Source organism: Colius striatus, chromosome 3 (assembly GCF_028858725.1).
Source record: "Colius striatus isolate bColStr4 chromosome 3, bColStr4.1.hap1, whole genome shotgun sequence".
NCBI lineage: Eukaryota > Metazoa > Chordata > Aves > Coliiformes > Coliidae > Colius > Colius striatus.
The window spans coordinates 37,884,380-38,172,737 of NC_084761.1; the positions used below are offsets into that span (position 1 = coordinate 37,884,380).

The window sequence follows — 288,358 nt, forward strand, 5'->3', positions numbered from 1 at the left end:
CTCTTTGGGGCACCTCCAATAGACTGGAAACGTCTGGATTCAGAATGGTCTTGTAGCAGCCATACCCTGCTGGCAGTCTTCCTTTGCTGTCACAGCAAAGGCCACACACAGGAGCCAGAAGCAGATGCAAGAAGATACAGTCGCTATAGTTCTGCTGCATTCCCTACTTTTGACCACTTAAGGCCACAACTATTAGATATGTGAAACTCATTTGCTTGACAAGTGTTAAAGTATCTGTGGAGAAAGTGATCCCATTCTACCATGCATCGCCAAGTAGTCTTTTGCTTTATCCTCTAACTCTGTCCAGCTTCCAAGACTCCTGCAGGCTTGCTCAGCACATCCCCACCTCAAGAAGACAGGATACCCAAAATGGTCGATGCACTTGGCTCCAGTTTCAGTGGGTTTGGCCTGAATGCTCAACACTGTTAGAAGTAGAATCAAAATCAGACTCCTTTACTGGAGCCTTGCATTTCACCTCTATCAAGGCTTCAAGGTGAAAACAATAACTTAGTGTTGACTGCTCTTCAGGAATGATCTGCTTCTTGAAATGGCAACTATAGCATGCACAGTTGAAGGCAGAGCTGTAGCTATGATCACAGATGGATGTGCTACTGGAGAAATGAGAAAGCAGAACCCCAGAACTTCTTTGTATACTTTCTGAACTCCTTTGCATCCCTGCTATAACTAAATCTATATACTAGGGCAGGTTATTAACCATGCATCCAGACTCCAGTTAGCTGTTTGCAAAATAACCTTTTGGAAAAAACAGAAGCAAAGTCTTATCTCAGTATTCTGTGGGATCTAGTCATTATCAAAGGCACAAACAATGTTGGAATAGAGAGTTGTAGCAAAAGGAGGGAAGCGAATAAATAGAATAGGATTAAGAGGAATGGCAGCATTGGCTGGGCACACAACTAACATCTGCGTTTGGGATTGTAGTAGTAGTCAGAGACACGGAATACATTTAGAAGCATACTCTGAGAATCCACCAGTTCTCTTTGTGATGCTGAGATGATTAATAGATGGTAATGTCACAACACCCCTGCACATCACACAGGGATACTGTGCTGCTGTGAGAAGTGATCCCAGTAAACCACACTTCTGGCAGACTGAGTGCTCTGCATAAGCTTTTGCACAGACACTGTAGCTGCCTACAATACTATTGCACAGACAATTGAAGTATGGGAATCTTGGATGACTGTTCTATGCATGGTTTATCAGATGTATAAGCAATTAACATACATGTTGTGAAAAGTGAAGTGATGCTACTAGACTTTATAAAGTGCTTCAAAAGAACAACAGGCTTCAAGAGGAACGGGTAGCATTGCTGTCTGAGGAAGATGAAAAGAGCAGTGAAACTCTGAATGACGGTCACCCAAAAGCAAGCCCAGATGGACTCCATACACATTTTGTCAAGGTGCAAAATTGGCTCTGAAAGGCACTTGAGTTTATTTGAACAAAATATGTGAAAAAAAGAGGAAAAATCAGGAATAAGAGTGGTCTGAGGTAACACTGAAGCTTTCGCAACCTTAGTGCTAAAAGGAGAGAATACTTTCAGAGATGATTTTCATGCTTAGCTTTTAATGGGCTACCAGTGATGGCCTACACAAATTAGCTACGGTTTCTATCCCAATCTTCCCCAGAGATTTAACAATCCCTGTAATTCTGACTGACAATACACAAAACATTAATGATATCAGAGATGCAAGAGATAACATAACAGACTTACACAGCAACTTCTTTAGAAGGAAAGGCTGAAAAATTGGCATGCTACCATATTTTCCATAGCAAAGCATTCATCTGAACTTTTACCCAGCAAAATAAAAATGTTTTATAGTCCGTTGAGAACTCAGTAACAGAAAAATGTTTTGCTGAACACACACTTTCCTCCAAAGAAATAAAAAAGGTATATATAAATATATACGATTCAAAGAAGCTATGAGTAGATGTGAACAGAATTGTAAGATAAGCCATGTATTTTTTCAAATGGGATATCCTAGTATATCTGTTCCTGAGGACAGGGTGGAAACACCCAATCTGGCTTTGAAGAGAGCTAAGAAGCCATATTAGTCCATAAAAAGCTCCTTGTTACTGAATACCAGGCTGTTTCTGTGACCAAGTTAACTTGTTTAGAGATAACACTTTGTTTGGGAGTCTGCTTACAATCCTAAAGTAGCAGTCTGAGCTCTACCAGAGAAAAAAACATTGATTACGGAGCTCATCACGGTACAACAAGGAAGATGAAATCCATTTCCTGGGACTCACTGGAGGAAATTAGCAATTAAATCTGCCCCCAGCCTAAAGGCTTATTCTTCAGATCACATTCTCTCAGTCAACAAGATATTTCCAGTGCTTCATTAAAAGGAAACCAACTACTCCTTCCCTAAAATCTCATTAAGAAACAAAGCTCCCCCCAGAGCCCACTTGGCTAGCCAATACAAATCAGTAGAAATAAAGCACAGCAAGTGATACTCAAACTCAGGTCTGAACATCAGCTGCAGAAGGTGTTCTGCCCCTTTTTAAAAAAAAAACCAAACACACAACAAAAATCAATGCCACAAAGCAGCACTGTTCTTCACATCAACCCCAAACTTCAAGGGGAGTTGCTCCCTCACCATGGAAAATAGCAATGCCATCACAGCATGCAACTGTTTTTCTCCTGACAGAAAGGGCTGTCTGAAGTAAACACCATCCTTCTGGAAGAGGAAATTTCCCCCAAATTCCAATAGACAGCCCCACCACCTTCCTCTAAAAAGCCCAATCGGGATTTCTAAGCCTCCTTGCCATGCTGCTGTTGATAACCAGGTGCCAGGCCCCCTGAATTCTGCACCATTTCTACTCTGGGACTCATAGAGAGGACCTGAACATGCTTCTAGATTATCCACAAATCAAAAGGTGCATTTTTTTTCTACGGACTCTTATGTCTGACAGCATCTTTGATTTACCTTCAGACAAACCCAGAACTCTTTTTCACTGTTGCTGGGTTTATTTGCTTTCTTTTGCCTTGTATCAAGTTTGAGTTTGACACGTTTCACAGAATGCATTGATTTGCTATTTTAAATTCTAGACTAAGAGACAGTCTACTATTGTACACAGCTATGTATCAGCATTTCTCTGTTTCACCGCTATACTGTTTTTCTTTAGTGAATATCTTCTCTCCTTCAATCAGCAAGTATAAATACTTTTTTTTTTTTCTTTTTGGCACTGGCTTACATGGAACACACTTGTAAAATGAATTAACAGACCATAGAAACCCCACAGGACTCACTGGGCCTTGCACAGCTCTTGCTATGTTTAAAGCTGCTTAAAAGATGAGCAACATCTCCCTGGGTTTACCTTTCAGCTGGCCAAGACCAGCTGCATTACAAAGGCAGCACAGAACAGGTGCTCCTCTTCAGCTCTGCTAACAGCCACAAACCACTTAATGTTTGCCCCAGCTTTGTTTTGACTTCACTATCACTGGACATCATAAACTCAAACTTGCATCCTGATGACACTCATACACTTTAACATCAGCAAAGTACTTCCACTTAACAAAATTTGGCCGTTGGCTCATAGGTTTCTGTACTCCTGTACTTACTGTAGAAAAGATATCACAAACATCGTGTGTATTAAAAGCATCCCCTTATGTGAGAAATACTAAGAAGAATGTGAACCAGGAAGTTGCTAGCATATGCAAAGGGGCCAAGTTGCTCTGGTTTCCCAGTGGAAGAGTAGGTTTGCTTAGGTTTTCTTTTTTAAAATGGAGGAAGTCAGAAGCCCTTTGTAAGCATTTTACTACCTGCAAGGCAGCCTATTCTGAACCCTTAAAGCTTAAGATTAAAATTTTCTTCTATGCCGTTAATCATACACTCTACTTATCCCAGCCCATCTATTATCTTGTCCCCTCATTTAAGAGGTTTGCAGTGTTGTGTATTACACTGGCTTTTGCCACACACAGAATCACTCCAGAACACCTTAACTACAGCGTAGTTCACCTCACACAAAGACTTGTCCAGCTTCCAAGGTTTCTCCCACGTCACTTTTGCTGTCCTCCTAAGTCCCACCACATCATACAGATGGTAGACTTTCTGCAGCTGAAGACCCAAGAGAATGAGCTTCTGTTTAGGTTTGCACTGTCAGGGGATGGCATACAAGCACAGTAACAGAAATACAGGCCCACATCCAGTTATGACCCCTGCTTCCACTTCAAATATTTTCCTACTACCTTTTAGGATTCTCCTGCGAAACACTGGACACATGATAAAGGACAGCATTTCTAACACACAGCAAACTTGTCAATCATTCTTTATTTTCCCCAGATAGCTAGGGTTAGAAGGATGTAAGTTATAAATGAATAGGCTGCTTATAACCATTCAAGGAACAGCAGTAATGAACCCTCAACTAGTCTCCAAGGAGCAACTCCTTTGTAGGCTGTTGCCCTTCTCTTGCATAGGCAAAGACCAGCAAGAAAAACAAAGGAATGATAAACTGCTAATCGCATAGGGATGCTTATGTAGCAAAGCATATATTCTTCTGTCAGCTAATTCTGGATCCCTTCTCTCTTAGGTTAACATACAATGATGATTCTTTAATTGGAACCTTAATGGGTGTCATGGTTTGACATGACAGCCTTTTCTGGTATGGGGGAAGGGGCTGCAAAGATGGCTCCTGCAAGAAGTTGCTCACAACTCTCCCCAGCTCAGAAAAGGCTCACTTCTGGGGCTGAGCCAATTAGACGCCTCCACGATCACTTTTTAAGAAGAAGCCGGAAGGGGAGGTGTCTTCCTCCATCTTCTTTCTTTCTTCTGCCCCTTCTTCTCTTCTTCTGGCTGGTGATGGTGCAAGGAGTAGGAACAGTGAGAGAAACAACCATGTGGACTCCAAGGTCAGTGATGAAAGGGAGGAGGTGTACTGTAGCAGAGACTCCCCTTCATTCTATGGAGAGAGCTGGTGAAGCTGAGATTTATTTTCATTTCTTTAAAGACCCCACATCAGCGGGAGAGACTCATTTTGATAATGAGCCCGCATCAGGGGCAGAGACTCATTTTGCTAAAGCTGACCCCGGACCAGGGGCAGTGATTCACTTCATTAAAGGCCCCAAGCCAGGGACAGTGATTTTGGCCGGAGCAGGCCCTGTCCCGAGGAAGGGACCCAATATCCACAGCTGCAACTGTGGGGAGGAACCCACGACAAAGCAGCTCATTAAACTTATGCCCAGAAGAGGCCTTGTCCCGAGAGAGGGACCTTGCAACTGCAGAAACTGCAACCGCGGTGAAGAATCCACGTCAGAGATATTCACCAAGGACTGTGTCCCGTGTGAGGGAACCTGTATCGGCAGAAGCCGCAGCTGCTGGGAACAACCCACACCAGAGAAGTTTGTTAAGGACTGTGTTCTGGGGGAGGAACCCCGTGTTGGAGCAGGGGAAGAATGCCAGGAGTCATCCTCATCTGAGAAGACAGAAGCGGCAAAGCCCATCTGTGAGAGACTGACCACATTCCCCATTCCCTGCCCCCCTGAGCTGTTGCGGGGGGAGGAGGTAGAGATATCGGGAGCAGTGAGCTGGGCCCGGGAAGAAAGGAGGGATGGGGGAGGGAGATCTTAAAGTGCTGGTTGTAATTTTCTCATCATCCTACTCCCTTTTTGCTTTAATTCTGTTCTGTTTCTTGTAGAATAAACTTTCCTACTTTCCTCTCTAAGTCGAGTACTAGAGTCTGTTTTGCCCAGAACCATAACTGGCAGCGAGCCCTCCCTGCCCTTGTCTCAATCCACAACAATCTTGCTTATCTTTTTACTCCCATTTCGCTGGGTCCTCCGCCATCTTAACGAGGGTGGGGGTGAATGGGGGCATCGAGCGAGAAACTGTCATGGTGCTGTTGTGCTAACTGGGCCAAACCACGACAATGAGTTATGCATAATTTTTTTTCCTAGTCTGGTAATCCTCCTGCTGAAAACGAGATACCTATAAAAAAGGAAAACCCCTTTTAGCTGAAGCATGGCCTGGGTGCTTACCCAGCAAGACATCACAGGTCTGAAAAGAGAAGGAAAAAAGCAAAAAAAAAGAAAAACAGTCCCTCAAGATCTTTTCCTCCTGAAAATTATATAGTCAGCATACTAAGAAAGCACATAGCATTTTTTTCCACTCAAAGAATTAGCTTCTCAGTGCTTTTTCTTCTCATATCTTCAAAAGGGGTATAAAGATTTTAGGTTGTCTAATCCTGTGGAGATAAAAGATGAGTATTGGTGCGTACCTCCAACCAGGTTCCCCATAGAAACCAACGTTAAACAATCACACTGTATAAGCATGTCCATGTTCCTGTTAAAAGTTTTGAGCTGTAGGGTCTATTTCAACCAAAGTGACCATGTCAGGTGTCACAAATGGCACGTTCCACCTGCTTAGCAGAAAACAGACCCCTGCCAGTGTCCTCAACAAATATTAGACTAGGGAGCATTCCATCTTTATTAGATATCCAGTTCCTCAAGGTTGAGACAAAACCCCAAAGAAATTCAACCACTTCTCAAAAGAGGCCAGTGTCACCTTTCACCCTACATTCATGACTTCTTAGGAAGGCCTGGGTTCTTCTCATTGTGGGCCATTTATTTTATCATAAAGTCAGGGTAAAGAAAACTTCAGTGTAGGAACTCTGTATAATTCCTGCATGACCTTGTTTTCAGCTACATACTAAACGTACTGGGAGGATAACTTCATATGGAAAGTGCTAAATCAGACTAGAGGCAGAGGTAGAAGCAGTGCATTTATCTTTTTTTTTGTTGTTGTTCAGACAAAGATGCTCTGCTCTACAGGATCCCCAGTTTCTTAAAAAGAATTAAACTGAGCAGAGATAGCTGGGTTTCCCATCTGGACTTCTAGGTTTGAGAGCCAAAACAATACTTAAATATTAGCAGGTCGATTCATTAATCATGTGCTCACCTTCCAAGGTTAACGATAGAAACAAGAATGATAGAGAAACTGAAAAGTCCATTTGGGGGAAGTGTGGAGGGGTTCTTTTTTCTGAGTATGTGGAGGTTAGTTATCCCCTGTTTTTCTGTGTACCAATCATCAAAAGGGAATTGGGTATAATATGTCATACCATAGATCATTGTATTTGTGAGGACAAGCACCAAGTCTTGGAAACTTGTACTGATTTGTTTCACATAAGCTGTAATCTTATGCAAAATGTTTCTGCTGTACCCAAATGGGCTTCATGTAACATACTACAAAAAAATCAGGTCTTGTTTCTACACTGTCCAGCATGTATCTGAAAACATCTAGAGGAGGAATTCAACTGCCTTAACTATACTGTCTAGTTACAATAACCACTGTTTTATTTCTAAAAAGCAAATGTACCCACATTCTCTCATTATTTATGTTAAAACAGTAGGTAGCTCCTTCATACAGGTGTACTGTCAATCTGGTGAGGTGGTTTGCCTCTATCTACATAGAATTACTTTTCCTTCCTCAAACTACACTGCTCTAAAAAAGTCACAACTGGTATGCTGGAGGGAATGAAAATCATAGTACTACTGTGACAAGTGAAAATGGCTCTCTTACTTTTTAAAGCCATGCTATTGCTACCTAGAATAGCATTAAACAAGCTAGATAGTGAGTGCTTCAGTTTTGGGACACCCTAACACTGTGGGCTACTATTTTGAAGAGTAAAAAACTTGGATAATCACAGGCCTCTGAAATTACGTCACATAATCACACAACTTTAAGGACTGGGACCTCTAAAGATCATCTAGTTCAACAGCCCTGCCAGAGCAGGACCAAATGTTTTAGTAGTGCAAGCAATATTCATTCAAAGATGTAGAGAATCTAGGTAATGCATGTGCAGAGACATACACAGACAACACAGTACAACCAACAGAGTTGACTCAAAGCCACCCTTTCTTTGCTAGCTACCTCCTTATATGCTGCTTCCACCCATGTGATCACCCAGGGCCCAACTGATTAACTTGCAGCACCTGTTTCTGATAATTGGAAGTAGCTTGCCAGCTGCATTAACTTGTCCCTATCATCTTTGTTCAAGCTGGCTGGTCCAAGCCACATTTGTGCCTACAATTCCCTCCTTTTTCTTTTTGGACCAGCCAGCCTTCAGCAACACATTTCAAAATTAAAGGTACATGAAGAAAACATAAATATTTTTACCCATGGCCATGAGTTTACAACAAAAGGTCAATAACAGCTACATCGCTGAACAATATAATACAGAAATCCATAAACTCAAAATAAACATAATCTGATATATGTTGCTAGGAGGGATGCACACTGGCAAGAAGGGATGAGTTCTCTGTACTTTCACTGATTCCTGTTTCCTGAATGTAGTTTCAGACTTTTCTTCAACTCCTTTATCATGCTGATCTGTGAGCATTATCTGTAAGTTGGAAGTATCTCTTCATCCGTAGAAAACAGACCATTTTTGCTTTCAAGTTCCCATTGGCCATCTTGTTAAGTTCTTCAATTCTTTTAATGTGATGCAGATTGCTGGAGGAATTTACAGCAGCGTACGTGGTGCCACAGTTGAGAGGGTTTACATTTTAATAGGGTGATGGATTGAGGGTGGATCATTTGGTTCTTTGATTGATTGGCTTGATCCATTTTGCTGGAATCCACCGGGGACCTTGATCTGTAATGACACAAGCATAGCCTCTTCCCCACGTTAACAGACCTGCAGGTCCTTGCCACTCTCCAGTAGTTGGATTCTTATACCAAACTTTAGGTTTGTCAGTAAAATGCAAATCCCGACTCATTTGGGCAAAGTATGTTAATGCTGGTGGTTCATTCTGGTTTGCCACGATTCTGAGATGATTCATTGTATAAATGGCTTTCATTAGTCTATCTTGAGGGCTCACCCCCTCTTCCCCCATTTTTTGTTTTTCTAGCAGTCCTTTTAAGGTGTGATGTGTACGTTCAATAATGGCTTGACTGGTGGAATTTCCTGGGATTCCAGTAGTATGTTTAACACCCCAGAAGTTCAGAAACTTGTGTTCTACTGGCTATGTATCCCAAGTCATTATCAGTTTTTATCTCTTGTGGAATGCCAAGGACTGCAAAGCAACTCCTCCAATGTCTTATGACGCCTCAAGCACTGTCACTTGTTAAGGCTGTGACCCAAACCATGGCTGAATAAGTATCACCAGTGACATGTATTCGTTAAATCATCCAAAGGGAGCATAGACAGTGATATCTGATTGCCATATTCCTAATAGTGCCAGACCCCTGGGATTGACTCCTACTCCTAGGCCGATTTGATTCTGGCATGCAGGGCATGTGGAAACAATACCCTGAGCATCTGATATGGTCAGGTCAAACTGCTTTGCCAGCATTTTCGCACCTTGGTGAAAAAAGTCATGCGACCTTTGGGGTTGAGAAAATTTGTCAATTGTTGGCCCCATAGGTATCAATAAAGGAGCTGCCACTATCTTGTCAACAATTTCATTGCCAACTGATAGGCCATCTTTTAAGCCCGAATGGCTTCAAATATGTCCAATATAATAAGGAGTTTGACATTCATTTATCTGGTGCCAGAGCCGCAGAAATAAGTGATACAGATTCTGATTAGAGATTTCTTTCAACAACCCTCTCTCTAATCGAGTGATGGCATCGACCACATAGAGGGAATCAGAGATGATGTTTAATGGGACGTCTGTCCATTTCTCAAAACTTTTAACTACAGCCATCAGCTCCAGCAGTTGAACTGAGCTGCCTGGGGAGCGAACAGTTAGGTTTTGACATTGTCCATTCTCCCACCAAACCACTCCTGCTTTGGCTTGGATCTTACTTGCATTGGTAAAAACAGTCAGGCCTTTAACGGGTACTGCTGATCTCAACAGAGGGTCTTCCATTTGAAATTTAACAGAAAACAATTTATGGGCTGGATAATGATTATTTATAGTCCCTGGATATGACAATAAGGCCCACTGTAATTCATCAGATTGTTGCAGTGCCCAGTTCAAGAACTCATCTGTGAGAATCTGCCTCAATCCCTGCCATTTCCAGCAGAGTTTCCTGGCCTTAACTATTATTTTTGCAATTGCTTCTAGTCTCGTGGTAATTGTTTTTTGCAAATTACATGGCAAAAATATCCACTCCAAGATCCTCAATGAGTCTTTCACTACTGAATCCCATTGCATCAAGACTGCCATTACATGCTGGTTTTGACTTATTACAGCAATGTTAATTGACAAGTCAGGATCATATCAATGACTGTAGTTATTGACTATCTTGTTTCCTATTTTTTCTATTGCTTGTATTTGCTGCTGAGACAGTTTTCGTGCACTGTCAGCCTCTACTGAGCCTTTTAACAAAAGCATTAGTAGCACAAGATTCTCATCCGTGATACCACATATGGTTCGTACCCATTGGACATCACCTATTAGCTTTTGAATGTCTGTTCAATTAGCAATTTCTGTTTTAATTGCCACCTTTTGAGGATAAATGAGTGCACTAGTGACAATACTACCTAAACATTTCCAAGAGGCGTGCATTTGTACCTTCTCTGGTGTGATCACTAACCCGGAGATGCCCAACTGTCACTTCACTTCTTGTAGAATGCGATGCTGGTCCAGGTCTTTTCCTGCAATCAGGATATCATCCATGTAATCATAAAATAAAACATGAGGGTATTTTTTGTGCAGAGGTGTCAGCGCCCAGGCAACATATGTTTGACAAATAGTTGGTGAGTTCTTCATTCCCTGAGGTAAAACAGTCCACTGATATAGTTTTGCTGGCTCTTGTTTTTTAATATATGGTATTGTAAAAGCAAACTTCTCACTGTCACCCTCATGTAGGGGAATTGGGAAAAAACAGTCCTTTAGGTCAATCACCAACAGGGGCCACTCTTTTGGAAGCATTGCAGGAGAGGGTAATCCTGGCTGTAAAGCACCCATATTCTGCATCACTTCATTAACAGCTCTTAAATCGTGTAACAGCCTCCATTTCCCTGATTTTTTAGGGATAGTAAAAACTGGTGTATACCATGGACTAGTGGATGGCTTAATATGACCTTTTTCTAATTGTTCATTTACTAATTCATGAATCTGGGTGAGCTTTTCTTTGCTCAGCGGCCATTGATCAATCCAAACTGGTTTCTCTGTGAGCCAGGTTAACTTCAGGATTGGTCACCCATCAATGGCCGCCATTAAAAATTTTCATTTGACAAACGAAAGCCCATTTGGCTTAAGGCGTCTCTACCTAAAAGCCAAACCAAAGTGTTCATTACATAGGGTCTAATTTGCACACATCTATTCTCTTCGCCCTGTATCCATACCAAAATCAGGTCTCTGCTAATTTTTGTCATCTGTGTTCCTCCTACTCCCACAACAGGGGTGTCTAAATTCTCTAAAGGCCAGCTTTTTGGCCAATAGGATAATGGCACAATGGTAACATGTGCTCCCATATCCAGTAACGTATTGTACCCAACCATGTGTTCACCATTTGGATGTTGGAATACAACCGTCTGAGTGGGCTTTGACTGCAAAAGTGGCATTGCCAGTCTTACCTCAGGTACTCCAGTGGATCCAAAACCACCATCTTGACGCTTATGACTACCTGCAAATGGAACTTTAGCCCTGAAAGGAACTAATTGAGCTATTTTAGTTCCTTTAGGTATATAAACCGGTGGCTGCCAAACTTTAACCATTATTCCAATGTTTCCTTCATAATCTGCATCAATAATACCGGGGAGCACAAAAATACCCTGTTGAGAGGTCGATGACTGTCCTAAAAGCAGAGCACTTAAACTATTGCCAAGGGGTCCATGAGCATTGGATGAGATAACCGTTACCTCTGAATTGTGGATGGGATGGTTACATCTACTGCTGTTTCCACATCCACTCCTGCACTTCCTGCAGTGGCTGATCTGAGGCCGTCCAGGCAGCCATTGGTGTTGAAGGGTGTTTTTGTGTCATCGCACTCGCCCTTTTTGCGCTCATTAGCCCGTTTCCCTTAGGCGTTACGTATCTGGCCACTTGAGAATGGCACTCAGTGGCTCTGTGTCCAAACTTGCCACATCTGTAACAATTGCCATTAAATCTGCTGTTGGACCCCGATGATCTGATGGAGCTGTTTGTCCATACCAATGGTCTGGACTAACATTGATTTTTCACATGTTCTGGTTTAGCAAGGAGCAGCTTTTGCTTAGTAACAGGGGGAGTGGGTTGCAGCAAAGACCTAGTAAAGAGTTTGCGGACCCTCCCCCGGCTCCTGGGTTCAGACCCACCTCCGGCCCGGCTGGGCCAATCTGGCGCCTCTGCCATCACTATTTAGGGGACGGGAATTTGAAGTGCTGGCAGGAGGTGCAAGAGTGATACAAGATGGGGGCGACCACACGGACCCTTCAGCCAGAGAAGGAGGAAGGAAGGAGAAGCAATAGACCAGAGACTCCTCTGCAAGCCGTGGCGAGAATGCAAGCTGTGCCCCTGCAACCTATGGAGATCCATGGCAGGACCGAGAGTTACCAGCAGCTCCATGTGAGTGAGCCCGGACGGGCGAGGGACTGTGTGGGGAGACGGCCATGGCCCAGGCCGTGCTGGAGAGCCTGCACGCCGCAGAGCAGCCCCACACGAGAGGCAGAGAGGAGCTGCAGCCTTTGGAATAAGTGCGCGTCGGAGCAGCCCGTGCAGGTCTGCCATGCGTGTGAGTTACCCCACGGACTCGCAGGGAGGATAGGTGCGGAGCCTACCTGTCCTGAGGAGGGACAAACGGCAGAAGCTATCGGGAATAGACTGACTGAAACCCCCACTCCCTGCCGCCAACCCCCCCACGCCCCGAACCGTTCAAGGGGGGCACGAGGTAAAAACCCCGGGATCAGGGCTCTGAGCCCGGGAAGAGGGGAGGTGTGGCAAGAAGGTGTTCTTAAAAAGGCTGGTTAGACTCTTCATTGTTGTATTACTCTGTGTTGTTTTATCTTGGTTATGTTTTGGGTTTTGGGAGTATATTTTAGTTGATGTTGCATTAAATTATTTTCTGTTTTCTTCCCCAAGCCGAGTAGCCTGGTCTGTTTTGTCCTGAACCTTAAGCAGCAATTAAGCTCTCCCTGCCCTTTGGCAATTCTCAGCCTCTTCGGTACTCGAGGCTAATGGTGGTCTTTGTTCCACGATGGGCCTAAACCATGACAACTTGTCCTATTTTTCCGCAGTTAAAGCATTTTGGCCTCCGATTTCCTTTGTGCTGTTGAACTAATGGTTTCAATGCTGTTGCCATTGCTTCAGCTAAATGTGCTGATGATCCTACAGGATCAACAGGAGAGCCTGCAGGATCTTTTTGCAATCATGGTTAGTGTTAGCAACTGCTAAGTGTAATCCCATTTCCGCTTTTACTTCAGCTGCCATGTTTGGTATATGATCCAGAGCTGCTCTTAGACGGTCTAAAAAGGTCATAAAAAGCTCACTGGGTTTCTGTATAATGGTTGTGTATGAGGGAACTGGCACTTACATGTCAGGGAAAATCTTAAACGCTTGACGAGACAGTGTCTGTGTTTGTTGTAAAATAGCTTCATGGAGTCAGGCTTGTACCTGAGGGTCAGTGAACAACCCTTTTCCCAACATCATATCCACTGTGATGGCTTGCCATGGATCTCCCTTTTGTAAGTCCATATTTTCTACTATTGCCTCATCGACTCTTTTTTCCCATTCAGACTCCCATAGTAATACCTGAGTGGGCTTCAGGAAGGTTTCTGCTAGCTTCTGGCAGTCAAATGGAGTCATTAATCCGCTGGTGAAAATATGATCCAATAAAGTTTGAACATATGGGTTGGTCAAGCCATATTGCATCACAGCTTTCTGGCCTTCCCTTACCAACTTCCAATCCAAAGGTGCCCATTATCGTTTTTTATGTGCTGTTATTACTGGAAAGGCTTGTGGAATAAATTCTCCTTCAATTACTGCATCACATATGAGGCCTCTCCATTTCTTAGCCGGATCATAGTCATCTGGCCAGGGGTCTCTGAGCACCTGTGGGGGTGAAACTTTAATCTCTGGTTTAGTTAATTTGTTAATCTGTTTCAACAGTTGATTAGCTGTCGCTTTTGGCTTTTTGATCAGTTCCTCCAAAGGGGCGAAAGTCTGTTTCATATCTTCTCCGTGCCTTATTAGTTCTTCCTGTAACAAATGTCTTTGTTGATCTTTCCCTTCACTAGATGTTGGGGGTGATGATGGTAGAGGAATACACTCAGGGGTTGATGAGCTCAGGAGCAATGGCAGATCCGTAATATTGTGGGCAAAGTGTACCTTTTGTTCTCTGCCAGGTACTCCTTCAGGCATGGCAGCAGGATGGGATGGGGCGGGATGGGGCAGGATGATGAAGGGTGGGTGGGAGGGGAACAGAAACAATGTGTGCATTCAGCTCCTGAAACGGTGCTCTAGGGGGTTCTGGGGGGAGTGGGCTCACATCCATGCTCTCCTCCTCTAGAGGTGGAGCTGAGGGTATTATGACATTATCCCTTCTGAAGAGTCTCTTAGCATTTTCTTCTAGAGGTGGAGCTGATGACACTATAAAGTCACCACCTCCAAAGAACCTTTTAGCATCTACTGGGAACGCAGATGGTATAGAATTTTCTGTGTTCACAGCAACAGCTGTAGCACACTCAGCTTCTAGCTATTGTAGAATGGATGATATCAGTTTACACAGGCCAATAGCATTATTCAAGGTGTCTCCTAGATTTTCGCAATGTCCCTTTTCATATACTTCTTGGGGGGAAACAAAGAAACCTACTTCCTGTCCCCATCTTACAAGTCTTAACAAATCCTCTCTTTCATAATTGAATCCTTTCTCAGCAAGAATATGCTGGAGGGTGTCAATAGGATTTTCCTCTTTGCTCATCATCTTTCCCATTATACTGGTTTAATCGGGTCACTTGCCTTTTCAGACAGGAATCCAGGTGCTTTTCTGCTGAGAGTTCTTAATCCAACAAATTTGGCTGATCATGTCAGAGTCACCAAATGTTGTGGTGCAAGCAATATTCATTCAAAGATGCAGAGACATACACAGGCAACACAGTACAACCACCAGAGTTGACTCAAAGCCACCCTTCCTTTGCTAGCTACCTCCTTATATGCTGCTTCTGCCCATGTGATCACCCAGGGCCCAACTGATGAACTTGCAGCACTTGTTTCTGATAATTGGAAGTAGCTTGCCAGCTGCATTAACTTGTCCCTACCATCATTATTGAAGCTGGCTGGTCCAAGCCACATTTGTGCCTACACCACCTAGAGTAGGAACTCATCCAGGTGAGTTTTGAATGTCTCCAGAGCAGATGACTCAACAACCCATCTGGGCAGCCTGTTGCAGTGCTCCATCACTCTCACAGTGACGAAATTCTTCCTTATGTTTCCTTGGAACCTCTTATGTTCCAGCTTATACCCATTGCCCCTTGTCCTACCATTGGACACCATTGAGAAAAGCCTGGCTCCATCCTGTATTTGTAAACATTAATGAGAAAACCCCTCAGTCTCCTCTTCTCCAAACTGAAGAGCCCCAGCTCTCTCTGCCTTTCATTACAAGGTAGATGCTCCACTCCATCATTTTGGTGGCCCTGAGCTGAACTCTCTCCAGCAGCTCCCTGTCCTTCTTGAACTGAGGGGCCCAGAACTGGACACAATATTCCAGATGTCATCTCACAAAGGTGAGGAGAATCTCTCTTGACCTACTGGCCACACCCCTTCTAATACACCCCAGGATGCCATTGGCCTTCTTGGCCACAAGGGCACATTGCTGGATCATGGTGTCATGGGTTTGTGTGGAGCCATTTCTGGTAAAGGGCTCCTGTAAGAAGTTGCTCAAACTGTCCCCAGCTCTGAGCTAGACCCTCTTCTGGAGCTGAGCCAATTAGGCGCCTTGATGATCACTTTTTAATAGCCAGGAGGGTTCTTCCTGTTACTTCTTGTTCTGTCTTTCCTTCTTTTCTGGCTGGTGGTGGTGCAAGGAGTTGGGAGAGAGACTCTTCCAGACCATGCGGACCCCAAGATCAGTGAGGGAAGAGACAAGGAAGTGTGCTGGAGTGGAGACTCCCCTGCATCCTATCGAGAGGACTGGTGAAGCACAGATTTGTTTGCACTTTGTTAAAGACCTCGTGCCAGGGGTAGTGAGGAGGAAACCATGTCCTATGGGAGGGACTCCATAGTCACAGAGCTGTAGCTGGCTGGGCAAAACCACAACACATAGTCATCTTCCCCTTCCTGGCCACGAGGCCATGTTGCTGGGTCATGCTTGTCCTGCTGTCCACCAGGACCCTCAGGTCCCTTTCCCCTACACTGCTCTCTAAGAGTTCATTCCCCAGTCTATACTGGTACATGGGGTTATTCTTTCCCAGATGCAAGATTCTACACTTGCCCTTGCTGAATTTCATTAGATTTCTCCCTGCCCAACCCTCCAGCCTGTCCAGGTCTCACTGAATGACAGCACAGCCTTCTGGTGTGTCAGCCACTCCCCCCAGTTTAGCATTGGCAGCAAACTTGCTGCCAGTGCCCTCTGTTCCCTCATCAAGGTCATTAATGAATATATTGAATAGCACTGGTCCCAGCACCGACCCTTGAGGGACTACACTAGATACAGGACTCCAACTAGACCCTGCCTCATTGATCACCACTCTCTGCCTTCTTCCCTTCAACCAGTTAACAATCCACCTCACTACCTGACCATCCAGCCCACACTTTCTCAGTTTTTCTGTGATGATGATGTGGGAGATGGTGACAAATGCTTTACTGAAATCAAGAGAAACCACATCCCCTGCACTACCACCATCTATCCACCTGGTTACATCTTCATAAAAGGTTATCGGGTTGGTCAAACATGACTTCCCTTTGGTAAAGTCATGTTGACTGCTCCCAATGATCCTCTTGTCCTTTAAATGCCTGGAGACAGCGCCCAGGATAAGTTGTTCCATCACCTTTCCAGAGATGGAGGTGAAGCTGACCAATCTGTAGTTACCTGGCTCCTCTCCTTCTTACCCTTTTTGAAGACTGGAGTGACATTTGCTGTCCTCCAGTCCTCAGGCACCTCTCCTGTTCTCCACGATTTACTGAAGATGATAGAGAGTGGTCTAGCAGTTTCCACCACTGCAATGAAGAACACTGTCAAATTACTGCTTTTATACCCTTATAACAGCACAAGTCACAAACTCCAGATCTGGTATGTACTGCTAGGATAGGAATATTGTCCAAACCCTCCAATGGTCCCCTGTGCTGGCTGATAGCAATTACTCATCACCCAAGGTCCTTATACAGCATGAAGATTACCTCTCAGAACAGTTTTGACTGTATACAGTATCACTAAACTACTGAGTCACTTCAAACCTGATATCCTTCCTCCAACCTGAAACCTGGTTGCTTTAAGCAGAGTTGATTAAATTGTTGTCAGATCACTTCTATACCATTCAAAGGCAAACACATCCAGAAAGATGTGATACTGATCTAAATAGCCAAGTATGCTGAAAAACACAGAGGGAAGAAAAATATCTTCTTCCTTTCCCTGTAGTGTGGAAACTCTCCAGAAAGGAACCTACAGTTCTGCATTTTTTTTTCCAACAGATACTTAAGAACAGAAGGACACTTAACACTTACAATGTGCACAGCCCTTTTGTTGCAAATTTCTGAAGAAGCGCAGCAACCACAATGAAATATGCCATGTAAGGCCAAGAAAAGTCAGTCAGAAGGACACAAAAATAACCAGAGCCACTGATAAGTGTACTTTAGGTATATTTTTTATTTACAGAGTGGAGATGCCTAATCAGGTAAAAGGCTAGACACCTGATAATTCAGCTTTTTTTGTAAAAGTATATAAATATATACATGAAATTCTATGAAGTAAACAATATTAACTGTGATGCTTACAGTAAACATTCACTACTATCCTTACGCTAATAGGCAACTCTTAAAGCTTAAATGCTGACTTTAAGACAACCTCTAGAAAATAGCTGTGACTGTACTAAAAGGTCAAAAATTCCGTGCCACAAACAAGCTTTTAAAACAGAGTAGTAAAATGTCTTGGTAATAAAGTTTGTCAGGATAAAAATACTGCTTCATTCTTCCCACTCCCACACCTTGTAAGAAACAAATACCCCAAATCAGTTGCAGAACTGCAGGAAGTATTACTATTTTCTTCTTCATTTCTTTTAAGAATTAAAATATTTTCATTTCAGTATTTTATCACATATTAAGGAAGCTGTAAAAAAAGAAGCTTCATTAAATATTATTTACTGTTGTACAAAGAATCTCACAGATGTTCATTGGGCTGAAGACTTTAGTGGTATTATATGAGCTGTCCTTTTTCCTTATAACTACATACCTTATTTGGAATGATGGAGAGACTTTTTATAGAAAAGATATTTAACAGTAACTGAAAAAAGGGACTGGAAAACTATTGGCAGAATAAAGCAAACATGTGAAAGCCTTTTGACCTTCTTGTTTGCTTATTTTAAAAGCAATTCTGCTTCAGTACTTTATTTCCTTTTCTGTTGTTCTTCATGTTGGAGATGATTCAGGACATAAAGGACAACTTGATAGCAGAAAATGTACTGATCCTGCAAGTGAAAGGAAATCACAGAATAAAAGAAAAGTGCTTGCACCACCCAAGCAATTCACTCTCACCTTCACTTCACAGGCACACAGCACGTGCTTTCAAAAGTACTTCTACAGTAAAATAAACACAGGCACTCCCCTGCTGCTAAAGATATGCTTTTATAATGGGACATTTATACTCTTTCATACCAAATCCATTTCAAGGAAAATAAATCCTTTACATAAGTAGAAATGAAGACAAGTGAATTTCAAGGTCTTTCATCAATATAAAATAATCCAAAACTCAGATGACAGTGTAACTTTGTATCTTCATCTCAGTGATACAGGGGGCTAATACATGCTTTGGAGTGTGGGGTGAAGCTGTTAGTTTTGTAGTTTGGTTTCAGGCTTTTTTTATGGTTCTTTTTTTTTCTTTTAACTATGATTTCACAGTTCCTTCACATTCAAAGGAAAACTGCAGATTTTAACAAGACCTTGTGATGTCCACCTCTAAGGAAAAGTTAATGAAGCTCTAGATCTAGACTATTCCTAAAACATTCATTTAACTTCTGTGGTAGTATCTCTCCAAAGACGATTTCAAGACATCTCTGTAGTATCAGTGATTCATAGCAGCTACAGCTAGGCCTTCAGTTTATAATCCATCTTCAGCCAAAAAAGCTCAGCTAATTTCCTCTACAACACATGCTTTTGAAAATGAATCTTCCCACTTCGTTTTTTAATTAATTTTAAACCACAGATCAAAACAGTGCAGCCTGTTCAAAACTGCATGTATTTATAACTGTTAAATACATACTGACACACATCTGATTCAATTCTCACAACACAAATATCGTGCCAGAGTGCCCAAAGACAAACATTGTGTGCCATCACAAAGTTTCCTGTCACAAGAGAATTTTAATTCCAGTGTCCTTCCTTTAGCCTGTACCCAGGGAAGCCAGACTCACCTCTGTCTGAACCATCCCATGTCTCTGCAGACGCATCGTGCGCACCAGGTCTGAGATATCAAACTACCAAAAAAACCAGCAAGTTAAATGTTTGCAGACAAACTTAAGTACATATAAAAGAAACAGCCTCAGCACCAAACCAAGGAATGAATTAGGTACACTGAACATTTAGTAGCAAAATAAATCAGTATAGCCTATGCATGTCCGGTACGTAACTGGCATGTGCTATCTCTGGGCAATACGCATGTGGCCCTCCTCCATCAGACACCCTCCTCCTCTTCTTTTCTTTCTCTGTGCACAAGCTCTCTTTCTTACTCCTACTCAGCTGAGTGTACAGAAAACAGAACCCCTTGGCCCAGTCTAACAAAATGCTTTTTATTTCCCTTGGTCTATAAAGTTCTATACATTTAGCGAGTACTTAGAAACCTCATGGAGCTAAGCATGACACAGCTCATCTCTACAAATTCACAAAAAGACTTGCTACACCAGGACACTGAAGGACATAAAACACAGGGGAGCTAGCACCCTCCTGTGGAGCACTCTGGAAAGCAGATCCTCGACTGTGCCTGGAAAAATTAATTTACATACCCTCATCTTCATCTGAGATGTTTGCACCCTGAGTTTTTGATTTAGTTGCCTAAACAGATACTCTGGCTTGCTTTTAGCAGCACTCCAACAGTTCTTGGATCAAGTGCCACAACTCTCAGCCCTAATGCCATTGAACATGGTAGTTCCGCTTAATACACCCAGCCAGGTAAGGCAGGCACTTTAACTTTTCCTTTCAATTGCCCAAGTCATCATGGCAACACACTGCTGGTTCCCAAGCCATATGCCAGAAGTCTGCTAAGGTAGGAGATATCCTTGCAACATATCCTAGAACATCTCAAGCGGCACCAAATAATGTTGGATTGCTGAGGTGTCAACAAACAGGACACTTTACAAGATTCCTGAGCTAATCCAAGAACCAGCAGATGTTAGAACTCTTCCCTCTTGCCATCATCAACAAAGAAACATTTCACAGGTACCACTGTTTTACACCCTCATTTACCTTACATTAAGACATGGCCAGGATGCTACTCTCAAAAGCACGACATATTCTTTAAATGACTGAATAAATCGACATGAAAAAACTTTCCTGCAAGTCACAGCTTAGCCCATCCTCTCGGGTACTCACATCAAGGTCTCTGCTGATTAAGCCTAGAACAACATCTATACAAATAAGGGTCCCCGATCGTCCAATGCCTGCACTGCAGTGAGTTATGATGGGTCCTGACTTGTGGACACGTCGCATGTAGGAGATAAAAGTAAGCAGGTCATCTGGTTGAGAAGGGGTGTCATGGTCAGGCCAGGCGATGAAGTTCAGGTGAGAAATGTGCCGTACTTCACCTGTCTGCATTTTAAAAACAACAAAATGTAACACATGGGAAGAATAAAAAGACAAAAGGTAAGTTCCCAAAGTCTCAGAATCACAGAATGTTAAGGGACCTCGAAAGAACACCTAGTCCAACCTCCCTGCCAGAGCAGGGCCACCTAGTGCAGGTCACACAGGAACTCATCCAGGTGGGTTTTGAATGGAGAAGGAGACACCACAACCCATCTGGGCGGCCTGTTCCAGTGCTCTGTCACCCTCACAGTGAAGAAATTCTTCCTTATGTTTCTTTGGAACCTCTTATGTTCCAGCTCATACCTATTGTCTCTTGTCCTATAATCGGCCATAACTGAGAACAGTCTGGCTCCATCCTCCTGACACCTGCCCTTTACATATTTGTAAACATTAATGAGGTCAACCCTCAGACTCCTTTTCTCCAAGCTAAAGAGCACCAGCTCCCTCAGCCTTTCATTGTGAGAGATTTGCCCAATTAAGGTGTTCTGTAATTCAATAAAATGAGAAACAATAAGCCAAACTGAAAATAACTAGCAAGTAATAGAATGGTATAAGGTTCACTGTGCAGATTGAGCTGATCAGAGGAATGAACCAGCAAGATGGAATTATTAGTGAATTTGATATCCCTAGATACGTTTCCTTGGCAAAAATTTAGACTCTCATCAGTATAATGAAATCATCTCCTGGCCTAACAGCCTTCTGCTATAAAGGTCAGAAAGCAGCACCAAGCTGCAACAAGGAAGACTTGCCCACTAATAGGCAAAGAGGAGAAGCCCTAGGTTACCTCTTTACATAGGCACTATGACTGAAAGCAGACAAGACAAAAAAATGAGGACAAAAATGCCAACACTCAGAAAAAAATCTGCAGCTTACAGAATTGTATTCACTTACCTGAAGGTCTTCCAGCTCCAGCACTCTAATTATAAAGCCCTTCAGCTGCTGAAGTCTTAAAAGTGCAAGTCGTAGTCTATCATTTATCATGGTGGTTTTATTGAGTACATCTGGCCAGTATCGCTGGCATTTTATCTTTTCTCCTTCAACCTCCTGAGTCATCATGGCAATCACAGTACAGTTTTGCTCCCAAACCATCTGCCAGAAATCTGCTACAGTAGTAGGGAGTGGTCCTTGGCAGGCAATGTACACGAACTCTTCATTCCCCACCGGCATGCGAATGAAGCTGGCATTGATGTATGCACCTTCAATCCCAAGAGGTACTCTAGTGGTATCATCTGCAACTCCCCACAACAAAAATATCTCCATGTTAGGATGGCACACAATCAGGCCTTCAGGTAACAGAGATGCTGAGTCTTGTGCACTCACATGGCACTTATCTCCACAGATGCTTCCAGATCTTATTGTAAAAAAATTAAATGACTACAATACTTCGTTTAGAACTAGTCAGTACTTCTCTTTGAATGAAGAAAAAGATGGCTAGGGAAGAAATCTAAACCAGCAGACAGCCAGGATACGTGATTTGAACTGCAGCATCTTTGAAACTGAGGTTCTATGTTTCTCACTCAGAACCAACCTTTTTAAGTTCTCACTTCTCCACACATCTCCCACCTAACAAACAATTTTGTTGCAGGAAATTTACTGACAATAGTATACATGTCAACTTTTCCAGTTTTACATTGGTAAAACTGAAAAAAATCTTGTTTGGGTCCATATATATATCATTAATGACATAGGATCTGCTGAAACAAGTAAACAATCTGAACATCAATTGCTACCTCCTGCAGTAATCTATTGTTGATCAATCTTAAACTGCTCTATAAATGTGTGTTTCACATGTGTAGAAAATGAGTGGCGCTCTGATCCAATTCATCTAACCATGCAGGTGGTGACAAAACATCAACAGTGAATTTCAGATTAGTTAGGACTTACAAGGAAGTATGTTTTTATATCTGTTCTTCTTCCTATTCTCCTTTGCTTGTCCAATCAAACACTGATCCAAAGGTTTTAACTCCTGCAGGTTCTGCAAAGAAACAATTACATGTGAATTGAAAGCACTGAGTGCTGACAAGTGTTAAAAACAGCTGTGTAACAAAAGCTTTTAACAGACAGCATTGTTGAAAAAAACTGTAATGCAGTTATGTGAAATCAATTATAGCTAATAAAATGAAACAAAATGTAAAAAACCCCCACTATTACCCAGTAAATATTTTATCACTTTCTCCCAAAAAAGAGATGTGTAACCTGGTTGACTTTAGACTCTGAAAAGGCTAGTTTCACATTCTGCAGCTAGATTTCTCTGTTCACCTTGTCTGTGCTTGTTAACATAAGATTCACTTGGTAATTTATTGGAAGTAAGAATTACACCCTTTTGAAACGAATTCTGGCTTCAAGCTAATCTTGTCTTTCAGCAGCTAGTGGGGGGAAGGGAGAGAATTGTTTGGCAAAGGAAGTCTTTTCATCCCTTTAGAGCTGCAAATTAAAGAACTGTTGTATTTATGTCAGTATGAACCAGCCATTCTACTTCTAATTTTAATACTAGAAAAAAAAAGGCTTTAAAGGACAATTAGTTACTCACTTCAATCTCTTTAGAAGGAACTCCCTGTTCCAGCAATCCCCGCACCATCCTAATCACTGACTTCAGTCTGTCTCCTGAGTACTTGCCTCCAGGGAGTACATTCACAGTAGGGAGTGCAGAAATCTCTTTGTTTGTCACTAAAAGTAAATGTAGCAGAACAAGACTGATCCATATAAATGAAAACAAATGAATACCTAAAACTACAGAAATGTAAACTGTAGTGTAATGTTGGATTTCCTGTTGCTGTTTACCACCCTACTACTAGTCTCTAGTGTGCTTGCAAACAACAAAGGGAATACACAAATGGTTCTCTCAGGTTGACAGGCAAAACCAAATTAACAAAGCCAGTATAATGCAAAATCAGGAATCAAAAGCTTACTTTTGTAAGGCCTCCCATTTCCCTGGAGCACAAAACTAATAAACCAAGAATCTCTGCTATCACAATTGTGTCTTAAATCTACTATCTTAGTCTAAAGGTTTAAATGGATTATCTTTTTTTCTTTTAATAAATGATGACAAAAGGCAGCATGATTTAGGAACTGAAATTTCTAATGCTATCTCAAAAAGTAAAGACTAGATTCTGCCATAAGCACCAAACTGAGTAGTGTTCCACTCTGCTGTTTTGAGCAGCAGTGTAAAAATGAGAAGTGAGATAAAGAAAAAGAATACTGCCTAATTTGAGCATGGAGTACCTGGTATGTCAAGTACATAATACAACGATCTAGTCATGGTCAAACATGGATATTGTTACAGCTTTTGTCAGATACTATGGAAGAAAGTATCTCAGCTGGTTTCAACTCTACTACAACTACAGGTGCAACATTGCCAGTGGTTGTTCCTATTTATTCTCACACATTCATTACATGAAGCTGTAATTGACCCTTTCCTGTGGGTTGCTCAGCTGTTAAGATTTCCCATTATACCTGTCATTACACCCTCAAAACACATACAGGACATTTTAAGATTCCCTTCTCAGATTTTGTCTATTTCATGTGATCCTGTGTTTTCCACTGATTATTTGTTAAAGTTCTTGCCTTCATTTACACGTTCCTGGCTGATTGATTCAATGGGCAGTTTATCACTTTCCGACATGATCTCAACTTCATCTGCTTGGCTTGAGGGCAGTTGTGGAGGAGATCTATAGAAAGACAAGGTATAGAATTAAGAAGAGACACCTAGAAATAATCAACACATCTGCAATCTAATAAAAAAATTGCCAGAAAGTAATTTATAGTTATAAGTACTTCTGGACTGGATCCATAGCAGTAATCTCAACAAATCAATTATTTTTTTTGCCTGTTTTAAATCCTTTGCGGGCATTTAAAGAAGGTAACAGTGGAAAAAGATACAGGAAGACATCAATCTACCAATAATTATCACTGCAATTATTACTTTTCAAAGGCTAAACAGTCAAATAACATCCAATAGCACATTTGTACCACTCATATAACTCACTATCTATACACCAGAATACCTATTCCCAATTGCAAGCTCTGTAGCTTTGTGTAAGATAGTGATAAACATATTAAATATTTTAGGTCACAATGTTGCTGCTTGTGACAATTAAGTCTCAACCCAAAGCTTCTCAGAAACTTAATAAAAACATAAAAAGTAGTATATACACTTTGACTGAACTTTCATTTAGACTAACATTATTTCACAAAGAAAAATGGTCTTGGGAATGTTCAAAATTCAAGGTGGCACAAAGTGACAGCCAGCAACTTGGCCAGGTATATCCTTAGTTTTCCATGTAAAAAAGAAAAAAAAAAGCCCCAAGCACTCAAATGGGAACAGATGGATCATTAGAACTATATGGCTTAGTTTCTGTACTCTAAAACCAGAAATAGTAACATTAATGAAGCTTGTAAAGATCCAAATTGAAGACAGCATTGTTTGAATGTTTTCTTTGCGAGCAAGTGCTGTTAGTACAATCCAAACTAAATTTATTTGGAGCCATCTGAACACAGCCCAGTTATTTGTAATAAGCACATATAAAAAAATAAATAAAAGTAGGGCATAGTAAACTGCATCAAGCTGACTAGTATTCAGGTAAATAACCTTTTAAATGACAAGAATAAAGCAGAGAGCAAGTGAACAAGACATTGGGTTGTTTTTTTTCCCCTCTCATTATAATATATCCCCCTTCAGAGTTTCTAGTGTTTCAAGCAACACTAGAAAAGAAATCTTACCTTTCTGGCATAGCTTTTATTTCACAATAATCTTCACAATCATTTAAATGTGTTGGCTAGTGGAAGAAATATTTTAAAATACGTCAAAGTTATAGCATTTATCCACTGTAAACTTTAAACAACTAACAATTACATGGACTATTTCTGAAGGGCGCTAAGTTCAAAGCAGCATATAATAAAAGATTTTCCTCTTTTAGACATCTCATTAACTCAGAATAACAGGATGAGAACACTCAGCACTTGGAAAGAGGCTCTACTCTAGCAGGCCAAAAAGCTCTCTTAAAACTATTCCTGACTGACAGCAGCAGTAGAATCATCTACATTTTCTCTAGTTGACTTTTTTTGTTTATAGTACTTAAAAACCCTTAATGAGGTAAGTCTGATAGTGAAAACTTCTGCCTCCTGTCAAGCCACCAGTCTTATATAGAACTGAACAGGGCTTTATCTCTAAATGACAAGTACTATCACATACGCTTTACTCAACAGATGAGGCATTTTGATACTCCTTTCAAAAAATTCTACGAAGAAATTTATACTTATTATGCTTGCTTACAAGTTTCCACAGCCGTGCTCAGAAAATTTTACTTGTGGATCTCCTAGAGCATGTGGACACAGAGCTAGATTCCTGATTTGACTCTCAGCTCTACTAACTGGATAGAAAGCTGCAACAGCCAGGAAGTGCTGGTCAGACAGAGTTCTGCCAATTTGAAATGTGAGACAAGAAGACATGCAATAATGTAGGGTAAACCACATACAGAAATTATTCAAGTTAATGAACATCTCCTAGCAAAAAATAGGAGGAAAAGAAATCTCAAATTTGCATTTTGAACAATGAAGTCTACAAAGTATTCATCACAATTGCTTCCCTTCTTTGGAAAATCTTCTGCATCGAATGCCTGAAGGAATATTGACAAAGATGTTTTCATTTAATAGGCATGTAAAGTTATTTCCACAAGTTCTATGCCAATAAGGAAAATACTAAATTGAAAGAACATCTGAGAAAATAAAATCAGTAGACTAATATCTGCCAGGTTCTTGCCATCCCACCTCTGAAAAATCTTCTGGTAAAGATGAACCATCACAGTCTGTGTCTTCAGACTTATCTTCTGTCAGCTTTCCATTCATCTCTACTGGAATGGGAAAAACAGGAGTTTAAACATAAACACATCAAAAGCTGCCCAGAGTTCACCTTTTCATAGATGTGAACCCTGTTACACCTACACAGGGAAAACAGATACCAGAATAACTAAGAAACATCTTTTAAGTCCCTTTCCTAACTGTGTGTTGGAAAACAGGTCTTACTGTGTAGGATAACGAGACTTTAGGCTTCTTTCTTTTTAAACTGCAACAGCTGCCATTACATGTGAAGTTGTTTGCAGAGCTAACAGAATCTCTGTGCCGCAGCATAATGGACAAGCTAGTGCTAGCAAGTTGTCAGACTCCCATGTTCCTCCAATTTGGTTACATTGAGACCAGCAGTAGCTCTAAGACAAGACCTAATTAAAACGTGCAAGATAAAATTACTTCCATCTGTCTGCTACAGCAGTTCCCTGTTGACATATTTTCTGGATTTATCTTTAGTAGCAAAGGTCAGATTCTAGCTACAAGAATCTGGAAGTAGTGGAGCTCCACTGAACAGTGATCCAGAACCTCACTGACCAATGACAATGACCAAATGAACTTGAAGATAAGCAAAAGAGCTGAAAAAAACTACAGTTTTGGAAGGTATATGGAGTTCTAGAAGGAACCTCTACAGTAATCTACCAAGCACCTTGCCTGAACTTTTGGAGTGTACATACATGGCATGACATCATAAATGAACTACAAATCTTATCTACACTAAATTTCAGTTAATGACTGGAGCTGAGGAGATATAATGAAGGAAGAGAAAGGTGTACAGACAGAAACAAGTACTGAAAAAACCTGCTCCTTCTGAAAGAGAGAAAGCAGGACAGCAATTTGTTTGGTTTTGAGACCTCAACACATTTCCAAGCTGTAGAATCTCCAATCAATGAAATGTTGAAACACTTAAGCATTTCTACATGACTGTAGCTGCAGAATCAGGTATATAAACAACATGAATTCCACTCAGGAGACAATTCCAGATTTGGATTTGTTTTCTGACGTTACTTAAAGCCAAACCCAGATTTACTAAACCAGAACATGACTTAAATTGCATCTGAAATTCACTGGAACCAGAAACCATTTGTCTACATTCTACTTGAGAAACTTTCTGTTCACACAAAAATTCAATATCAACCCTCCCTCTTGCCAAATCAGTTGCTTCCTTAGCACCTTGTTTCAAGAATATTTTGCTGTTAATGATATGCTTTGCAATGGCTCTTGTTACCTGCTAGGTGCTCTTCTGATGCAGACTTCTTGAGATGCAGCCTCTGAGCCTCTGAAGTTGCATTATTATGATTTAAGAGGTTCTGGGCTTCCTCATCTACAACATCCAATAGATACTGGACAACTTCATTGTGATCATCTTCATCATAGTACTCATCATCTGGAACCTCCGTTTCTAAAGAGAAATAGTATAAAACAGTAAGTTTTAATATTATCAGATCTTTCAGGAGGAAAAAAAATAAAAAGACAGACACCATGGCATTATTTATAGCTGTTATCATGGCTCTTCCTCATTCATCTTTAACACAGAATCCAATTTCCTGAAATCTACTTCCAATATTAACTAATTCCTCTAAAGCAGAGCATACAGCTCAGAGACAATCTTCTAAAACTGACAGCCCAACATTGACTTACTTCAGCCTCTTTGACAATGCCTCGATACTCTTGTACACTAAAACTGAATAATGTTGTCCCCATCTCAATTCCTCTTACCTGATTTGTAACTGCATTTAGAAAAATCTGACATCTGATTGATGAAGCCAAGGGAAGGTGCATCTCCAGATCCTGAGAGATTCATTAGTCCTTTTGTGTGATGGATATTGTTTTCTGTATCTGCTTGAGAAGGTGCTAAGATGCCATTGCCATTTACCTAAGAAAGTGAACAACAGCACAAGTTGACCCTTAAAGAGTCTGTCAGCTTGTTGAAGCAGCAAGAAACCCTTAAAAAAATCATCACTCTACTTAGCAACAAATAAACCTTCCTATTCATATCGTATTCTCATCCAAGATGGCTGGGTGGGCAAGCTTTTAAGTGTGTTGGAAGTTTCACATAAAAAGAGTAAATAAAAAAAAATTAAAGCAATTAAAAAAACACCCATATGGTGATGAGGAAGCAACTACTACAAGAGAATACATAGTACTATTTAATGCTATTATGACCTCTACAAAACGTATGTAGGCTTCAATACCTTTATTTCCATAACACACCATTTCTCAGAAGAAAACAAGGAGGCAAAAAGGGAAAGAAAACCATCTAGTAAATGTAACATGTAAATATCTGCAGAAACTGTTCAAACAAGAGCTTTCTGGATCATAATCTTGGACATTTGTCTTTCAGGGAAGCAGTCCCAAAGAATCAGAAAATTAATTAAAAAACATGCATATTTATTATGAACTGCTTATTCGCATCAACTGATAATAGTGTTGCATACTTTACTTAATGAATTGTTTAATTAATTTTCATGTTGAAAATGTGTGTAAAGTAGATAATTTTCTCTGATTAAGGATAGTAGGCACAACAGAGGAATATTTACCTTTGGCCTGTAAGCATCAGTTGTCTTTTCTGTTCTATCACAGGGATCACCACAGGAACAACCTAAACAAAAATGAGAAAAACCAACAACTTCACAGCAACTTTTTCACAGAAATTAAGTTAGCTCACATCAATTATTTTTATACAAGAAACAAGATATTTAATATTATGTGATGAAATGAGTAAGACTTCTGCCTGCCTGATCACCTGGCTATTGCCAAACCTATATCTGATTAACTATACTTTATGATGGCTTTCTGAACGTTGTGTTCAATGGGATTAGAAAGCATGAATGCTAATACAAGTAACCAACTCTGCTTTAAGCAAAGAGAAATGTTGATAAAAAGTTTGACAACACAGAGTGGAAACACACACCTTTAGGAAACAGGGCATCCTCTCCTTTCCCTTGAAGTGTACAAAATATAACCCTGAAATCATCTGTCACTAAACATCACCTGACATCTGGGTCCTTTCCCTTCTTGATAAAGAAAAGAGTAATATCAGAGACCACTGCCTAGCCTAGACATCTCCTTACTGGTGTAATAAATGAGACCAAATGGAACTGGTAGACACTGTTTTCTTAGCTACCAGTGGATTTGCATATATGTTACACTTTTAGAAATGAAGAAACTTGTAGATGAAATAATTGAAGGCTAAGAGTAATCTTGTATCTTGCCATGAACCTATGCATGACAAGTGAACTACAGGAAGGATACCACTTGGAAGTGGGATTCCAAGATTTGGTTACAGGGCTTGTTTTTAATGAAAACCAAAGTTTTTTGAAAAACCAAATGTGTGGCACACTTGGAAAATATGTGAGCAACACTAAACTGTAAGAGCTGCAATAATTTCACAAGGCAATATATTGAAGGAAACATGAAGAACAAGACTATAATGAATGAAGACAACTGAAAAGCGACAACATTTCAAAGAAAAAGCAAATGCTGTAGATGGTAAGTAACCACATAAGCAGTTGTTCTGCACAGTAGTAAATGTAGGTGCTAAAGGATCCTGAGTCTAACTGAGGAAACAAGGAACTATTTAACAAAAGGAAGTTAATGTCACTCAGGACATATTAATGCTGTGTACACAACACTGGAAATAATTCTTTCTGTCTGGCTGGCTCTGGTGAGCCTCAACCAATGCCATATGTGTGACCAGAAGCACCACACCTGAAGGGGAAAAACAGTAAGATAAACAAATTGCAGAGGAGCAAAAAAATCAATTTGGGCTCCTTTAGTCTTGAAAAAGAGAAGACCAATGAGATATCCAAAGCCCTTTCAAATGTAACAAATCGTATTTTTATGTCTTCTCAGAGAAAACAACAGCAACAGTATTGTTATTAATAACAATTATGATGATAATAAATTGACTAATTTTTTTCTAACTACCTGAAAGATTTAGGCTTGATATTAAAGAGAATTTCTAAACTACAAGAGAATCAGAAAGACCTTTTATGAAGCTTTTAAAAGAAAAATCCATCAAGCAACACTTGCTGGAGCTGATCTCAGTAAATGAGTTATAGTAGTCACCAGACTAGGATGATATCTTAAGGTCCTTATCAGTTTCTTTATTTTTAAAAACATGTGCATTTCCTTGCAATAAGCATGAAAATCTTACCATTAGCTTTCAATGGCCACGGATTTGAGCTATCTGGGCTTTTGGATTTTGGAAGCACTGCATGACCATCTCTATGAAAAGAAACGTTTAAAGGAGTTTTTATTAAAGAATAAATCATGATAAACATCAGATACTGATGTAAATATCAATAAAACCACTAACCATGCTTTCTATTACAATAGTTTTGGAATACTGAAAACATTCGATGAGAGAGATTAAGCACTGCTAGTTAGGTTAGTTCCTGCTTCAATGAGCACTGAAGAGTTTGTTAGAGCTAGACTTTCCTTCAACATTCTGACAAAAAGATTTGACCTTGCAGTCTCAGGACTTGGGATCCCTTCTGGGATAAAACAGAGAGGGAGGGAGGAGTAAATATTTTAGTCCCAGGTAAATATTTAAACAGAGTAATCTGTAAAGTTTTTTTAGTCTGCTGCATTGCCATAAAAGCAGCTGCAGGCATCAGTGAAAATACAGTGGCGCACTAGGATCTTGTGCTACAGGGTTTTGATGCTCACCAGTGTTCTGGGACATCCATGTGACAGTGAAACTACTTAAGCACAAAACAACATTTCATCTCCTTTTTATGACTTTAGAATCCTCAGTAGTCATTTTAAGAAAAAGGAGTAATTGCATTTAAATAACCTGTCATTTTGAAAATGGTATTTTGAACACTTGCACTGCCTAGCTGCAGTCTGTCTTCCAAAGAAATACAAAGAACAGCAAGTACTCAGTATCCTTCTGCTCCACTGAAGGACAAAAATTGCAGACATACATACAGGGTGCCTTTTTGTGGCATCAGTCCTCAGTAACATGCCACCTAGTACCACTCTGGCAAACTAGCTGTCATACCAGGAACATGTTTTAACTACACACTCATAGAGTCACGCAAGAAAAAAATAAAACAACTACAGGGAAGCATTTGCTTCCAAAATGTACCTGGTTGCTTTCAGCACCACTTTTGGAAGGCATGTTTCCAGCATTCTTTTGGCTTCTTTCAGAGTCATTCCCTGTGTGCTTACTCCATTAATGTAATGGACAATATCTAGTGCATGGAGACTTTCCTCTCTGGCAGCAACTGATTTCGGGAGAATGTCACTAATATACACAACTTGGTAAAGGCTGTCATGACCTCCTGATAACAACAAACCTTTGTAGGAAAAAGGGGGAAGAAAAAAAAATCAAGTTTTTTCTTTGCAACTGAAGAGAAAAAAACATTTTAAAGCAAAAAGCAATGTATTTCTCTGTTACCTAGCTCTTCCTTGTGGCATGTTAGTGTAATATCAGGTAGTAAATGAGGCAACACTGGCATCTTGGGTAACTCCAAAACACGCCCTAACACTAATCTCACAGTCTTTGGGGCAGCGCGGAGGAAGTTTACTGCATCGGTGTGACTCATGTTAGTGACATCAATGTTGTTAACCTATGGAAATGAAAGCAACAGAGATCTTGTTAGTTTCCAAGTAAACCAGTTAGCATTGCTGCAGAAACATTTATTACTCTTCTTGTTGACATTCGACACTGAAGGACAAAACAACAGATGCTTTATCAAAACCAGCTGTGGTTCATTGTACTTACCCATGCAGACGGAACATAGAAATGTAACTGAACTTTCACAGGTGGAGAAACTAGTTTAAAGTCCACATGTCAAAATATTAAACAATCTGAAGAGATATATTATTTTACTGTTCCTGTTCAAAAAAATGGGAGTGCTATAACTGTATAGGCTGACATCTGAAAGTGTGACTCACAACCTAATCCAATTTGATGTGTATTTGTCTAACTGTATTAAGGTTTAATAGAAGCTGTGCTTCAATGTTGTGATCCAGCAATGACTCACAGACATGCTTTGTGTCATGCACTTTGTCACTTGCTCACAGTCCCTGTAAGCCTAAATGTCAATTTTCAGTCAATCAGAAACTAATATCATAAGGGATGGAATGCCATTCAGAGGGACCTGGACAAGCTCAAGAGGTGAGTCCATGTGACTCTTACGTGTTTCACCATGGTCAAGTGCAAAGTCCTGTACCTGGACTGGGGCAAACCCTAGTATCAATACAGGCTGAGGGATGAAGAGATTGAGGGCAGCCTTGTGAAAAAGTACTTGAAGGTGTTGGTGGATGAAAAACTGGACACAAGCCAAACTTATTCTGGGCTGCATCAAAAGAAGGATGACCAGCAGGTCGAAAGAGGTGAATCTATCCCCTCTCCTCAGCTCTGGTGAGACTCCACGTGCAGCAGTACTGGATCCAGCTCTGGAGTCCTCAGCACACAAAAGACATAGACCTGGTGGAGTGAGTCCATAGGAGAGTCATAAAAATGATCAGAGGGATCGAACACCTCTCCTAATAGGAAAGGCTGAGATGGCTGGGGCTGTTCAGCCTGGAGACAAGTAGGCTCTGGTGAGCCTTTTCAATACTTAAAGGGGGCTTATAAGAAAGATGGGGACAGGCAACTTACTAGGACCTGTAGCCATAGGACAAGGAGTAACATTTTTAACCTGAAAGATGGTAGATTCAGACTAGATAAAAGGAAGGCATTTTTTACAGTGAGGGTGGTGAAACACTGGGACAGGTTGCTCAGAAAGGCAGTTGATGTTCCATCCCTGGAAAAATTCAAGGTCAGGTTCAACAGGGCTCTGAGCAACCTGATATAGTTGAAGATAACCTTGCTTATTGCAGGGGGGTTGGACTAGAGGACCTTTAATGGTCCTGCCCAACCTGAACTTTTCTATCAAGACGTGATGAACATCTGTACTATATGATATGTACCTTGTAAACTCTTCAACAGCAAACCTCTTAAAACTGATTTCTTAATAATGTGCTAGCCATAGATGTATTTGACCAACAACTCCTCCACAAATTTGAACAACCATCTTGTTTAATCAATGAATGCTATTCTCTTTGAATGACTTTTTACCATCATGAATAGTGGTTGCACACATGTCTAGGTGTGGGATATACCATAACTCCCTTCAGCAATCTTCTAACATGTTTTCATACTTGTTTTTCTTTTGTCTAAGTGCTGTCAGAAGGTGCCTGCCTTTGTTGCTTAACCACTTTTACTTCAGCCCACAACAGAGTTTGCCTTTGTTTTTTGACTCAAAGTCATCCTTTTCATGTAATCCTTGTATCTGAACACATGAATTTTCTCACTTTTATCAGTCGATCTCCAGGTCGTAGTCTCCCATCACTTTTGGCAGGATCCTGAACAATATCATGAATGTAGCAGCCAACGTTATCATTACCTTTGGTCACTGTAAAACCCAGACTACCCTTTTCTGACTTCGTCATAGTGACTTGGAGCTCTGCTTCCTAGGGGAAGAAAATAGCACTTTACACCACGGACAAACAGAAATAATTTGATTGCTTTACTGAATTTAAAATAGACTACTGATTTACCTACTGGTTTAAGTGGAACACAAGCCTGGACAGTATCAAGACACTTCTCAACAGGCTCAGCATAGCTGCTTCAAGTAAGCACCTCCAATGAATTCAGACAAACTGCTGTTTCGCATTGAGCTAACCCTGGGACAAAGGCTCATGATCTAAACAAAACTGTGAAGGCACACACCGAAACTGACACCTTATTGTACCCTCAACTACCTGCCATTTATAAAAAGGCTCTGTATTTTCTCAAATAAGACAACATATCAGGAATTATTCAACTGAAGAAAGGAGGTGAACATATTTTCCTAGAATGAGATACAATACCATAGCTTATCTCAGGACTGAATACATAGGCAAAACATATCCATTTTGAGTTGTATAAATTTTGGTTTGAAAGATACACAGATCTGCCTCATTTGCGTAGAAACTCACAGAGCACCAGAAGGTCTGAGAAATCTGAAGAAGAGACTAAGAAGAGGACAGTTTGTCTCTTTGTAAAATAGAGTATGGACTAGAATAGCTGTGTAACCTGAAAGATCCTCACAATTGAGACATATCAATGCTCAGTTTTATTTTATTTTTTCAATCTATAAATACATTATTTGAGGATATGGAAGCAGTGTCTCTTCTGATACACATCTCTAAAGTATCAAGAAATTATTTCAGAAAAGTCTCAAAAATACGCTGCATTTTGCCACACAGCAAAAGACCTTTGGCATTCATAGATATAAATGCAGCAAAGAACAGGGTCTCTTGATGTCCCTCCTGAATGTCTGGTTTTATCCTCTGATTTTTGAATCAACACACAGAAAACTAGCATGGCAGAAGCAAAGTATGTGCCATTTAAACTTTGTCTGATGGTCTAGAAGTAGGCAAATATTTAATGATAAGATTTCCATGCTGAAATGACGCACAAAATAGACACATCTACCTATGTACACATGGACGTCTCCACATGCACAGGGAGAAATATATCAGCTCCTCAAGGGCCCAGACAGAAAATGCCTGCAGACATTTCCAAGAGCAGCTGTAGTTTGATGTTTGCAAACAGCACATGTATGTGTGCCATTTATAAGGCTCATGTTCACATTAGCAAGCATAACTTGCAACTATCCCATTTGAAAACTAATACGCCTAACTTGTGCCCAGTCATTCCCAATACCGTGGCTAAAACAACTTCTAGGTGGCCACAGCAGCAGATATATTTACGCTACTGAAAGATAGAAATAGTAAATTACTGGCTCATATTCTTCAGCATTCTTTTCCAATTGGCTGAGTAATGAATCCATTCCTCCCAGGTGTGGCGTCAGCTCAGCAGCAGGAGTAGCATAACAGTCACTTATTAAAACAGATGTTGTAACATCAGGAACAGTTCTACAGGCTGGAATCAATGGCAAATCCAATGGCAAGTTACTACAGAAAAAGCAAGCAAAAAAACCAACAATCAGCTTGTACAACATGGTTAGCATGTACAAATGAATATATGGACCAATATTGATTTTATGCAGATCTACAAAGCAAAACAAAAAAGTATTTCTAGGAATACATTCAATAAACTACTTTTGCAAACATCTTCTATAGTATTATGAAGATCATTATAAAGAACATACTTGTCCACAAACTCTGACTTGCTAGGATCAGGGTATAAGATGGTGCAAACAGCCTCCTCCTGACCTCCATGTGCTTCATACTGACTCTGTGCCTCTGTCATAGCTTCATCTGAAGTTTGGTATAGTGTGGAATTCCAGCCAAGGCCCATCTGTGCTGTTGAGTCTATCACCTCCTCATCACCGCTCCTGCTGCTGTCACTATAGTTGTCTATTCTAGAGGGAGATTTTAGCCTTTTCTTTCTCAGATCAGTAGTTTCATTTTCATCTGAGCTGTCACCTTGTTCTCCATTTGATGGACCAGGTACTTCTCTGCTGATGTCTGGAAATACTTGTTGGGGTGAATGAATGGGAGTCTGCAGAAAACAAGGACATTCAATTTACCAAACTCCAGTGCTGATGACAAAAAGATGATGCCAAGACTACATAAAGTTACCAAAAGCAATTAGTGGCTTCTTCCATTTATATGGGGGTTGGACTAGATGATCTTTCAAGGTCCCTTCCAACCCTTAAGATTCTGTGATATGTTAGCTCAACTGTGTAAACATATCATAGCACAGTTTCACCAAGTTCAACACAACTTGACCGATACGAAGTGTGTAAAACTTAGAAACATGTACTGCTAAAGAACTACAAATTAACCTAACAAAAACAAATATACTCTTGGCTCTAGCCTCAAAGTCTACAGACAGATACCTTTAAGCTGTGCGCAGTAGTCATCTAGGCAATTACCACAAAATCCCCTCCAAACAGAACACACCGCTGATGCTTACAGTGAAACTGTAGTCAAACTTCTCTCACACAGGAGGGAAATAGGGAAGCTTTCAAGTATAAAGCTTGCATAATGGACTACAAAAACTGTAATTTATGTCAAATACATAATATTTCGACAAGTTATTAACTCCTATAAGAATCACAAGCAGTTTTGACACCAATCACATATTCCCAACAATATCAGCTAGTAGACACACAAAGTTGAAATGCTTCATTTATGTCTTTATGGTGAAATTCTTGTGTTCATGAACACACTAATATGATAATGTTATAAACAAAGATTGTTTATAACAAAGTTTGTTTTTTCTTTTAATATATGCCCTGTTTTTATTAAAGTTATTCCATACTGCAATCAAGTTCATTACAGGATTAATTAGATATTTGTATTATTAGTTTGTTCAGTTACTTGTCTCTTACATAAATTTTAACTTCCCTTAAACTTGAATTTGTACATTTGAGTTTCTGTCATTAGACTTGAATGGTTTTTATTGTTTGGTATTAAAGTAACTTAAAGACTTGTCTCCATTAATTTTACACTTTGCTTTTCAGGCAAATTCCTCTCCACATCCTCCTTTGCTGAAACACATTTAATTTCTACTTCTTCCAAGTATCCTAAAATGACTTTCTGTTCTTTTGATCTACTTATTGGAGCATATAGAAACATTATTTGGGACACCTCTAATTTCTAGTAAGTAAATATGGCAATCTTTTCCCTGGTTTTCCATGCATCAAAGACAGAGAATTTGGTGTTTCACACAATATTCTTCCCATACATTACAGAAATGTACAATTTCTATTTGAGAACTAATTCCAGGTATTGGGCTGCAAAGAGTCCCTTGCCACAGGAAGTGTACTAAGCCAGTTTCACATATCTTAAGCCACAAAATGTAGGAAAATGAAGTAAAATTATTAAAGTCCTGCATTCTTTTCAAATTTCCACCAAGTACTCAGTATACTTCTGAGGGATTTCCTATATGAACCATGTTTGGTGAGCACCCTCCCTATCTTTCCATCTGTATCTTGCATTCAACCCATCAGACTGAATAAATGAGTCTTCAAATAGCAATTAAAAAAAATCATATACACCTTACCAACAAAGAAGGATCGATGTCTGGTAGTATACCAGGTGGTGGCCGACAAAGGATAAGAGAGACTTCTGGAGATGTCCCCCTCAGAGCAGAGATGACTTCCTATGGCCACAGCAGGATTCATTATTAGACACGGACCCCCCAAATTTGCAGGACTACCACAGCATGAGTTTCACTACTAGATACAAACCTGCTGGGATAAACCCTTTAGTGATGCCCCATTCACCTTCAGAATGACATCCCCAATTTCTATCTGTCCACTTTCTGCGGCAGGCTGCCCAGGGAAGAGCTTTTTCACTCTCACAATAGTGGAGCCCAGTTGCTCTGGCGTAAGGTTATCTTCACGGCAGAAACTGAACCCAAGGCCTGAGCTATTCTTCAACAGCTTTACCTCAAATGTGTTCTCTGCAAAAGACACATTAACTAATTATTTCCCATAGCATCTTGGCCATGAAAAAAAGAGTGTCTGGTGCTCTTACAGCAGGCATGACAATGCGTATACTCGCCCTCCCAGAGTTCTTTCACTTCACTGAACACAAGAGTTATCTAAAAGATTCGTTCAAGTTAAAGAGGACAAAAAGCTGATCACAGCTTCTTAAGACTGCTGGCTTCCGATGACAACATCCCCACCATACAGAAATCCAGAGTGTCTCCAAAATACTGTTCTCCAGAAAATCCATTAAGCAGCCTGTTAAAGCATACAGTGACATAACTTTTCTGGCCACTGAACAGACATTAGTTAGAGCAGCAACTGGAGTTCCTGGCAGACAGGATAAATCCCACGAAGGAAGACCAAAAAGTAACTGCAGTGGTTTCCCCATTTGGGTAGGCTTCCTTCCACTTTCACAGGTCTCCACCAAGAGAAGCTGAACTATGCCAACCTAGTCAGCTACACAAATACCTCTTTTCATTTCATTCGGCTCTTGATGTCTTCTCCCACATGCAGAGGAACAACAGGACCTACAGAAGCTCTAATTTATATATAAGTATCTTAACCTTCCCTTGGCACCCCTTAGCAGCATTAGAGATAGCAGCACCCCTTTGACTCCAACCTTGCTACAGCCCTGGCCTGCAAGACTGGTGAAGCTGGGAAACAACAAAGAACAGTGAGAGAGCAAACACTTAATAGTTACTAAATGAAATGACCAAGATGTGAAAGAAAATCTCAAAAACAAATGCAACAGGAAAAAAAGAGAAGAGTGTAAGGGCTTGGTATAGATTACTACCATCTCTTTCTGCTGTCTGCCTTTCTATTCTACATAAGAATTGAGTATTATAAAAACTGAAGGATGCTTTGAAAGTTCTGTCAATTGTCCTATGTGACCTGACCTCCAGTGACAAAGCTGTAAGTTTTAGTCGCTGGTTTCTCCAGGGGCTCACATGGCGCAACCTGATTTGGAGGTGTGCACTGTGGTGTTACTGGAACATGAACCTTGGCCACTGAAAGCTGACCTTTTTCCAACAGCAGATGCACCACCTAAAGAAAGAGATGAAACATTCTCTAGTTAACTAGCAATGGTCATGGAGATAGCAGAGTGTGGAGCACATGTTTCTTTCAAACTTGTCACAGTCAAAAGTTTTGCAGCAGTAAACTTTATAGACAACTCCCTTTTCTTAAAAGAAACTTGCAAGACACTTGCCAACACAGAAAAAGAAAGGGTTTTCTTCCAGTAAGGCTGTGAGAGGGTTAGGAAGTGTCAAAGACAGTGTCATTTTCACATGTGTACAGGGAACAGAGCTCGAAGCATTTTATAAAGTGAGCACAAACAGTAGTTCTTAGCTGCTCTGAATGTGTACATTCCTTGGCTATTTCCCTGGCACAAGTATAATTACCTGTGCAGGTACTTCCATATGTGAAGCAACACTATTCAAGAAGGAGATACCATTAACAGAATTAAGTTCTATCCAAAAAGGCCAATACTCAAGCAAGGCCACCAATATAGCATGCAAACAGAGCTGCAGGTATGGAGGCCTTTGCCTCAGATTTGGGACCAGTCTGAAGCATGCTGCTACAGCTGCTTGACAATCTGTGCACATTCCTTCCTGTTAAGCCCAGAGACAAGGAGAAACTAATTCCATGTAGACTCCTCATCCATACAGAGAAAGAATTTCACTAGGGTGGGCAGTAAGACTTCAGTCCCAGGAAGCCCAGGCATCTAAGAAAGCACACCTAAAGCAACCAGGACACTGGGGAGAATTCCAGTTTTCAGGTTCCTTTACCTCTCTTCACTCATGAAGAGGTCTACTACAGGTAGGAGCAGAATAAGCAGCTGCTTACCTGCCCAGTGTTTCTCAGTGTTTCAACAGCTTGCTTATGGGTAGCACCTTCCAAACTAATCCCATTGACCGATAGCACACGGTCACCTACAAAGGATTGATTAATAGTTTAAGAAAAAGTAGGTATAACATCATCTATAAAATGTATATGACACAGGGAAACCTTCATGTCTCAGCTAATAAGGATAGTTATTAAAATAACTTCTCTCTTGCCCCCATGCTCTGAGTCAAAAGGGGAACTTTTCAACTCAACCATACAGCTGGACTCAATGGTCTTAAGCTAAATGATTCTGATTCTATGGGATAGTCCTATGTCAAAGCTAGCATTAGCCATCAGAATGATAGCCTGCCACAAATATCAGACTTTTTATTAAAAATTAATCTTATACTATAGTGGGAATTCTCATTTCAATAAATAACATGGCCTGGCTTACAAAGCAGTAACAATTACAGTGATTTTCTGTATTGAGATGCCAAGCATGCCAAACAAGAAGACCACAAATAATTCAAAGTGCTTTCTCTCCATGGTTGGAATAGAGGTTTTCTTCATTATCACAGAAAAAAAAAAAAAAAAAAAAAAAAAAAAAATCCTGTGGCTATCTCCTGCTTTTCTCCTCCACTGTCTCAGCACTTTTCTGTTAGTTCTACATTTTTTTTTACATCTTCCCCTGAGCCATTAGCAATGAAGGCAGTATTTAAAGTGACAACTGCAGATGCAGTAGCTAGGAAAAGCAGCTCTTATTCCTAGTGAAAATGGTACAATGAAAGGAGGCAAACAGTTCACAGTTTCTATGTCACAGTGTACTGTCAAGTCTGTCACAGTTATTTGCCCTTTTTTCACATTAAGAGTCCCAACTGAAAAAACTGAAATACTACCTTTTTCTATTCTGCCATCTGCTTCAGCTGCTCCCTTGGGAATAATCGCTTTCACATAAATACCACCATGCCTTATGCTAGTATTTACACCGCCCTAAATGGAAAGAAAAATAGGATTTGTTAAGTCTTTTTGCAGCTAGAGTACTTAGCAATTAAACATAGTGTCACACAAGAAAAATTGTACTCAGGAAGCGCTTGGACTACTGGCATGTAAAAAAACCAGCCAAACTATCAAAATCAATGTTACATAAGGCATGTTTTTGCAGTCATGCAACTTTATTCTAAATGAAGTGGGGATGGAAGATGGCAAAAACATGACGCATGACAACACAAATGTGACCAAGACAAATTAATGTCCTTCAGCAGAAACATGTCTGCATTATGTTGGATTTCACATGCTTGCATGCATATCAAAGCTCAGAGATGTGTAAGAGCATGTCAAAGCAGAAGATGCACATCCATGCAGTGCTCTACTCCAATACACCCTCTCTGATATAACAGGAAACTAAGGAGTGCTGCTTTCTCAGCTCGTGCAAGTTTGAAGGTCTAAGCTGAAAAATTCTGCTCAAACTCAACTGGCGTTGTTTTTGGAGGGGCTTTTTGCAGGCAGGGCTGGACCTTTGAAGGTCCTTTCCAACCCAATTCATTGCATGATTCTGGCTCGCTGCTGCACTATCAGTGCTTCTCCAGAAACTTGGGAGGAAAGTGGGAGATCAACAGTATATTAACATTTACTCCCAAAGCACACAGTATTACATGTGAAAACTTTAAAACATAGAGCCAATTGTACACTTTCACACCACTGAATGTGATGCCAATGCAGGCAACAGAATGGAGGCTGAAAAAGGAAAGGACAATGAAGATATCACTTGGTCATCCTTTAAGGAAAATCTTTGTATTGGTTTATATTTGTTTTCTACAAAGCCAATCCACACATACAGCATGTTTGATCCTATTCAATAGCCAACTTCTGATGAACCTTTGGTCCTCCAGCTGTCTCAAGTGATAAGCTTGACAGAGCAATATGACTTGGAATAGACTGCGATGCTGAAATAACAGAATTTCATTCTGTTCCTCCTAGAACACTCACCATATATATACATGAGAACAGTGCTAGTCTTGTGAACCGGCACTCCATCTACATGCCTATTCCTATGGCCACATTCGGGAAAAGGTCAACTTAGTTTCAGGTATAAACAGCCAGTGAAAGCCACCAGCTCTGAATTACAGCTAATAACTGCTGTTGTATTTTGTTGTATTTTAACTAGTTGTTGTATTTTAACTAACTTTCCCTCCTTCAAATTACTGTGTAATCTGGCAATTAATGAAGCAGAGATAACGAATATAAAAATGTAAAATGCATTTCTGAATACAAAACAAGAGGAGTTAAAATTGTGTGCACCTCAGTTATAAATCATTCTCGTGTCTGAAGTCCCACTCTGCAGTACAGCAGGCCCTATACATGAACTGCCTTCAAAATGTTACAGTCCAAAGAGAAATTAGTCCATTAAAAATATGTTTTTGTCTCATGTTGCAAGAAAGCAGTGTCAGACAGGTCTTACTGGGATTTAAGTAGCTTTTTGTTTTCTGCCTTTTATCCAGAGAGAGAACACTGAACATGGTACATGTGTGAGGGCATGTATAGATACTCTTAAGTAACACAACCACTTCTGTTGCCTGCAATGCCAGTCAAGGAATGTCTGATTTATCTCCTTTGTAAATCTGCCACATTATTAAGTAGCAAAGGACGAAAACCATCTTGCTTTTTGTATTCATGAAGCAGCATCTGTGATAAGATTCTATTAGGACTTTGGGGCTCAATCATGAAACAACAATCAAGAGTTACTTAAAGGGCGGATGACAACAAGAGAGATATAAAATAATATTACTTTTCAGCTTTAGGAAGATCAATCACACATCAGTAAAACCATATACTTAACAGTGACAGAAAGTATTTGGCTTCCTTGTAATTTAACAATTTAATGGGTTGCTGGGAGTAGAGAAAAAGAGAAAATATCTAAAAACCTTGTCAAACAGTACCGTGACACTTATTCCCAAGCCGTTATCTTTTTTGGCTAGTTCAACCTCAAAGATATCTCCAGGTTTAAGGAATGTTGCAGTAACCTTTTTAGAATTCATTTTGTTTGCTGTATTCATTCCCTTTATTAAAAAACAAACAAACAAACAAACAAAACAAGAAGAGAGAATGATTTGCCATTAGAACAGAAGTTTACAGTTAAGACCATAAAGGGTCTGTTTTTGAGTCAGATGCAGCCAAAAGCACAGAAATATGCTTGGCCTTCAGCAGTCAAGTCCTTATCGTCAAAAGGAGTTTGTCACAGAACACAGAAACCACAGTACTGCTGTATTACAGCAGCCTAGAGTCCATTGGATTAATTTGCAAGAGATGCCCAAACTTGACTGAATAACCTCCAGCAGCTGAAAAGAGGAATTGCTGCTAGATAGGAATTAATTTGCAGTACTTGCCATTGTGTACTTTCAGAAAGGTGAAGCAGCAAGCTGTCTCTGTTTGGAACATGGCTCACTGCTGAATTTTACTACACAAGAACAGTTTTCCATGGATTAGATCAATCCCAAAAGATGAGTTCTGCTGCTACCCAATCCAGATGCATCACTACCAGTCTAGGAAAAAACTAAATTATCTGCCAGGTGAATAAACTTACCTCTAAGGGTGGTCACTAGACCATGATCATATGGGACAAAATCACCAAATTCAGTGAAAGTATTCTACAGATTTAACAAGTACACTATACACTCATCTGAAAGCACAATGTGCCTCTAGTAAGACATGCCCATTTCATGACATTGGAAAGCTGGAAAGTTGTTTCATGTTGCAGGGGTGATCTTCTGCATTTATTTTGAACAAAATCACCAAACTACTAGCAATTAGCTATTGGCATTTCCCATTAGAAGGATAAACTGCAGGCTAGGCTTCCCTTCCCCCATTTCCTTTCACCTTATTCACATCTACAGTCAAATATTTCACTACCACTATTATAGTGATGCAAAATATTAATATAAAATACACTATGCCTTTTTAGCTGGCTGTTGCTCCTGACTGCTGGAATAAGTTGCTTCATCCATGTCAGAATCCCCTCGGTCAGAATATTCCACAGACTCCAGTAACCCAGGCCTTTTATTTTTCCCTCGAGTACTATCGGATGAGGATCTTCTCTTATCATTCATTTTAGAAAGCCCAGACTGGGAATCACTGGCACACTGAGGATCCTGCTGGGCTCGACCACTTGCATGTTTGTTAAAGAAGCCAGCTGTCTGGCTCTGAGACAGGCTGGCACTCTCGGTTCTGGAATCCTGGGAGCTCACACTTCCATCCCGCTTGCCTCCCGAGAAACGAGACAAACTCCCTGAAACAGGCCTCTGGTGACCACCAAATTGGTTGTGTTCTTCTGAAGAGGATTCTGCCTCATTGTCCTGCACTGACGATGACCTCCTTAAAGAGCCCCTGCTCCCATTACTGACATGTGCAGCATTAGATGATGCTGAAACCAGGAGACAAGACAGTCATCAGTAGCTGGTTACATCTTATCTACCATATGACACAAATTTCTCAGCTTACAACCATGTATGGTTTTACTCATTCATATTATGCAGGACAATTTCTGTTTGACGATGCAACCAGCATGTCCTCACCAAATACGACTATAACACACTTATTTGTTGAGTCACAGAACACAATTTCAAACATATACTAGCTAGGGTTGCTTATCAAAGTGACTGCAGTTGGAGTGATGTTTCACTCCTATGTCAGTTGATCAGATTAATAATTTTAAAAGAAACACTGAAAGTACTTTATGAAGGTGTCAGAAAAGACAAGAGTGCTCAAACTCAAAGAACAATTCTTTAATAATAAGGAATATTTCTCTCCATACCTTTGGATAGCTTGTCCTTGGGCTGAGAGATAACAAGTGTCACATCTTCAGATGCATTCTCCAAAATTTCTAATGCTGCATGGTGGCTGACACCTTCTAAACTTGTGCTATTTATGGATATTAGTCGGTGTCCTGCACAAAAAGATATTGTCAAATACAATCTAACATCTACATTTCTATCCACCAGTGACAACATGGAGTGCAGGTCTGAATATTTCTACACAATACATGGATTAGAAACAACTAAAATTCAAGTGATGCTGGAATAGGGAATCCTAATCATTAAAAATCCCACAACAAACTACAAGAAGTGGTTATGAATTTTTCCCCTTTTAAAATCTTCCAAGTCTTCCCATATTATGATTTCTACTTCCATCTCTGCTGTAAGAAAAACAGTTGCAAAAACAAAAATCAAGAAGTTAAATAAGCAATTAACCAGCTCTGTTCACAGACTAAAGTGAAAAAAAAAGAAGCAGATATTAAAGAAATTCCCCCTGCTATAGCAGCCATATAGTTACAGTCCCTTTTTCCAAAATCAAAGTATGGACTTTGAGTTTTAAGAAATATAAAGGACAAAGCAATAAAACAACAAGAGATACAACAGCAAATAAAGCCCTTATCTTTATATGTAACTTGAATTTTCTAATATTTCAAAGTTTTATAATTATTATGGTAATTCAGATTATTTGTTTGGTTTTGTATATGGTTTAACAAAGAGGTATCACTGGTTTTCAGAAATTATCCAGAAGGTAACTGAAGTTCAGCATTTGCAACACCTGCAGCCATAGACGGAAACAGTACTATAGGCATGTTTGGCCTTTTCTTTCACCTCTTCTTATTTACACCATTCACCTGGTTTTAGAGATCCTTCCAAATCAGCTGGCCCTCCAGGAATAATTGAGTGAATAAAAATTCCCAGATCAAGTTTCCCTGTCTTCTCTCCACCGACTATTTGAAAGCCTATTACAAAACAGGCACAAAGCAGGCAAAAATGTCAGCGCTCGCAGCATAACATAACACCAATCTGTATTTCAGAACCAATAAAAACTTAGTCATACTTATAAATGTAAAATAAAGCTATATATCTCAAAGAAGTCTACATGAAAGTAAATGGAAAAGCTTTTTTGATTAAGCTTGATTACATTTTGTATTGAGCAAGCAGCTCAGACTTTGTCAAGCTGGTTTCCCAGAAAAGCCCAGCAAAGGCTACAGACGAAAACTGTGGCAAGAGAAACATAATGAACAGATGACATTAAATGCACATTCACTGACAATATGAAATTTATTTTCTGTTTAAAATTTCTGGTTTTCTCAGAAAATTTAGGTGCTTCACCTAAATGTTTGAATCCGGTCTTAAGAACTGATCTTTTGAACTTCCTGTTTTCTTTTGAGGCTTCTAATCTATTTCTGCTTATTCTACCAGGTAAATCTGGGAAAGATGTTCAAGATGGGAAGAAATGGAAGATATCAGGTCTTCTCTATTATAGCTAAAACAGCAAAGTACCACGGATTGCATGGGAAAGAAATAAAATAAATCTTGCATTTCATATTAGTTTATTTTCTTTTTGATCAACTCCTAAGTTACTGGGCAGGATAAACACTACATATTATTTGTTTGCGAGATTTTTTTCCCTCCGCAAATCTACACAACAGTCTTATTCTGAACGACAGACAGAACAATGTCCTTCAGGACACTTTAGAGGGTCACTAAAGCATAATACTGGCACCAAATTATTCATTACTCATACAGGGAAAAATTACGTGGCTTTATGAAAAAAGGTAATCGGTGGAAGGAGGAATGGAATACATTTTCCAGGCTCCTTAAACTTCCAATTAGTGTTCCATAAACTCCACAGTTACCTCATAATGGCTTCATAATGTCTTTTATCTTGTTTGAAGTCTTTAAGCTGTTACAGTTGTCCACATGGACAAAAACTCTTGTACCTGAACACAGGGATAAACTCTAAACGGCAACTTTTGGGATGGCTAGATCACAATAGAAATAATATCCTGCACTTACAACATAGAAAAATTGAGAAACACACTTGCTTAACACCACTCAACAAATGAGTAGCAGGAGCTATGAAGTTAAGACCAGACTTCGGCATCTAAAATGCCTTTTAAACCCAGCTACTGTCTGCAGTGCTTTCTTCGGTCCTACAAGAAATACTTAAATATGTACAGACACGAAAACCTTATTTTGGTTTTGGCTTCTAGGAATACATATGACAACAACAATTTTAAAGCCACTTACCTAAGCCAAATTTTTCATCCTTTTTCAAATTCACCAAAGTGATCTCTCTTTCTGGTGAGGCAACTCTGTCCTGTGTTGTTTGCAGACAGCCAACTGAAAAGTCAACATTTTGTAATTAGATGCTACCTGAATGCTTCCCTTTAAGTTTGCCTTCAAATTCTATTCCATTAAAAATGATTACTTCTCTGAAAATCTGAGAAACTATTCTGGTCCAGCTTTCACCACCCAAGTCATGTCCAAATAAAATCAAATCCAAATATACCACTGTTGTAACTCACTGCCTATTCCTCCTAAGAAAAGCACCTAGCATAGCCTCTTGGAATAACAACACAATCAAGCCTTAGAATCTTCAAATTTATTGATCTCAGTTTAGCGAAGTATTCAGATCTGTGTTTGATGTGCCCTGTTGAGGTATGCAGGACACAAGCATGTTGGTGAAAGTGAAACTGAAGCTTATTATATGAAGTGGCTAAAAGGTTACTCTGAGCTCCCTCAACAGTGGCCTATCATTGAAAAGCCCCAAATTAGAAACATCTTCTAAAACGTTTATAGTTTAAACTTATGACGTCATTTGCGACTCCACAGGCTGCTGATTCTGCCTCTTCCATAATTTAAACACCTTCACAGCAAATTTATGTGACTTCTGTAGATCCAGGCACTTAAGAGACAGAAGGAGTATGATTTGGAAAAAAAAAAAAACCAACCAAACCAGTCTCCTGAAACTTGAGGAAACTCCAACATACTGTAAAAGCCTGAATGCAGGAATTTGTTACCTAGAGAAGATACAACTCATCTGGGTTTTTGAGTTCCTGGCATATTTTTGTCCTAGAGTGGAACACTCATGTCCACAATGCGCTGGTGAGGCCACAACTCGAGTACTGTGTCTAGTTCAGGGCCCCTCACAACAAGAAGGACAAGGAGGTGCTGGAGCGTATCCAGATATGGGCAACGATGCTGGTGAAGAGTCTACAGAATAGGTCTTATGAAGAGCAGCTGAGGGAGCTGAGAATGTAGCTGAGTTGCACCAAGGGAGGTTTAGCTTGGACTTTAGGAAGAACTTTTTCACCGAGAGGGTTATTAAGCATTGGAATAAAATGCCTAGGGAGGTGGTGGAGTCATCATCCCTGGAGATATTCACAAGACACAGCAATGAAGTACTGAGGGATATGGTTCAGTTTAGTGATGGGCTTGGTAGTGTGAGACGGCTGGTTAGACTCAATGATCTTCCAACCATAATGACTCTATGATTCTATGGATGGCTAAAACCTACTGAGCTCTGCATAACGGTACAAGCAGAAAACAGTGGAGCGAGAGTATGCGACCAACTGCACCACCTGGAGAAGGAGTTTTTCCTCCCACAAAACCAAGACAAACCTAAAAAGTAAAAGAATCAAATAGTAAATCCAGTCTTCTCAAGCTCCACAGAACCAGTAACTTCAGAATTAAGGGGAATGAGCTTTGAAGACCATGGTATGTTAGATAACAGCACTCTTCAACCCTCAAACTAAACAGACATAATTCACATTTGAAAACAATTACACACAGATGTCAAGAAGCAATTCAAAAGAAATATTAGGAGGAAAAGTGAAGCACTTGATAAACTGGCTGAATTACTTCTATACATATACTATTTATTAACTTACCACTCTCTTTTAACAGTGTCGGTGATGGCTGATTTCCTGAAACATTCATGCTAACGCCTGTGACATGAATGGAAATATTAGACACAGTTGCAAATTATTTTTAACATATTTAAATTTTAAATTAATTTAATTTTAAATGCTACCAAGAAGTATTTCAGACTACACAGTACACATGAGTTCATTCACAATATCAGATTATTTCTTCTAAAAAAGAACAAACATGAAAGTAGTTCTGGATTAGCAAATAAATATTAATTTACTTTGGTCATCATTCAGATGCAAAGGCAAAGAATTAAAGAAAGCACAGTGGGTTAGCCTTTACAACCACCGTTAAGTTCAGATAAAATTAACGTATCTGGATGAAACTAAGTCAGAAACTATATTTTCTAATAATATTGGATGAATATGCCTAAACTAATAAAACAACACAGAGGAGACTTGTAAGATTTTGTACAGTGACAAATAAGTTGTTGCAGTAACAAGTAATTTGAATCATATATTTCCATTTAAATTCTATTTTCTTTAGAATTATCAGTGTTGAGCAAATATGGTCATATTTTAAGAGGCCATAATAATATATGTACTAAGTTATAAAAATAAATGAGGTAAGATAATTCAAGCTCTTTGGGAAAGCAGTCTGGACCTTTTGCAAACGTCTGAAACCTAAAGTTTCGGTTGCTGAGCTTCACCATGCAAAGAATGTGTCCCCCCCAGCAGCAGCAATATGATTCAGCAGGACTTTCTGAACATGAATTATCAGAATTGCTGCCTAGAAGATTATGGGTAAGCACATGATAACACTAATTGTAAAGCTAAAAGCATAGGATAAATGCTGCAAACAGTCACTACTTGCATCTCACTCTTCAGTAGCTTATGCTCCAGTACTGAAAAAGCGTAGCTCCCAAGTCAGCCCTAGTTTCAAGTGCAGTGGGGGCAGTGTATGTCATGCTGTTTGGTGGTTTGGGTTTTTTTTGGTTCAGATTTTTTTGTGAGTTTGTTCATACTGAACCCCACAAACTCAATTTTTTTACACTTTTGCTATGTTCTGTAACTAATCAATATTTTAATATTAACCAAAAGTAAAGCAATAAAAGATTTCAGTCACAGTTTCAATTATAGTAACAGGGAACTCCCTATAACCTGAAACAGATAACACAGACATTAAAAATTAATATCTGATAACTCGTTGTGCAAGTTTAACTCTCTTAAAAAAAAAAGACTCAGAGCAGCTAGTTTGAACTCCGTAGTTTTGCTGCCTAGTAAGACTATTCATGGGCAAATCAATTTCTGGCATGGCTCATTACAAAAGTGTTTCTGTGAAATACTCAAGTCACTGCAAAAGATTGTAGCTAATTTATTATATCCAAATGAGATGAGACAAAGAACTGTGCAGTTACTGCTTAAAGGTACTACTCAATACAGCTTAGGCCAAACTGGGTCTACTTCCAAAAATCACTACCTGCACACTTTCAACAGAAAACACTAAGAAAGTTCAAGCTTGACAAATGGACTGAGAAGACCAGCAAATTATTAAAAGATCCATATAACAGAACGTCATTCTAAAGTGCTAATACTTTGCACATCTTTGTACAGACTAGGGTTGGCCAAAGGAAGAATTTTTTTTGGATTCATTGCCACAATTATTCAGGAGCAGTAGGCAATTGGCCTGGATTACTTTAACACGTGATACTCTGCTCCCATTCTCAAATCAAATTACTACCATCAGTTAATAAATATATCAAAGCATTACACCCAAAGCAATTTTAGAGGTTAGTTAGTAAATACAGTAATATTTTATGTATGCTGACCTACAACATAGGCTTGACTGGTATCTTCAATGGATGATGAGTCTGATTCATTTTTCTTTCTTTCAGGGCTTCTACTTACACCTGCATGAGATTTTGAACTTAAAGGGGAGAAGGAGAGAAAGGAAACAGAGGGAAGAGGAAGTTGGGAGAGGGAAGGATCAATGTAATAAAATAATTGTATGAATAATAAATCAAAACTGATGCAAAATGTACATTTGACTGTACATAAAAGATGTTACAGGGTGGTCAGAGCGACTCTTACTTGCTTAACGCTCCTGCTGCTGATCCAGTATCAAATTTTGGCATTTGCTGAAAGACTCTGCTCATTATGTCTTCTATTTTTTGGGGGGAAGAGTCCAAAGCAGTAATCATATTTTTCCTCGTGGGATAAACTGAGATATGGCTCTGACTCAGATCATGAAATGACTTGCTCATAACCTTGGGTCTTTCCTCCCATGGAGTCTTCTCATTCTTGTCCTTGGAAGAGCTAGGAAGTTGCTGGAAAAGTGAGAGCTCAGAGCAGGACAATCTCTTCAGAATCTCTGCTTGAACAGACAGAGGTCGAACAGCAAGTCTGTTCAAAGTGCTGCTGGCCAGGCTACCAGTGCTGATTGCTCGTCCAACCTTGAAACCTTTGACAGAGTCTGCGTGAAGGTTTAAGCTCCTAAATGAAGCCCTTTCTGTAGGGTTTTTTTAAACAAACAAACAAACAAAAATTAAATTATACAGCAGAACTAGTGTGATCTCCTTGTCTATTCAAATAACCAACTCATATAAAGTGTTATTTTCTCCAGATGTACCATCATCAGGTACATGTAAACAACCACCATGTACTTTGCTTAGGAAGCAAACTTTGGAGTTCATGACATTACACAAACCTAACAATCTATTTAACTGGAGTTCAAAAACTCAGAATAACAGAATAATTATCCCTTTACTGGTGTGTAGACTCATATTCTCTGTTAAACTGCTGTTCTTTATAATACAAGTACATAATCTCTTTCTGCAAAGCAACTAATATCCTCAAGGCAAGTGACCTGGAAGAATACATTTCCTTAAACCTGCTTATACAAGTCTTTTTCAGAATTTGAGCAAATAGGACTCCCCCACCTCTAGACTATGAGATCTTATCCAACTTCCATTCACATATTGCTTAGTTTTTTTTGCACGAGCCCCTGGCATACTTACAGTACAGCAGCAAGGTTGTGGGGGCTTGGCAGCATCTCTACCTGATTAAAGAGCATCGATTCAGTCAGGTGCACTTAGAGACACCTCCTAACAGAAACACCCTTAATGTTTTAGCATGGAATGAAAAATGCTGGCTGGAGTTTGCCAGAGTTTTTGACTCATGAACTAGGATTCCCTTAAGCAGCAGGCAGAAACAGGTTTTGGATTGTAATTAAATCACTGTCAGCTGAGTCGTGGTAACTGTCTGGGTGGATGCTCTTAGCTGAAAGAAAATGCAAGATAATACAACTTAGCTTAACCCCTTCTTAATTCAGAGCAAAGGTGAGCAGGACTCATTTCTATTAACCTGACTCCTACAGCTAGTAGTTAAGTTCCGATCACTTGGCTCTTGCACAGACACTTGATAAACTGTGGCAACACATTTGCTGGTTAGAGCCTCTAAAGACAATCAGGCCATTTGGACCCTTCATAAATTTTACTGATATCCTAGAGTAATTTCACAGGGAAGTCTAAGGAAAATCAATCCTCAATTGCGTCCATATTTCGGATTTAGGGTTAACTAGTATGTTTTTAAAACTCTATATACATATAGGAAATAAAGTGATTTAGGAAGCTGCACTGTAACTCATAAGGAAAATTATGCATTTTGGTACACATCATCTATTAGCTGTACTGAATGCTGAACATAAACATTAAAGGATGTTTTTGGCAAATGTAATTTCAATCCAAAAGACATTTCTTCCTCCACTACCTAGGGCAGGAGTTAACTGCAACAGTGCCTCATGCTTTTCTTCTAACAGGCATGCATATTGAGAAGACTTAGTTGTGCATGGTAATTATTTGTCCTTTTTCAAGATAAATTAGTATACAACCATCACTTCCTCACTCACACCAAATACCTCCTAGCCACATATATCAGGCAAACTAGATGAGCTACATAAGAACGGTTTTCCTCGATCAGACCAGAGAACCACAAATCCCATTTTCCTGACTCTGACAGAAGCTATCAATGATACTTTCTCTTCTTGTGTTCCCAACACTCAGGAAGAGTACTTTAATACAATATTTTAAGATTTCTTCTCCTGACATCATATCGATCACCTATGAACACCAAATAGGATTTCCCTATGGATTTCAGATGAATACTTTCACATAATTATCTATAGACATAAGGCCTTTCATATCTTCTGCTGATCCCTTAAAAGAAAATGTAGGTGCTCAAAACTTATCCTTCCAAAGTCTGACTTAACCCTCACTTCATCTTTGTGGTTTTCTATATGTATGGGTTTAGGCCCAGCTGTCCACTAAACACTACATGTCACTTGCTCATTCCTTCCCCTGCAGTGGGATGGGGAGGAGAACTGGGAGAAAAAGGTAAAAACTCACAGGCTGAGATAAAGACAGTTTAATAGGGCAACACAAAGAGAGAAGAAATAATATCAATAATACCACCAAAGAATATATGAAGTGAGTGACAAACAATGCAATTGCTCACTACCCTGAATGCCCAACCCACTCCAGAGCTCTGTTCTCACTCCCTTCCCCCATCCTCCTCCTTCCCTGTTACATATACTGAGGATGACCTCATATGGCATGAATATCCCCAGTTGGGGTCAGGTTGTGCCCCCTCCCATCTTCTTGTGAAAGTTAACCCTATCCCAGCTGAAATCAGGACAGCTTTCAGGCATCCAAACATTCATCTCAAAACTCAGTGCTTGGTTCTGTTCATTGCATGCCCACAGAAGTTGTGCAAAAAAGAAACCATAATTCCTCATGTTACAGTTTACCTCTCTTATGTACCACAAAATTGTTTTTATTTTCTTTGTCTCTTTCAACTTTGTCTCCTCTCTCTATTCACACAGAAAAAAGGTTAAGAGGCACTTTCCTTTTTTTTTTCCCAAGCCTAATTTTTCTTATTAGATTTACATGTGTTAAAATGGTTTTTCCCAGGTCATTGGAGACATTGTGCAACAAGTGAAAAACATGTCATGATACTGATATACCTTAGGTATAGTGGGACGATCTTTTTCCTAGTCCTGCTGGCCACACAACTACTCATTTATGCTGGGATGTCACTGCCCTTCTTGCCCATCTGGGCACACTGCTGGCTCACGTTAAGCCAACTGTTGAACTACATCCTCAGATCCTTTTCCACCGGGCAGCTTTCTAGCCACTCTTCTCTGTAGCACTTGGCCTTGTTGAACTTTATACCACTGGCCTCAGCTCATCACTCCAGTCTGGCCAGTTCCCTCTGAAGAGCCTTCCTGCCCTTACATAGATCAATATCCCCACCCAGTTTGGTGTCACCTGCAAACTGACTGAGGGTGCACTCAACCACCGTGGGTGCAGGAAGCAGAAAGCACAAGTGGTCCAACCCAGAGCGGCCACAGGGCCTGAGCCTGGGAATCCCAGGCAGGGGCATATGGCCCCTGCCACGGCTCTGCACAGACTTCCTGGGTGGGTGGTGCACATTGCCCTGCGCCGCTGCTCCACCTACGGCTGAGCGGCCCTGTTGCTGGAGCGCCTGGCCCAGGGCTGCTGCCAGGGACCTGCCTGGGGCCTGCAGGGCCACCAACAAGGCCCAGCCTGTCCCTGCCTGCCCGGAAGAGAGGTCAGGGCACAAAGGACAGCACAACAATAGGAATTCTTTTGGCATCCCCAGTGAGCTCTTGCATTAGCTGCTTGTGTCCTTGGAACCTTTGGCTATGCAGGATCTGACTGCTGCTCAGCCCACGCAGGCGCCACATATGCGGCCTGTGCTTCTGCAAACCAGCCCTGGCCCTTGCAGCTTCTTTCTTGACAAAGGTCTCTGAAGTTGATCTGGGTACAGATATTTCTCAGATACTTCAGAAAAAAGGGTTAATGTCTAGGCTATAGTACCACTGATTAGGTTGGGATGTTCATCAATCAACAGCTTAGTTGTGTGAACCTGAGTACTTTGTATCCTTGAAAAGGAACCAGACACTGATAAGGAGGGAACCTCCAGCCTCATAGAATTGTTTCAGTTGGAAAAGACCTTTCAGATCACTGAGTCCAACCACTAACCTAACACTGCCAAGCCTACCACTAACTAAAGTATGTCCCTCAGCACCTCATCTAAGGCTAATTTAGCTAACCAATAGTATGGTTACTAAGGAATGGTAACTACTAATCAAGGAGTATACACTTAGGTGAGATTTTGCTAATCGAATACAAAATAAATACAGGAAAGTTCTTTCCTATGAGGTGCTATCTTTGTGGAATTACCATCTAGAACCCATCTTTGCACACACACGAAATAAATTGCTATCTTGATCCTGTGTGTAGACTGGCTTATTGCACACTGAGTATAAAACCCTGATTTGTGGGACAACAGTCCACCACAGGGGCTATAATGTGTTCATTTATGTCTCCATCCTCTGTTAGTATGTTCCATGAAAATTTGCTAACTGTCATTAGGCATGCCAGGCCTTCTCCCTTGTCTCAAAATATTTCCTCAAGTCATTGGCTGGAATGAAAGTGAATCTTGTAAGACACTGTAACACTGAATTTCTAAAGAATCTTCCAAAGCATATCAGTCTTCCGAAGTTAGCTATTCCACCTCATGAACGCTGCAAGCAGTACAGGCACACGCTTGTGTTCAACACCCTTTCAACCCAGAAGCAGCTCTTAAGCAAGAAACCTTCAAAATGTATGCTTCCTGTGATGATTAGCCTTAGCTTAATACTGTCATTTGTCCTTTTCTTTACTGTTTTGCTTCCAACCACCAATTTTAACTGACATTTTAAGGACTCTGGAAAAAAAGCCACCAACTTGATACTTCTGCAGGCTAAGAATAATATTGCTTCCCAAATACTGCCTGAGACTTCACTATTCTAACAAAAACAGTACTTATAATTAATATGCTGTTTGCCTAAAGTGCATCATCATTATTTTCTCTTATCTGTATTACAATACTTTCTCTTCATAAAAATTTTATTCTAGTAACTCTATTCTATATGCATATATATATGTGCCAAAAAGAGAAACACAGATAATAATTTAGATCAGTACAGTTATTATAAAAGCAAATTTCTTTTTCAAATTGTTTTTAGTAACGAAGTGTAATGGAGTTAGCCATAATACTGATTTATTTGCTTCTGATTACTAATGATCGATGAAATTTGAGACCTCTGAATTTCGGCTATGCTGGTGGGAGTATAGGTTAACTGCACCTGGAATGCAGATAGACAAAAACAAGGAACAAAGAAAGAATGAGCAGGTAGATTGTCCAAAACAGCTTTCCAGGCTGTTCTGGAGGCCTGCTCCAAATGAAGAAATCAGTATAGGGAGTGTGCTTTTTTTCATGATTGCACTCTCCAATTAATATTTAAAATCTAAAAGAATGCCTCAACATTTTCTATTACTACATACACAAAATAGATGGCAATTCTGAACACAACTATCATTAGTGTTGTTCCTTACTAGGTCCACCAAACATTAAGCAGAATAAAGACAGTTAAACTCACAGCTTATGGATGCAGCATCATTAAATGGTCCCTACTGTATTTGACCTCGTAAGATCACATCATTTTTTCTGTAATTTTACTTTATTAAACTATTTCATTTCATATAAGTAAAATGTAAAAATCCTATTATTGAAGTATCTTCAAGTTCTTTCTGACAAAAGCCAAAACCGGAAAGTACTATTAGTGACATATTTTTAGATTCCTTTTATTTTAGAGGAGCTGCTCTGTGCCAGCTGTGTGATTTGCAGTCTTTTTTTTTCTCCCCTAAACCAAAACCCGAACTAACTTAACTAGTAGATTCTCTTTCTAGTGTAAACCCTCCAAACGTAGAGCTACACATATGCAAGAATTACTGAAGCTCAAGTTCAATTTTTCTCTTCGCAAAAAAAGAAAAAAAAAAAAGAAATTTGCTATTGAAAACGAACAGAGCATCACAGTCCTTACCAATTTCCTGAGTGTCTTGGTTGCTCTGTCTGGTTCTCATCTGTAGTTGGAACTTATGCTGGGAAGAACAGAGATGCAAAAGGTACTGGCAAGTCTTGCTACTGTCAGTTTGAAATGCATGCTTGATACCATCAGATGTGTTCTGCAAAGTTATTTTCTTCTTCTACTCAAAGGAGAAAGAAAAAAGTTGAAGATAATGGTTTCTTTTATCTTACAAAGAATTTTGTATTTGCTTGTGCACAGTTACAGCATTTACACTTTCCTGAAGCAAAATGCACTGACAAGAGAGATGTCTGTTAAAATAGGGGCTGAAAATAATTTGGATTTGCAAAGTAGCTCTTTAAAGGTTCTTCTGGGCTGAGATAGTACATTATTGTTCTTGAATCCATCTCTGTTACTAACTATTGATGACCAGCAGTATTACATTTTGCACTACAGGGTGTTCTGAAGGGTCTCTGAGGAAGTTACAAGTGGTGCTGCCAATCAAGACAAAAAAGACTAGATGCCTATCTAATTATGAAATTCCACCAGTTAATGTTCCAGGTCTTGCAGTTTAGAATTTACTCAAAAGATAAACTTAATTTACCAATTCTAATTAAAGTCATAATCACAAATGGAACAAGCTGTAGCTTTTCAGTTAGTTTTCAGACAGAAGTACTGTTTTCAAAACAAACCTGTATAAAGGTAAGCACTTGAAGCTCAATATGTCATTAAAAATTTAGACATGACCATCAAGATTATGGTGTACCCACTAAAGTTTGCTGGTATTGTCCAGATCAAGTGTCAGCCTCTGATATCCATTATTGGTTAACTTCTCTTGGAAATATAACAACTCAAAAGCAAAATAGGTACATCTCCTAGTTACACTGAGTACTGAGGTTTGCCAGTAGCCAGTCCTCTAATGTGTGATTGTTATACTGGTAGCTATTTCACTACCCAACAGATTGCCCACAAATGTAGTAAATGGGCAGAGCTCCTCATGCTAAGAATAGCCCTTGATCGACATTTGTCTTTCCACAGCAGGTAGGGAAGCCACATTTCACATAAACACAAATTTTTCAAAACAAAGTTGTTAAACTCTCTTCTGAGGTTGGAACCTCATGAGCATAGAATTGCAAGCTAATAAAAACCCCAAGAAGCTTTAAAACATTAAAGCTCCTATTTCAATCCCATAATACAACAACGCTCAGTCATACAAAATATAGTCAGATTATACTGTAAAACAGCAACACACAAAACTGGTATCTGGAAGTACGATTACAGACACGTACATACAGATAGAGGAAAAGAGACAAACTTACGCTAAAGGATATCTTCTTTGTCTCTCTCCATGGGAAGCGTAGTACAGGTGTTCGGGCACCATTGTGAACTTCAAAAACAACAACTCCTTTGGAGCACACTCCTAGAAGGATCCCTGTTTGGGATTTCTTCTCAGGCAACACATGATGAAGATGAACCCCATATTCTGTGAGCCTCTGACACAACTGTACAGATCAATGCAATGAAACTCTAAGAATATGAAGTTAAAGCATTTACAAGTGTTTTATACCATTACATAAATATTACGTCTCTACATAAATGCTTAATACATGTATATATATGTATATACACACATATGGATTTTAGAAAAAAAGATTCCTCTCCTCCTGATGATTCCACTTACACAGTTTTACAGATGCTACAACACAGACGCATCAACTGCTCTAGAGGGTTGTAAGTCTTGGTAATGTCTCTAGACCTAACAAACTCTGCAGCAAACCTGGCATTCATTAAAATCAAACAAAGAATGCATGAATCAAGAACACTTGTGAAAAAAATCAAACTTGCCCAAACCAGTTGTTGGCAACAAACTGTAGCTTGTCAGATGCACTTGTTATTGATACATTTCTTCAATGCAAAATTTGATTAACAATGCAATTCTGTGATCATATTAAGGCATCGTAATTGCCAAAAGATGTATCTTTTTTTCCAAAAGTTTTGCCCACTTTGCATTCCCAGTCATTTGTTCCTGCTGTGTCTTCCGCACTGGTATAAGCAATTGATGTAATGAATCAAAAGAGGGAATCTTAACTGCTCTCCCCTCCCCAATCCCAGTTGGACTAGATTTAGCAAGGATCTAGTCCTCTACTATTATTCTCTGTGCTTAAGTTACAAGAACATTTTGCCACAGAAGCCTTACAAGGTGCAAAGTCAGCTGAGTGCCTCTTCTGTCATCTTCTCAGACTGCAGAATTACAGTGTGACTGTGGAATTACAGTGTAATGGTCAACTAGTGTCTAAACAGCAAACCATCATCCTCTGAAATTGTTTGCAGTCATTGTATGAATCATCAGGCAGGATCTCATCACTATCTCATGAGCAACAGCAACAAAAACCATTATTACACTTCTGAATGGGTCCTCTTAGAACAAATCAAATATATCTGTGACTGTAGTTTTCTTGTCATCTAACGTAACACCTCCACAAGGCAGTTTGCCTGGTAATGCTTCTGGCTTGCTTCATACCAGGCACCATAAACAGCACTACTGGTAAGAAAATTTTTCAAAAATTTTTTTTTCCCTCAACAGAAAAAAAAAATAATGCAGGGAATGCAGGTGTGTTGCCTCATAATCATAGTTTCCTTTAGAGTAAACACAAAGATCAGTAGTTGCTTTTAACTAGGTTAGAGCTAAAGTGGGAAGACCAATTGGAAAAAAAAGTGAAAGGACTTTGCTCCCGTCTGTTCTCGTATAATGATGTACCTTTTGTAAGGATCTTTTCAGTGTCTTTCCACTCAGAACCTAAGCTGGTTTTCTGTGCTTTTGCTTGAAGTGCATACACCCATATTCCCACAAGGAATTTCCCAAGTCACAGATTAAGGAAGCAAACTGTTGCCCACTTACCTTCAAAAACTCTAATTCTGTCTCTTTTTCAGATGCACCCACATAAGTGCTATGCAGTTTTGGCAGCTCTTCCTTGATGTAGGACAGATCTAGTTTCTCCATCACTCTAGCCGGGACATAGTGTTCTAGTCTGAAATATGACATGCCATGCACCTAAAACATGAAACATTTTTGTGATGGCATCTCCATATACTACTCCATGAGCACAAATATGAAAAAAATCACAGAATCACAGAATAGTAGGGTTGGAAGGGACCTTTAGAGATCATCTAGTCCAACTCCCCTGCAGAAGCAGGTTCACCTAGATCAGGTCGCATAGGAACATGTCCAGGCAGGTTTTGAAGACCTCCAAGGAAGGAGACTCCACAACCCCTCTGGACAGCCTGTGCCACTGCTCCCTCACTCTCACATTGAAATAGTTTTTTCTTATATTTAAGTGGAACTTCTTCTGTTCCAGCTTCATCTCATTACCCCTTGTCCTGTTGCTAGCTACAGCAGAAAAAAGGGATGCCCCAACCTCCTGATGCCCACCATTTAGATATTTGTAAATGTTAATAAGATCTCCCCAGTCTCCTCTTTTCTAGACTAAACAGCTCCAGTTCCTGCAGCCTTTCCTCGTATGAAAAATGCTCCAGTCCCCCGGTCATCTTGGTGGGTCTGTGCTGGGCTCTCTCCAGAAATTCTGTCCCTCTTGAGCTGAGGAGCCCAGAACTGCACACAGTAGTCCAGACGAGGCCTCACCAGGGCAGAGTGGGGGGCGGGGGGTGTGGAATGTAGAAGGTAAAAATAAATGCAAATGAAAATATTAATTTTACAAAGAATCTTACATTACAACTCAGTAAAGGGAGAAAATCTGAATCTCGGCCCTGACCCAGAGCTTAATTTCACATAGAGTTTCTTCCTGTTCAAGCCTGACTCTACATCTACTGAAAGATGGGTTCAATATCCAGATCTCGCCCACAGCAAAAATTGCCAATGACATGTTAGTTGAGCTTCCAGTCTGGGGCAGAGCTGTGAAGCATGGGTGTCCATTCTTTAATTAAGCGTCAAGAACATGGTTTCTCAAAGGTGAAAATGATGGTGTACCTCAGCCTGGTAATCTCCGTACTCAGCTTGAAGAGCTAAGGATGCTAATAATAAGGCTGTCTCATCATCACAGTGCATCCTGTCTTCCAGGATGTCCTTCCGCAACTGCAGATAATACTGGTGACAGGTCAGTGTATGCCTAGAACAGGTAAACAAAAGGAAAACCACAAAAAACCCCCACATCATCTCTGCTACATTTCCTGTTACAGCAAATTTCCAGCATTTTACTAATATCCATCTCTGTCTATAAATTTAGGGCTTAAGGGATAAAAAAAAAAATTATACACTCACTGTATAAGACTGACATCATCCACAAAAAACTTTATGCGAAAAAACAGAGTGAAGTTGACAGGGGGCTTGTTCTTTTTCTTCAGTTCTTCTTTCCATCCTTCTGGAGCTACTTTACTGAGCTTTATGTCAGGATCAACGAAGAAAAATTCATTGTCTGCCATGAATGTTAAAGGGAAGCACATGGGTAAAACTATTAAAATCATGTATTTTCTCTGACTGGTGGATCAAGACCAGACTTAAAATTTTGAAATTTGAACAGCAAGGCTTTCTGTTGACTAACAATGGCTTAGAAGTACAGTAGCTATTAAAGGGAACATCGAATAAGGGAAAAAGAAGTAATTCTTTAGTTATTCTGAAGATATCAGTGAAAAAGAAAAAAGTTACCTTCTGTGGTAGCTACAAAATAGGAGCTAAGGTTTCTTTAAAACTTCAAATTTCTTATCCCATAAGAAATCCATAATCCATTGCTTTCCTGCAAAATGTTTTCAAGGCTCTCTAAATTGCCCAGAACATCGGGAGGTTGTCATAGATAGAGTAAACTCTTGTGCCAATATTCTGAGTGCTACAACTCTGAAACACCTTATGAGATATGCTGACAGGAAATCTGGGTCTGAACATGTTAGTTCTGCCACAGTGATGTTCTGCCCAATGAAAAAGTCCAATGACTGGTCTGGTCCAATAATGAAAAATTAACAGCTCAGAAGCAAATTCTTTTTTCTTGAGGCAACTCCCTCTATACTCCCTCTTAAGTATCACAGAATCATAGAGTCCTAAGTGGCTGCAACATTGCCTAGGGCCCTTTCAGGTCCTCTGAGTGGTAATACTCAGATAAAGGCAATAAACAGCAGGGAAGAAAACTTGGCAATCAGGCTGCCCAAGATGAGCTGCCAATACTCAAATGTAGAGTTTTGTTGTGCAGTTGTTCTTCATCAAGGAATATATTTGGCCTCAGTGTAAGAGAGCACAACTCAAAGTATAACACTTTGTAGATGCCAGGCAGTCTCTGTTCATGTTTTCTCAACATCATGTAGCTAATAGTTCTTATTCTGTACCTGGCAACTACATCAAGTCATTATTCTTACCTCTTAAAGTAGCCAATCCAAACAAATGATGCTCTACCAAGCCAATATGGGCAACAACCATATCAAAGACATCTTTACATATTGTTTTCGTATCACAGGTCAGCTCCAGCTTCTGCCCACTTAGAAGCATCACATTTACTTTTCGCCTAGTGTCGTCATTCTTCCCTTTCTTAGTCTGCATTTGTGAAATAAAATAATCCAATGTTCATATTTGTGATAAAAGTACAATTGTTGGTTTAACAATACCTCCCCTACCATTGATTGCTGAATAGCCCCTTTCTCACCAAGATAGACTTCGGCAGGTCCAAAGAGATGAAAGGCTCAATCGTCATTTTCACAAACTCAGGGCCAAAGAAATTCTGCAAATCACAAGAGCATGAATGAACACTGTGTTGCCAGAACAACAGACTGAGGCACAGTTAACTCCTGCCCTGTAGATGCCAAAGAGGAACCACAGGCCAAATATGTTGTTCCAAAATCCTGCCGTGAGCTGGTTAACTCTAAAGAATCTGATTTTGCCAGCACGTGTGCCAGATACTACTGGCAAGCTACAGGATCAGTGACATTATTACTCTGCATATTTTCCTTCCTTTGCTGGGCAAAAAGCCAACACTGTAATACTACTTGTCTTCCACTGGGTGTGGGTTGCATATTAGGACCATCTGGGCTTATCTCAGTAAGCACCTGCCTAACATTACTATTACTATTAGCAGCAATTCTGCCTTGACAAGTCCCTGTCTGTGACACAGTGTCTCACCTCCTGAAGACTGAAATGTTTCAGCCTAACTCTATCTGCTGGATTCAAATAGAGAACCTGTCCAATTTCTATCTGGCTGTAGGCAAATAAACATTTTACTCATTTACCCTGTAAATGATAGGTTACTTGTCCAAACTGCTGAAGGAAGTCCTATGCACAATACTAACTTCAATACCACATTAAAAATACAGTCCAAGATTCACCTTTTGAGGGAAAAATCTTCATTGGGTACTGTCTATTACCTACTGTGTACTACACGTAAAACAGCTGCACATAAACCTCTTAAGGTACAAGGAGGACCAAATCTGGTTAGCTACAGCCTACGTGAACAAAACCGGTCAGAGTGCTATGGACTGGAGACAGATCAGGGACACTAGCCTGATTAGGATGGCAAATAGTCACCTGAGTCTTATTTCAAATTTTCCCATCCTTAAGAAAATAATAATAAATAATTCCAAGTCACTGAAAGCAGCAGCAGAGGGCATGAAGCCATCATTTCTTCTAAACATCATACCTCTGTCTCCTTTCTCCGTAATCTTATATTTCATCCACACACCAAGACAGCTCAGAAAGGAAAGGAGAGTTTGTGCAGTGATTCAGGGTGAACCCAAGGGCCAATTGAGTCCACTCTGCCTTTCTTTACCTTCTCAACTTGTTCATTTAATCACCTTTGTTGCTGGTGGGACACATCTACATTCCATTAAGAGGAATAAATGCAAATCAAAGTGGTTGAAAACAGCACAGAATATAGCAGAAAACTACAACTAACCTCTGTTAGGATGTTATTACTGTTTAATCATTGCAATCTTTAGTCAAGACTTCCTGTCTTATTTTAGTATCTCCTGATACAGCTTTAGGCTATGTAGCCACTAATGCCACAAAGCCTCAAAACTTTAACCTGTGAACACAGGTCTATCCTATCAGGGCAACATCAAACACCTAGTATTTTAATCTACTGATGACTGTTTATTACAGGACTCAGTTTACAAATCCCACATTTTAAGAGCTTCAGTCAAGACACTGTTTCAACAAAAGTCAGAGTTCACCTGAGATCAGAGCATTACCCTCAGTTTTCTGTGTGTCATGGCTGTTTCCAGGGCTATTTCTCTTAGTGGATCTCTGTTGATATCAAGCGTTGAGGACCTAATCGCATCTCCCGGGTAGAGGTTTGGTCGGGACTGCCTGAGAGCCATTCTAGCTTGCAGTTGTATCATTTCTTCTTCCTGACGCTTTAACATCACTTCTTGACTTATTAGGTTGCCTTCAAATGGTGCTTCACGTTGCCTTTGATGTAGTCAGAGGGGATGAAAGAATTAGTAGGTATGCCTAAGACAATTTGCTGCTTTAAGCACTTACCTAAGTGGAAACCCAGAACACAATATCCAGTTATCAAATACTACACTAAACACAATATTAATTCAGCAGCAGACTATCAATACAGAAAATGGGCAAAACATGCCAAGTTTCTGCAGCTGCCTGTTATTTATTCATATGAAAATAAAGGCTCAGCTGCAGTGGCCAAAAATATTTTTTAAACTACAAACCCAGTGAATCAGTACAAATCCTGTGAACACAGAAGAGGAAGGAAAGTATTAATGCTCTGAAAATATCTTAATTTCTCTGTTCAAGACGGGACTGTAAAACTGGCATGCTCAAAAACATGTCATTAAAGAAAAAGATAAAATAATGGTGTACTTTATATAAGTAAATATTGCACCAATCACTTTCTCTGTCACAATTCTTTATGAACTCTTTGCACAGCACTGTTATTTATTTCCACGTATTTTCCCCGAGCAGTACTATAGCTTAAAATATCTGTATACATTTTTGATATTGTGTCAACAACCTATATAAATTATTCTAAATATCATACTCTAAATTCTTTCAGTACCTTATTTTGCTGAAAAAAACCCTCTTTTTTCTTTTAAAGTTCTAAGAATAGCTCAGTTGATACGCAGTCACATCCCCCCAAAAGTGTCTAAATTAATAATCCAAAGGAAAAAAAAGGGAAAACCAAACCAAATCACTCCATCACTATTTCTGAAAAACACAGCAACTTGTACTCCAGCTCTTTTCTCAGCAGGTGTGGATCCCAAATGTCCTACCAATTTTACTCTCTGTATAAGGAGAGAAATCACCATCCCCCTGTGTGGGTGAACAGAAGCCATTTTTAAATTTGAAACTCTTCATATTAGGAAATGCAAAGAAAGAATAAATTCAAGAAAAATAAAACCAACTTCCACTCCCCTCCCTCTATCTCATGTTTACAGTAAATAAAGTTTAAACCTTAAACTAGATATAAGCCAATCAAGGCTTTTTAAAGAAATCCTAAAATAAGAAAAAGAGTAATGAAAAATATGAAGGAGCAAAGAAAGTGCTCTGAAGCCTGCATATCATCCCACTGAAGTTTAGGATATAGATAAATGTAGAGTGAGTCCTGCAGTAGCACTGACATACAGACCTTTGCAGTAAAAGGTAATCTACAGATTTTTTTAAGACAATAAATTTATATACCTACTTTTTAAAGGTATGTTTGAGGAACAAAAAATCAGATAGTAAACTAAGAGAAAATGCACCTGTCCAGATAGTAGAGTTCTCTATGCTTATTTGTATATAGGATTTCAATTTATTTTTTTTACAAAGTTTTCATGGAATGTCAATACTGTGAACAGTGCACTGCATTCTATTTTTTTTTTAATTTAATTTATTTTTTTTAATTGTTGCTGGTTAGCTTAAAAATCAGAATCAAAATAAGAAGAGTTATGTTATCATGAGAATCCAAACAATAAAATGTCCCTAATGTATCTCAAACTCAGTAAAATAATGCTGAAGTTCTTCAAATAGAAGTTCAGAGAAAATTTAGAGTAGTTACAGAAGAAAAAATTAATGTAAGCCCATTATCCTTTCCACTGTGCTGGGCTTTTATAGCATTAGCTTCCCTCCTTCCTTCTCAGTTCTCTCTGCAACAGACTTAATAATGTGCACCTAAAAACACAAAGCAATGAGAAAAGGACTCAGACTTGCAAAGACTTGTGTACATGCATTGCTTTTCACCAACTTATTACACACTTTCTGAACATAAATATGAATTATCAAAGATGATATGAGACAGACATGTTGCAACTGGCTGCACCTGAAAACATTTGCTAAGGTTAAAACTCTTACTGTAGAAAAAAAAAATCCTTTTTAATAACATAGAGCTCTGTGCAATAGCACAAATCCTAAGTTACTGTGTAACGTGTTACCATTGTATTAGTTTATGACCTCTGATGACATGTATTAGCTTCTCTGAAAATTGGTGTGGGGTGTCTGGGAAGGAAGTTAAAAAATATAATGGTTTAAAAATTTTCCTAACTTAGTGTATCTGCACTATTACCATCAGAATTTAGCATGCTTGAGCATCCTGGGTAAGCAAAACTAACTCTGGCTTGGTCAGACTGTCAGTTTTCTGTGGAGAGTGTCAGCCTGATTCACTACTTAGGTTCCAAGACAAGGAATGCACTTCTTATTCTACATAAGAGGAGATTCTGTTAACAGGTATATGTAGAGTTCTTCTGTGATGTTCAGAATGTGCAAATATTATTACTCCAAGAAAAGAAAAACCTCAAAACTCCCACAAATCCCATTTACATTTCTAACAGATAACATTACATGGGACTTCATCAGACAAGTACTTGGCTGCTACTCTGTATCTTCATCAATGTCTGACTGCAACCCAGAATCTCATATTTACTTATTAACCTGAAGACAATAGGTGAGCAGTCACCTGGAAGGCTGACCCCTATAAAATAGGGGAGCAAATTAACTCCTCACCTAGTGTACTTACCAAGAAATTAGCAGTTGTGAAGGAAATTCAGTGAAGGAAGTTGGAAGAAGGGAAACAGGAAGGCATTCTATACTGATTATTGCAGTGGAAAGGTTGGGAATAGACTGAGAAAGATGGATGCCTTTTGGTAAGGTAGGAAGGATATGCAAGTGAAATCTAGTGGAAGGAAAGGCAACAGAAGGAAGAAATCCATTTCAGCTGCTCCTCCTAGAGAAAAAAAGGAAGAAATAATAATGGAAGAAAAAGGCAGGTGGGACATGGGGTCAGGTGGGACAACAAGAAAGCAAAGCGGAAACACAGACACAACTACCCATTGCCATGAGGAAAGCATTCCAAGAAGTTTTAAGGATAACCATGAAAAGGGTTTGAGTGTACTGAGAAATCCATGGCTCTGCTAGTTTAAGAGCAGGCCAGCCCAACCAAATAGCACAAGCTGCACTGGCTGATAACTCTGAAGAGCTTCACTCCTTTTTTTAATATTGGTGGCAGATCTCCTCAAATCCAAATCACCCTATCTGATTTACAACTCAGCTTTACAACGATAATTAAGCAGACTGCTTCTAAGGACATGGTATAGGAGCAGTAAATTTAATAGGTATCTCTGAATGCACAAAAAAACACTGAAACATGTTCCCAAATGCTGAAGGAATTCAAGTACTGGATTAAGTTGCGTATACGTCTTCCCCTAACCCTGAAATCAAATGACCAGCCAAAAGAAAACTCCACAACTCTGAGAATCTGCTCCTTGGAACTAATTGTTATCACGAGTTTTACTTTGAGAGCTTATGTTTTTGAAGTTATAAAAGTCAATGTATGACATTTTAAAGCAGCAACGTGCAATGCTCTGGACAAAAATATTAAGTTACGTTCTTAGAAATCTCCCTGCTCAACTAGCTACCATCTTTGATGCTATTTCTTTTTACACTTCTTAGCACTGTAAAGTTTTAACAGCTGTTAGAGAAAGACAGAGCAAGATCACGCACTGTTTTCTAGTCAGCTCACATAATTAACAAAGATACTATCTATGTATTATTTTAGAACCAAGTTCTGCCTGTGGCTGCTTTCCCGGTTTTCAGTATGTGTAAAAAAAAAAGCTAGTAAAACTAGGTTTCAGGAGTTCAGACTCATTTTTTGCTTTCAGATATAGTTACAAGACTGTTACTTACATTTAAAAGAAAAAACAATGGGGGAACAATTATGAAAACCAGTGAACTCTCTGTGGTACCCTACCATAACATTTTTCTGCAAATACAGAGTGGTTTCTTTCAGCAAAGGTACAAAGAGGAGACCAAGCAGAAATAGTAGATTCAAAAAAATTTCTAAGCCTTGAAGTAAGACTGTGTAGTTACATAAATGTATAATTCATTCCATTGCTAAGCATAACTATGCTGCACTCAAAAAACAATGTTTTCCTTCTAGATATCACACATATATAAACTATATTCATTAAAGGTACCGGTCTTAACAGTGCAATATAAAGTAATGTAAAACAAACCTTCAGAAAGTATGTCCTGTTTCACCACGGCACTCTCACATTAATAGGTCTGATTCATTTACAACAATGTGACTCATTTACATACCACAAACTACTTTTCATTTCTGAAAGGTTTTGTAAATAGAAACAAAAGTTTTCTATCGGCATCTGCAAATTACTGCTGTTTTATTTTGAAGCACAGCTACAGTGTTGAATTGTCAACTTTCCTGAGTTCAAGTCAAAGAAGAATGAAGGTTGGCTTAGCAGTATTCATCAAAAGGAAAAAAAAAACCCAACAATTGCAAATAAGAAAGCCATACACTCATTCTGCATACACGGTAGTAATAGTCTACTTCTTTAGTGTGGTGCTAAGACAGCATAAAATGCAAAGCAGAAATTTACACCTTTTTAACAGGTTTACATGGAACATAAACATGTAACCCAAATCCTTGAAAGTTTGCCCTAAAAGCTCACTATTTTTTTTTATTTATTTCTAAGACTGCTTGCAATCTGCAGTTTAACGTATATGCTAGTACATGAATAGATACCATATGCCTGCCAACAAAGCAGTGCTGACACAGCTAAGAAATGCCTACAAACTTCTCCCCTGCAGGAAATGTCAATATATACATTTCTAAATGACTCTGCATTTTTCAAGCAAAGTGCAAGCAATAAGAAAACCAGTGCAGCTGCTCAGATTACCAAGAGCTGTAAAAACTTCTAAGTAGCTATTCTCTTGTTCATCTGCACTCAGATATAGCTCACCTGACACCATACCTTATTCAGAACAATATAAGTCAGACAATATAGTGCAAGAAACAGATGTTAATTTATTTTCATCTCCATGTTTAAAGGATAGCTATAAGTCCTACTCAAGGCACATCACCCTATATATGAAACAAAATGAAGGACACATTTGATGATTTACCACATACCTGAAACAGTTCTGATCTTCAGACACCTCTAAGTTTCTTTATTAACAGAGCAGCATTGCCACCCAACTTATGTCAGAAACATAAATATCCTAATACTGAACACAGCAGCAATCTTTCTTCTGATCTATCCCAAGCAAAGCTTTTAGCTTTTTAGCTGCTGAGACAAGGCTTTACTGTCATAATGTGGTGAGGGAAGAGGGAGAACATATGTGTCTTTTTTTTCTCCTTTTTCCCTTACTACAAAAAATATTTGAATCATTTTGAATATTAATACTTCTCGAAGCTTTTAGAGAAGTATAATCAAAAATATGTCCAAGGAGAACATAGCCTCTGATCTTCTGATGGATATAGCAACTTGATATTGTACAACCCAGTCTCCATTAAATGTAGGAACTGAATTTAGACTCCTAACTGGTATACTTACCTCTACACCACAATGTATGACAAGTCTTACTTCAGACTGCAATATATAATTCTGAAAATGCTATTTTTTTTTCAACATACTATTTTTTAACCTTAAACAGATGCTGGGATGGGAGTGAAAAATTTGCTTAGAGATTTCAAATACTTTCTTTGATAAAGACAAAGCACTCCAACATATATTGTTTTCAGAGAGTTTACCTCGCCCGCTGAGAATTAGCTTGACTTGATGTGGAGATATCATCAGCACCTGGCAAAGCACCATTGGCATCATCTTTCTTGAATCCTTCACTTCTTCTCACTAGCAAACCAAAAGACAAATTAATACTTGACTGGGCAACAAAGCACACAGTAATCCCATCTGAAAATTAAAGACTTATCAGTCATATGAGATTACTTAGAAGGAATCAGATTCATGGGTTCTGTACAATGGCATTACAGTATTAGACAGAACAGCATTATGAAGTTGATTTCAGTTTTCAAAGTGACCTTATAGCTTCCTCCAGTGAAGCCGGTTGCACTACATAAGTCCTTTGAATACTAAGGAAAGCCTAGAAGCCATAATTAAAAAAACACCACAAAATTGCATAGACACCTTTCCTGAGACACATTTGTCAGCTGTGAGTTGAGACAGAGATGGCAGAGATATCATACAAAACCACTCCAGAAGACACACAGAGCAACTAGGTAAAGTAATTATGCATCCAGTTAACAAACAGTTAGGAAAACAGTATATATGTTGCTGAGCTCCTGTGTTTATTTTTTGTCCCTGGAATCTGACTCCTCCTTGTATTTTTTGTTTTTTCCTTTTGGCAATATAGTAACCTTTTATCTGTTTGTAATAGCTATCTCCTTTGCCGGTACATATTCCTGCAGCAGCATCTGAGATGCTACACTTAAAATGCGATTTTTTGCAAACTACTTCACTTCAGTCTCTTGCTGTACCTTCAATAAACAGAGCTAGTGGGAGAGCTCTTGCAGAACACATTACAGTCATGTTGATGTTTACATGTAGTTGACAGTCATTCTTACTGAGTCCAGCAATACTGCTTACTGAGTCTAGCAGCCAGAGAGCAGCTTTCTCTTGCCTTTACAAACTTGGGAGTTGTTGACTTTGGGATATAACACATAAACAGCCTGTTCTACGTGACCAGAAAATGAAGGGAAATGTGTTACAGGTGCCTTGCTACTTGTTACTCCTTCTTAGGCTTTGGGCTCAGTAAGGAGGACAAAGAAAATGAAGGTTGGGAGAGCAGCCAGTAACAGGGAGGCTGGGTCAAACTTCTGTGTATACAGTATACATACAGTGCAGCTATACTCCAGCTTCTTAAGTATTGCTTGCTTTCCCAGTTTTCATCAAATGGTTTGTTTCTATCATTTACAATGTTTCTGTGAAGCTGATTTTGTCAACTGTACTTTCCTCTTGTCTTCTCACTTCTTTCAAAAAAACACTCCAAGCATTTCCCTCCATGCTGGGCTTTCACTATGTAAAGAAAACTCTTCCTGCCATGTATGAGTAAACAGCCTTTTGTACTATCTCCTCTTTTTTCATAGAACTTACTTGAACTTATCATACAAACAGCCTGTATCATGTGCTACATTTGCACTACACTGAAATCCTTGGCCTATAAAAATTATCAAACATTCAACCCTCACAATAAAACCCACTGATATAAACATAATTAAATCATGTATGTACCATATAAAGCTTTTGCAATTTACTGTTATTTTACTCTGGGAACTCAATCATTTTAAAAATCATTTAAAACAAGCACTCTGGTAAAATGTTAACTTTTTTCAGCTTTTCCTACCAAGTTCTCCTTCCAGAATGCTAAATGTCAAATTCTGTTCTGAACAGACTGCCAATTATGCTGAACAGCACATTATGTTATAATCACATGAGATCATCTTACAACTTTGTATTAGTGGTAATTATCAAGCCTCCTACTAAAAATTAAACCCACACTTTTGGGTTCTATTTTTCTTGAACTTTTTTTATCTTGAACTTCTTTCTTTAGGTTTTTTGGTTAGTTGGCTCTGTGTGTTTTTTTTGAGGTTGTGTTTTTTTTTTTTTTTTTTAACATGGGTCTTACCTTGCCTGAAATCTGGTTCCGAAGAAATAACAGAAGGACTTTCACTGGAAGTACTATAAACATCACTGTGGTAAGATTTGTACCTTCTCAAAGGCTCTGAAAGTTTAAATCAGGGTATCAGAAGAGAGCAACAGTTCTAAGGCAAAAATCTAACACAAATGAACATTCAAAATTGTAAAACTCCCCCATTTTTGAAAACGTTTGTCAATGCCTGTTTGTGGCTTTGTAATCCAAAAGCAAACACTCAGTGGATACTGTGCAGTCCCATTCTTTCACTGCAGCCTGAGTGTCTGCCTGACCTCTCCTGGCTATCCTAAGACAAACACCTCCTCTGAACTTCTCTCTCATAATCACTTCCAAATTAAAACTAATACTTAAAAAAAAACCCAACAAAACCCATGACAAAAAACATTCCCTTCTGTGAACAAAACTGCTGAAAAATGTTTGGTGCACGCTTCCTGCATGTAGAAAGCAACCACCAGGATTCAGTTCCTTGTTCCTTTGAGATGAAAAAGGAAAACTATCCACAGAGACAAAGCAGGAACTGGAAAATTAGAAATCATTCAGCTCATCTTTCATATCTACAAAATATGACCACCAATCAATTAATAAGCCCCTATATGATATATATATTTAATTAACCAGAACAGCTAAATACATGTAATGAGAAATCAATACAGTAGCCTCAGTACTACTCTCAGTGAACTCTTAAAGTAACATACTGGAGCAAAGGACTCCACAGAAGGGGTGTGTACTTGACAGTTGCAACAATCTCCCAAAACTTTCCTATGCACAAGCCAACAAACAGCCACATAGTGTGCATAAAAGCAGAAAGCAAACCAAAGTACCCACATTTTGGGCTTCATGATCTGAGAGAAAACTTAATGAGTCTGTATTTGTCTCTGGTCTAAGTACAGTTTATACTTTTGAAAACATAAGTGACAATATAGAGAAAACACATGCAACTTCTGTGAAGACAAGTGCAAATCATTACAGCAAGGAATATGAAATGTGAGAATATAAAACAAGGAATACATGGGCAGATGAGTCTGGACACCGCGAAAAGGAAGTAAAAGGTTCTAACTTCTCACGTCCAGAAAACAAAATGTCTGGTGAAAAATCCTACAAGAAAAATAAACCTGTGGCATAACCTGTATTAGAGGACAAGTTACACATACAGACAACAGCACTATTCATTCAGACCTCCTACAGAAGCAAAGAAAATTCTAAATATGAAAAAGGTATGAAAAGATATAAGATAATACAGTAAACCACAGCTAAAGTCTAGTTCATGTTAATTTTGGACTACTTGTTTTCAAAATCTTCCTCCTTAAAAGCCAACATATGTCCCAATTTCTGCCAGCTCACTTGGGTTGTGCAATTCCCCACTGTATCTCCAAATATAATATTCTTTAATAAATCTGGGAAAAGTAAGCCAAGTCACCAATCAACCCATCAAATTCATTGCTCCCATCATTCCATCCCAGTTGCACAGCTTAGCAGCATAAATCCTAATTAACACAAAGGACATTTCACATTCAGAAATGAGTGATACTGCTTGCAAATTGCAAAGCAACCTACAGCAAGATGAGGCGAATTCACTGGGGTGGATGTGTGAGGGTGGAGTTGTTTCAGTCTTTGACAATGGCTACTTTCAGTATTCTGGATTTTACAATAAAGAAATCTACTGCCCATCTGGCAATTACTTGCCTAACAAGTGAAATAAAACCTAGATTCAGTGGAGAGCTGTTGGAGATGTTTTGTTAAAATGCTCCCAGCTGTTTAACTGAAGCATCAATCCAAACATGATACCTGGAGGTACGGTACAGAAACATTTAACTGCAAACAGACTTCTGCTTCCCTAGTAGTTTATTAGCTGTACGTTTTTCAAGTCTGCTAAATTGACTTTGATGCAAGAGTGTGGAAAGGGAACAATAAAATATAACATTGAGGTTTTAAACAATTTATTTTTTTCTACCTTGTCGGCAGCCTGGGCTTCCTGAATCACACAGAAATTGTGACTCCATCTGAGTTCTTTGAAACATGACATTTTGAAAAAAACCACCCAAAAACGCAAAGTGATAAACCAGAAATGTGCAGTTCAAACAAGTGTTTGTAGTGGCATGACCCTGCAGGGTATTTGACCTCCTTTGACTTAGCCTGTTAGCAGAAGCTGGCACTCTGCTGTAGGCCAAGGGGTAAGTTCTTGAGCCAAGAAACATAAAGCAAGATTCCCAGTTGCTGCTTATCTCAATGTTTTCAGAGAGCTACACATGAGGTACAGCTAAGTTTAAATCTATTCTCCCAGCACTCACAAGTAGAGACAAAGATGGGACCACGTCCCTCTCTTGTCACATCTTTCTGCCTAAGCAAGACCACACAACTTATCCCAGTAACACAAGCAAAGCTATTCTTCTCATCTTCTGGAGGCATTTTATGACCTTTATATGTGGGGCTGCATCAGTGACTATCAGCTTGTTCAGTCAGAATCACAGAATCTCAAGGGCTGGAAGGGACCCTGAAAGATCATCTAGTCCAACCCCCCTGCCAGAGCAGGACCACCTAGAGTAGTTCACACAGGAACTCATCCAGGTGGGTTTTGAATGTCTCCAAAGGAGACTCAACATCCATCTGGGCAGCCAGTTCCAGCGCTCCGTCACCCTCACAGTGAAGAAATTTTTCCTTTTTTTTCTTTGGAACCTCTTATGTTCCAGTTTGCACCCATTGCTCCCTGCCCTATCATCAGACATCATTAAGAAGAGCCTGGCTCCATCCTCCTGACACCCATCCTTTACATATTTGTTAACATTAATGAGATCACCCCTCAGTCTACCCCAAGCTAAAGAGCACCAGCTCCCTCAGCCTTTCATCACAAGGGAGATGCTCCACTCCCTTGATCATTTTGGTGGCCCTGCGCTGAACTCTCTCCAGCAGCTCCCTGTCCTTGAACTGAGGGGGAGGAGAACCTCTCTTGTCCTACTGCCCACACCCCTTCTAATCCACCCCAGGATGTCATTGGGCTTCTTGGCTATGAGGGCACATTGCTGGCTCATGGTCATCATGCAGTACACTAGCACCCCCAGGTCTCTTTTCCCTACACTACTCTCTTAACAGTTCACGCCCCAGCCTGTACTGGTACATGGGTTATTCTTTCCCAAATGCAAGACTGTACACTGTCCAGGTCTTGTTGAATGGCAGCACAGCCTTCTGGTGTGTCAGCCACACCCCCCAGTTTAGTATCGTTAGCAAACTTGCTGACAGTGCCCTCTGTTTCCTCATCAAGGTCATTACAAATATATTGAATAGTACCAGTCCCAGAACTGATCCCTGAGGGACTCCACTACATACAGGCCTCAAACTAGACCCTGTCCCCTCGATCACAGCTCCCTGCCTTCTTTCATTTGACCAGTTAACAATCCCTCACACTACCTGATCATCCAGCCCACACTTTCTCAGTTTTTCTGCCAGGATGCTGTGGGAGATGGTGTCAAATGCTTTACTGAAATCATAAGAAACCACATCCACTGCACTACCACTATCTATCCACCTGGTTACGTCTAGAGTACAAAAGTTGAAAGGCAATTAGGAAGCTGCAGCCTGAAATTCAGGGCAAATCCTCTAGATTTTTCTTCACTTTGCTCACTTTAGGGAAAATATATGCAGACATAAAATTGTTCACTGCTGAGGCATCTTCTCTTTGGGAACAACCCTCCAGTTCTCTGCTGGTGTATACTCTATGTACATCCTCCTACATAAGCCCTGCGTCACACCTCCTCTTTACCAAACTTAGTATCTTCTAGGGCATGGAGAGGATTTGCACTGCAGACCTGAGAACATTCAATTAACTGGTAATTATTGAGACAACAGTATCTGTCATGCTTTCAAAATTATCCAAGTAATTAATTTATACTGTCTTCTCCGCTCCAGCAAACTCTCAGCATTTCTAACATATCATACTACAATATAACTTCAGAGAAGGTACTTGGACCATGTCCTAGCCAGATTTCTAATGAAGAGCTGGCTTCCAAAGGTCAGAAACTCCCATTTCTGGGATCAAGTAAAGTTAAGCTTTTCATACAATAGTTTAAAAAATGACAACAAACTTGGCTGGGAACAAACAGAAAGCTAAAGACAACAGTAAACCAACTTATTTCCCCTATTTACAATTTTCCCTGGGATAGACTTGGTCCATAGATAAGAGGAGATTGAGGAGGGATCTCATTAATATTTACAAATATCTAAATGACGGGTGTTAGGAGGTTGGGGAATCACTTTTTTCTATTGTATCTAGCAATAGGACAAGGGGTAATGGGATGAAGCTGGAACACAAAAAGTTACATTTAAACATAAGGAAAAACTATTTCACTGTGAAGGTGATGGAGCCCTGGAATGGGCTGCCCAGGGAGGATGTGCAGTCTCCTTCCTTAGAGGTCTTCAAGACCCGCCTGGATGCATTCCCATGTGACCTGATCTAGCTGGGCCTGCTTTGGCAGGAGGTAGGACTAGATGATCTCTAAAGGTCCCTTCCAACCCCTACCATTCTATGATTGTTTTGTTTGAGGGTTTTTTTGTTTGCTTGAGGGTGACTATAGACTACAAAATTGATTTAAATTCTAGAGACATCAAGCATATTGAAGCAAAAACCCTTCTACCATTACTCCTTGTTAACGTTTCAGTGTTTACACTCTCTTAACCAGAAGAGTTAATTTCACACCTTAGTAGAAAAAAAACCCTTGAGTTTAAGCATGTTTTAAGAGACCGTAACTAAAACTAGTATATATAGTTGTACTAATAATATAAATTAACACATGGTAGCACCATAATGCAGAGGTGAAGTATTACAACTTGAAGAATCTGTGTCTGTGGTGCTTAGAGCTGCAGTGGTGCTTTTTAAAACTCCTTATCAAAGCCAGCAGATCACAGTCTTACAGGCACCTAATGCAGCATAAAAAACCCCAAAACAGGCTATTTATGCAAGCCCAGACAAGTAATCCACAGAAAGTCTCAACATAACCAACTTCAACAGAAATCAGAGAACTAAATTTAGCCTGGAATTTCATTACCCTGGAGACACGACTCATATTCAGATACATAGCTTTTCAAATACACGTAATTATTACTGGCTATACAGAGAAGTAAAAGGACAGAGATGATGGCAGAGTTGAACAGGCAGTTTCATGACAGGTAGATAGCTCTTGTTTGCTTTTTAAGGTTTATTGGTGGGTGTCTATTCCATAGGAGTGTCACTGTAAGATCACTTAAAACACATTAACTGTCCTTTAGGAGAAGCTGGGACCTACTTTTTTTCACAAGAATTTAACCAATAGCTTAGAGTCATATTTTATCTTACTTTTCCTCTTTTCATCTAAGAAAGCTTGAATTATCTGGTGTAGGGCAGCACACATTTAACAGGAAGCAGGTAAAGGTCCAGGTTTTGGTAAGAACTCAATGTCTTGTACCCAGAAAGACACATTTTTTCTGGATCTAGATCACACCATCTAGGATAAGGCATGTAAATGGACACAGACAGAAAGTGGGGCCAAGAAATTTGCTTGTTTAAATTATTTCATCCAACTGAAAATGTGAGGTGTTGACTAAAAATTGATAATTCCAGACTGAGCTGGTGAGAGCTCAGTAAAGCAGATGCCACTTCACTGTGCAATCAGGGAATTGTGAGAGTTGTTTCACTACCTTATGTTAAACTGTATAAAATAATAGTGGCTGGTGTCAGAATACTTGTACTTCACACAAATCCCAAAAAGACTTCTGTTTCTTTGAAAAGCCAACTTCTGTAGTCTCAGTAAAATCAACAACTGAAAGTTTTCTGCCTAAAATAGTATCAATCCATTATCCTACCCTTCAGCTTCATTAATACAATTCCTGAACATTGTTCTAACTGAACCTTATCCTTACCGGACATATCAATCACATGAGAAGCCATTTCACCACCATTGAATTTAATCATGATGCAGCACAATTATCATAAGACATGTGCAGACTGAGCCTTAATTTGCTTTCACATGCAAACAGATACACAATTGTGGATGACTTATTTCCTCTGCTTGGCCTACACATGAACTGATACATACAATTCAAGAGAAAAACAAGGTACATGTACTTTGTTGAATTTACAGAGGTAAGGGTTGTAAAGCAGGTACTCCTCTTTTGCCCTAAATCCAATCTCCCACTTAAATCACTTCAACAGAGGCTCCCAAATTCAAATCTCTGTGACTTAATCGCTGGGAAAAATTTACTGCCAACAGCTGCCTGATTACCAGCAGCAACTTTATCTTACTAAAAAATGCAGCTTCAAACTATGACAGCTTTTAAAATATTGACATTTAGAGTATCCTTAACCTTAACTCCCCACCTTAAATGTATGTAGTTTTAACATGCAAGTTTTATACATGGAGTCCAGATGAGCCTTCAAGGTAATCAATGAAAGTATTGTTTTGTGAGATAAAGACACAGAAGACTTAAGAGGCAGAGGCCCATCTCTAGAAACACAGAATATTACTGCCTCTTCTTGTTGAGTGCATGAAGCAGAGAGTGATAAGTGGACAAGAAAAAGAAGACTTAATTGTTTGGGTTTTCAGTTGGAAAAACCAAAGCTAAAAAGAGAGGGATGAACACAACTTGAGGCTCTGGAATTCACAAGATTCACAACTGGTTACTTGGTATTTTTAACTCAGAGGCCCCAGTTGGCATTGGCTGGGGGTTACTTGGTATTTGTAACTCAGAGGCCCTAGTCGAGATTCAGATGGTTACAGGGCAAATTCGCATGACATCTTGGTTTTAGTTTGCAGCTGCGGAAGGGATAACAATTGGTATAATAATAGCATTGTGGCGTTGGAAGTACCTGGGCTTATTTGTGTTTGTAAGATGAATGGATATTGTTGATATCGTGGTTAAAGTTGTGATGTGTGCGTGTATTGAGTGTTTGAATGAATGAGACGCAGTCTGACTGCAAAGTGAGTGCAGAGTCCTTATCCACGGTTCTGTATCTCCACAAGGAGACCAGCTGGAGACGGATGAAGTGTGTCAAGTAACTGTAGTGTTTGTTAACTTGTCTACATATGTTTTATGTGAACCAAGGGAGCCAAGAAATATATTTTAATAGCACTATTTTACACTGTCAAGGTAGAGATAAGGAACGAGAAGTTTGCCGGTGGTTTCAGCTTCCTGGTGTTAATGCATTAATGAGAACTTTATATTCCCCTTGGGGGGAGAGATCTCACCCCAAACAGGAGGATCAGGACTATACAAATATCAGTGAATATACTTAACTTTTGTGTGTGAGCTATACAGTGGAGAAGAAAGAACTCCCGCCTACTGCCCCATTAGAAATTCCCTGTTTAAAACACCCCCAATTTGGGTAAAACTGAAGTGTACTTCTTGCCAATATATATATAACTGTAATAGTGTTGGAAGGGGTGGTGACTACAATAAGCATCTATACTGGTGTCCCGAGTGTGAAGAACACATAGCTGAGATTACAACTGTGTTTTGTGGTTGGGAGTCAGGATTACCTATTTTGAGAAACATCTCAGAGAAAGAATTACAAAGAGTAATTCGGGAATATAGGAAAATAATGGGAAGCACTCAGAGTGTTAGTCAAGAAAAGTCCACTAGGATGCATATTGGCATACTGGAAAGATCTTGTGGGAACTAGGGGTACGGAAAGTAAGAAAACACTTATGAAGTACTGCAACCAATGGTGGCCACTCTAGGGATTAGATGATGGAGAGAAGTGGCCTCAAAATGGAACTCTGAATTATAATACCCTCCTACAGTTAATGTTGTTTTTAAGGAGGAAAGGAAAATGGGATGAGGCTTCTTATGCGGATATGTTTTTCACTCTGAGAAATCATCCATAGTGGCAGCAGGATTGTGGGTTAACTCCTCCCCAAGATCCCCTGATACTGGCAGTAGAAGAAGAAAACGGGGGGAAAATGCTGCACCAATAGAGATAAGGTGTATCGGGCAAACGATTTAGAAAGCCTTGAAGGCTATATACCCTCCATGCCCCCTCCTAATGAAAGAGGGGCAGAAGTGATAAAACAGAAAATGAGAATGGGAAATATGGGTCCTCATGGAGCAATTAACATGGGATGTGTTTAGCCCAATGCCTACTGGCAACCAAGGCCCTCCTCCAATGATGAGTATAAATATGAATGACAGAGGAACTTTATCTGGCCCTGTAATGAGTCCTGGTCCTTCCATGGGACCAGAAGGGGCTATAAATATGGGAACACCACTGATACCAGATAAAGGAACAGTGAAAAAGGAAATAGAGCCACAAGGTCTTGGATTCAGCCCCATTACATCAAGGACTCGGAGTAAAGTGGGTCCAATAATTCAAGCCCCGCTAAGACAGGTGATGAGCCCAGTGGGACCCGCAAAAATATAGGTTCCCTTTACCACTAATGACTTAGATTCCTGGAAGGAAACAGTAAGAGAGTACCGAGAGGACCCTATAGGCATCGCTAAAAGATTTGATATGATTCTTAAAACCTTAGATCTAAACTGGCGAGACACAGATACTATGTTGGATGCACTGACCGAAACAGAAAAGCTGTTGGTATTGAAAACCACAAAAACACAAGTACAGGCCCAAATTACGGGGGGGACATTAGTGGGATGGACAGTTTGTCAGTGTATACCTTTGACAGACCCAGGGTGGGATCCAAATGATTGCAATGAGTATCAGCAGTTGCAACAATATCAACAATGGATAAAATATGGGTTGGAAAATGCGATTCCTAAAACTATAAATTGGTCAATGTTATATGTCGTAAGACAAGGCCCTTTTGAAACCCCTTCAGAATTTTTAGACAGAATAAGACTTGCTATGCACAATATATTCCTCTGGACCCGTCGGCCGAAATATGCCAGTAACAGCTAATATCCTTGTTCATAGGGCAGTCATGTGTCAATATCCGAAGAAAACTGCAAAAATTAAGAGGGGCAGACAAGCAGGATATAGAAAGGTTAATCGAAGAAGCACGGAAGTTCTTTGGGAATAGGGAAAGTGACAAGGACAGGAGAATGGAACAAAGAATAGCTACTGTGGCAGCTCTGGAACAGAGAGCACAAACAAGAGAGGTACTGAGTCTGGACAGGGAATCAGTGTGTGTACTGTAAAAATGGGACATGGGAAAAAAAAAAGTGCCCCAAAGGGTTCAAAGGGAGCTATGATGGACGGAGAGGGAGACCTGCGATAGCCCACTTAAAGGAGGACGATTGACGGGGACCTGGGGAGTCTACCCTAGCAGATCTGCTGGTTACACTAAAGCTATGACTAATGCAAGTCATCCTTTGCATTCCAGTCTACCAGCTATATGCAGTAAGATACTCTTGCATCAAGTGCTGCCCAAGAAACTGCCACCACTGCCTTTAAGATAGGCCACACATTTATTTCACCACAGCTTTCCAAGCAGTTGTTCATGTCTCTCAGCTAGGCTGGGTTTATGTCAGAAGAGCAATTCCCCATACACTTGATAACGTCTAACATTTGCAAGTAACTATCTACCCAAAGTGCCTGAAAATTACATACAATAGTAATGCAGAAAAAACTTATAGACCGTATTTTTCCTTTCTTTGATAGATGATGCTAGCAATACACTCTTTTTATGAAAGATCAAGGGATTCATCTCTTGTAAAAAAGATGTGACAAGAAACAGAACAAAAAAGAAAAGGAATATGGAAATAGAATATCTGAGAATATCTGAGGCTTTTTTGTGAAGCTGCTCATTAAGGTGGAATAGAATACTTTCAGTTAGGCTTCTCAAACCCTGTAAAACACAACAGCAATTGAACCTATGTGAAAAAGTATTCCCCACTCATGTTACTAAAATACATCTTTAAACTGTATCTCATTAAAAATTCACATTCACAACTAGGTTCTAGCCCAAACTTTTCTTCAAGTAGTTAACTGAAAAATCCCCAACAAACAAACAAAAAGGAATAAAAAAGGAAAATCAAAACCAGTAGAGCACACACTACTAGCTTTAATTCATGAGTGAAACAGATCTCCCTCCTCTATTAAAAGCAGAAAATTCAGAAGACAAGAACACAGCAACTGAGCTATCTGTTGAGAAAATATATTGTGTTTTTTTTATCTAGTAAGTAATGACTGTGAATTCAGAAGGATGGGCAGTGAGTCACTAGTGATTGCCTCAGTCTTCCCTATACAAATTTGTCACTCAGCTCCTGTGATTACTAAATCTCAGTTCCTGGTTTACTTAGACCGCACTTTCCCCCATGCCCTTTATGAATCAAGTAGTTTCATATATCTCAACAATCTCGGTTTGCAAGGCACAAGCATGTTATGTTTTCTGCTGTCTCTCAGTCTGTTTGAATGAGAATGATAAACTCTTGCTCATCAATGGGTTTGGCCAAGCTTTTGGTTTTGCTGTTGTGCAACTAAAAACCTCACAAAGCTGTACTCCAGCTTTCCCAATGCAAGGAGTGGCCTTAAACTTTGTCAGGTGTTTATCTCCAAAGACCCAAGTTGACTCATATACTTGAGATGGTCCACTTCAATTTCAGACTCTTAAACCAAAAGCCATACAATCTTCCCTATACCTCATTAGACATCTTGGTAGAAAACAACAGATGGTGAAATTCTACAAACAACAGTATCTCCACAGTACTACTTCCATCTATGTTAATTCCTTCACATTATAATGTAACCCACATTGAAAGATGCTAACTTGACAGCACAAAAAAAATCCATCTATCTTGTCTGTACAACTTATACAGAATTCACAGTAGCTGTCTATGCCATTTTGATAGCCTGAATAAACGACTAAGCTAGCTCTGTACATACAGCTCTTCCACTGTATACTTTAGATGACTAAGTTACGCCTTTTGAGCATTAGAAGCAGGATCTGATGCCACATTTTCAAAGTAAACAAAATATGAAGGTCTCTTTTTAGGGTTCTGCATGAAGACTACTGTATTTGTACTGTGGAAACTTAAAAGAATACTTTTCTGTTACCCATGCATTCTTCTCATTAACTGATGGAACTTGTTGTCAAGTATTCCCACCGAGGTAATGATCTTAACATGAGTCCCAAGGGGAGCTTAGATTTAAGGGCTTAACTGTATTACCCAGAGTTATACAGTGCAAAGCCTGAGAGATCTGAGATGAAACTCTCCCTTTCCTGTGGGGTATAAATCCAGCTCTAACAACTGGAGCTGAGGACTTTTCTTCATGGAAAATTATCTGACAACTGTCTGTTACCAATTTTTTTTTTCTTTTTCTAGTTTTAATTATTTACTGAGATCAACTGTTTTCACTGAGTAAACAAGCTGGACAAGTACATTTATCTTGGCTGGCAAGACATTCTAATGCTTTCACTTTACCTAAAAAAAGAAAACGAAGCAAGGATCTCAGCAGTTCCAAGAGCTGCTACAGAAGAACTCAAATTTATCATAAAGAGAAAATTTTGTTTAGTGATGGGAATACGCAAGAAAATAAAAAAGCTTCACTAACCTTCTACATTCATAGCTTCCCTCAGAAGCTGCAACTTCTTCTGTCTTTCTCTTATTCTGTCAAAGGCACTTGATATTGCTGCAGAAGTGGAAGACTCGGGCACATGTCGTGTTTGGTCCAGTTTTTGGGGTCCGAAGATATCCAGTGCTATGCTCCCATCAGAGTATCTTGCTTCCTTGTTCCTGGCAGTAGAAGTCCATACTGTAAATGCTTCACACTGATGGTTGCGCCCATGAGAGCCTCCAGCATGGTCTCTCTCAGCTGCCTTGTCAGTTGTGCAAAGCAAATCTGCGGAGGATGCCCATACTTTCCGCATAGGAGTGGTATCTGTGTAAAGGTGACTCTTCGTTTGAAACTCAGTGGTTTTACACCTATGAGGACAGAAAACATCTTCCTGTCCCAAGTTGTTATCTGTAGAAATGCCCTGAAAAAACTCTTCCTCGCCTTGCGTCCCTCTAATGGAGAGAAATCCCATAGACTTGCTAAGTCCTTTGTTAAGCATGGTCTGTTGAGAGAAGTGAGCTTTATGTACACCAAGTGCATCGACCATCAATGTTTTTCCTGGAATAGGAAGATATTTCATAAATGTAATTTTCTACTTAATACGAAAGAGTGTAACAAAGTTACAGCTAAAGTACATACTGAGCACACATTTTGGCCTTTATTTTTCCAAGCAAAACATTATGACAACTACTTAAAGGTCTGTCTCAGTCAAAGATACAACTCCCAAACACTTCATATTTGATGGAAATTTTATTTCTTCCATTTCTGAAGTGCTCGAGAAAAAAATGGCTTGCTGTAATTCAGCATTAACATTAAAGAAAAAAACATCACATACATACTGAAAGTTGTTTCCTCATTAGTTTTATTTTTAAAATACTCTATCATCAAAAGTACTGTTTCATGATCAATCTGAAATCAGCTATCCCTCTCACCTCACACACCCAAAGACACCACCTACAATTTTTAATGACAAGTCCAGTTTTGTTCTACAAATTATAGATGCCCTGCAGTAGTGTCAGTAGTAAGAGAAGAATGACTGCGTGGTTAGGAATTTTAAAAATCTAGGATCTTCCTTTCATGACTATTTTTGGTGATGACAGCTTCTCCAGATAATGAATACTCTAAAACAAAACCAAGAATGTTTCTAAGTTCAAAGTAATTCTAAGAGCCTGTGCACTTCATGTTTTGTTAATAAAACCAATACTCTCTCTTCTCCTCCTTTATCATGAAATTACTTGCAGAATAAAAGAAACTATCAGATAAATGAAATACGGACTCTCTAAAGAATATCACATCACAGTCACCAAGAAGTTTGATGATCACGTATGTCTCAGGCATAAAATTTTCTCAAAGTATTGGCCTAATTACAAGCATTGATAAGTACAATAAATTTCTTAATATTAACAGATATCCCACAAGTTTACCTTTCCTGTTCTTAAGCCTTCCTAAGATCAGGATAAAAGAATTATAAACATTTTAAGAGTAACATCCCAGAGAAAAACTATTATCAAACCCTACCTAAGCTGCTACTTACTTTCTGTTAACAAGTTAAATTTGTAAATGTTTCTTCATTATGGAAGCTGTGAAAATTCAGTCTCTTGGAGATATCACGCAGGCAGTAATCTACTCATAACTTCCACTGCATTGCAAGTACTTCGCAAAAAAATTGCAAAAAATTGCAAAAAACCTTCTAACTTTTCCAATCTGGAGCACATATACTGCATTAATATGGCAATCTTTACCTCATCATGACAATCCTGATAAGAAAAATCAACTGCAAATATTCCGTGTTGGGTTGCCTAAGCAATGTCTGCTCATCCAGGTGGAGTCAGTATGATGTAATGCTCCTTTTAGAGGTATCTCCCTCTCTACTGTGATATTCCACGTACATCTTTAAAGAAGCAGTAGCCTTGAAGACATCCTCACAAATAAACCAGTTGTGAGCTCAAAATAAATTACTGCACTTTATCTGCTACTCTTAAAGATGGTTCAAGAGTGCTGCCTGATTCTCTCCAAAAGTCAATTGAAATCAACTTGCCCACTGCACAGTAAGCTTCTGCTGATCTCTATCTTGACTCTATTATCCCTTTGAATTGAGTTTCATAGAATCTTTTAAGGACTCTAATAATCTTACTCAGAAATGCTGTAAAAGCTTATGGCTTTACACCTTTCAAATCTGATACTCTACTTGAAGAGGGGATGTTAGCTTCCAGTTTCTGCAATATTAAACTAACAATAGGAGTTAAAAAAAAAAATCAGTAAGACTAAAGCAGAACACAACCAAGAAATCTCTTGCCTCTTACCAATATGTAAATACATGATGATAAGATGTTAGGGTTCAGATTGTCTAATAAGTGTCTTGTAAGAAATTACACATTTCCCACATGTTCCAGACAAAAGGATAAAACAAATGCCTTTGCCAATGAGAATAAACTAATCTTCTGAAAGGATTGGATGCAGCACTTTTGCAAATCCTAAACTCAAGTAAACATAATTATGTTTGTGGTCAGGTAAATCTTGTGTTATAATATTACTCTCATATTATACATCCCTTACAAGGTTGGTGAGTTACATATAATATCTGCACACACGAAAAAGCTTTTTAAAAATACCCATTCACTGTGAAGTTCCCACTATCTAAAGCAGTAGGATGATATCCAATCTGTATCACATTCAAGTGAAGGACAGACATTACTAGATAGGATTTTAAGTCAGTCATTTGTGAGAGAGATAAATGCTGCAATATTTGGGATTTTAAGATAGTCACCAAAAAATGAAATCAAAGGAGCTCTGAGAATCCTCCCCAATAACAAGAGTTCCAAGATAATTTTAGGCACAAAACCCCAAAGCACCTTCCTCTATGTTGTTCTCACTTTTTTTTTTTTTAATGTAAAAAGCCACAAACAACCCACCTCTTCAATACTGAAAGTATGTACATGCATAAGGCCTTACTGAACAAAACAATGTCAAATAAAGTAGGAAAAAAACCCAAGAGAAACAGACAGTTGCAAGTCCAATATACTAGGGAGGCTGTATATTCAGTATTAGTACATCATTGGGCATGATTCAGAACAACATTCCTGGTCCAAAAGGAACACGTTGAAGCGTTTTCTAGTTTTAGGATCACATCCAGTGAAAAGAACTACAACATACCAGAGGGTATCCTCACCATAGCACACCCAGAGACATAAACATATCTGTTGTATGTTGTTTAGTTCTGCAGTGAAAGAGCCCATCTGTCAGTGAAAAAGTGCTAGAGGGGAAGGAGCATCCTCCTCACCAGAGGTGTACTTTCCTTTGACTTGTAGCATTCAGACTAAGATGTAATAGAATGTGCTTCCAGTTCATGCAGAGAAGCAGCTCCTTGCCTCAGCATGGAAGAAATACCTTCTGTTTCCCAAGTTACCCACCTACCTGGGGCTTCCTTATGAGGAAAAGTGAATGCCATGTATGCTATTTCATCAGCAGTGACTATTCACACGTTGCTACAGGTTTGCACCCATTCAGCTAACTGCATGATGAGACAGGAAATGAGTTGTTTCATATGGAAGCAGTGCACAACGCATTCCACTTCCACATTGCTCTTCCACTCTGCTGAGTGGAGATGTCTACAGAGTCTGTAAAACTTACATTTACACTGATGTAGGAGCCAACATACATAGTAGTACCAAAAGAAATCTACAGTTGCTCATAGTCTTGAGATCATAAAATTCTCCTGGACATCTTTCACGTTATTACTCTCCCCATCCTCACTTCTGCTTTTTACCAGTCTTGGAACTTCTTCCCACCTTTGTAAAACCCATCTCACTTCTGCATGTCATTTCAACAAGTTTTCTCCAAACTGTCTCACAGTGCCCATGTAAGCTATTTAAGAATCATCCTCAGAGGAAGATAAAGAGACCAGAGGGCATGGGATGCACAGCCTGCTCAAGCTGGACACTCTGAGAAGGGAAACCAAAAGAAGGCAGTAACAGAACTTTCGGATCTATATTTTATACCAGCCAAGAATACATTCTGCTTTTGGCACCAGATAGTGGAGGCCAAAGATCAAGGATGAGACTTCTCAGTACAGATGCAACTCAATTGCTGATACCAGTGAAAAAAATAGATTAGGCAAACAGTAATCAGTTGAGGCCGACTGGTCTATTTTTAATAACTTGTATTTGTCTTCACCTCTCTTTATCCTTTAAAAGTAGAATTATTGACTTTGTAAGTCATAAAATCAACTATTAAGCGATTTTAACTTTTTTTCCTGGACTACCTCAACACACTATCTCAGCATTACTTAGATCAACTGAATAATAGAATAGAACTGGCTGAATAACAGAGCCCAGAGCGTGGTGATCAATCGAGTCTAGTCTAGTTGGAGGCCTGTGGCCAGCGGAGTTCCACAGGGATCGGTTCTGGGGTCAATTTCAACTTCTTCATCATCAACCTGAATGAGGGAACAGAGTGTATGCTCAGCAAGTTTGCTGATGACACCAAACTCGGAGGACTGGCTGATTCACCTGAAGTTTGTGCTGTCATTCATTGAGATCTTGACTGCCTTGAGAGTTGGGCAGAGAGGAAGCTCATGAGGTTCAACAAGGCCAATGCAGAGTCCTGCATCTTGGAAGTAATAACCCCACGGAGCTGTATAGGATGGGGATTGACCTGCTGGAGAGCAGCTCTGCAGAGAAAGTGCTGGTTGATAATAAACTGACCATGAGTCAGCAATGCGCCCTCGTGGCCAAGAAGGCCAATGGCATTCTGGGATGCATCAAGAAGAGTACGGCTAGCAGTGCAAGGGAGGTTCTCCTCCTCTATTCTGCCCTGATGAGGCCTCATCTGGAGTCCTGTGTCCAGTTCTGGGCTCCCCAGTTCAAGAGGGACAGGGAATTTCTAGAGAGCCCAGTGCAGGGCCACTAAGATGGTCAGGGACTGGAACTTCGAGAAAGTTGTGGGACCTGGGGCTGTTCAGCCTAGAAAAGAAAAGACTAAGGGGGGACCTCATTAACACTTATAAGTACCTAAAGGGTGGATGTCAGGAGGATGTGGTGACATTTTTTTCTGTAGTGTCCCCAGACTAGGAGTACTGGGCACAAGCTGGAACACAAAAAGTTCCACTTGAACACATGGAAAACTTCCTTTCCTCTAAGGCTGAGTGAGTCCTGGCACAAACTGCCCAGGGACGGTACAGTCTTCTTCTCTGGAGGATTTCAAAACCCACCTGGACACGTTCCTGAGTGACTTGATCTAGGCAGACCTGTCTTTACAGGGGGGTTGGACTAGATGATCTTTAGTGATCCCTTCCTATCCCTATCATTCTGTGATTGTGGGATTCTATACACAAGTCATACATTAAGCCAATATGTAGTTTATGCATCAACTTTTTTCCACAGCTTTTTTGATGGAATGTGTGGAAAAAAGAAGGGAAGAAATACTAGTAAAAAATTACTTAAGAAGAATAAAGATTGAATTAATGATAAAGAAGAAACTGACCACATAATAGAATGTTTAAGTCTTGAAATTATAATAGATGGAGAGACTCATGTTATGACCTTCCTTTAAAAACAAATGACTTGTATTTGTAATGAACATTCTGGAGACTTAGCCAAATTATCTTGGCTCTACTAAAGACATTGAGTATCACACCTGAGACCACACAGAGCTACTCCACGCTGCAGTTACCTAAGAGTGCAACAGGACAGAGCAGTACTTTCCTACTTGTCAGTGATGTTGATAGGACAAGCCATTAGCAAGATACTACAGCATGTTAGTAACTTCAAAAGGCATGCCTTTCCCCTTCCCCTATTACTTCTCCGTTGAACTAAACCCTTCTTCATGCTCAACTGAATAGTATCTGGGTTCTTGATTTCACATATCGCCCTTGGGTGTTTATCCTCTGCTTGATGTTAGAAATAATTGCACTAATGTAATTACTGTATATAATTCAAATATAATTACAGTAATTGCATGATTCCAAAGTATATAGTGAGGGAATATATGCAATAAAAATAGCAATTAATCACAAAGGTTTCACAAAGACATGCCTTTGTAGTGCAAAAATGAAAATTTAGTTTTCCACACACTTTCAACGGGTAGATGTTATTTTTACTAAATGTCCATGGATCTGCTTCCCTCTTCCTTCAGTGTCTTCACCAGTGACATTCACAGACCATCTTTACCCACACTGACAGTAAGCTGGTTGATTTTCTTCTAAGCAAGAGAGTTATCTGGTCCTAACTAAACTCTGTCTGCCATTACTTGTGTACTAGCTTTATCATATAGCCAATTAATAAAATATTATGCAAGTCTAAACACAACTGGTATCATCATATACAGTATCTACTTTTACTAAATAAACTCAGCCCAAGTTTCTTTGAAGTCTTTCTGATTGTTCCTTCTTTTATTTGCACAAAACTGAGTATCTCTTTGAGCTCCATTTCAGAAAATCTTATAGATATATACATACATACACATAAATACAGTAGGGGGTGATAGAGGCCAGAGGAGACAGAGAAAGATTGCCTGCATGTGCATGAAAGCACACACCAGCATTGTCAGACTGGAAAGTCTGGTAAGAAGAAGTTATTTAAAGGAGTTTAAAAAAAACATGTCCCACACCATCTTTGTTCAGAAGACAAAACGACAGAAAAATGCTTACTCTGGCAATGTGGTTAGTTTCTCAAATCTGAGTGGGCAGCTGACGGAGGAGTTGGGTTTACAATCCCTTTGAGGAAGGCTAAGGCCAGAGAGAAGACTACAGAGCCAGATGTGGCCTGTGGGCTGACTGCTAGGAATGGCATCTCCTCCTGTCTTTTACTTTTTGAAAACTGTTGACAAAATCCAACTTTCAGATGGAAGTACTCCTAAAAAACTGCACTCTTTGTGAAGGAAGAAATGAGCTGGACATAAGGACTGTTGAAAGCACTGTAATGAATGAGCATTAACCCTGTAGTACAATTTACATTCTCCTTTGGACTGACGTGGCTCCTTTATAAAAAATCCAGATACCTCCAGACACCCGACATCTTTGTCCCAAACAGTGGTAGGGAAGCTTGCCAAATAGCATTTTGTAAATGCAACATTTAACCTCTTCCCCTCCTCAGGATCTCTGCAGAAAAGACAACTACACCACTGCTCTTTCCCATTCAGGTTTACAATCCAATTTTTGGGGTACTTTTATCAACCAAGTAAGCAGGCAAAAGGGGCATCCAGCCTGGATTTTTGTGTACTCCTGGAGAAGCTCAACGAAACATCTGCTTTTCTGCACAGAGACACCATTTGGCATCTCTGGTTTGGTTTCCTCACCGATCTTTGTGCCCATTCTTGTTTTGTCTTCAGAGTTCTGAGTTTGTTCCCAGCACCGCTGTGACCACACTTCCACTACAGTCAAGTTCAGTAAAGCCTGTAGCAACTACACTTAAATTTAAAACATCCCTACCAACACCAAACACCAGCACAAAGAAACACTTTTTGAAAGAAAACAGGCATTGTTTCTGGAGTGCAAAATAATATAATTTTTTTTAAGAAATCTTCATCTGGCTTCCATTTGGTTTTGCTGAACTCTGGAAGTTATTCTCCACATACTTAGTTGTGGTTTTATTCTAGTAATAAAGAGTGAGGGGAAAGGAAAAAAAACCTATCTTTCCAGACGAGCAACTTTCAAGTAATGGAACCAGGTTTGTGATATATTTTTTGATAAGTTAAATCTGTGTGCTTGGATTTAGCAAGAAAATAATAACAAGTAAGCTGTTTCAGTTCACATGCGGAGGTCATCGCTATAAATCATTTCTTTATGGACCACAAGCTGCATTTCCTCCAGATCAGGAACCAAAACATAATCCACAATCAATTTCCCTGGATTAAAAGCAAAAGGGTATATTTTCCTTCTTTTGAGAATTTTTGCTAGGCAGCTACATTAGTGATTGACATTGTAGAGAATGGTAACTAAATGCTAGAATTTCTTGTTAAAAGCAACTTCAACTAGCCTTAGAACTTTTGATTCAATTTAAAACATCTACCATTTTTTACTGTACCCTAAAGTGCACACAGCATAATTAAACAGGAAGTTTATTAACATCTAAAATTTTGTTCAGTATTTCTAATTATTTTGCGTTACAGAAGTAAGGTGAACCTTAATTGCCTTTTAAATTCCTTTCAAGCCATTATTCATGTGGACTGTGCTCTTTTCTTATACACAGTCGGAATTTTGCAATATACAGCTGCAGTATTGTAACATACAAGTTAACTCATGGCAGTTTACCGTATTGAACAAGTTGAGTTAAAGCCAGTGTAAGCTAAATCTCTTTAAAAAGTTGAACTATCTCTGCAAAGGCCTGTCTTTGGTGTTCACTGATCATCAACATACACTGGAACTTTGTAAATAAATATATAAGGCAAAGGATTTCAATTACTGGAGGGCTGGGAAGCAGGCTGCTAAGCATGTAAAAGATATAGATATTTCAACTAGGCTTTAAAAGACTACATATCCCATTGAAGTATGAGTCTCATAGTTCGTGGCGAAGGGTAACATTGTGAATGAATTCTTAATTTATATTTTGAAGAGTTTAGCAGTTACTTACTCTTTTGTCATACACAAAAGTTTTACATGCTGAATGAAGAGGGTGTTCTGGTGACAGAGGATGCAGAGAAGGCAGACCTACTGAATGCCTTCTTTGCTTTTGTCTTTACTGATAAATCTGGCCCTCGGGAAGCCCAGTCCCTCGAAAATAAATTCTGGAAAAAGGAGGACCTTCCCTAGGTGGATGAGAATGGCGTTAGAGATCTATTTGGCAAGCTGGACAATGATAAATCCATGGGTCCTGATGGGATGCACACATGAATGCTGAGGGAGCTGGCTGATGTTATTGCTAAGCTGCTCTACATAATTTTTGAATGATGGTGGAGCATAAGCGAGGTGCCCAAGGACTGGACGAAGGCCAATGTCACTCCAGTCTTAGGCCGGTCAGCCTCACCTCCATCCCTGGAAAGGTGATGGAATAACTCATCCTCGATATCATCTCTAAACACATGAAAGAAAATATGAAGATGACTCAACATAGATTCACAAAGGGGAAATCCTGCTTGACCAACCTAATAGATTTCTATGAGAGCATAACTGGCTGGCTAGATGAGGGGAGAGCAGTGGATGTCATCTAACCAGACTTCAAGCAAGGCTTTTGACACTGTCTCTCATTACATTCTCACAGAAAACCTCAGGAAACGTGGGCTGCACAAGTGGATGGTGAAGTGGATCAAGAACTGGCTGAATAACAGAGCCCAGAGGGTGGTGATCAATCGAGTCTAGTCTAGTTGGAGGCCTGTGGCCAACAGAGTTCCACAGGGATTGGTTCTGGGGTCAGTTTTGTTCAACTTCTTCATCATCAACCCAGATGAGGGGACAGAGTAAGTTTGCTGATGACACCAAAATGGAAGGACTGGCTGATTCACCTGAGGTCTGTGCTGTCATTCAGTGAGATCTTGACTGCCTTGAGAGTTGGGCAGAGAGGAACCTCATGAGGTTCAACAAGGACAAGTGCAGAGTCCTGCACCTTGGGAGTAACAACCCCATGCACCAGTACAGGATGGGGATTGACCTGCTGGAGAGCAGCTCTGCAGAGAGAGTACTGGTTGAGAATAAACTAACCATGAGCCAGCAATGTGTCCTCATGGCCAAGAAGGCAAACGGCATCCTGGGATGCAGAGTATGGCCAGCAGGTTGAGGGAGGTTCTCCTCACCCTCTACTTTGCCCTGGGGAGGCCTCATCTGGAGTTCTGTGTCCAGTTCTGGGCTCCCCATCTCAAGGGGGGTTTGGACTAGATGATTTCTAAAGGTCCCTTCCACCCTCTACTGATACGTGATTCTGTGGTGTCTAGAGGTCCCATCCATTCTCTGCCATTTTGTGATTCCATGATTCTATGAACTTCCTATTCCTATGATTCTATGAACAAGTAATTTTTGAAATAAAGACTCTTTAGACCTTAAATGTTTTGAGTACAAAGCTTAAATAACACTCATTGGTTAAGATGACTCATACCAGAGCTCACTTAGTCAGTTCTTAAATATTGTGTTTCGAATATGACTTGACTAAAAACAAACATTTTGTAATATTAATTTAGAATAAATTACTTCTGTAGTCAGCCTTACCATAAAGTCCATTCACCAAGACAGTCACAGAAAGTGAGTAATGAAATAGATAAGAAAGAAATGTAACTGGAGAGAATATCGACATGAAGTTATTTATTAATTTAATAGTGGATCTTAAAGACATAAAGATCAAAATGAATAGCTGAAAATATCCAACCATAGTACAATAAAGAGAGCAAAATATTTTATTTGAACATGTGAAGTGGAAAAATATTTCAAAGCATTTACCATAAACCAATAATAAAGCCCTGATAATTATAATTCTAGATGGCCACAGTATGGACAATTGATCTTAACATTACCGAATCTCCAAGACTTCAAGCAAAAACCTTAGCTTTTTGAAAGACAGCAAATATCTAAGGTATTAGTTGGCTTCTCTCCAACTAGGAACTCATTCCTCTTGCTGAATCACCTCTATAATCATGAGTTTAGCATGACTTATCAGTACCTTGAGTTATATACTCATACTCTTAAGTTCAGAATAAATGTCTTAGCTCTGTGTTGCTTTTTTTCTCCATATGACAACTAGTCTCTTAATTGAAAATTCTCTTTAAGATTTCCACAATGACTCACAGAACCTCACCTCAGTGAACATCAGACAAGTCTTCCATACTCTCCAGGAAATACTTCTGCTCACCATATTAACTTTGTTAAATATGCTAGCAAAAAGACTGGTAAAATTCACCACATCCTTACATGTGCCCAGCCTCCAGCAGTCCCAGTGTTGAACTGGGCCTAAAATGTCCTCTCAGAGGAAGGTAAACCCAAACATTTAGATAAAAAAAAAAAGACTGACCTAACTGCTAACTTATTAGAAAGACAGTCCACGCATAATGACAATAATGCCTGGTAGCTTCCTACCTTTCTAAGTGTTTGCTGTTTTGCAACTCGAACAAGAGATGTGTATTTCAGCTACACAGAGCAACAGAATAGTACAGTGTCAATAGAAGTAAAAAGGACTCTGTTTTTCTGAGTCTTTTTTTGTTTCCTTTTAGCGTTACTATTTTTCTTAAACCCACATCTGGCCTTCTACTCGTGGCTCCTCAATCTATGAGATTAACATCAGTATAATTAGTCCTACAATCCACAGCTCACTTTTTCAGAAATTTAAAAGCTGGGCCCCCAGGGCAGCTGATCTGTGCTGTCATTGACAGAATTTGCTCAAGTAAACCAGTATACTATTACAGAAAAAGAAATAACCAAGCATTAAATTGCCCTGAATTAAATGTGAGCTGTGTCTCATTAATATCAGACACCAATTAATATCAGACACTTGGTCCCCACTGACTTTCAAGTACATAACTCAGTATACATACTATGTGGAAATGAAAACAGCTAGGGCTGGTTTGGTTGGTGGTGGGTTTTGTTTTGTATTGTATTTTACTGATACACTATATTCCCCAAGGTCTTGGTGGAGGAGATCAAGGAATGTATCTAAGATGGAAATAGAAGTAAGATGGTGCTATTAATACATACAAAGAAATGCAATCAATAACAGAACAGAATCAGGATAGGTTTGAGGGAAACTAAGAGGGTTGTAAACCCTCAAGGGAAAAGGAGAAAAATGAGTTTCATGGGTAATGAATGTGATACAGAGAAAATGAAACAGGCTGAGCGGAAGCAGGACAGCCAGAACATAAAAAAATAAAGAAATTATTGACTTAAACTTATCTTCTTTTCTGAAAATACTCAAATAACAGAGAACATAAAAAATATTTTCTGCATCTAGGGATAGGGGGGAAAATAAGCATAACACCAAGAAATCGTAAGACTCACACAGTAACTAAACCATATTTTTGCTGGTTTACAGTTCATCTTGACAAAAATAGGAAAAAAATAAAAGTTCTCAAGAGCATCTCATACCTTTGGGACCAGGCTTGGAGTGATGCAGGCAAAATAATGTTTGCATTGAAACAGGTGACACACAAACTTTATCTGTAACACTCTAGGCACACATGTGCTTTCAATCAACTTAAGAGTAATAGGGTTTAGAGGACGAGGACTATTCAGCCAACTTCATAGTCTGAGGGCTATCAAGTTCACTCATTTCACAAGTATTATTTGAGTAAAGACTACATTTAATTAGAGTTCTTCAGAAAATGTGATGTTCCCTAAAAAGAAAAACCTTTCAGAAAGTGATTATGACTGAGGTTGCTTAAAATCCTCTGTTGAATTTACTGGTCAACAGCAGCTTAGCTAAGTGGACTCCTCAGTTTCAGAGAATCCTTAACTCTGGTTGTTCTTCCCTTATCCAGTGCTTTCAGAAGTGCACACACTGCAGGGAACCTGTTCTGCTTGGCACCCTGAAAATCCTAGGCAGGGCCAGAAGACAAGTGAGCATACAACAGCAAGACAAACATTTGGCTCTGCAGCTCTTGAAAAATTCCAACACTGCAAAGTGAATGTTTTCGTAATTAAAATAAAAAGCTACACCTCTCATCAATCTTAGCAAACTCCTACACACTAAACAATTTTTAAAAAAAGCAAGGATAAGAGTAAAGAATATTCTAGCCGTAACATTTTTTTTCTAAGTACTGTAGAAACCCAGCAATTAGATCATCTAGTCTACATTCTATAAGTAAAAAAAAGAGTAGTCCTCAGAGAAAGTTTCAGACATTACAAAGATGTTATTCACGCTAGTATTGAGCCAGAAAGCCATGGAGATACTGGCTGAAGTTGCTGCTACATCAATCACCAAAATTTAGAAGAACCTAAAACAAAAGCTTTTTTTGTTATGATGTACCTAAGACTAAGCTTTTTAGCAGAGTCATGTTTGTCCCAAAGTTGTTGACAGGAAAACAGACAAATGACTTAAAAAAAAAAAAACAAAATCTCAAACAATAAAAACATTTAAAGAAAGAAGTTCAGGATTTTCTAAGAAAATGAAAAGCAAACCAGCAAAAGACTGTTCAGTTGTACTAGTGAAAACAAAACTTGAAATCAGAAAGAAGATAGTAATTAGGGTTGCTAATGAAGTGAAAACAGATTAAAGATAACCTTGCTATGTCTCAAACTTTACAAATATTCTGACCATTACCAAAACACACAGTTTATGATAATCACAGAATAAAAAGCAGAACAGATGATGATAAGAGTATGTCCTGATTTTGACAGAAATAGTTATTTTTCTTCCTAGTGGCTGGTACACTGCTGTGTTTTGGATTTCGTGCGAGAATTCTGTTGACAACACACCAATGGTTATGTAACTGTTGGTAAGTAACACCTATCCTAAGTTAAGGACTTTCCAGCTTCCCATGCTCTGACAGTAAGGAAGTGCACAAGAAGCTGGGAGGGAGCATGTCCAGGACATGAGTGAGAAATTGCACTGAGTATCACTTGTCTTTTCTTGAGTTTTATTTCTTTCTTTTTGTTCTATTACATCACTATCACTATGTTCATCATAGTGATTACATCACTATCACTATTACTATTATTATTGCTGCTATATTCTATTTCATTTCAGTTTTTAAACTGCATTTACTTCAACCCACAATTTTTACTTTAGTTTTTTTCCTGGATTCTCCTCCCCATCCTGCTGTAAAGGGGCACTGAAAGAGCAGCTGCTGGGTGCTTAGCTGCTGGCTGGGTTAAGACCTGACAGAGGGTATAGAAATCAAAGCTTGAGGTAGTAGCCAAATGGTAGTGTGCTCAAGTTCCAAAAACAATCCCCAAAAACACAACAACAAGAAAACCCTGTGGAATATGGCAAAAGAACAAAGGTTCGGTGAAACTGTGAATATGAGAGCACTGGAAATTGTAAAGAATGGGATTAAGGAATAAACTAACAACCCTTTTAAAATTGATGGGAACCAGGAAAAGAAATCATTTAAAGAAAGAGCTTAAGAAGTTCAGGAAAAAAAAAGCGTTACATGGTTTACAAATCCAGTCAGCTAGATTGATCCAGTCCCAAACCCTGTATTCCTAAAGATGTTCCTATTGGTACAGAAATACTCTGTAAAAGAACAATCACAAAAGCCAATAAGAAAACAAAGCCCCTGAGAAAGCAGTTAGAACAGTGCCATTTGTGCCAGAAAACAGAGACAGATTGTACTAGAAACTGTTCCTAAGCACATAATGTTGTACTGGAAAGGCTGGCAACTACTTACATAAGATTTTTATATTAAGAAGCAGTCTAATCTAGTACTCATCACAAAAGAATAAAGGAAGACTACCAATGCCTTGCCAGACTCATGTCTAATATCTGTGGTTTCTATTGTCACTGATGACTCCATGGATTATTTTGGTTCCTGCAATTCCCCACACTGTTCCTTGACACAAAGTAAGAAACAGAGGAGCAACTCAAGCACACAAGCAACATAACTTTGTTCCAAGCTGGTGGTAAATGGAGAGTTAATATAAGGCAGATTAAAGTCTTCTGTTGCTAACACTTACACTGTTGAGTATTTGTGAACGATGTCACATTCTGGCACCGAGATACTCCATTTATAGATGAACATTTTAAGGCAAGAATGGTATTACCTGTTTACCACATCTTACGACCTCCACTGCAAGGACTTATTGTGGTGCAAGCACAGTAAGTGGTGTAAAACATCTGTCTTATAAAATGCTCCTACCCAGTCCCACAATTCTCACAGAAATTATGACACCAGTCTTTTGGAAGAATACACCCTCTTGTTTGAGAAGCTTAGCACAAAGCTGATGCTGACACCAATTGGAAAAAAAGGACACGTAATGAAGACATGGCCAGCATGAACTGTCAACCTACATCACTTTATCCCTTTTCCTCCACAGTGGTAACAGCAACAGTTTGCCTCTGAAACAGTCTGTCTCATCTCTGCCCCCTCAAGTTTCCTCTTTCCTTATTTCCCTGAAGTAACAGTACGACCCTACCTGGCCTCCATATCAACCTCACACTGCCACAAAGTGCATCAGAACTGTGATGGAACATATTATATTTCTCTCCAGAACACAAATAGGAGACAGAAAAAAGCTTTGTGTACACAGAAGAGCCCAGGGCTGCCTGGAAAGTGGGGGAAGAGGCTGTGTGTAACAAGAACTATGAAAAGAATGCAGAGTCCATAGGAAGTGGGAATTATAAAAAGGTGCTTACCGTTCCTCTAACTGACTTACTTTCAGCTGAAGATTCTCTGTCTCTAGAAATAAAACTTTTGGCTGAAAACTTTTAAAACCTGTCCCTACCATCAGGACCAAAATGGAAAAGAGACCCGTATTTTCTTGAAAAAACTATTCTCATGTAACCAGCACCAACACTTAGCTAGACACTGAAGCATCAGAATTCTGTGACTGTCAGCAAGTCCTCCAATTTCAATTTGGCCACAAAATCTACCCAAACTTCCTCTTCCACAGAGCTGTATTTATTGTCATAACCCTTACTGCAATGAACCACTTACCTATGGGAAGCCCTTTTCCCCTCAGCCTCTCCCGAATAGCCTGGCTCCTGTCTGGCTGTAATTTTCTATCGCCATTGCAAGAATCTTGATCCATCTGCAAAACAGTAATGCAAAGTGAAATATTGGAAGAGCTCAAATAGGTATGAAAAAACAGTCCACTATGTAAGCACACAACATAAATCAGGGCCGGTTACATTCAAGTTCAGAGTGGGAGAAACAACTTTTTTCAGAAAACTCATGTTCATCATTGAGAACATACCCTAGAACTATCCATATTTGAATTAGCTGTGCATTATTTTTACTATACATTTGGTCTACTTTTTTTCCACTAAATGTAAATTAAGTTCAAAAGCATGTAACAAATACATTCCACCCCTCCAGCAAACTGAAGAGACAGCAGCACTTGAAAATGATGTTCCATTGTTGCAACATCACTGGAACATCTGATTGGCCTGATGAGTTTTCTGTGTAGCAGGAAGAACTGTCTTATATCTTATAGTTTTAGGCTGACACCTGAGACAATTTATTACACAGGTAAGATTTCATGCATTTGTGAGAAGCTTCTTATTTAGCTCCTCAGGCACATTCCTTTTGTGTATCAGGCTTAACTATTAACTTTTAACTTTTTTTTTTCCTTAATACTACTTTCTTAAAAAAAAATCATATGTACAATCATTCATAGAAGAACTTATTTGCTACAACACAGACTCTTTAATGAGATCTTTCACATGGTGGGAGTCAGCACAACTTGGATGGTATCTTAGGTGGGAGATGGGAAGGAGAAATCAAGCAGCTGGATAGAATCCATCACAGTTAAAACTCACCTAACATCGAACAGATTGAATCAGTCCTGTTCTGCATTGTCCTTTACAAAACATATTAGCATGGAAAGTGGAAACGTTCAAATAGGACCTTTCACCTGTGCTTCAGACCACCAAAAGACCAGTTACGGAGCTAAGACCACTTTAGCCTTTGATAAGGCCAGTCAAGATTGGAGACACACTGATCTTGGAACAGCAAGTTTTACCACGATTCTGAAAAAACCCGATTTTGTGTGCTTTTCTTATTAACTTAAAACATTCCAGCATACATACAGCGCAGTAAACATTAAGAACAGCAGGGATGGCTAGTGAAGGTGCATGAAAACACAGCAGCACAGCTATGTCATCACCGTTCTGTCAAGACTTTGTTCTATTTGGCTGTTTTCTTCTTGTCTTCCTGCAAAGCCAATGCAGTGGCACATTACAAATTAGGTTAAAAAAGGTCACTGGCAGAGGAAATCTAAAAGATTGGCAAAACTTCAGCACTGGATAACTGCCAGTAGTCCTGTTCCATTATCAATACCGTACAGAAGACAGGAACGCACTTTCTGGATTCATTTCTCCATTGTATTTCAGTGGCAGGTTAAGTCTGTCACACTAACCTCAGATTCCCTCTGAAAGTCTGCTAATAAGAACAAGATGAGGAAAAGTAGAAGGAGCCATTAAGAACTTCGAAGCTAATGACTCACTCTCCACAGCAGCAGTTTCTATAGCTCATGGCCCAATTTAAGGTTTGGATCTTTATTTTCACAGCTTCACTGACTAAGACCTTGTAGGTCTTTATTTCATTGAATCATAGACTAGCTCCACTTGGCCACCACACAAGGATTACAGTGAGGATCACTGGACTGACAGATGTAAACTCATAGACTACACAATGTTTGTAGAGCTCAGGCTCAGCACTATTTCTGGAGGTCTGTCATAATCAGTTGCTGCCAAATATTAGACAAATGCAGGGATCTCTTGCCACACGCAAGCATTTCCAAAACAGATTTATCAAGCAGCTATCTAATGATTAGTTCATAACTTTATCTTTGTTAAGAAAAGGAAGCATTATCAAGTCAACCATTCTCCTTCCAATTACAGTGCAGTCTCTCTAGACACCAATTTTTACACTGGTATAATCTCACAACATTAAAAAAAAACCCACATGGAGTTTCAATGATATAAAACTAGATAAAATTCAGGACCATCATGGGATATCATTCCAGCAATAATTGCATGGCATTTTTACAACAATAAACAGAACACAAGGAAGTATTGGCCGGAGAACAATCTAACACTATTGACAATTTATGGCCTCCCTTCCTACTCAGGGCCTTGAAACTCTATTAATATAGAATAAGAATATGAATATTCTGAAGTTATGTTGTAATGGTTTTGGTGAGGGGAGAGGTTGCCTGTCAGGAACTGTAGTATTGCAAGTTGAGTTCATGTAGTTTCTTTTTCTTCTGAAAACAGTTTAACACATTTGTCATCATTAGACAATAATATCCTACACACTTTCATATCCAAGAGCTGAGCAGAAGTGCAAGAGAATTGACACAGCACCTAAAAAGTCACTTTTCCTGTTAATAAGCAACTCTCCAGAAGTCGAGTATAACTTTTAAAAAGAAAATATGTAGTAATATTTTTTAAGCGTTAAGTAGCAACAAGCCTAAGGCTTGCCCCAGAGTTCATTATCTTTTTTGTTCTCCTATTTTTCCCTACTTTTATTTCAACACAGACAACGAGTTCACTAAATCCTCTTCACAGAAACAAGAGTCATGAATGTATACTCCCCAGGAGGAATTTTCAAATGCACAAAATGTTACAAGAAAAGAAATTCTCCCCTTTCAACACTCATTGGTCTAAAAATTGCAACACAGAAAAACAAGAGGAAGAATGACTGCAGAGTGACTCCAATAGCACCTTTGCTTTCTTCCTGCTTATCTCTATTATTCCTCAAATGCTGACACATGACACAGACTTACTCCAGACAGGCTTCCCAGAACCAGTCTGACCAACTGTTTCACATATGAAAAAGAAGGGGCACAGTTACTGTTCCTTATGTGGGCACTGCAAGCATCCAGAACAGTCCGTACAGATACACGGGCATAAATGCCATCTTCACACATGCCGAGGAGTATGCTGTTGAGATGATCTCCAAGTTTGATAGGCTAGGGACAAACAAAAGCAGGAGAGATAGGAAAATCAGTTTTAACAGTGACTTGCGGTACACACAGAAACAAAAGACCTCCAAGAGAGTAAAAAAACTATTAATGAGACTTACTGTCTACATTTTTTTAGTGCCAATTTGAAAGTTATCATCTAGGTGGTGAAAAAATAGTGGTTGTACATCAGGGGACACGCATTTAGCATTTAGCTTCAATTCCAGCTCTACAGCCAATAAGCTGACTGATCCACAAGGTCAGGACATCAATGCTTTCCCTCCTCAAGAGCTTAACGACTAGTGAGAAGGTTCAGAGAAAATCTTTATTTTTAAAAGTTTTGCCAGTCACAAGTATGAAATGCAATTCTCAATAATAATTTTGTAACCTTCTGTCTGCTATGCTCATTTTCTACAGTTCACCTCACCAATATTTTGCAGCACCTGTGTGATATCATCAAACAATAATAACAAAAAAGTAAGGCATAAAACATCAAAGCCACTGGCTAAGGGAGCAGAGTTTCACAGTTACAGGACAACACCGATACAGTTAAGAACAATCTAGATTTACCTCTCCTCTACCCATTCAGTTAATCAAGCACACTATATGAGGAATATCCTTCCTCAGGGTAGTCAACAGTCAGTGATAACGCTTCTCAGATGCCGCAGGAGCTTGAGGCTTGAACATTCTGATAAGCAACTCTCCCAATGTTGGTAGTTACCCACAAACAACAAGCATTGTTGTATTTTTTGCATCACAGAACACTTCAAACCATTACAATTTTCTAATCTTCCCTGTATTAGTACTCTTAAATTGTACCATTAGCAGAAAAAAAAAAAAAGTATTCCAGACCATGCTGATTTAATGTAGGCTTTTCTCATCTATTGGTTTAGCACTTTTAACTAGTTGTAAAAATGACTTGTGTTCAACAATATTTCCAGCAGTTCATTAACCAACATAGGCAGACAAATATGTGGAAAAAAGACTAAAAATGGGGAAAATTGCACATGTAAATTAACACTTAAAAATAACGCCATACACAGACTGTCCGTTTGCCTTCACTAACTTCACATGGCAGAGGAACCAAATGAGAACATTCCAAAGGTCAGTTCCAGACCTCTGCTCCTAGACTTCCCCTCTCTCTTTCTTGCCAGGCATATCTCCACACTGTCTTCAAAAACATGTTGTTACGACAAAAGATACGAATACTCCTTCTCACTGCATGACTGTGAAACTGCTGCTACAATCTAATGCCCTAAGAAGTTTCTCTTTGAACTAGAAATACATGCCTCATTTCTGCTCAATGTCTACCTCTACCCACTAATAAATCATTCCCCCACTACTGCTGAATACTGTACCCACAAGACAGGAGAGCAAAGAAAAGGAATAGCCATCTAAGAAAATACTGGGGCTTTTAGGACAGGCACAGTAGACATTACAAATAAGCACCCCTAACACAGCCATAACTTCCAATTTTCTGACTTTTGCTTTCAGGCAGCTACTTCCAAATCAGTACAGCTGAGAACCCAACTACCACTCTGTTAAAAAAAAAAAAAAGGAACGAAACATTTAAATTTTCAAAGACCCTTTGAAAATTACCTTTCTTACCCTTAACACCAATTGGTAGCAGTGAAGGCAAATATGTATCTAGCAACAGGACAAGGGGTAATGGGATGAAGCTGGAACACAAAAAGTTCCACTTAAACATAAGAAAAAAACTATTTTACTGTGAGAGTGACGGAGCAGTGGAACAGGCTGCCCAGAAGGGTTGTGGAGTTTCGCTCCTTGGAGGTCTTCAAGATCTGCCTGGACATGTTCCTATGCGACCTGATCTAGGTGAACCTGCTTCTGCAGGGGGGTTGCACTAGATGATCTCTAAAGGTCCCTTCCAACCCTACCATTCTATGATTCTATGAAACAGAAATAGCTTATCTCCTTTAGCTACACAATGCTCTGTCAAATCCCACAACTTCAAGTCCAACATTAAATGTTTTTTTTAATGCATTTCATCTTATTTTCACTCTTCTAGATATTGACTTCTAAAAGTTTACGTAAGGGTGGGGAAGGAGCATGCAGGAAGAAGATGAATCACATTATCTTCAGTCAGTTTTGCAAAGATGGTCTAGTTCTCCTTGGTGTGTGAAATGACCTCATTGAGTAATAACACTTAGGTCTAAGCAGTCTGTAACCATGCCTGCATTGACTGACAAGTCAATAGCAAGAGTCTACTCCCTGTTCCAAACAATTCATACACTTTCTTGGTCATTGTGTAACTTAAGAATCTGTATGTGCCAAGTCCATACTCACGGAAGTTAAAGCAGCATAGAGAACAAGTTGTTTTAATATGAGTAAAGCAAAGTTATTATATATTTTTTTTTATATAAGCCTAAACCAAAACACGTAATTTTTCCTTTTGTCAGCAGCTTAACTATTGTCTTTCAGCCTGTGACATTTCAGGATAGAGTAGTCCAGATACATCTTCATGGAAATAGTAACAGCACCTTCTTTCTGACACCACCACCCCCCTCACATAGGAAAAAGCTCCAAGTACAGGAAAAAAACATCACTTTTCACTGCCTCTTTATGACACCATATCCTGTTAACTGAAATGCAGATTCAATCAGACAATCAGGTCTGAAGCTGAAATATTAAACAAAACCAACTCTAAACTTACCTGACTTTGAGGAACTTCATGGTCAGCTCCCCAAAAGAGTGTCATACCAAGAGAATAAATATGGACCTGTCATAAGACATACAGTAGAACTTTAAGGTAGAGCAATAAACTTAATATAATTTTGCTGGCATATATTCCTGGTAGTTAATCTCATTTGTCTTTCAAACTCTTTTTCTCCATAACCATGAGGCTCAGAGAAGCAAAGCTTATTGCTACAAAATACACTGCACCTAGCCAGTGCCTCTGTCTTATCTGTCCAATTTTAAGATTTCATTTCACATTGAATATATGTAATCCACATAATCAGCCTGGTGTAGGGTACAGACTGCATGATTGTGACCAGGATCCTTAAAACTTCAGTCTGAGGCAAGGCAGACCTTAGCAGGCTCATACAGTGGGCTACTACTGTCACGAGAACTCTAAGATTGATATTAAAGCAAAAAAAATGCAATGAAAATATAAATGTAAAAAGCTGTCATTTTAATCTAATATCAATATTTTAAGATAAATTCATTAATAATTACACATATAATTAACTATTAATATTAATTACCTTAATATTACATTACAATTAAGTAAAGTAACATTAATCTATTACTTTAACATATTAAGACCATAAGGACACAGAATAAAACCTTAAAATACTGCCCCTCTAGATGACTGTGAAAATGATACAGGTAAGCAAGTGCAGAAAAAAGGCCATTTCTCCAGACTGTATAAGTGACAGACACTAGTGATGGCTCTTTCTTCCAAGTTCTTAGTAATATTCCTGCTAAATTAAGCAAGAAAGTTTATTAAATAACTGCGCAGACAATGAACAATGATTACAATGACAGTGATAAATTAAAAGTGGTTCACTTAAGTCAGCCTCTTCTGAAAAGAAAAATATCTTACTTAAATAGCTTTCTATGAGGGCAAGACTGGCTGGCTAGATGAGGGGAGAGCAGCGGATGTCATCTGCCTTGATTTCAGCAAGGCTTTTGACACTGTCTCCCATGATATTCTCAGAGAAAACCTCAGGAAGTGTGGGCTGTATGAGTGGATGCTGAAGTGGATCAAGAATTGGCTGAATGACAGAGCCCAGAGGGTGGTGATCAATGGCACAGAATCGAGTTGGAGGACCTGTGGCTAAGGGAGTTCTACAGGGACTGGTTCTGGGGCCAGGCTTATTCAACATCTTCATCAATGACCTGGATGAGGGGACAGAGTGTACCCTTAGGAAGTTTGCTGATGATACCAAACTGGTTTGACTGGCTTGAGAGTTGGGCAGAGAGGAATCTCTTGAGGTTGAGCAAGGACAAGTGAAGAGTCTCGTGTCCAAGAAGGCCAATGGTATCTTAGGAAGCATCAAGAAGAGTGTGGCCAGCAGGTCAAGGGAGGTTCTCCCCATCCTCTACTCTGCCCTGGTGAGGCTTCATCTGGAGTATTGTGTCCAGTTCTGGCCTTCCCAGATCAAGGGGGATGGGGAACTGCTGGATAGAGTCCAGTGCAAGGCCACCAAGATGATCAGGGGACTGGAAAATCTTCCTTATGAGGAAAGGCTGTTGGAACTTGGGCTGTTTAGTCCCAGTAAGAGGAGAGAGTGGGGGGGAATCTCCTTAATATTTGCAAATATCTACATAGTAAATGTCAGAGGAGGTTGGTACATCACTTTTTTCATCTCAAGTGCAGAACAAGGGGCAATGAAAAGAAGATGGAACACAAAAAGTTCCATTTAAACATAAGGAAAAACTATTTCACTGTTCAGATGAGGAAGCCCTAGCACAGGCTGCCCAGGGAGGCTATGGAGTCTCCTCTGAGGTTTTCAAAACCCACCTCGAAGTGTTTCTGTGCGACCTGATCTAGGTGGGCCTGTTTTTAGCGGGGGGTTGGACTAGATGATCTCTAAGGTCCCTTCCAATCCCCACCATTCTGTGATTCTGTGAAATCCTAGGTATACACAGTGACAAGATGTGTCCAGACTCAGGTGCATCATATACTTCTTAAACTTATGTGTAAACTGAGTGTCAAAGGTAACGGACGGACTCAACAAAATTTAGAAAACTATTGTTTTTCTTCCCACATGAAATACATAGACTGGTTAAAAGTCACACACCTAGAACTAGTTTAAAGTTGCACAAGAGAATTCACATCTCTGCACTGAGGAGTCTCTTAGCCTACACAAGTCAACAAAATTTATTATCAAAGACTCAGAAAAGCATGATGCATGTACATTTTTCTCTTTAGATCAGATTGCTTGAAAGACATTATGCCATTAACTCCACTGTTTCAGAAGTTAACCTCCAAAGAACAAATATTATCTAATTTTTGATTTTTACTGTAAAACAGAAAACTTTTTCTTTTATGTGTTCACAAGAAACAGCTTTGTGAGGCATGTAAGGAAGTTGCAACTAAATACACTTAGAAGCAACATGTTATTAAATTTTTCTTGTAAATTCAACATGCTTTATTAATATAGAATTCTATTAATATAGAATTGGAACTCATTGTAAGTACTCCAATCCTAAACTTCTACCACTTAAATCTTGTGGAATGCTCTCTGTCTAGCACAGCATATGAGTCAGGGCAGGACGAAAGGTTTCCATCAGTATAAAGCGGCAATATAGCAGATACTGCTAATACACGTTTACTCACTCATACAGTTCAGTCCAGCTGACTGGTAAACACTGAAGACACAGCAAAGAGGGTCATCTGCTGTGCATCCACATAGATGTTAAAAAAGGATATTCAGGTAAAGAAAAATAGAGAAATAATATTTTTCTCTATGATAAGGCTGGAGCAGAACCACAGAGAATTTAGAATTTAGAATTACCGAATGGTCCAATCCTCTTGCTAAAGCAATTTCTACACAATTATTCTCAAAAGGGGAAAATAAGGAGGCAAATTGTGTTGCCAGTTGCCATTCTGGCAGGATTGCAGCAGTGCTGTACACAAGTGTAAATGAAGCAGAGCTTTATGCTAGACACAAATACATAGTCAGCACTGTGTATCTAACAAGGGCATCGGCCTCCACTTCCATAAAGAAAGCACTAGACATCAAAGTAAGCTCTCTCTATTCCATGCAAAGAACAGAATAGGATAGAAGTCACAGACAAGCAACAAGGGTTCTCAGTTAATACTGCTGCCCCATTCAATCAGTATTTGAAACATGTTGATATGAAAACTGTTCCATGTCTGGTCTATTACCCACTACCCTTTCAAATGCAACACTTGAAAGTCTTCCTTACATATTGAGATATAATACGGCTATATGGGAAAAAAGTGAATATACTTTCAGGGTAGTAATGCATGCAAAAAATCCTTTTCAGAAAAAATCCTACCAAAACAACCCCCATAAAACCAAACAAAAAATTCAAACAAAAAACCCTCTATTACTGTCTTCCAAAAATGCATGAATAGCACTTAAAACATCTCTTATGAAAACTGTTAATTCTAAATATTGAAGCGGTCATGTTTATAAGTCTGGCAATTTTCAATAAGCATTTGTCCAACATTCTTACATACACGATGTAATTTTTGGGATGTCTTTTGTAAAGTTTGGAGTTGATTTTGATGATTCTTGTGGGTCCCTTACAACTCAGGATATTCTATCATACTGTGATTCTAAGCTTCAACAAAATGGAAGTTACTTCCAAACTTCACTGTACAACCATGCAATCAGATCTCTAAACTAAAACAGGCTACCCTATTAATCTATCTGAAAACAGCTTTCAAAATAAAAGTGAAGTGAAACAGTTTGTGATGCCATACTCTAATATTTCAAGCTCTATGTTAACATAAGGAGGTTTTCCAAGTACAGAATTTCAAAAGTTACTTGCAAGCCAGTACTACATAGAAAACAAAATGTATTCTGCTACATATCAGTTGAACTAATTTTTTGATTTCCATGTAATGCCTGCACACATATCATGCAACTCTATTCTACTTCATGCACCTTAACTTTAAAAAACAGATAGTCATATTGCTACTCAACTGGTATTGCATAGTTCTGTCTTACAAAGTCCCAACTGCTTATTATAATTTGACAGCCTTAGGTTGTGTCAGACAGTCAGGAGGGAAAAGAAAAAAAAAAGAAATCCCACAACAGTTGGTTTTGTTTATAAGATCATCACTGCTTGATGCTGCATGACACAAAGTTCCTTACACAGAAAAAACGAACACTGAGCAAAAACCATTTATTCAAAAAATATGCTGTAAAAACCCAAGAATTTTGTTAATTTCAAACGACTAGTAACTCATAATTGGTTTTGAACAATACTACCTAATAAAGCATTCATATTTGAAACATCCATCTCTCTTATCTCTCCTGATAAGGTAATCTTTGATTTAGAGGCATGTAACGTGCCTCTTAACAAATAAATAATTCATTCAAAAATTCTAGTTAATTTTTGCATTATAGTACTTCTAACTCTTGTGACAGAAGAAAACAAAAAAAGTTGAAATATGTTATGTGACATATGTTAAGTGACTTTTTAACCAAGTATCTTGGTTTGCCCATGCAAACCAAGATCTAAGAAATATGAAGCCAACACATCAAGACAAATAACCAGTGTATCTTCAAACACACATGTTTAATACAAGGGAAACAGTAAAAAATAGAAGGATGAACACATAAGCTATTTATTAGCCCTACTAACTTAAAGTGATCAAGTTGTAATAAAAGTTTTGTAGAAAGCTCTGTTTCAGGTAGCTTTCTCCTTCTATAGGAGCAAGTAAGTAAATAAACCCAAGAGGATTGATATGTTTGAAGCATTTTGTACAAGTGTACTTTACTGTGTTGTTCCCAACCATGGGATTATAGACCAGTATTACAGATACTCTGGTATATTTTTTTTCCTTCTGGATGCATTAGCAAAGATTATTTTTACGTATACTGCTACATGCCACTGCCATAATGAAACAACTTGTTCTTTGTACACAACAGTACATTTCTAAGAATTCAATGGAACGGTCACACATAAGTAAATACAGGATGAGCAATTCAGAGATCCCACCTTCAGATTATCGCTGTCTACTACACCCAGTCATGACTATCAACTTGGGAGAACAGCTGTGTGATTTATTCCCAAGGCTTTAAATTGAGAACAAGAATGGTAACAGCAAGTTTTCTTCAAAAGGTTTTGTACCATCCCAGAGCCATCAGTTTTTTTCCCCTGAAGTCTGAAGCTTCAACATAATGCTAAAGCTGAATATTACAAGACAAAGGGTTTTACTCAGTTTATATGTGACAGCCGAATAATTTGCTCATGTAGAGCCAAGGCTTGTCTATTTCCACAACAAACTGTTTCTCAAAGAAAACAGCAACACAGCTGCTGAGGCTTAGAGTCTCAATTTTGTCATCACCTTTCAGAAAGCAAGGTTATACTGCTATAATGAAATCAATTCACAAAGTCATAATCAGAGATGGTTAATCAGTGCTGCATATATGCAGAATCCCAGTATTTGGTCATCACCTAGTGATATGCCCTGTGCAAGAGTTTAGAGGCCACTGACCATTTCCTTCCAGAAGATTAAGGGAAAGAAACATCGTAGCACAGCTTTTACTAGTAATAGTTCTTTCCTTTTCAAATACATACACAACAAAGAATGCAATCAGCTCTGACAAAGATCACAAATGTGTCATGTCAAAACTTTTTTGTTGCTTTTAAAGATCTGTTTTGTATATGAACTTCAGAGTTGGTACTAGATATAAGGTTACTATCTTGAACAGTGTTGTCTCTCTTGGAAGAAGATACACAATTCCAACAGTAGGACCCTAGAGAGCTTGGCAGCTGCATCCTATATAACTGATCCTGAATCTGCATTGATATCAGTGTCAATTTTACTTCTCTACCAAAAGTTTCAACCTAGGTTGCTAATTGCTTATAGTTTCTCAGATAAAATTATATACATATATATGTATATATATGGGCAAGAAGGATGTCTAAAGGGCTTGCAAGTAACTGAGGAAATGATGATTTTCAACAGGTATTTGATGATATGGTCCTAAAGAAAATTGACTATATACAACATTTAGAAGAAAAAAAAAGCTGCAAACACAATATTCAACATAGAAAAACATGTTTTGATAGACCTTGTGAACACTACAGCAACAGATGCCAATAGTAGTTTCCAATACTGGAATAAGTGCATGTTTCTGTTCCCCCTGAAGGAAGACTGCTAAATGTCATAATTGTTCCCAGATTAAAACATTGGCTGCAGCTACCTTCCATCTTTAAGGATTATATATCCTGAGGAGACAGAGAAGCCAGTCAAATGGAAATAGAGCTCGATTTCTTTCTTACTCCCATGTTTGACTAGGCCAAGGGAAAAGTACTACCATTTGCAATAAATGATTGTAATGAAAACATTTGAGAAGTTAGGAATTTTGACTGTGCATATGAATGACCTGAAGGAGATCACATATAGGAACCTCACCTGCCTGAACATCTACCCTTGGGGAAGAGTTAAAAAATGGAAGATAGAGTGGAACAATTTCAGATACAATTGAAGAATATTTATGTTAATTAAAACAAACTTTTTCTTCTGAGATGAGTATAGGAATATCCCATTTTTTGAAGCTCTGGACTGCTCAAATAATTCCTTTGCTTACCTCTCACGTGCATTTCATCATTTTTTTTCAATTGAAATTATTCATGTTAGTGAAATCTTTTAGAAAAAGAAAGCAAAGTATTGCCTACTAACAGCTTGATGGTCAGTTACTCTGTGCAGCCACTGTCCAATTACGGCTGTCACACATGTGGCAGGGACTTGCACACAGACACTTCTTCATAAGTGCATACAACCATAATTGCTATTCTACTTTTATGGACAAAAACAAAGCAGCAGAATCCCTCCCTCTCTCACAAAAGAAATCAACAATTACACATGCAAATCAAGAACCACAGGAAGGCAGAAAGGACAGTTTAAAGCTATTTTGTGAAGGGATCAACAGTAAAGGACAACAGTTGTCTGCCAAAGAAGTACTGTACCTTTTCAACATCTGACAGAGATGATAGAGAATAGTTCTGCAAAACCTCTGGTGCTGTGAATGCTCGCAGGTCTTGTTGGGAGACATTTTCATCAGTAAATGATACACTGCCAGATGGAAGCAACAGGAGAGACCATGGAGAAATGATGAATCCCAGAGTAGTAGGATCAGCTATGTGTCAAAAAAAAAAAAAAAGACATCTGAAATTAAAGGAATATTGTTTGATGCCCTCACTTGATGTTATTTTATTTGCTCAAAGACATGTTTAATATATATTAGTGGAACAGATTCATGCTTCCTTTTCCACCTGTGCTGCTTCATAACCAGAACAACCACCTCAATTTTAATCACTTTAAGGAGTAGCGCCTATATTTTGACTATGCTTTGCTATTATTCATATCAGCAAGGTCAGGAATAGCCTGCCAAAATAATCACAAGCTCTCCTGCCCTCAGATTTAATTTATGTTACAGTTGACACACAGAACGACCACAGTTTGTAGAGTACATGTCATTAAGGCTAATTCTTCCAATAAGAATGGAATTCACCACTCTACTAATACAGCACTGCTGCAGTAGCAATGATCTGAATAGCAAAGACAAAGTTAGTAGAGAGAGGAAATACTCTTTATTAGAGTAAGCAATAGAACTAGACAAACGGGAAAAGTTTTGGGGCACAGACGTCTGTTTTTAGCCTAAAGAAAAAAATATTTCCAAAATGAAAAAGAATTATTCTACGCAGCACTGAAAGCAGGCAAAGAATAAACCTGACACCTGAGTAATACTGCCCATTTAAACCCTATAAATAGTACTTGAAAACAGCAAAAGAAACATTGAAATTGGAGAACCAAAAGTGACAAAAAGCCTTTCTTGCACTACAAATATGCAACTGCCAGATAGGTTTTTCATGTCTGATAACACTGCTGTCAAAATTGTTGTCGCAGACCCACTAAAACAAAAATCAGGAGGGGCGACAAGGCCACACACAATGAGAAACGTGTTAAGTCCCAAAATCTTGAAAGTAAAAGTTAACTAAGGCAGGAAAAAGATAGACTGCGTCCCTGAGTCAAAAAACCTTTTTCTACACCTCAAACAATAAATCAGCTCTTTCACTGAAGGAGGCATTAGCTTTCATCTATGTAAAAAATCAAGATTGACTGTTATTTTTCCATAGACAAAGGGGCAGTTGCTCTGCTTTCTGCTAAATGATATACCAAAGACCTGAGGAACCACACATTTGACAGACAAGTGCTTTTTCCTCTACCCAGTAAGCAACAACAGCAGAATAATAATTTTCTCCCTCTGCTCCACCATGAATAACATTTTCCATATCAGCTCAGGATATTCCTATAAGGTTGGTTCCTAGCCTGTTCAATTATCTTGTAATCTGGAATATTTCTAATCTCCTAGGAAATGTATTAAATTACTGCTTGCAAGTATCAAATGTAAAAGGATCTACTGAGTAAGTCCATGTATTTCTCCTCTTTCTCCAAAAGGAGCTGAGAAATTGCTTTTACACTTTCTACATCCTGAGATACCAAAGTAAAACTAGTTTGATAATTTGGTGGTACAATTATCCAGATAAATGTTCAGAACTTTCAGATCCTAAAACTCAGGAAGTTTTTCCTCCTACCAATGTGAAAATGAGACATCATTCAGTAAAGAACCCGGTAATTCATTTTTCTGTCTAACAAACATTTTACTGAAAATACCTTAAATCACTATGTAGAGATTTTGCTTTAAAAAGAGACTATTGACGATAACAAATGTTCTACAAATGGAAAGATCCTGCAGAGTCTACTTCAATTTCAAGTTGTATAGTTATCTGAGAACCAAAGGAGTTTTTTACAGTCTTCCTAATAAATTTTGAAATGCCAGTGTGTTTTGCTGAAAGCCGGGATGACAAGCTGAATATTCACAGTGTATATTGACCTTGCTCTGCTTTTTAAGGTATACAAGAGAGGCTCAGCCTTCCTGACTCGGGGGAGCATATTTCATTGCTCCAGTCTTCTCCCCAGACCCAAATGAAACAAGTAATTGATGGACAGTATTTCTGATCATGTAGGCTAAACCAATTTAAGCTCTCATACAAAACTGCTGAGGTGTCCAGGGAAACCAGAGGTCTTTTTGGTATGCGACCAAAAAAACCAAAAAGTCCTCATAACACCCTAAGAAATATCTAATAAAAACCATACATGATCATTTCTCTCTTTTACACAAAAGACAGGATCTCAGGTGGTTTTCCTACCCTCTTTCAGTACGTAAAATCACAAGGGACAAAACAACATATGTTACTTTACCCTACCAATGTCAACATAAGTTCAACTAAAAAAAAACCCCATAACATAGCATCATAGAATGGTTGGGGTTGGAAGGGAAGAGATCATCTAGTCCATCCCCCCTGCAGAAGCAGGTTCACCTAGATCAGGTCACATAAGAATATGTCCAGGTGGGTCTTGACCTCCAAGGAAGGAGACTACACAACCCCTCTGGGTAGTCTGTTCCACTGCTCTGTCACCCTCATAGTGAAATAGTTTTTTCTTATATTTAAGTGGAACTTCTTCTGTTCCAGCTTCATCCCATTACCCCTTGTCCTGTTGCTAGCTACTATAGAAAAAAGGGATGCCCCAACCTCCTGACATCCACCCTTTAGATATTTGTAAATGTTAATAAGATCCCCAATCATTCTCCTCTTCTCCAGACTAAATAGCCCCAGTTCCTGCAGCCTTTCCATATCTGAAAGATGTTCCAGTCCCCTGATCATCTTGGTGGCCTTGCGCTGGACTCCCTCCAGAAGTCCTGTGTCACTCTTGAGCTGAGGAGCCCAGAACTGGACACAGTACTCCAGATGAGGCCTCACCAGGGCAGAATAGAGGGGGAGAAGAACCTCCCTTGACCTGCTGGCCACACTCTTCTTGATGCATCCCAGGAAAAAAAAATGAGGGCACATTGCTGGCTCATGTTTAGTTTACCATCAATCAGGACTCCCAGGTCTCTCTCTGCAGAGCTGCTCTTCAGCAGTTTGACCCCAACCTGTACTGGTACATGGGGTTGTTCCTTCCCGGATGCAGGACTCTGCACTTGTCCTTGCTCAACCTCATGAGGTTCCTCTCTGCCTAACTCTCAAGGTGGTCCTGCTGAATGGCAGCACAGCCTTCTGGGGAATCAGTCCTCCCAGTTTGGTGTCATCAGCAAGCTTACTAAGGGTACACTCTGTCCCCACATCCAGGTTGTTGATGAAGATGTTGCACAAGACTGGTCCCAGAACTGATCCCTGTAGAACTCCCCTAGCCACAGGCCTCCAATTCGATTCGGTGCCATTGATCACCACTCTGGGCTCTGTCATTCAAACAGCTCTTGATCCATCACACTGTCCACTCATTCAATCCACACTGCTTTAGCTTTCTGATGAGGATGTTACGGGAGACAGTGTCAACAGTCTTGCTGAAGTCAAGGTAGATGACATCTGCTGCTCTCCCCTCATCTAGCCAGTTGGTTATGCACTCATAGAAGGCTATCAGATTGGTCAAGCAGGATTTCCCCTTGGTGAAGCCAGGTTGACTCCCCCTGATAAACACCTTTTCCTTCATATGTTCAGGGATAACATTCAGGATGAGTTGTTCCATCACCTTTTCAGGGATGGAAGTGAGGCTGACCGGCCTGTAGTTTCCTGGGTTGTCCTTCTTGCCCTTTTTGAAGACTGGAGTGACACTGGACTTTTCCAGTCCTCAGGCACCTTGCCTGTCCTCCATGATTGTTTATGACCTTGGCCGTAAAGACTGAAGCAAAGAAGGCACTCAGTAGTTCGGCCTTCTCTGCATCCTCAGACAACAGGGCACTCTCAGTGTTTAGCAGCAGGCCCACATTCCCCCTTGCCATCCTTCTGCTGCTTATGTACTTGAAATTACCTTATTACTGTCCTTAACTTCCCTGGCTAAATTTAATTCTAGAGGGGCTCTAGCCTTCCTAGTTGCACCCCTCCATGCCCTGGCAATGTTCCTCTACTCTTCCCAAGAAGCTAGCCCCTGTTTCCACCTCTCATAGATGGCTGCTTTCTGCCTGAGTTGCCCCAGAAAATCCTTGCTCATCCATGGAGGCCTCCTACCTCCTTTTCCTCCTTTCTTGTGCATTGGGACATACTGATCCTGGGCTTGGAGGAAGTGGTGCTTGAAGACTGACCAGCTCTCATGGACACTTCTATTTTCTAGAATCATACCCCATGAGATCCATCCAAGTAGATCTTTGAAGAGCCAAAGCCGGCTTGCCTGAAATCCAGGGTCATGGTCCTGCTTTTTGTTCTGCCTCTTCCACACAGGATCTTGAACTCTACCATCTCGTGGTCATTGCAGCCGAGGTTGCCTCCAACCTTCTCATCCCCAACCAGGCCCTCCTTATTCATCAGTACCAGGTCCAACAGCACACCCCTTCTTGTTGGTTCTTAGATCACCTGCTACAGGAAGTTGTCATCAGCAATCTGTAGGAACCTCCTGGACTGTGTGTGCTTGGCTGTGTGGCTATCCCAGGACATATCAGGGTGGTTGAAGTCCTCCATGAGGACCAGGGACTGTGATCGTGAGGCAGCTCTCAGCTGTTCATAGAAGGCCTCATCGACTTCCTCCTCCTGATCAGGTGGCCTGTAGCAAACTCCTACAACAATATCATTTGCCTTGCCTTTGCCATTAATTTTTACCCATAAGCATTCTACCCGCTCCTCATCCCCACCCAGGCACAGTTCAGTACACATTAATTGCTCTCTCACATAGAGAGCAACTCCGCCTTTACGCCTTGTCAGTCTGTGTTTCCTGAACAATACCTAACCCTCCATGGCTGTGCTCCAGTCATGGCAGCTGTCCCACCATGTCTCTGTGACTGCCATGAGGTTGTAGCCCTGCATTCACACCCACATCTCCAGTTCCTCCTGCTTATTCCCCAGGCTGCGTGCATTGGTGTAGAGGCAGCGCAGGGGCTTACTCAAACACACTCAAATTTGTATAGCTCAACAAAGAAAGCTGTACAAGTATCTTTCTGTTTCTAGACCTCCTCCAACTGTAACTTCAAGTATGGAAAATATTGAATTTATCAAGGTGTTAAAAAAAATTAAATCCAACCAACAAGCAGGTGCTGAGCTATTTGAACACCACCATATAAATCTGGTGAAGAGAAGAAATTCTAAACTTCATGCAGACATTCATTACCAATCCTTACACTACAGTACACATTCTACCTCTTTCCCACAGCAATCCAACTGATGACTCTCTACAAAAAGATTTAAGCCTGGCATCACTCTTTTTAATGGCCATGAGAAAATAGTTGCTTGATACAGCAGTAAAAATAATCAACCATGTCCAACATCATGGTTTCACTGCAGTGTGCGGCAAGACACTTGACATGAAATAAATCACACTACCTCAACAGATACCTTCTCTTAGTGTAGTCAACTTCAAAGCCAGATTTTAGGAATCTCTCATGTTGTAAAAAAGCCCTCAAATATGTTAATTTTGAAATAAGATGAGTTGAAGAAAACTCTTCTGGCATGAGTTAAAACATGTATGGTGAAATTAGTGGAAATTGATTTCAATCAACTGAATTAAATAAAATTTTAATTAAGAATTAAAATAACATTATCTGTTCTTCCCAGTGCCAAGAGATGACATTTTGCATTGTACCCCTAACCCCTCTTCCTCTGAAACTAAACAGAACAATCGCTATTCAGTGTTGTTGCCATAACTTTAGATGCTAAAGAAAAGAAACTTAAAGATGTAAAGACCCTTCCCACTACATGTACATAAGAAACTATTACATTATATAGCAAAGCACTTTTAGAAAGACCACCCTATTAGCTATCAACTCTCAAAACCTCCTCCCTGCATGTAACTAATGGATTTCGTACTAGTTTGTGTGTATACAACACTGATATGAAGTATTTCAAGATTTGCTTAAAAATCTCACCTCAGGAACCTTAGTTAATGTGGAGACTTTATCCTTAACATAGCATTTTGTATTACTTTAAATACATATGAACTCTTCATACTCTGAAACATCCTACAGTAACAAGAATTAATGAGATTGAAACACGATTTAATTTTAAGATCTATAAAAATCCCCACATTTACCTTCCAAGTATTCATTAAAACAAACTTTGGAGCATGCATTTTTTCCCTACAGATGTAGATGTTGAATTTATTGACTCACATAAAATACTTCCATGCACACTAGATCTTCAAAATCTGAAGCAATGTACAATGAATATGATTACTTCTAAGTTTAGAAAAAGGGCTGATTTTGCCAAGCTTATTTTGTTGATATTTCCTTAGCTTCCTCTCTTAGGGGCTTTTAGTTAACATAGCAAATCATACCTACATCACAACTCTGAGAACCCAATCTACCATTATAAAGGATATGAATAAAATAACTCATGCTCCATTTCCTTCCTTAAGGTATGCATCACAAACCAAAATAGCTGTTACAAAGTTCCTACTATGCAGATTTAACCTAAGACAAATATTTTTAAGTAACTCTACTCCTACCCTTCCACATGTTTGTACTTCAGAGGAAAAAAAACCATAAAAAAGATGCAGTGCATCAAATAGCCAGAGACAGCAGGAAAACAACAGAAGCTGACTTCCAGTCATAATATTCATGTCATCTCCTGTTTAGGTTTTCAGACAAATATACAGGAGCAGTAAGGGAAACATGCTCCCAAAAATAAAGAGGAAAATTACCAAAACAAAAGGAGACTCAAACTCCTCTTTCTAAAAGAATTCAGAATATGGCTCACAGTCAGTGAGTGCTTTCATCTGCACTCAAGCTGCCAGCCTTCCGAATTAACTCCAGAACTATGTTAACTTGGTAAGAACACACTTGTGAGAGCATAGTTTACCAAGCCATGCCAAGACAGAAATAGTGTGGTCTTACTTAAGTGAGTGTGTGAACTGGTTCTAAATAGAATGGAATTTAAAAAAAATCATTATGAAAATAATAAGAATAATAAAAAAATTTAAATAAATTTGAAAATTAAATAGAATAAAAAATAAACTTTTGCTACATAGCATCTGCCAAACAAATGAGACTTGAAACAACCCTTCATGTGGTTTAACAGGATACAAGTAGCCAAAGACACAAAAAAAATCTACCGCCTCTTAAGAAACAGTAAATTTGGGCAGCAATTTAAAATGGACCCAATATAATCAATATTAATGGTAAGTAATTTTTAATTCCCAAACTACATACAGTTTGGGGGTTTTTTTGCTACTTCTTTTAGGTCACAGTCTTCAGTAGAAATGGTCAGAGGTGATGGATGTTTCCGCTCTTTTGTAACAAAAAAGAAATACCTTAAAAAAAACACAGAACAACCCAAAAACATAAACAAAGCCTTCAACACTTTCTCATCGTTCTCTTTGCTTCACTCTATAGCCCTCACTGAGACAAGCAAGATTTCTCCTAGCATAGAAAAGGCCAGGTGCAGGTCAGGTTGTTGGCAGGAAGACTGCTGACAGCCTAGGATTATGCCAGCACAAGGGACCACTCAAAATCCAAGTCTTAAACTCCTCTGAGCTGGTGCAGCATGTCTCTACATGTCTACTGTGCAAGGGAAGCGGCGTTGTGGTGCTTCTGCTCCCTCTCCTTTGGGCACAAAGGGATGAGACTGAGCAGAGAGCTTTGATGTGATACTGAGACAGCTGGAAAACAGAGCACAGAAACACTGTGAGAACCTAACTGAAATTTACTCTTTCCTGAAAATATTGGAGCAAGAAACAGAGTAAAAAAACTAGCCTGCAATTCCACCCATGTTGTTCCTGAGATGCTCCCCTGTCAGCCAGATTACACTTTACCTTGCACAGAGTTCTGGGAAGAGTACAAGCAGCAACTGAGCCTCACGTGGCACGGGAGGGGATAGCATGTGTTTAAAAAACAAATCACCAAAATGCACAAAAGACTAGTTTCTTTCCTTCTCAGCAATGAAAAAAAGTCAAATGTTATCAGAAGGTGAAAAAAGTACCACTCCTCAACAGTTACTGATAAAGGGAAAACCCAATCATTTAACACCTTCCAGCATGGAGGGGCTGGAAAATGAGAATCTTTTTTCCCCTTTGAACCAAAGCAATCCATTTCCCCCTCCATCCTAACTAGGTCAATGACTACTTGGGACCCACCACTACATCCCATCAACACATTTCACACTGCATCTTTGTTCTTTAAATTATAGTTACCCAAACGAAGCAGATGCAATAGTATGACTGTTGACAACATTAACAGGTCACAAAAAACCACGATTGTCTGTCTTCACATCCACTTTCAGATGACAATAATTTTCTTTATGTAAATCATTTCCCATATATAAATTTGCAAGACAGTCAATTTGTAAAGTCTCTCCTTTGTTCAGCCTGCCTTTCTGTTATCATACTTGTTTTTCCCCCTTATTTCCTCCTCTCTTTCAACTAGTTTCAGAATCCACAAAAAATGCTTTACTGTACGAGTGGCTTAAGTGACACATGATGTCTTTCCAACTTTCAAGTTTTGATAACTCTTTTATAGTTAAACCTACCAAATTAGAGGGACGCCCGGTTCATAATTCTCAGCAACAAAGAGCTCAGCATGCTACTTACATGCTCACATTTAAGATATTTCACTTCAAAGACCTGTTCCTTTGACCTCATGGAGTACTGTGTACAAGATCCAGCATGTCTGAAAGAGCTGATACACCCTCTCAACAACAAAATAGTTATTGCAGATAATTACACAGATGTAAGAGAAGGGCAGGTCTGGTATCAGCCTTTCCAAATCTCCAGATTAATCTCAACGTCACTAGTACAACTGGTGTCAGATCTGCAACTGAGTACTAGATTGCCTTTCTCCTCCATTTAACAGCTTACAATATGCTGACAAGAAGCTGCCAGAGTTGGTCTTCTAAATCAGTGATTAGCAACTGGGCATTTCAATCATATCACACATTACTTACAATGATTGAAATAAATTTCTGTTTTTAAAGAGTTCAACACCTGTTAGAACTGTGAATACAAACAGGCATTAAAATATGCATATTTCTGTATCAGTCACTGAATTGGACATAGTACGATACATGATGAACCACTTAAGACATGGATTTTCATTCTGTGCTTCTTGTATTCAGTGCATTGTATTCAGAGTATAACAAGATAGACTCACTAAAAGATGTGCAGAACTTTTATAAATCAAGAATTCATCGAATCTGTAACAGAAACTTGTTTGGGGCATTCTTCCTTAATTTCCTGAAACTAGTTTAAGTAACAAATAAATTGGAGAACATATTCTCAGTTAACGGATTGAAAGGATTCTCAGCTTCAAACAGGACTACCAAAACTCTCACAAGATTAAGTAAATAAATAAATGGTTACTTGGGCTGGTAATTCCTTTAACTGTATGTGGTTGCTGGGTTGGTACAGGGAGATTGTGAACAGATGGCAAATTTAGGAGCTGATTGACGATTTCTACAGCCTTTTCATCCTCCTCATTTCAAAGCAGTTGGACCACAGATTGTTGAACAACATGCCTTTTTTTGTATGTAAAGAAACTTAATATAGAAAACTTTCATCAAAGCTTAGATTTTGTTATTCAAGGACTCCCAAGCTATACAAGGAGGAAGAAAAGAGCATCTCTGAGACTGATCAGAGCTAAGCACACTCTGGACTTGCAGAAGCTAAAAGCTTGCCTTACTGCCCTCTGCCAGGAACAATTGGTCAGTTCTGAAAAATTTTGGAAACGGTATCCTCAGCCACAGAACAGCTCTTCCATGCTGTAAGCTAGGTCTGGACTTTGACCAAGGGAAACAGGATTTTGCTAGGATCTCCCATTTGCTACAAGTCCTCCACAGATGAAGAATAAAATTGAATCAGACAAGCCTGCATAAACCTCTGCATTCTCTGTACCCACATCTCTGCAACACATCTTTACAAGGCAGCATAAAAAATGATATTCAAGATGAACAAAAAAGTTATCTAGATTGTATCCTTAATGAAGCTGAATTTTTACTAAAGACCATCTGGTTATCCTAATCTTTCTGGGAGGAATTAAGATTGCCTTTGTCAATCTTAGCTACACAGAAAAGCTCTTTTATTTGGGTGTCTCTTGAACTGCATTTACCACGGGGCTATATTGCAGGTTAATTAATAGCATGCAACTGAAAATAGTTTGCTGAACTAGCAGAAAAATAACTCAATAATAACATGTTCATCTCCAAGAAAAGACAGATTCTTCTGGTACTGATTTTACCTGAATTTGTGTTTTAGTCTTTGCTGATAGGAAGACAGGTCAAAAGCTTCTGCCACCTTAGCCTGTCTTGGCTAGCAAACATTTCCCTACCTTAAAAGTACATACCAAAAGTTCTGGGGCAGAGGGTTGACTGTTCTCATTCTCCATGCTTGCACACAGCCTTCATAGAAATTGAAATTTTTCTGCACTACTCCCAGGCTAAGAAAGGGTGAGCTCTCCTTTTCAGGGAGGACTTCCTTCTTGAAAAAATTTAGACCTAGAATAACGTCTGAAGTGGTTTCACTAGTATACACTCATGCTACTGTGATTTTTCAGGTGGATTTCAAGACAGAACTCAAGGTCTTACTTCCAGTGAAGAATACAGGAGTAAATCCGTAACCATTCAAGATCTTTTGAGTTAAGGTCCTCACTTGGTCTCAACAACTTGGCCTCTTAAAAACACCCCAATCATTCCTCTGATTCTCTCAGAGAGATAACAAAGAGAAAGACAGAGGAAATAAGATGCCACCTTTCTCTTTCTTGCAACACAAGCAGAGGTACAGGATGTCAGTCAAATTGCAACACTAAACTCAGCATTCCTAACAGGGAATGCTTCTTACCATGAAGCTATGAACTTACCTACCAAAAAGTACTCCAGAGAAGTTGATAAACTTTATATCTATAATGCTAAGTACTGCTTGATGAGAAATCAAATGCCATGTGGAAGTTGCTGCCCACATTTCACTTCTTTAGTCTTTGAAATATCCAAGAGACACTACTTCACAGGTTCTGCAACATATGATACAGACCTAGTGTGTGACTGAGCCATATCTCAGAAAAAACAATCCCTAAACAACTTAAATGTTGAATCTTGATAGAACTGTAAGCCAAACACATGCAAACACATGCCCTCAGTAATGAAGACATACCCCTTTGCATAGCAACACTCAAAACAACTATTTTTAAAGTGTGAGCTTTTGATTTTTCCTCAGTAAAACTGAAGAAGCTTACATATATACGCTTACATATAAGGAGACGATTCCCATAAATGTGCTGAAATACTAAGATGCATAATGGGAACATATACTCTATATCTGAACATATCTCTGTATCTACATACACTATCTGAGGCCAGGTTAAAGCTCAATGATTGAGTTAAGCCTTTATTGCTATAAAAAGCAAAACGGGGAAAGGGGCTTAAAAACTTTCCAAGTTTTAGAGAAAAAGCAGAAAACAAAGAAGATGAGAAGTTCCATACTTAGACCTAGAGCTAAACCATATAATTATTAGCAGTATTTGCAGATGCTGTTCAACTTAGAGCCTACTAAGTTGGAGAGATAGAGGAAAAGCGATAGATATTTCTACTCCTTTAAAGTACAACAAGCCACTACTTTCCTCTCAGCAGCTATATATGCTACTTGCATTCTGGGGAATGATACCTAGACCTCTGATCAAGTTGTCTGCAGCTCACCTTTGCTCTTCAGAGCAGTCTGATCACTACTGTACTGTACTTGTTTCTACGTCCACTTCAGGATCAAAGTGCTCCCACAGTCTCAGACTTATAATTTTTTCCTATGTGTCTATTTCGTTTCTATGAGTCTAAAGCAATGGTAAAGATCATAGAATCATCATGGTTGGAAAAGACCTTTAAGATCATTGAGATCAACCACTAACCTAACAGTACGAAGCCCTTTAGTAGATGTGCTAGCTTCGCACCAAAGTGAAGTTGTCACCACATGAAAACAGATATATCACAGAACTTGACAGAACATGAAATGATGGCTGAAAACAATTTTTTGGGCTTGGTTGCATCTAGGCAGTTTATCCGAAGATAACTTAGAAGCAAATTATTATTTGGGATTAGAGCCTAAGAAGACCAAGTAAATTTACTTATATGACAAGTAAACATAACCAAAGACATTTCCAACTCTGTATACAATCAGTCTTTACAAATGCTTACCTTTTCTGAATAGTTCTTGAAGGCTCTCTGCACTTTGATTCAAAATAGCCCATATTTCCTCTTCTTGCAGTGGTCCCCCCCGAACCTCCAGAGCCTCTGCCAGTGATACATGCATGTTACCTACGAAATGAAGTGGACTGATTTAAGATTACATAAGAGTTATTTTCTCATTGCATGTACCACTAAAGTAGTAATAATCCATGTTCAACTCCCAGTCACAAAAATTCTCTAATATAACAGAGCCCATCAAATATAATACAACAAAGCATTCACCATGACAATAAAGAACTTTAAGCCCTTGCTATTATGAAGAAGAAAACTTTGGGTTAAGACAACAATGATCCATACTAATATTGTAGGCTACTAAATCAATGAAGTCAGTGAGCCGGCACCAGTCCATATGCCATTGGCAAGAGTTCACTCTGTTTAAGAAAAAGAACAAAATGATTAGTAGTTAAAGGTTTATTAATATAAATCAGTTATTAACATTACATTTAAATAAGTCCAGCTGCTCTTAGGTAAGGAAGCCCTTCTTCCAATATATTTTCACAGGGCTGTTTATATTATCTCATGACTAAATTTTAAGAAGCACTGGCTCCAAACATGCAAGCAAGGAAGCTAGCTGTGGAACTGACAGTTATCATCTTTGCTTCATACATTTAAAAAAACAAAGTAAAACCATTAGCAGTGCTTTATACGTTGCATCTCCAGAAAACAAGTAATGACTTCCTTCCCCATCTAAAAAGGTCAGGCCTTAATATTTTTTTCAAAGAGCTAAATCATTTTCACCACACCAGAATATGCTATTTAGTTGTACAAAACCATTTTGAAAACTGAAGAATGCATCCCAAAATATTCTGGCAAAGTCAAAGCTTCATTATTTCAAAAAGCTCAGAAACAAATAAATCATTTATCTGCTTAATTATTTCATCTTTCTATGGACACTAAATGTTCTCAGATTGAGCACTCATGTCAACTTTTATTTGTGATCAAGATGCAGTTGCAGTTTCTTCTCTCTGTTTCTCTCCACAGCCCAAAGAATAAAATCTTGAGGCAGTGAATTGCAGCAAGAGTAAAAGCCTAAGGTACATCATCAACACTGATGAGTGAGTTAGGTCTCAAATGTTCCAAAGTTGCTGCGGGAAATGGATAAGACAGTTCCATGAGCAAAGAATATTGTCCAGAGATCAGTAACCGATATCACAGCTTTAGATGAACCAATGGTACTGCCAGAGGTTCCCGCCCATTGCCTTACAATCAACTAGCCAGAGTCTCCCCATCAGCAAACAATTGTGGCTGAGAGGAACACTCACGGACAGTGATCTAACAGTTTGCAAGGAGGACAGGCTGACTAGCTGTATTTCCTAACTAGTTTAATAACTGTTTAGGTGGTTTCACATCTTCATGTTTCCAGGTAACCAGGCTTATACCCATATAATGGCAATATAAATGGCTGAATATCCTGCAGTCTCTAGCTAAAAATTTGGGCTTTGAAGATACTTGAAGTATTACCCAGAACCCTACGCTAGTGAAAAATTTCATGTTGCTGGCTGTATTTCATCAGACAGCTTATTTTCCTTACCTCGTAGCTTGCCAGTTTCTAGTATTCAACGACTTTGCATATTTACTAAGCCAGTTACATTTCAAAAATTAAGGTTCAAAAGTCATCATCAAAAGATAACGGAAAACAGATCCAGACCACATTCAAAGAAAGAGGAAATCTGAATCCCCAAAGAGAAAAAGGAAACATCATTCAAAACAAAGCTAAGGATCAACACAGACTCGCAATGAATGGATGGAAAGCCAGAGATAAAACATGTTTCTAGTCAGTATGAGATTTGCATACACATGGCACGTAGTGCCTGGTCTATCATTGGTACCAGGGAATTTTGTGTTTTCATAGCACTGTCTCAAATTTCAGTATGTACCTCTAGACTCAAACTGGATTGTTCAGATTAAAAGATCTTGTCTTCTCCTAGGGACTAAAAACAGATGACTTGCAAATTAAAACTTTTTGTGCTAAATATTCTAAAATAATTTTGCTGAGCATTATGCCACAAACAAAATTCACCTGCAAAATCCTTATCTGTCACTCCCCTTTTCCCCATCTGGCAAAATCCTGATTTCCTTCAACTGTAATTGAGTAATAGTGTGAACTGTTCTGCAGCAGATACAAGCCAATTCTCTAACATCACTACAGAGACCATAAGCATGTCTGCTCAAATGCCTAAACATGTTACATCAATAGTAAAAGAATCCTACAGAAAAAAATTTACTGATCACAGTAAGAAGTGTACAAATATCCACCCAGGCACGCAGGCCTCAGCTGTAGAAGTATAAGCAACAAGACCTACTTGAATATTACAGATAGCAGTAGCTTGACAACTAAAACCAGACATCACAACACACCAAACCCAAAACATTTCAAATTGGTTTTAAAAGCCCAAGCAAAATACAACAGAATATCAACCAAACATAGCCACATGTCAAATGGCATGAGTCGGGATTTGAGTGGGACTCCCATTGGAGCATACTCGTTTCAGTAACTTTTTGGTAACTTTGGTTTGGTAACTTTTCCTGTAAATTTCCTTCCCCAAAACCATCTTGAAGCTGCAGTGTTTGTCTGTCACAGAAAATAGCAGGCCAACACACTGGTTATGAAGACAAAAGCAGTTTCCACAAAATGCTTCTGTTACAGAGGAACTAACTGAAGGGACTTGGAGTGAAGTGTTTACAGGTGAATGCTTGGCCAGAGTTCTCCATCTGCACAGGCCATGGCCACCTATTAACAGCCAGGCACCGTTAATTTAACATGATGAAGTTGACAGTGAAAGTGCCTGGCTCAAAACATACTTCTTCCCCTCTAGTTTGTTGTGAGTTATGTTTTTCACAAGCAGAAAGGAGAAATTTGTAGGGATCGTAATGTTTGCAATGCACAATTCTTGTGAAATTGCCATCTCAGATTCTGGAAGCCTTCAATAGCGTCTGATCCTTTGTGAACACAGAAGGTGAAGCTCCAAGTGCTCAATACATACGAGCTTTGGGATTTGTGTAATATCTAAACAATTTGGTGAATTGCAATTTAATGACAGTTATCGAGTAATTCATGTATGAGAAAAACATAAAGTTTTGTAGAATACCATATCAGAACTATATGGACTGCTTGTCTTCACATAAAATCATTACAGTTGGAAAAGACCTTTAAGATAATTGAGTCTAATCACTAACCTAGCACTGCCAAGCCCACCACTAAATCTCACCTCATCTACACGTCATTTCAAAATTTCTAGGGATGGTGACTCCACCACCTCCCTGGGCAGCCTGTTCCAATGATTAATAACCCTCTGGGTGAAAAAATTCATCCCCTCAAAGTCTCTCTTAGTTCTCTAATTGAAGTTGGTTATATATAGTTGTACAATGTTCATTCTCCAATTCAAATGAATCACCATTTACAATGTGTATTTAAACTCCTATGGCTAAGAACTTGGAGAAAAGAGGCTGGGTGATAATGACTTATGTCTGTGAATTGTAAACTTTTAGCTGACTTCAATGGAACAAAGAAAGTCTAATCCAAGGAGAGAGGATGACTATCTCAGGAGAACTGAATAGCATTAGCCTAAAACGACAGAACACAAAATTACAAGTAAAATGAGGACTTTCGTATTAATGGTACAAACTACTCAGCTTCAATCTTCCAAAGATGATCCTGGCAGTCCCTGTGTTTTTCACGGCATCGTATTGACCGGCAGAGAAATCTAGATGCACCTGAAGAGCTCTCAATGGATTCTTAGGTTCCCTTCAGGCCACTTTCTTGCAGTGAGTCCTCTCCCTGTCTCCTTATTTAAGGAAAGCAAGATATGTTCTGCTGATATCCTGTGCCCTGTTCCTTTCACTTCTTGTTATTAAAAACAGATAGATTAAAGAACATTGAAAGGTGCATCTTCTGCAGATGTGTTCACTTCTTTTTTCCCTGGGACAGCATTATGGTGGCATCTTAACATGAAGCCACAACAACATTTAGCTGGAGATAGGATAGGGAGGCTTACAAAGCTAAATGCATCCTGCTTCTGCACCTTGCTTCACAAGGTGAAAAATCCAGTTACAGCCATGATCAGGAGGCACATCAAAGGGCTAGGTGCCATGAACTCAGCATGAACTGTGAAGGTGTTGATTCCCCATACACCACAAACCCACACAAGATTGTAGCCACAGAACACCCCAAAAGAGACACTCACAAAGCAGAGATCACAACATAATGTAGCAAGAGTGTGAACAAATTAAAATAGACTGGAGACACATAGACATGAACATTACTTTTAAGTTGCTTGCTCTGGAACAGAATTTGCTCCTAGACCCTACAGGAGTACAACTTCCACAGGAAAGGTGTCGCATCATGTGGAGGCAGCTCTTTTTTGCTCCAGGACAAGAAAGTAAATTCAGGTGTAAATCATTTGTATCAACAAATCCTGAGTGCAACTTCTCGCCCTCCATGCCATCCAGCCCTAAGCCATCCAGCCAGCCAGCACAATTCCAAGAAAGAATGCTGCTTAAGCCAAAGGCCTCTCCCAAATCTCAAACACTTCCCCTAAAAAGCCTGTTTACCTCATGAGGACCAACTGCCAGCTCCTCCCTCCAAAGCAGACAGCTTATACACTCCCTGATGAATGGGACAGGTAGTTCTGTCTCTTCCCTGTAAAGCAAGCTCAGTAACCTCCTTGCCCCTAGTCCTACAGTCTCAATAACCCATATTAAAAGAGCAACACCTACGGAACATCCAGGCAGTGCCAACATGGTGCATGAGGCAGTCTGACACTTTCTCAGTACAAGGTAAGTGGAAAAGCACAACAGGAGCAGCCCCTCACACTAAGCAATATGGTCAAAATTACTATTTGTAAGGCGTATACTTGCAAAGTTTTCAAAACATCTCGCTTTTTAATTACTTATGTATGAGGTACAGAAGTTAAATGCTCAAAATCCTCATTTTCCCCAATCACCTACTTTTTTCCTAACTATTTCAAATTTGAAATTTAAAGTCTCCAATAGCAACCAAGAATTAGGAAAAGTTTAATGGCCTGTTCTTTCCAGATTTTATTGATCTCTTGACAGATTAAATGACTAAAAAGCTATTGCTATAACTACATCTAATAAAGACTATAGTATCAGTAATTTTGTCAAAAAGTTCCCAAAACCAGATTGTTAATTCAAAGGGCTAAACTGCTTCAACTTAACCATTGCTTGACAACTTCGTGATTTGGTTTTGGTTATAGATATCCATTGACTTTTTTCCATACTTTCTGCATCAGCATTTTCCCCATGTTGTAACTTCAGAAGCAAAGATTAAGTCAAAATCTGTGCTTTAATATCAGCTAACTAATATGCTTGCAGTACTTCATACTTATTTGATATCATGAGAATGCACTGTCAAGAAACACGAAGATCAGCTAGCTGCTCTAGTCAAAGCACTCTGTAGGGTTTTTTCATATGTGCTAGAAACAGTGAAAAAAAATCTAGAATATAAAAACACTGTTAGAGTTTCCAGACAATAATATAAAATACTCTGGTATTCATTTTTATCCTTTGGAAAAATTTAAAGCAGAGGAAAAAGAGATAGCAAGAAGGTTCTGTATACATCAAAAATATTTTCTGAGGTGAAAAAACCCACTTCATTTGTCCCATATAAAACACTGTTAGCTGACTTATCTGTCCCAAAACGAGCATTATTGCGCCTTTGCTCCACTGGTATACCTACACAAAAAGTGACAATTCCCTTTTAGCCTTTCTTTTAGTTTATAAGTAAAGAGCCATTTCTTAGCCTCTCCTTTGTAGATACAAATGCCTAAAAGCAGAAATACATTTAACAATATGTAATGGTTTTCTCTGGTCAGAATTTGGTAGCAGGGGGCTACAGGGGTGGCTTCTTTAAACAAAGAGCTGCTAGAAGCAGCTTCCCCTGTAGCTGATAGGGCCAGTATCACTCGGCTCTAAGATGGACCTGCTGCTGATCAAGGCCTGACCAATTAGCAATTGAGGTAACAGCTCTGTGTTTAACATATTTGAGAAGGGGAAGAAGCTGCTGGGCAGATGCAAAACTGCAGCAGCAACAGGGAGTGACAATGTGAGAAAATCTCTGCAGCCACCAAGGTCAGTGGAGAATGAGGGGAAGGAGGTGCCCAGGCATTGAAAGAGAGATACCCCTGTGACCTGTGGTGAAGACCATGGTGAGGCAGCTGTCCCGCTGCACTCCATGGAGGACCACCAGGGAGCAGAGATCCACTGGCAGCCCATGGAGGACCCCACACTGGAGTGGGTGGATGCCTGAAGGAGGCTATGACTCTGTTGGAAGCTCACCCTGGAGCAACTTCCTGGCAGGACCTAGGAACCTGTGAAAAGAGGAGCACACACTGGACCAGGTTTGCTGGTAGGATTTGTGACCCCATGGATGACTCAAGCTGGAGCAGTCTGTTCCTGAAAGACTATTTTCCCTGTGGATGACCCACATTGAGGCAGCTTGTATAGAGCTGCACTCCATGGGAAGGATTCATCCCGAAGCAGTTCACGAAGACGTGTAGCCCATGGGAAGGACCCATGTTGAAGAAGTTCATGGAGGACTACCTCCCATGGGAGGAACCCCACACTGTAAGTGTGGGAAGTGTGAGGAGGCCTCCCCATGAGAGGAAGCAGCGGCAAAGTCCATCTGTAATGAATTGGGGGAGGTGTTTTAAGATTTGGTTTTATTTGCCATTTTCACTAGTCTGTTTTGATTGTCCATTCTTAAATCAAACCTTTTCTCCCCAAGCTGAATCTGTTTTGCCCATGACAGTAATTGCTGAGTGATTCACCTGTCTTTATCTCAACTCACAAACCTCTTGTTATATTTCTGTCTCCTTCATTCAGTTTAGGAGGAGTGATAGAATGATTTGGTGGGCACTTGGCCAGCCAGGGCCGGCCAGGGCTAAACCACCACACAACACAATTCTGTCCAAAAGAATCTCTTAAATTCATCTGTCTAAAGCCATGATTAACTGCCTAGAAGTGAAATAGTGACACTCTTATTAAGCACTCACAGAGCATGAAGTGCTTTCTAAAAACACTCAATATGCACAAATCCTAGTGAAACCAAACTGGAGCTATACCTGAACAGCTGAAAGTCTGGTCTCTCTCATTTCAGAACCTAAGCAGCTGGAGTTATTATCATGCCCTGTAATTTCAGAATGCTGGCATCTAGCCTATTTATTTACATTGACCCACATCTTACACCTCTGAAGAAGACCTGGAATGCATCTACCAACTGGTTTATCCCAAATAGTACTGTTGCTGAAACTGTGCTTCAGTGTGGAGCCCTGGAGCCAAGTTAGAAAGCTTGTGCTTCAGTAATCTTTTAAACCTTATTTTCAAATCTGCACATATTTAGAAGTGTGCGCATAACATGTGGTTTCCTATAGCTGAAGGTCCAATTTATACACTGTCCCCAAAATAAGGCATTATTTGCAAATACTCAAATCAAGTACTCAATCAAGGCAAATATACAAGCTAACAAAGTCCACAGTCCTTAAAGAAATTTTAACTTTTTTTATTTAAAATCCTGCTCTCAAGTTTATTTCTGGACATTATTCTCATTATGTTGGAAGATAAGGAAACAAATCCTTACAACATGCCTTTTTCTTCACTTCTGTAGATTACAAAAAGGTGCCAAAATGTCCCACAAGATGCAAATTGGTTTTCTCCTTTTTTTTTAAGTCCCTAAATAGCTGCCAGAAATCATATGAATCTAAGATTTTGCAAACAAATATATTTACATGGAGTTTTCATTCTATCAGATACCTGATAATATTGTCTTAGCATAAGCATGATTCCTTCCTCCTTCATTTGGCAGAGGTCAGGAAAGTATTATTACCCAAGAGCTTCTTCTCCCCAGCTGTGGAAATAGATTCGTTTCTTTCAATCACATCTTTCCCTCTTTTTTCTCTCCTGTAGGCAGCCAGGCTGAAATGTCAGGCAAAACAGTCCCATGCTCTTGGGTCAATCCTCAAACTAATAGCTTGCTTCTTGAGCTCAAACTTCCCAAGTAAAGGAGCAGAAACTAGCTCAAATTTGTGATAAAACACAAAGAATAGGAGGACACTTTAACAAGTATAGGGCATCATTAGCCTTTTATTTAAGCATACAGTGATGGTCTCACACTCACTGTAACAGATGAAATGTTAGCACTGCTCCTTCCAAAGCCTTAAATCAGTCTGGTATTCCCATGTTTGGAAGACAGAAGAACTTGACATTGAGAATCTCAGCTCACATTGCCAGAGAAAACCGTGTTTAATTAACTTGAGAAGTGCTTGCTTTCTTTCCTGGAAGGTGGAAAGAAACCAGCTTTTGGCATTGGACCGCACTTGCAATGGAAGAGAAGCAAGGGTTATTCCTGACTCCCTCCTTTGCTTTTCTGTCTCTCTATCACTAGAACCAGATAAACTTGTTTATCTGAGGCTTCATGTAAGGCAAACTAGTAAATCCAGTCCAAAATGTATATAATAATCATGAAAGTCATGTTTTCTAGGCAACTGAAGAATGCACTTTTATACATTAGAGTAGCTGATGTTTCACATTTGATATTAAAATTGTATTTAGAAAAGTACATAATTATCACTACAAAGTAAGCTTAATCCACATAAATAGGGACATGACTCTTGTATCCCTCTCTTAGTTTAATTGTCAGTGTAAGATCCTTGGGCAACTCCCTTATTTTGCTGTTGATCTGCTCCACCTTGGAGAGGCACGTCTCCTTGGTGCGTTTCTCATGCTTGCAAATTACATTTTAATTGCTAAGTAGGAACCAAGGACCTGTGACTAACACAGGCTTTATAAATGGAAAAGCAGAAATTTCAGGACTGCAAAACAGCTTGGCAGCAGTAACACTTTTCAATAATACTCTTATTTATAGGTAACAGATGAAATTCTTCTAATGACAAGAAATAATCACAGGCAAAACACATAAACACGTCTTAGTACTGACAACACAACTTCATGAACTAGTAGTGTACTGTCTGTCACAGAACTTCCCTTACAACAGACAAATTCCACACTGCACTGAAGTCTTGATGAAGATGTCTTCCTTGGCATCCTTCCCCTCTGCTTTTTTCAACTCACAATATCATTCTTCATAAACTACACAGGGGTACACAACAGTTGCTAGGTCTATGTGGGTGACACTTACAGGCCACAGTAAGGACAGATTTGCTGAAAGAAACAAAGAATGGCACCTGCAGCTTTAGTCCAGCAGTTACTCCATTGTTGTATGCAAGAGCTATGCATTCCTCACATACTATAAAAAGGTCATGACTGAAGTCTGTCCTTATTCACTTGCAGCTCTTAGCACAACTGAAGAGGGAAAGTTACTGTCAGAGGAGCAGACATAGTAGCATGCACATAATTTAGGTATCATGGAGTCACTAGGAAGCACTAGCCTGACTCACTAGGTACTACTCCCTGCCATCTATGGCATTTTAAATGTATTTACAAGTAAGACATCAGGGCTCTGTTAAGCATGTCAAGTAAGCAACAACAATTGTACAGAATAGCTGCTGTTTCATATCACTACAAAGATGATTTTATCATCAGTCCCCAATGTTTGAGAAGAGTAATGATGAAGTCTCTAACACTAAGACATAAATTGTCACAGACTAGAAACTCAGTAACTCTAAAGTAAGCTTTGTTGATTTAACAGGTGCAAATTAAGCCAGCATTGCTCAACAGATAACTTTCCTAACATAAACTCACTCTAGAGTGGGTTTTTAAAAACTTAAGATTAAGATCTCTTCTGTTGCAATGAAGTGATCAGGATTTTAGTACATTACATAAATTCTCTAGTACTGAAGGGTTCAGATTTTGTTACATATTAATCCTTCCAGTCTCAGTAACATGGAATGGCACCTTGCTTTATAAATGCCTCTTCTCAGCACAACAGCCCCTTGCAGTAATGTAAAAACCAGCATAAATGAAGACAGAACAACTGGATCAGCAAGAAACTAAGCACAATATGCCAAGAGAGTAGAAGTTCCCAAATTTCTTGGATGCAATATTAGAAAGTAAATTTCAGAAAGCTTTGCAGATGTTTATAATTAGTCAGAAAATTTCTGACTTTCAGATAAGTGTAGAAATAGCACTATATTAATGTGCTAAAACACTGGGCAAATATTATTTTTAATGCCCACAAACCTTAGTAATAAAGAGGCATGTTAGGATTGTAGTATATTTGTAAGTCACTGTTAAAGTCAACATATTCTTAACAAGTATAAAGACTGATCCCACCAAACGTTATTTCAAAACTGGATTTTAATCCTATATATTCACATCCAATCCTTCAAAAAAATGCTTTTGCTGTTATTATGATATGTGAACTGTGGGGCTCACTTTGTTTTTCAGATTTGTTCCCCATGGGAGAAGGGTGGATTTGAGGGTGGTGGGGGAAATTAAAATTCTTTCTCATTCTCCTATGTTTGACTACCAGACATTTTGGAAAAAGATATTAGAAAAAGATATATCATACTACATCACCAAAACAGTTTCTCCACAGTTAGAATAAGTTTGTGTATGGTAGTGAAACATGTATATATCACATGGTATGTAATGTATGTGTGAAACACACTAGTTTCAGAAACAATTCTGTTCTGGTTTTAGTTTGAAAGCAGCACCCTTGCATACTCGAGAAAAGAAAGTGATCTGCTATCAGGGAGTGCGACTTGTGTACTCAACCACAATAAACCTCCATTATCCAGAGGACATACTAAGAGCTCCTTCGTATGTCCTTCCTGGGAAGGAAACAATATCTGACAATGGAATTAACACTGGATGAGTAACAGAACAAGTCTGAAAATGACATCAACTTCCATCTGATTCCTCCAGCACTCCTTTACCTTAGACATACAGAGGCAAAGAAGCTGCACTACTGCAACACAACAGATTTCTTTTTGAAGTACAGATTCAACTGAATGTAACAGGACACTCTCACATAGATCACCTCACCTAACCAATAATACTATTAAACTATGCTGGTATGTATATTTTTGCTATGCAAAAAAAACCCCACCAAAACCAAAACAAAACCAATCAATTTCAAAGTACGACCTAGCAAGTGTTCTTTTCAGCTAATTAGTTTCTATAAGTAGTCCAATAGCTTTTTTACCTAATGTCCTAAGTCAATCTGGATCCTCACTCACATTTTTTCTGTTTATGACTACAGATGATAAGGGACTAAACAATTACTGATGGAAATGGGTAATCTTCCAAATAACTACACTCTTCCCACTTATGATCCTGAACGATGTTCAGTTCCTGGTAACTGACAGGAACGATTCTGAAATAAGTCTGCAGCTGGGGGAAGAAGTAATCATGTTCTCCAACTTTAGTCTGAGAGTGCTATCCCTTTGGAGTGTTTGTCTTGCACCTTTTCTTCAGTGTTTGATGCTCGAGACAGTAATGTTCCCAAAGTCTTGGAAATTTTTACTTTTTTAGGTGACTGCATATGCTCTACAACACAGGCAACAGCACAGAATCCCAGGATTTACAGCAAAGCAAAAAAAGGAAGAAAAAAGTGTGCTACCTGTCCAGACAGTTATGATTTTTTTGTTCATATCTGGGGGGAGAAAAGAAAAAAGACAAAAGGAAAAAAAAGAGATATGACATAAGGAACAAAATATTATGAGGGCTGCAGCTAGATAACAACACAGATATCTTATCCATGAACCCACCTGTCTGGGACTAAAGCTATTATTCACACAAATGATGACTAATTCTTATTGTGAAAGTCTGAATTTCTACCCTGAAAAACAGACAAGATAGAACATAGGCCTACATTTCAGCTGTCAAGAATTGTATACACAAGAAGAGCTGCATCTTTAGGACCAAGGCATAAGCTAAGAGATCCATGCTCTGCTTATCTGTAAGTTGAAGAAAATGCTAATTCATGCACAGTTGTAAATACCAAGTCTTATTCAAAGAGCACAGCATTTCCTTCACTCTTCTGTAGCAGGAAAATAAAAAGTAATTTTCCTTTCAGACAGAGAGCATTTCTCAAGTCAGACAAGTCGGAGGCAAGAGACTTTAAAAAGGTCTATGATTCTTCTGTTAGGTGTGAGAACATGTAAAAAGATTTATGCTAAAGAAATCTGAAGTAGGTGGTATCAGTGACTAACATTTCATAAAGCAACTTCACACATTTCCAAGTGAGAACAAACTCAATGCAAACTACCTCTTCAAAACAGAGTTATCTAATGATAACCCATTCTTAAACTGATACTCAAGAAACAGGTACACGCTGAGGGAATAGTAGAAATGTGAACAGGCAGCTGGCTGGATCTGACTTGTCCATGGAACAACTGCTCCTACACAGAGCAATTATAAAGACACAAATGATAAGCTCCAGCATCATGCCATTATTTTCAAATGAAGAGGGACTGATTCCGAGGAAATGAGAAGCACTGGCAAGTGAGATTACATACCTGGCTCTGAACTTCATTTCAGCCTTCAGGAAGAATGTGCTTTTTATAGTGCACATCCCTGTGAGAAAGTATGTCCCCACACATATATATGTACATATACACACACCTGTATTGTTACCATCCAGCTATATAAAATGTGTACATGCATTTTTCTGCATGTGATTCCTTCACATGTATCAAGCAATTTTTTGTTTAAGTTTCTGATGCAAGACAGAAGAAAAACTCTGAAGAATAAATGGAGTTGTAAAGGGGCAGGAACACCGGTCTATATGGAGAAGTCAACATCAACTACCTGAAAGCCTTGTTAGAGGGCCTCTAAAGCCTATTAAAGGTTTAGAATTAAAGGCAGAATTAAAGTAAGATTCTGCAAGCGTTTGTAAAAAGATTTGATACCTGCAGATGGGCTGCAACTGTAGTAACCGACCTCCGTCTGTCCAGAAACCAGCTTTTCCTTCTACAGACACAGTACTGCAAGCGATCATTAACAAGTATTGGTGAAAATAATCATGAAAAAACAACTAGATAATACAGATGATAACTGAGCTCTGAGTTAGATGCACACAGTGCAAACACAGGAGATTCCTTCTTCTGCCTAACATCTGCTTGTCCCAAGCACAGAAATCTGTGACAATTAAGGTGACCATTTGTCCTCTCAGAGTACAGATCCTTCTTCCTACAATTCCTTTTATATTAATGTATACAGAAATTAATTTTAAACTAAAGTTGTATGTATTCTCTGCATACACACTCCCAATCAGTAACCAATTTGCAGGACAGAGTGATCTGAGAAGAGAGCAGGAAACATTCAGCATATACCTTCATGCTGTGAAACAGACACAGAAAATGGAAGATAAAATTTATAGCAAGAATATTATTCCCTACTGGTTTATTATAGGATTTCCCAAAATTCTCAGTCATCTGCTGCTGGCTTTCCATACTCCAATAGTTCTCAATCTCCCAAGTTGTTTAGGTTCTCTGTTAAATCTGTCCTTAACAGCACATTACTCACTATCATTTTGCAGGTATTGAATAAATACTGTATTTTTAAAGGCAGACTTTATCCAACCATCTATAGTTGATCCATTTCCTGCAACCAGTAACATATGTCAAGGTTTACCTACCATTTGCCCATCTGCTCCACAACACTATTGATACAGTACAGCGGAAATATTGATAACAGTACAGTGATGAGACAAGCATTTTGCCAGCATGTCTGGAGATACTCATCAGTTGAAAGATTTCACACAAAAAATAAAGTTTTTTGGTCACAGATGCTTGTTTTTTAAATGAGCCTCTTTATGGAAGCCAAAACCTTCCCAAGCAGCTTACACTGTCTAGTTTAAATCCCGCAATTAGGAGTTTTTACCTCCAGATTAATTAGTAGACAAAGCCACTTGAAGACTTGGAATACCTATGGTTAGGAAATCACTATCTTGCTCTGAAACATGAATTGACACAGCACATATGGCTTTGTACTGAACTATACAAGTTAATTGGAACCTGACTGGTAAACTTGAGCCCCTCAGCCTGTCACAACACTCACCACATTTCAGAAGAATATATAATTATATACTGCATGATTCAGTGTGCTGTTTACAACTCTATAACAATTACTGAATTGACTATACTGCCCCTTGAACAAATTTCTAACACACCTCCAATTTATGATTCATCCTAAATTCAGAGACTACAAGTAATTTATTCAGTCCTACAGTCATGATATTCTCCATGTCTTAACTGCCCTCAAAAGTGATGTGATTACTTGTCCTTTCCCTTTTAGATAGCAAAATATGCCATTTCTCTTTCACAAGAGATTCATCTACCTGTTACTGCTGTCCAGCTTCAAATCCTTACCAAGCTCCAGGTTTCTGAGCCAAGAAAGTGAATGCGATTGGGAGTGTAAGACAGACTCACACCCCAAAGAACATAAACTTCAGTATCATTTGATAGCAACATGGAAAATCTGCAAAGTTTTAGCTAGATCTTTCACACAAAACAGACTGTCTGATCTACAGCAAAGACAGAGAGATGGTCCATAACAGATTGGAAATAGCTTCATAAACCAGAATGGACAAAGACTGCATTTGACAATTATCTGTGCTCCATAATATTTTGGTACTTGGAGGGATTACAGGACAGAACAAGCCACAAAAGATGGCAATGCCAAAAAAAAAAAAAAACCAGGAAAAACAAGATAGCAGCGCCTCCTCCCATGGCACAATGCCAAGCTTGCTGTTGCCAAAAAACAGAGTTCAGGAAAGTTTTGCTTTGTCGGGATGATAAATACATTCATATTAGTAGTTACAGGACAAAGAGCCCTATTACACCCTTTGCTGCATAACAAGGACGAACTAGCAGAAATTTTCCCTCGACAGGCCTAGAAACTGTGAGAGGACAGCATCATCTTTCTTTTTTTTTTTAAGAACATTCCTATGAACAATTATGGAGAGCTAGGCAGACTGAGGACATACACAGATAATGCCTATGTACAAATTCTACTTGCTGTATTGGAATGGAACCTAAAGACGTCATATTAACCTCTGAACCCACTGCCCTAGTGAGGGATTAAGTGAAAAGAGAAGTATAATATAACAATGCCTGAATCTTTCATTGATGCAGCTGGACCACATCTAGTTAGACCTGTGAAAGAATGCATCAAATGTTGTTGCCTTCTCCATCAATTTGATAATTATATGTATGTACAGCAGCTTAACCCTGTAACTCTTATTTCATGAAGATCCAAGAAAACACTAACTAGAACCACCTAAGAACCACCACATGGACACAAAGAAGTTGTCATCCCTCCAAAAGCTTACAGCTCCAGTTTTATACAATAGTTCATATACAGCATAACAACAGTCATCCTTCCCATGCATGGACAGAACTTTACAACCATCTGAATTTTCTTCCAGTCCTGAACACGGCATTTCAATTTTACCCTTTCAAAGTAAAAAACCCATAGGTTTGTTACAAAAAATATTATTTGCAATTTCAGTACATAAATTACATAAACTTTTAGTAGAAGTGGTGCTTCTAGGAAAAAAAAAATAATCAAAATTCTATGTAAGAAAAAAAGATAGGCTGAACATCTTCAGCTCCTCTTTCCACCTTTCATTGCTTTGGAGAAGAAGTGAAAGAGGTTATTCATTAAAATAGCACACAGAAAATTCATAAATGTAAAGTTTTAAAAACCACTTGAGCAGTAGTCTGAAACAGATTTCAAAACTTCAGAATGTTTTATCAATAGTTTCAAAACATTTTCAATTTTGATATATGTTGTCTCACTACCATGCATTCTCTATAAGCTTTCCTTACAAAATAGGGAATTTGAATTATAGTTTAGCCAACTGGATTAGTTGTCTTAGTTTACCCCAAGTTGTATATACACTTATCTGAGAAAAAGTAGCACCGGGTAATCAGTGAAAAGTATCAAGGGCTTACTGCTTATATGACGTACCCAATTTGATATTAATAAAGGGAAATGAGGAGAAAAAAAAAGGAAGAAAGTAACAAAATTTTATAGTTTTGAGATATACATCTCAAATATAGGTGAATGTAATATCTTCTCAGTTCATAGTAGGAGGAATAATCCAAAGATTCCTTGCTGTGCAGAAGCATGGAAGCTGGAACAAAGACTTCAATGGAGAGAAAAGAACAGAAAGAAAGCATGCTTGCACAAGAGCATACACTTAGCCAAGGAAGAAATATTCAACTTACAGAAAAGTAGCAGTTAGGGACATCAGAAATTTTCCCATATGAAAAATAATTTTAAAAAATCATTACAGATGTCAAGTCTTGCTGACAAAGCCAAAATATCTTGAGTGCCATTACTAACAAATTATGGAAGAGAAATACTTTTTCCTCAAATAATTGTCTCAAGTATTTTTATGGTTTGGTTTACAACACTGGCCATTTTTCATCAATTTACCTAGAAGCCGAATATTACACAAATCATTTAGAGGGGAATAAATGCACAGAACCTTTACCAGGTTGAATTTTAAAAGCTACAGGTTTATAGATTAAAATTTTGAGTTTTGGAAAAAAAAAAACAAACCTGAAGGCAGCTGGCACTAAACTAGACTTTGGTGAGACATTTCTCCAATTGTTTTGTGATCTTCTTCCACAATAATCAAACCTCTGTAAAATTAGCTGTAAAACTTTGCCCTCTGTTCACACCAACAATCTACAAACAGGCATTAAAAATGCAGTTTCTCCAACTGTCATATGGAGGAAAAAAGGAATGAGAAGGAAATATAAGCCTTCCCCATCTAGAATTCATAAACAATTTACAGTTGCTCTATATTGAAGAACCTGCTGGTGTCTAGTTAGAGCTTTTGCCAATAGAAAAATCTGAGTTCCACAGAATCTTTGAAAACACTTTAAAGAAAATATATGTTGGGGTTACAAAACTATTATAAAAAGCAATTGCTCTTAATAGATGCATATTACTTCTTGGCAAAACAGTTGTTTGTTTGTTGGGTTTTTTTTAACTGGTATTTATAGCCTACCATTGAAAATATATCATAAGCCTTGAAACAAATGTTGTCTACATAAAAAGAAAATTTATATAAAATTATTTAAGTCTAGACAGGCAATAGTTTCTCTTTCACTTCTCCAAAACCACTGAAGACAAACATTATGCATTGTCAGACTTCCCAACAACTAGTTCATATTACAGTGAAAAGTTAAATTCTGTGATCTTCAGTTTTTTAATATTCTCAAAGCAAAGGCAATGGGTGGGACAGAGTCAGTGAGAACTAATAAATATATCAAAGAGTTCTGTGCATGTCAAGCACAAAAACATTTTTTTATAATACTGCAAACTACATTCAACACTGTGCAAGCATCAGAGAAATTTCCACGATCACCTTAAATGCCACTTGATGGTCCTATTCTGCCCTTTAAAACTTGGTGCCAAAAGACACAAATTCCATCAGTGTCTGACAGTATCACAAAAACAGAGTTTGCACTGAAGAATGCTCTTTTTGACTTCTCTAAGCTTATTTCAGCATGCAATGCCAAAGAGCGCACACAGAGCAAATCAGCACATGTACTAATAAACAGGGAACAAGAACTTGCCTCTTACTGAGGCAAGTAAGAACAAACAGAATGCCTTTTGTCATTGCAGTCCTTAGGTAACGTTTCTCATCTGTAAAAGAAATCAAACTACTTATGTCTCCAAAAATTGTTTTTTGTTGTGCTTTTCATATGATACCATTTAAAATTAAAATTACTTATCTATTATTTTAAAAAGAGGAAACTGAAGTAATGACGAAGACAACTAATACTGCAATTGAAATTCTGTGATACTACTAAGGTGCTCCTGTCTTTTTGTCCTCTCTTCCTATGCAACTATCTCTAGAGCTAAATGTATGAAAACTAACTCCCTTGATGACTATGCATCCTCTAATCTCTCCTTAAGTGATCTGAAGAAAAGGAAACAAGGATTCTATATCAGAAAGGATTTTAAAAAAAAGCACAAGCCAGGAATTGCAGCTTGAAACAGACAGTTCAATATCCAGTACATTTCTTCAGATAGGTAGAAACTGCTCCCATCTTTCAGGTACTGCCATGACCACTGCTGATGCCTCTATCCCAACCACTGACCCAACTGCAACCACCACACTGCTGTAATGCAGGCTTTCATGAACAGTATGGCAGTTTTCAGGGTTTGGATTCCTTCAGTTCCTGGAGTTCTTCTCTGAACAGCAAGTCAAACCATGTGGACACACACAAGCTTCAGAAGTGGAACACAGAAGGTTTCTTCTTAAGCTTTTTGTTTAAAAAGGGGTTAAAGAAGTACTCAGTTTGGAGGCTTTCCCTATTTCTTTTGGTATTTAAAAGCCTAAGCTCTGTTCAACACAAGAAGTGCTATACTGGATCAGATCGCATCTCCCATCACCCTTCCCTGGCAAATAGCAGCTAATATTGAGTTCCTGAGCTAAAGGTTAGAGCTGCACAGTCAAATCTCATCTCTTTCTGAGTACATTTATACTCTTACTCCACATCACATTTTGTTCGAGTAACACAGCTTAAACTAAGCGGCTCACAAGCACTGTTTCCTTTTGTTTGCTGGGAAGATAGTAACCCATCTTCTCAAATTTCACTGGAGAAGAACATGATAAGAGTCCATTAAGGACCCCATAATGCTCAGTCTCAGGACATTTACCAGCTACTCAGCAGTAAATGTTTGCAGCTACCTAAAGTAACAGAAAACGTTTTCCTCTGTCAGCCTTTGCTGTCTACACTGCCACCACAGTAACTGGGAAATCCAAACAATTCTTCCCACATACAAAATATTTTCTATCCTGAAAACAATGCATGCAAATAAAACTACAGAACTCTAATAAAAACTTTTGGAAGGTTTTTTTCCTTAGTGATAAAAAACCAGAAAGTAGACTTAAGGTTTTCTTCCTTTACATATCACATTCCTCAAATTCACAAAGGATAGAACTGTACTAGGGAACAAGGAAAAAGGGAGAAAACTGTTCTTGCTGGAACTTTTGCCAATTGGTTAAAGCAACACTAGTGCTAACATGATACAGTGGTATAAAAAACTACTGGAAACAAACAAGAAAAAAAACAGTCACCACAAACCAAAAAAATCACCAGAGCTGATGTATCACACTCTTCTGAAACACCAACATTTTATAACAAGCATAGCGAGCACAAACATTTTGATTTGACATAAAGTAGTTTTGCAAAGCTATGTCAGTAATTCGGTTCTGCACATTTAGGCCATGTGCTTAAAGCTCCGGGCTGATTTGGCTGTTGCACACATGTGATAAGCTAACTGCAAAGCCACTCAATAAATGAGTCTATACAGCTAATGAAACAAACTTTCATCACTGCCAGCTAGTAAATCTTTATAATCAGATAATCTTTAAATTCTTTATTAAGGTCATTCAACAGATTTCAGTGAAAGAACACACAGAAAAATTAAGCTATTCAAAATTTGTGCTGGAGCAGAGACCTCCTTGTATCCTGTGGCAAGATGACAGCGGCCCCTCTACAACCCATAGAGAGAAATGGTGAAGCTGACATCTGTTGGCAGCTTGTGGAGGAGCCCATGCAAAGGATGACTGTGCCCATAGGAGGCCATGACTTTGAAAGAGAGCAGCGCTGGAGCAGAATGCAGCTGGAGTTGTGCTGCCACAGAGAACTCCCCTGGAGGAGTTTGTGAGAAGAAGCTGTAGCACTTAAGAATGACTCATGCCAGAGAGGTTCATTAGGGACTGTATCATGTGGGAGAGACCCCATATTAGAGCAGGGAAAGAACAGAAGGAGTCCTCCTCCTCTGAGAAGCGGCAGAGACCATCTGTGAGGGACTGGCCGTGTCTCCCATTCTCTGCCCCCTGCACTGATGAGAAGGCAGAGATATTGAGAGCAGAGAGTTGAGCTTGGGTAGAAGGGTAGGTTGGAGGAAGGAGATCTTAAAAGTGCTGGTCGTATTTTTCTCATCATCTTGCTCTGGTCTTTTTTTGCTTTCTGTCTGTTCTGCTTTTAGTTAGTAGTAGATTAAACTGCTCTTATTTTCTTTCCTGAGTAGAGTCTGTTTTGCCCGGAGCCATAACTGGCAGTGAGCTCTCTGATCCACAAGGCCCTTGGGTATCTTTTTTCTTCCAATCTCACTGGGGCCCCTGCCATTCTACAGAAGGTGGGGCTACGGGGCTGGTGAGTGAGCGGCCGTGTGGTGCTTTGTTGTCAGCTGCACTTAAGCCAGAACAACCACTACGATGTACTTAGAAGTTTGAAGGTCTGAAAACTCATCCCAACCTTTATCAGAGAGAAATCTCAGCTTACAGAAGCCTCCATCACCAGTACATGAGATGATAGGGACATTAGTACAGGTTTATTGACCTTACCAGAAAGGGAATTGAGGGTGTCTCAGCATACCTTGAATGAGCCCATCCTTTTATTCCTGAGGGTTCCCCATTGCCTTCCTTATTTTTTTTCTTCATCGTCCTTTTTTAAACTGTGCGCACTGCCAAAAAATCCTGGTTTTCTTATACTATTTTCACAAGCTAAGCCTTCTAGGCCAAAGTCTTCCAGGTGCTGTACAGATACATTCTAGCTAGCTTCCTTTTTCAGATACAAGCCGTGGAACATTTCACAGCTCCTCTTCCTGTGAGAGAACACATTTTCTTAATTTACAGACATAGAAATACATATGGCACTATCTACTGCAATGTTACAATAGACATCAATAAGGATGCTGACAGCATTTGTATTCCACTTGCATCTTACTCAAATTTCCAGTGAAGTTGGCAGGGATATTCTCATTGTTCTTCAGGATGTATCAATTCAGATGCCAAACGAACATGCACAAACATCAAAGTTACCTTTATGGAAAAATATTAAAATTTTCTCTATGTGGCTTTAAAAAAAAAGATCAGTGGCTTCATTGGATATGTTAACATTTTTTGCTGCTATTCTTTGTAAAGATTTGTAATACTAATCATTAAGTTGACTTTTTCTGCAAGCATTTCTGAAGCTCTCCTTCAAGAAGTTAAGGAGAAATTCCTTCAAGTGCAGGGCACTGGTCTAAGAACAGAGAATGAACTCCGAAAGACAGTCTATGAAGGCTGGATAAAATCTCTTTCCTCCTAAAAACCTATCTGAGATGATAAAACCTTGACTGAAAAGCGCAGAGAGAGCTTACTGACAAATAAATTCTGATTCATAAATGCACATAGACAGTAATTCCTTATTTCCTACAAGTCAAAGTAATGTCAAGAAGTCCAATTTTGAGACTTGCAGAAGATTAAAGCAAATTGGCTTCAGAAGAAAAAACAAACGACTGCACTTCAATCATTGAAAAATACTTAAAACATACTAAGGCACTTGAAAGAAACATACTAAACCTCTGAAGGAGAAAACAGTATTTATCACCTGTTACAACATACAATTCAAGGAAGTTACATCTAGTCTTTAATTAGGGTGCTGAAGAGATAACCCCACATGAAATTAACCACAGAATTGTCCAGTCCGTACTGTATACAGAGATGCCTATCAAAGTAACACACGTGCTGTTACTCATTGACATGAAAAAGTAAAGAATAAAATTAGCAACCGTACCACTGTATTGACTATTTGCTTCCCTAAGATTCAAACTCCCAAGTTAAATCACGATAGGCAAATACAAGTTTGGACCGACTTGGAAAAAGGAAGCTATGATTTCACCAACCATAATCTAAGAAGGGATATTCCACTTACTGTTTTTACAGTAAAGATATTAAAAGACAAAACATCTGCTCCCTTTCCCTTCCCTAACTTTTCTCTTTGCTGAAACATTACATTATGCAAAGAGAGAAATGGGTAAAATCAGTAATAATATACTGTTGCACTTGACCTTTGACTAGAGAAGAAAAATCATAAAGATTTTTTACAGTACTGGAACTTTGATGATCAAACTAGACATAAAATTCACAAAAAGTTTAACTATGGATAAAGATCAAAATATTCATTTTTTTCATGCCTCATTTTATCTTTTAAAATGACTATATACAGTCATGAAGCCATTAGCAGAAAAGGGAAAAGGGAAAAACTCCCATCTGAAACATAAAATTAATCACTGGGAACCAATTCCCTTGCACAAACACAGAACTGCAAATGAAAGTGCCTATAACCCTTGAGATAATGAGATAAGCCATGTTCTGCCTGTACTCAGTAATAACTTACAAAGCCTTTGCACTCAATTCCTTGGGTTTCCTCTGTAACAGGTTTTGAGGGCCTGACCACTACCTGTGTACACCACTAGCTATTACAGGAATAAAGACAGACTACAGAGTAGACATGAGACACTGAGCAATTTACATCTCCAAGCATGTAACTTTACCATAAATATTATCTACACTAACAACTCTTTAGGCATTTCAAGGTCCATTTTGAAATAGCATCAAAGCCCACAGAGAATGACACAATTTCTAATAAACTGACATAACTATGCTACTACAGTGAACTAGTATCGTCAGTTTTACACAGCACACAGCAGTGGTGGTAGGATTTCAATACTCAAGGACATCTCGGAACCTACTAGGAAGACTACTGTCATCTGGCAGCTAGAGAGCATAAGCTACACTTACGTACATACATAGAGGTAGTCAAAACAGCTTTTGCTGCTCTTGTGATACTGGATATGAAACGAAGGAGAATCTGGAATTTCCACTAATTTATCCAGTGGAAGTCTAGTATTCACTGTGAGGAAAAGCACATTCTATTGTCAAAACACAAGGAATTTGTATGAGCTAACATCTTTCTCACCTCAACAAATTAAAACAACAAACAAAATTGGATTTCAGGGAAGGGTCTGATGGGAAAGAGCCTCTTACTTGAGAAAGTTAAATAGAGGTGTTTATTATTAAACAGCATCAATTCCAACCCTTGAGATTCTGCGATTCTGTGTAATTTCAAGCCTACATCACAAATCACATACAATGGCATTGTTCAAGAAAAAGTCACCCAAGTAGCCTTTCAACTCTTTTCTCTCAGATAATTCAGATATTTCACTTCTGAAATACCTCTCTGCACATTTGCCTGAAACCAAGCACTTATACAACATACAAATACTCAGATGTTAACACCACATAAACGCTAAATCCTTTCACAAATTTCAGCAAGCTCTATAGCATGTTCCCTTCCATCTCTCTCCCACAGACATGAACAAATGTTCTTTGCTAAGAAAATTTTCACAAAGCAAAAATAATTTCTTTATCCAGAGTTGAGAGAACAACCCAGAAAACCATGTCAGAAGCACACAGATATTGGAAGTCTTTTAATCTCACAGTCTATTGAAAAAAAGTGGCCATCATTTCTCAACAGCATTGGATTAGTTCATAAATAAGGTTGTGTTCAATTTCAAAGTAGTACACTTAAATTTTCATCATTTTCAGGTCAGTCAGTTCTTCTCCCTATGCTACCTTTAGCTACAACACAGGAGATGAAGCTTCCCTCTCTTTTCCAAGTGCCTCATCTCATCTAATTTAATGACAGACTGAAGCAGAAACAGTGAGCTGATACAACACTTGCTCCTAAATCTGACATTTTGCTGTCATCTACAAATCCTTAGTAACTCTGAATATCCTACAAAACTGAAGTATCCTCTATAAATATCTGCCATCAAAAATGAGCAGTTTTAATAGTAGGTCTACTTTAATTCTTGACTTACTACTCTCAGAGACATTTCTGTGGCATATTACATTTACACACAAAAGATAAAGAACAATAGATGAAACAGGAAGAACAAAGCATTCTCACCTTTGTTATTCTTCCTAAGGAGTTTCATAAGCTAACTGGAGCAGATCTCTATCCTGGCAATTGGATTTAAAATTCACAAGGCATATCATTGTCCTAGGGAAGCCTACTCAATTCATTGCCTTTTATGAAAGCATTTTAATAGACAATGATGCACAAGGAATACGCCTAGTTGTTCACCAGGTATTTAACTGGTACAGGAGAAAGAGAAGCCCGGACAAAATAAAAATGGCACTAAAGAGTCTTTTTCTGCCCTTCCCATCTGAAAATGCCAGTTTCCTTCTCTACACTTCAGGAGGAGGTGGGGCTGGGAAATACTTATTTCAGAAGTTCCACCCTTCTTTACAGATGCACAGATTTCATTAATAGTTAAGTGGCGACATACAACATTAACTTATTCATGTATTTATAGCTTTCCATTCACACTTGTTCCATACTAAGCAACAGCTTAGGGCAACTGCTTACAAATATTTGCTGCATCATGACACACTACCCCAGGACTTGCTTTTCAGTTTCTTTGTCTCACTGACTAACTCATTTTAAAAGAGTAAAATTTCAGCCAGATTTTCCTGTAAGCAGAAAAAAATCCACCCAAAAGTGTAACTGACAGAGCATCTTGCTGCTAACCAACACGTCTTCTCAAATGTCCAAAATGCAGCAGCCAGATCAATACTAAATATGGTTTTAGGTTTCACAGATTCCTGGCAAAATCACATGGAGTTTTAACAATATCATCAGCGTACTAAAGGTTCTAGGCTTGTCATATGAGTAAACTGGAAAGCTCTTCAAAAGAAAATCATTCCCCTTAAAGAGATGATTGTACTCGTGTTCAAGTTAATAAGTCTTGACAGGTGCTCTGGGACAGCCACTAGAGAGACTCTTGAGTGTAAAGTCTCCTTAACTGTGGATGACTTGGAACAATAGGATGACTATATTAACCAGGCCCTCTGGGCCATATTGTCATATATTTCAACATCTAAATATTTGAAGCTATTTAGCGTATAGCAGTATTCAGAGACTTCAATGATATAGAGTAGCTTTGTCCTGGCACTTCAACAATACACTCCATTTAAGAATCTGTCCAGTCTCATTTTATCTAACTACTTACCTCTCTTGCAGGAACAGCATGCTATTAAAGGTTTGCTGATTAAGATTTGAAGGCACTTTGAAGATTTATTGTACTGTACAACTTCTAATTATTGTTGTTCATAACTGCATTCAGTTGGGAGAAAATAGCTATGTGAGAAATAATTTCTGTTCCACATGTATAGGGGAAGATATTTGCTTTGAAAAGTACGGAGATAAAAGCCTGCATTTTAACTTGCAATCCTTTACTGTGATACTTACTCTATAAGAACCATATGGCTGAAAAAATCCCACCATATAGGGTAAAAACAAAGAAACGTACCCACCTTCCTTCCTACTGGAACAAGCATGTGCATCATTTATGCCTCTGTAACTGTCCACCTGCAGGAATGCAGACTCTTTCCTTTTCTAGGCTTCTTCACTATTTCCCTTTGAGGCATCCAAAATGACAATACCATGCACAAGCTGTCAGAAGCTCAAGACGACCAGTTACAGTGGTTATTTACTACTCATACACATCACAGCCCACTTTCACTCTCAAAGGCTTGTGAAGACTACTGGATCCCATCCTCTCTATACACCAGGTGAAAAATATGAGCTGTGCACTCAACCTTTAACATTTAGCCCATCCTTCTCCCACAAACATCTCCTTTCACACAAGCTCTTATATCTACTCAAGTGTTCTCTAGTCTGTGGCTCTCATAGCCTCCAACTCCACTCAGTAGTCTCAGTATGAAAGTATTAAAAATTAAGCTGTGATAACAACAGCCTGTGATACAGTCTGTCCTCTTTCACATCTGGTATATTAAAAAGTATTTACTTTTACTGCACCTTTAACTTAAAAAAATAAATCAATCACAGCCTGAGTAGGAAACAAAATCAGTAAAAACCCTAATCTACTGAAGGATTAATTTCTTTATCATGCAATAGCATAAGAAAAAAAACCAGTCCCATTATAGGACAAAAACACATTCTGTGCTTTTCCAGTCATCAGATAGGATTGTTAGGTTAAAAGCAAGTGATAAAATATCTTTAAAAGTTAGACTGTTTTTCTACAGTCTCTTGCTGTCATTCTATTCTTTCCTTAAATTACTGCTTACATTTAAAAACTGTTTATAGAAAGAAATGCATGTTGGCAGATAAAAAAGACACTTCAGATGAAATATACTTGTCCAATATGAAAGCTGAACAGATAGATATATTTGATAGCTCTAGAAGTGGTAACAAATTTGGTTGTAATTGCTCTATCAAAAGATTCTAAGACTAGATGTACTCTTTCCTCACCAGTATTTCCTTGCACAAGAACTATTTTTTTTTTTCCTATTTGTATCTGTATCCTGGTTGATTCAAACTCTTGCAGAAATGTCTTTAAAACATACTTCTGGTCATCCAAAGACAGACTTGCATAGGCAGAGTATCAGTTAGAGGCCTGATGCATAATTTGAACACAGAATGCAGCTCTGGAGTCATTGTTTCAGATATTAAATGTCATCACTATCTTGAGCACAAGTGAATGGCTTGGCAGGCAAGAGACCTAGGAACACACGTATTCAATGACAGCTTTCTCACGCAAGGTTCAGCACCCAGGAGAAAGTCTGCATATTCTGATCCTGTTTCACTGTACAGTTTCATAAAACACATTATCTTCCCACTGAAAAAGTTTCATGAACTGATCACAGCTAGTTCCCCATGCAAAGGCTTTCATACTACCTTCTCCAAAACTCACACCTTAATAAGATGGCTAGACACAGATTACATGCAATCAACCTTACAGTTTTCATGTGCTACATTTGCTTCAGATCCCACCTACAAAACCAAACCGGTTCCCAAATGCTTCCCCAATAAAAAGGAGGGGTACAGAGCAGCTCCTGGCAGTTCTCTCTGAAGTCACTGCCTTTGTTGTTTTAAACATGCAATTTAGAGAGAATGACACAATCTAGAATATGAGAGATTACCCTGCGGTCTGCGGAGGTGTCGATTGCTAGGAGATAAAAAGCCAATGAAACCTACGCTATTTCTCATCACCGGCCAGCAGTTTTACGCTTAATTTCTGTTCCTCCAAAAATGTTACCAAGGCAAAAAGTTTCCCTCTGTTGAGAAGTTCGAGGAGTTGCTTTGTTTGGTTTGCATAAACAAAATCAAGCCCTTCGCCGCCGGCAGACGCAACCCCCCACGCGTGTACTGCTGTTATTAAAAGCCCAGTTCAGCCCCAAAGGCGACCCGGGCTGGAAGCCTGGGGAGGGGGGAAACACCACCCGCCGCGCTTTGTGAGGCCTTTCTTTCCCTGCTCTCACGCTCCGCGGCCAGGGCTGCCACCCTGCGCTAGCACCGTACAGCCGCGGGCCTGATACTTCACCCGGCCCGCACACTACCGCGGGGCCCGAAACCCGCGGTAGCCCGCCGCCATCTCTGCCCTGCCCTCTCCCCTCCCCAGCCTGCGTCCCCGCCGCAGGAGCTGCCTCTCACCCGGCATCGCCCGCAGTCCTGCCACCCTGCGGGAAGCTAAGCTGTCCCGCCAAACGGGCCATGCGATCAAGCGGCTGTCCCTTCTCCAGACCACTCCCTCGGGGAAGGCCGCCGCGACTCTACCCCCTCCTCCCCCTTCAGAGCCACCACTCAGTGGCCGCAAAGGACTTCCCGGCGCACTGGGACGAGCGGCCCAGGCCGCCGCCGACCTACCGGCCGGTCTAGAGACGCCGTTCGCGCATGGGAGCCGAGGAGACCGGAGCTTCGCCCTCTCCAGCAGCAGCGCTCGCGTAAGGTTGTGCTCAGCGCCTGCGAAGGAGCGCGGGGAAGGAGTCAGAGAGAAGCAGCATCTCCTCCCGCTCTGCTCCCCAGCTCCCGCGCTTCTCTACCGCACGGCACGGAGAGGGCGGGAGTGACGGCGCTTCCCGCCCCGCGGCTCCCTCTTTCCCTCCCTCTGCGTGCGTACGGCCGGCCCACCGTCACCAGCCGGCCCCCCGCCTCGGCTAGCGGGCGCGCGTACCCACCGCGGACCCCGCGGCGCCGCCGGCCCGGCCCTCACTCTGCCTTCCGCTCCACCTCACGGCCGCGAGCAGCACGGGGAGGCGGCTGCGTAGCCGCCCTCCGCTCCACCTCACGGCCGTGAGCAGCACGGGGAGGTGGCTGCGTAGCCGCCCTCCGCCCCCGACAGCCGCTCCCTCCCTTACGCCCCCGAGGCGGCAGGGAAGCTGCTGACACAGGCCCGGTCTTGCCTTCTCCCTCAGCGTCGGGCCCCGGCCCCTTACCGCCGCAAGCACTCCGCCCGGCCCCGATCTCGGCCCCTTCGCGCCCTCAGCGTCCGGCCTGAGATGGAAGGTAACTTGAGAATTGGCTTTCTTGGGAATAAACTACAGGGCTGATAACGGCAACCTGTTCCTGCCTGAAAGGCGGGTTTTTTTTCAGAGATGATCTGGCTACTCCCAGTCCTTGACACATAAACTGTCAGTCTCGGTCCTTTATTCCAGAAGTCCTAGTTTCTACCTGTCCCTGAGGGTACTGAAGGGATGGGGAAGCCAGGAGGGGAGCCATCAGTGAATAGGAGTTTAATTTTCCATCAGTAGCCAAACCATTGCTACATTCTTTAGTGGGAAAAAAAAAAAACATAGAAAAAAAAAAAGTTGTACAAATGCCAAAGGCAAAGGTTTCAAAACCAGCCGACTATTTTTAACCTGTCAGACAAATTGTGGTAAGGAAAAAAGTCTACTTGGCTAGGTGCGAAGTTTTGGGTTTTTAAAAAATAAGGGCATCTTTTTCTACTGCATGTGAGTCCCACTGCGGGAACCCACCGATCATGGCACATCACTTGTGCCATGCGGTTAGTGCTTGGTGAGCGAGTTCCTCTGGGCCTTCAGCACCATCTCCCACCTCTGTGGTGACAAATTGTGGAAGGAAATAGTCACAGTGCAGGAAAAATACTTTTACTTGCTAAGAACACTGTGACCACACATGTGACCCCAAATTCAGGCTATGTGAAAATGAACTTTTTCAGAATGATAGTCTAGAAGAATCTAGACTCTAGTTTATATTTTTTAAAAACACAAAAAAAAATGTTGTGAAAGTAGTTGCTTTAGAATAAATAAAAAATGTTTGACTGTAACTGTTTCATAACTAAATACCAATTCCTTTGTACTAACAAAAGTATTTTAAGGACTCAACATGAAAGTGAGTCTGCTGTAAGTAATAGTGTTAGTGACTTTGTGTAAGTCATAACAAAAATAAAGATGAGTAGTGAAATTAATTAACATTTTAAGAGGCTACAGTAATCTGAGATGTCATTAGTTATATAATTTAAATATTATTTTCTTGTAATACAAGTTCCTTAAGTTGGTAACTACTTAAATTTCAAGGTCCCTTCAAACCCCTACCATTCTGTGATTCTATGAGGTTAATATATTGCTATCTGCATTTGCAACAAGACCTTATTTTGTCTCTATATATTTATACATTGCATGACAAGGGCTCACCTCCTCTTTCTACAGATTGGTGTCTTACTGAAATAAGATTTTTATTTTCTTTTAAATGGATGTTGATGATATGTAGTAGATTTTATCGTAAAACTCTGCTTCCATGTCTCATGTCAATTTATGTTTGCTGTAACCAATGTTACTATATATTCTGTTTTTTTACTGTATTTGAAGATGGGGCACACGGGTGTAGAAAAATTGGGGTTTTTTCAAAGATACATTATTAAATCAAATAGAAAGAGTAAAACAAGACTTAGAGATATATAAAAACTCAACCTAGATAATAAGCAATAATGTCTTATTGTACTAGAATATACCTCTGAATGTAGAAGTCTTCTGCCCAAAAAGTTATCTCTCTTAAAAGACTGAAAATTTGATTGTAACTTACTTTCCTCTAAAGAAGATTTAGTTCCTTGTTCTTCATTCTACTAATGAGCATCTGTTTGGGACCGCATTTTCCTTATCCTTGTAAATATATATGAATGCCTTAACAATCATCTCATTAGACTATTTTATTTTTATTTAAATTAAATATCTTCAACAAAGAAACTTGGAGCTTAGGATCAGTGAAAAATAAACTTTCATTTGTCAACGTGTCCATTCATTGTGAACACAATGTATATTTACTACAACGACTGATATGCCACTACATAATAGATTCCTGAGTGACTTTTTCCTTAGCTGTTCAGAGGAAGATTCTATGCTAACCACACTTAAAAACTTTACATTCTCCTCTGCAGAGAGTGTCTGGTAAATAAATATCTCCAGTTACTCTACCATCAAAATCTTGCTTCATTTCCTCACAACTTTTGCTTAGAGTAGGACAACTTTGTGTAGGGGGGAAAAGAAAGCGCCAAATTACATTATCTACTGTTCTTATTGAATCTTCCTCAATGAAGAGGTGTGCCTTTGTCTAAACTGGGGGATTCAAGAGCACCTCCAAGTTCCTGGTTTGGGATGCATGTCTGGCCATACCTTGACTGCATATTAGGACAATACCTGTGTATAAACTAGAAACCTCACTTAGGCTTATTCATATGGGTAACTGAGAAATCAAAAATTGTGTGCCATGCTGCAGTGTACATGTAAGTTTAGAGGAAGACTAAGCCTGACTACTCAAAATTTGCAACTAAGGAAAAACATACAAGAAAAAAATAAAAAAGCCTAACATAATGGGGACTCAACACGGATTCTCCAAGGGGAAATCCTGCTTGGCCAACCTGATAGCCTTCTATGAGGGCATGACTGGCTGGCTAGATGAGAGGAGAGCGGCGGATGTCATCTACCTTGACTTCATCAGGGCTTTCGACACTGTCTCCCATAACATCCTCATCAGAAAGCTCAGGCAATGTGGATTGGATGAGTGGACAGAGAGATGGATTGAGAGCTGTCTGAATGACAGAGCCCAGAGAATGGTGATCAATGGTACAGAACCAAGTTGGAGGCCTGTGGCCAGTGGATTCCACAGGGATTGGTTCTAGGGCCAGTCAACATCTTCAATGACCTGGATGAGGGGACAAAGAGTGTACCCTTAGCAAATTTGCTAATGAGGCCAAACTGGGAAGACTGGATGATTCACCAGAAGGCTGTGCCTTCAGCAAGGTCTCAATGGGCTTGAGAGTTGGGTAGAGAGAAACCTCATGAGGTTCAACAAGGACAAGCACAGAATCCTATAACTGAGGAGAAACAACTCCATGCACCAGTACAGGCTGGGGGTTGACATCAGCTCTGCAGAGAGACTTAGGAGTGGTGGCTATGCACACACAAGTTCTTGGCTCGCAAAGCACCTTTTTAAGTCAGACTGTATTAGGGTATTAGTTGTTTTCCTTACATGATCTAACAGATCCTAAGGGAATGACAATGATTGCTCAGAAAAAAGCAGCAAAGAAGTGACAATTAATTTTGGGCATCTGCCAGTTTTGGTACCCAAATGGATACCTTCTTTTCAAAAAGTACACAATAAGTGGTGTCTGAAGTTTAGCAGCTTGATTCACTGATCCCTGAGGTATTTTATATTCATTGGTTAAATGACAACCAAGGGACAAGTATAGCATTGCTTACAAACATTTGATGAGGCTGAATGCCAGTGAGAGGGAGTATTTTTTTATGCCTCATCTGCAGTGAAACCTATCTGGTAAGCTAATGCCAATGAGTTTTAAGATGTGCTTGTTTACCCTATTGGTACAGTTGCATAAAATGTAATTGGGAGTATAATTACACATGTATCAAGTAAAACAGAAAAAAGGGAGATTTTTCTAGGAAAGTGTTTCCTACACTAAGATTTATAGCTCTTGAGGATAATCCTCAAGAAAATCCAACTTACAGAAGCTAATTAGCTTTAGATTCTTAAAACTAGACTGGTTGAAATAGTAATAAATACACAGTAGAAAACAATCTTGCCCAGACAGACACTACTTGTTCAAACAAGTCCTTTCTACAATTTAACTTTGGAGTCTATCTTAGTGAAGTTTTTGTTTGGGAGTGTTACAGTTGAGAGTTAAATCAGAGCAGCAGAAGACAGATATTGAAATGTATAGGAAGAGTAGGAGAAAAGGAGTTGTTTTTATTTGAGATTTGAAATGAGATGAAGGGTTGCTGAGGCTGAGAAACTCACAAAGACTGTCCCAGACTACAGCCTGTTTGAAGAAAAGGCTCTCACAGTAGCTAGAATCTGTGGAGTGACAGACTGAAGTCTAGACAAGTTGGGGGTGGGGGCACATACAGGGAAGAGTTTTTTCTTCCTAGTGTTTCTGTAATTCCGTAACAGATAACTCTTGGCTGACCAAATTTTAAAGGCCAGACAGACAATTCAGATTTTGAATATTCTTTTGTTTTAGCTCACCAACATTAGAAAGCATTGTGTTTACCTTCAATGAATTCATTCCTCCACTGCTGCAATGCAACTTAGCATCATCCCATGTGCAAGTGCTAATGCAACTTTTACTGAATGTGGTAAGAGCTTCATAGTTCCCTTAAACAGAGAAGACTCTGGCTTGTACAAATTACAGCTTTGTATTTTACAGGGATCTTCAGTACTTATGTAAACAAGAAATTCTGCTTATCTCCTGGTCAACTATAATTTGTGGGTCATCCTTGGATTCTGTTTTTAATATCATGCAATGAAAGATGCACAATGATGGTTTCAGTAAGCAGGCAAACTAACATACAGATCCAGCATTTACAGTTCATGCACTATTTTATTACACTTCCAGAGCTAGGGTTGCTCACATAAATTTTTCACCTTAATCAAATCTCACTTTTCTAAGGTAATAAAAATGACCAGAAATGAAGTTTTTTATATTAATCCTTAAGGATTGCACAATTTTGCTACTTTTGATGGGTGAATATTTGCATGTGCAGATGTGTGATCTGAAAATTAATTTGAAAGGATGTGAACTGAATATATTTATTGTAGTACTTTTCGTTAGAAGGTAGCAAAAACAATAAAACAAATACAAACCAAGTTATCAGAACCCAGCTTTCTTGCCAGAACTTTTTTACCACTGATTGTTGACACTCAAGAAAATTTTTTCAGTTTCTGTCATTGAAAACAGTCACTCAGCTTGTAGCAACAGTGTGACAAACACTGTGGTTCTCAAAATTGTGCTTAGTATTTTCTTTATGCTTTTTGGATTTCCAGTGACACATATTAAGGGATAAAACCTGTGTAACTGCATTTTTTAGTAGCAGCAAAGCATACATAAAGGGATGGCTGACATTAGAGGTGATGAAATATCTTGGTAAAGATGAAAAATATCCATGGATGAAGAGATAAAAGTAAGAGACACTGATGCAAACATGTCTGTTGAATCATTAAATGTTTTGAAGCAACTGTAAAAAAAATCTGAAGATAGACTCCAGGGAAATGGAGTGCTAGAATCACAGGAATATGGAAAAATCCCTGTCAAAATTTCTGAAAGAACTATTGAAGAATAAAGAGAAAACAAAATAAAGAAAATAGATCTAATGCTTTAGAACTACTGTATTTCCTTTAATGGTGCTAGATTTTCTTTTCACAGTTGACAAAATCTCTTCTATCTGTCTGTAAATCTCTTAAGAATATCATTCTCTACATAAGTTCCACCAGAGTAAATCCAGAGTAATTACACTGAAATCTGTGGAATTACTCCAGATTTACATTGATGTAACAGAATCAGACTATAATCTGATTCTATAGGGGACAATTATTGTTTCCTTTACTCTATAAAATTCTGTAATTTAAATTTCTACTCACATAACTAATTGGTTTTTCTCTCAGGGATTTTAAATCTTTAAGTCTTTAAAAAATAAGAAAAATACTTCCTTTTGAGGAAGAGAGTAACTCACACAGAGTATTCTGCTGCATTCACTATTCTGCTGCATTTTATCTTCAGTGAAATCCTTATCTTTTTTATCTTTATCTTCAGTGCCAGCCACTCCAGCTAACTTCTGTGAAAATTGCACATGAACTGTACAAGTTTCACATTTACTTTGGTTATTAAAATAATTTTATTGATTAATATAATTCTAAGTAATTTTTCCACTCTTGTTTCCTACTTCTGTTTAGCTATCCACATTGCTTTTCTCCTGTTTTACTGCTTTGTTAACTGGAAATTATTTTTGAAGTATGAAGATGAATATGTTGAGCAGTCTTTTTTATCTTAATATTGTACAATATATTTCCACAACTGAAAGTCTTAACAGAATTTATGACAGTCATTAGTCCCAAAGGGAAATTCTAGTATCCCTTAGACATATATTACTTTTAGAACAAGCAGAGACAGAAAGCAGTTTGCAATAGGAAAACAGTTTAAAAAGTTTCTCACTTCTAAAAGCCAGGTCATTGTTTAATCCTTATAAAGGGAACACTTGACAATTTGGGTTTTGATGAAGTGCCTAATTTTCAATTCTGCCTTTGTAATCACAATTATATATTTTCATGTGTCATTCTATGCCTGATAGTGTTTTGACATCTATAACTCCTGCCTTTTGAAGCTTTCAAAGCAGGCTGCTATACTGATACATTGAATCTCAAAACACATATGGAAAGGTAATATTATTCACATTTCAAAGAAGGAAAATTTGAGGCATGATCTGATATGTTCAGGGTTACATAGGAAACATAATGCAAAGTTTTGACTTCCAGTCCTGCACTCTTCATACAGAAATGATTCCAGAAGGAATCACTCTTGCTTATTCTCTGGAAGGTTTTCTTCTGGCTATGCATAGCAATAATTACTGATCTGTTTTCACTTCACTATGTTGTATAATATATCCTGCACTATTTTGTATTTAAAACATGCCCTTTTCTCCTTGCAACTGTGGAGATTGTTAGGTCTATCTTATTTAAATTTCAAAGGACTTCTTTGAAAAACTTCCTTATGGTGGAACCACCAGTTTATGCTTTTAAATAAAATCATTACTCAGCATATAGAAATTATAGGGCATTGCACAGAAGGAGCATTTCAGGGTACATTTGAAAAACAGAATTTAGTGTGTACAAGTGCAGCCAGACTCTTAAGAGTGTTCTGGTCTTTTGAGTAATTTCCATTGTTCTGAGGTTGAATCTCTTTGGCTTGACACTACTTAAACTAGTTTAGCTGTGCCACCTGAAAATCAAAGAAACTGTATCTCATTGTCTTTGTTTGGCAGCTTTTATTTTTAAGAATCCCAAGCAAGAACCCAAGCAGAAAATGTAGCATGTATACTTATCACATGACTAATTACACTCTAACAACATTGCAGTCATGGAATGCATCTGATTATGTCAATTGCAGTCAGTCATTTTTATTAACCATGCAATGATGACTGAATCCATTAACAGGAGCAAGAGCAATACAGAGCGGATCTATGCAACAGCCTGTGGTAGTGCATTGCTTTTTGTGGCATTGTTACATTTGCAGGCACATTATACATCCTCCCTAAGTGAACAACAGCAGTCTATGGTACTATGTCATCAGTGAACAGAGACAGAAGTTGTACACCAACAAAACCACCTAGTGTTCCTGTATCATTCACCTGAGGTAGCACATACACCCTGAACAGTTAAGGAGAATTCAGGCCTTAGCTGCCCCTTCAGCCTGCTCTTCTCCCCACATAAGGACTGACGATTGAAAGCAGAAGCTGCTGGGGCTAAATATGTAGCTGATGAACTGGATACACATTGCAAAGATAAGAGCACTTAGCTGGAATTTGAGTTGCTGGGGCTGAGCTGATGGTGCGCTGGGTGGCTGTGGAGAGAGATGTGCATGGGAGGCCTGAGTGTAAAGCCTGTGACGAGAGCAGAGCTGTGTCACAGGGGTCAGAGCGTGGGTTGGTGCAACAGGCTGAGGAGTATGTCAGGGAGCTGTCAGACAGACTCTTATTTAGTAAGGAGGCTTGAGGCACAGTGTTTGTCTGCCAAATTCACAGCAGCTCTGGAGGCAGGCACATCTCTGCCTCCAGATGTAGAGTCAGGAATTGGAAAGTCTACTAATTCAGGTGTCTGCTATGTGTCTGGACAGCAAAATCTGTGCCATGACATTTCAGTCATGACAAAACAGAGCCACCAGTGAGATATTATCTGTTGTTCATTACCACTGGTGCATGTAATAGTCTCATTCTAAAATAATAGTCCTCTAAAAAGCTTTTAAATATGTTTAATTCCCATTTAAGCAGAAAATGCATAAATTCTCTCAATTTCTTGTGCTAGAGTTTGACTGTGTTGTCCACATCTCTCTGTAATTTATCTCATTGCATGGCAATAGGAAATAATAATGCTCCAGGGAAGACACACTTACCATAATGCAAAATATGTCAAAGGGGTATGTTCAAATTGTACAGCATGCCATAACAGCAAATCATAATCACATTACCAGTTAAAGCTGGAGAAAAAAGATATATATAGGTCATCATTAATGGAGTGCTCTTATAATGTTGCACAACTACAAATAACACATAGTCCCTTGTGGTACGTATCATAATAGGTCTGTCTGAAGTCAGAAGCAGAAACCTGCCATTATTTACAGAGAAAACTATTGGCATGTATGTTCTTCTTTAATAGGGAAACTCTCTACCCTTCTACAAACTATCAATAGACAATGGTCTTCAAGAGAGCCTGCACCAAGATTTTGGAGAACCTGAGCTCCATAGCTATGTGGGAGACAGCAGAGTCACGAAGGGTCTGCAATCAGTACAAGTAAGGTGTGAGCTGTCATGACTTTAAGAGCTCCCGTCCAAAACCAAATAAGAATGTCCTTCTGTGTGACAAGATTGTGATTCAGCCAGGGATGAACTGGGAAAATTGAAGATGCCTAATCCAGACATAGCTGCAATTCTGTGTGGCTTTCTCATTAAACAGAATTTGCCTAGCAATCTGGAAAATGCTAATACTTTTCAGGTTTGAGGGAGTCATTATAATTAAAAAACTTAGAAGCCTCATAGACAAAGGCAAAATTGGCCAGCTTTCTTGTAACTATTAGAAAGAAAAAGGAATAAAAAAATGAAGTGGAAGAAAATTAATAGAGTGTCTAGCACTCTCTGTTAATCTCCCATTTTGAAAAAGAAACAAAAATCAGGAGAATGCACTCAAATGTAGCATGACCAAGTCTATAATTAACTTACCTGGTTTGTGTGACCATTTAAAACAAAGCTTAAGATAAGGGGATTTAGCTTGTACTATTAGAACTGATGCGGGCTCAGACTCTTGGCTGGATGTGTTTGGGGAAAAGTCTCTTTTGTTTTACAGGAAACTATTTGGTGTCAATTATTTCCTTTACAACTTTTAAATAGAACCATTGTTTCCAACACTTGTCAGGCAGAGATTTAAACAAGCAATTGTAATCATAAGTTATGCACAATTGGGAAACAAAATATGAAAGAATACCTTTTTCATTTATTTTTGTAATATGAATACACTTGTCATTGCTGCATAGCTGTATATGAAATAACCATAGGAGAAGAATCACATTTTTTAGGCTATGTAAGAGTGAGAGTAAAAATTTGAATTATGGGAAGTTAATTTATCTGGAGATCACTGAAAATTTTAAGAACTTACCTTTTCTCAGTTCCTGGGGAAATATATTAGTGTCTTAAAAATAGACATTAAGATGTATATTCATTGCTGGTATGGCTGCCTTATACCAATACAAGCAGTGTGTTTTGTGTAAGTGAGCCTGACAAGTTGCAGAAGCAGGTTCACCTAGATCAGGTCGCATAGGAACATGTCCAGGTGGGTCTTGAAGACCTCCAAGGAAGGAGACTCCACAACCTCTCTGGGCAACCTGTTCCACTGTTCTGTCACCCTCACGGTAAAATTGTTTTTTTGTTCCAGCTTCATCCCATTACCCCTTGTCCTGTTGCTAGCTACTATAGAAAAAAGGGATGCCCCAACCTCCTGACACCCACCCTTTGATATTTATAAATGTTAATAAGATCCCCCCTCAGTCTTCTCTTTTCTAGACTAAATAGCCCCAGTTCCTGCAGCATTTCCTCATATGAAAGATGTTCCAGTCCCCTGATCATCTTGGTGGCCCTGCGCTGGACTCTCTCCAGAAGTTCTCTGTTCCTCTTGAGCTGAAGAGCCCAGAACTGGACACAGTACTCCAGATGAGGCCTCACCAGGGCAGAATAGAGGGGGAGAAGAACCTCCCTTGACCTGCTGGCCACACTCTTCTTGATGCATCCCAGGATGCCATTAGCCTTCTTGGCCATGAGGGCATATTGCTGGTTCATGTTTAGTTTAATTATCAATCATGACTACCAAGTCTCTCTCCGCAGAGCTGCTCTTCAGCAGTTTGACACCCATCCTGTACTGCTGCGTGGGGTTGTTCCTTTCTAGATGCAGGACTCTGCACTTGTCCTTGTTGAACCTCATGAGGTTCCTATGTGCCCAGCTCTCAAGCCGGTCGAGATCGCGCTGATTGGCAGCATAGCCTTCTGGGGAATCAGCCAGTCCTCCCAGTTTGTTGTCATCAGCAAACTTACTAAGGGTACACTCTGTCCCCACATCCAGGTTGTTGATGAAGATGTTGAACAAGACTGGCCCCAGAACCGATCCCTATGGAACTCCCCTAGCCACAGGCCTCCAACTCGATTCTGTGCCATTGATCACCACCCTCTGGGCTCTGTCATTCTGCCAGCTCTCAATCCACCTCACTCTCCACTCATCCAATCCACATTGCCTGAGCTTTCTGATGAGGATGTTATGGGAGACAGTGTCAAACACCTTGCTGAAGTCAAGATAGACGACATCCGCTGCTCTCCCCTCATCTAGCCAGCTGGTTATGCACTCATAGAAGGCTATCAGATTGGTCAAGCAGGATTTCCCCTTGGTGAAGCCAGGTTGACTCCCCCTGATAACCATCTTATCTCACATATGTTCAGGGATAACATTCAGGATCAGTTGTTCCATCACCTTTTCAGGGATGGAAGTGAGGCTGACCGGCCTGTAGTTTCCTGGGTCGTCCTTCCCGCCCTTTTTGAAGACTGGAGTGACACTGGCCTTTCTCCAGTCCTCAGGCACCTTGCCTGTCCTCCACAATTGTTTAAAAATGATGGAGAGAGGCTTAGCAATCACATCAGCGAGCTCCCTCAGCACTCTTGGATGCATCCCATCAGGACCCATAGACTTATGATCCTAAAGCTTGGCCAACAAGTCTTTAACCTCTTCCACCCAGGGCAAGTCCTCTGCTGCCCTGGGCATCCCGTTATCTTTGCCGGACTGGGCTTTCTGAGGGCCGGCCTTGGCCATAAAGACTGGCCATAAAGCAAAGAAGGCATTCAGTAGTTTGGCCTTCTCTGCATCCTCAGACAACAGGGCACTCTCAGTGTTTAGCAGCAGGCCCACATTCCCCCTTGCCATCCTTCTGCTGCTTATGTACTTGAAATTACCTTATTACTGTCCTTAACTTCCCTGGCTAAATTTAATTCTAGAAGGGCTCTAGCCTTCCTAGTTGCACCCCTGCATGCCCTGGCAATGTTCCTCTACTCTTCCCAAGAAGCCAGCCCCTGTTTCCACCTCTCATAGATGGCTGCTTTCTGCCTGAGTTGCCCCAGAAAATCCTTGCTCATCCATGGAGGCCTCCTACCTCCTTTTCCTCCTTTCTTGTGCATTGGGACATACTGATCCTGGGCTTGGAGGAAGTGGTGCTTGAAGACTGACCAGCTCTCATGGACACTTCTATTTTCTAGAATCATACCCCATGAGATCCATCCAAGTAGATCTTTGAAGAGCCAAAGCCGGCTTGCCTGAAATCCAGGGTCATGGTCCTGCTTTTTGTTCTGCCTCTTCCACACAGGATCTTGAACTCTACCATCTCATGGTCACTGCAGCCGAGGTTGCCTCCAACCTTCACATCCCCAACCAGGCCCTCCTTATTCATCAGTACCAGGTCCAACAGCACACCCCTTCTTGTTGGTTCTTAGATCACCTGCTACAGGAAGTTGTCATCAGCAATCTGTAGGAACCTCCTGGACTGTGTGTGCTTGGCTGTGTGGCTATCCCAGGACATATCAGGGTGGTTGAAGTCCCCCATGAGGACCAGGGACTGTGATCGTGAGGCAGCTCTCAGCTGTTCATAGAAGGCCTCATCCACATCCTCCTCCTGATCAGGTGGCCTGTAGCAAACTCCTACAACAATATCACCTGCCTTGCCCTGCCCATTAATTTTTACTCATAAGCACTCTACCCGCTCCTCATCCCCACCCAGGCACAGTTCAGTACACATTAATTGCTCTCTCACATAGAGAGCAACTCCGCCTTTACGCCTTGTCAGTCTGTGTTTCCTGAACAATACCTAACCCTCCATGGCTGTGCTCCAGTCATGGCAGCTGTCCCACCATGTCTCTGTGACTGCCATGAGGTTGTAGCCCCGCATTCGCACCCACATCTCCAGTTCCTCCTGCTTATTCCCCAGGCTGCGTGCATTGGTGTAGAGTCAGCACAGGGGCTTACTCAAACACACAGGTTTCCCTGGATGGCTGCAGGAGCTTCCTCCCGGGTTTGGCTCTTCCTCAGGGTGGTCAGCCTTCTATATCTCAGCCCAGTGTGCAGATGAAGGGCACTTATCATTGCTTTCCCTGTCCTGCCCTGTTTCCCAGCTAGAGGGGACAGCTTTTTCTATTTTTCTTCTTCCCCGACTCCCCAAGTCCCTTAAAAATCTCTTTATTAAGTTTGCTAGTCTATTCCCAAATATTCAAGTGCCGTTACAGGAGAGATGAATCCCATCCTGTCCTATCAAGCTGTAGTTCCCAAGGAAGGATCCATTGTCAAAGAACCCAAAACCTTCCCACTGGCCCCAGCCTCAGACAGTTGTAGACATTAACTTCCTTTTGACCCATCCCAATCCAGAGCAGGGATTTTCTGTTATATCACTGCACCTGCAGTTTTCTTTCATGGAATAAATTCACGTGGTACAGGAGGCTTCACTGGAGAGAACTAACTCATAATTGACATCCCACATGCAGTGAGAATGTGACCTGGTTTTGGAACTTAAGAAACAAATGTATCTTTGCAGTAGCACATGGTGGTTTCCTGTCTTGGTGTCTGATGTTATCTTGCGCTTAGACTTTGTCCTGACAGTCCTGTATATGCACTCATTTCTTACAGCTGTCCTAAGAATTTCTGGATTCAAGGAGGTGAGAACTGAGTGGCATGACCACACTCTTGCTCCAGGAGTGGGGAAGAGATGACTTCATTCTTGGTTGGTTACTTAGTCTTTTCTGTGCCCAATTAAAACTTGCCACTCCTGCGTTGGTAATGCTCTGTGGACTTATTCAACACTTTGACTTGAAACATGGTATATTTTTCCACCCACTGGCTCATCAATCTCTTTGCTATCCTGCTCTAGCTGGGAGTTGCTTTCAGCAATGATGCAGCATTCACTTTATTTTATACCTAGAAAATCTGTTATTAAAACAGATTTGCTGGTCTTAAGTGCATGAGTGTACTCCAATGCCAGTGTCATTTATCCGCCTCCCAGTCTTCAAATATGGTATGAAGCGTGGGAAGTGTAACAAGAATTATCCCATTTTAGGAAATGCAATGCAACGTGTTTTTTCTCTGAGGGGAGATGTTGCAAGTAAGATCATTTATTGATACTGCCATATACACACTGAAGTCATTGGAGCTGCACTCATAAGTTATGCCTGCTAAAGCTCAAAGTCCTTGTTACCATTAGTTGTGTAATTATTATCCATGAAGGACTCCAGAGGATATTTTTTACAATGCTGCTGGAGTGCTTTCTGTTACAGAATTACAAAGCAATAATCCAAAAGCAGGTATTTCAGCATGCGGCACACTTCTAACTGGCTTAACAATGTAGGATTTTTTTCTGTCTGAGAAGACATTTTACTGCAAACAGCAGACTGTTCCACAGACACTTGAGGTCAAGTGACTTAAATGTTCAAGAAAATAAATCTGAAAGTCAGCTGATTTTGTTAATGTTACCTTGGTAATGCTGCAGAACTGAAATGTATGCCTCGAGCAAGGGACTGCAGTCTGTAAGGGACTGCAGTCTGATGCACATGTGTTCTACTCAGAAAAACCCGAAAGCAGCTCTCTTTTTACCTTGAACATCCTTTCTTTCATTGTTAAAGCAAATAATGAACAAAATCTGGTACTGTAAGAAATGCACTTGAAATTAGAATGCTACTTAGTTTTTCAGTCTCATATTTTGCCATCTGAATGTTTTTTATTTCCATATAATATGTTTCAAGTACTTATAGCAGAGTGACGTCTTCTTGGCACAGCTGATGCACTATTAATGTGGATGCTGTGACCAAATCCCCTGTCTCCTTCAAAACATTAGAACAGCAAAACATCAGAATTCTTCCCAAAATCTATGGTCCTGTAATGTTATTTAAATAAACAGTTGAGTGTGGCTGAAACTGTGGACTAATTTATACAAAATATTTTTATATATGTACTTTCTCTGTACCACCTTTTACATTCTTTGTGATTAAATTTACCTTCAGTCTCTTGCTATTTCCTGCATACTTTAGCATTCATAGATAAGTTAAATAGGAATGAGTCTTTTACCTTTATTTTGGCATTCTGTAGGAATGCAAGCTATCTTTTAAAGTTGTTAATGAATTAATATCAGGCTTCACAGATTCTTACATACAGGGAGGCTCAGGCAAATTTATGTTCAGATTGTGTGCAGAATCATAAAAAAAATCCATGTTCAGCATGACAAGTGCCTTTGTGGACATCTTAGAGTTATTATTTGTGACACCTTTGACAATTTCTTATCTTTGATAGAAACGTGGGGAATGGGGAGGTGATTGATTTTCTGCACATTATTTTGAGTGGAGTGTTGGGGCCTTAGTGGGAGCATTTGAGCTGAAACCAATGTATCATAAGTTACTTTAAGATAAGAATAAAGAATGCGTGCAAAAACTGCAAGTACTAAGGAGTACGTGCAAAGAACCCAAGGTCGCCCTAACCCTGAACTTCTAAGGAAGTAAACAAGGCCATAAAACATCTCTGAAGGATGCACAAGAATAAAGGACCCCAGACTTCTGGAAGATACATCTGGAAGATCAATGTACTGACTCTTAGATTATATTTTAGCTATTTTTGTTAACCAATCAGTGTATGCCACAATGTATGCAAGGCTTGTGAACAACAATGTTTAACCAGTCATCTGTACCTATTACCTCCGGGCTTTAGCTTGAAACAGTATATAAGTGATCAGAACAAAAGAATAAATTGTCTCAGTTCCAAATCATATTGGTTTGATGTCTGAGTCCATCCTCTCCTAGCCATGGTCGTTGGCAGTGGAGATGTAGCCATCCTGGGAAGTTCAGCTCCAAACACAGGAAACTGAATTTGCAACGTAAGGTGAGCTTATAGATGGACAGTCCTGATTTGTATCATTTCTATGAAGTGAGAAATCATTGAGTGCTTTAGCATTTATGCAAATGGCCAGCCTCAATATATGTCATAAGACAGTAATACATGAAGCCAAGAGTACATTGTAGATAACAAAATGGACATCACAACAGTCTAAAGAAACCGCAACATGTGTATGATGTTAGTTATTAAAATAATAGGATACACTGTGGTTGTGCCATTTGTGCTGATCTGACTAAAAAGAGATGTAAATAATTTTATAAAAATCTGGTGGCAATATAGAACGAGTTTCAGATTTCCCTCCATGTGGATTGATGGGGAGTTCAGTGCTTCTCTGCAGTCCAAAACCAGCACACCTGTGTTCATACACTGGGATAATGTGGTGACCATCCCCAGCTCTCCATTCTTCTCTACTTTGATTCACACACGTGTTTTGGGACTATTTCAGAGGTTATCTGGTTACAAAAGCCTGATACTCCAACAGCACATGTGGCATTGAACTAACTTCTGACCTGGGCTAAAGGTGAAGTTCTGATCTGGTATTATTTACAACTGTTTGCCTACAGGGAGGCTGTTTCCAATTAGCAGGCATTGCTTTGTTCTGTTGTGCTTTTAAATTTGGTGTTTCCTAAAAGTGATGACTGTAACCAGCATGGCTGTCAGGGATTCATTCATCAGTTCAAAATGCTTGAACACAGCATCAACAACCCAATTGCATCAGAGTTGTTTCAGCAAGCTGCTCAGTAATCTGGTAGTGTGTCAGTTCATTAGTGTTGGCTATTTGCACACCATGACTGAAATGATTATTTCACATTCTTAACAATCTGCTTGATTTTCTTTCAACATAAAAGGTCCTAAAAACTTCCAATGCATTCTCACATAAAGACTTGAGTAATTGCAAAAAGAGCCACTACAGTAGATTAATTTGTTACTACTACTGAGACAACTGTAGTCCTCAGTAGCTAAGAGAATAAAAGCAAGAGAACATAAAATATCTTCGGCATTGCAGTGACCTGGAGGCAAGTCCATGGCTGTATTTCAGTGTTATAACAAAAAAAGGAAGAAGTTACTGTGCCAAAATGTTTCCAGGGATATTTCCCCAAAACACCACACTAATTTAAATCAACTGGTGTCTATATACAATGTCATTTACTTTCCTAACTAGCCTTTGAACATGTGAAACACTGTGATTTACACACACAGCACACAGAGTAGGTAATTCCTATGCAAAGAAACACCTGATAGAAACTCATTTCTTCAGACAGGCTTTATGGATGCTGTTTTACAAAATAAAAGTTTTTAAGGAAATATTTTCCATTTAGCTTAGTGAATTTATTGCAATTTTTCGGTTAGTTGTTATTGCTCTGACTACCCTTCCACTTAATGCTATTTTGTGTAGAAAAAAATAAAGCTCTTGTGTGTACTTATAATATTACTTAGCTTGTAGCTTCTCCCTGCATTTCAACTGTACATCACCTACACTATCAAATCAATGAAAATATTAATTCTGTGCATGGGCCTCACTATGAAATGCAAAGTTTTTAGGTTCTTATAGCAAGTTTGCAATGTTGGTGCAGTAATGTTTTTAAATTTACTTGTAATGCATATCTTACAGTCAATGTAGCAGGAATTTGGATGTAATCATAATTTTAAGCAGCTTCTCTGATATGGTAAAATAAGAAAATTGGTAATTACTGAATACTACTGTCTTTAAGAGATCTCATTGCCTGAGCTGTTGCAATAAGGAGGAACAGTTTTAAACTGAAAGTGGGTATATTTAGACTAGATATAAGGAAGATGTTTTTTTACAGTGGTGAAACACTGGGACAGGTTTCCCAGAGAGGTCGTTGATGCTTCATACCTGGAAACATTTAAGGTCAAGTTGGACAGGGTTTGAGCAACCTATTACAGTTGATGTCCCTGCTCATTGCAGGGGCACTGGACTACATGACCATTGAAAGTCCCAACACGAATTATTCTATGATAACAAGAATACCACACTGGACATAAGAGCCATGAGTTTCCAAAAGAAGAAATACAGGAAACATAGTCAATGAGAGATTTGGATACCATGTTGTCAAACATAGTGGTTTCGGTTTTCTTTTTTAGGAAACAGTTACCACTGCAGATGTGTAATTATTTTTTCTTCAATTTCACTATGTGCCTTTCTTTTTTTAAATCTGTACTGCCTCGGTAAGCATCAGTGGAATGGCTGGAGAGAGCCCATGAGGGCAGAGTTGTCCAAAGTGGAGTCCTCAGAGAACAGGAAACAGAGATTGGCAACATCGTCCTGCTTGGAAATTACTTTGTGCTAAATATAGTACTGCATGGATTCCAAAAAGTACTGTGGTAAGTCAGAAGCTCCATCTTGTTTTTAATATTCCCAGAAATTGAAGGAAGGCACATTCAAGTTATGGTTCTGAGAATGCCTTTCTGTTAAAAGTGGAAAAACCCAAACCCAACTGAAGCAGAGATTTGCAGAGAAAAGAACTTAAACAAAGCAATTTCCCAGCATGATACTGCTGTCTAATTGTACCGCTGTCTGGTGACTGAGCTACCTAAAGGGAAGAGAAATTTGCTTATGCAGCATGTCTAATTGGACATAATGTTGTATGCTCTGTTGGAAGAAGCTTTTCACTATGATATTTCAAGTTGGACACAGGCCAGACAGGTAGAAATTCATAAAAGGTAATTGCCTAAATTCTTTATGGCCTTTTCATAGAATCATAGAATGGTAGGGGTTGGAAGGGACCTTTAGAGATCATCTAATCCAACCTCCCTGCAGAAGCAGGCCTACCTAGATCAGGTCACATAGGAACATGTCCAGGTGGGTCTTGAAGACCTCCAAGGAAGGAGACCCCACACCCTCCCTGCACAGCCTGTTCCAGTGCTCCAAATGGTTTTGAAGAGACTGATGGTGACCAAATCTACCCACACTCCCAATTGGTTTGGCATCACCGTCATCTACCGCTCAATTCTCATTTCACCATCTTTCCTGTGCTACAGGAAATTATTTACACATATTCATATTCATACACAACATTTATTGAAAAATGAAGAAAAAATGATGAAAACTTACTGAAGTTATGCTTTGTTGAAGAAATGCTCCAGACCAAGTATAGGATGGGACCATCACTCCAAGGTCAGTCTGGCTGTAGAAGAAATGTAACAGGCAGATAGATGCTTTACAAGCCAAAGGGTCAGCTCAGCTTTGTCTCGCTGGAGCCTTCAGCACATTTTTGCCTTCAGGTGGCACTCTTCACCCGTACCGTGCACCTTCCTTGCTGAAGGGAACTGGGTCTATGCAGCTCTGCAATACTAGGTTCAGAGGAGTAAGATGAGCCCAACATTAAGCTGAGATAAGGGACCTAAGACAGAGCAGAAGGTGGAATAACCATGGTTGCCTTCTTCCATAAGCATTAAAAAACCCTCTTTGCACTGTACACTCTGTTTTGTATTTTTTTTTTTTTTTCTCCTCAGTTACTGGTTGGTTCCTTGAACTGGTTGTAACACAGCACAAATTTGGTGTGGAAGCACAGTCCCTCTGGATTCAGTGTCACATAACAGTGACAATAAATTTTTGCACTATGTGTGAGTGTTTGTGCTGAGTGCTTAAACCCCAATGCTAAAAACAATAGACATCTTGGTTATCCTGTCAGTTTGCTCATGCTAGTAATTATGGCTGAAAAGGGAAATGAAAACTTCATTCATTTCAGAAAACACATAATACTGTTGGCAAATTAATTATTTTAGCAATCCATGCCATAATTTTATTGCCATGTCCACTCACCCAGTCTTGTGCTTGTGACAAAAAAAGAGTCAAAAAAAATAATGAGTACAACTGTGCTGAAATCTGACCAGCATTCTCCCAGTGACTCGCAGTCAGCAGCATGGTATCGTGTTGCAATGTTGTTCAAGCAGATGTTACTTTTCTCCTTTCTGGTAAAAAAAATACTACAAGTCTGCACAATGCTGAAAGCAATGTTTCTCTTTATGCAAAATGACATTTCAGAAAGACAGACGCTAAAAATCTCAGAGGACTGCTCTGAGAATACAACTATGCATTCTGATCTCTTAGTATGGCATTAGGCTTTTGAAGAAGAATTTGTGGACAATGTTCTGGCTTCTTGACACTCTGAAATTCAGGGGTATTCACACATGAAGTTTGACTCCTGGACTATTATAACATTCGTATAATATTCATTGATTTTAAAATCAGAACTTCATCCTTTAATCCACTCAGTTATATGCTGGACCCCAGAGTACTTCCTGAAGTACTGAAGTACTTTCCTGAAGAGAACATTTGCACATGCTCTGCATTTATCTGTGTTTAAAATCTGATAATTCTGGATTGCAAATGACATAAAGAAAGAGTCTCTGTTTCCCCCTGAACACCAACACAAAATCTTTCCCTGAAAGGCAGACTGCTTTCTGGAAAGCAGATGTGGGCTGAGTACATATAACAGCACCCTGAGATGACACACCTCCAGGACTTTTGCTACTAAAGTACTTAGGGTAATTATTCAAATAAAAAAGAAACAAACAAAAAAATGAACATTTATTCTAGCTGTGATTCAGCATTCTAATGAGAACACTTAAAACATACCCTTCCCTTCAAAGATGATACAACTGAAAAGGTGAGACTACTCTTAAGAGCAGGAATTTCATCTAGAGAATGCTGAGGACAAATCCAGCAAAGCGTGGACATAAACATATCTTCCATGATAGAAAATTCCAGAGGTAATTTTTCTGAACATTTGTTGATGATAAGACATAAAGATATTTTCGTAGTATCTACCATCAATTTCATAGTCACTAACATAGCTTAATCTTGTAATACCAGTCACATCTTTACCTAGCTAAGGGTTAACATCAGGAAAGGGTCATTGTACAGCTTTTTACCTCACCCACACATGAAATAATTAATTGTTCTGGAAAATGGAAGGGGTATTTTGTTGCAGCAGCTACTTCTTTATAATTTCTGTCTCAAGAATTTGCAAGAATCAAAGAAAATTCCCCTTATTCTCCAATGTTAGATATTAAGTAGAGGTGGGAAAAATATCACACATTTTATATTTAGTCTAGAGAAATGTTAAATGCCTCCATTGTTAGTTCCAGGCTTACGATGCAAGGAAGGCTAAAATCTTTAGCAACAGTCATTCACTTCCTGTAATAAACTTACTTAACAAAAGCCCCAGTCTATCCATTAGGTAGACATTCAGAAAGAGAGCTATTTTCTCCAGCTCCCTAATTACTATTCCAAATATAAGTGCTCCTGGAATGTGGACAGAACATCATATGGAAACATCAGGAGACAAATAGCACTTATTCCTCCCCAGCAGTTAATTTTAAAGTAAGACAAATACATGAGGAAATCAGTATTAATTTAGCAGCTATACTTCCTCCCTTGCTCTTTGCTGATACTCATGTTTTCTTGGAGGCAAAATGGATTTGCGATTCAGACTCCAAGCTATGTCATTAGCATAGGATTTGGAATATAACCTTGGTGTTTATCTGTATGTACTTGAAGAGACTCCCAACCACTGGGCAGTGAGTGAAGCCTGTGGAATTGTTGCTTTCTAAGCATCAATAGACTCAGAGCAAAAACTGGAGATCTTGCAGCACGATGTTCCACAGGAGAAGCAAAGCCTCAGCTGTGCCAGCAAACTAGAAAACGATTCCCACATGCAGATCACAACACCCCTATGTACTGTAAGAGGACTGTGAATTGGTTTCCATGTTTAAGTGGGCCTCACAACACCATAGACCAGTTTGAGCACAAAGGTTGTTCACTGACCTTCATCCCATTTGTTTGCCTCAAGTGGAGAGGGAGGGGGAATTTTGAAAAACTGCTTTGGTCTGCTTCCTTCAACTCTCCTTCAACAAAGATGATTCCATTGATTTTCTACAACTCATCAGCATGCAACACATACTCCTGCTTACCAAACAAGAGGTGTTTAGGCCACCCTGTAAGCTGACTGAAGAAAATTCCAAGGCTGTTGCTACAAAGGTACTTCATTCAATACCAAGGAGAATTATAGGAGACAGAACTCATCCTGTACAAATACAACTTGAGATTTTTCTGCAATTTATGACTCTAGGTTATTCGAATATAAATCAGAATTACAGCTTCAGATCTGTGTTCAATGATGTGTAAATCACTGACATGGTCATAAAAATTTTGACTCCTGAAGAAGGCAAACCTCTCAAAAAGAGATGAATCTTCAGTTGTACATTACAAAACAAAAAAGCTGGTCCCTGTCTTTCCCATTTTGCAGTAAGAATCACAAAGCCAAAATTCCCTATCCACTATGATTCAGAGGTTTGTATTGTATGTTGAGGCTTAGCCAATCTTTGCATATACAGGCTGGCAGAACAACAGATCTTGGAAACTATCCTGTTTCAGCAAGTCACAGCAGAAGTACCAGTGCTGCACAGTATGTCTGAAATGGCAATAGCTGTAAAACTTTCTTTCTTAACAGTGTTTTAATTAATTCTTTTCTATAGCTTCTTCTTTCAAATAGTTTCAATGGGAGGCTGTTTGTAATTTTTCTTTTCATCTCTATGAGTGACAAATCGAAACATAAAAATGTCCTATTTGTATTTTGGTTTGACTTGATATAATGGGCACAGATTCCTTATGCAAGAACTGAGAAAACCAGCAATGTTTTCCAAAAGGCAGCATCTCTGTCCCTTTTGTTCTTCTTTCACTCGGAGTGAAGTGTGTTCAACTTTATGATAATCATCCCCGAAGATTAACTGCAGTTGGTATGGTGGGTTTGTGTGGGTTTGTTTGGTTGTTGTTGACTTGGGTTTTTTTTTCCATTCTTTAATGAGGGAAGAGATGGAAGAGGAACTAGCTTTTTCTTGGCAGTTTTTCTTCATTCTGTCTAGCTATGTGGTCACATTTTTAGGCAGTCAACCAGATTAATAGACTCTTAACCTACCTAAAGATGAGAAGTCTGAGTCTCATGTGCATTAAGGTTCCTTTACATTTCTGTAGCACTGTAAATGCTCCTTAAAGGAATAGTGGTATATAAGATTAAGCCTGTGAAGCACAGCAGAAGGAGCACTAACTGGATTTTGTAATCCTGGCAACTTCCACCTGTTTACAACTTTATCTGTGTCCCCTAGCAAGGGCTAAAGGAAAAGAAACAAGAAGCCAGAAGAGCTGTACAAGCATACTTTGTATCTTCTTCATTGATACCCTTCATGACATTCAAATAGGACTCCGGAATATACTATTTTAATTAGCAAAGCTTGTTTTAAAGTAAACAACACAAACACCCCTTATAGAACAGTCACAATCTCCCCTGCTAGACATACAAGCTTTTTGGCAAGGTCACATTCGAAAAGCAGTAAATTCACCCCTGTGCATGGTCCCCTAGGAGGCCCTTACACTGCTTTAACATCCACTTAGCTGCTCTGGTTAGGAGTGAGTGGTTTGTGGGATAAGGACCGAGGTTCAGTACAACTTTCCTCTGAAAAAAAATGGTCCAAATCCTCATCTGTAAAGATCAGCAGTTTTACCACTATAAGGTCATAAAGGTGTAATAAAGGCGTCATGCATAGAGTAGATCTCATATTTCAATTGAGTCCTGTCCCTGCATGACTTTGAGCCCCTATGAAAGTAAAGATGCACATTACACTTGTAATGAAGCCCTCAATCAATACAGTTTACTGCTCTGTGCTGTTTATTAGGAACACTGCAAAGTCATTCAACCGACAGGAGTCAAGACAGCAGTGAGAAGAGTATCACTATGAGGAAGCTCTGGCAGGATTCCTTTTCACACATGGGAGAACACAAGATTTTCATCTTAGTTCCGTAATTGCTAAACAAACAGAAATCAGAAGTCATTGATGCGACATTGACCCACAAAACACCGATGGCTGACACCCTGTTTTCCCCTGTGCCACACACAGGGAACAACAGATGGTCAAAGAAAATGGGGTAAGAACAAACCAATATGGAAATAAGATTGGTTTTTTAAATGTCACTACTGCAGTCCATTTATGCTGACGCTGGTTGTTCTTTTCCTTTATAACTGCACAACAAAATTGGACATCTTCCACTCTTGATAGCGAACTGTTGCTGTTGTTGATTTTTCTTTTGTTGGTCAAGTTTTTTCATTTTTCCTTTTTTTTTTTTTTTGTCATATCTACATTTATAAACACTGATACATTACAGATTTTGTTAGTTATTCTTTGAAGTCTGATCATGCAGAACTACAGGCAGGTGCAACTTAGATCTTATTACAGGATGGACATGGCAAGGTGAACAGTTGTTTTTGCTAGTCAAGATCTGGAGTTTTGTTACTGTTGTGGCTTAATGCATACTGGCCATAAGTCCCACTTTCTCAATTTACTAAATATACAGGATTCTATATGTACATTGAAACCTCCAGCAGCCTCCTCTTCAGCATGTGACTGATTTAGGAAAAAGTCAGAGGTCAACCATATTTAGGCATACAGCGTCCTTATTGTAAAAGATTTAACAGAAATAGTGTGTTGGATTATTACATATTAGTTACAGAGGAAGAAAAAAAAATCAATACAACTATTTACATTATAAATATCTTGCTTTCCAGGAGACAAGAATGGCCCTGTTTAGTCAAAATGAGCAAAAAAGACTGGCTTACCTGTCTGAAATGATAAGCATATTAAGCATACATTTATTTCCCAAATTTACTGTGTCTTCCTTCAGTATGTACTTTTTGGCTTTTTCCTCTCAGGTACAAAGGCACCATTAGCCTCAGTTGAAGTTTTTCAACATTTTTTTGCTGAATCAAACCCTCTTTAAAACTCAGACTTACTGTGAGCCTGAACAGAAATTAAGCTATAAAGTTCACCTTTTGCAACCAATAGTTAATTTAAAAAAAAAACAAAAAGAAAAGAAAAAAAAGACAAAAAGATCAGGCCACACTGTCAACTTCCTAATACACTGAGGAGATTCCACAAAATTCCACTGGATAGGCCTGTTTTCCAACTCATCTGTGAAGATGACACATTCACCATTCCCCCACCTCTCCCAACCATCTTACTAATTAAAACAGTACATATTTGTGGAATATTCAAACCAACTGCATAATTATTTTCTTTTTGTGTTCATGCATGAAAAAGATCACCTTGAGTTTGCAATTTAACCTTTGTAAAGTGGTGGAAGTTCAAATAAGCACAGCCATCAGATTCTTGAAGATGCATGATTATGTTACCATTACACTCTTTATCCACATTGAGAACTTTGATCAAATATGAACAGAACACAGATTCTAAAAAAATCACATCCATATGCACGCCCTCCCTTTCCTATAGATACATGTGAAAGCAAAGAAAAACAAAAGCCTAGACTTAAAGTAAGTCACTAACTCACACTTTTTTTGCCAGACTATTAAAAGTTTAATTGTTCCCTGCAGATTTACTTTTATATTGCTCTCCCTGGAAGCATAGAGTTGCTGAAAAATACTTTTTATTGTTGCTTTTGCATGTTTCAGTTCACACAAAATTTTGATATCTCAATAAGCAGGAAGAAGTACAGATAGATCTGAAACTAAAATAATTGTTGATCCTTTGAAATACTGAATTTTTTGTAATATAAACAAGCTATTAAAAATTATTTTGAGTTTAAATATTCCTGTTACATTTTACAGTTATTTAAGGTTACTCAAAACACATTTTTCACTTTTAAACAAACAAACAAAACGGCAGATTTGCTGAAACTGACTCTCCTAGGCAGTTCTAATATTGCCTGTTAGTCTATTTTTGATGAAAAAATGTTGGTGGAAAAGAAATCACTAGTGCTTACTGACAAACATTAGAATATAATCCAAATCAGTTAAGTAGTACTACATAGGAAAACTCCCTTAAAGGCAATGCCACAAGCCTAATTTCTTCAGTATCGTTATCACGAAGCTTGAACGTAAAGTAATATTTATGAAGGTAAAAACCATCTGTCTTATGTAATCTCTGGAGGCTAATATTGTGCAGGAACTTGTGATTTGCAAATCAGGCTTTCCGTAGCTCCTTTTTTTTTTTTCCCTCTGGACATGTTGCCTTACTTGCACTCCGGTTTGAACTCTGCCTTGTACAAGGCAAGCTTGCTAAGATTCCTGAATCTATCTGTACCATGGAATTCTAGATAATACAGCAGGATTATCAACCACAATGTGATCTGCATAAATCAGTGTAACCAATTCAAGTATCTGAACTCTCTGAAGACCTATTACATTTTAATGGAATACAGTAAAAGCTCACAAAATACTAGCCCAGCTGTTAAGTCAATATCTGAAGACTGATTTCAAAAATTACTGAAAATTTTGGATTGAAAATGTGCATAACTTTGTATTAATTTGAAGTGAGTCAATTTGTCATCCTTATTTAGACTCATCAATGAGAAGAAAAATATAGGAAGGGTCTTTTAAGAGCAGTTCTAACTTTTATTTTCACCTTTTTTTAGTCTCTCACACTATGCAGAAGTGTGAATGTTTTGCAGCAATTTTCCTCTCTACCTTCTCAATGCTATTTTATGCAGCTAGTGGTCTGAGCAGCCACTGATAGTTAAGATGCTTCTGCGATTTTCCTCACCCTCCTGATGACTTAAATAAGACACTTGGGAGAGAATTTTGTCAGATATTTGAGCGCTTGATATACCAACAATCTCTTAAGCATATTATCAAAGATATCAGTGTCCAGCTGCTGTTCATGCCAATGGAAGATACGCCACTGCTGGCACAGACTCTGATTGCTCCTTTAGTGCCTAGATACCTTGGAATGTCTGTCATAGATCTCTGGCTTCTCAATTTCCTACATCTCTACAGTGAAGGCAATTATGCTTCCAAATGCAAACCTCAGAGAATGAGGTAAGAATTGTCACTCAAGTACTACTTAGTAATATTTTAAACAGAGATGGATTTAAAAGATCACTGGCAAGAAAAGTAAGAAAAGCAGTCTGTGCCAGGGCTCCACCACTCTCACAGTAAAAGAGTATTTCCTTATGTTTAAATGGAACTTTTTGTGTTCCAGCTTCTCTCTATTACCCCCTGTCCTGTCCCTCTTGAGCTACAGAGCCCAGAACTCTACACAGGACTACAGATGAAGCCTCACAAGGGCAGAGTAGGGGGGAGGAGAACCTTCCTCGACCTACTGGCCACACTCTTCTCAATGCACCTCACGATGCCATTGGCCTTCTTGGCCATGGGGGCACATTGCTGACTCATGTTTAGTTTGCTGTCAACCAGAACTCCCAGGTGTCTCTCTGCAGACCTGCTCTCCAGCAGGTCACTCCCCATCCTGTACTGGTGCGTGGGGTTGTTCCTCTTCAGTTACAGGACTCTGCATTTGTCCTTGTTGAACCTCATGAGGTTCATCTCCGTCCAACTATCAAGCCAGTCGAAATCCTGCTGAATGGCAGCACAGCCTTCTGGGGAATCAGACAGTCCTCCTAATTTGGGTCATCATTGAGCTTGTTGAGTGTTCACTCTGTCCCCTCATCGTGGTTTAGCAAGGAGCTGTTTTTGCTGTTTTGGGAGAGTGGGTTGCAATGAAGTCCCAGTAAAGAGTTTTTGGACTCTCCCCCAGCTCCTGGGTTCAGACCCACCTCTGGCCCAGCTGGGCCAATCTGGAGCCTCTGCGATCACTATTTAGGGACAGGAATTTGAAGTGCTGGCAGGAGGTGTAAGAGTGATACAAGATGGAGGCGACCACGCGGACCCCACAGTCAGAGAATGAGGAAGGAAGGAGGAGCACTAGACCAGAGACCCCTCTGCAAGCCATGGCGAGAACGCAGATTGTACCCCTGCAACCCACGCAGGGCTATGGCAGGACTGAGAGCCACCAGCAGCTCCATGTGAGTGCATCCAGACAGGCAAGAGACTGTGTGAGTAGGTGGCCATGGCGCAGGTCGTGCTGGAAAGTCTGCTCGCCGCAGAGCAGCCCCACACGAGAGGCAGAAAGGAGATGCAGCCTTTGGGATAAATGCACATTGTAACAGCCCGTGCAGGGCTGCCGTGTGTGTGAGGTACCCCACGGACATGCAGGGAGGACTGGTGTGGAGCCCACCTGCCCTGAGGAGTGACAAATGGCAGAAGCTATCAGGAATAGACAGACTGAAACCCCCACTCCCTGCCCCCCTGGGTAAAAACACTGGGATCAGGACTCTGAGCCCAGGAAGAGGGAAGGGGTAGGAAGAAGGTGGTCTTAAAGGGCTGGTCGGACTCTTCATCGTTGTACCACTGTGTGTTGTTTTATTTTGGTTATGTTTTAGGGTTTTATGGTTATGCTTTAGTTGGTATTGCATTAAATGATTTTCTGTTTTCTTTCCCAAGCTGAGTAGCCTGGTTTGTTTTGTCCTGGACCTTAAGTGGCAATTAAGCTCTCCCTGCCCTTTGGCAATCCTCAGGTCTTTGGTACTTGAGGCTAATCGTGGTCTTTTGTCCCCTGATGGGTCTAAACCCTGACATCCCTCATCCAGGTCATTGATGAAGATGTTGAACAAGACAGGCCCCAGAACCGATCCCTGTGGAACTCCACTGGCCACAGGCCTCCAACTTGGTTCTGTACCATTGATCACCATCCTCTGGGCTCTGTCATTCAGCCAGCTCTCAATCCACCTTACTGTCCACTCATCCAAGCCACACTGCTTGAGCTTTCTGATGAGGATGTAATGGGAAACAGTGTCAAAAGCTTTGCTTGAAGTCAAGGTAGACGACATTCTCTGCTCTCTCCTCACCATCCAGCCAGTTATGCCTTCCTAGAAGGCTATCAGTTTGGATGTACAAGGACCAGAATTGTAAAGAACTATTGCTTTTCTTCATTGTTAGCTCTTTTTTTAGTGTCCAATGTGGATGCCCCAAGTCTCCTCCCTAGATAGAGCTTCTCAAAGGAGACTGACTAATTTGAGGACAACAAGAGATGCAGAAGTTCTTTTAGGCTCCATGACAGCAAGGCAATTAAGCACATGCTGATTGTCAATTGCTGCTGAGCAAAGGACAAAAGCACATGCTAGTTAAAATTATTTATGCATCCCTACAATCTCCATCAAATGTCTGCGTAAGCACTGGTGTTTAGTGGAATCAGGGCTTCTGGGAGTAAAGCTATAGAACTTCTATATTGTAGGTTCATTCAGTGCAAATCACTAGGCCATCTCATGAACCCAAACAAGACTGAATCACAACTTGGGACTAACATCATGCTAGTTGGCTTCTCTCGATGAATGAACTGTGATTATTCCAAGTTTCTACACTCTGCATTTATAGTATTTTTGCAGTTTCTCTTACATACAGCTTTGCCTCTTTGAGATACTTTTGTTTAGTTTTGTTTAAATAACACATTAGTGTACATGTAAATGTACAAATGTAAAACAGATATTAGTTACCTGAATATCATTAACATATGGTGAATTAAATCTGGAGATGATACATTTCATTATTGCTAAGAAGTCACCCTTAGTGTTATTGCCATCATATCTACAGTGCGTTGTCATTTACCTTTCAATACTTTTATGATCGTTGGCTTTGAAGTGATAGTCATATGTTTCATGGCTTAAGTGAGACTATTGCTAAATATTATTAGCAGTAGTAAGTTATTGCTTTTACAATTACGTCTCTGTTTCTTTTTTAACATCAACCTAATTTTAGTCTCAAAAAATCCATTAAAATCTACCAAAATTGTACCTGGGGAAAGAAAAAAAAATGGCTACAGCAATTTTGAAATGGCTCAGACTTACCAAGTCTGAAATTATCTTACAACTACTTAATTTTTTCCTCCCCTTCTCCCCACCCTGGAGAGTTTTTTTCTTTGCTTTCTTTTGTCAGAACAAAATTGACTTGACACTCTTTTTTTTTTTTTTTCCTACCACAGAATGGCAGGCTTGTAAGCCACCTAATGGAATAGCCTTATTTTGGTAGAATTTTGAATACATAGGAATTAGTGAATTTAAAATATCCAGTAATGCATTCTAAACAGTTTCTTTCTGACGTTTGAAAAAGTGTTAGAGTAGGATTTAACTCATTTCAGTTTAAATAGCACACTTTAGTAACAGGAGAGATGAGTAAGATTTTGGTTGATTTCCAACTCTGGTAATGACGAACTTGAGGTGGAAAATGATGAATGCTGTTTTGGCTGGAAAAATATTCAGTTGCAATAAAATTCTGTGTAGAGTTTTGCCATTCACTGGTAAGAAACATTTGTTGTTACTTAGCACTGGAAATTCTACATGTTATTACCTGGTAAAATCAATGCGATATTCAGTCACTGTTGGGTTCTTTGGAACCTGTCAAAACTGCTGAAGACCCCTGATTGTGACCCTTTCAGCCCAGCGCACTAGCTGATTGGTATCTTCTGCTGTCACTCAGAACATAAGAATATGAGCCACATGCTCTCTGTGGTTCCTTTCCATGTAACACAGCTGATAAAACTTCCTAGGGAGTCAGATTATTCATCATGAACAAAAGAACAGCCAAAAGCACCTAAGGGAAGGCTTGTTCCCTCCGTAGCAGAGATCCTCTGCAAGGGAATGAGTGAACAGGAAAACAAATTCTAAACTGCAGAAATATAGTGAGAGGGAGTGGACTACAAATATCCTTTCTCTATTTAACCTAATAAAGAGCTAGACAAAACGTAAAATCTGCCTGTTCCCCAATTCTGTCAGTGTACAAGCATACATAATAGTGAGTCTATCTTTGAACGATAACTCACTTAACATTGACATGAAAAGTTGCTTAATGAGATAAATCTTTCTGGGCTTAGGCATGCATAAAACCCCCTTCATTCGTGTTCCCCGTAGCTTGCAAAGATACATGTGCTTCCTTCTAACCTGTTCTTAGCTTGGCATATCTGCTCTACTCTAAAAATCAGAACAAGAAGGCTTAACATTCACAAACAAACATTTTTCATTGAAGCACTGTGGCTCTTTCTTTCAATACGAACTGGTTATTTTTTGAAAATATATATTCAACTCTCAGCAGAAATTTTGGTGCTACATCTTCAAGCGTCTGAGGGAGCTACAGTTCGATGTGGTTATTTACACTTCCACAAAACCTCATACAAGATATGCAACCTCATCAATGAACAAACAAATAGATTATATACTGGTAATATCACATCTGTAGTTATGCGGTTCACTTGAAATGGACCATTTAGTTGTGGAGTGCACACAAAGTACATATGCAGATGTGTGTGTTCCTGTAGGCACACAGCTGCATAGACTGCCAGAATTCTGTTGGTACATGTGTATATGTGCTATATGCATATGAAGAAAAATGCATGTATATTCCTGTCTGCCTCACTGGGTAGAAGACAACAGAACAGAGAGTGAAGGCAGATACACACTTGTATGTTTGAGAGTGGCTACTGCACACCTTGTCATGCCAGTGTGAAAAGGACAGTTGCAGGTTGCTGGTTTTGCAGCCATTAATTTTACATCTTATGGGAAGGGGGTAAAAAAAGGATTTCTTAGTTCCATTTTTTCCCCCCCTCCTCAGTAAGCATCATTGGAAGAAGACCAAAGCCGAGCAACTATAAGTTAAATATACACTTGAGCTTAGCTGCATTACATAACTCTGTAGGAGAAGCAGGTTGAAAAGATTCTTTTTTTGTTTAATTTAAACCTTTGTATTTTATTTATCTTCCTTTTCATCTCTTAACTCCTGTTAATTTTTCCTCCTAAATTACATCATCCTCTGAAGAACGCTGGGTTTCGCAGGCAGGCGGCTAGTCACCTGCAACAACCGAGGGGTCCCGCAGAAGCTTCCAGGCTGCTGTCTGTGTCAGACGCCAGTGTTTGATCTGTGGACATGGATGAGATGTCATTGACAGATGAGGATGGAGGGAGGCTTTCACTGCTGTTCACTGCTGCACCTGTGCTACGAAAATGAACACCAACGTGATTAAACGTGAAACGCCAGAGCTTCTCACAGTTGAAAAAGCAAAGGACACTTACTCTGTGGCAACAGGCATGTAAATACATTCTAAGCAATTGCAAACAAACAAAATATTAAATATTTTACCAGAAAATTCTATCCCCCAACAGACTCTTTTGAAGAGGTATAGCTCATGTAGTGTCTATTACTCCACTTCTTTATAGCCTTCTTAGAGTTAAAAAATGCCTCATGATCAGATGCCTGTTAGGATCACACAGGCACCAACAAGATGGTTAAAAAACCCAACCCAGTCTTGCGCAGTATCCCATAAAATTCCAGTTTTCTTATAAGTAGTTTAGTAGAATGAGTGGCATCAAATCACCTAGTGGCGATGAAGAGAAAATGGCTGTGAAGGAGGCAAGGTTGGATTCTTACTCTTAGTTAAAGACTAGGTGACAGCCCAGGATTTCAGCAGTATTTCTGTGCATCCAAGTTACCCGATCTTTTTAAAATGATGACAGTACCAGGTATTATCAAAAAACCTGCTTTGTGAAACAAAATATGTATCTTCATGAGATTATCATTAATGTGACTGAACATTTATCACATCCCTGAATATTATCAGAAATAAACTGTTCTATAAATGAAGTTGTGGAATAAATACATGAACAATGCCTTCATCCTGCACCTATGACGGCTCAAATGTTGCTCTGCCTAGTTAAGCTCTCAGAGTGGCAAACAACAGTTTGCTATTTTTTTTCCACTGAACAACTGAGGCAACATTTTGTGGTCCTCTTTCCATGAAAATTAACACTCTCTGCTGTTTGAGAGGGATATATTAATTTTAATTGAATATTCATGACAATAAAATACGTTATTTTACATGGTATTACACAGCTGGAAATTGTAGCTTGTTACCATGACCCACATCTTTGCTCTGCAGTTAGACATTATTTCATTCTTATGGCCAAAAAGTTTTCTCAGCTAATTTTTACAGATTTTCATTTCCTTGAAATGGATGAGAGTTAGCATATATTTCCTTGAAAAGCAAGAGAACTCATCTAATAAAACACACCTAGTAAAATTCCAAAACTCATACGTTCTTAGTACAGAAATCAATAGCCATCACTACAGACAGCCTAGGCAAAAATACACGATGCTTTGGGAAAAAGGCATGGATTTCTGTCACTTTCCAGTTTGCAATAAAAACATTACTTTGAGAAAACAAACTACCATGCCATAGCTCCAACCACTCTTCTAGTTTCCCTGTTTTTTTCTTCCCTTTATACACATCAACTACAAACATGCAAAAAAACAGAGCCAGATTTGCTCACATTCAGAGCTCCAGAGAGGAACTCCTTTCAGCTGCTGTAGTAGTACAAAGATATTCTTGCATCAGAAGCATTGTTCAATTAATTAAATCTTCTAATACCTTTGGAAAATAGTTAATTTTGTAACTTGCAAAAAGACAGAGCAAACTCAATGATATCTCATTGATTACTGCAGACAGCAATTGCCCATCTTTCCTGACAGAAGATTTTTCTAAGAGTTATTTACACATATCTCATTCATATTGATCAGTAATCACCCAGTACAACACTGTTACTTCCTGTTATTAAACCACATGGCATTTTACAAAAATACTAATCAGTCAAGAAAAAAGTATTTAGAGATAGTAAAAGTATTACTATATTTAACGTTATTAATGACTAAACAATATATTGCCTTTCTAAATGTTTACGGGGCTGGATAGAAGCCTGCTATGAAGTCATGGATGCCGTCCCAGGAATCAAAGAATTCCAGTAGGTTCAATCAACTTTTGATCAAACTGCTGCAGTGCAGCTTTCTTTGGTGAATGTGCAATCAACTTAGCTATGCAAACTAGCTGAAGAAATAGCTGCAGAAATTGTGTAGGTGAAGATTTCATTACACAATTTCTGATTCAGCACCACTGAATTCGATAAATACTGCTATGTTCATTTCAGCAAGTATCAACTCAGCCCATAGCTTTATGGTTATTCCTAGCTTTCAGCACAATGCTATGTGGCACAACACATAGTCCTGATAACTATTGTTGCAGCTCCAAGGCACGTAGACTCACAACATGTCCACAAAACAAAACGAAACCACACCAAACCTTAATGACATTAAAGAATTCAGCAGCACAAATCTGCACTTAACACAGCAACTTTCAGAAACCCAACCAAAACCTGTCCTAGTCAATAAGCAATGCTCCATTTGCTATGCTCAGCACCTGCTCAGTGCTACAATAGCTTGTTCCTGAAGGAATGAGTGCCAGATGAAACAAAGCACAAAACAACAGAGGTGCATTTGACAGAGAAAGAGACACACATTTCTGAACTTGCTGTTTGCCAGGAAGCTTCTTGCTGGCTTTAGCGTTCAGGAAAACAGCAAAAGGTTAGAGTAGGTTAGAAATAGCTCTTGGGATCTGCCTCTGCCATTGACTTAACAGCTACTCTTTTAGCTACACATCAACTTCCCTGTTGTAAAACAGTAATTCCTGGGTATGTGCTAACATCACCAATTTCAATTATAGCAGCTATCAGAGTATTAGTTCAGTTATCCATCCAAAAGTTTTATTATAATAGTGTGATATAAGCCTCCTCATCCACAGTAATATAATCTGTAACCACAGATCTTTCCATAGAAAATACAAGGACAACTATATCTCAAGTAGACCAACTTTTAAGTATTAACATGATACTGGAGCACAATTAATCATTGTATACCCCTTAGAAGGACTGAATTTCATAAAAGCTTCCTAATTGGCCTACATTACTGCAAGGGTATCCCAAGTGGTTCAGCTATTTCTTGTCTTTTTTTGTCAGTACAGAAAATGCATCAAAGTCATTCAATGGGGCTGAGTACCTGAAGGAGAAGGCTGTCCTTTCACTACACCATTTTTGGTCTTTTCTTCAGAGTTCATTACTTCTTTGTAGATGAGTTCTGGAAGAGAGAATTGCAACAGTTACAAACAGGAACCAGTGCCTGTTATCAGGAACAAAACAACTGTTGTGAGACACAATGTCTTCGCCCTCCCATGAGCTCCCTAGGTCTGCCCTACCTTGATTTCATGAGTCTTGACAGCTCTACTTAGTTGCCTAAGACCTGACCTCTCCTCTCTTATTGGAGCTGAATTGAGAAAACAGTGTTAAACTAGAATATGTGAATTGTTTAAATGCTCTATCTAGAAATGAAGGAGCACAGTAATATAATGCTTTTTACTGTGTGTAAAATTGTGATGCATTGGCTTGCTGAACAGCATTCTGTTCCCCAAGTGATATCCTTTGATTTCAATGAAGCACTGAAATCTGCACCTCCTGTGTTAACATTAATTTGTGTAGATAATCAGAGTCCTCGGGACACTTTGTTTAGTTTCACTATCAAAGCAGCAGCTTGTAGGGCTAGTGTCAATTCTTCATGTCAAAGGAATTATTTTTGTTTTACACAGAGGTACTTGACGGTGGGACGTGAATGTTTTGTCACTGAAATACCCCTTCCCACATAATTCTAAACTGTGATTACCTTTCCATTCCTCAATTGTATGTTCCCTTTCATCCAGCTGTTTATCATATATCTGAGGAGGAGGCTGCAGGAGATAAAAAAGCTGTTTAATGAATTGTCTATAATATTGTAAATAATTAGGGGTATTATATGAGTAAAGATAAATTCTATTCTCTTTTTGCTATCCGTTCTGTACATACAAAAAAACCCATGAAACATGTTTGAATATTACAGAGATTAACACTTCTGAAATTCAACTCTTCATGTTGATGGAATCAATATACTTCTCCATTTTCGTCCTTCAAGCAAGAGGCATAGTTTCAGTTGAAATAGAATCTGGGTCAAAAATGCAATTCTGCATATACTGAGCCCTGAGACTCCACACACACAGAATGTTTATACTGGCAGAGACAGTACTGTCACCGTACCAGACAAATATCAATCCTGATTAATCAATAGAAATATTAGTATGGCAAAATTTTAATTGCCCTGTAGACATCATACTCACTACTATACAAACTTCTCAGAATAACTCTGATTTTGAAGTAAGTCTCCCTGCCACAATTTCTCATCCATGTTCCAAATTCCCAGGCTTTCCAGCATACATATTTTTAAGTAACTTTGCTTTGACCAGAAAGATCGGGTTTTTTTCTTATGTTTTTTTAAGTGACAAGAATGTCACAGAAGTAGAAGATTCTGGAACTTACTGAGACAGAGGCAACTAGAGTTTCCAAGAACCTGAATGCCTGCTTTCATTAGGCAACTAAGCCATTGTCCCTCCTGAAGTTAGCTGCGAAATATAGCAGCCACGCAAGGCAAGGACTGTCTCCCTCTTGCTTCTACCAAGAAGCTTCACTGTCTGAGGTAAGAGTATCTAATAAAGATGAAAACAAAATCTACAGTACTTTTATCACTCAAAAATATTTCCTCTAACATCCTTTTTGGTCAGTTGTCCACTGTATCTCTTTCAAAACATCCTACTGTCAAACGTACATTTATCTAGCTGTTTTCTGATTCACTGGGAAGTCGAGAATTTGATCTTAGGAATCCAATACCATCAGTCCATTAAGCCGTTTACATGCTACAGATAAAACTGAGAAAGTAATAGCTCAGTGACATAATATGGACCAGGAAAATTATGATAACTGAACTCTGAACTGAACAAGTCCACTGAAAACAAAGGAAGTTCTAGAAAGTGACATTTATATCATGGCTAAAGACAAGGAAAATAGGGAAAGTCCTTAATTGCCAAATCTCACACCTAAGAAGGTGCTGAGAAGGAACCTGAAACATGTGCCGAGTTGAAGTCAGTGCTAGACCTCAGCAGGAGTACCTGAGGTGTCACTGTGTCGGTAAGAGAAATACATAAGAAATCTGAATCCAAAGGCAATGCAGCTCTTCTCTTATTCAGCATAAATTCCCTTCTCAAGTCCCTTCCAGTCAATTTTGAAGCTTAAGCTAGATTCATCCAAAATCTATGCAGTCTGTGGGGACTCCATATGTCAGCTGACTGTGAAATCAGGGAGCTGAATCCTACCAAAGTGAGCAGGTGAGCCACTGGAATATGGTGAATAAGCTCCACTCCGCCAGCTAAGCCTGCTGCACTGCTGCTCAGCCGCTCAGCCAGCCCTGCAGCGTGCATTTCCTACTGGGGAAGGGGAAAACAGAGAAAACTGGCGAAGGCAAAGAAATCTTGCAGGTTTGGAATTTACAGGAAATGTACAGGGTCTGTCAGCTCCACTACATAGCTGGCTTTTGGCTTCTATGGCAGCAGTAGGGGAGACATTTGGTAAAGCAGTAGCCTGAATCATAGTGACAGACCCACTGCTTCACTGTCAAGCAGAAGGAAAGCAGGTAAATCGAGGCAGACAAGAATATCCTGCAAATACTTTTATTTCTAAAAGCTGCAGGGTGGGGCTGTGGATAAAGTTGGTCCTGCCAAGTATAAACACTTTTTTTTATACCTTCAGTTGAAAATCAGTGCTATTTGTCTCTCAGCCAGAAATAAGAGGGTAAATTACTTCACTACTTCAATTCTCAAACACAAATTACACAATCAGAAGGAATAAGTGATCCAGATGCACATTCTTGTCCTCAGTTCACAGAACCACAAAATCTTTGCCTTATATCTCTTCTAATTTATTTCAGCTACACTTTCAGCTATGATTTAAGCAGGCATAATTAGTAATAGGCAGCAAGAAGAGCAGCATTCTACATATTTTGGAAACAGAGACATTTTCAAGGGAGAGAGCCCAGAATAATCTCCTTTGTTACCAAATTCCTATTTTGCTGTGAACACAATTGAGGGAGAGGAATGAAATTCTGTACTCCATACACTACAAGACACGAGAAAGAGCACCTGCACAGCATTCTACTGCTTTGCTAGTGTTTATACTGCAGACCTTTATTTATGAGCTAGCAAAACCCACAGCTGTAAAACATGTCTGTCACCAGGAAGACAAGAGCCAAGGGTAAACGTATGTTCATCATGATAATGACATGAATAAATCTCTCCTCTGCACACAGGTAGGGTCTGTAACCTCCAAAGCCTGTGCATAACATAGGTGAAGGGAGCTCTGCTGAGAGGCTAGGCCAGTGTTTGCACACTGTGAAAAGTGAAACTTTCACATTTCGTTTCACTGATACAACAAAATGAGCCCGTATGACATATTTTCATTGATTCAAGGCACAGAGATGAGTTGAAAATGCAACAGGAATGAATTCATGAATTAATTTATTTTCCAAAAATCCTCATTAATCTTAATTAGAACAACAATGCTCAATATACTGTTATCAAGCTAGATAACCCTCCTCCAGGCTGACTGCCCATTTTCTGTGAACTTGTTTGTTTTATATTTGTTTTAACCAGTACCTAAAATTAGAGAGAGGAAGGGAGGTTTTTAACACAATGTCATAGCAATGGGGCAGATGGAGAAGCTGCCATATCTGGGTTGTCCAGGGCATCTGATTTCAGTCTTGGTGTAAAGTATGGCCTAAAGAAGTCTTTACTGACTACCTCAAATGCCTTAGAAAATGACAGAGTTCATCATTGTTAATTTTCTGTGTGGATGCAGCTGCAGCATTATAGCAGCAGATGACATTATAGATAGAGCTTATAGAATTATGTTATTATAAATCCTTCGCACAGCACATCCCAACTAAGAGAGTTACATGGTTTACTTTGTACAGGTTTCAGAAAAAGTAGAGTTCAACAAGCATTAAATCACAGCAGAATGTGGATCAAGCCTATGGGTAGCAACCTCTAGCTTCAGTTTTAGGCAGACATTTTCTCCCCAGATCAGATCAGTTTGGAAACAATAACACTGGCAACAATAACAAAGAATATAATCTATTTTTGGATGCAGAAGAGAAGGAATTTGTCTTTTAGACAGTACAATAAAACCTTGTTGTTTCAGTGGTTCTTGCCTTGAACATTTTACAAATCATGTAAAACATTTTGTGCATTAAAATTAACATTCATTGGCTATAATAAAAAAATTACCAAAAAGCACTATAAAATATCTACAAGGACCTTTTCCTAAAAGAAAGAAAAAACAAAAATTAAACCCCACAAAATGTATTCTTTTTTTCATATGGCAAGACAAACATCAGGACACTACTGGATTTGTTAAATACCTTGTTAATATCCAAGGAACAAAAGTTTTTTGCTTGGGAAAAAAGCAAAACATATGTTAAAGCTGATGTAGTCTCACTTTCCCAAAGCAACACAAGTTAATTTTTGTAAGTGACTGCTAGAAAGCAAAAGCAATAGGGCTAGAGTTCACACTTGAATAAGTCCTGCCATCTCTGTCCCTATCTCTGCAGAATCAGTGCCAACACAGTGGAGACCTTTGGATGAGCTGTTTTTAGAAAGCTTGGCAATAAGAAGGCTTGATTCTGCATCTGTTCCCAGAATCACAGACTCTGGAGCAGCAGTTGTGAGTCGTGTACAAGGCAGTGATAGCATGACCAATTTAGAAATTACAGAGACAATGGAGGCTGTAAAAATTAACAGTGTGAGGTTAAACAATTTGTTAAATAGCTTAGATCCTCATAACAGGTGAATATAAAAATTCCTTTATGTTTTGCTGTAACCTAGGTTGTGTTACTGATACCACTAATATATTTATTTTAGCACTGAAAGCTGAAGTACATCAGTGTGTTGTCACAAGAGCCCTGAAGTCTCTTCAGCTAGAGAGGAATTTGGATTTCACTGTGGACTCCACAGTGTTGAGTATGGTCTCAACTATGAGTATGGAGGAAGAGATGCATTTTTTCTATTGTATCTAGTGATAGGACAAGCAGTAACAGGAAGAAGCTGGAACACAAAAAGTTCCATTTAAACATAAGAAAAAACTGTTACTGTGAGGGTGAGATAGCCCTGGCACAGGTTGCCCAGGGGAGTTGTGAAGTCTCCTTCTCTAGAGGTCTTCAAAACCCACATGGATGCGTTCCTGAGTGACCTGATCTAGGTAGACCTGCTTCAGTAGGGAGGTTGGACCAGATGATCTTTAAAGGTCCCTTCCAACCCCTGCCATTCTATGATTCTATGATTCTATGATTCTATGATTCTGTGATTCTGTGATTCTATGATTCTATGATTCTATGCCTGCAGGCTGGGAATGATCACAACTATGGGTATGGAAGAAGAGATGCCTGTGTGCCTATTCATTCCTTGGAGTCTTTGCAGAGCATTTTAGAAAACTCTATATATAGTATGGGTATGAGAAACTGAAACTTGAAATTCATTTGAATTGTCATAGTTTATACAGGTTTATACAATGCAGCAGCAATTTCTATCCTGGACAGGATCTTGGACTGAGAATCACAAACAACACTCTCTTCATAGCATTATAGGGAACAGCAACACATTAATAAAAGGTAAGACACGGGTTGGCATGCATAGAAAAAATGAATGATAATTCACAACTGAGCCCCTTGTGAGTGGTCCTAGATTCAGAGATACGCCAGTGAAACTTAAATCCTATGAAAATAAAATCAATAATAAAAGCACTGAGAGTTACAGTGAATAAAACTCTGCAAAATCTATTACTATTGTTAAACTCTGTCAACATTGAGGAATGTTTAAAAGGAGTATTTTTAGCACCTGATAGTTCAATTTTCTGAGAAACCTCTCTTCTATTAGGTGGCATATGTCAGATAACAAGCAATATCCACAGATACAGTAAAACCCAAGATGGACTTTGAAACCAGTTAACAGAAACATCAGATCACAATCTGTGGCAAATTTTGCTACTAGATCTGTTCCCATGGATTAGAACAAGACTATGCCCAAGTAGGAACCAATAAGAGATCACAAAGACATTAAAAAATTTTCAAAATGAAGTAATTTATAGGTGAAGAAAAAATATGCAAAATTAAGTCCTAAGCAACTATCCCTAAACAGCAAAATTTCTTTTAAGATAGCACCTTCCAGACATGTGCAAGCAAATATTTTTAGTCAAAAAATATTTGGCTAATTTTTAATGAAATAACATGATAATTGAAAAATTAAGGGAAAGAATAGAAAGCAACCACTGTCTTGCATAAAACTGTTACTTTGATACTTATAAGTAGGTATCTCTTCCATTAAAAATTGCCAATGGCAAATGCTAAAGGTATTCTAAAGCACATATGTAGGTATCTATTCACAATTTAAATACATTTGGATAAAACCAGTAGCGTTCATGTAGGCAGCATTCCATAAACATCAGGAAGATATGAAAAACTAAAAGATTTGGGATTTATTCACAGATGATCTTAATGAATTCTTAAGAATGTATAGCAGCTTCAAAGAAGGGCAGCTGTGCAAATGATATTGTGTGTCTCATTCATAATAGTCCAAATGCTATTATGTAGGTAAATATCATTAACAGGAGAGGAATAAACAGAATATTTGCTTAAAAGTGAAACCCAGATATTTTCTGCATACAACACACAAGAAGAAGGAACCCTTCACTGATATATAAAATGAAGAAATAAGGTCTATAGCTTCCTATTCTGATTTTACAATAGATTTCCTGTGTGATATGAGTAAATTACACTTTTCCCCTTTGAATTCTGGTTTTGCTACATACAAAGTAGGTGTGAATATTGATAACATATTTCAACAGTTTCTAAAATCTTGGGAATTCTAAACAATCATTAGCTGTATGTATCATACTTTAAAAAAACACCTATTTTATTTATAATTGGTTGAATACAGAAATTGTCTTAACTGTGAATAACACTATTAAAATTAATTTCAGAGCAGTGATGTATGCTCAGGAGAACTGACCAATGTGACTTTATTATCAAAGATACTGCTGCAAACTGAGTGGGCTTAAAAGAAGCTGGTTAGGCTAGTCTATCAGATATAAGAATTTCCTCTAAAGCAAAAAATCTAGCTTACCCATTCATACCACATGTATGCTTAAAAAACTGTGCAAGGCCTATTTCTAAATGTAAATGTCACCACTATTCCAGGTCTATTGAGGGTTTAGGATGTGGTTTGGGTTTATTCAGAAGTCTGTGAGAGAGTGGTCTGTTTGTGTAGCCTCCTGTTGTTAGTGAACAGCAAGTACCACATCTAGTAACAGTGTCTTCCTCTCTGTATCAGGGAATCGGGAGGTGACAATTAAGGCTGATAGGAATAGTTTAACACTGTTACACATCAGGGAACAAAGGGTATTGCATTCCTAATACTCCCCATTTGTATTACAATCTTTGCCCATTAGAACAAGACATAATAGTTTTATTGCCTGTGTCCAGCCTGTGAAAAATCATAAACTTTTAATAGACTTATAAAAAGGGATTGTAACTGTCTCACTAGTCTGTTTTTTAACTGGACAGGACTATTTTACGTGTCCCACTCACATTCATAATGCTGTAAATCTGTGCAGATACAGAGCGTTCATTGCCTCCAGGTTAAACTTTGAATGCTAAATTCTCTCTTTATTCCCTGGACTATCTTCAGTGCTCTTCGTGATGTACTTCAGTGCACAATGACATTTCATGGTATTGCAATAAATACCTCACTTCAAAATTCCTGTTACATTAAATGCTTTCAGTTACCTGTCCTCCTTAGCCTCTGTACAAACAAATACTGTACAGAAGATGTCTAGCTGCTTTTGATGAAGCCACTTACTGAGAAGAAGTAATCTAACCAGACAGGTTAGTTAACTAACACTTCCCCTCACACAATGCTATACTGATTGAAAATCATGGAATCATAGAATGGTAGGGGTTGGAAAGGACCTTTAGAGATCATCTAGTCCAACCCCCCTGCAGAAGCAGGTTCAGCTAGATCAGGTCGCATAGGAACATGTCCAGGCGGGTCTTGAAGACCTCCAAGGAAGGAGACTCCACAACCCCTCTGGGCAACCTGTTCCACTGCTCCGTCACCCTCACAGTGAAATAGTTTTTTCTTATGTTTAAATAGAACTTTTTGTGTTCCAGCTTCATCCCATTACTCCTGGTCCTGTTGCTAGCTACTATGGAAAAAAGGGATGCCCCAACCTCCTGACATCCACCCTTTAGATATTTGTAAATGTTAATAAGATCCCCCCTCAGTCTCCTCTTCTCCAGACTAAACGGCCCTAGTTCCTGCAGCCTTTCCTCATATGAAAGATTTTCCAGTCCCCTGATCATCGTTGTGGCCCTGTGCTGGACTCTCTCCAGAGGTTCTCTGTCCCTATTGAGCTGAGGAACCAGATCTGGACACAATACTCGAGATGAGGCCTCACCAGGGCAGATTAGAGGGGAAGAAGAACCTCCCTTGACCTGCTGGCCACACTCTTCTTGATGCATCCCAGGATGCCATTGGCTTTCATGGCCATGAGGGCACATTACTGGTTCATGTTCAGTTTATTACCAATCAGGACTCCAAGGTCTCTCTCTATAGAGCTGCTCTTCAGCAGTTTGACCCCCATCCTATACTGTTGCATGGGGTTGTTCCTTTCTAGATGCAGGACTCTGCACTTGTCCTTGTTGAACCTCATGAGGTTCCTCTCTGCCCAACTCTCAAGCCGGTCAAGATCCGGCTGAATGGCAGCACAGCCTTCTGGGGAATCAGTCAGTCCTCCCTAGTTTGGTGTCATCAGCAAACTGAGGTTACACTCTTTCTCCTCATCCAGGTCATTGATGAAGATGTTGAACAAGACTGGCCCCAGAACCGATCCCTGTGGAACTCCACTGGCCACAGGCCTCCAACTCAGTTCTGTGCCATTGATCACCACCCTCTAGACTCTGCCATTCTGCCAGCTCTCGATCCACCTCACTGTCCATTCATTCAATCCACACTGCCTGAGCTTTCTGATGAGGTTGTTATGGGAGACAGTGTCAAAAGCCTTGCTGAAGTCAAGGTAGATGACATCTGCTGCTCTCCCCTCATCTAGCCAGCTGGTTATGCACTCATAGAAGGCTATCAGGATTGGTCAAACAGGATTCCCCCTTGGTGAATCTATGTTGACCCCCTTGGATAACCATATTTTCTTTCATATGTTCAGTGATAACATTCAGGATGAGTTGTTCCATCACCTTTCCAGGGATGGAGGTGAGGCTGACTGGTGTTGTCTGTATCCAAATTTCTCTGTTATTCCTATAGTACAGAGTTCCTGATAGTGGAAGAGATCCTGCCTCATGTTACACACTATGGGAGAGGAACTCAAAAAGAATACGAAACTGAACCGAAACCACCCTGACACCAAATCTTTAGTCACATGGTGAAAGACTTCACTTTATGGAAAAGTGCTTATCAAATGCTACAAAAGAGACAGTACAATGATTAAGGGCAGATGCAACGAATTGTAGGCTTCTAAGTCCCAGTGAGTCAATCAGGAAAAAATAGTGGGAAGTTAAGCAAGTGATAAAAAGCATCTCCATCACTTATTTTTCTATCATTGTCTCGTCAGGTTCCCTGGTCTGCATATTTGCAAAGCAGTCTGTGAAAAATCAGGTTTGTTTCTTAGAGCCTTATCATGCTGTAAATCCTAAAAGAGAATTTATTGAGGCTGGTCCTCTGCAAATTTTCCCTAAGGAAGTGGTGGAACATTTGCCTTTCCTGGTCCATCTTTTCTCCCACTTGTTCCTCCATTCCATCCTTGTCTGGCCATTTTGCAGTCAACAGGCAAGGCTACTTTTGTATTCTCTGGCATCTGGCCCATGAAATAGATGCTCAAGCTGGGAGCTGGTAGGGTGAAGTGCTCCTCTAGGATGAGACAAGGCCTTCTTAGGGAAGGCAAAGCCAAAACTGTGGTTTAGAAGGACAGAATGTGAAATTCAACTTACTGTTTTTCATCTCCTTTGACAGGAATCAACAGAATTATTACTTGAAATCTAATAGACTGGTAGGCCCTCAGGTACAATGTACTTCCTTTTGTAAATGAAGAGGGGAAAAGATGAAGAACATTGCAGTACATAGTAAGGTTCTGGAAACTGGTTCTGATCCCAGGCTATTCTTACATTTCTGTCTCCAAAGCTTTGTTCTCAGACAGGAAAAATAAATATATGCAGCTCGAATGAGGCCAGTTGCAGAAGCCAGACTTTAATGTGAGAGGAGACTCACTGAATGCATTTGTAAAAAATTAATTTATAGGCTCTAAAAAAGTATGTATGTAAAATGCAGACGCAAGCAATTGCAAACTACAAAAGCTCTTGAAGGAAGGGATTTTCAAGGAAAACCCATAAAAAGAGGGTGAAAAAAAGGATGAAATCTGATGCTGATTGAATGCTACATTTTAGTGAAACACAAAACAGAAATACCCACATAAAACCTGTTTTAACAAAAGACCATCTTGGACTAAAAATATCAGGGGGCAAATGCTTAAAAATGGCCAACATAGTGAAAACAGCATTTCTGAACTTCAATGTAAAATAAATAAAAAGAGCAGAAAACAGAGTAAAACTGAATACTCACAGAGCCCAAATGATAACGGGCAAATACCTAGCCCAAATAGCTAATCAGCTTTCTGAAGCAGTAAAGTATTACAATTGCCAGGTCTCCTGGTATTCAAAATATGTATGGTACAATACCTCTAAGAGACAGAAAAAAAGTTCAACAAATGTTTCAAGGGACATTAGTTTGATTAAGAGTGGCTACTGTGCTTCACATTGACTCTATTTCTTTCCATCACTTTACTGTTATGTAAGCTTACAAGACTGTTATGGAAAGAGAAAATATCACCATCTCTTCCTTGGGCTGGAAATCTTCCAGACAGAAAAATTTCATGCAACTTATTACACACTGATAACAGAAACTTTATAGTGTTGCAGATACAATAATTAGTTAAGCACTTGTTAATCACCTAGTAATAGTTCAATCAATTAGCTAAGCACTTGCAAATAACTCAAACACCTATTGATTAAGTAAGTATTCATTTGACTCACATAAGGATCAAACTGCAAGAGTTACATACCACATCTCATAGGGACCTGTTACCTTAGCTATGAGACCCTGGTGAATGTATTTGTTAGGTTACCTTGGCTGTTACCTTAGTTGTTACTAAAATAAAGGGACTGATATCTTTTTTGACCAATCACTGTGATTTTGGAAATTTCGTGTTTGTTGGGAACCAATCAAGGTGAAGGGCTAAATTGATAGATGAACATTTTATGTATGCTTGTGTTGGCAAATGTGATTCTTTTGTTTGAGCTATATAAAAACCCTGAGATTGGTAACTAACAACGAAGCACCTATGGAGGAGCTATCCCTCGTGTTTTCCCAGCACTGCATAATAAAGTGCCTGCTTATCTGCATTCCTGTGTAGATAAATTTTTCGTGATTGTGGATCCAGAAAAACTTATCAGGCTTTCCTTAGGCTGATATATATTTTTGTAACACTTTGTCAACCTATTCCAATCATGAACACAGGACCTAAAACTGTATTTGAATAACTATAAGTAAAAATGAGGCTAAATGGCTTGAAAAAACTAGACTGTAATATTTTGTGTTTATCCTTCATTTATAGAAGCTGGCTCCCAATCACAGCTAAGATGGATAGTCACAGAAAGATGATACCACGCTAGGATAAACTCCTCCCACTAGACCCTGCCCTATTGATCACAACTCTCTGCCTTCTTCCCTTCAACCAGTTAACAATCCACTTCACTACCTGATCATCCAGCCCATACTTTCTCAGTTTTGCTGCAAGAATGCTGTGGAAGATAGTGTCAAATGCTTTACTGAAATCCAGATAAACCACATCCCCTGCACTACCACCATCTATCCACTTGGTTACATCTTCATAAAAGGCTATCAGGTTGGTCAAACATGCCTTTCCTTTGGCGAAGTCATATTGACTGATCTTAATGACCCTTCTTGTCCTTTTAATACCCGGAGACAGCACCCAGGATAAGTTGTTCCATCACCTTTCCAGGGATGGAGGTGAGGCTGACTGGTCTGTAGTTACCGGCTCTTCCTTCTTACCCTTTTCGAAGACTGGAGTGACATTTACTCTCCTCCAGTCCTCAGGCACCTCTCCTGTTCTCCACGACTTACTAAAGATGATGGGGAGTGGTCTAGCAATGACTTCTGCCAGCTCCCTCAGCACCTGGGGGTGCACCCCATTGGGGCCCATGGATTTATGTACATCCAGAGTGCTCAACTGATCCTTAACCCAGTCCTCATCAACCAAACAAAACTCCTGGGAGTCTGGGGCTCCTGAGGACAGTCTCCAGCAGTATAGACAGAGGCAAAGAAGGCATTCAGTAACTCTATCTTCTCTGTATCCTCTTTCACCGGGACACCTGCTTAATTCAACAGTGGGCTTACACTGCCTCTAGTGTTAGTTTTATCTGCGATGTATTTTAAGAAGCCATTCTTGTTGTCCTTGACCTCCCTTGCAAGGTGAGGAAGTTGCAGGGCAGCAGTTGACGAAGCCAATTCAAGTTCCATCACTGCTGCCCTTTGCACAGTTTCCTCAAAGTCCATCCTTTAGTGACTTGGATGTTTCTTACTGTAAAACCATTGATATGTCAGAGAGCAACTGCCATATCAATGGTAGTAATGACATACCATGGCAAGGCTACTTAGCAATTGACATCATACAGTTTAATTCTCTGTCCTCTTCCAAAACGAAATCCCCTTGAGGTACACATTGAACCTCTGCTCCTTCCTCACCACCCACCAAGTACAACCAGATCCTTGAGCAAAAGCAATCCAGTGGATGCATTTGCCCAAGGCAGGACTGACTCTGACTGTCTTCCCTAAAATATTCTTCATGTGAACTACAGGCACTTTATCCCCTTTATGTCACGCTGTTTGGCCCAGGTGTTTATGAGATTTTTGAAATCAGTCCCATTGTCTGACTCAGTCCTTTCTGGGGAGCCATATCACCCTAAAACCTGCTTTCCAAGGCCCACCTGGATATTGTTCCAGGTGGCAGCACGTGGCATGAGGTGCGAGCATGTGGCATTCCTGTGTTTGCTCCCACCATTGTAAGCCCATGGTGCTTGCCTTGGCAGGTTTGTGAGAGTGTGATACTGTCAGTCTGCCAGAACTTCCTCCATTTCTATTTCAGCCATCATCCCCTATACCACAGAGGCTTTAACCACTTGGCTTGCTTGACTGCAGCACACCTCACATTCATGGATATTGTGTGCCATAGTACCCATGGTCAAGTCCATCCCTCAATCACAAGCCCAGCTATATGTTCCATCTCTTCCTTGATGGCCTGAAGTCATGAGCCCCCTGAGCTCTGAACAATTCAGCCCAATATTGCCAGTCCAGATCCATCCAAGCCACTTCAGTTTGAGCAGCCTGACCCATCTGCTCATTGGGTTTATTGTCTTCAGTGGCCTAGCCCCTAGGTACATGGTGTCTACGTGATATACTTTTACAATCAGCTTCTCTAGCCAGGCAGCAATTTCTTGCCCCAATGGGTCTCTGTGCTGTCACCACCCCTCCAGGGCATTTGCCACTGTCCAAGAGTCAGTATAGAGATGGACACTGGCCATTTTCTTTGGCCAGCAATGTCTAAAGCCAGCTGAATAGTTTTCACTTCCACAAACTGGGTCAGTTCACCTTCTCCTTCCGCTGTTTCCGTGACTTGCAGACGCCTTTGTAATGCTTTCCCACAGTGCACCAGGATCCACCAATGAACAGAGCACACTGCTTCTCATTTTCTGGCAGCTTATTATACACTGGGGCATCTTCAGCATGCATCACTGCCTTCCTGGAGATATTCAGAAACCTTTGCCTTCTGGCCAGTTCATGATCACTTCCAAAATTCCTGAGCAACCAGGTTTTCCTATTCAAGCCCATTGTGTGATCAGTGTGACCCACTTGCTCCCCATGACATCCACTACATGATGTAGAGAGACGATCCTTCCTTTAGATATCCAGCCCGGTACTGACAGACAGGGTGCCAAGAGGAGCCATGCTTCAGCACCAACTTGTGAGGCAGCTTAAACTCTTTCATATGTTTTCGCGCAGAATGAGTGATGCACAGTACAATTGTTCACTACCCTGAACTGATGACCAGCACATTCCAGACCATGATGTCTCCCTCTTCCCGAACAGCTCCTCTCCTCAACCCCTTTCATATGCTGAGCATGATGTAAAGTGGTATGGAATATCCCCTTGGCTAACTGGAGTCAGCTGTCCTCATTGTCCCCTCTCTCAGCTTCTTGTGAGAGTTAATTCTACTCTGGACAAACCCAGTACAAACAGTTAATGATCAGTACAGATTTCCCTACCTTTCCCATGAGGCTTTCCCATGTATAAGCTTCAGAAAGTATGGCATAGTTTCTGGACAAAATCTTGACCAGTAGCATGAGAATTTCAACACACTTCAACAGTGCTTTGATCTAGAGTCATCTTTTGGTTTACAGCAGGTTCAGCTGCAGAACTGAGGTCTGGTTGTAGATGTAAATTCCATTTCCACCTGCCAAAATTCAGTGGGCTAGATCCAGTGATCCATTAGAAAAGTCACAGGTGAAATATGCTTGTGCAGTTGTTTCATAGCACACATTAATAAAACAGCTTTACAAGACAGGGAAAAATTTCTTGTTTCATTCAAATTGGAACGGGAGTCTGAAAATGTACATAACCCAGAAGAATCAGACCAAAATCTTCATACCAATGTTCCTGTCACTTTTGTGTGTGTTTCCCAAAACTAATATTAATGAGCCAGAAAACAATTTTTAGGTTTTCATATGTCATTGAAATACTACTCTTCCATGTGATTGTACTCTGTTTAACTGACTAGTTTTGGCTCAATATAGACTAACTCACAGAGTCAGGTTATTAAATGAGTCTGCAAAAGTAAAAGAAACTTTTTCAGATCATCTGTTGAATATTTTTAGATGAGTGCCGACTCCCACTCCTGCTATGAAGCTGGCAAGATCTAACAAAAACACGTAAGATGACAGTAATTTCCCATTGCTCATGACACACTGGATACATGGCATTAGGAAACATTTACTGAATTTGCTCCTAAGTCTTCTGCAACTGTAGTAAGGCTAATATTTCACTGAAATATTTGTTTGAGAGAGAGAGGCAAAGACTTATGATAGAAATTCAGTTCTTTATCCATTATCCATAATAACATGAAATTGCAACAAGAAGTAATACAGATTAAGGGAATTACCACAATGCAGACCCTAGGACTTACAGCATAACAGAAACTATTGCACAAAACTGTGTTCATTTAAGACATCAGATGTCAGAGCAGTATTACAAGATACTCCAAAAGGTATTCTGGATGTTATGCTAGGTTCTCCTGGTCCATATCTGAAGTCACAGACAGATGGAAACAGCTTGTTGTTCACACCAACACAACTTTTGCCAAAAAGAAACAACTTATTCCATGCGTGAAGCACTAAATCACTTGTGTTACCAACAAACAAATTTATCACATACAGGTACATTACTGTCTTGTAAAGAACTACTAGCTGATCAAACATCAAGCATTCATCCAGAAGTGGCAAGTTGTAATATGGATGCACAAGTAAAACTTTCTGTCCAGTGTAGCAACAACTACTCCTTGTAGCGGCCTTGCCAGTTAGTAGCAGTCCCAGAACCTCAGGAGCAGAAAGCCACCAGCCTCCTGTGTATCTGAGAAACTTATTCCATCATTGAGACAGCACTGATGATGTGAGACTAATGCCTTCATTAAATAGAATATAATTACTGCACACTGCTAGTGGGCTCTTTAGATTCCAGCCAATTCACACGGTAGGCAAAATGCATAATTATTCTGTTTTAAAGCCACAATCCAGAAGAAGGATATGGTTTGTTCTAGATTACATGAGGACTCTATGGTACCATCAGAAATTCAAGCGTTTTCTCTTCAACCATAGATATACCTCTAATCTCTCTGCATAAGAGAGCAGTAATAAGAGGTTCAAATCGGCTGTAATTTTACACTTGGCAAGTTTTCCTTTCTAAAATGGCAACCTCATTATGACAAAAATTCAGCCTCTACTTCAATCTGAAATACAACTAAGAGCATATGTTTTTAAATTAAGCAAATCCCTACATAGAAATACCCACTGTACCAAATTGCCTTCCTGTTCTGAATCAGAAGTGTCTCTTACTGGTTAAATTCACAGGCAAAGCACATCTAAAGAGGGACTCAAATCTGGATTCTGACATAGGAGTTGTTCTGTAAAATAAAAAAATGCATGAGAATATAACAAAAGTATTTGACAATGGAATGAGATCTTTAAGAGGGATGGGAAACTAAAATGTACCTGCCAGGGAGTAGAATATTGCAGGGTATTAAATGTTCATGCTTTGGACTGATAAACTTCTTTTCTTGAAGAAAGAGAACATAAAAACTACAGGTTCCCTAGATAGCAGAACCATTCCTTATAAAGCATTACTAAGTAACATACTTTACAAAAATCCTACAAGTGTAAAATTTAATGGGATTTTGTGCATTCTATTTCCTTTTGAAGTTTGTTATATTTTCAAGAACACACACTGAATTGTAATATATCACTAACAGTGGTAATTTAATTTTGCAAGATTCAGGGTCTTAGTTTCCTAAGTGGTTAAATAACATTTCTAAATCTATTAAAATACTGAGCTCTGTTTTCACACATTTCATGAGTAGAATTACAGAGAACATCTCTGAAGTCATTCCTGTATCAGAAGTGCCCACAGACTGCAATTATTCCTGTTAACATCAGCTTCATCAAGGTATACAGAAAAGAACTAGGACTTGACAAGATTATAAGAAGAGAAATCCATTTCTGTTTTCACACAGTGTACATGATACCAAGCACTGAACCATGGCCCAGGAAAACACTGAGGCTGTGGTTCACTTTAAGGAATTATTTATATCCTGCTAAGATTTTCCTGAATCTCCACTTCAGGATTTTATCTTGTTTTGTTTAATTCTCCTCCTCTCAACATATATGCTTGAAGTGATATTTGTGGTTTTTCGCAAGAAGAGGTTTAGAAACACAGTATCTTTTGCCAGACTGACTTACATAGCTAGAAAAAACATCATCTACTAAGTTCAAAATCCTTTCTTCATTTTGTCTAGTAGAAAGCAGAAAATGACCCTCTATGCTTGAAGTGCTTTTGCTTATCCCATCTATTATCTGTTCATCTAACAAAGACAATGATCTCCTGTAGATCACTTTTCACGTAAATCCAAATAGTACCATAGTCACAACAATATTGTTTCTTCATAGCATGCCTGTTAGCAAGATACTGTAAAGCAGCAGAAATCTATGAATCATATCTATTTGAAGAAAGGAACCATGCCTCACTTACCGCTTCCACTTCTGCAGGGTCATACCAGACATTAATGTATGGATGCTGTAAGGCTTCATCTACTGATATTCTCTTGGCTGGATCAATGACTAACATCTTTGATAAAAGGTCCCTGGCTTGGCTGGCTAGAATAATGAAAGCAGATAAACAAAGAATTAATACAAAACAATCACCGCCTCCAGAAGAGGGTTAATCAGGTCAGAAAAGTCACAATGACACAATCCTTTGGAGGCTGGTTGTGTGTACTTTGCCCCTTGTCTTATGACAGCAAGAGTTCTTCAGTAATAATTTTGAGTTGGAATTGTTAGGAAGGTGCCAACATCAGGGCTGCATACCCTAAGTCCCTTAACAAACTTCAATGAGATTTTACATGTTGTATGCAGATTCCATGTAGAGGGCTAAAAAACATATTCAAGATAAATGTGTTTGAGGTATCTGTGTTATTGCCAGGATCAGAAAAAAAGAGGTTGCATACTGCAGTCTGAAAACATGGCATTACTAAATCAAAGCCTGAAACTTACAAGTACTCTTGTGGTGCTTCAGAAAAACATCTAAACTTTTCCGTATGTTTTAACATTTTTCACAAAGCCTGCTTGGAGGCATTAAATATTTTAGGAAGGCATAGCCACAGGCTTATCTTAGGGCATCCCATTAGAAGCAATAATGTAAAATTTGTGGTTTGGAATCAACATGTAACGGTATGCATGTGCCTTGGAACTGCTTAAGTCTTATTTATCCCACATTAAATCAGTGGAACACATCATAATCCACTACAAAAATGCACAGCCTTATACAGAACTGGAATTTTATATTGCAACATTGATTTATTTTACCTTTCTTTTACCCATTGTGTCTATCAGGCTGCAAACTCTTCTATTACCCAAGTTACTTTTACTGTTTACTTTTACGTAAAAATATAACATCATCTAAATCCTTGTTACAAAAATAACAAGAGGTATTTCTAGTGTTACTATCAAATGTAGTGTTTTAAGCTCTTGTATGTTCCAAATCATTTCCTGTCTAAATGAAAAAGAAAAGGAAAAGAAAAATAATTTGAAGAGAAGTAAGGGCAAAAATATTATTAGGCATCTCATCAGGCATGGTGAGTAAATCTAATATGTAATTAAATCACTAACATTACATTACAGTGAAATATTTAGGCAGGACATGGGATAATATGATGCGTACAAATAATTTTTTTTCATGCACTGTTTCTTGTTCTGTAACTATATCTTAAAAACTGGTATGCAGTATGATCAAACAGCAAGCATGTGCTTGCTTTATCCAAAAGATAACAGCATTTTTTGACAGCTACTTCTATTCATTGGCTTCAAATCCAGGAAAACTCTGTTACTCAGTTTTATTGTAGTAAGCATATAAAATTCTGTGTGTTCAAAAGAATCTGCTGAGACCTTTCACTTTGCTCTCAGAGCCAAGGCAGCAGCCTTGTTACGAGAATTGTTAACTGGAAGAGTGTTCTGGCTAATATATTGGCATGAAAATTGTAAGCAATAGAAAACCATCGCATGCCACTGTAGCAAGTGGCCCTAGGTTCTCCAGTGGTGCTGAACAGATACACAGTACAAGTTTGCAAGGGTTCCAGAGCTGTGATGCAAAATCATTTCTATGCTAAATACACATGAATCACTCACTCCTATTGATGGTCACAGAATCACAGAAACTCAAAGGTTGGAAGGGACCTTAAAAGATCATCTAGTCCAACCCCTCTGCCAGAGCAGGACCACCTAGGTCATGCAGGAACTCGTCCAGGTGGATTTTGAATGTCCCCAGAGAGGAGACTCCACAACTTATCTGGGCAGCCCATTCCAGTGCTCCGTCAACCTCACAGTGAAGAAATTCTTCCTTGAGTTTCTTTGGAACCTCTTATGTTTCAGCTTGTACCCATTGCCCCTTATCCTATCATTGGACATTACTGAGAACAGCCTGGCTCCATCCTCCCGACACCTGCCCTTTATGTATCTGTAAACATTAATGAAGTCACCCCTCAGTCTCCTCCAAGTGAAAGAGCCCCAGCTCCTTCAGCATTTCATCGCAAGGGAGATGCTCCACTCCATCATCTTTGTGGCCCTGCGCTGAACTCTCTCCAGCATCTCCCTATACTTCTTGAACTGACTCAATGTCCTCATCAAGTAAAACAAGATTTCAGTATATGATTAAAATCATTGCAGCTTATATTTTATCTGTTCACACTGTAATTAAGCTAGTTCTCTACTCAACATATCCAAACTGACCCCTAGCACTTTTCAAAAGACATCCACCAAAAGCAGATATTAAACCTCAGTGACATATTTTAGCTGATGTTGCTAATATTTTTCTATTGTCTAGTAAAGGTAGAGCTAAGAGGTGGGCATCTGTCTGCAGTGATATTTTTTCACCTAAAACAAAAGAGTGCAAGTGGTGAGATCTTTTCACAGAAGTTCTACTGCTCCTTTGTGTTACAAGTTTAAGAATGAGAGTAAAGGATGCTTCAGTTCCTTGCAGTACAGAAACATCACATAGAACATCACAGAGATGTGCTTAACATGTCAGTGATAATGTATATTCCCTTGGCTGCCCAAGCAGCAGGATCTCCAAAAATAATTTCCAAAAGCTGCCTCTCAACTAAAAAAAAAATGCATGCAGTCATTTGTCTCTGCAACTAACAGCCTTAAAAGGGAGTGCAACTAGAGAAGAAAAACTGAAAAAATCCTTCATTGGATTGTAGCTGTAGATGTGTGAGGCATGTCCCTTTGTCAGACATACCTTTGAGTTTGTTGTGTTCTGAGTCAGCTGGGAAGAGAGAATCTGGAAAAAGTTTGGGGAAAGTGAGGCCAGCATACTTGGGTCTGTTCTCAACGTAGTTCCGTACCGTTGGCTGCAGCTTCTTCATGAATTCTGGACAGGGTGTTCCCAGCTGCTCAATAACTTTATTCCACTGATCAATATCTGAACGTCAGTAGTTAAGGAAGACAAAACACAAACCCCAATGTAGTGTCGTGACATTTCCATTTAGTGGTCTCTGGGAATTAGAGGTGTTTAACTCTTTTCACACCATTTTACAGACACTATCTTTTTGCATTGTCATACTTCCAGATGCCTACATCCTGCAAAGGGCAAAACTCTCACAACTGTACTCACTCAAGGACATTGTGCAATCCTAAAACCAACACCAGCATGGGAAAGAGTTGCCACTTGTTATTATTCTTAACTTGTAATCCAGTGGTTTGCCCTCCTATTTCTTTACATGCAAGTAATTGCCCCTATCTCACTTTAGCTATTTGGGTGCAGCAGGGAAGAACAACACTTTCCCCTGTCCTCTCTATTCAGTCTGTGGAGAGCTGGACCCAGATGGCACAAAACAGTTCTCCATGGGACAGATATCACCTTCCTCCTGATAAACAGGGAGGGCCAAATACAGGACTTGCTTCGAAGTAGACATCAGAAACTTACACTCGTACAGAGATGATGAACCGTCTCTAAGGCATTTAATGAAGGCCAAAAAGATCTTTGGGATTACAGAATGTCGTGGGACTTGGATGCATTGAGAAGGAAGATGTAGGAACACTCTTTGAATGTGTGTGAAAAGATAAAAAGAATTATAAAAGCTTGCAGAATAGAGTTTACATGGTGGAAACCAGTGTTGGTAATCATGGAGAGGGGAGGAGGAGAACCCTCAGACGGCCAGTGCCTGCTGCACACATTTCTTCTAAGCTGACAGAAAGGCTGTCAGTAACAGACCACAGACAAGCAGGCTACTGCCCATGACTAGAAGATTTCAAAAGATGGAAGAAGCTCTATGAGTCATCAGTACAAAGACAATAGCCAAAGCCAGAGAACCTGGCAGAGTCCTCAAATACCACTCCTTGATTAGCCTTGATTTGCAGGAGGACAGCACTGAAACTTTTGCAGCCCTGGCTTGTGCCAAAGGCCAAAAATGTCAAGCTTTACATCACAGCAACTTCAGGGTCTAGTTATGGGTAAGTGAATGGTCTGAATGGATGGTTGTGCTTCTTTACTGTATTATTTTTGATTAAAGTTTATCAAATTTTGCCAGAAAACCCCACATTAATTTGCTCTCTTTGTGTATTTACACACACATGTATACAAATTTATATGATGGACCACTTGGGATTTGATTTTGTCTTAGTAATAGAAAAAACAAGCTCAGCAAGAGATAGATCTTTCTTCTTTCAAGTGGACACACACATTTTCTCTCTAGTAATGTTTCTCTTCTTACCTGGCCTTACTAGCACTGCATTCGATTCTGAGGTCCAATAGATGAAAATGTATGAGAATGCAATAATGCTCTTGCTGAATACTGGTCTGGGTCCAGTTCATTGTTATGTTTTATACAGTCAATGGTTGTAATGCATCTTTGGTGTACCTGATGATGGTACAAGATTTTAAAAATTACAGAAAATTTTAAAAAAATCTGAGGCCTGCCTATTGAAGCAAAGAAAAGAAGCCCTCTCTAGCTGTTAGTCAGAATTAACTTCAGCAAGCCTTCAGAAAACAAATATTACCATAGAATGGTACTAATGTGAACCAAAATCTTCTGTAGGTTACATTAAACAATGAATGACAGTGACTATGGATGTAATTTGCACACCAACAGAAAAAAATAGTACTATGACCATGTAAGTGATAGAAAATTCCCAGGTAAAAAAAGATTAACTTGTATTTGAGTGAAAAAACCTTCGATAAGAAAAACTTCTGCTAAGAGAAGATCCTGGTTTTCCACTTGAAATTGAGAAAATGTACAGACTGGAGGTGGGAAAGAATTAACACTCAAAACTTTGTAAGATGATGAAATGTCTGCTTTAAAGTTATTTGGATCACCTCAGCTGTCCCTTGCCCCAAACAGGATCAAAGAAAATGTATCGGCTATACACAACAGCATATGTATGACTTAAGACAGAAGGACAGATCTAACCTGGGGACCTAACAGTTTGTTCCTGGCACTAACACTGTGACAGTTTTACTCACATTAAGGCCATATCAAGTTACAGCAAAGAAACTTATTTAAGAAAAGAATTCCAAAATGTGTGTCTTTTGAATAAAGATTTATTGGTAAGTGAGGCCTCAGGTTGCCTCAAGCTTCCCAACCACCTTTTGTCTTTGCACTCTATTATTGCCTTAAGGCTTGTTTTCCTTTGCTTTCTAAACACTTGGTTATTTACTTGGAAAACACCCAGAATCTGAACTGCAGATTAAGAGATGTATTTTTCTAAAGCAAATGTGCAAAATTTCTGAATAGAAAATAATATTTTGAATGCCCAATAATGTATTTCTATTGGAAAAATCAGATTTTACAATGAACTCATTTGTTTAGAGGTACATCCAAAATGTTTACGATTACTTTTGTTTCTGTTTCCATTTATGAAATGCGTGCACTGATGAAATGTATTGTAGAATGTGAATTAAGGACTGCTCTTCTGTTCCTTTAGTTCAATTAGATTTCTGCAAATATTCAAGTAACTATGGAAATGGACCTTGGCGCTAAGGAAAAACTTACAATACTTCTCTGCCTCAGTCAGAAAATATTAAAAACCTTTTTACATGCTGCACAAAGGAATGGATTGTGATTAAAAAAAGAAATTTAGATATTAAATTGCTTCTTTGTAGTTAACTTTTTCCTTGTCATGTGATATCTGTGTAAATCATATACTTTTTTTCCCTAGAGTGAAGGATTGTATTTTCTTATGTTCAACAGCAAGGTTTTGCAGGAGAAGATACTGTTTGCAGTAGAATGTTTTGATTATGCTGCAATATAAGTAACAACATACTATGATGCATATATAGTTAAGCCTGTTTATTCTTCCCTGATAGTCAGAAACTTGTAAGTGCTCAGCTGTTTAACCTTTAGCAATAACTTACTTTAATTGTTCAAGTTTCTTTTCATGAAAAAGAGGGGGCAAAAAAAATACTGTCACAAAATTAACAGCCAATCAGTCACCAAGACCAATCACTGCTTTTCCGCACTACTTCAAAGTCTGGCTGTGTTAGAAAAACTCTTTCTAAAATCAAGCACTATCTGTGAACTGTGATGTGGAAAACACACGTAATTCTGCCAAAATGTCTGTTTATAATGGAGCTTTTGGAATTGTGTTGGGTGATGTTGGTAACAGTGGGGAATCACACTTGCCTCCCCAGCATATGGGTCTTCACTTTCTTTATCTTCACCTAGCACATCTACACTAGCTTTGGTGCACTGGGGGAGTAGGATTTGCTCCTTCTGACTAAAAGTGCTTCTTGTGGAGATGGGTAGGACTAGGACATATTTTTTATTGCTTTTTTGCAGAACAAAATCAAAATGGACATGGAGTTCATTCTTCATAACACACATAACATCTCTTTTCAATCTCAAAATCTTAAGGGAAACACCTTTCTGATCGTGTTCTCCTTAAATGTGCACGTTACACTAATGAAAACTAACTTCATTGTTTCAGCATTTCTCTCTGCAGAATAGACACTAATGGAGGAGGAGGCGAAAGGAAGAATGGTACATAAACCACTGCAAATTTAGCAATATATTATAAATAAAAATGAAGAATGAGAACTCAGTCACAGAAGAATCCCAAATTAATCAACAGTTGTCAATGACAATTTCCAGGGGATTATTGCAATAACCATGGTTTAATTATACAGGCTTTACATGATTTCTTTTTCACAAATATAAAGCTGTGTTGAAGAAAACAGTGTTATTTTATATGTTTAAGTGTTATACAGGACATATCCAATTATCTTAGTACTTACTTGGGGGATTTCTTTAAATCGTTTTTCACAAAACATAATTCTAATAACATAAAACCAGTTCCAAATGCAACAGTGAACTGTGCTAACCACCACTCTCCCCTCGCCTCACCATCTCCCTGGCCTCCGGTTTAATTTCTCACTCCACAATCACAGAAAATGCAAGCACAGTCTGGGTCCAATCTTCACAGTGCACAAATAGATACTAATGATTTACATTAACAAACAGAAAGGAAGGGTTTATTTTCATGTATGCAGATGGCATGTGTTCCATATCATATGAAAACAGGTGGTAATTTCAGTGTTTGTTTCAGTCAGCATATGCTCATTCAATGTGTTTTGAACATGTCCAACACTGTTTTGGACAAAACACAAACCAGAATCATACTAGACAAGGCTATGAAAATATTAATGATGTTATTATCTACTTTCATTTCTTTAATGGACTTCAGACAAAACTTTTTCCCCATTTTAATGAAATATTGAACCCCTTAAAGTGTGAATGTGGCCAAAAGTGAAGTGCTAAACTGAATTGGTAAGTCTGTGTATATATATACATAAGTGAACATGTGCACACATTCAGAGAGTTACATAAAAATGAACAATCCCTGGAAACTCCCCTGACATATAAGTAGAGAGTTTAAATTAGAAGGAAGACTTGTACACAGGTCATCTTCATTTCTCATTTGTGTAATACTATGGACCATGAATCACTGGAGCTCAACCAAGCACGCAGAGAGCACAGGTGCTGTTGTGAACAAGAAGAAACTACTTTCATGATCTAATAAGTAATAGAGTATATATCAAAGCTTTAATATAGCATCAAATAAAGTAAGCATTATGTCTGAATGCAGAATGATCTCTAAGGAAATTGTACATAAACCTAGTCTGCTTTGATGACTTGTCTGCTGATTTAATGCACTTATCTATAGTCACTTCTTGCTGATGTCAAAAATACGTTCTGCTTTCACATAACAGATACATGTTCTTAAATAAAGGTTGACAGACTGAAGCCTTCTACAATAGTTTCCAATGAAATTCTCAGCCACTTGAGTCAACAAATTGTTACAAAATTAAGCCTTGGGAAGCAGAAGTTGTTCCCAGACTGAAACCATTACCTACTTTCCTATGTCAATAGCACTTGCAGAGCAAATAAGTGAAGAAATCAGCATTTCCAAAAATCATGTCCACATTAATCATACCTTTTTTCCTACTTCATGCCATCCTGAAGTAAAAGTGACCTGTCCCTACCATGATACCACCTGAACATATCATCCTGCTGTTTATGAACACTCCCTGCCCAATCAATAAAGATACATCTATAACAATGAAACTTAAAAATGCTATCACTGACTGCAGAAAGTGATCTGATGAACTGTGTAGGACACTGTTTTCCATCTCCTTACAACTACATACACTGCAGTTTCTGCCTGAGGCTTTTACGGAGAGGCAGTAAAGCTGTATTGACATTTTAGTTTGTAAGGATTTTGCAGCAGGACTTAATCCAGCGCTTTAGGTGCAGTACAAACGTATGTCAGTGCTAGTCTAGTGGGAAGGGGCTGAAGGGGAAAGAGTTGGAAGTACCTACTGGGGTCAAACCAGCTGCTAGGAAGGATACGATCAGTGCCAGGAAACAACACAGCACCTTTAATAATTTCTCCCATGATGCACCCTACTGACCACATGTCAACTGAAAATAAAAATGAAATGAAGGTAAACAAGAAAACAGGCATAGAAAAACAAATAAATGAGAAGACTTATCCCATCATGTTGTAGCACAGAGTCTGCAGCCCATGCCTCAGACACAGACCTGACTTTTGCTCTCTGCAGATGATTTTCTGCTTGAGCATGCAAGGTTCATGACAAAAATCAGGTCTGACAAAAATCAGCCTCAACAGCTGATCCTAATGTGGATGAAAGACAATACTATCAAATATAGAAAACTAAGTGAGACCCATGGATGGCTCCTGTGTCATAAAACAACTTTGTAATTAAAATTTACCAATTAATTGTTCTGTTCTTTTAAAGTTTTAATTTGCATTTATTACCTCGGTTTTGTATTGGTTTGTACTGTGAATGAATGCTGGTCTCTATTCCTTGCTTTTCCTTTATCCTTTCGGTTGCCAGAGATCCATGCATATTTTCAAAATCTGAACTGTCAGAAGCCACAAAAGGAACTTGGGTCCTTGTGAAGACATATCCAGGGGTATGAACAGAATTTATTGAGATCATTCAACGCCAGTAATGCTTGCTTTAGTGGCTGTTGGCTCACTTCCACTGAATCTCAAAGAACCCAGCAGTCCATAATAAAAGTCTTGAGAATCTCATAAGATTTCCATTTGCTGTGATAGGAAATGGTAATTTCTAAATTGGATAGCACTGATCTGTACCTTCTGCACTGAAATTCAGAGCAAATTGGGAAACTATTTACCTTGTGCAGGGAAGAGCAGTTCAGCTGGGTCAAACAAAATTAATCACAATTTACACTGGAACACGAGATGAAAATCAGACTCCTCATATCCAGTATGGAATTCAGGTTGTGTTTTCCCGCCATATCAATACCATGAAACCACATTACCTCTGCTCTCCTTGCTCTATGATAAGTCATAGGGCATGGAAGCAAGAAAAGGGACAGACTGATCTCTCAGGGCCAGAAACTGTGGGAAAAAAAATGAAAGCATCATGCTTCTTGGTTAAAACATACTCTTATTTCATATAGAGCAATAGTTTAAAGTGGATTTGACTTTGAAGGCAAATGTTCCATCTGTTCAAATCTTTACATGCCCGGGTCTAAGGCTTCTTGATGTTTTATTTAGCAGATGCAAAGTTCCATGACTACATAATAAATAAATCCGTAAACAAACAAAGAAATAAAGAAAAAGCTACTTGTTTGGAAGCAATAAGCAAAACTAGAGATGCAAATTATTGCTGCTTTCATCACAAGCTAAACGGCATGCAAAAATATCAGGAAAAGATAGAGCAAGCAGTTGTTTCTTCATCTGTTATTAATTCCTTTTTATTTTCAGAGGTTGCCTTCTGATAGCACTGCTCCACGCTGTGCACAAGAGCATGCACACACAGAAGCTGAACTAGTGACTTACTAAACTAAACTACGTAAAGCAGAGATGGTTATTCTCTTCAAAGGTCTTGGGAAGTAAGGACTTTCAAAATTTTTGAATCAATGAAGATGAACATCTGGGTATAACTGACAGTTAAAGAGATAAAATCTGTTTCTCCTTGACAACTGCCTCTTTCCTCTCTTGAGCCAACTAGAAGTACGTCAAATTGGAACCCAAAGTTTCACTGCATATTTAAGAAAAGTAGTTAGTTGGGGGTTATGAGTTTCAGCATGTACAGTAGCAGCTGTCAGAAGCCCCAGTTAAGGCAATAAGACACGAGCAAAACTCCATAAGGACTCCATAAGGTACAGGGACCTAAGACTCAGTTCTCAGTTTCATTTAGCCTAACATCAGTCCAGATGTAGTCTGAGTAATTTCACTTGTACAAGCATCAGAAAAAACAAACTAACCACAATCTCTAAGCATTTCCCCTCAGTTCCAAAGCACCAAAAATGTACATTTGGTTCAAGAATTTTTTGAAATGCAAGATACTCGCAAGGACTGGTATTGCTTCATCGACACATGGAGTATCTCTAAGCTTTAAAATGCAGGCTAACTTACAGTAACAGACACCTCAATGTGACAGTGTGTAAAACTTCAGTTTAGCAAATATTTGCCTCAATGTTTTACAATCACATGAAACAGTGTTAAGAAATTAAATCTACAACTTTTCCCAACTTTCTGAAGCAAAATTGCTGAGATTTGGGTAGCCCTTGATAAGAAACCCTCTCTCCATTAGAATAGCCATGTCTTGGATTAATAGGAATAGGGCATTTTTACTTAGTTCAAAATCTCTACAAATAGGATTATTGCACAGAGCTATCTTGGAATGCATTCTTGAGTGTGTACATGTACTTCAAAATACAAGTAAGTTTTCCAAGGACACCAAAGGTTTCCCTGGCATTGTAGCCTTGAAGAAATTCCCACCACAAACCACATGCAAGTGTTTTCCTCAACAAAGAAAATATTTAATTTATAGAGCACATCTTAACCTCTGGACCACCTCCTGGTTCTGATTCTACATTGAACAGCTAAGAAATATTCTCTACAGTCATTGTGTCAGGGTTGTCTTGCAAAACATTTAGTAGATCAACCTGACCTTCACAGGAACATCCAAAATCATTCCAGGGGTTTGAACAGAGTTTGAGGAGGCTGAACAGAAGTTACTCTGTTGCCACATATTCAGACCCCTTGGCCCCCGAAACCTTCCTATGTCCTCAGAAAGCAGTCTGATCTGGCTGCTGACACAGCCCTTCACAGGGAAGATGACCAGATGAGTTAGTGAGAAAGAAGAGCTGAAACGGAAGAACATTAATAAGACATCTATTCCTATTTGTGCTTTAGTCTCACATACTTTCTGATTCAAATGAGTGTTTGATTGTCCCTCCAGGTTTCAAATTCCCTTCAGCAAAGCTGCAGAAGAATCAGAAATTGTCAAACTAGACAAAAATGTTTCGACATGGAAAAGATCCAAGCTAATCTTTCATGAATACTTCCCTTTGCAATTCAGCTGTTGGATGCAATTCTTTGTTTCTCCAGGAGGCTGCTCTGACCATGCTGGACAAACTGGAAAAATCATGGGTGTCACTGATACTTTAGACACCACAGCTTGTTTCCTTAATCTTTCCTTTGTAATGGTCTTGTACTCTCATTTTTCTTCTGCCAAACTGAAGGTTCTCTGAAACTTAACAAAACATAATGAAGAGAAGCTCATAGGAATATCTGCAAGTGCCCTAGCTAGAAGTCCTAATAAGGTGGCTCTTCAGACCTGCTTTGGTTATCATTCAGTGAATCATGACATTTGTGAAATGCATGCCATGGGAAACTCTGGAGACTAGAGGTGCAGGTGCAACTGAATGAGCTCTGTTATCTTTCCCAGCCTCATGGGCTTGTTCACTCTTTATCTCCAGAGCATTAGTGAGAATGCCAAACATACACATTTGTAATAGCTCCTGGTTTAGTGATGCAGGAATCTTCAATCTGCAAGCAGAAAATAGATGATCATGCCCTCAAAACTGACTTGGGAAGACTATGATAGACATATTTATGAAGCAAATCATGCTACCTAATTTTATTTGTATAACTGTAGGCCAAAATATATAGTGCACAATACTATTTCTCAATGGCTGAGGTGCAAACTCTAGTAAAATTTCAAGATGACTGAGCATGGCTGTCACAATTGTCCAAATATTCCCAATATGGAAAGACATATTGCTGAGTAGAACCTCATTTTACCTCCATCTATTTTGTTGAGTGCTCCTGTAGGTCTACACTGAGGTGTGCATTGAAGTATCATTTCTAGGCCCTTGAATTTTCAGGAAGAAAAATACATTGTCTATACGGGACATAGTATCTTATTTTACAGGATTTTCTATTATTCCAACACAATGAAAAAAGGACATAATTTATAAAAATACTTGATAGTTTCTGGTAACACATGGGTGAACCTGGTCCTTTTTTCCTTTTTTTTTTTTTTTTTGACAAGCTGCAGATAGCATAGCAATAAAGGCTTCAGACTGCCAAGGTCAAGGAAAGTTTGTGATGCACAGAGCTCAGAATCACAGAATCTTAGGGGTTGGAAGGGACTTCAAAAGACCATCTAGTCCAACTCCCACCTTGCCAAAGCAAGATCTCCTAGAGTAGGTCACACAGGAACTTGTCCAGGTGGGTTTTGAATGTCTCTAGAGAAGGAGACTAAACAATCCATCCGGGCAGCCCCTTCCAGTGCTCCATCACCCTCGTGGTGAAGAAATTCTTCCTTATATTGTTTGGAACCTCTTATGTTTCAGCTTGCACCCATTGCCCCTTGTCCTATCATTGGACATCATTGAGAACAGCCTGGCTCCATTCTCCTGACATCTGTCATTTATGTATTTGTAAACATTAATGAGACCACTCCTCAGTCTCCTCTTCTCCAAGTTAAAGAGCCCCAGCTCCCTCAGCCTTTCATCCCAAGGGAGATGCTCCACTCCGTCATTTTGGTGGCCCTGCACTGAACTCTCTCCAGCAGCTCCCTGTTCTTCTTAAACTGAGTTGCCCAGAACTGGACACAATATTCCAGATGCGGTCACATGAAGGCAGAGTAGAGGGGGAGGAGAATCTCTCTCAGCCTATTGCCCATACTCTTTCGAATCCATCCCAGGATGCCATTGGCCTTCTTGGCCATGAGGGCACATTGCTGGCTCATGATCATCCTGCTGTCAGGAACAGAGGACAATCAGGACCCCCAGGTCCCTTTCCCTTACCCTACTCTCTAACAGTTCATTCCCCAGCCCGTACTGGTACATGGGGTTATTCTTTCCCAGATGCAATATTCTATACTTGCCCTTGTTGAATTTCATTAGATTTCTCCCTGCCCAATCCTCCAACCTGTCCAGGTCTCGTTGGATGGCAGCACAGCCTTTTGGTGTGTCAACCACTTCTCCGAGTGGCTGACAGTGCTCTCTGTTCCCTCAGCAAAATCATTAATGAGTATATTGAACAGTACCAGTCCTAGCAATGACCCCTGAGGGACTCTACTAGATACAGGCCTCCAACTAGATCCTGCCCCATTGATCACCACTCTCTGTCTTCTTTCCTTCAACCGGTTAACAATCAACCTCATGTCATGGTTTGACATGACAGCCTTTTCTGGTATGGGGGAAGGGGCTGCAAAGATGGCTCCTGCAAGAAGTTGCTCACAACTCTCCCCAGCTCAGAAAAGGCTCACTTCTGGGGCTGAGCCAATTAGACGCCTCCACGATCACTTTTTAAGAAGAAGCCGGAAGGGGAGGTGTCTTCCTCCATCTTCTTTTCTTTCTTCTGCCCCTTCTTCTCTTCTTCTGGCTGGCGGTGGTGCAAGGAGTAGGAACGGTGAGAGAAACAACCATGCGGACTCCAAGGTCAGTGATGAAAGGGAGGAGGTGTACTGTAGCAGAGACTCCCCTGCATTCTATGGAAAGAACTGGTGAAGCTGAGATTTATTTTCATTTCTTTAAAGACCCCGAGCCAGGGACAGTGATTTTGGCCGGAGGAGGCCTTGTCCAGAAGGAGGGGCCCTTTATCACTATGGTCGGAGCAGGCCCTGTCCCGAGGAAGGGACCTTGCAAGTGCAGAAACTGCAACCGCGGTGAAGAATCCACGTCAGAAATATTCACCAAGGACTGTGTCCCGTGGGAGGGAACCTGTATCGGCAGAAGCCGCAGCTGCTGGGAACAACCCACACCAGAGAAGTTTGTTAAGGACTGTGTTCTGGGGGAGGAACCCCGTGTTGGAGCAGGGGAAGAATGCCAGGAGTCATCCTCATCTGAGAAGACAGAAGCAGCAGAGCCCATCTGTGAGAGACTGACCACATCCCCCACTCCCTGCCCCCCTGAGTCGTTGCGGGGGGAGGAGGTAGAGATATCGGGAGCAGTGAGTTGGGCCTGGGAAGAAAGGAGGGATGGGGGAGGGAGATCTTAAAGTGCTGGTTGTAATTTTCTCATCATCCTACTCCCTTTTTGCTTTTATTTTGTTCTGTTTCTTGTAGAATAAACTTTCCTACTTTCCTCTCTAAGTCGAGTACTAGAGTCTGTTTTGCCCAGAACCATAATTGGCAGTGAGCCCTCCCTGCCCTTGTCTCAATCCACCACAATCTTGCTTATCTTTTTACTCCCATTTCGCTGGGTCCTCCGCCATCCTAACGAGGGTAGGGGTGAATGGGGGCATCGAGCGAGAAACTGTCGTGGTGCTGTTGTGCTAGCTGGGCCAAACCACGACACCTCACTATCTGATCATCCAGCCCACACTTTCTCAGTTTTTCTGTGAGGATGCTGTGGGAGATACCACAATTTATTCAAGTGTAATACTTCAAACTAATGTATGCTTTTCCCTTTTTTTTTTCCTTAAAAAAAAAACAAAACAAAACCCACAACTTGAAGCATGTTCCAAACTAATAGGCATTGTGCCTTCTTATGACACAGTTGAGCTGCCACTCTCTGGGATTCAGACTAACATGTGTTCTTTGTTCGGCACAGACTGAATTGATCTGCAGTAGATAGATGTAAAAATATAGAAAGAGGTAGGAATCTATATCTCTGCTGTTTCTCAAAGGTTGCTCTTCAGATAGTAGTGCCAAACAAGTGCTGAAAAACTGTGTTTTTTTTAACCTTGGGAACTCATGCCCCACTGTCCCTTTGAGAAAATCATAGCTTGGAGAAGGTTTTCACAGGATATTAAGAGACACATGTATGTTAGAGAATCATAGAATCATAGAATGGTAGAGGTTGGAAGGGACCTTTAGAGATCATCTAGTCCGAACCCTCTGTAGAAGCAGGTTCACCTAGATCAGGTCACATAGGAACACGTCCAGGCAGGTCTCGAAGACCTCCGAAGAAATAGACTTCACAACCCCTCTGGGCAGCCTGTGCCACTGCTCTGTCACCCTCATAGTGAAATGGTTTTTTCTTATGTTTAAGTGGAACTTCTTGTGTTCCAGCTTCATCCCATTACCCCTTGTCCTATTGCTAGCTGCTATAGAAAAAAGGGTTGTCCCAACCTCCTGACACCCACCCTTTAGATATTTGTAAATGTTCATAAAATCTCCTCTCAGTCTCCTCTTCTCCAGACTAAACAGTCCCAGTTCCCACAGCCTTTCCTCATATGAAAGATGTTCCATACCCCTGATCATCTTGGTGGCCCTGTGCTGGACTCTCTCCAGAAGTTCTCTGTCACTCTTGAGCTGAGGAGCCCAGAACTGGACACGGTACTCCAGATGAGGTCTCACCAGGACAGAGTAGAGAGGGAGAAGAATCTCCCTGAAGGCCATGGGAATCCTGAGATGCAAACTCAATAACAAGTGGAGGCAAAAGGAATGACTCATGCCCTTCCCCGTTTCATTATTTTTTAAAAATATAACTAGTTAAGGAAATAATCGCAGTAAGAGAGCTCTTTGGAGAATCTTGCCAAGGAGTGTGAAACACGCTACACTGCATCTAGGAGACAGTAACACTTATAACATGTTTATCAGAACTTGCAGTTGCTAGCTTCAGACCCTGTTTTAGATTAATTCTGATTTTGACTTTGAAGTCACAGGTAGTCTCTCTGGCTACAATACAAATAGGTGACATCATTTAAGTATTCTTAAATATTTTCACACCTGATAAACAATTAAGTGATTTTTAGTGTGTTCCAGTCCTCTACTTTGCAACCAAATATCCACATGCTCTTGACAGAAGACGCATAGTACTATCTGTTTTGTCTAGAAGTTCTAAATTCTCTGGTCCACTATGCCAGTGAAACTCAGCAGTTGCCATCAAACAAAATAAGTTTAATAGCTTAAAAAGCAAAAAAACCTAAAAAGGATATTTGAAACCATCCAGTTGTCATAGGTGCCTGAAAAGACAACTAACTTGCCTTGGCTGAAATTCGTATAAAGCAGTGCTAGGTATAGCATGCACCTTATACTTCAACACTTGTTCACTTTTGAAACTGCACTTTCAGACCCATGTTGAGAATTTTTAAGGTGAGCACTAGGAAACAAGCACTTGCAGCTGGGATCCACTCCAAGTTCCACACAGATCACAGACAGCATAGGGCTCTTATATTCAGTGTAAATTGCACTATACATTGTTAGAGTATACATATCTGAATTAAAGAAAGAGAAGAATGGCCACAGCCAAAGCATCTTCACACCCACCCTGAAGTCTCTTTCAGACAGATTTCATCTTGTATGAGCAGCTTCCCCCAGTACAATTATCATAATTCAAATGCTTGCTATAGCATCTCAGAAAATCCTGAGTTCAAAACCAAATACCATACACTCAGGGAGGAAACATCCAGCTGAACTTAGCCATTATAGGTTACAGACTCTTAAGCAGCAGACTAAAGTGTACCAGAATCACAGAATGGTGGAGGTTGGAAGGGACTTGTAAAGATCATCTAGTCCAGTCCCCTCCTAAAGCAGGTTCACCTTGATCAGGTTGCACAGGAATATGTCCAGGAGGGTTTTGAAAACCTCCAGAGGAAATTCCATACCCTCCCCGTGCAGCCTGTGCCTTGGCTCCCTCACCTTCACAGCAAAGAAGTTTCTCCTTGTGTTGAAGTGGAGCTTCCTGTGTTACATCTTGTCCAGTCACCTGTTGTCACATCTACTGCTCTCCCCTCACCTACCCAGCCAGTCACGTCATTGTAGAAGGCTATCAGGTTGGTCAAATAGGATTTTCCCTTGGTGAATCCATGTTGACTGCCCTACTAGCGGATCCAACCTGGAGAGTCAGACCAGCTATAATGACTAGTCTCTCTTATATGATCCTGATGATAACCGTTGGGTTTTTTGTTTTATTTTTTTTTTAAGACAAATCAAGTCTTAAGAAAATATTTCTGAGAACATGAAAAACAATGAACTGCACTGATTTTCAATAAACAGAAGTACAGGTATTTTACTATACTGAAGTTTAAAAAAATCCCCAACCTGCACTCAAATCTGTAGGATTATACTACAAAAATATGCAGATCATATGTCAAATGAAAGGACAAATTCTGCTAATGATTAGTAAAAAGGCAACATCTTTTCTTAAAAGACATTCTTGACCCAAAATGTTTTCCCTAAGGCAAGAAATTTTTTTTCTTTAGAAATTCCTGGGAAAATACAATAGAATGCTCTCTGTCAGATGTCAGAGAGCATCTCTTAATCCTACCACACTCAAAGCTGGCAGAAAAAGCAATTTTTGGAAATGTGGCACAGAGAATACTACCTACATCTGTTAGTGTTGTCTTCATAGTCCATTTTGGTTGTTCATAGCTACATAGAATTAGTTTGGAATTTTTTTCTCTCCTGCTATCTTAATGATATTTTCTCTTTTGTCTATCTTAGACCCAAAGCTATTTACACTTGGAATCCTGTTTTTCCTATTCACCACTGTAATCCAAGCCTAGCCAAACTTAAGACATTTGTTTTTTATCACAACACATTTCCATGTCTAAATAATTGTTTTCTTTTTGATCTGCTGAAGGACTCACATATGAACTTGCTAGAGCACCACCCTCACACATCTTCTCAGTACCAAAAAGAAATGCTCTTTTGATTGCTTTATTTACGTACAAAGTCACGTGTGTCTGTGGGACACCACTGAGGCCTCAGCAGTTCAGATCTTAATAAATCTGTTTCACTTAAAAGCATTTAGACCATTTTAAACTTTTCTTTCTCTACGAAGTAAACCCAAACCCACAGAAATATATTTCCGATCCTTAAATTGAAATCTTAAGAGATCTTAAAGACATCATTAACTAGTGCAAAACACTGTTTTGAGGAAAACCCTGGAGTTTTCCAATAGCATTCAAGAGTTTGGGCATTTTCTAGTTGCTCACACTCTTTCTGATTTAACTGAGACAAGAGTGGAGTAAGAACCAAAGAACCACTCAGCAAGAAGTTGGGAAGTGGACTACAAAAGCTTAACAGAACTTGCCAGGAGTATTTTGATTGGGAAATCCATGTGGAAATGGATCAGAAGGGTGATGTCTTCTCATGGGGTTCTGACTTCTGACAAAGAAGTCTCCCTGATAGTATTTTGAAATGTCTTCTTTAGGTGAGTAACAAAGAATAAAGTTATACAGTTCCTACTTGGTACTCTCCAGGAGCCTGGAGAGTAGTTTTATTACCTTGAAAATCAGTTGGTTCATTGCAAACAGACATCACTTGAATGAACTGATCCTCTAGCCCTGTTGTATCTCAAGTTTCCTACTAGGTCAAATAGATTAAATACTTCAGCAAAATTCACAGGGCAATAATTTTCAAGTATTGCTTGGCTTTTTGTTAATGAGATCAGCAGTTAAGTGAATACATGTCCAGAAAGCATTTTAATATAGTTAAGAATTGTGCACGTTTTTTGGAAAATGCTTACATTTATACTAACTGGGCCAGTTATCATATACTGATATTTGTGTTCTATACAGATTTCAGAGCTTTCTTATAGTAACTTAGAGTTTCTTGCTTAGGTATATGAGATCATCTGAAATTAATATTCTCTATGTTTGCCACAAAGTTTTTAAAAATGTAATTTCATTTGAAGTCAGCAGCAGCTAAGTGTGATGTAACTCAATGTGATGGTTTAGTTCAACTTTTTTACAGATTTTCTTTCCATAAAACTTTGCAGCAGATGTGACAATAGACATCCTTCTAAACAATTAAAAAGAAGTGAAATTTTTAGTTTCTATACAGATTCGCCTCTTTCAGCTAAAAACCCCACTGCTGGAAGGCCTGAAGTAGCCCATAGGAAGCTTTGCTCTAATGTCATCTGGTAAGTTTACCTGCAGCTGTGTAAATGCTTCTCCGACTCTTCCTGTATCTAGGAGGCAAACTAGATCTGCTCATCAACAGCCATGGAGGGAGGGCAAATAATACGGACCCATACACAAACCAGTCCTTCTAACACTGAAAACTCTTATTCATGGGGTCAAACTGGTTCACAAATGAATATTGACTTGGAAATGAATGTACAGATTCCATTTTTTTTCAAATTTTCTTTTCTTTTATTTTTTTAACTTTTAACTCATCTGCAGAAACCCACCACTACCATGTAACACTTGTGACCTGGCCCAAATACACTGCATTTCAGAGTTTGTGATCTCTAATGATTTAAAACTCAGGACTATCTCACAATTTACACAATGCTTTCTGATTTTGTTAAAAATTCAGTTGGAGTTTTTAACTGATAATGCAATGTCAAAAGGTATTTTAAAAATACCGTGTTACTATCCCTGAATAAGACATTGTCATAAGAGATTGCTGTCATAGATAGAAAAAAAGTAATTCTTATAGAACCATAGAATGGTAGGGGTTGGAAGGGACCTTTAGAGATCATCTAGTCCAATCCCCCTGCAGAAGCAGGTTCACCTAGATCAGGTCACATAGGAACATGTCCAGGCAGGTCTTGAAGACCTCCAAGGAAATAGACTCCACAACCCCTCTGGGCAGCCTGTGCCACTGCTCCGTCACCCTCATAGTGAAATAGTTTTTTCTTATGTTTAAGTGGAACTTTTTGTGTTCCAGCTTCATCCCATTACCCCTTGTCCTGTTACTAGCTACTATAGAAAAAAGGGATGTCCCAACCTCCTGACACCCACCCTTTAGATATTTATAAATGTTAATAAGATCCTCCCTCAGTCTCCTCTTCTCTAGACTAAACAGCCCCAGTTCCGGCAGCCTTTCCTTGTATGAAAGATGTTCTATTCCCCTGATCATCTTAGTGGCCCTGTGCTGGACTCTCTCCAGAGGTTCTCTGTCCCTCTTGAGCTGAGGAGCCCAGAACTGGACACAGTTAGAAAGCTTTTTTTTTAAGACTATGTTTTAAAAATTATATACCACATATTTTTTTATGGAAATGAGCAGTAGAACATGACTCAAATTTCATTTGTTGCGGAAAAAGGGGAGCAACCTGCTAACCACAGTGTTGTGTTTTCATATCAAAATAGTGGGGGTTTTTTTTTGTATTCTAATTGCTTATCAACTAAAACCTCAAATTTCTCTTCAAATAGATTAAATGGAAATATCCTCAGTATTTACAGATGAACCTCAAGTATATTAAAGTTCATTTAGTTTCTCTCTGTGCATTAAAAACAAAAACCAGGAAAAAGAGTACAATAATTGAGGGAAGACTTATGGTAGTGTTTCTGAGCTGTCACTACCTCTGAAACACATCACACTGAATAACAGGTCTCATGAATACTGGGGACCCACTCAGATTCAGATTACAGTAGAAGGCAGATGTGCAGTCTGCTCCACATGTTGCAGGAAAAGCTCCTCACCTATGGAGTGACATCTCAAAGTTATCCACTAATGATAAAACAGGACTCCTACTTCATTGTGTTTTGTATCTGATAACTTTCCAGTCCCTATTCCTATGGGACTGGAAGCCTGTACAGTGGTGGTGTTTCCTCCTCAGCAAATAGGAGGTACCTGCAGTTTCCCCATCTATCTGTTAGTAAGGTATAACTGCATCTTCACCTGGCTCTTGGGCAGAGGTCCGTTTTCAGAGGAAGTTGACAGAGCTGTGAAAATAAGACAGGCAAGTCCTAGCTCTGTCAAACATTACAGGAATCATTCACTGTGTAAAAACATTATTACTTCCATGACTGTACATCTGTAAAAGCTGTGTTTTCTCAACTGCCAGTATCTTCTGATGTCAGATTTTTATGGTGTCCTTCTGCCAACCTGCTGAAAATAATATGCTTTTCTGTTTCTGAAAGTGGAAAATATGTTATGTTGCTGCATTTTATTCTGATGGGCAAAATATACTCTCAGACTTCTCAACCATTGTGGACATGTTGCCCAGCTTTGCCTGTGAGAAATCGAAAGGTAACTAGATACCGCCTCTTTTGTTTTAATTTTCTAATATTGCTTTCACCACCTTGGAGGTGGTAAAAATATCACCCAAGATGAGAAGAACAACATGGGAGAGAAATAGATTTTAATTAATATCAAAGAGCTCATGCAAGTAAAGGGAAGTTAATTTTTAAACCAAGAGTATCTGATTTTAGGTCAATTTGGAAATCACAGCAGATAAATGGTTTCCTTAAACTGAGAGACTCAAACTACTCATTTTGTTTTAAAGAAAAAAAAAAATGTTGTATTGACTCAGTTTTGAGCCCATATAGCATTGAGATAAATCCAAATCCACGATGCATTAGCAAGCAAAAGATTATGATGTCACCACAAATGTTATAAAGTCACTACTTCAAAAACATAAAACAGAAAAACAGATTTACAGGAACCAGATGGGCAAGGTTAGGATTCTTTTATTTTTTTTTTCCCCTGATTTTTCCATTGAAGTAAAGCTATCCAATTAGCAAACATAATGCTGGTTTTCTGTACTTCTCATTATCATAAAGACTACAGAAGATGGAATTATTACAGGTTTTAAAATAAAGTAACTTATTTGGCTGAAATAATTCTGTACATCTGTTTTTCATTTTCAATTGTGTTCATACCAGTAGTGTGCTATTTTCATTTACTCATATCTCTGGGATTCAACTTTTTGCTTCTATCTTTACAGTCCTGGTATAGTCATTATATGGTAAAAGGGATAGGGCAGAGGAGAGGAACAAATAATAGGTGAAGCTGCAGCAAATGGCACAAGGATACAGTCCCTTCCTGGAAAGAGGATTTTGTGGCGAACCATTTCTCCCATAATGCATCCCACAGACCATATATCCACTAGAGCAGCAAAGACAGGGAAATGAAGAAGGAGGGAAAAAAAAAAAAAGCAAAGTTAACTATGACATTTCACTCCTAAAGGAGGGGAAAAAAAGAGCAGGTTGATTAGAACAGTACAGTTTGCTTTGTGATTTTGTTGGGGTTTTTTTTTCATGTCTCACCAAAACCTAAAATAAATAAGTAAAAACTGTGTCAGTCCGGCCAAGAGTAGTTAGCAACAGTGGTGGAAAAAGGTTAAGGCCAACATTTTTACGAAAAGGTCCACAGCTAACAAGCAAAGATGAAGAAACAATGGCACAGACCTGTGATATTCACTGAGTTTATGGTGAACAATACAACTTTTTCTTTTTTCTTTCTTTTTTCTTTTTAAAAAAAGAAAAAAACAAAAGCAAAAAACCCCAAATCCAGACAATGAATGCCTGGCTTGAAGCCAGGCAGTTTCTAGGCTTTGTCCTGCAGGACTGAGTTTCTCTGCAGGTTCCAAATGGAACTGCTCACAAGAGTATTCTTAAGGGTTATTTAAATTCCTGCTTCAGGATCTGTACCTATGTCCTACTTAGAGGTACTTATCTGTATATCTGTCTGCATCTATATACCAACAGAACTGGAGAGTGTGACTTGCGTGGATTCTGCATTTTACTGTGTCGTTACTCAAAATAAGAGCTAAACCAAGCACTTTACAGGACAAGCATCAACAAAACTAAGAGCATTTCTTATCTTTCTGGTCCTGCTTTCAGCTTTTAGATGCAATATGCTTAGCTACCTTATATGCTTGACTTGAGAAGGTTTGTTTTAAGTTCTGTAAGTCTTACAAGAAGAAGGGCTAGATAGATAGTGACACAGAATGCAGAGAAAGAAAAGATCCACATTCCTTGTGAAGAGGAAAAAACTGCTTTCAAAAAAGTATGTTGTTTCTCATCTTTGAATCTTCATTTTGTGGTCATGTTTGACCTACACAACCAGTTTCTTCACTTTTTCTTCCCTCTTTTTGTCCTTCAAAAGCAATCCAAAAACAAACCAAAGAAACAAACAACTAATTTCTTGGTAAAACAAATTAAGGGTGAAATGTTCCATTTGGGAAAAGAAGGGTACAGGTATCAGGGGTACGGGATAGCAAGAGCATGCCTGAGGCAGTGACAGAGTTTTCTTCATAGTGACAGTTTTGGGACCTTCCACAGAAGCGCAGCAAACTGGTGATAATTATGCATCTTTAGCCAACCAAGTGCAAAAAGAAAAATGAAAGCAGTGAACAGTCCTTATATAGGCAGTGTACAGAGTAAAAGTACAAAAAGTAAGGGAGCTTCAGTAATGTGGCAGCATAGGCCAGAGCAAGGAAGCAAAGAACAATCCTTTCTATGGACTTCCTTGGGATCTGGATCAGAGCCTCCAAGCAGACTAGCTCCTTAGATAGTTGGCCTTCATTTTCAATTATTTTGTTTTCTTTCTCTGTTTACTTTATTTGCGTTTTCTACAAGTAAGATGAGATCTTTCGTCTTGAGCCAAATTCATTGCCCAGGGAAGTCAAAAGAAGTCTGTATGCTAACTTCATTAGGCATTTGATCAGGACCTTTGGATGTGGCAAACATTCTTAGTACCTTCCCAGCTGTGTAGGTTATTGCACAAGTGTGTTTAACTTTTTCTTGGTGTGATTTTAATCAGAGTCAACAACAACAACGTTAATCATCTACTAAAGGTCTGGAGAGAAAAAAAAATTAAGGCAAAATAATTCAATTCACAATAGAAGGGACTTTGGACATTGACTAAGGAACTATCTAAAACATGTTAAACCTAATTCAAATTTCTAAGGGCACTTATAAAAAATATCAATTACAAAATACCTTAAGAAATGTTATTTTTTTCAGATTTTTTTTTTCTATATGCTTAGACTCTTCTCAATAATTATCTACTTTTTAGACTTTCATATTAAAATGTGTACTGTAAATTCATAAACATTACAAGCAATTTACATAATGACTTGCAAATTTTGGAAGAGGCTGTGTGAGTATGCCTGTACTCCTGCTTAATTCATGGAATCAGCTGTCAAAATCAGTTTCACTGCCCTTTGCAGTGAGCAGTTGGCTATTAGTGGAAGTTCTCCCTCAAGTTAGCTAACCTCTTCAATGTAAATTAAATGGGACACTTTTTAATAAATTCTTGGTTTCGATGTTTGCTTTATTTGTCATAAAAAGTGTCCTTGTCAAACTGACAAGTGGTAGGTTTTGACAGCAGATTCTGAGTTACAGTGGATTTTTCTCCACTGTGTTGTATCCCCTCATTTCTTGTCTGATCTACCTGGCACTCAGATGGAATTCTTAGTTTTGCTTCAAAATGAGAACCACTTATAAAGTTTTCTCTTCATCTCTTGTGAAAAGTGGATTCTTCCTCACCTGCTTCTCCACAGTGACCACCCCTCACCTGATTTCCACAATCTTTTCAAGTACCAGGAGGTATCCAGATCCTTCACAAACTGTTCAGAACAATATTCAATTTACATCTAAGGAGATTACATATAAATTAGATGTACGGTTTTTCCTCTTCTCTCCAACTCTAGTTTTAATTTTAAAAATATTCAAACTGTAAAATTAATACCTGGATCTTGGCCACATGAAACCTATCAGAAAAACCTGATACTTTAGTTAAACCTATCATAAAGACAGAAATAATTCCTGAATCTCTGTATTTGAAGAAATTCTGGAAGGGCTAGAATTCCATATTTCAGCTTGTACCTCTTCCTCCGTCCTCAGACAATTTGGAGATCCAGATCTCTGGATCCAGAGATCCAACATGCAACATTTTCAGCAATTTCAGTTGCTCCTAAACTGTTTCACATCTCCAGAAACCAAAGATCTTCCAGTCAGAAAGAGCTAATTGTATTCATGAAATTCAACAACAGCTAAGAAAAAGTTTCTTATTACTTTGCAATTCCACAATGATAAATTCACCAGCATTGCATCCCAAATACATTCCGTAGCTGCAGCACACAACAGTGAAAAACTGCTCTAAATGACCTGCCTTTTATAATCAAGACATCATTCATTTCCCATTCTGCTTTCTTTTTCTGGTGCCCCTTACAACTGTGGAAGCAGACACTACAGTTCAGGTTGCCTTCTGCTTGCTGTGACATCACAACCCTACCGTTTTCCTTGTAGCCCATTCCCAGGATGACTTCTGGTGCTCTGTAGTAACGTGTCACCACATACGGAGTCATCATGAAGCTAGTGCCTGCAGTCCTGGCCAGTCCAAAATCCAAAATCTTCAATGTGCAGTCAGATTTTACCACAATATTACTTGGTTTTAAGTCCTGTAAAAGATAGTGAAAAGACATATTCGTTCGCAAAGCTGTGATATGGATTAATATTTCAGGTAACCCTGCAAGGATTCTTTTACTCTTCTGACTTTCAGTTACTATTAGCAATACTTGTAAATACACAGTAAAACCTTACTACTGTCTGTCTAGCAAATTGTTCTGGAAGATGCTCTAATTTGTCATACTGTTAGTCTTAACCTGGACAGTAGGAGCATACAGGTTTAAAACTAATTGCATTTAGCAGTTCAAGAAACTAGGATTAGTATTAGAGTATCATTCAAAAAATGTTTTTAAGGCACTGATCCTAATAGAGACATTACAATTGTATGTGTGGAGATATCTTAATGCTTTATTTATAATAATTTAACTCATCCTTTGCTGGATGACAATCTGGAAGCCAAATTTATCATCCTTTGCTGAACATACAACAGGCCAAGAAAGGAGACCTTTGTATACTGTAACGCAACACCCTCTTTGTAACCCATTTTATCAAGCATTTGTATTCCTATCTCTCCTAACGGAAGGAAAACATTTTTGGATTTGTTTTTCCAGATGGAAATCCCAAGTTAGTAAAAACATAGTTCAATAAAGAAGTTAACTCAGAATATTTTCAATCCATTCAGGATTGCCTCCTGCTCAGTTACATGAGCTTCTTCCCTCTGTTAACAATCTCACAGCATGACCTCTGGCATTCACAGTCAGGTACCTTGTCCATACCAGACACAGCACTCTGTCATGGAAAGGAAAAACAAGGGAATAGCTTTAATCTAGACTTAGTCTTTTCACCTGTTTTAGCACATGTGAATTATGGAAAATGCTAATTCCATATGCCCTGACCTCTGTGGATCCCAACCAAGCAATGCTTGAACCACACTACATCAATTTGAAGTGTCTGAATGCTGTGTATGGTAGATGTAGCCAGCTGCATTTTCAGGAGGGAAAAACATATATCTCATGTTTCAGAGATCATATTAACTACGATAATTTTCAATGTTCATTATTTAGTTATAATTTATTTTTCATAATAACATTATCTTTTTCTCTGATATTTAGGTCCACAAATTCCTAACACAAGCACAAAGCTACTGTAAATTGATGGACTATGACCGTTAAGGTTATAGTCATTTTACTAGGACATTAGGGCTTTGATTCACAGTACACAAGAAACTCAAGTGGTTTTTAAAGTCTTTATGATGGTGTCATATGCTGCCTTAAGTTGTAAACCAGAAGCTTCTTACCCTGTGAATAATTCCTGCAGAATGAAGATGCTTGATACCACAGAGCATTTGGTACAGTAGATAAGACATTCGCTCATGGTCTAGCTCCATCTGAATGACCTGGCACAGATTGGCATCCATTAACTCCATTACCAGGTAGCTGAATGAAAAAGCAAAGTCAAAGGCTTATTGTCTGTATTGAAGAGGAACCACAGCATCATCTCAAGTAAGTAACAATGCCTTTTCTTGCTTCAAAATTCACTTTACTTCTGATGACTGAGAGTAAAACAGTTGGACACTGAGCCTGGTCACAATGGTACCATTGTGGTGGTTGTTTGTGGCTGCACCATTTCACTGCAGTGAAAAAAAAAAAACAAAACAGGTGGATTGCTGAGTATTGTCCTGTATTGGTGCACTCTGCATGACAAAGACTGTATCCTGCTTGGCCTTTGACCATTGTGAGGAATAGCTACCGCAGTACATGTAGAATCGGACAACGCAGTACATGTAGAATCGGACAACAGTAGAGATGTCTGAGAGGATAAAATATGCATCCCCTTGAGAAATGTCTCCAAAAATCCTCTAAGATTGCATGACTTTGCACAATTCTCATTACAACTAATTGGTCTTGTGCTACTGTGATAAGTGCTACTGACAGCCTCAGCGGGACATTAACCCAATCACCTTTAGCCATAAGTTAATAAGTTAAACACATCAGATTATTTCTTGAAAGATATCTTACAAGCACAGCTGATTCATAACTGTAACATTACATTAAAGCACTCTAACAATTTGGGGAAAACAATGGCTTTCCATTTCGATGTGATTGCATGCCTTCTCTCCAGCAATAGTTACCTCCTCTGCTCTGTACAAGTCTGCAGTGCCAACATTATGCAGAAATTCCATATAGCAAAGCCACTGCTAATCTGTCTGTTAGCACAACTAGAGTTCAGAATGGAAATATATTTCCATACAATGCATTAAAAAATATGGGAAAGACAGAAAGATAAAACAAGTTCAACCATATAAAACACTGAATATTTAAAATTTCATTCAGGGCAGGTTCACACTATTCACAGTAGTGCTTGTAAAATAGGATAATGTTCAGTAAAGATGCTGGTTTTCCTCTACGTCTAGTACTAGTTCCCTAGGCAAGTAATTTTATGCAGTCAAAGGCTATATCAAAATGAATATGAAATAAGAATGTTTCACATCAGTGTCTTTTACAGGAAACTAAGAATCAAGTGCCACATTTCAAAACCTCACACATGTCAGGGAATCATGTAACCTCCATCATTTCCGAAGTGAATTAATAACACAAAAGCAAACCGTTTTATCTTCTCACATCCCTTCCTATGCATGTGAGGCCAAATGAAAACACACTAACCCTTTCAAGAAGACTCTCCATTAGGCTTTGGACAATGCTTATGAAACTCAATATTTGGTATTTTATATAAGTGTCAAAGTGCTATAAAAGTGTTGTAAGTGCTCTTAATATTGGAATGTAGAATATCAGTCTACCCACAGTGTAGACTATACATGAGTGTTTTTAGAAGGGCTTACAACCTTTGTATTTTGCTGTTGCTGTATTCAAGGTACACTATAATGCTCCACGTGTCTCTAAGGCTTTAGTTTAATTACTGCCTACATTACTTACACATCTTGAAACTCCTCCAGAGATTTCTGTGGTGTGAAGACGTTTAATAAACTGATAATCTGCAAAGCAAAACAAGACAAAAGAATGAAGAGAAGTGATAAGCTTAAGCAGCTGAACACATAGTATGCATTAAAAGATAAACACTGTTTTTTCACTGTTCAACTTATACTGACTCTTCTCACTTTATGGATCAATAAAAAGTCAGCATGATTCAAAATAAAATACTGTAGATTTCCAAGATTTCTTCTAGGTGCACTTGAAATGGTTTCTGGGAGAAGGATCAGTGACAATCAGTGACAAACCAAAATGCTAAAGGTGAGACAGTCCTCTGAATTTTGAAGTTATAGGTTCTAAGAACTTCAACTCAATCTAGCATAGCAGTCCTTGTGCTACTGCCAGAAATTTCTTATACATGAAGAATGCTCATCTTGTCAGATGAACAATTAAGGACTACTTTATTAAAAACAAATGACCTTCCTTTCTCTCTTACATGGTCTCAGTTCCTCTGAGGGTGCACATGCTGACACAAATTCCATCATGAGAAGTACTGCTTTTTAGTAGAAGCACTTTAAAAGGTTTGACATGTTTTGAGCAAAGACATCTTGCATACCGCAACTCCTTTTTTAACTTGTGGGGTTTTTGTGGTTTTTTGTGGTTTTTTTTTTTTTTTCAAATAAGCTGGACTGTTGAAAGTCAACAATAAGAATGTGTGAGAGAGCATAGAGAGAAAATGTGTCAGGGATCTGAATTTCTTATACTTTCCTACTGTGTGGGGAACAGAGGTAGAAAAGACCAGCATAGCCGCCATGAAGAGAACATCTTAATGTCTCCTTCTCCTCTTCCATCACCTCTCTAGGCTTTCTAACAAGAATCTTCCTTCTCTCTCTTCATGTTCTGATTGAGTTTTGCTCTCCTTTGCACTTCGCTGTACAGGTAGATTTAAACTCTAACCCAATCAATGTGGTGCTGTCATCAACCCCTGTGCAGCATTTAAAAAACTCTATATTTAATACCATTCCTGCTGTCTTCTGCTCTTTCCACTCCATTAAAAATATGAAGCGACAATGCATCACTCTTCCAACTACAGTGAGAATTACTTTATCATCCCTGCATTTTCAAAGCCCTGTACTCCTGACTAGAAGCAGTTTCCACCCAAGAAATAGAGGCAGATACAGGCCCGATCAACACAGTGGAAAGGTAAGGATAAGTCAATGTTCAGAAGTAGGGCAGAGGACACTATGAAGTCCTGCTGTGTGCCATTTTAAGGTTAGTCTTTTTTTCTTTCCATGTGAATTTTTGATTGAGAACAAGTGTCAAATGTCACCTTACACTATGCTTTTGCAGGATTTAAGGCAAGAGTAAACACACAGCAAACTGAAAAAAATCACTCCTAATGAAAAGGAAGGCGTGCACAGGTACAGCACTAAGCCACACAGAAATCAATGAATTTTAAGAAAATAAAATCCTTGGAAGATCACTTGACATTGCAATGGGCAATCCTACAAAAAAAACAAGCTTATACAGTGTCAGGCAAATAGTTCTAATAGACAGATGACTACAGTTAACATAAAATCCTGAAATAACATTCTTGCAGTAGTCTAGGACTATATTAATTTCTTGTGGACACTAAACATTGTACAATAGGTAGTGAGTGTAAGAAACAGGAAAGTCTAAAACCTCGTAGTGCTGTTTGCTTCAACAAGAACACTGTGATTAGAAGGAAAGGCATAGTGTGTTGAGGCTTCAGAATCTCTGGCATTACAACATTAGCTTTTAATACACAAATAATTGAGAATGGAAAAGTGCTTTTTGGCTCTTGATTTTCTTCAGTAGTTTTGCAGCAATTTTCACCATGACATCTACCTATCTTGTATAAACTTGTGCAGTGCAGTTGACTAGGTTTCAGCTGAAGTTCAGAACAAGGAGTGACATTTGCGCATGGGTATTCCAGCTCAAGAGACACTGCTTTTGAGTCAGAAATCTCAGTGACAAGAGGATAGAGTCGGGATTCCAACAATCACTCATGCATTTCTGGACAAGAAGTTGACAATAACATGTTTTGCACTCCCCTTCTATCATTCTAACTCTACTAGCAGCAGGGGCATTTGGCCTGGCCTTTAAATAAGCACATGGAAGATCCTCACTCTCTCAGGTGGGCATATCATACCCTTGTGCATAACTTACTTTTCATTTATTTTGTTTTAAAAAGGCACCCAACAAAACAATTTCTGTTCTAACAAACCAATACACAGAAAACTTACATTTTTATGATTCACACACTTCATGAGGACCAGCTCTCTATAAGCTCGTTTGGCATGAGTTTGGTTCTGAAATGGTCTGCTGAGCTTCTTAATAGCCACGTTTCTGTCAAGGATGGCATCATATGCAGCACTGCAGTGATTACAAACACAGGAGTTATGCATCTTAGAGGATATCCCGCATTTCTCACGGTAAACTCCAGAGCCTCAAGTCTACCAATACCTTTTTTATTCACTGAGAAAAATACTGGGACAAAAGGAGGAGAGAGTTTCTAGGGAAAAAAAAATACCAAACCAAAACCATGGAAGGGAAACATGTAGCATCACATCAGCAGAAGACAGCATGCACCACTACTTCCAAATTTCATTTCCATAGGGAAGTAACGCCTATTTTCAAGGGGTGAAAAATAAAATAAAAACAACCTCAAAAAACATCTTCAGATAAAAATACAATAAAAACTAGATGAGACAAAAAGTTGTTTTTGGAAAGCAACTCTCTGTGCTTTTAGTACAGTGGAGACGCTTTTGTGTTTTGTCATGATCAAGGACACCTTCACCTTGCAATGAACAATTGCACCCTTTATTTAGAGAAGTTTATATCTTATGATATTTTTAATTATTCATTCTTCTATATCATATAATCCAATTTCAATAGCACACCTAGAAACAGAACTATTTCCCAAAATTTCTTTACCATTTCCTTCTGATAATGAGAAAATTTGTTACATAATCTTAGTTACAAATTTTGAAAACATGAAAAAATACAGGCTCTGGCTTGCAAAGTGAGCTTTTAAAGCTGGGCTCTTAACATTCTCCTAACACTTTGAAATGTTTTGTATAATCTTCAGTTATTTTGATAATCTTCACATCCTATGATTTTGAACCACTTATTTTGGTAGTTCAAATGTGACTACACAAATCCTGACTTCTACATTTCACAAAGCACACTGATTCTCAGAAATTTTCCAAACAGATAGTCTTCAGACCCTCTTCCTCATTCTGTTTTACCATGTGTGAAGAAATCTGTGACACAAGTTTTCTGCTTTTCCGTGAAGACCAACAGTGTAGTTCTCAAAAGAGAAATCAACCAAAATACTAGTTGTTCCAAAAATAATGACTTTTCAAAGCAAAGTAAATATTCAAAGTTTTGCCCTTTATATTTCTTATTAATTTCTTGTTTATCATAAACACTGACATTCACTTACAGAATCTTACTGACCAAGTAAGTACACAGCAGAAAGCATGCAAGCATCAGAAGCTTAGTGTCAAAGCCAACAAAAATGTACAAGTGCTCTAAATAAGTAAAAAAAGTATTGGCAATGTATGTCTTGAAAACCACACGTCCGGAGAAGAATAAGAAATATTTCATTTACACTACTTCTGCACAAATAACACACTAAATACATCACACAAATACAAACAATTGATAAAGGTGTTGGGGAGTTTTGTGAAGAGTGCTTTGGTCCACTGTTGCCATTTGAGGCAGGATTATGGGATTCTCCCAAAAACATGTTCAGAGGGAAAAAAATTTCTCCTGACTGCCCTTGCAGGTGTTCTGAAACTGCCAGGAAATTCCATTTTAACATTTCCCTTGTGAAACTATTTTAGATCAAAATGTTAATTTACAGAAAAAAAGTCAAACCGAATACTGAATCCTCCCGAATTATCAATACTCAAGCACTGCACCTGAGGATGAATAATCCAAGGCACCTTTACATGCTTGGGGGCCAGCAGTCTGGAAAATGGCTTTACCGAGAAGGATCCAGGAGTCCTGGTAGATGATTAGCTGACCATAAACCCCCAATGTGCCCTCACATTGTCCTCAAGAAGGACAACTGCATCCTGAGCTGCATTTAGGAAGACTGTTGTTAGCAGGTCAAGGGAAGAAATTCTTCTGACCTGCTTAGTGCTACTAAGGACATAACTGGAATGGTGAGTCCAACTCCAGGCTCCATAGTACAAAAAAAAGATATGGACGTAATGGAGCAATTTCACTGATGAGACACGAAGATGATTAGGGACTGCCGACAGCTATCATACAAGAAGAGGCTGAGTGAGCTGTGGTTGTTTACCCTGGAGAAGAGAAGGCTCGGGGGTAGTCTTACCACTATTATTAAATGTCTACTGAGAGAAGTAAAGAAGATGGAGGTATATTCTTCCAGTGGTCCTGAGCAACCCGCTCTAGTTGACTCTGACAGATAGATTGGACCAGGCTCTTGCTTCTCTTATTCATGAATAAACCATAGAAGCAGTTAATATTATGCTAGGCACATGCATAAACAAAGATATTGTGCTCACTAGCATATATGAAGCAGCTTAGGTGATAAGGCTATCAAAGATCCAGTCTGACCTGACTTCATTCTAGCCAGAGAATTTCACTCATCTAAACCTCGTGTTAGAAAAGACGTGTGATTTATAGCCTAATGGTATGTAGCGTAACACAAACCTCCTGTAGCAACTGTCAAGCATTGTGTCTTTCATTTAGTTCAGTCATAACAGGGCATCATAAAGGCTACAACTAAAATGCCTCTTAATTCCACAAAGAAAGCATTGAAGAAATAAAATGCAAAACCAAAGTATTTAAACCCCCTGAGTTTTCATTAGTTAAATGTTTGGTTTCTGTCATTCATGGACATATCTTGTAAATACACTCCAGCAGATGAACCTCTCAGCTAATCCACATTACTCAATCATCCAGCTTCTTTTAAGAAACGCCTACATGAGACTCAGCTACCTAAGAGTACTTTGAATCATTTTAATAATCTTTTTACATATTTTAATCTCCTTAATTACATCATAAAATCATTGAGTTAGAAAATAGGAAGACTGAAGGTTTGTCTGAATAACTATTTCCTCCAGTTTCTGATCTGTTTGCTTTTCTGAATTTTCTCTCTCCATCAAAGTAAGAGATAAGAAAAGATATAAAATCAGAAACCCAAAGGCTTCTTAAGCCTTTGTCTTTTATGATCCACTCCCAGTCCTTTACATACCATGGAGGAAAATAAAACAACTAAAGTAATTATTTTTACAGGGATATTTACTTTGATATAGAACAATCTTGACTGCAGTTCTGTCATTCTCTTCTATCAAATGGAAGGTGTCCAGCTACTTCAAGAAGTCAATACTAAAATTCATTGCAGCGAGTAAATGAATAGCACTGATGTTTGGGTTTTTTTCCTATTCACCAGAGAGAAGCTTTTGTTCACAGACAGTCCACTATGCATTTTACTATGATGAAATTACAGATAACACATATAGGTGTTCTCTCTGGCGTTTGCTACACAAAATCCTTACCTTGGAACACCAAGGTTAGTATAGATGAAATATCAGCCTTCTTAAGACAAACTTCAATCACTGGCAGGAGTGTCTGTATAAACAGGTGACTCAAGAGAGCAGGAATAAGAAAGAGAGAGTAATGAGTGTCTGCGAACTGCTATGAAAAGACTGAGTGTGAAAGTAAATTTCAAGATTTCCAATAAGAAATTGGACTTGCATTTAAAAGCCTGTGTTTCTCTGGAAACTGTATCGTAACACCTCTTGCTCAACTCTGGATTTATTTTTTAATTTATACACTTGTCCTATTTTTATGACAAAGGCTATAATTCCCCCTTGGTCTTGTAATAAAAAAGATAGCTTTACTGCAACATGAGTTCACAAAAATCTTCAAAGTTTATTACCATATCTCTGGCAGCTGTACAGAGGGAAAATGCAATAAATAAACTCCCTATAAATTTTATTTATGACTAGTTTGGCAAGGTAAACATTAGTGTTAAAAATGACTTTTCAAGCTGTAAATAATCAGAAACAAACCTGTTTAACAGAGATTAAAAAATGTAGCCATATGCGAATACAAATTCATGACTACCAAGAGATATATATAATTACAGGTGTAAAATAAGATTCTTTGCTAACTTCAGCAGGAAAAGAAACAATTAAACTCATTCCAGTTAGATATACACAAATCTAGATCATCATTTACTACTAATATTGTATACTATTGCAAACCGTAATGATCTGTAATGCTCCATTACCATACACTTGAAAGCTCAAGCATTCATTTTCATACACATTTCAAAAAACAAAGAAAAGAATTCTAGTTTCATGCCCAAGTTTTTATTTCACTAGACACCAAGTAAATACCTAAAATTGTTCTTCCCATGCAGGATTAGCTCTTTCAATCAACAATGAAACACTTGTCACTCCCATGTGAATATAATATACCCCACAATATACTACCAAAAACCATAGAAAACATGTACTTTTAAAATAGACTCTCAGAGATGGGTTCCTGGGATAACAAATGATAATTTTTGATAGTCTTTAGTTTCAAAATTCTTTGGAAGGAGCACACATCCTCTTTAAGATGCTTACCCTTTTCCAAACCACTAAGTTAAAGTACTATTTTTAGCTCTCAGATGACAGAATAGAAATCCAAAACAGGAAGGGAAACTCAGCCTCCAGCTTCCCAGGGCAGGATGTGAATGAAATGGAGACTCTTGGCAATCACAGAAAACAGCTTTCTGTATTAGGAAAGCCTCTTTGCTGAATGTTTTAGAAATCCCAGGGACACTAATCGTACCTAGCTATCACTACAAATCTATAATGACAAATACAGTATTAAAATCTTACTGAAAAGCTACTTAGTATTACATTGTTCAGTCATCTTTGCCTTCCTCCAGAAGGACTCCAGCTGCAACTCTGTTTATTACAAATCATTGCTATTTATATCTGCATTACTTGAGTAAAATAGTTTTGCCCTGACAATAGTATTTTACCTTATTTTCTTCAACCCAGCACAGCAAGAGGGAAGAAAGCTGAAACTAATTTTGTTAAACAAAGCACAGGTCCATGTACTTGATATATGCTGGTTACTTAGAGCTGAAATCCTCTTCTGTGGTAAGAAAATTATGTTTAACAAGAATGCTAATGATAGCTCATCCTCAACAATTGCCACTGATATGTGGAGCAGAACACATTCTGTGTACAAACACAGATACATATCTAAATGTATTCTTCTCTCTACTTAAGGACCTGTTTCAGGCAAGCACCATAACAAAAAACAATTAAAAATTATTTTGCTTCAAGTAAATTTTAAAGTGTATTCTCATAGAGTTTTTGTGGGTTTTGTTTGTCTGCTTTTTATATTTGCCTCATTAATTTGCCCAAATTTTAGAATTAAATTAGACCTTCTCATTCTTGCTTTATTTTCTCCTTTTGACATGTAACTTCTGAGTTTCTAAATGAAGATACTGATACATTTATATTTACAAAAAAGTCTATTTCTCTTTTCAATAATTACTTTTAAAAAGGAAAAAAAAATTAAAGTGAAATTTCTCTCTAGAATGTACTTTTTAAAACAGTGAATATTTTCTATTAAAATTATGTAAAAGAATTCCATGTATGCACCAATACACAGAAGAAAACATTACAAGTCAAAGACCAGTGTAATGGACAAGAGACTTTCAATGTCCTTATTAAATTTGAAACCAAGTCTTTGTCCTAAAGTCTGAGAAAATAACACATCTTACCCTAATGAAGAGTTGCAGAGCTGTTGTCAGGAATGTCTACTCTACAGTCCAGATCAGGTCAATTTCTCCTCAAAATACAAAGAAATTCAGTGTTCTCTGTGACAATATTCAGAGCTGATGATTAAGGAGATCAGTAGAGTTTTATAATGGATGACTGCTGCAGCTTTCTTGTTACCATGTGGTTTGAGCTATTTGTTTTGAGTTTCTATCAGCTCCCAGCTCCTTGCAATCAGCTGGTAACAGCTGGATTAGTAAATATAATCAAGATGCCCTCTCACCTGCAACACAAGTAGTCATTTATTTTTTTCATTGTTGCCATGGATATTTCACAGAATAAATAATTCAGCCTAAAAGACCTTTTGTGAGCTTCCTGAGCACAGCAGAGTTTACCAATTGAGCTCAAAATCTTCCTTCCTGCAGTACATGAGGCAGCAAAGGCTGCACATGCTGAAGTGCAGCACAGAAGTCAAATGCAGGCATCCTGTCACAAAAATTGTCTTGCCAGCAAGGTGCTCCAGCTGATGTCCTTTAGAACCCCTTCACATGCCAAGATGACATGATCTCATTATTATTTACAATGATCTCATTAATACTTACAGATATCTAAACGGTGGATGTCAGGAGATTGGGATATCCCTTTTTTCTTTTGTATCTAATGACAGGACAAGGGGTAATGGGATGAAGCTGGAACACAAAAAGTTTCACTTAAACATAAGAAAAAAACTATTTCACTGTGAGAGTGATGGAGCACTGGAAAAGTGGAGGGGGTGGAGTCTCTTTCCCTGGAGGTCTTCAAGACCCGCCTCGACATGTTCCCATGCGATCTGATCTAGGTGAACCTGCTTTTGCAGGGAGGTTGGACTACATGATCTTTAAAGGTCCCTTCCAACCCCTACAATTCTATGGTTCTATGATTCTATGAAACCTAAGCAGCAAAGATAAAAAGAAAGGTCAAATGAAGCTGTGACCTCAGTACAGCAGGTCCTCCCTCTTCAGGCCTTTGAAAATGTTGCATCCAAAGCAACTTTCAACACATTATCTCTTACCTTGCACTGAAATTTCAAACCAGTTTTTCCCCAGGATGAGTTTGTTTTGCCCATGATGGTAATTGCTGAGTGATCTCCCTGTCCTTAACTCATAAGCCCTTTGTTACACTTCTTTCTTTCCTGTCCAATTAAGGAGTGGGAGTGATAGAATGACTTGGTGGACACCTGGCACCCAGCCAGGGTGCCACCACCACAACTTTTCTTCATTTCACTGCAACATACTTATTCTCATGTTGCAAAATACAGTTCTCTGAAGGCTCTGGTTAAATGGAAAAAAGTTTATTTGACCTACACAGTTTCAGATTTCAGACCTAAGTTCTCTAGTTATCCATACATTAAACAATAAACGGGTTTTTTTAAGAGCTCTACACACATTTCTGCCTGAAAATGTATAGAAAAAAAAAAAACACAGTACAAAAAATTACTTCAACGGTAATCTTTCCCCAGTCAAATCTGAGATAGTGTATACCTGGATCCAAATGCAGTCATGCTTATTTATAAAAAAATCAAACAGAAAGTCCTAGCCCATAACTGATTCAGCCCCTTTACTGTCACCCATAAAGGATTAAAATAGTATAGTTTTCATATCCATGACATCTGTAGTCCCATTTTGAATCCCTATTACTCATTCTCTTTAAAGTACTACAGTTATTGCCCTAAATGTCAAAGCCAAGCAGCCCCTTCCAGCAAAAATAACCTCAGAAGCACAATGAATTTGTATTTTTAAGGGAAATTAGATTTGAAAACTTTGCTGTGAAATCTGTTTTGCAGTTCAGTCATACTGACACAAGTCTTATCTGCCAAACTTTCAGATGGGTGGTTTGAAGGAAGATGATTGAGCCATCATAAATAAAAAAATAACAAGGCCGGAATGCTTCTTTTTAATAAACATATTTACAATAAAAATTCACTCAACATCTGTCACTGGTGGCTTCAAATGTGCTATGTAATAATTTCACTAATTATGCCACTGGGTAAAACTGTAAAGTAATAAAATTATTCACTATGCGGTAAAACATGATACACACTTGGAAATTGCTGAGAAAAAGAGGAATTATAGGCTGAAATCTATTATGATTTTTCCCATGACTTTTCTCACTCAAAAGATGGTGCATGGATATGGTAGGAAAGACAGTATGGAAACAGCTCTACTGTTCACACATCACCTGGCACGTCTCTTATAATAGGTGTCATTTTTGTCTGATGACTAAAATATTCATGAAGATGCTGAATATCAAATATGCTTATGTACTTCCCATCTGTATATACACTGCTAATCCTTGATACTTGGTTCTGAAAGTGACTTGATGGTAGAATCATTTTCTGAACAGAACTGTAAATCCAATACTTTCTGATTCTGCATTTCTCTTTAAAGAGCCGACAGTAACTTTTTTAAACTGTCAGTCTAGCAGGTCAGTGAAAGAAGTCACATTTTTATTTCCATTCTTTTTTAAAAGCATCTAGGTAAAAATGCTTTTGCTTATGTGTATGACATGTAATAAATTACAATCTATTGGTTTCCAAAGTATGCTACATTACTCTCTTTCTGTACGCTCAAAGATTTACTGAAGCCAGAGACAGTAAAAATCTGAAAAATGAATCAGAGCTGGGGGTGCCAACCAACATTCAATAGCAGAAAATACATGAGCGAGGAAGTTAAAGCGTGATTTACAGTTAAACAATATTTAGTAAATGTCTGCTCTGCATTTGGAGAACGGGTATAAGGCAGAGAATCTGGCAAAGAGATCTCACATTCAGTACTTGGAACTGTCAGCAGGGTACATAAACTTTGGATAGTTTTCAAGTTGTGTTCAGTATCAAAGAGCAAAGCCAGAAAAAGTCCCGTTTCTTCATTCAACAACAATTGACAAGACTAGGCAAATATAGATGGGAAAGTAGAGTCTGTACACCTGGCAGAAGTATCTAGCACATTCAAACTGTCAGTTTGAATGTGCTAGATAAAAATAAGACATGATAAATGTCTTATTTTTGGATCTACAAACTGAAATAGAAAAGAGCTACTACCTTCCATAGCCACCTTACAGCCGTAATTTAAGAGATTTGCTGGCTTGCCTGACAAACAAACCAAAAGCTGTAATTTTGGAGAAAAAACCCCATTATTTCACAACCTTTCTTGCTCTGTTTCTCAACTGACTAAAAATCCATGAAGCATCATCTGCAATGTGATAGTCATGGAAGAGAAAAAAAGTCAAAGTTAGAAGGTTAACCCCAAAAGGTTACTCAAATTCTACTTTCCCAAAACTAACCCTGCAATATCTGCATGGCTATTCCTAAGCAGACAGAAATAGAAGACTGGACATTCTCAAACGTCACTCATTCTGGGAGTGAAGAAAGCCAGTGCTGCCACATACGTCACCTTTACATTCCCAGTCAAAGACGCAGTCCACAGCCTGCACCTATGATGACATTAAGTCAACCAGCCCAGGTTGCTCTAACTCATTTAGCATTGAGAGACATACTTAGAGACTTCTCTGACACAAGTAAGATGCTAGCAGGTAAAACTGATATAAGGATATAAAAAGCATATATAATGTTTTACCTGTTAAGGATATAAAATGTTTTACCTGTTGTATCATGAAACAAAATTACTTTTTTCAACAGGAATAAAATTTAAAATTACTTGAAGTTATCAAATTTTCCTGTTACATCGAAGATTTCAAGATGTAGGAACTCTACTCCCTTCTGTGGCTGAATTAGTGACCCCAGAGTTGTAAAATTTATTTCCCATTTGTAAATAAACACCAACCAATTTTGGATGGAAAAGGGTAACAACATAAATCCAGAAAAGAACAAAAGTAAAAAACATATCCCAGTCGTATCCAAAACCACACTTAATGTCCTGTTTTCCACTTGCTTTCACTCCTGCCTTTGAGTCTCCCTCCTTTCTGCTTCCCTTTCTAACTACTATGTCTTGCCCTTTCTAGTGAGTTTTCCCACTCACATCATGCCAGACATGTCTCACATTGTTTGCACACTTCACCTAGGCTTCATAGGCTTGTTTCATATTGTCTTTCTATTTTGCATGGCTTCTGCTAGATTCAGTTTTTTTTGGCTGTCACTGTTTTCTATGATTGTCTAAGGACAGTAGGTGTTAGGACACCTGTCTAAGGTGTCTTAGACACATTGTCTAAGGACAGCAGGTGTATGGTGGTTTAGCCCTAACTGAACAATAACCAAACCACTCAGTTACTCACTTCTCCCCAGCTCAGCAGGATGGGGAGGAGAACGGAGATAGAGTTCTAAACTTTCTGTGTTTACATAAGGACAATTTAATAGAACATCACAAAGAGCAGGCAGTTACAATGATGGCCAAAGGACACAGAAAAAACGAGCAATGTCCAATGTAACTGCTCACCGCGCTCAGCCTGACGCTCAGCCCAACGGCACAACCACAGCTCCCACGCCAGCCGCAGCACTCCCATGGCCAGGCATGAGGTCACATGGGATAGACTATCCTGGCCATGCCCCCTGGCGGCGGCTGGGGAGAGTTAACTCTATCCTGGCGAAACCCAGGACACTAGGGACAACCTTTTGCTTCCTGTAAAGCACTGTGAAAATCTGTAGACCACATTAAATCAGAGAATAAATGTCAATCATATATACTAACAGAGAATATTGAACTATCTGAGCTGCATTTCATTTCAGACTGCCTTTGCTTTTCCATTTCTGGTTCCATTGCTTCTTTGTTTTGATATCTGTCTTTATATTTGAATGCTCTGTCATAATAGCTCTACCTCTCTGATTCTATATGGTCACAGCTATTCTCTGATCACAAGGAGAAACTCCTTGTCCCTAAGAGAGAACAGAAGTGTTTAGTGCAGTTGCTCTCATGATAAACACATGGTAATGATAATGATAGTAAACACACCGTAATTTCAGTAGTGACAGAATTTCAAATGAATGAAATAAAAGGATAAGTCTAAAATCAATTAAAGAATGACTGCAACACATTGACAGTAGTTAAGTCCAACCCTGATTTCCTCCTTGAGCTGGAATTAGTCTGTCACTGGATTCCAGGCAGATAACCTGATAACAGCAGGAGATGTAAGGAGAATCTTAAAAAAACCCTAAAAGATCTGTGCAATGTAGGAGTGAGATCGAACAAATGTGAGAAAAGGAGGACCTGGCAGTGAACAAAAGAAAATTTTTGATGGAGTAGAAGCAGATAGGTGGCTGATATCTGTAAATGGCATTATAAAATGTCACTGCTGGACAGTGAAAAGTGTAAATTAAATTGATTTTTTTAATCAGTCAAAACAGAAAGAGCTTGTTACACAAATATCAGTTACTTCTCTGCAGACAGAGAATTTACAAACATGATAATTTTTTTCATGTCTCTAACAAGATCATAAATGCTTATCCAGATATAACTGCGAACAAACCTGCTCTATACCTAAGAGCTGTACTGATACAACTGAAAATCCTGGGTGTTAACATTTTCAAATGTCCCTGACAGTGCCTTTAGAATACTGTAGCTTATGACCACTGCTGTCAGGGCTCACAAAAACAGGTTGTGCAGAGATAGTTTCTATGCCAACTTATTTACTTTTTTTTTTTTTTCATAAACTTGCAGGGAGAGAATTTGGAATAATTTTACCTGCTTAACAATTGTACTAATGGAAACTATACAGATTCTTTAAGAAGAAAAGAAGTAAAAAGGACAGAGTGGGAAATATAGGCAGGCTGAGCATTTTAGAGACAGAGACCCCAATCTATTTTCTAGCAGAGCATACTGTTACATGTTTGATTGTGCATTGGGTTTTTAATTACATATTGTTTTAAAATGACATTGTAGACTTCTGTGTATTAGTAAAGGGAACTGAACTATGAGAAGACAAAAATGGTGGTGACTTTCTGCCTACCACTTTCTACCTTATCTCCACAGCTAGGTAGAAAGAGTATGTTTAAAAAAGATGTGAGAAATATTTTTTTGTAAAGTCATTACACGTCAAAACAACCACACAACAGTACTTCTTGCTCAAGCATTAATATAATTAATAATTCTTGCTCAGGCACACCTATAATACAAAAATGGGTCTTTGTCCTGCGTCAGGTGCCTTCATACACTGCTGCTGGATATATACCTATTTTCTGCTTCTTTCCTGCTTGTATTAAAGATATGTTAGTAGATAGGACAACTCATAAGACTCAAAGGAAACAAAACAGAAGATGCATATTCTCAAAGACTATTAACTTATCTCATTTTTCATACATCTTATGTACTGTTTACATATGGCAGTTGTTCTCTATGATTTTAACAGTTGTTTCCTCCACATCCAAGCCAAGTTCTTTGTTGATGCATTAGCAAGAACATTTCCTCCTCCTCTCACTCCATATACGAATATGTGTTACTATCAAAATTCTAATAATATCACCTCAAAACCCACAAACTGGACTACCTAAGATGAGCACCTTCACTCAGTATCCTGGAGCTCAAATCCAGAGACATTCAATCTTTGCTGTTCCCACTTGGAGTCTCTCAGCACCTTAAAATTCATGTGCTGGCAATTCAGTTTCCAAACATAATTGGGAAATTTGTTCTCTTTCTGAAGACTCAAGGCATACATAAATTAGAACAACTATCTGTGAGGGTGTTGGAGCAGTGGAACAGGCTGCCCAGAGGGATTGTGGAGTCTCCTTCCTTGGAGGTCTTCAAGACCCACCTGGACATGTTCCTATGCAACCTGATCTAGGTGAACCTGCTTCTGCAGGGGGGTTGGACTAGAAGATTTCTAAAGGTTCCTTCCAACCCTACCATTCTATGATTCTGTATACATCACATAGTATTCAATGGTTAACTAAATACATGCAAATGTATTAATGTACATTTTTGGCATTTCAGAGCAACAACACACTAGAAAAATCCAAGGAATACTACAATTTGAATTCAAAATGGTGGCTGGGAAAAAATCCTGCAATATACAAATGAATGAATGAGGCTTGAAGCTTGCTGTGCGTTTACTTATGGTATTTCAACATTTAAGAACTTCCCAAAGTGAAAAAAGAGAATCTGGCAATAGTTTAAATCACTTGATCTCAGGAGAATAAAAAAATTAAATCTCATCAGGTGTTGACATTGTACAAGATGACATTAGTTCTGGGAAACATCAGGAAACTTGTCTAAATTGAGATGCTTGGTTACCTAACAGTTAAGTAATAGTTCACATCTATTTTCTACATTATTCTTTCACAAAATACTTGTAAAGCTCTCTAAAGGTTGTCTTGAAAACCTTCTCAGGGGCACAATTTCAAAGCACACAACAGCATGAGAAAGATACCAATCTGAACAAATGGATAAAATTTGGTGAATCTTTAACAGAATAGGACAAATCTGCAGTGCAAGTAACAACTTACAACATTTGCTCAATACCAATTCACAGGAGAGACTGGGACTGACAAAACTAACACTGCTGCTCCCTTCAGAGGCACTGAAATTCCAGGCGTATCTGGATACATGGTTCACTTTTTTTTTCTCTGAATTACATATACTCTTTGCACTGCAGAGGAAAATTAGTGATCCATCTCATGGTGAGAACACTTCTGAACTTCAATGGAATTATATCAGTTTGTATAAGCAGAGATGTTGACCTCTATCAAGGAATACAGTATTTCACTTCACTAGCACAAAGAAACCAAAACATTATGACTAGAGTAGCAAGGTAATGAAGGAGAAATATATTATCCCTCAAAAACTTCAGCATACCAATGTCCAGCTGAACAATACAAAAAAGGTCACATGTTAAGACACAGAGATGTTCACTATTCTCTGTCTCTTTTCCACTGCATCATAACGAAAGCATACACCATTTTTCTTCTTTGAGCAGTGTGAGGTTCAGAATTTATTATGCTCAGAAATATCTGCTTCTCTCTTCTATGGCTTTTACCATTATTACCATTGCAATATCACTTTAGAACCCTATACTCAGACCAGAAGTCAACTGTGCTATGCAAAACTAAAACTGAAGGATAAGCAGTGTAAAAAAGAGCTCAAGTGTTTGTGCAAACTAAAAGATTTGATCTTCTTCATTATTTGCAGGCAGATTCCACACAGAGGGTTGTCAAAATCTATTTTTAAGTGGTTCTACTGATGTTCATATCTTCACAGACTTCCATCAGAGATCTAGGGAATGGAAGATATTTCCCTATTATATGTAATACAGAATATACAGAGAATTACAGGAAGTTTTAGCCAACTTCATCTTAACAAATCTTCCATTACCAGTACAAGTAGTACAAAAAGATGCTTTCGTATGACAGTTCCAAGGGGAACATCAATGAAAAAAGCTTTCATACTGGACATCTTGTAGTGTACAAAATCTGTTGCACTCCTCCAGTCTTTGAACACTATGTGAAGTGATTGAGTCACCATTCCTGGAGATTTTAAGTAACATGTAGATGTAGTGCCTTGGGATGCAGTTTAGTGGTGGACTTAGTAGTGCTAAGTTAATAGTTGGACTTGATGATCTTAAGGGTATTTTTCAACCTAAATGATTCTGTGGTTTTATGATTACTTTAGGGAAAGGCTCAGCAGTTATATGAGCTATAACAAGGACCACCATCACAATGTACTGATTTGAAAGAACTCTGTACTTCTTAAGATTCAGCTACCAAATTACAACTAAAACAGCAAACGAGACCCTATAGTAAACTTAGACAACACAGAAAGCTATCTATCAGTTGGCTCACTAACTGTACGTGTCACAGGGAACACAAAAAGACTCTGCAATCTCAGATATCAAATCACTAATTTCAAGAAAAAAAAAAATCCAACACAACAAATTGCCTAATTTACTACTTCAAGAATGAATTTCTAGTTCTTCTCTATATCAGCAGATGAGATATCTTTCTAAAGTTATAATGTGTTCACTGAAGAGCTACCAGAACTATTTAAAACTATCTTCAAGCCATCGTTCCTGCTCCCATACTCTGTCCCCCACCAACATTACTCCAAGATGAAAACTTCTTGCATAAATGAGACACCATTAAGCACTTCCCAGCTGAGACTGCCCTCGTCCAGCTGACACATCAGATAGCAGGAAAGCCTGTCTTCACTCTTTAGAAAAGAGCAAGATGAACATTCAGGATTTCAGCTGAAAGACATCATTGGGTTCATCCATTTCACACTTACCTAGACAACTTTGACTTCAAATATGTGATAATACACACAGGTACGAATTGTCACAAACCAGGCAAAATGTCTTCACAAGCTACTTCCAAGATTTTAATTACTTTTATCCTTAGGCCAATAAGTGATATCTTCACTCCCTGCCATGGAAAACTGGACTTCACCCTTGCTTCTATTCAAAAACTATCACAGCTCCTTCAAATTGCTTTTGAAATATTCCAGTACATCGTTTTTCCAGACATCACAGGCAGCATCAAAAATATCATAAGCAATATAAGAAATTATAGTTTGCAAACCACAGCAGAAAACCTATAGATGAATTGCTGTTCTTTCAGGCAAAAAGCATCCATTTAGAATACAATGAAACATCCACTCCAACATCAGCGTATTTCTCTTCATTTTGTGGAACATGAAAACTTCTCCCTCCATCTCCATCTAAACCATCCATATCTGCAGGCTCTATCTCTTTCCCTTGTGAAATAAGGTAGTTGTCAGCTTTTCTAACATTGCAGAGGGGCATCAGCTATCTCTTCTTTCAGTGGTTTAAGTGGTATATATCTAATTAAACACAGGAAACTTTTCTCAACTTATTTTATCTTTGAAGTCTTCTGTTTCTGTCACACACTTGTGATAAACTTGTGGTTAAAAGCCTGAACAGTTTTTACAGCTACAGCTTGATCTAATAAACTATAAGCTCTGTTTCAGCTATGTCCCATTGTCATTATGCCTATAACAACATGATAATTTTATGCAAACACACTCTGTGTAGTCTTTTGCACAAATGTGAAAACAGCTAACACCTGCATTGAGAAGTTTGTGCCAAATGCCTGCTCAAGAAATTCCAAGCAACTTTTTCTTTCTTTCTGCTGACAAAAATAATTTTGTGAACATAGTTAAGACAAATCCCATTGAAAACTCTCATAATTAATGTCCAAACATATCAAATATGCTACATCTACAGTCAATACCACTTTCTCACCTTTACAGTTATTTCACATGGGCACAATGACAATTGTAACGAACACTCAGACCATATGACTTTTTTTTTTTCTCACATAATTTAATGAATTATCATTTCCTGAAGACCTGAATATCTTTAATGCTTCCATATAAGAAATTTATTCTGTCTTTGATATAATTATCACAAATGAAAATAAAATGAACTCACAAGTTCTTTCATAACCACATTCCCTGCTTTCTGTGCCTGCTTCTGTTCCACAACATAAATTATTTCCCTCTGAAATTTTCCTGCTTAGGTTGATATCTCTTTATAGAATTGTATGAGAAATATTTCAGTACTCTGTGGCTTGCCTAGAAACACTGCAATAGCAGCTTCCAGAGCAGTGTGAAAAATACCATGCGTCTCCTTCATCTCCCTCTGCCTCTGCAATTACATTTTGGGCTGCAGACAGTTTACTTGTTCAAGTGTACCTGGCAAGGCAGCCTGCTAAGGCAATCAGTATGCTGGGTATGAAGGGTCCTACATCCAAGATGGAAGCTGCTGCTAGCAATGGAGTTTGGTTCTGAAGTTAGTACTAGGACAGTCCTTGCCAAGGAATATCTTGCACCTGATGGGTACTGAGACATTTTATGTCAATTTTTTGAAAAAATCTGTTATTAAATAGCTCCCCCCCCTTTTTTTTTTCCAGAAGATGTGACCAGTTGTGTGGCCAAGTACTAGACATAGCAGAAAAGCCATCAGTATGTCAGGTCTTCTAGTGTGGGACTAACAGCATTGACTCCACTTGCTAAGGTGCAAAAATTTATGCTAGTCCACCGGCAGGCTACTGGCTGTATCTGCTGGCAGCAGTTCAGCCCTGAAAGGGTAGTTAGCATTTAACATTTAATAATAACACTCAGTACCAGTTGTCTCCATCCACTAAAACTGACTTCAGTAGCTGCATAGCCTGTCACTCCAGCCAGGCAACAAGTATGATTACGTGTGATTACACATGATTATCAGGAAGGGAAATCCAGTAGTGAGTCTGAGAAGTCTGACTCTATACCCCTATGATCTATCCTACCTGTGTCTGCCCTTAGTAGAGGGAGCAATCAGAAATCAACCATTCAGCGCCTCTACTTCTACTAATTCTGGCACTAAGGATTACATCCTAGACCTGTTATGCTTCTTGAACAAGTCATTAAGTATAAACAGAGACACTGAATTTGCAAGAAAGTGTGACCAAGACCACTGTCTTCACATCTATTCTTTGCAAAAGAGCAAGATGAACAGGGCAAAATAACCTCCCCCAGCAGTGTCATCAGCACTCCACAAATATGCAGTTTTCCAGTATATTTTTGTCCCCTAATCTGTTCTTTCTAGATGTAAGGCTATAACCATCAAAATATCTATAGTTTCTACGGAGGTTTTTGTACAGTAGAACTGTACACTATTTAAGTTTGCTATGTAAACTTAGTATTATTACTATGTAATTATTATTATTATACAAGTAGAAACAACTGAATATTTTTTAAAATCTCTTTTTATTGTCATCCCTTAGGCAAACTGCACATATTTATCTCACTTTTTTTCATTCATCACTTTATCATTGATTCTTCATGCTTTGCTCATAATTTACTAATGTCTTTCTAGAAGATTATCCCTCATGCATGCAGATTATAACGTAACAGATACTAAGCAAGAATGCTCAGTGTCTTCTCCATCTATCATGTAATATTTCTACATCTATATCATTAAACTGTAAAAGCCTTTTACGATCTCTCCATGCTGCTCAGGCATTTAAAGAGATGTGTGTTAACTTTCACTTGAATTTACTGTTTTCTGGTTTTCTTTCCTAAGGAATTCTTTTTTTTTTTTATCAATATGAAACACAAATTCACAGGATGTAATTGACTTTATTTGGTTTAACTTCTATCACATTTTTGCTGATCATTACAGCAACTTAGTTGCAGAGAGGTTTAACAAAGTATAATTTTCCTCTAGAAAAAAATAGAGTATAGTAAATAGAAAGAAAAACCATTTGTTACTATATATGGAAGTGGACAAATAGTGCAAAATGAGCACTAATAATACTCAACTCAAAGTATGTTTCTTTCTCAAACTTCATTTCAAACTACCCTTTGGTCCTTTTGTGTTTAAGAAATGAAATAAAGTACTTGATCATTTAGATCAGTCTTTGGACTTGTGTGGTCTCAAAGTATACTAAACACTGCAAGTGACAGACTGAGAGCTAGGGATGTGCTGCTCAATCATTGTTACATTGTCATTTATAATGACAATACCAATGATCCATAGAAGCTCTCTCGCCCCTGGATTAAAGGAACCAGTTTATTTTCCACTGCCTCCAACTGTAAGGTAATACACATAAAATCAAAGTCAGAAAAGAGCAGTGATAAAGATGACTGATGGGATTAGACTTCATCTCTGATCAAGTAATGCCCCGTAATGAAACAAATAACAAATGCCTGCATAGAGACATTTAAATACAAGCCACCAAAATTTAAGAGACATCTAAAAATGCAGAGGCAAACGCCAGACAGGATATCACAACTTCTGAAAATAATAATTTAGAATTCCATAAGTCTCTTGTATTATTTAGGAGTGCTACTGAATTTGTAACTTTTGTTCATATTATTCACATCACTGCAATATCTCTTTTGAGAAACAAAGGAAACATTGAGCAGTTATCTCAATTCAAAAGGCCTCCATTCTGAATACTTGAGAAAGCTATGGAAAGTGATGATTGCCCTATTGTTCCTGGTGACTTCTACTGTAAAACTCTAAAATTACAGGGCTTACTTCAGATATTATTTGCACTGCCTCTGAAAATAATGTCACAGTGTCAATTATAAGATCTTTCTCCTGCTCTCTTGCTAGTTACATTTTGCTAGGTGGGAAAGCAAACTCAGTGCTATCATTCTCACCAGCAGCAGAATTTATTAGTAAACCACTAGGCCCCTTCTGCCTCTGGATGTCTAGTTCCTGACTGCTATTTTTGCAATTTTAGACAATGTCTGTGATTAATAACCTGTGAAGGAATGCAAAAGGTAAATCCTATTTAAAAGCATAAGAGAAAATGCTGATACTTACCAAACTATTCCCTGAGCCCCAGAGCCAATAGGTTTCAAGTTCTGGTAACGTTTGAGAACTGTGAAGGTCGAGTCACCCACTTCCACGCTGTAGAATTGGTTGTCAACTTTGCTTTTGCTCATGTTGTAATGTTTGGCAATATATGACACATCCACTTGTTTCCAAAATCCCTGTTGTACAAAAGAAGGGAAGGGAGAGGGAGTGGAAAAAACACAAATGCTAAGGCTAGTAAAATATCAGAATACTGATAACACAAAGTCAGTCTAATTTTCCAATACAAATTCTTGTCCTTTTAGGATCATTGTCACATGAATCCTCAAATACTGTTTTCTGAAACCCTCTTTCATCCAGGAAGTAACTATGAAAATAAAAAATTAAAGAAGATTAAAGTGAATTCTCCAGTTGATGTTTGCAACAATTACTCCTAGCTACCAGTCTCTGCTTGCTGTTACTGCTGCTTTATGATCACTGACTTATGTGTTTGTGATGATTCTGCCCTCACTTGTGAAGTGAGACAAGAGATATAGGAATTAGGGTTTTCATCATCGGTCAGATAGAGCAAATAAGTCTATTCATGTGAGTGCTTAAGCTTTCCCTGAGTGCATGATAAAGGTCTTGAGAACCTTTCAACAGGAGTTGTAAAAGAAACAGAGCAGTTTATGAGACAAACTGCGACCTGACATTGCTCAGTATCATGGACAGTATTCAGTAGCTAAGGAAGTCTTAATGCATTCTGGCTTCCTAAGGACAGATGAGTTGCTCTTGTGACCGGGCAAATGCATTAGTTCTAATCAAAGGCTAGTTTTCATGACACGAAGACAAGTTACTCTAAATGTTTTATGCTTGCACTGAAGCTAGCACTGCAGACCTGTAACCTCACTCAGATTTGTAGAAATACTATGCAGAAAGTTACATTATAACCATTTAATGACTATGAGTGAGCTCAGCTCCCAGAAAACTATGGAGCAAAGTATACAGTCATTTGAAATAAAAATCAGAATTTAGGGTTTATAATTGAAGATTCGTTACTATATCATGTACAGAATCCAAAAGTTCAACATATTACAACAGATCTATTCTCAAGTAGCTGACAATCCATTTATGGAAGTCAAGACTTTTCCAAATGCCTTCTATTAGCAGAAGCAAAACCCAAATCTGCCTCTTTCTGCCTGTGTGTTTATTTTCAGAGCTCATAAAACCAGCTTCTCAATTTTCTTATTTGATCTACTATAAATTGCTTTTAAAAAATCTCAGAATAATCAACCATGTTATATGACTATGGCCTACTAAATTGAATTTTGATGGAACAGGGAAAGAGTTTGGAGAATATAATGTTTTTTTCAATTTAAAAGGACATCATTCCAGTCTTCCACAAATATGGTCATTAGAAATATATAACTGACCTTATTGAGAACTTGGATTTTCAGGTTTGCCTTAGGAAGATTAATATTCTTTTTCTGTCCACTCTCTCACTGGAAGGACAGTTGTCAGTGTCAGTTAATTCTAATCAAATCATTAAGAGACTTTGAAACAGTTTAATAAATGTAACTGTTCATTCAAACAGAAAATCTCATTTCAGAAGAGCAATTAGAACTCTTAGATTTACTTACTACTAAGACATAGCACAAGGTCTGGGTTTTTCTTTTGGTTTTTTTTTTTCCCCAAACAGAGAAAGTGAGAGATTTATGGACATTAACACTGCTAAATTCAAGTTTATACACAGTCAAATGACTCTGAAAGAGGCTTTATTTTAATAACAGGCTCCTGACAGACAGAAAATAATCACATCTCCCATCTCACATTCCCATAGTGTTATTTTCTGGTGTCACTATCAGAATAATGTGGATAATATGCAGAATTAACATCCATTACACTGAAACCAATTTTACATAAAGCGTCAGCATAAAAATTGCATTCCTTAGTGAGCATGACTTGTGGTCAGTTCCTCTGGAAGTACAGATACAGTGATTTTTTTAAACAAGCCAGATGACTGTGTTAAGGCTTGGGTGAGCCAGGTCTACCATAACTTATTTGCATCCTCACTCCCTCAACAGTTCATCATGTGGCATGGAGCTACATAGAATCATAGAATCACAGAATCGCAGGGGTTGGAAGGGACCTTTAGAGATCACTTAGTCCAACCACCCTGCAGAAGCAGGTTCACCTAGATCAGGTTGCATAGGAACATGTCCAGGTGGGTCTTGAAGATCTCCAAGGAAGGAGACTCCACAACCCCTCCGGGCAGCCTGTTCCACTGCTCCATCACTCTCATGGTGAAATAGTTTTTTCTTATGTTTAAGTGGAACTTTTTGTGTTCCAACTTCATTCCATTACTCCTTGTCCTGTTACTATCTACTATAGAAAAAAGGGATGTCCCAACCTCCTAACACCCACCCTTTAGATATTTATAAATGTTAATAAGATCACCCCTCAATCTCCTCTTCTCCAGACTAAACAGCCCCAGTTCCCACAGCCTTTCCTCGTATGAAAGATGTTCTATACCCTTGATCATCTTGGTGGCCCTGCGCTGGACTCTCTCCAGCACTTCCCTGTCCCTCTTGAGCTGAGGAGCCCAGAACTGGATGCAGTACTCCTGATGATGCCTCACCAGGGCAGAGTGGAGAGGGAGAAGAACCTCCCTCCACCTGCTGGCCACACTCTTCTTGATGCATCCCAGGATGCCTTTGGCCTTCTTGGCCACAAGGGCACATTGCTGGCTCATATTTAGTTTATTATCAATCAGGACTCTCAGGTCTCTCTCTGCAGAACTGCTCTTCAGCAGTTGAATCCCCAGCCTGTACTGGTGCATGGGGTTGTTCCTTCCCAGAAAAGATGGGAAAAGATATCTTTTAACTACATTTTTAATCCTATGCACATCAAAATTATTCAGTTTTAAATTAGACTGACCCTGTGAACTGCTGGTATCAGGAAAGAATCCGACGCTGCTTAGAGTGGGATTTCTGAACTACTGAAGTTTCAGCAGTGGTTATTTTAAATCCAGGAATTTCTTAAAAGGAAATTAAAACAGCTCAGAAGCAACATTCTGTAGTACCTCAGTTGTATGGATAATTACTGTGTACAAATATTTGAGTAATTTCTGCATCTATTCAAGTGATGTTGATCAATGAGATGCAGAAGATCAAAACCAGTAAGACCTGGTCAGAACATACAAGTGTCCTGACAAGCAGCAGTCCTCTGTGTTACAGAGACTGCTATTACAACAATGCGCTCCCAACTGTGAGTAGGAAAAGTAAAGACTGAGCGACAGAGCACTGGAACAGACTGCCCAGGTGGGTTGTGGAGTCTCCTTCTCTGGGGACATTCAAAACCCACCTAGATGAGTTCCTGTGTGACCTACTCGAGGTGGTCCTGCTCTGGCAGGGCAGTTGGACTAGATGATCTTTTGAGGTCCTTTCCAGCCCTTGAGATTCTGTGATTCTGTGACTGTTTCATTTTTTTATGGATTTGTTTTTTCTTTTTAGATTAACATTATTCTCAAAGTCTATTCACATAAAAACTGTGCCCCATACAGAGCTTTGATAGAAAAAATCAACACGAAGATTTACTTAGGCTGATTCAGTATGAAGTTTGCTCCAAGCTGAGTAAGAAGATCTTGAGCTTTTTGGACACGCCAAACAGTTTCCTGGTCATGTGCTAAATTGCCTCCTCCCAGGCAGGACGTAACCAGGTGCACAGATGGTGGTAGTCCAGTGGATGTGGTTTCTCTTGTCTTCAGTAAAGCATTTGACACTATTTCCCACAGCATCCTTGCAGTAAAACTGAGAAAGTGTGGCCTGGATTATCAGGTAGTGAGGTGGATTGTTAACTGGTTGAAGGGAAGAAGGCAGAGAGCCTTCAATGGGCAGAGTCTAGTTGCAGGCCTGTATCTAGTGGAATCTCTCAGGGGTCGGTGCTGCAACTAGTACTGTTCAATATATTCATTAACGATCTTGCTGAAGGAACAAAGGACACTGTCAGCAAGTTTGCTGACGATATTAAAGTGATGGGAGTGGCTGACAGTCCAGAAGGCTGTGCTGCCATCCAATGACACCTGGACAGGCTGGATGGTTGGGCAGAGAGAAATCTAATGAAATTCAACAAGGGCAAATGTAGAATCTTGCATCTGGGAAAGAATAATCCCATGTAACAGTATAGGCTGGGGAATGAACTGTTAGAGAGTAGTGTAAGGGAAAGGGACCTGAGGGTGCTGGTGGACAGCAGGATGACGTGAACAATGTGCCCTCGTGGCCAAGAAGGCCAATGGCATCCTGTGGGCAGGATGTGGGAAGGAGTGTGGGCAGTAGGTTGAGAGATATTCTCCTCCCCCTCTACTCTGTCTTCATGAGACTGCATCTGGAATATTGTGTCCAGTTCTGGGCCCCTCAGTTCAAGAAGGACAGGGAGCTGCTGGAAAGAGTTCAGTGCAGGGCCACCAAAATGATCAAGGGAGTGGAGCATCTCCCTTGTGATGAAAGCCTGAGGGAGTTGGGGCTCTTTAACTTGGAGTAGACAGAGGAGTGGTCTCATTTTTTGAGGTCCCTTCCAGCCCTTGATATTTTGTGATTTTGTGATTTACTAAGTATAGAGTCAATCCTCTCAGTAGAACAAATATTTAATACTTCTGAGTTAAAAACACAAACCAAAACACTTAATACCTTTTGCTGTTTTGTGTTAAATGCTTACATATGAATAATTGCCCTTTCTTTTCTAGAACTGTACTTTCACTTAAATGAACCATGTAAGTGCTGTAAAGGGAAAAGTTTATCATAATTACATTTCTAAGAATGCAGCATTGTTCTTACCCTTCAAAAAAAAATTACTGGTATCCCATCTCACCCAAAAAACTACAAAGAGACTGAATTCAAACACAAAACAATGTTCAGAAGTTATTCAAAATGGCATCTTTCCTTCATTATGGAAAAACATGCACAAAGATTTGTGACATGCATATATATATATATACATAACGTTAACTAACTGAAGCTAACCAAGAGAAACAAAGACTGGACAAATCAGGTTTTTTTCTTTCCATGACAAAGTTAGTTTCAGTCTTGTAGACATCCAAGCATTGTGATCAAACAATTTCAAGGGTAATTTAGGAATACAGAATTGGCTATAGTTCAGTCTCATAACTCCAGAATCTGCACAGCACATAGTGTCCAACTGGAGACAAGACAGATACCACTCCCACTAAAGACAGAATAAGAGACAGAATATTGTAGTCACAGGCTACAATGTGAAAGGCTCTGTCTCATAAAAACAGAGGCTATGATAAAAGTTTTAATTTGTATATTTCTCTGAAAGCATCTGTGCCACACAATTATGTAGTTTCATTCATCATGAAGTTTAGTGGATGCACAGACATTTTTTATGTTTGCAAACTCTGCTATTAATTTTACCTAAAAAAAAATCTCTGAACATTAAGTGACATTATTGCAAAACAACATTAAAAATCATTACGAGTAAACTAGAAAAAAACCTTCAAAACTAATAGAAAAGTAATTTTTCTTTTTCTTCTATTTTTTTTTTATTTACTCTCATTCTTATAACCATTTTTAGGCAGTAAGCTGTTGAAATGCACTTTTGTTTTTTTCTTTTATTATGGCATGAACTGCAAAAATGAAGTACAAGTATATACTGTACCTTGTTTTACCTGTAAGGAACACACACCTGACAAAAGGCAATCTTCACATCCAGAGTAGGTTCACCACAATAATACAAGAAATGGCGGTTCATAAATACCTGCAATTAAAGAAAAGTAAGTGTAGAAGGTTTGTATGTCTGCTGACGTAACATGTGGTTCTATCTACATTTGGATTATATACACAGACTGAGTTGCTGTCCAGCTCATGAACAACAGAATTCAGAATACTGAACTCTATATAGGCTCTAAATAATTTCTGATGCTTGTTAAGATTATGATCTCAAATATGACTTGGTTACGTCTGCAAAATTTCACAGTAACTGATGCCATTACCTCAAAGTCTATCATGTCACTTGCACATTCCTACAACAACAAAATTAAAAATCAGGTCAGTAATGTTCTAAATGTGGGAATGGGTGACAGTTATTACTATGGGGAGGGAAAAAAAAAAAAGTCCTAAGCTGATAATTATTAGGAAGGTTATAGAAATGGAAAGATTGATTGTACTACCATATAAATTCATGGCATAACCACTTCATGACTATTCCATGGAGTTCTGGTTCTTGTCTTAAGGTTTTACAGCTGAAAAGGTTACAGAAAATAGTTTCCTTACATGACACAACCACACAGAATTTTTTTAACTTTCAAGAGGACTGAGTGGAGATACACTGGAGATCCATAAAATCAGTATCATATCGATATGTGAAAAGGAAAACACTCTTTGTTGTTTTTTAAAATAAAATAAGTATGCGTCATCAAATTATCAAACAACAGATTCAAAATTAATAGTAGGAGAGAATTCTTCATGCACCGTTCCACCAGGCTGTGAAACTTCCTGGTTTACCTTTCTGAGGATGTTGGAAGTCACTGTAAGTCTTAGTAGGATTAGAAAAATTCACAGAAGAAGGAATCTGCTGACGGCTATTAATCTCAAAAATACCACCTCTGACACAAGACAACCCTAAGCCACAGCCTGCCACTATATGATCACCCTATTTTTACATTATTAAACAGGTATCTGATATTGGCCAAGGGAGTCATATGCTAGAATAGTGTGTTACTAGCTGTTTTAACTTAATTCTATAGTACCACATTCAATTGTGACTAAACAATATTTTCCTAGCTGCATTCTAGCATGAGATATCAATGAGAAAAAACCGAAATAGGTAACTATGTTTTAAGACTTTGGAGCACATTGATTTTTCTACATGACTCCGCTTAAAAAAATCCCCAAACTTACAACAGTATAATTAAAATCTCTGTGGACAGAGACCTGGGAGTTCTGGTGGATGACAAATTAAACATGGGGAAACGTTATGCCCTCGTGGCCAAGAAGGTCAGTGGCATCCTGGAGTGCATTGAGTGTGGGTGGCCAGCAGGTAAAGGTAAATTCTCCTCCTCTACTCTGCTCTGGTGAGGCCTCATCTGGAGTACTGTACCCAGGTCTCGGCTCCCCTGCACAAGAGGGACAATGAAGTTCTAGAAAGTACAGTGCAGGGCCACTCTTCTATGTGGAAAGGCTGTGGGATCTAGGGCTGTTCAGGCTGGAGAGGAGAAGACTGAGGGGGGAATCTCATTAACATAAGTATCTGAAAGGTTTATATCAGAGGGATGGGGTAGCGTTGTCTCCAGTGATAGGACTAGGGGAAACGGGCATAAGCTGGCACACAAAATTGGCAGAATCTGTAAAAATATTGAAGTCTCATCAACAAATACACAATCTACTTTCAGTCAAAACAAAACTAGGAGGCACTAAAACAGGAGTCAGAAAATAGACATGAAGGCAAGAGTAAGAAAATCTTCTAACTGTCCAATGGCATAGCCAGTGACCTGCTGCTTATGAAGACACCACTGAGGCTTGGCTTCTATCTGGCCTGGTGCTTCATCATCCTCTTCTTCCTTCCTCTTTTCTATAGTTACTCTTCCAAATAGAATGTGGGCTAATGACGTGCCTCAATTTCAGCCATGAACTCCCCCTTCTCCTCAGTGTTACTACCAAATCTCTCTTCTCTGGAGAAGGACTGTTTACTTTTAATAATGTTTATCTTTTTCTCCAGGAGTCAGGAGGATTATCTCATTATTTGAACAGCTCTTTGAAGACTGAAAGGATTAAATCAACACTATTAGTATAATTACTAAGAACAGAGAGGAAACTACACAATGACAGTAAAAAAAGCAGACTAGAAAACTGTTAGTAACTGTAGTTCCCAAACATAGTCTCTCACAGTAAATCCTTCTGTTTGTCCTTGAATTCCTTCCTCTTTCTCTGAATTCCTTCCTCTGTATAATGTTCATACCAGTGAATATCTGGGCAAACCAGTCTTCTAGCCTAGGGAGTCTTGTTTCCCTTCCCAGACTTCATGATGGTTCACATAACTGGTTTCTGGATCGCAAATGGAGAGTTTGCGTTTGCCTTAGGCCAAATAAGTGTAAACTTTGAGTCTGAGTGCCCTGAACTGTTGCTGCATTCATCTGAAGAGAGTCTCAGCACTTGCATGCACTGTGTTGTCTCTAATCTGTTACTTTAGCTGACACTTAACAAGCTCACTTGTCTGGAGAGAGCATCACAGTCACTTTCTTTTCAGAAAATATCTCCATGATGGTTTCTCATCCCTATATCTCTGAATCAACAGGCAAATTACTCATGCCCAATGGATATTGCCTTGGCCTGTCAAAGCATATTTAAAGCTTTATTTGTGACAATTTGGAAGACAAATGGGGAGCCTCAGGAAAGTTCTATATAACTTTTTAATTCAGACAGATAAGGATCCAGTTGTCCTGCTGCAATACTGCTCTCTTCATCACAGCTTAGACAGGCCGGACTCCTCATCCCACTCCACAGCAAAATCGTCTGTTTCAAGTACACCAGTCAAGGGTTTCTTGATGAGAAAAACTAAATCATCTGTTTGACATGTATTTAAGCCAGTGTTACTGCAGTACAGATTAACCAAGTATGAAACTAGCCCCAGTGCTGTTCTCATAATCTCCCACACATCTGAGACTAACTCTGAGAGGTATTTACATTTCCTACAATAAAACAAATTGGAAACAAATCCTTCAAATTCTAATTTTTAAAAAAGTGTGGAAAAAAAAAGGTTTCAATTTAAATGGAAAATTTCAATGAGTTTCAATTTAAATGGAAATCAAAAGGCAGCTGAAGATATCATAGATAGAACTACTTGTATCTAAAACATCACTAGATTTATACCTGGCACAGCATGGCTGCAAACTGCAAGGTTTTAACAGAATCACAGGACACACAAGAATAATATATTACAATCTATTCCCAATCCCATCAAGTGTGATAATCTCAATAAGAGAAAGAAACTGTGTATACATATAATGTGCCAAATCCAGCATTTCCGCTTGTTTGGTATTACCATCTAAATATATCATATATGCACAATAGAAACAGTGAATGTGATTGCTGTTTTCACAGGTATGTAGTTCTATACTTATCCCATTAAAGGCCAGTTAAGGTATTTATTGCTGCCTGATTTTATTTCATTCATGAATAGAAAGATCCAAAGCATGAAAAAATTAATGAAATAGAACATTCATTTAAAGTTAAAAAAAAATCCTGTCCCACATCACTGACAGAGGGCGATTTATCAATTTAACTGTCACTTAAACCTTACTGAAAAATGCTAATGTTCAAAGAGTAACATTTATTAATTATTAATGCTCCCTGTTTTGAAAAGGTGTTTGAATCATTTCATGCATTTTCAGTTATGGAATTCCTTCTCCTATAGACTTTAATTACAGTAGTTTATTGGTTCACTGAAGCTGATACTACCTCTGCAATTCTGTTTTACCTTTACCAGAATTTAGTTTTGTATAAACAACAAGGAGATCAATAAAGAAATTGCACAATATTGTCAGCATATTGCATCTTTCCACGTAGCATCTTTGTATCCTGAATGTATGAAATAATGAAGACTTGACCAAAGTCATACCACTTGAAAAAGTTTACCAGAAGAAAATGGTAATTTCTGATCCCTAGACACCTATGACTTTTCATATGTGCACTTTGTTTTCTTGAGCATGCCAGATCAAGAGGCTTATCTGCAATATTTTATAGAACTCTTTTCCCCTCCCCCCCCCATCTAATTTAGAGCACTGCAGTAACAGGGCATTTTTAATATCAGCTTCAATAGGACCCACTCATTAGCAAGAAGCTTCAAGACCTGACAGAGGATAAATATAAACTGAAGTTTATAATTGGATTCATAATAATAATAGACGAGGACAGTGCTTCTACTGAGAAAGAGTGTTTTTCTCCTGTGTCTGTGGTCTCATTTTAATTATTCTTGGAATAACTATGGAAAGTAATGGTGTAATTATTAAGATTTAAGTCCCAGCAGAAACAGATCATATTTCACTGCGATGGTTAGTGATGGCATGTAAAAATCACTAAAATCATGCAAGCAGCTCTAAAATTGAGATGCTACAAGACAAAAGAGATTGGTAAACAAAAAAAAATTGATTAGTACTAAAAAGGTTTCCAAAGTGAATAGATACAAAAGGAAAAAGAGCATTCAAACTGGAAAGATCGAGGACTGATAAGCAGCTTTTCCTAATGATCACAGTTCGCACATGGAAGAAGGGAAGAAGTCTGGCCTTGCTACCTGCATGTATTCCCAAGTCTATTATTATGAGTCAGATTTCCATACTTAACAATACCTGGTGCAAATGTCCAAGTTATAACAGTCCAAGAGATCACATACAATCATAGAATCATAGAATGGTAGGGGTTGGAAGGGATCTTTAGAGATCATCTAGTCCAACCTAGGTTCACCTAGATCAGGTCGCATAGGAACATATCTAAATAATACTTACTTTTACAAACAAGTACTGTGAGAGAAAGAACTTGCTCCTGTGGAATGCTGCAGCAGGTTAGTCAAAGTTTATGATGACCTTGTCGGAATCTCTCATGTCATCTTTTCATTAGTAGCTGAATATCTTCATCCTCTAATGTAAATTCAAGGAGAAAATAAAATCTAGCCACTTCCTAGAGGCAATAAATTAAACTTTGGTGTTGAAAGCAGCTGTAAATTTGCACAGGATGTACCTCCACTGATAATTGTGCAAGATCATGGCTACTAATGTCACCAAAAAATGATGAAAACAAAAGAGCTGAGCACAGCAAAAACACTTACTACTTGCCTACTGTAAGACAACAACCTATAACACAATCGTGCAAACAAGTATCCTGTTTTTGCCAGGGACAGAGTTCATTTGCATCTTCATAGGTGGTATAGGGCTGTGTTTTGAATTTGTGCTGAAAACTGTTGATAAAACAGAGACGTTTTTGTCACTGCTGAGCAGTGCTTGCACAGCATCAAGGCCTTTTCTGCTTCTCCCGCTGTCCTGCCAGCGAGAGGGCTGGGAGTGCACAAGAAGCTAGGATGGAGCACAGTTAGGACAGCTGAGGGCAGTGGAGCATCTCTCTTACGGGGAAAGACAGAGAGATCTGGGCTGTTTAGCCTGGAGAAGACTGAGAGGGACCTTATCAATCCTTATAAATACCTAAAGTGTGGGTGTCATGAGGATGAGGCAAATCTTTTTTTCTTGTAGCGCCCAGTGACAGGACAAGGAGTAACTGTCACAAGTTGGAACACAGGAAGATCCATTTGAACATGACAAGAAACTTTGTTGCTGTTCAGGTGAGGGAGCCTTGGCACAGGCTGCCCAGGGAGGGCGCTGGACACAGAACTGGACACCTGTTGGACACACTCTTCTTGATGCATTCAGGATGCCAATGGCCTTCTTGGGGTGAAAAACAACAAACATGGGTATCTGATCCAGTAAGTCAAGGAGGCTTAGAGCTGTACAGGAATAAGTTTCATTTATATGGGAACACCAGATGGATTGAAGACTTTTCTCCCCAAAACACTGCTATTAATAAGGTATGGTATATACTAGCAAGAGCAAGCTGAGTATCTTTGAGAATGTGTTTATTGCCAGAACTCCTCTGTGGCAAGCAATTGCAGGAATCAAGAGAGAGAGGAAGACTAAAAATGAACTTAAATGATGAACATTTGTATTACTTTGAAAGAGTTTGAACTGGAAGATCCCAGATGACTACCACAAAGTGGCACGTTGCCATGATCAGGGAAAATAGGTATTTCACATGAATTACTTTTACTAAAAAATTTTAAAAGTACAAGAACACAATCTTATCTTACTTTTGACTGCCTAAATCAAAGCTCAAGTGTAATTCTCAATCTCTTCCATTTAGCACCTTCTTAGATATTTTTCCAAAATGCTGCAAACCTTCTAACGTTTTTGGCTTCCTCAGCTGTGACTCAGTTATCAAAGCTTTGCCATAGCTTGAACAGCTTCTGATGTCCATAGTGCCAAGCTTTTGTTAGGCTTACAACAAAATAGTAATGTAAATAGCCTTTATTTTGTCCAGCCCTTCACACATGATTAATTCTAACCCCTATAAGCCATTATCTCATTTTCCAAATACTCATTACAGTTAGACTACAAGCCTAGTGAGTATAAACACTACATATTTTAAAAGCATCACACACACATGCCAAGATAAGATCAGTACTACACAGCAATAATAATAATAATCATACCACTTACATGTGTGCATAAAGCACATGTTCATCTAAAGAAGAGAAAATTTTCACGTTCCAGGAAAACTCCAGCAGATAATTAGAAATACATTAGAAAAATAATACAATGACCTTTCCAGCATGTAAACCTGGCAAAACAGACACAACAAAACTGACCTGTTTACAGGTTGCGGCTTCATCATCATCTTGAAAATACTATATTGTGCTGCTTCTTCGTAAGGGCAAGTGTAGCGTTTTTGCTCACATTATACAAAACTGGTTTACCAAATTGAGGCAGTGCAAGAGGAAACCTATATTAAGTTTTTATCTGCAGAACAACACTAGTCTAGATGAATACTTTAAGATAATTTATTTCAATCCCAAGGTGGACAAAAGATGTGAATTCATAAATTTCCTCAAAATCTTTCCACTAGTCTATGAACAAAATCATTATTTTTCTTCTTTGAAAAGCAATGAATATCATGGCCATTTTCCTGAGGGTGGAATTTCAGGCAGCTTTAGGAAGGTATCCAGCCAGCAGGAAATAGAGAGAAACTATTAGAAATATGAAAAGATATATAATATGTCAGAAGAGGTGTAGATTCTAGGTAATTTCATAAAATGCAATAATGCATTTCCAAAGAAAGTTATCTGAAGACCAATTGAAAAAATACTGAAACATGAATTAAGCAATAAACTAAAATGAACTTCCATAAATGATTGTACCTAATTTATAATGGATGTGAATATATGAAACAGTGTATGAAAGTTTAAAGTTCTAGGAATTAAAAGCATTCATCACTTAATATGCACCAATACTATTTCATTCATAGTTATCATATTCTTGCCATTTCCCTCCTTATTTTACCCTCATCTTGGCACTTACCCTTGTGCTTAGTTATTTCTACTCTGCACTCCAGCTAGGAAATGACAACAACCACCATTCAGTACCTACCTAGAAAATACCACAAGCTAGTTACTAAACCTATTAGTAGTTTTTGCAAACATTCAGGAAAAAAAATCGTGAATATGTATCTGGTTGGTTGGTCTGCACACAGCTTTATGCTGTTGTCCCTAATCTTCAATTGGAATTGCAACTAGAGAGTTTAAAGTCAGCATATACTTCCTCTGAAGCAACTGCCTGCTGTGTCCACTACATCAGTTACTGGTGTGGCTCAGCTGGCAGTCTGTGGCCTCAATCTTGTCCACAGGCTGCTTACATTGAGGTACCTGCCCTTCTCTGAGGCAAGTGGCTGATGTTGCCATGATGACACTAGTTAGAGGTATGCTTTTGTGCCTGCACTTGAACCATTGCCATTACTCCCTTGATAGAGAATATTAAGACAGACTGACTCTTTCTCTGTTCCCATTTCCAGAAGGTCAGAAATTCCATGGTTTCTTGTTCACTTAAGCCTCGTAAAGGCCACGTGTCCAGAAGACAAGCAATAGGAGATAGCTCAGCTGCCTACTTTTCAATGCCATCCTGAAAAAATGAACAAAAGGACACTGATTTCCCATACCATAAATAAGTTTGATCCTCGCTTTTTCAACAAAAACAGATGCCCAGACTGTCCCTAAGTATTTTCTGATATTATTTCCAGTTCCAATAGAAGCTGCATTTAAAACAAATCAACTTAAATACAACTGACCTGACATCATTTGCAAGGAATTATTCTTCTGTGAGATATATGATTGATTTCATTTCAAAGTGTCAGCATGAGCTACTGCAACATACAGTGAATGTCATGAAGGTGCTCCACTGAAAAATGACTCATTTCCCATGAGAAAAATCTCAATTTAGATGAGAAATTTGCTTCACATGGTTTCCAGCTTCCTGTAGACTACAAATTAGAGCACACTTTCCATACCCTACAATACATAAACCCTTTGCAATAATGTACACAGTTCGTGTATTTAATAGGTAATTGACTGTTTACTGCTTTTTCAGCAAATCAATGAGACACATGCAGTGATACTCTACCTGATTATAAAACCTCCCCACCTTTTGGACTTCCTCTCCCTCCTCCAAAGTGTAATGCACTAAGCAAAAGTAGGAGCTAGATATTTTACAACACAGGTTTACAAGAGATCTCAAAAGATTTTCCACATACATGTGACAGACAGCAACAAAAAAAACCCCGACATGTCAGTCAGGAATAGTAGCCTGGGTGTCTGGTTTTAATCCATCTACTGAGAGCACCACTGAAAGCTAATAGAAGTAAGTGTAGTGGGTTTGGGATGGTGGTGATTTTCCGCAGCAGCTCTTGTGGTGCTGTGCTTACTGTTGATACCAATGTTGTGACTGCTACTCTCACAGCATCGGGGCGGTCCCTCCAGCATTTCTTCCCCCGCCTTCGCCAGTGGCTGTGGGCAATCTTGGGGGGGACCACGGCCAGGGTGGCTGACCCAGGCTGACTGGGGAGAGATTCCATACCATATGACGTCAGCTCAGTAATATAAACTGGGGGAGAGGAGCAGGAAGAGGAGGCAAGATTCATTTCTGGCCTTCCAAAAGCAACCGCTACGCGTACCGAAGCCCTGCTTCTTGGGAGGTGGCTGGACATCACTGCTGATGGGAAGTAGAGAGTAACAGCTTTTTCTGCTTTTGCTTTGCTTCCCTCACATGGGGCTTTGCTGTTTCTTTATTAAACTGCTTTTATCTCAACCCACAAGACTCCCATCTTATTTTCTCCTCTTCCCTGGCTTGCTGAGGAGGTGGGGGATAGAGCGGTGTGGTGGGCACCTGGCATCCAGCCAAGGTCAAACTACCACAGTAAGAAAGGTCAAACTCCTAAACAAACAAAAGTTAAGGAAGACTGAGTTTCCCTGAAACCCCTCCTTCTCACAGTTGCCTCAGAAACAGAGGAAAAAAGTCCAATTTTGCTTGTGCAGTCAAGTACTTTCTCTTTTTTTGTATGTCATTTTTGAATCCAAGCCCTTGAGTGTAACACCGAGTTAAACTGATGTAACATCTAAAGGGGGTTTGTTTGTTTTGTTTGTTTGTTTGATTATTTTTTTTAACATTTCAACATGCTTTGTTTTGGTTTTTTTTCTAGGATATATTTCTGGGTTTTGATGTGAAATCAAATGGATGCATGGATAAAACCAGACTCCATATTCTTTTGAGTGTTTGGGAGTCTGAAGTTGGGCTGGGCAGAAATTTGTGCCTGATAGTGGGAAATAAGAAAAGGAACATGACATTTCTGAAGCACAATGAGCCCTTAAAGTACTTGTAAGTGTGGCTATAAAAACATCCCCCCCTCAAAAAAAACCCACAAAACAACCAACCCATCTTTTATCAGTTATCCCCAATTCTCTTTGACCTCAATACTCTGCTCATCAGGACATAGCAAATAGGAAAGCTTAGAATTTTTGTGCTATTTAAGTACCTAAAACTACCAACATACAAATTGCAGCCTTAAAAAACTCTCAAAAAAATAAAATCTTACTCTAGATCCTGATCTCAGAAGAAGTATATTACAATACTAGATTTAAAAAAAAAATAACCTAGACAGACCATTTTTCTGATGCCTGGGTTTTTTGGTTTTGCTGGGACTGAGAGTAAAGGGACTTTTTGCTTCTTTGGCCTGAACTGACCACCAATAACAATTCTGATTAAAAGCAGAGTTTTGTCATGGTTTGACATGACAGCCTTTTCTGGTAAGGGGGAAGGGGCTATAAAGATGGCTCCTGGAAGAAGTTGCTCGCAACTCTCCCCAGCTCTGAGCCAGACCCACTTCTGGGGCTTAGCCAATAAGATGCCTCCACGATCACTTTTTAAGAAGAAGCCAGAAGAGGAGGCTTCTTCCTCCATCTTCTTCTTCTGCCCCTTCTTTTTCTTCTGGCTGGTGGTGGTGCAAGGAGTAGGAACAGTGAGAGAAACAACCATGCAGACTCCAAGGTCAGTGATGAAAGAGAGGAGGAGGTGTGCTGTAGCAGAGACTCCCCTGCATTCTATGGAGAGAAGTAGTGAAGCTGAGATTTATTTTCATTTCTTTAAAGACCCCGCATCAGCGGTAGAGACTCATTTTGCTAATGACTCCATATCGGGGCAGAGACTCATTTTGCTAAAGCTGGCCCCAGACCAGGGGCAACAATTCACTTCATTAAAGGCCCCAAGCCAGGGACAGTGGCTATGGCCGGAGAAGGCTGTGTCCTTGGAGGGGACCCAACAACTTCATTGCAGACCCCGAGCAAGGGGTAGTGATTTTCTTCTTTAAAACTCTGGCCGGAAGAGGCTGTGTCCTGAAGGAGGGACCCTTTATCACTATGGCCAGAGCAGGCCATGTCCCAAGGAAGGGACCCAATATTCACAGCTGTAACTGTGGAGAGGAACCCACGACAAAGCAGCTCATTAAACTTATGCCCAGAAGTGGCCTTGCCCTGAGAGAGGGACCCTATAACTGCAGAAACTGCAACTGTGGCAAAGAATCCACACCAGAGATATTCACCAAGGACCGTGTCTCATGTGAGGGACCCTGTATCGGCAGAAGCCACAGTTGTTGGGAGTAATCCACACCAGAGAAGTTCATTAAGGACTGTATCCTGGGGGAGGGACCTGGTGTTGGAGCAGGGGAAGAATGCCAGGAGTCGTCCTCGTCTGAGAAGAGAGAAGCGGTAGAGCCCATCTGTGAGACTGACCACATTCTCCTTTCCCTACCTCCCTGAGCTGTTGAGGAGGGAGGAGGTAGAGATATTGGGAGCAGTGAGCTGGGCCCGGGAAGAAAGGAGGGATGGGGGAGGGAGATCTTAAAGTGCTGGTTGCAATTTTCTCATCATCCTACTCCCTTTTTGCTTTTATTCCATTCTGTGTCTTGTAGAATAAACTTTCCTACTTTCCTCTCTAAGTCGAGTACTGGACTCTGTTTTGCCCAGAATTGTAATTGGCAGCGAGCCCTCCCAGCCCTTGTCTTAATCCACAACAATGTTGCTTATCTTTTTAATCCCATTTCGCTGGGGCCTCAGCCATCCTAACAAGGGTGGGGGTGAATGGGGGTCACTGAGCGAGAGACTGTTGTGGTGTGCTGTGCTAGCTGGGCCAAACCATGACAAATTTTAACTCTATGCCAGAGATATTTAAGATGATGACACTGGGGAAAAACTCCTTTTATTAGAGTGTGACTATTTTATCACAATATCTTTAATAGAATGGTATTTCACAATATTTACAATGACAAATAAGAAGCATCCACTGTGGTTACTGTGAGATGCTTGGTCTGGCTAAGCATTGCTTTTTACTTGTTCTAAACTTCATCTTCAGCTGCCATTTGTTCTTACCTAACAAACCCTTCTGTGAGCAGCAAGACTATGGTTTTCACCCTGCCTGCATTACAATAGAGCACACCTGAAAGATACCACAGTGAACCATTGCCATTCCAGTGAAGGCTATCTGTAGGTGTCTGCTAACCATCACCAAAACCTGGATCAAAAGTTTATCCTGAGAAAGCTCTTGTCCTACAGTGTCTCAGGGTAAACTTTGGCTTTGCAGACATTGCCAAGCAGGCTGCCAATCATTACCATGCAAACTGAAAGTTTTAGCTTTTTTTAGTACTGGAATAAAGCATATCTGTTTGTCCTTCAACTTTAAATAATTTTTATTTAAAGTGTAATTTGTCAGGAGCTAGAAATAGAGAGAAAACCAAATTTTAGTAGTTAAAGTGTTCATGAATTAATTTGAATGTGCTAACAGATATCCTCTAGGACGTTTAATGAGTCCAAAAAACTCACTGCAGTAGAAAACTGCTAAGATACAAAGTTATAAAAACTTTTAAACTGTAATATACACAAAACAGGCTCAAATTGAAGACAGATATTTTTATACCTTTACTGATTTTCTATAAATATCTATCTATATGTATATGCAACAATACAATGTAAATAAAATGATTCAGGTGCTTTCCCTATCTGGAATTCAATCACCGTAAGTGCTATACCTTGACCACAGCAGAATATCAGGAAAAATGCTGTTCTGGTCTCCTCACAACTCCAATCTGTTTCTCTAACTTACTGTAGTGATTTAACCCTGGTTTAGGTGCCCACTAAGTCATTCTATCACTCCCACTCCTCAACTGGGACAACTCCAATCTTTTTCTCTAACTTACTGTAGTGATTTAACCCTGGTTTAGGTGCCCACTAAGTCATTCTATCACTCCCACTCCTCAACTGGACAGGAAAGAAATATAACAAAGGGCTGATGAGTAGAAAAAGACAGCAAGATCACTCAGCGATTACTGTCATGGGCAAAACAGACTCAACTTGGGGAGAAATGGTTTGATTTCAGTAACAAACAATTGAAACAGTGTAGAGAAATGAGAAATAAAATCTGAATCTTAAAACACAGTCCCTCACCTCTCCCTTCTTCCCAAGTTTCTATCTCCTCTCCCTGAGCAGTTCAGGGAGACAGAGAATGGGGGTTATGCTCAGTTTATTGCAGATGGGCTTTGCTGCTGCTTCCTCTCAGGGGGAGGCCTCCTCACACCTCCCACTGCTGCACTAAATAGTCCTCCACCAACTTTTCCAACATGGGTCCTTCCCACGGGCTACAGTTCTTCACAACCCCAGTGTGGGGCTCATCCTTGGAGGAAACAATTCTTCAGGAATGAACTGCTGACAACAAATCTGGTCTGGTGTGGGCTCCTCCTCTCTCCACGGATTTGCAGGCCCTGCCAGGAACTTGCAGGGTGGGCTTCCCACAGGGTCACAGCCTCCTTCAGGCATCCACCCACTCTGGCATGGGGTTCTCTCCAGGCGGATCTCTGCTCCACCATGGCTTCCATGGGCTGCAGGGGCAGAGCGTGCCTCACCATGGTGAGGTCACCACAGGCCACATGGGAATTTCTCTTCCAGTGCCTAAGCACTTCCTCCCCCTCCTTCTTCTCTGACCTTGGTGTCTGTGGAGATGTTTTTCTCCCTTCTGCTGCTGCTGCTGCAGTTTTGCATCTGAGCAGCAACTTCTTCCCCTTGTCAAATATATTAATCACAGATATGTTACCTCCATTGCTAATTGTCCAGGTCTTCGTCAGCAGTGGGTCCATCTTAGAGCTGACTGGCTCTGGCCCTATCAGCTACAGCAGAAGCTTCTAGCAGCTCTTTTTTAAATAAGCCACCCTTGTAACCCCTCCACCCTTCCCCTCCAAAACCTGGCCACACAAACCCACTACACTTACAGGGTTAGATCTCCACAATAAAAAAGCATCAGAATTAATCCTTTAAGTCAGCTGCCTTTACTCACATAGGAGCTAATATCCTATGCTTTGAAATTTAAATGAAACACATTCTGTGACAAAACAAGAGAGAATCCTTCAACAGATTACTGAGTTGTGATGTACTAGACTGATTATACCTCAGTCCTGTCCAAAATTTGTGTCTGATTTCTGTTTCCTCTCACAATCTTTCAGGCTCTCTAATTTACAACAACATTTTATCTGCAGGTAGCAGATACATTACAAAATTTATAGCTGAAGCTCCTGTCTTTGAAGAAAAAGAAGATTCAGGGAACAGTGTTACATTCTGACCATGTAATTTTACGCCTCAAGAAACACTGAAAAATTGTAAATTGAATGGAACAGGCTTGGCAGACTAGAAATGTTAAATATCTACATGTTTGTGTATGTCATGATTTCAGCATCCAACATAGCATATCGGAGATGTTCCTGGTCTGAACTGTAGTATCTATCCTCAGATGTAAAGCATAAAGAATTTGCACATATTCAACACATTTAAAAAATTCCTGGGATGTGTGGTGATAACTTCAGTGTACTTTCTTGTACCTAAACTTTATAAACGTGCTTGGAAATTTAAGCCATGTACATCTGGCTAAAAAACTATGGTCCCAGACAGGAGGACTATTTTCATTATTTTAAAAAATTTTAAACATGTACATCCTACCAAAAATGTACAAGAAATTACTTCTGGGGAGACATGGAGTCTGCATGCTTCAGCCTAGATTATTCCTCCACTAGCCATAGATTGACAGCTCCACCATTTCAGTGACCCTTGTTGCTTGTTGTGGTAGCTGTTAGAGAACTGTGATAGAGTGACATTTCACTAGACACAAAGTGAAAAGGTAATAAAGGTTTTTCTTGTACTCATCTAGACAGAACAGGATTCTCTTAATAATCACAGGTTGAGTCCAGCTTGCATTTTGGTCTGTGATCAACTTTTCTACAACACAGGAAAAATCTGTTTCTTCTCTAATCTCCCATAGAGGGGTATGAACAGGCATGAATGTTATTATAACAAGGCTGATTCTGACAAAATTAATTCCTGCTACAGACTTTGCACCAGTGTTCTCAGGCTGAGCTGAGAGTGATGCCAGGCAGAAGAGCTGAAACGGCATTAATATCTCCTTTCCAGCATAATCCAAGCATTGTTTAATGGTAGTTTCTCTTAAAATCACATACTGGAGAAGCATTAATGAAAAATTCTCATTAATTCCTATTTCCCATGCATTCATTTAACATATAGTCAACAGTTTTAGCTCCAGTAGGGCCAATACTTAGGAAGCTAAGTTTAAGTCATGACATTATAACATTATAACATTAACTTAATTGGGTATGTTTATTCAAGCAAAAAAATTAACCAATTTACAAAGTTAAAAAAACCACTCATCAAGCAAAAATAAATAAATAAATAAGACACGTAAGCTACAAGAACGCTTTGTGATTTTCTGCAGCTGTTCTCAACATTCCTTAGAAAATTAATTTAACACAGAATGTCATTCAGAACTATCTTTAGTCCTTCTTAGTATTCGTACAGGCACTTGAAGATGAACTAAGAACAGTCACATTGTACTGAGTACAGCTATGTTTTATTTTATCATTTACACAGTTATTATAGTCTATTCATATTATAATATTATTCATCCATTCTACACAGAGAAGAATATTGCAAGTGTATTGAGATCTTGATTTTGCAAAACTTTAAATGCAAGTCTAAAGGAAATATCAGCATATGCAATGTCCTCTAGATCACAGAGGTAAACATGTGCATAAAACTTATGCACAGCTCACAGTCATGCTCACAGAAGGAAAATATTACCAAAGTGATTTAGAGGTGAAACTTCAAGATATGCAGTTCAATGGGTCCACAGAATACACCCTGACTCACACCCTGTCTAGGTTAGAGCTATTATGCAAAATGTATTCATTCAATGTTTTTTCAAAGATTCATTAACCTCTGTCATAAGACTCACAGGCATTTTTCACAAATTCTTTGGTCACACTCAGTTCTCCTTCACAGGAAGCAGACTACAAACAATAGCTACAAACAACAAGACATCTTTAGAAAGTGTTTCGTATCCTGTATTGATTCTCGTTCTAATACTTTGCTTGCATTTTCACAATGTATTAATCACAGTGCAATACAAACATTTTCCAAACATGCAACATCTCTATAGTAGTTCACTTCTTTTGCAGGGAGTTTCCTTTTTATTGGGGCTTTTTTCCAACAGTAATTAGGTGACCTCAGATACCTTACCAGGGATAAGATAGTCTGACAGTGAAGCTTTACATTTTGTCCAGGTGGTGCCCTTGTAACTGTTCTGAGATCCTCCTGGAGAGAGCTGCAAACTTGGGGACCTGCTCAACAAATGTGGCCTGGCAAAGTTTCACCTTTGTCCAAGTGGAAGACAGCTGTCAAAGAAGTTGAAGATATACAGTTAGGGAAGTCTGGGTCTGATTCAGGATGGTTAGTTCATTTTGATACCGCTTGTTCCATTTTATCATGCTCCAATTCAAAACAGCACAGGTAACATAAGCAAGGTACATTGAGTGATCCATTTTCTCTCATCAAGCTAGCTGTTTTCTTTCAAATCCTTTGCAGCCTAAGTATTAAAAAAGCCTGGGGGATTACTGTAATGCACTGTGATAGTCAATGATTGCAACATCTTGTTCAGCTCCAGGTAGATAATATTTCTGTAGCTGTGGGCCTTTGAGTATAAAGAATAGTTCAAAAGGCAATACATTATTCCTTAATAGTGCCATTATACAAGAATAGAGTTCACATCTTGGATCTTCTTTCTGCAAAGTATGGTAGGCTTACAGGGAAGAGAAACTACCTAATTTGGAAAAATAAAGAAATCTTCTGAGGAAAAGTTAGTTAAAGCCCCAAAACATCAGTGTTGAAATACTCAAGAGCAGAAAATCTAAGAAAGGCAATCAATAAACCTTTATCAACTGCATATCAGTTGAGGAAAGAGTAGATTAAAATTGATATTGGTGCCTGCTGTTTAACAGACACTTTAATCTGTACCAGATTAATGAAATGACAATAGCTGTTTACCAATTTACCTTTTTTTGGTCCTGTCAACTATATATTTAAACTTTCTCTTTTGCCTTGCTGTTCTAAATAATTGTAGCAAGTCTTATAATCTAGAGAATGGGGGACTGGAGGGTAATCTCAACCAACAGCTTTACATTAACTTATTTTCCATTAACTTATTCTAAAGGCTGTTTAAGTCACTTTTACAGACAATTTGACAAAATATGCTCTTCAGACCACCTTTATTTACCTTTGTATGCCCTTAATCTTTGACAAAAGGTGGTACCTATGCCACATCTGATTTTGGGTATAAACTTTAAAAGGAACAAACAGCTGTTCAAGGCCTTTAAGACATCATTAGGTGTCTTAAAAACAGAGAAACATTTGTACATTCAAGAGCCTTCATATCTTCAAAAACAGTATACAGGAGCATACTCTGCTTTCTGTAGAATCGCAGAAGAGCAAGCCCGGGTCACAAATTGTGCAAAACCGAGAATAGAAAATTAATTACTTTTCCTTTTGCCTTTTTCCTTACACATCATTTTATGCTTTTCTCACCATTTTGAATTAAATTCTCATACTCCTGGTAACAGAGCTATAGAAAACACTGCTGAGACACCAGCAAGTTATGCAGTCCATATTCCTGCTCAACAGCAGGATCAATTGTAATGATTTTTGACAGATATTGTCATATGTTCATGACAAAGGAACATACAATTTACATTACATTCAGTGGAGAAGATCTTGTTTACAAAGAACAAACAGTGCTCAAGAGAATGCTAGCCTTGGAATTCACAGAAAATTGAAATACTCTGCGTCAAATAAACTGCTGGTAGAAAGGTTAATCAGGGTTATGACCCCATTCATGATGGACCAGTATATGCCCTCAAACTTTGAGAGTTTTATCTGTTAAGGAAGATTCTGTATGTTTAGCATACTCCAGAGTCAGTTGCCAAATATAATTTTAAACAACCACTGCATTTGAATAACTATAATCTGATGAAACAGATCTAATCAACCAGACCAGAAGAGCTCATTGTGTCATTTAAGTCAAGAAGCTTTCTTATCTGCTCCACAACAAGCAAAGACACTATAGCCAACAAGATTTGATTGCTGGCTCCAAAACACTTTTCCACCACATTTGTATTGAGTTCAGCAACACTGAAAGTAAATGTTCTCACGTGGTCATTTATCCCTGCATTTCAAAAACCCACCAGACATGGACTATTAACCAGTAACAGTTTACAATTGGTTTGTTTGCAGTGTGGGTATTGGTTTTGTTCCGTTTTTAAATTATCAGTGTCACTTCAAAAGTAATCACGACTATCAATTGCTGCTTAACATGGGATGGGTGCCTGCTCTGAGAGCTCCCAGAGCATCTCTGGAAGACAGAAGCACATGGCAGCTGAAAGAGCATCTTACTGTAGCACATTTTCATTGTATGCAGATGGCCCTTAACACTACCCAAGGAATTTTAAAGGCTCAGCTTCCATGAAGTAACTTGAGATTTGCTCAACACATTCTTCATGAGGGACTGGTAGAAGATTTGGAAATAGAATACCATTGGCTTATGTGGGCCAGAGATGAATCACAGACCAATAGCAAAGTGAGTGAAACAACCAATGCATAGAGCTCAACTAGGCCCAAAATTCATAACATTGATATCCACCATACAAGGAACTTAAGTTTTATTTTAGACCTTGCAACAGTGTCCAAGTGGGACAGGCTGTTTATCTCATCGGAAATGTACAATGCCCTATTTGTAGGAAATATCCAACACAAGAAGTATTTTGTTTATTTTGCAGCTTGTACAAAGGATGTAAAACCCAAACAAATTACAGTCACAGAGATAACCTTCCTGGCTTTGAAATTCTACTGTTGACTAGTATAACCATTTTAACATAATACTGCTCTTACTTAACAGATGTAGGCATGTATAAGAAATCACTACATCCATTAACATCTCATAGGCTTTAGGAAAGGTAGTAATGAAGCACGCCACAATGAGTAAGACCTTAAAACATCTCTTTCCTTCAGAGGCAGAATGGTTTCATAGAATCATAGAATGGTAGGAGGTGGAAGGGACCTTTAGAGATCATCTAGTCCAACCCCCATCATCTAGTGCAATCCCTGTTTTGTTTCATCAAAAACATATCACTGTGTTTTGCTAATTAAGAATTTTATTAATTCAGAGACGTGTTTCAGAATAATTACTCTCCCCTACACTTCTTTGGGGATTTTATGCCTTTAAGAGAGATTGCGCTCTCTAAACCAGACACTGCCTTTAGAAACAAAGATTTTTCTTATCACTTGCCTATGTCTCATTTAAAAATTGTATTATTGTAATTTTAGCTCCCTTTCCTCTGTATAATCCAAATAATATCTGAAAGCCGTTCAATGAGAATGCTGGTGCTTTATTTTAAGCAGAAGCTCTTATCTCAAAGATACACTGAAAGAAAAATTCACATTTGTGTGATACAATTCCCACATGATTATAGAACAATCCAGTCAGCCACAAAAGGGTGAGTGACAAGCAATCATTCTTCTATGACAAATGCATTCATTTGTCAAATAGTAGAGCATACTTTCCCAAAACTAACAGTCATATACTACCAGAGGAAAAAATTTACTGTAATGCAGAAAGGGACTAATTTCATTACTTCAATGAAGTTTACAAGTTAAGCCTATTTCATTTAGTAGAATTGCTCCATACTCAAACAATCAGTCAGCATTTGTCGTCAAACTGATATTTGAAGGTGAAACACTAAGCATATTGTGAAACGTTTGTGATTTTTTTGGATTGGGCTTCTTTGGTAGAGAGAATCTACCTGCAATACTCAAATGGTTAAAGATCATTAGATCCTTCTCTAGACTAGCTGGCATGTGCTGTTCAATACTTACTCAATCCTGATATAAAAAACAAATCTCTCTTCTACCATTAAGCAGGATGCGGTTTATCAGTCCACGTGTTGAAAGAGATGTTGTATAAATGAAATTAACACCATCAGCAATAATGAATTGGATGTTTAAAATCTTCCTGAAAGCAAGACGGATACCTCCAATTCTCAATCAGAAAAGTGCATTAAACCAGTCACAAAAAGATATTTCCATTTCCAAGATATCTTAATGGATTCAGACCTAGTCCTGACTACATTTCAATGAAGAGACAAAGAAAATGTCCTGTACAGCTCCACAGCAGGAGCACTTCCATGACTGGGAAAAGACAATTTCTGAAGCAGAACTTCTCAAAGACATAAACAATCAACAGAAGATAAAGCAGCTGTCACTGCTGACAGGATGGAAATTGAATTTGCAAGAATTTACTTTTGGTTGGAAGGTAAGAACAGAAAAAGAAGAAAAGGAATGTGACTACCAGAAGCCCACAAAATTTACTACAAGTCTCTCCTGGACAAATTTCAAAGCTGTAACAGAAGGGCAATTTTAAAACCAAACACCACCAGTACAGAATTTTGTTGGCATTATAAATAATCCTCAGTAACAGAAACGTTTTACTCAGTTGTGTAAGTCCATAGCAAAGCATGGATCTTCCAACTTCAGGTGTGTACTGTTCTAAAAAGGATATGAGACACTGCCCAACATGACCAGACTTACAGCTCACTTTTCCTATCTCTATTATTGCTAGTGCTGAAAAATATTTTTATGGTGTCACAAAGTCCAATGGTATTTGCTACTCTTCTTCAGGTTTAGATTAAGAATTTTAACTTTCATTTAAAAGAACTTTTTGTTCCTCACAGTTGCAGAAAGACAACAGAGAACACAGTCAACAGCCTCCAAAGAAGAAAAAGAACACACAAAGATTCTCCATCTAAAATCAAAATGACCCAATAATTTTTTGAGATTTCAAATCATGATTTATGAATACATGGAGATAAAAATCCATTTTGCAAATGAAAGGCAGATGTAGGCATATACTTATGTAACCAACTTGTAGCCATCAGTTCAAGACGGTTCCGTGTCTTGAAAAAGATTCCTTACAATAAATCTGAGCAAAATTACTACTGAAACAAAATTCTGCATCATTAACTAAGGATTAGCTTCAGTCATGCTGAGCCAAAGTTTAGAGAAAATTTCACCCTAGATCACACAAATACTGTGCTAATTCCATGTGTTTCTCTTTTCTTGTCAACTCTAGTTCAGTGCCTACAGTCACTGTGTACTTGTCCAGCCAAAGAGAACAGAACTACTAACCACATACTACAATGGATCGAAGTTCATACTCTGCCATCAGTGTGTTTTACAATACGTTCCTATTTATCCCATAGAAATAACCAATAAATATCTAATTCACTCTGGCTAGAATCTTAATAGCAAGCTCAGACTATACACACTCAAAATGTATATAAATTAATTATCAAAGGAATGCTTTCAGAAACACCCCACAGGCAATTAGGTTCCACTGCCAAAAAGAAACCCAGAACCATCTTTTGCCCTTCATCTGAAAAGATTTCAGCTCATATGGGTCAATGTGTTGATTACTTTTCATTCCTCAAACCCATGAAAAAAATGAAGTAGCTCCACTTTTCAATAGGTTTACATCTGGGATTCCTCTGGCCTGCAAAATGAGTGTGCACTACCCTCCTTTCAAAGAAATAAAGCATTAAGTAAAACAATTACACTGTCTCGAATAACTGTCCACAAGCAACATAAGCAGAAACAGCAATGTATGACCAAAAGAAATGACAATCCTATAAATAAAATAGCAGAGCAGCGCGTGGTATTACATTTTAGGAAGTAACAGTGAATTTACCATCATATACCTGATAGAGTAGTTGCATGTAAAAACAAAAACCACACCAAACTTGATGAAATATCAAAAAAACGAGATTGACTTTGTTAGGAACACTGGAAATCATGACTGAGCAGTATATTACTGTATATACATGTCAAAAGCAGAAACCTAGGTAGGATTAATGGAAAGTAAAGTTGAAAGACTGCAATGAGCCACTTATGACAAACTATGAAGAAACTCAGTAGAAGGTCATTGAGATAGGAGGAGATCACGACTCATCTACCTAATTCATACCCCAGACCCAAAAGAAGAGTGCAGAGAAGGCAAAGTGGGTATGTGTGCTAATTGACATGCTAGACAAAAAAATTCAGACCAATTGTTTAGTGGAATATTAATGCATATGTATTAATGTATTGAACATGTAGAAACTGTGTGTATAAGTAATAACAGTTTTTGGATCAGGCTGTGCTGTCTTGGGACAGGTACATTCATGTAACAAAAGGAAATACCTCCATCCTGTGTGTTAGTTGGTGTCTTCACACTGAGTGGGTGATGAATCCCCAATTTTTTGGAAAATAAACTTGCTTCTTCATAAAATGTAAACTTATCTACTCTATTCTGTTCAATATGCACCACAAGTGCATAAGTGTAAGTCATGTAAAGATAAACTCAGATTACCAGGTGTCCACAAGTATATTAATATGCAACAGTTCTTGCAAGTATGTGTCTTTGTATGGCTACTCAAAAAAATGTATGTAATTGTCGTAAATGTATGCAGTCTACTATTTTATTTCATCCACCTTTTGTGATGTGCTGTTCAACACTGTTTTTCCAACAATGTACATTCAAAGGAGCTTGCAGAATGAACAGTCAAAAGATACCGCTGCCTTTGAATCAAACACCAACATCCAGTTATTGCCAGTTACAGATTAGGAGGATTAAAAATGTCTTCAGAAACTAGACACATGAGTAACTATTACCCAAAGCAAAGTACAGAGACACCACTACCTCTGAAAGGACAATCACTTTTGGCAATGTGGAGACATGAAGTCGAAAAACATATCCAAGTTTTTCAGAAATTCTTCTTTCTTTACATGCTGTGCAAAATCAAGTATAAAAATTTCTGTAGGCAGGCTAAAATAACAACTGTAATTGGCTTGATAACCTTTCCATAAATAAATGGATTGCAAAGATTTATTGTGAATTTATTACAGTATACAGGAATAATTCAGTTAACATTTTTCTCAATTTTTTTTCTTATTTTTCTCAAATTAAAAGTAAGCCGTTGTAATACCTTTCCTGGATTTAGTACAGCAACTTTTCTCTGCATTTTGTTAGATCACTCATGCTAGAAATGAATCTACAACTTTCCTACCTCTACAGTGGAATAAAGCACATCAAATGGCAAGATATTTAAAAACCTCTCTGAGAGAGTTCAAGCACGGGTCCTTATCCTTTTTTCCACTGTCAGATATGCACATTCTCGATGCTTTTGAGCTTATCAAAAAGTTAAAAATAAACCAAAACATCCCCCTTCATTAAAATTCTGGCTGCACCCTGGCATTGCTACAATCGTATGCATCACACAGGAGAACATTGTGAAATTTAGGGACAGATGAATACGGATGTGAGAGCCAACTCCCTTTGAAAAGGAAAAGGTTTGATAGCTTGGAGCTTTTATCTGTTTTATACTGGATCTGGAACACTAAATCCAAATGCCTTCAAGTCTCAGCAGAGCACAAACTTGTACTATGAATGAGGTCTACAGTCAGACCTCACATTATCTATTGCAAAACTGGAAGCAAACCAGAATAGGTTTATCACTCTTCTATTGAACTGTTAGTTCAGAGTGCTATCATTTCAGCTTAAGTACATAGAGCCCACAGGCTTAGAACAAGCCATCTTGTGCAATGCTAACAAAATAGCCACAGTAGCATGCAAACACACAGTAAAAGCCAGACATTGACCCATTTTTGCTGCAGTTCATGGTAAGTTCCACAATGCTGGGACTCCATTCTTCTCGGCACTCATGTTAACTAAAACAAAAACAGTTGCATGTGCAACTCTGTCTCCCCTACCACCCTTGGAAAAGTTATTTTGCATTAGAAAAGCAGAATATCTAAAAGCTGAAATATCAACGTGGAAGTAATGGCTTGTATTCCATTTAACTTGGGCCATGATTCTGGTCTCCCCTGAGTTAATTTCCCTGTCTGATTCTCATCTTCTCTTGATGTGGTTACTCTTTGTGACCTGTGGTAACACACAAATACTGTCTCATTTAGGGGTTGCTTTTGTAGGTATATTGTGACTGGGTACATGCTAAATGAGATTTGATTCTTACTACTTGGAACATTGAGTGAAGCTTCAAGTATAATCAGAAGCAAAGCACTACAGAGCAAGGCTGTATTTCCATCTAACTTTGTTTGAGGGCCTCCCTAAATCAGTACATGAACCACCTAAGAAACAACAGTTCACAATTAAAGTATGGTTGAAAGTTCTCTATATTTTTTTTAAGAAAGAAAAACCCCATCCAGCAAAACACACCTAAGCTACTTATCTGCTACAGTTGGAGCAAAAGGCTCGTAAGGTTGTAGTATGTATTATAAATCTTACTAATTACTGTATCATGTCTTCTAGAAAGTTAAAAAAGCAAGCAAATGAGATAGTACTGCACTGGAGTTCTGTAAAACCAGTGACTCAGCTACAAGATTTACCTCTTGACACACTCACCGCTCATGCAGCTAGCTCATACTTCCCAAGGGAATGCCATGTCTGATGCTACCTCTTACTAATTGTAACTCCATACCACATTAACTCATTAAAACTACATAGGAAACATTAGGGTAGACAGTCACAGACAAGACCCCTCATGTCGTTGATCTCATTTCCTCATTTAACTCTCATCCATTCAAGACAGTGAAATTGGCATTAGTTATCTACCTCACTTTAATGTTATCAAAGGCCCATCCCACCACATTCAACTGTACCACTTGAATACAGCCTCTCAATATGTACCAACATAATTCAGATCAGAATGATCAAAGGAATGGCTGGAAGGGCAAGGTTGCCAGCTTGTGATTTTGCAACTCTAAATAAGTACTGTGGAAGCACTGAGCAAGCGATGTATAATGGTTTGATTAAATACAAACGCTTCCTTTCTGCATCCCATTACATGACTTCCCATAAGTCAATTATTTCCTGCACAGAAACTACACTATCACAGCAATGAGTATAATCAGATTACTTTCTTCAGAATTTTATTTTAGATTATTTTCAGTAAGAAAAGGCAGGTCAGTCAGAAACTTAACTGGTTGACTTAGATACCATGCACCTTAGTTAAACATTAGTCAGTTACTTTTTACATTTTTTTTATAGGTTTATCTTGCTGGATAAAAAAATCATTCATTAGTGTTCTTGCAGTTGACATATTTAGACAGAGATCCCTTACCATGCATTATTTCATGGGCAGTATTTATGGTATTTGTAGCATATTTTACCTCAAAGTATTTAAAGGTTCATTTCAATGATCCCACTTTTCAGTTCGGAAATCACAGGTTCCAGTGACAGAAGAGAATTCTGTCTCAGTAATTCCAATTGGCTCCTCCATCAGTACAACAGAACATGACAGTTTTCACAATGGATCACCTTCCTTAAACATATATGCTATCTTTCCGAAGTACTGCCAAGATGTTTGGCACAAATGCCAGTCTAAATTACAAGGACTAGACCACTACAGCACTGACTTTCTCAGAGAAGAGTACTGTTAGGGCAAATATATTAATCCTTTTTCAAAAATCAAAGATAACAGGTAAAGTAACAGTCACAGTCATCGTAGCCATCTACCTAGGATACCTACAGCAGGCAACCTTCAGTGATAAAACTATAAGCATCAGTTGTTAAATCTCTAACCTCGCTACCACCAGCAGAGTTGGGAGGCTCTACTGGTCCTAGCCAGTTTTAAGAAGAGTCATACAGAATTGCATTAATCACTAACACTGCTGCTGTTATGATTCTAGGACTGACTATAAGCTGCCACTCTATTATCTACAATATATTCAGCTTGCCACCTAAAATTACCTATGGGTCAACAGGGGCTTTTTATCTTTATGGGTTTTAGCAGTAAGATCTGTTATTAAGCTGGATAAGGAGCTGTATCTTCCACTGAATTTATTAAGAGCACAACATGATACAACAGTTGAACAGATGTAAGCTATTGCCATGACACAGCACCACACACTTTCACTGCTTTCTGATCAAGCACTAAATTCTTCAGCAGGAAAGCTCAGTTACTGCTTCTTTGTAGCTGAAGGCAGGCATAGCTTTTTGTGGCTGTAAGTGCTACATGAGCAGAACGATCACATCCAAAAAGACAGGACCTGTGCCCCACAGAACTCTTTAGTTAAAACAGCAAAAGGTAGTAAAACAATAAAGAATAAGCATGAAACACACAACAGCAAAGGCAACTCGAAACTTGAAAATATATATTGATTTAATCAGAAAAGGGTCTATTTTTGGAAAAAAACTCCCCACTTTAGTATTATTATTATTATTATTATTGCTATTAACAGTATGAAGACTCCTACTTTTGCTATGATGATTAAAAGTGTAGGTCAGAGTTTTGCTGAGAAAAAAATGAGGCGCCATTTAGAGGTCGTTTGGGCCTGTGTGGCTTATTCCAATTTCTCCTCACCCCACGAGTCTGTGCAAATTAACTACCAGAGTTCTTAACTCGGTAAACAAAATGGTTTAACCAGATGAAGGTCACTACAAGCAAGATTTCCCTAGCTGCTGCCTTCATGTCAGATGCTTTGGTTGATATGAGCTGCTTATCAGCCAGCCTGATAGCCTGTAACCACAGAACACAGCCACAAACCAGTAATACAGTAAAGGATTAAGTCAACAAATTGTTAGTATTCTCATACTGATAAGTGTCAAGCTCTCACGGAACTGGTAGATAAAAACCCCGACCTTACAATAAAATTAAAAAATAAATTAAAAGTCCTTTCTTCCACAAAACCATGGAAAGGCTATATAGTTTGGTTTTTTGTTTTTTTTTTTTTTTTTTTTCTCCCAAAGAGAATGTCTCTTGAATGTCTAACATCAATGAAGAAAAACTCTCTTCCAAAACTAAATGTAGCAAATATAATGTTTCTTTACAGTTCTTTGGATCCCCTTCCTCACCTTTCAACCCTATTTACCAAACCCTGAGAAAACATATGTCTACGTTCTTTTCAAATTTGCTGAATATACCACATCCAACTGGTACCTCTTTATTTTCTTATCACAGGAAATGTATATGCTGCCATGACTACTGAAGGCTTTCTGTGGTTTCCATTTCTTTCCCCTCTCCTTACTCTAACCAGCACATATCCTCTCTGAAGAGCAAGCTCTGCATCTAATTCTCTTCTGTCACTCCAACGGAGTCGCATCCAATGCAGCCGACTGCTGTCTGCTCTCAACATACTGCCCAAAACACTCCTCCTTGTCCAGACTTTTTTCTTTATTATTATTGTCTCATCTGCTCTTGAAGGTCACATAAAAAGAGCATACACACTCAGTACAGGCATGTTTTCCAGAAATTAAATTTCGTTGTTGTCTACATCTCCAGTTCCCATATGACACATTTCTTTTCTTACAGTATTTCTTATTCTGCTTCTTTTCATTTACTTTTTGTGTTCCTATTAAAGCTAATGATGTACCACTTTGTGTTTTAAACATTTTCCCACCCTTTGTGTATGTTTCTATGAACTATATAGGAATTCTCGGAATCATACAGTGTGAAGCTGTTCAAAACTACCTGACATATCAACAAATTTATATATACCAGAAAACTTTCTGGAAAATGCCTCAATCATCTTGGGAAGAAAAGTGCTAGCCCTTTACTAACTGCTTGTTCTGGTTTAGCAAGGAGCAGCTTTTGGCTTGGTAACAGGGGGAGCGGGTTGCAGTGAAGAGCCAGTAAAGAGTTTGCGGACTCTCCCCCGGCTCCTGGGTTCAGACCCACCTCCGGCCCGGCTGGGCCAATCTGGCGCCTCTACCATCACTATTTAGGGGACGGGAATTTGGAACGCGAGTCAGGAGGTGTAAGAGTGATAGAAGATGGAGGCGACCACCCGGACCCTTCAGCCAGAGAAGGAGGAAGGAAGGAGAAGCAATAGACCAGAGACCCTTCTGCAAGTCGTGGCGAGAATGCAAGCTGTGCCCCTGCAATCTATGGAGATCCATGGCAGGACCGAGAGTTACCAGCAGCTCCATGTGAGTGAGCCCGGACGGGCGAGGGACTGTGTGGGGAGACGGCCATGGCCCAGGCCGTGTTGGAGAGCCTTCACGCCGCAGAGCAGCCCCACACGAGAGGCAGAGAGGAGCTGCAGCCTTTGGAATAAATGCGCGTCGGAGCAGCCCGTGCAGGTCTGCCACGCGTGTGAGTTACCCCACGGACTTGCAGGGAGGACTGGTGTGGAGTTCACCTGTCCTGAGGAGGGACAAACGGCAGAAGCTATCGGGAACAGACTAACTGAAACTCCCACTGCCTGCCCCCCCAAACCTTTCAGGAGGGGACAGGGTAAAAACACCGGGATCAGGGCTCTGAGCCCGGGAAGAGGGGAGGTGTGGCAAGAAGGTGTTCTTAAAAAGGCTGGTTGGACTCTTCATTGATGCATTACTCTGTGTTGTTTCATTTTGGTTATGTTTTGGGTTTTTGGGGGTATGTTTTAGTTGACGTTGCATTCAATTGTTTTGGGTTTTTTTTTTCTGTTTTCTTCCCCAAACCGAGTGGCCTGGTCTGTTTTGTCCTGAACCTTAAGCGTCAATTAAGCCCTCCCTGCCCTTGAGCAATTCTCAGCCTCTTCGGTACTGGAGGCTAATCGTGGTCTTTGTTCCCTGATGGGCCTAAACCACGACAGTACTGTATGCTTTAGTGTTTTTTATATATGTACTTAAATCTCACTCCTTCTCTTTGAAAAAAGTGGAGGTTTTTTTTCCCTTAATTCTGCTTAGAGACCATTTTCTGTTTCCTTGTGGTCTGCAGATTTTCCTGTCCTGTTAGCTCTTTTCAAAAAGAGCAGTTAATTTCTGATAATTTCAGGTTGCTGCAGTACAGAAGAGTGAGAAATATCCATTGAAATTACAACTAAACCGGTACTGTTTTCTTTTTAGACTCTATCTCATCTCCTCTATGATTCCAACCCCTACCATTCTATGATTCTATGATTCCAAACTTCCAGCAACTATCACACTCAACAAGCACAGATTTGCTCACTGAGTCTGAACAGTTTTCTGCCTATTGGCCAATCTCATTGAGATCCTGAGTCCTTCATATATGAAACACAAAACAAGATTTTATTTAGAGACTCATTTAAAGGTTATCCATGTGTCGCATAGATTTTAACTTACTAAGTTTGGTTTAATAATTTCAGAGACAATAAAAACATTAGAGAATAAAACGTACTGATTCTTCCTATCCATTCCTCTCCAGAAAGGCTCAGTATGCCCATATCGCAAGCTTTTTACTAGCAACCTAGACAGATAGCCAATATCCATTTCAGACTGAATGTTGCACATCTTTGTCCTTCCAGCTTGTATTTATCTCCCATTGCTCCTACTGCAGCCCCTAGGGCAAACAAACACTAATCACAAGCCTGCAGTTATCACTATAGGACTATCTGTTAAAAGCAGTGAAAGTATAATTCTGTACAAGTAGAAAACAGGAATTTGACTTCTTTTGGGGAACTATTCATCCTTCAAATTTCAGAGAATCTAGTCTCTGAATTGAAAGATGTCTTTAATGTCTGAAGTTTAAGAACAGACACTACAGTAAAAAACCTGATTCATCAAGCAAGAAAATCATCAATGATTTCCACATGACTATTAGAAGAAAGAAACTACCAAAATAAGAAGCTATAACCTTTTCCAGAAAAAGTAAACTTTCTTCTGTTCCCTGCCTGAGCATAACAAAACCACTTTGTAAAGCCCCTAGACACTGCTGCCAACCAAAATCACAAAAAACTGAAACTACATAGGGAAGCCTTCCAGAAATTATTTAATGACATGGAATTGTATCTACAATCACCTTCTTTCTCAACAATGCACGACTTGAGCCCTTCTTTGGATCTGTGTTCTGAGACGAGAGTTTACTGGAGCAGGAAATTCCCTTTATATTCATGTCTTGTGAAGCACAGATTACATCGCTAGTATTATACAGCTGGCAAATATAGCACTGCAGCAGAACATCAGCAATAAGCAGCTGATCATGGAAGCGACTTCATGAGCTTACAACTTTGTTTCTAGAACATGGATGTGCCTAGGACTTTTTTTCAGTTCCTTAAACCAATACTGTCTAAACTATTTTATCTTTACTAAATCTTTCTGTAGGATTAAATAAAAAGTGAAGATATAATGTTACCTATTATTTCACTTGAATCTAAACAACATGTGAGGAAATTAAGGACAGTACTACAGTACATCGTCTTATTCAAGGTAAACAATACATCTAGCATGTTTTATTTATATATAAACTTTTTCTTGGCCCTCTTAATTTTTGGGAATGTAAAGACAGTAAAAGGCTAGACAGTTTATTCCTCTACTCTTTTACAATATTATGTGCAGCCATCAGAGAGCAATCTAATTAGGAGTAAAATTAAAGGAGTAAGTCAACCACCTTTCTTCCACATCATACATGCTCTGGGCAGCCTGTGCCACTGCTCCATCACCCTCACAGTAAAATAATTTTTTCATATATTTAAGTGGAACTTTTTGTGTTCCAGCTTCATCCCATTACCCCTTGTCCTGTTGCTAGATACAATAGAAAAAAGGGATGCCCCAACCTCCTGATATCCACCATTGAGATATTTGTAAATATTAATAAGATCCCCCCTCAGTCTTCTCTTTTCTAGACTAAACAGCCCCACTTCCCACAGTCTTTCCTCATATGAAAGAATGATTCCACTTTTATTGAAATGAGTTTACAGGAACTGCTGGTTCTTTCAGTTTAATTGAGTTCCAGAAATAAGCTTTCATAATCAAACAACAGGTAGGTATAGTACTCATGAAAGAGATTTTTCACTAGGGTTAAAGTGCAAGAATATTTTCAATGGATCAAAAACTAAGTTGCTGCTTTGTTAACAGGAATATAAGCAAAAATTGTCTATCAAGTTATTGAAGGAACACAAAGCATACTATTTTCAGAAGGTTCTTTCGAAATTGCCCTTTCATTTTATCAGTTGTTCAGAATCCAAGTTCTACAAGTTCCAGCCTTAAAAAAATTAAGTTCTTTATGCAAGGACACTATTTTTCACTACCGTAAAAAAATTAATATAATTTTCTTTCTCTGCCCCTTTACCATTTTCCAATTCCTTTCCAATTTCCCAAATTTCATTAGCTTTTTTTTTTTTTCCCTCCCATGAAAACATCTACTCTCCATAGAGACAGACTCTTTACTGTATGGTAGTCACCATTTTAAGGACTTCAGTTCACATAAG

At 39.0% G+C, this 288,358-nt stretch overlaps 2 protein-coding genes across 10 annotated transcripts in view; both read right to left on the reverse strand.

Moving 5' to 3' along the window:
• Positions 1-17,692: 17,692 nt before the first annotated feature.
• On the reverse strand, positions 17,693-151,115 carry PTPN13 (protein tyrosine phosphatase non-receptor type 13). Of its 6 annotated transcripts, none has more exons than XM_061992965.1 (48): positions 151,036-151,115; positions 123,219-123,338; positions 111,036-111,205; positions 104,065-104,130; positions 101,214-101,399; positions 98,420-98,513; positions 82,913-83,473; positions 71,413-71,508; positions 69,521-69,620; positions 63,729-63,948; positions 62,192-62,266; positions 61,908-62,082; positions 60,826-60,979; positions 60,535-60,673; positions 59,449-59,601; positions 57,869-58,051; positions 56,568-56,730; positions 50,711-51,128; positions 50,449-50,546; positions 48,641-48,697; positions 46,998-47,090; positions 45,596-45,703; positions 44,744-44,875; positions 43,887-44,353; positions 42,858-42,992; positions 40,833-40,926; positions 39,958-40,043; positions 39,009-39,156; positions 37,870-38,084; positions 37,683-37,781; positions 35,821-36,173; positions 35,449-35,623; positions 33,977-34,135; positions 32,073-32,244; positions 31,761-31,971; positions 30,825-30,895; positions 29,206-29,267; positions 28,385-28,541; positions 27,894-28,067; positions 26,591-26,673; positions 25,544-25,599; positions 24,389-24,492; positions 23,355-23,491; positions 22,709-22,799; positions 21,716-22,053; positions 20,615-20,830; positions 19,441-19,503; positions 17,693-18,498 (listed from the first exon to the last, which is right to left on the reverse strand). In XM_061992965.1, exons 2-48 carry the CDS (start codon positions 123,331-123,333, stop codon positions 18,418-18,420), a joined length of 7,503 nt encoding a protein of 2,500 aa, XP_061848949.1. In that variant the 5' UTR covers positions 123,334-123,338; positions 151,036-151,115; the 3' UTR covers positions 17,693-18,417. The 6 variants fall into 6 exon arrangements, with proteins under 6 accessions (XP_061848949.1, XP_061848953.1, XP_061848950.1 ...); XM_061992969.1 differs by lacking the exon at positions 151,036-151,115 and adding an exon at positions 150,725-150,875; XM_061992966.1 differs by lacking the exon at positions 151,036-151,115 and adding an exon at positions 150,512-150,552 and having other exon boundaries at positions 42,873-42,992.
• Positions 151,116-182,033: 30,918 nt separating this feature from the next.
• The window catches only part of MAPK10 (mitogen-activated protein kinase 10), a 130,543-nt gene continuing 24,218 nt past the window's right edge, over positions 182,034-288,358 (reverse strand). Inside the window, exons 2-13 of one of the 4 annotated variants that reach the window (XM_061992265.1) lie at positions 257,330-257,401; positions 251,660-251,829; positions 232,892-233,021; positions 230,631-230,689; positions 228,995-229,133; positions 227,585-227,750; positions 210,780-210,851; positions 205,172-205,354; positions 202,409-202,533; positions 185,725-185,788; positions 185,068-185,145; positions 182,034-182,176 (exon numbers count right to left, since the gene is read on the reverse strand). In XM_061992265.1, coding sequence (XP_061848249.1) covers positions 182,034-182,176; positions 185,068-185,145; positions 185,725-185,788; positions 202,409-202,533; positions 205,172-205,354; positions 210,780-210,851; positions 227,585-227,750; positions 228,995-229,133; positions 230,631-230,689; positions 232,892-233,021; positions 251,660-251,829; positions 257,330-257,401 — 1,401 coding nt within the window. Of the gene's footprint in view, positions 182,177-185,067; positions 185,146-185,724; positions 185,789-202,408; positions 202,534-205,171; positions 205,355-210,779; positions 210,852-224,377; positions 224,450-227,584; positions 227,751-228,994; positions 229,134-230,630; positions 230,690-232,891; positions 233,022-251,659; positions 251,830-257,329; positions 257,402-288,358 lie in introns of those variants that run through there. The other 3 variants (XM_061992264.1, XM_061992266.1, XM_061992267.1) reach the window with 3 other exon arrangements.

Bases quoted from the DNA above. Each gene is read 5' to 3' on its own strand.
- PTPN13 (XM_061992963.1), bottom strand. The intron at 71,509-82,912 runs GTTAGTGAAGCT...TTAAACTTTCAG, and splicing joins GGAAGCTATGAATGTAGAAG to AGCCTTTGAGAAGGTACAAA. The intron at 58,052-59,448 runs GTAAGTGGGCAA...TGATCTGTACAG, and splicing joins CAGAATTAGAGTTTTTGAAG to TTGTGTCAGAGGCTCACAGA.